Source organism: Haemorhous mexicanus, chromosome 3 (genome assembly GCF_027477595.1).
Source record: "Haemorhous mexicanus isolate bHaeMex1 chromosome 3, bHaeMex1.pri, whole genome shotgun sequence".
NCBI lineage: Eukaryota > Metazoa > Chordata > Aves > Passeriformes > Fringillidae > Haemorhous > Haemorhous mexicanus.
The window spans coordinates 84,636,404-84,924,761 of record NC_082343.1 but is presented as its reverse complement, the minus strand read 5'-3'; the positions used below and the strand labels follow the sequence as shown (position 1 = coordinate 84,924,761).

Here is a 288,358-nt window from a genome sequence, read left to right as displayed (position 1 = left end):
TTCAAAACAATTTAACCTGGGCATTGCCCCAGAATGTATGTTCCAAGATTTGATACAACTTGTTCAAACTTCCCCTAGGCATTTCTAGGAAAATACTCTAAAACAGCTCATCATAATCTGTGAATCATAATCTGAAAATGTCAACCTTTCTGCAAGGTTCAAGAGCACTGTTCTGATCTGTACTCAGAGCCATCAAGTCTTGATAGATTGAGTTAGATCATGAGCCCCACGATGCCGAGATCTAAGGACTTGAGAAAGCCAGAAAGCAGAATTGTCCTTTTAAAGAAGATGAGACAAGGCAGAACAGGTAATGTGAATGAGAAAGTGACAAAGGAAATTAAACACGAGGAAAACAAACTGCGCATGTTTGACATTAAACAAGATAACATAAAGTGAAAACCCTTTTTTATTTGTTTAGTTAATAATGATTCATTGAATTATATGGTTTACAAGGACGTGATCAGATAACATGGCTTTACCATGGTTTTTATAATAACCGTGGGATAAAAAACAATGGGGCAGTAGGAAACATATATTTGGTCCAACTTTTGTAAAGTTGACAAGCAGGCCCATTGGTTACAGTATTTCTGTTCTGAACTTGAATTAGCTCAATGAGTGATGGGGCTGCACATTATCTTTTTTTAAAGTTCATATAACTGAGTCCATGAAAATGCTGAGCCTGTCCGTAAAGAAAAAATTGAAAACCATTCGAGGACCAAATGAGGCTTGTCACATTGCAGTCATGTGCTCCCAAGGAATGAACAAAAAGTGTAAATTTAACCTAGTTAAAGATGTTATTATTTCAGTGTTGGATATAGGATGGAGCAAAGAAAAAACCTCTGAGAGAACATGTACAGTTTATTCAACGCTGTGCCCCACCCTTGGATTAACTTTTTAGCTTTCTATCATTGGCAATATCTCAGCCAGAAATTTCAGTCCTGAGAAACGTAAAATGGAACTTTAGTTGTTGGAACAAAATATATTTTCTAGCCCAGAGACCACAAAGCAGAACAAGGCCAAGATATAGAACACTGAGTGCCAAACTAGTGTGCAGCTGAGTGCAGCTCCTTCATGATTTTTAAGTTCTGCTTTTCATCTGGCAATGGCTACTTCTGTCCCTCACATAAATAAATAGATGCCACCACTCAGGTGAAACCAATAGCAGTTCAAGAGCTGATCTTCCTGGTTTATGCATGAAGACTCTGAAATGAATGTAAAATGTAGGATTTAATGGAGTTTTTTGTGTATCTGAACATAATTTCCAATTCTTTTGGTTGGTGTGTGAATTTTCCTTACTGTCTCATACTGTAGAGAAAAGTTTATCAATTTTAAATTTAATCATTCCAGGCCATCTGTAAGGAGGGGCCTTCCTTAATAGGCTTTCAAGTTGAAAACAATTTTTTTAAAAAGCAAATGAGTGAATGATGGTATTTTGGGGGAGTCTAAAGGGGTGGTTTTTGCAAGGCCTTTTTGTTGTTATTTTTTCTTGGTTATTTTGTGTTTTCATTTCTTTGTAATACACAACCATAGAGAACAAATAATAAAAGCTGATTAGCTTAGGGGATTTACTATATAATCAGATACTCTGAGTAGGGGAGACAGAAATATGTTTTCTTTAGGGAATATAAGTTTAGTTTTCTTTGTGTATTTGAACCATTACTTAAAACAAACAGAAATTTCCTTGCAGAATTTTCCTGTCACTGTATAAATTTCATCTAAATACACAACTATCAAATATTCACCTCTTCAAAAAGTTTATCCTTCCAGAATTCTTAAATTCCACATGAAAAAAGCCAAATGTCAGTGTGCTGACTACAATACACAGGCATACTTTTCTACTTTACAACTTTCTTTTTCAAGATCTCCAGGGAAATTATTTAAGAAGCTGACTTTCATGCAGTCTGATACCAGAACAACAGAAAATGTGTCACCTTTTTATCTTACTGATTGTCTCAGAGAGTGCTCACAATAGCATAACTGAAATATTTTTTTTTTATATAAGGCAGAGTTCAGTGGACAACTTGTCACAAAATAGCAATTTTTCTTAAAAATATTTATTTCATAAGTTATTCTCTCTTAAAAAGTTCACCATCTTCAAAACCACATGCAAAAAAATTATTTTCAAACTAATTTTTTTTTCTTGCTTCTGAAAATACTTACACTGAAATGTGACCTTTTTCCATTGGAAAAAGAAGTCACATGGTGCTGCTTGAGTCACATACCTGAAGCCTGTGCCCTTTTCAACATGAGCCCTCAACCATCATAAATACAACTTTTGCTTTCTAAGCTTGTGATAGTTGCTTGACCTTTGCTAGATCTGTAAAAATTCTTGCCAGTTATTTTTGGGTTTAGTAAATGTTCTAAAACAAATAGAAGGGTGGCAGAAACACTGCCAAAGTGAACACATTTCATACCATGAAGAGATATTCACATAGTGTTTCCTGCAAATATTTTCCTTTAATGACCTGATACGCAGTCTTTCTCTTTGCCTTGCACATCTGGCTGAGCACTCTTTGTGTATTTGGATGTGTTCTCCTTCTTGGTACCACGCCCTTGCCACACCACTGCATCTTTGGTTTGGGAAGAACATTTTTGTTCCCATGCACAGCCTCAATTCAGGCAGTGTGTGCTCTCCTACAGAGGGGTCACCCCTCTCCACACCCATGTGTGGCAGGTGCAGATGGCACAGGTATTTTGGCAGTCAGTCCCCCGGGCAGACCTGACAAGGACTGGAGAAAAGCATTCACAGTGGGAAGCCTTCAGCTCTGTCTGCCTTTCTCACTGCAAAAACCTTGCAACTATGAGTTGTCCTCTTCAGTGTGCACTACAGGGCTCATCGTTGTCTGGGCTGTCTAGGATTGCCAAATATGTCCTAGAGGGTCTTCTGTGTGTGAGTAGGTGCTGCAAGCAGGTGCAGTGCACACTCTTTAATTTACCCTTAGCCAGCCTTCCATTTTTAATGCTGGTTTAGTTCTTTTCATCAATGAGTAGGAAAGAAATCAAATTCCTCATACTGTGAAAATATGTATTTATATTTCTGTTTCAGGAGAATTGAGAAAATAACACAGAAACGGGGCCTTTTATGGTCTCTGATATGAAACCTGATGTTATATTTCTGCATAGTAGCACCTGAAAAACCCTAATTCATCAAATTTTCCCCAGTTTCCTCAATCTTTCACAACTTTTGTGATGGATTTCTAAACCCATAGGTACCTCTGCTTTTTTTGTTTATGCTGTGCATGACAGACAAACTATGCAGCTGATATTAATACATACCTAATGCTATTATTTTATTCATTAAATAAATGTAATCACTGGAAAACAGAACAATCACCTGGTACACTGCAGTTAACTCGGGGAATATAGCTACAATATCATTATAACAAAACAGCCTTGCATTTCTCAGCTATAAAGTTCACTACAGATCTCACACTAAACATTATCTTGAAAGACAGCCAAGTGAAGATGTGTTTCATTCCTCTGGGATCCAGAAAGCTACCAGCTGTTTCCTACAAAGTGCTCTGCTGTGTCCAACACTGAAGGTCCATATATTCAGTATCCTTTCTCCAAGAACTGCTGGCAGCAGATGTGTACAGAACAGCACAAGAACAGAGCCCACATTAAAGGGTTCTTCCTGTGTTGTAATCCCCTGTTTCCAGCTATCAGTGGGAGTGTCTGACACGAAGCTTGCGTCTAATGGCTGCATGGAATAGTCACAAATGGACTCAATCTTCAGTAATTTATCCAGACCCTTTCCAGCTCTCTCTATGTTTTTGGCCTCCACAATGTCCCATGAGGATTCTTAGAATTTAATATGCTTCATAAAGATTTCCTTTTGTTTCCTTTAAACCTGCTGCAGGAAAGCTTCACTGAGGCCCACTAGTTTTTCTGCCCCCAAAAACAACGACTGATCACTTCTTGCTCACATATTTCACATCATCCGTGATTTAACTGAACATGCCCCTCCTCAACTCGGATGTTATGTAAGTCTAATTTAATTTGCTTTTATATGCTTGTTTTCTACCCTTCAATAGAAAAAGATTGTTCTTCTGTTCTAGATAATTCCTTCACTTTGGTTTTTATCACAGGATGTAGCAGAAGATTCCAGTCCAAGTGAAGTGAAGGGAGCAATTTCAATGTCAGAATGACTCTTGCAAAATCTCCAATATTATCCATTCCAAAAATATGTCAAACTTTATTCCAGCACCTCACATCAGTTCTCTAGGAACTAAAAACCGCACCCTTAAAAATAAGAATTTGGTGGAGAAAGATTAGCTTCTGCATGGGATCGGAGATGGAGAGAAGAATTTCTATGCCCAAGCTCTCTTCCTTTACTCCTGGAAAGTCCTAAATGTCCTGTAGGTAACTCTGTCTTCTGATTCAGGACTAGAATTTTGAGCCTGAGTGGAACAGGAGAGCTGTATATAGGACTTACACAGTCAGAAATCAAATTATTAATCATAATGATAACTCACGTCTTGTGGTTTAAAAGATAAGCACAAAAAAAGCAGAATAACAAAAAATACAGCCAGGGAAAAGGTCAGAGATTTGCTTCCTAAATTATATTTTCCACTGTGTGTCTGAATGGATGAAGGCTTGCACACCTGACTTGGCAAATTGGTTCAGCCTTTCACAGGTCAGAACAAAACAACCCAGGTTTTTCTTCTGCTGACTCAGCTAAATCACCTTCTCTTAATCCCTGCCTGATGCTCTTAGGTATGTTAAGGGCAATGATTCACCAACTCTCTTGGCCTTTTCAGCATTTCAGCATCTCATACTTTATTTGCTTGGATCAAATGTGCCAATCTTTACATATTTTGATATCTTCAAGCCTTCTTTAAATGTACCCCTTTAGACAACCACTTTAAGCCGCTTACTTCTCTTGTTCTGTGATGCAGTTCCTCATCTCCAGGACACAAGAAATTGAAGTCAGCACATCAGGCCTGCCACTTCCCACTTGAGTAACAGATTATGGGCAGGCCAATATCATTAAGGCTCCTTGGGAGCTGGACTACAATGCAAAGTCATACTTAGGGCATTACTTTCTACTGCTTCTTCATTTATTTGGGGAATTCTGTTTTCTACTTTTCCCCTTCACACTTAAAACTTAAATTAAGTTCATTAAAGTTTACCCCTAGGATTGCTAGAATTGTATTTAAATAAGCAAATGTCTTACATTATTTACTATAGACACTGTCAAGAATTAAACTGAGTATATGGTTTTCTCATTGTTTGTATAACATATTCAAGTATTACACTGAAGGAAGTATTTGAAGTTCTATATTTTATTGAAAACAGGCAGAAAAATCTTAATTACTTTAATAAGGCTAATTAGTTTTACCCAGACAGGAGCTGAGAGGTGGGAAGAACAACATCAATAAATGTTCATGGAGAAGATAAAATTTTCTCAGCATCAACTATGTCTAAAATCCTGATCTTCATCATGCCCTATTTTCTGTCAACCCATTCCACCTATTGTGTTCCTTTCATTTTTACATCTGCCACCCCATAATTTCTAAGGGAAGAAAAACAAACCCACTCTCCATAGTCAAAACTTAGTCAATAAAAGAATATTCAACTGTATGCATAAGAGAACAGTAAAGACATTCCCCACCACTACTAGACTGCCATTTGGGAAAGTTATAGCCAAGTTCTTGGCCTAGAGCATAGTTCATCTGGCCTTTTCTTCCCCTATGTACCACCCTGGTGGAAGCACATAAGTTACTGTATGGATCCACTACAGGACAACAGGAGTTCAAGAGAGGTTCTTGTAGCCAGAGAGCAGTTACCTGCTGTGCCATGAAGATGCTGGTTGTTTTATTACCGCAAGACAGAAGCATCAGACAGAGATTTCTCATCAAAAGGACCACAAGAGCTGTGAAAGAAGTGAAATAGCTGCCCTAAGAAATGACCTTTGAGAGGGTGAGTGAAATCCGCTTGGGTCCATGAAGATGGCAAGAGGCAGCTGAAACTTAATAGAAAGGATATGTTGGACTTAACCAAACCCAGGCTTAATGTTTTTTGGCTGACTACTCTGGTGTCCCTGCTTTGGGCCACTTGAAGAGGAGTGGTGTCAGAGTTAGAAACTCCAGGAAGCATGTGGGATGTGACCACAACATCAACTAGCATTTTAAAGAAAGAGAGAAGTTGATGTTTAGGCTTGTGTATGAGAGGGTTTCATGCTTTTGGCATTTTTTTCCTCAAAGCGAAAAGAGGGAGGGGAAAAGTTCTGGCAGAAATTGTAGAGTAAGAAAAAAAAAAGAGAATGGTTTGGTTCATGGTGACTCAGTGTGTGTGCTTCTGAACAACCTGGTATTTGCCTCTGATGGAGGAAAAGAAGTAGAACATGTTATAAAATTCCTTTATTTAATATGAACCATTAATTTGCATGGGCAGTCTGCTGAATTTAACAAAAGATATTGCTGGCATCAGTAGAAGATGATATAGGAAGCTCTGGAAGAAATACGAGAGGACAGTCCATAGAAATGGTGAGAGGAATAGAAAAGAATATCCAAAATAATAATAAAAAGTGAGATTTGAGAAAGAATCATATGATATCAAAAATATAGAATCACCAAGCTTGCAAAAAAATCCTAAGGTCAGGGAAAAGGTCAGTCTTAACTTGGGACTGGACTAGAAGTCACTGAAGTTGCTAAGAAAATATTTTGTGTCACAGATCTGCCAAGTAATGTTTGTGTGTAAATAAGAGAGTTCTTTTATAAGCTCACTTAAGAGTTCACCCTGCTTAAAAAACAGAATCGTAAAAGCCACAGGGAGATCCATGACATTTTTCCCTCTTTATCCTTACATATTTACATAAATAACAAAATAGGGGATCATGATTGCCCCGTTTCAGTATCACTAAGCCAGGGAACTGGCAATGTTAGCATTCAAGTAGCAGGATGCACTACATTTATACACAAACATGTGTGAGGGAGGACATTATCTCAGAGGAAAAAGTTTACAAATATAGTCTGCTCACCACAGCTGAAAGAGTTTGGACTGAGATGAGAGTGAAAATAGTGAAAAACAATGGTCAAAAGGAACTGTTATGCATCTCAAGGGCAGGATTAGAAGGAAGAACAGGAAGCATTTATGCATGAAAAAAGGAGAGTTGTAAAAAAAGCACACACATTGATCATGGGGATTTCAATTATGCTGACATTTACTGGAACACAAGTGACAATCAAAAGCATGTTCTAAAAGCTCTCAAGGCTGCTGCCATATGGAGCTTTCTGCTAAGTCAACCAAAGGCATCTTCTAATCAAAGATAAATTCCAGGCTCTCTCTGTGACATGGCACAAGAAACTGTCCAAGCCAGCTCCAGATGAATGAACTCACTGGAGGAACTAGAGGTGGGAGCCACAGAGCAAGCCAGCTGAGTTTGTTTCCCATCAGCTTTAGCAGTGCCTTTTTATTTTCAGCAGTTTTCAGAGATTTGCTTTCCATATGTGCCCACCATTGGCCTATTTCTCAGGACAGTAAAATGTGAGGAAATAATAAAATGAGAGGAAGAGCAAGAAGACCGCTTCAAAATATTTTTTCTTAACTATCTAGGCAGAAACTTCAAAATCCATCACATCAACAAGAAGGATTATTAGTTTAAAAAGTGTCAATGAAATGATGGCTTCACTTATCCTTGCTGAATTCATCAAAGGAGCTGAATATCCTCTATTAAGAGCAGATACGAGACGACTTTTGAGAAAGAAAAAAAAAAGAAAAATAACTTGGTGAGTGTTTCCAGAAAACACAGAAATGGTTGTTCAGAGTGGTAATGATTGACCTTGTTCCTGTAAGTATATTCTACCTAACTTGGTCCTGACAGGTAATTCTACAGCTCTTATCAACAATCTTCATTGCTTTATTCAATGAGTGATTCTCACTTTATGACCAAAGCAAACATAGAGCGAACTCTCCATATTTCATTGCAATGATGTTATCCACCCTTCCAAGCACTCTACTAAGCAGGATCAAGCCAAAACTTTGATTGGAGAAAAAAAATAAAGAAAACTTTTCACATTTCAGGTTTATACCTACACAATTAGGAGGAGCAAAGAAAACACTTATTTTACAGCCTCTAACTCTGTTTGCAGCCAACTCTGTTCCATTTATCTTTCTCAGTATTTTCCTTCCCTATATCAATTTTTTGCAGGACTAACTTATATAGGCAACTATATTTACATATTTTAAAATATTTATCAAGGGGAAAGTGAGCCCCACCTTCAAAAAGCTTGATGGCAGCACCAAGGGCAGGACAGAGTGCAGGGGAATGTGGTTTGTTTTTATGTTGGTCCCAAAGGCAGAATTGGTGTTGAGGGAAGCGGAAATGCTGCGGAGCACAAAGAAAAGCCAAGGTGTTTAATTTCTCTCATGCAATCTCAGTCTGGACAGAAAAGAGAAGGGTAAGAGTGTAGGCAAGCATGTCCCTCCTCCCGAACAACTCTGACTACCTGGCTGCTGAAAAAGGCAAGAGGTTAATTTTATCACTTAATAAAACTAAGCAAAATTTACTTTTATGCAAAGAGGGTCACTAAGAGGTTCAAGTAGGAAGCACTGAGTATAAATGATACTGAGATCCTGTGCTAATGGCAATAATGCAAATAATTTTACTTAAGCTGTGTATTTAATCTTGTCAGAGAAACATCACTTGTTCTTTTCTAAACTTTGGAAGCAACTCTGCCAAAAATCGCATATTGAAATACTTCTGGCTATCATTTATTTTAGAAAGATGGAATGGACAAACAAATACATATATATGTGTGTGTGTATATGTATATATATATATATGTACGTGCATGACAAAATTTATGAATAAACATAACATAATGAGACCTGAAGGAATTCAGAAAAATACAGATCCATGTACTAAGAAAATACTTCTCATCAAATCCATTGTTCAAACTAGGCAAGAGAATAAATTGCTCCTCTAGCTCAAGCTTGTATTAGAAAAATAAATAGTTATTGCAGAATAGATACAGAAATAAATAGTGGTTGCATATTTTTAAAGGGATGGTGGAGAACAATCTGACCTAAAGATGCATCTCAGTGTGAAAACTAGGCAGGTGTTTCAGGTCTCTTTATAATCAACATAAATAACCCATTTACTAGACTGGAGCAGGGGTAAGCAAAGGTGAAACCCTCAAGACATGTGCACACATGCAAGTGCCTCTAATGGGGCTGGTTCCACAAAGATAAGGAGACACTAGCTAATTTTTTTCTTAAGACCAGATGGGTCAGCTAGTGAGAATCTAATCTTCATTAAATGGCTGGACAAATGATTTCAGAGTAACTGATAATCCAGTGTAACAAGTCTGGAACACAGTAAAGAATTCAGGAAGAATGGAAACTATAAATCTTTTCAAAAGGTGACGTAGCACCAGCCCCAGGCATGGTGGTGGAACAGATGACACAAGATTGTATTAACAATGAACAAAAAAAACCCCAGCAGATTTAAAAAATAATCAGTACCAATCATTATAATTTAATGGAAAAATTATCACAGTAAAAGCAAACCAGATTTCACTTTTTGAGTGAAAATTACATGCTTGATTAATAACAGCATCTGTGCTTTTTCATGTTTAGACTTTTGGAAATATCAACCATTTGTCTTACTAAACAGAAGCATCTCATCAGGGATATAGATTAACAAATAAGTTAAATATTCATTTTTTAAAAAATCAACATTGATTAGAAAATGAAACGTAGTGGCATTCTCAAGGATGTTTAACATTCAACATTATCAAATATTTGATACTACAAACTACATACTGTTCATAAAATCTACTGATGGGATGACTGAGGAAGCATTAAACAACATCAAGGTTTAAATGGTCATATGAAATGTTTGGATTTTGATCCAGAGAAACACATCTATATATCACAGGATCATTGGACTCCACTTGAAGGCATGTCTGGATGTTATCTACTCCAGCTTTCTATCCAAAGCATAGCAATCTCTTGCATGAGGTCAAGTAGCTGTAGTTTTGTCTTGCTTGTCCATCCCCTCCAAGGACAGAACCTGTTCCAGTGTTGCATAATTCTCCAAAGGAAAGTCTCCTTCCTACTGTCGTGACTAGCAAACATCCCAAAATGCAGCCTTTGGCCTCTTTATACCTTCTGCCATCAATGAAAAGAACTTGGCTCCATCATTTTTGTAGCTGCCAGTAATTATCTCCAGGAGGTTCTTAGACCTCACCTTAGCTTCCTCCTGACAGGTTAAGGATTCCCAGCTCCATCAACTTCTCCAGGTAGGTCCCATTCCTGACGGCCCATACCATTTGGTAGCCTTCTGGTGATGTCAGCCAATCTCTGAACAGCTTTTTTGAACAGAAAACCCAAAAGTGGAAGCAAACTTCCAGTACCACTGCTGCTGAGCAGAGGAAAAAGATGACTTCTCTCCATCAATTGGCTTTACTTCTACTCATCAGGGCCATGAGAGCACTGTGAGTCACAGCTGTCCTTGCCCAGACTTAATTTTAATGTTATTATTTTGCCTCCAGTATGGAAAAGTGTGCTTTTCACTGAAATGTGTAACCTTCCTGTTGACAAAGTCCTTAGGACTCTCTTGACCAAAGTTTTGCTGCTCACTATTCAACTCTCCACATTTAATGCTCTGTTTAAACTTTCACGTTCCCTTTACATTTTCTAAGGAATTTTGTCCTCCAGACTGTTGATAGAGTGATTCAATAGTGGAGGCTTCTCTATTTATGCTGGATACACAGTATTTATCCACTCATTACTACTCATCAAGTCACCACCCACCTTAAAGAGCCCAATCATACTGTCTCTAAGTAACCCTCTAAATGAGAATGCTGAGGGAGGTGGTTTCAAAAGCTTTACTGAATGTGAGTTTCAGCTATTGCTCACTGGTCACCCACATTGAAAATCACTCAGTCACATGAGACAGTCATGCTGGTAGAGCTTTTTTTTTTTTTTAATAGATAACAGGAATCCACCTTGCAGTCACAGAAGCAAGTGGTAAACCCATGAGCTAACTATGTCATAGACCAAAAAGAACAATTACTAGTAAGTAATTACTGGTAAAACAATCTTGGCAAATATAAATCCAAGTCAGAATAAAAATATATCGGAAAGTTTAACATTTCAGGTTTTTCCTGCTCTTTTCAAGTGACCTTGGATTTTCAAGGTGCTAATGAGATCTCAAAGGAGACTGATGCAAGCTCCCCAGAAACTGTCTGTGAAAGAAATACTGACAGAGTGGTAGATAGCCAAAAATACTTTTTTCTTTATACCAGACTGCGTTCAGACAGCTTAGGTGGTTTCTGGATAGCATGCCAAACGGGACAAAAAGTGAAGAGCATTGTTTGAATGTGATTCCTGGGGAGAGGGGTGGAAAGAGTAATATAAAAAGGGCAGGAGAAGTAGGAGCTGAAAACATTGAGGTTAAATCAAAACATGCAAAGCTGTACGAAACACAGTTTCTCTAACTTTGCTTTTCAAAGAGCTCCTTGTTTTCTGAAGAGTGGCTGTGCCCACTGTCACCCCAATGCCAGGTTAGTTTTTGAATCCTAAGTCTCAAATGGCCCCGTTCTCGCTTGGCAGAGCTGCCAGACACGGATAAAGGGGGAAGACTTGAACAGAAGGACAGGCATGTCTCTGTCCCCTCACACACACAAAGAAATAGAGCAAGGCTGTAGATAGAGAACAGTGGTAGGGGCCAGGTTGTGTCCTGTCAGTCAGTGGGGCTGTGGGAATGATGCAGGGTCTGTAAGACACCCATACATATAAAGCCTTTTAAAGCCCTCAAGCTTCTTTTACACCACAGATCTGATTTACATAGGCAGCACAATCCCCATTCAGAGAGTGTGAGTGAAACTTGAGCCAAACTGCTTTGTTTTCCTGCTTGCCTTGTGCAACTGAAATTTCCCTTGCAGTAAATTACCATAGATAAATAAGTGTCTTAAAAATTAGCATCTGATTGCCCTCAAATTAAACCCTTGTTTTTACCCCAGAGAGCTCAGTGGAAGGAACAAGAAAATACAATGACAGTTTTGCTAGAAGAGTTTACTAGAAAGATGACACAATTGAGAATCCATTCCCTAATGTAACAAGGATTGATAGAAAATTTTAAATTGAAGTTCTGTGAAAAGAGTCAGTAAATGCAACTCTCAGTATTCATTTTCCTGGTGTATTATTTACCTAGCTTTAGCTAATATAACAACCACAAATCCAGGTGGGGAAAATCAGCATTGCTTCACAACAAATTATTCTTTTGCTTCTTGTGACTTAAACATTTAATAAATTAGAAACAAACAGAAAAACCCTTTTCAATACCATGGAGTGATGCACAGACAACACTACTGTGGATAGCAAGCTTTCCAGCAGATTTAACACAGCCATGACTGCACTAGAGCAAAGTTTGGGTAAGTGAAATGTGTCACTGGACCCTGTCAGCAAAACACAGATGTCCAGTGCCTAAAGGATCCCCTGTGACCCCCAGATGGCAGCTGACAATCAAGAAGTAACCCAGTCTCCTGTAGGTACCTCTCTCTTCCCTGCTACCCCTATGCAGATATCTCAGGTACCTGTGGCACCCAGTGCACAATGACACACCCAGAGTGTAAGGATCCTCCCTGAATAACCATATTGGTAAAGGAAGTTCTGGATTGTGACTATGACACAAAACAGAAAATCATGTAATTTCCTTAATTAAATAAGGAAAGTATTTTATCAGCAAAATACTTCACATTCATTTTCCTAATATATTATTTGAATGAATTATCAAACATATTGCCAAATTGGATGGAAAATCCAAAATCAAATATGGTTTACAGAAAAAAATAAAAAGGTGTTAAAAATTATGTTCTAATGTCTCCAGACCAAAGAAGAGTGAACATAATCAAAAGGGGGGAAAAAATCAAAAAAGATGGGAAGAAAACAAGCAAATATGTATAAATCATTAGTAACTTAGAGAAGTGGTGGCTGTAAACATCTTGAAAGCGGAATAAAGGTAGTCAGTCTTGACAAGAGGACTACAGCACCAAGAACCCAATGGGACAATGAACATCCTGAAGAAGGCAGAAAGACATTCTTCCTTCATTAAAACTCACATGAAGGAATTATCTAAATATTTCTATTTAGGATAAAATAAAGATCAGAATTTCCTGTCCTTGTCTTCTACTTACTCTCACTCTCCACTGTCCAAGAGTCTCTACATTCTATCTATGCAAAACTTTTGTATATTTAAATGTGCTCGTGGTTTTTATATGTCATCTTTTGCCATGCAATATCTAGTTTCCAAATACCCCTTAATTTATATTTTCATTATAATAATTAAATAGATGTAATAATGGGCTGGAATTGCTCCTAGTTACAGGAAATGATCACTGTGAAACCATCACCCTTCTGTCACTGCTTCACAACCCACAACTTAACTCACATTTAAGAGAGCTTTGCCCTGTGATTTCCTAAAATCTCTTCTCTCTTCCCCCTGAAGTTCTTGCTCCCAGATAAAAAGTAGCCCCAGAGTCTGCTTAAACTGATATATTTTAGCTCAAACCTCAGTTTTTGCATTCAGGAACTGGGCAGTGACTAGATCTTATGTATGAAATTTCCTTTTATGCTTTCTCCTCTCTATACCTGAGAGCCCTCTAACCTGCCCCTGAATCCTTCACTCATGAAATTGGCTTTGGCATTTGCTCTGGTTGTACTTTTCAAGGAGTTGTAAAATAATTTCAAATATGTTTCTAAATAGATATTTGCACTTTTAGGCATTCATGATTTCAAATTTCAGGTAACATTACCGACAACACCACAGCTGAAGTGTTTCTATCCCCCAGATTTGAGACCAGAGCTCAGTAAGGGATTTGCTCCCACGCATTCTTCCAGGGCATTGTCATCTTGACAAGTCCTGACAAGTAGCCATAGCACCTTCATCATTCATCAGCCATTTCAGATGTACTGCTATGGCAATAACAATTACGTGGGTTTGCTTTGTTTTGCTTTTGCCACTCAAATATTTTTTGTCTTCCTAATTTATTCCCCTTTGCACACAGAGCCTCAGTCATTTCCCTCATACAGGCTTGAGTAAATCTCTGATAACACTGCAGCATGTCCCACCTACGCTACATTGAGTTGATGCTGAAATTATTTTCATAATGTCTATTTATGGAGAAATCTTTTATGAAGTTCATAATAAGACAGAGTGCTGCATTACAAGTGTGGGTGATATATAAGTTTTTTTTAATGTCAGATACTTGCAGGCAACCTGAATAAGTATTACAGTAGGTTTGCATAGATCATTGAAAAATGCTCTCTGTGAAAATATATAGTGAAAAATAAGCTAATTAGCTGAAAGTACATGCACAGTTTGTTAAATTCACCCTTGGTTTCGAATTAGGTGTAGAAAAAGATTTTTACCTTATACAGCAGGAATCACAAATCCTATGGAACAAATTTATCTTGCCCTTTCTTGCTTCAGCTCTTTTTTTCTTCTAGTTACCTGCTAATTCTTTCTGTAGTTTATCTTTTCTATCATCTGTTTGTTGAAAGCATGGAATCAAATTAAACAAGGTGACAAGAAGAAATTGTTCTCCTTTCAGAGATACAAAAAGTGAGGGACAATTTTTTAAATTCTATTGGTTACATATTAATTCAGAGTTCACAAAATTTCAGAGGAAACCTCATTATTTTTTGCACTAAACAGTGTCCCTTTGATTTAAGCACTGAAAAAACAATAAAACCTCCCATAAGTTAGGATATGCAGTTTGAACAGATAGACTGGATTAGGACCCAAAACTTGCCCTTTTAGGCAAAATATTCCATATTTATGTATTTGTGAAGTTATTATTTAAAAATAAAAATAGTATTAAACTATCGTGTGCAGAATATTTTCTGTATTTGCATAAGCCAGTCTTCATTTTCTTTGCACAAAAGAAAAAGCTTCTTTTGAGAGAATTTTTTGTTCTTTGTTGGCCTAATATTACATCTGTCATTTGAGAAAGCCTTCTAAATATAAACATTCAACATGTATTGAAAATTTGCAGCTTGGTTTTACCAGTGGTGCTTAGTCTAGCTACCAATACTCTCTGCCTTCTCCAAATTCTCAAGCAAGAGAAAACACTGGCATCCTTTTAATCTCTTTTTAAAAAACTTTAGAGTCTCCTAAAACTGTGAGCTTGAGGTTTTCCTTTCAGTTTTAAATAGCTGAGGACATGCCTGCTGGCAAAATGCAATACCAGCATTCCTGTTGCCAGTGAATGCTCCTGTATAAAATATCCACTGACTTCACATGGATAAGGTTTGAAGCATCAGAACCTCCCCATTCTTCCAGAAGAGTTTAACATCATTAACCCACACAATTTTGTTAAAAATATGAGAAAATAGACAGCATTTTTGAAAAATGCAATGAAAAAAAGTTCTCTGAAGATATGTAATGGTAACAGTCAGCAGATTAAATGGACAAAATGTACTTTAAAAACATGTGTCGCAGCTTAAGAAAAATAAACCATCAATTAGCTTTGTTCAGTCTTCATACTTAAATCCATCTACTGCTTTAAAAATAGTCCTGTTAAACAGGATGCAGAGTTATTTAAACTGAAATACTACTAGTTCTGGGATCCAAGATGAGGAACAGACTCAAAACCAATCTCGTTATTGTATGTGCTCTGACCTAAAAACTATTTCTATTCTTGTTTTCAATCCAAACCTTTGGTACCCAGTATAAAAGGACTCTCACTGTTTGACCATCAAAATCTCTTGATTTCAATTTCATAGAAAAGTATAAAGGGTACATTCTTTTTTTTTTTATCTAGAGATTTATTGTTTTGTAGGCTATTTTTAAAACCATTTCAGGGATATATTTTTGATTATTTTATTTACTATACCGTTATTATCTGGTATTCCTTATCATCCTGCTTAAACTCTTCATGTTATTTTCAGTCTTTGATCTATGCATAAATTTAAAACATTTCATAGAAGAGTTTCTTAAAATCTTTCAAGAAGTTGTTCTTTCAGTACTATTTTCCACAATTAAAGGATTTTATCATCATATTAACAAAACTTTAAAAGTGTATCTATTATCTGCCTATGGGCAACTGGCCCACAGGAAAAGCATTAGTACAAATTGTGGAGTGATTCCTAAGAAGGAATCAAGACGCTTCATGCCTGATCCAATTTGGACAACCACCACAAAAGCAGCAGCCAAAGACAGGAATAAACAATCTGTAAATGATGGATTGCATAGCCACCTGAAGCAATAATTGGCCTCCAGGTACCACAATAGGAGAGATTCAATTTCTCAAAGTTCCTTCTTATCTTTCGGCTCGTACACAGGAACATGATGTGCAGCTGAGAACTTGGCATTGACCAAAGGAGAAAAGAGGATTTCCAGCTGCTTCCCTAAAATTCTTCCTTTCATCAAGAAGCACAGTATGGTTAATGTCAGAAGAAGCATTCAAATGGATTAGCAGAGATCCAAGTTCCTCTTGCAACAAATACATGAAGAGCATTTAGTGAACAGCAATACCTTGTTGCCCAGTAACATCTCTAGATACTAAAATTTGGGCATAATCCTGAAGGTAAAGGGAATGGTTAAGAGTCATGACAATGAACAAGCTTTGTAGGTGGGGAAAAATTGCACTGTCAAATGTTTACAGACATTACCGCTGATCAATCAGTTAAAAATTTCCCAAAATGCAAAATGCAATTAAAATGGCATGTTTTCAGCCACCCAAAGTTAAAAAAGCAATGTGAAGAATGACCATTATCTACATGGGAAACTTTGAAAAAAGACAAGGACTTTGTAACTCAAAATAAATGGTCAGTTGTCTAAGCCTCAGTCAAACACAATCTTTTTAATGGTAAGAGAGCTTCAGAGGAAGGATAGCCAGCCAAACTCTGCAAGTGGAGCAGGGATCAATACCCACTCCAATGTACATGCTTCAGCTGAATAACCATTACGGTCTGAGTGCAGTACAGAGAGAGGAAATCAAAGAGGTAGAGAGGAAACATGCCAAGCAGGTCACCCACCACATACTTGAAATCCCTCTTAGGACGCAGTTATCACATTGTATATGCTTGCTTACGACATCAGTGGAGAGACTGGGCTGTAAAGATGTCTATAAAATCTTTTCTTCTCCCAACCACGGAAAAAGTCAAGATCGGGTGAGGGACTGGGAGATAAATGGTACAAATAGCTAAGAGAGTTGGCTCACATCCTCCTGAACTCTTGCCATAAACAGTGTCTGAGAATGGCCAGAGGCTCCTCCAGGAGAGGAGCAGTGCGCGTTCCAATGGCACAAAACTGCAATTTCCAGAACAAGCTCTGTGAATTACAACAAGGTCAAGCCGTCCAAACTTGCTCTTTTCTGAAGATCCCAAGAGAACACAATAGAAATGCCCACATCTAATTTCATCATTATTACTGTCTCAAATCCTCAGTGAACTTAGGAGAAAACTGACTTGGCAGATCTGACAGCTGCACTCAGAATCAGCTGGGAAGGTGCACAGGTGGCAGAGAGATAACATCATTTTTAAGCTTTACCACACCAAGGCAACCCTTGGTTGTGGTAAACCCTGGTTTTCTCCTTTGCTCAGCATAGCTCACTGCCTGTCCTGTCACCTTGCAGAATCAATCAGTAGTAACACCTAAGTGACACATGAATCTACTCTTAAACATAGGATTTGAAAATGGGAGGAATACAAGAACAGCTTAAACATTGTGTTCTCAAAATGTCCCCAGTAATTGCAATTCAGATGATGGGAGAATTGTTTTTAAGAATATTCTGCATTCTCTGTGTTTAAAAAACATCAAATTGATATAAATAAGTCTTGTTCTCATTTTATTTTATGAAAAGAAAGGATTTGTTTAAAACTCCAGATACTCACCAGGAGCTCTGAGAATACTAATAGCATTTGGATTTTATAATGATGAATTAACAAGTAAACAGGAAACCATAATTTTTACAGTCTCATGGGGCAGCTAAGGAATGAGAGACTTCTGGCTCAACATACATCTCTCACACATCTCTATGCATACTAAATAACTCCACTTTACATAAAGTACAGTTATTTAGTATGCATAAACACATATATGTTTGAGCACACACATGCATGAAAAGAGTCAGACAAAAAATTTCATATTAGCTTAAATAACAAATAAAAATAATTTTAATTGAATACAGGACTAGGGTAGCACAGTTAAAATTTCAAAATCTATGAAGTTTCCACATGAGTTTGCACAGAAAACCTTACATTTCTCTTCTCTCTGCTACATGCCAAGACAAAGTTTCATTCAAATATCATGCATTTATTACTCCCCCAGAGAGTCTCTGAACATTTAGTGCACAGGATGGACTGTTCTCAACAAAAAAATAAAACTTAATGAAAACAAATCCAAATATTTAAACATCCAAAAATATAATATCATGGTTTATTTACATGGTGTTATCACAAATCTGTTCGGAATGCAGAGTAAGTTTCATAATGTCTTAATTCGATGGAGTTCATCAGCATAGTATGTATTTTATGGTAAAAAGTTATTAGTTAAATAAGTTTTAAAAAATAAAAACAAAGAAATTGAAAATTAGCAAGGTAGGTATATAGGTTACAACTCAAAACCAAGTCACAAAGTCACGAAAGACATTTCCTCTTCTTCAGCAATCCTCTGTCCTTCAACATTATTGGCTTCGAAGAAGGAAGGGATTCAGCAGGGAGCAGCTGCCTTTACGACACAGCCCAAGTTCACCCTCCAAGCACTGGACACCCTTGGAAATAAATGGCAGGAACGATTAGCACTCCTGCAGCTCAGAACTGTGTAACAGAGCGCACAAGTGCGTGTGTAACTCCTGTATAAGCAGCTGTACAATGGCACCATTCAGCACGAAGCTTTCATCCGTCGTGTTTCATCATTCCATGTGTCCCTTCTCAATGCCACAGCCACCCTGCCATCTGCACAAGACACCTTCCCCAACAGTCTGATCTCCATCTTCTCTTTCCTGCTTGCACCCTTGGATCCAGAGTCGCAGGTCACAGCCCAATGCCGCGGCAGCTCCCGGCCAGGCTGACGGTCAATGTGTCCCACGCCACTCAGGAAGGGACAGGCTCAGAGCCTGGCTCTGCTGGCAGGACATTGGTTCTGGCAAGGGGTAGGAGCACACACATCATCATCATGGGAAAAGTGAACTGCCAGCTGTCCCACGTCTGACCATCTGCAAACAGGTTTCCAAATGCATAACCATGGGTGCATTTACAAAGGAACAGCCACAGGAACCACCTTAAGTGCCACAGGCACTCTCTGCTGTCCTTGCTCCCAAAAAGGCAGGTAAAAAATGCACATATGTCTAGAAGAGAAAAGTAGGCAAGATCCTTCAGGGTTTTTAAGTCTATCCATTTATTCTCCTTACCCACATTCCTTCCTCTCTTGCCCCTTCCTGCCCCTCCCCCACAAGAACAAAGTTTTTACTGTGGAAAGTTAAAAACAAATTAAACTTTGGAGAAGCTATAAGTCATTGAAAACAGTATTTTATAATGGAAATTGCCAGGTAATTTTACCTAGAGCCATTTCTGCTTCAGCTGCCTGTAATAACTATGATGAGCTGGAGTAGGTATTCAGACCCTGGAGTGACAGGAGCAGTTAGGCTGGACTGCATAGCTTTTGGGAAAGGCATTAATCAGGAAGTTCCAGCCATGTGCTCTGTGGAGCACCTGCCTGTCATCCACAAATAGCTGCTTGATTATGTGATGCTGAACTCCTCATTTCCAACTGCTAAAGTGCACTAGAGGTTTCCTAATATTTGTCTCAACATACACCAGCCACCACAGAAAGATATATTAATATAATGCTTTGGATGAGGGGAAAGCTAGAGTCTTCACCAGTGGAAGAGAAGCATGTCTGCAAGACAAGCCCCCTCAGAGGATACAATCTATGCTATACACTGGTGGGGAGCCTTGCTGGACCATGAAATTCCCTGGTATTTGTAGAATATTTATAGAAGAGGAAACCTTTCCCCTACCCTTCTGTTTCTCCCCAGCCTTGCAGCCAGTGGTTTACTGCATCAGTACGGAAACAGCAGAGTCATTCCCTGTGATCCCTAGGCCTTACTTATTTCTGGGAGTCCTCCACATCGGTGTGTCAACATTATTATCTTACTGAATCCAAAACACAGCTCTGAACCAATGAAGAAGAGAATTAATTATATCTCAGTCAAAACCAGGACAACATGCATTGAGAAACATCCTTCTATCTTTTTCAATTGCAATTTTTTAAAAAAACCCTTTGGGGTCTTGCTCAACTTTATCTGAAAAACTTCTCCAAGAAAAAGAATTGCACTAAAAGAAGTTCCTCCTTCACTCTGCATATTCATTGCAGTTTCAATACAGGCACTTTATTGTAAACATAGACAAGAGAGAAAGGGAAACAGAAAAGCAGAACTAGCTATGATCTCATCCACATCCATGCACTGAAGGGAACTGTACAGGGTAGAGCTCAGACGAGGGGGGCAGAAAAACAAAGAAGCAGTAACTCCTCAGGCTGTCTCAAACAGACAGCTATGCACAAACTCACCACAGTTTTAGGACTTCCCAAACCAGGATGAAATTATTTGCTCTCATTTACAGCATTGCCTGCCTTTGCAGGATGCCCTGCAGTTTCTACACAAATAATGTTCATTTATGGACTGGTACTCCGAGTTACAGAGAGCCTCTCTGCGTTCAGAAGATCGTTTTGTTTCCAAACATGGAGGAGGAGAAGGAGAACCTGTGATCTTCCTCTTTAAAATATATCTGCCAGGGATGGTCAGAAAAGGAAAACAGGAAGAGAAAACAGCCATCAGTGCAAAGCAGCTGAACGAACCCAACTACAGATATTTAGATACTTGACAATGCCCAAGTAAAAAAAATTCCAGAAATATCTATATACACACATACAGAGAAATTTAATATAAAATAGCTATAGTAATACATGAGTATTTTCAAAACACATCTATATCTACATGTTTATACACAAATTTCTGTAGATACGTGTACCTAGCAAAAATTTAGTAATGATTGCAATTTTGGATATATTGTTTTTATCACATATCTTATATGGTATCAAAATATACGTAAAAATTAAACTTAAAATCAAGCTTTCGTACCTGAACTAATTCCAACATTGCAGTATTTATCAAACATTGGTTTTGGAAATAATTACTAAACAGAATGTAAGTTAAGCAAATATTTTTACCAATACACTAAAAAGGAACTTCCTACTAAGAGGATTAATACATTTTTATACCAGGAAGACTTCTGCTTAAAATTTGTGAGCAAGCAATTTCCAAATTTTTTTATTCAATAATTCCAAAATAATGTTTTCAATAGCCTGACAATGGATAAGGAATTTATTAACACATTTTGAACTGCAGAAAAAAAACATTAAGAACACAAAGTCAAACACTCAAAATATGGCAACATAAAAAACCAAACAAACAGATGGTCAATCAGAAATCAAAGCCTTGACATTGATGTTTCAGAGACATTATCCATTGAATTCAGAGTGAGGATTCCTCAAGCTGCAAGAAGTTTCTTATTTTCAGCTGAGAGCCCTCTTAAGTGGCAAATGGAAATCAAAAAAAAACAAAGACATGCTATTTTGTTTTGTTTCAATAAAATCAGCATCTGCTTTCCAGCTACAAACCAGAAATCCTTCATTTACATGAGTTGCATAGGAGCAGGCTTGTTTTTCTTCTCTGCATGGCAGCAAAGAGGCAGAGTCTGGAAGCCAGAGGCCTATGTCAGCAGCTGTGGGTTTGGCTTTGTTTCCAAGTCTCTCTTCAAATCAAAGATAACCTAAAGGCAATTGCAGTCTTTATTGGATTGCTATAGGTTAAAATCTTTATATTTCACTGTTTAATTACTGTTGTTATTATTTTTAACCAACTCTTTTTTTTTTTCTGGTAAAAAACAGTGATTGAAATATTTCCTCTGAAATATCTTTTGATGTCTCAAGGTCTGTATTCCTCATCTCTAATTTCAGACACTTGCCTAAAGGACTAAGTACACTACTTTTAGTCAGTGCATACTATCTTCCTTTTGAGTAATTTTGAAATATCTTCTGTCAATTGCAGATAAAAGTTTGTGTGACTATATATATAATTCAGTTGTCCCGTTTTGGGTGGGATGAAACTAAAAGCAAGATTGTATGGCAAGATTTCCAGCTTTTTGTGTTCCAAATAAAGCCAAGTTCTAACTGAAGGATGAGAAGAATAATCATGACTGCTGGATTTTGGCATTTCTTTGTTTGGGTTTTTTTTTAAGTTTTTTGGAGTTTGCCTCAGCCATATATTTCTCTCAACATCTCAAAAGAGTCAGGAATGTTCTCATCTATTTTCCTTCTAACCAGATCCAGGGATGATTGCTCTACCCACATACAGCAAAGCTGCTCTACAAGGTAGCCTCATGATGATACCTAACTAAATGTTTTATTTCAGTAAGACCACCTTCAATGCAAGTAAATAATTGCAGCATTTCAAAAGCCTGTCTTGGCCCAGCAGCTTAGAGCAAACTATGGTGCCATGAGTCATATTTTATTTCATGTCAGCGTACCTGTCTTTCTGTGATGGATCCCCTAGACACTACAAGGCATAAGTGAGTAAAGATTTGAATAAATTTTAAGCCATAATACATGTCCATCAGAGTAGAAAAGGCTGATGGAACCCACCTGGACTGGCATCCAAACCAAAGTGTTCACATCTGCTCCAATGGTGTGAATCTCAAAAGGATAACAAATGCTCAATTATTAGAGCTGAGTGAAAAGGGTGTCTGCAAACAACACCAGAAGAATAAAAAATCTGAAAGGAAAACAAGTCATTCACTGGATCTCACAAAAACATTTCATAAAGAAATTGGGATTTATGCTATTTTTTGCTTAAAAGTATTTTAAAGTTTGACTGCAGCCACTTTTTCAATCACTGCATGAACAAGTTTGCATTCACTCATCACATAAAATATAATTCCTAGTCCCAAAGGCAAACCCAGGAGACACACACTGTGTATTCCCCTATATGTATTTCTCTGTAAGCCTGCTCTGGCAGTCTCCAAGACTACAGCTCACTGGTGGTCCTGCCCACTCCACAGGTCTGGACCATAGAACCATAAAGATTGGAAAAGACCTCTAAGATTACCAAGTCAAATTATCAACCCAACACCACCACCACCACCATGTTCACCACTAAACATGTCCTCAAGTGCCATATCCACATGTCTTTTGAACACTTCTTTGAATGGTGAGTCCACCGTTTCCCAGAGCAGTCTGTTCCAATTCTTTGGAATTCTTTTGGTGAAGACATTCTTTTAGAGTCCCTAAAATCTAGTCTAAGCCTCCTTTGGTGCAAGTTGAGGCCCTTTCATCTCATTCTGTCACTTGTTATCTGGAAGTAGAGGCTCACCTCCACCTTGCAACAACCTCCTTTCAGGCAGCTGTAAAGATTAGGTCTTCCCTGTGCCTCCTTTTCTCCAGCGTAAACAACACAGTCTCCTCAGCTGCTCCTCAAAAGACTTGTGTTCCAAGAAGAGATGACTGTCCATATTTCTCATGGAAAGGTAGAAGCAATGACAAGGAGCAGCTCTGTGGAAGGAGCTGGGGAAGGGATGCCACAAGAAGATGCAGATGCAGAAGCAGCGTAAGAGTGTGGGTAGGCAGCCCAGCCAGGGCTCCCCAACACACCAATACACGCTGGAAAGAGGGAAGACCCCCAGATGGACTCTCATAGCACAGACTGAGCACTTAGGGCTGCTCTTTGGTGCCCTCACTGTCATGAACTTCTCACATGTTTCTCTTCAGAGTCCTTGGGATCTTACAGAGATTTGGCAGTTATTCTTTTTTTTTTCCCTGTCTCCTTGCAGCACCTCCTCCTAACATCTTGCCCTTGCTTCCTCCCTTAGGTCTGTCTAATTACACCCTCAGAGGGTCTTTCGCCTCTTCTTATGAGCTTATTATGCACCCTCTTGGGATTTCCATTTTCTTCTCAAGAAGACAGACCATATGTAAAGCAATCTATTAAGTGCTGTCACCAGACCAGCTGTTTCCAAGTTTCCTTCCTATGCTGTAAGCTTGCAGCAAACAGAGGGTCCCACATGCAATGCATTTATGGTCTGTTCATCCCTACTTCAGAAGGGGACCATTCTCAGACAAATGTTCCTTTGAGATGATCCCATAAGTTAACAGTAACAATTAAAAAGCCAACCAAATTTTAAAAAGCAAAAAATCCACTCAGGTTTCTTTCCATATGCTAGTTAAAAGAAGCATTTATTTGCTGTGTGTGCCTATATCCAATTTTGCAGCCATTGCATAGATGTTTTGTATATAACCTCAGCTCTCTGCTTTGCATTTGCAGCAGCATGTCCTGGGAGATGACTTACTCAATGGCTCTAGCCATGAGTTATACATGCCTGTCCAATTACCAGGATTAGGACTCTCTGGGGACATTGCAGAACACACATCACAGGTTAGACACGTCTGTCTACAAGACTTAGGCACACCAATACACTGGCCTCAGTATGGCAGAATGATCTGCATCAAATCTTCTCAGCATTCTTTGCCTACTCCTTACACTAACAGAATTTTTCATGCTTCTCTGTACAGGGATGTTCAAATTCCATATAAAATCATCACTGCCAACTCGAGTTTTCAAAAGGACCCATCAGTAGGTGTTGCAAGCAAATACAAAGCAAGATGGATGCTTGACATCCTCAGATTTATAGCTATACCATTTTTGCATAGAAGCAATGGCAGAAGCGGAAGGAGAAATTATTCCAACCTTAGTTCCAGTACAGATCTCCTATAACAAGCTTGATCAATTACAGCTAATTGAAAACACTAATCTATTCTATTCAACTAACCTAACTAGCTAAAATAAAAAAGGCATGTGGTATTCATTTTATTGTTCATTAGAAAGGAAACCTTTTAAATTAAAAAAAATGAAATATTAGAACAAATTACTGATACAAACAGCAGTGTTTGAAACTACCCATTTCAAGATCTCTTTCAGTGATTCCATGGAAAAAAGTAGAAAACATGGACCTGGTTAGTCATTATGATTGTAAAACATTTCCATTTTTTTTTTTTTTATTGTTAATGGCATGTCTAGAAGTTAAAAAAGGTTCAGCCAGTGGCTGAAATTGGACTGAAACTTTAAAATAATTTTATTTTTTAAGTCAGAATATTAAGACTGGGTTTGCCATTCCCTGAGACAGACAGAGACTCTGAGAAGTGGTAATTGAAGAAATAAAACAAAGCATAAAACCATACCACTTTCTATGTGAGAAGACATAAGGGAGCTTCCTTATTTTGGTCACTTCCCCTTCCCTCTTTCACACCAACAGACATACACATATGCACAGTATACATACACCCCCAGACAGCTCCTGAGCATTTAATCCTCTGCTGAAAATCTTTTTTGCTGCTTTAATGAGCTGAATTCTCTTTGGAATGAAAGAGATTAAATAACAATTCCAGCACAACAGAACAGTCAAGCCTGAGGCAGAAAGGAATGGCCAGTGTAGGATTATGGTAAATAAATAAATAAACAGGGATGAGGAAGCAGTGTCAAATCAAAACTTTAATCAAAATATAGTTCTTGCATGCCCCTGTTTCCAGCTGGCCATTAAATTAGTTGAGTCCTGCTTGGACTCAGAGATCTCTTAGAGACTGCCCTGTGAGGTCAGGGATAAAAGTCTGGCAAAGTAGGAAATTTCACAAGAAAAAGCCTGATAACAGAAGTCTTTGCTTTATTCACTCACAAAAGAGGACAACAGAAAAGGATCAGAGACCAAAGTATTTAGGGAACAGATTGAAATAGAAGAGTACTAAAATTGAATTAACACTATAGCTTATTGAAATTTTTAGTGTTTGGAAATCACTATATTGCCTAGCACTATACAACACAGAGGAATTAGGGAACAGTTGGTTCTGTTTAATCAGGATTACATGAACTTTTCATTTCCATGTTTTATAATTCTTTAGTTCATGACTGGGATCATTTGTTTCTTTTGCAGGGCCATTAGGGAAGGTGCTGCAGCACTACAAATACCAATAATGAGATCATGACTCCCACTAATCTGATCAGGGCTATCAAATCTAGTTCCCCAGCACAAAATGTAACCACACAGCAGAATTTAGACCATACCACAACTCCACCAAAAACAAACACCATCCACCTTATAATAAGCTTAAAGCCTTTCACATACAAAATAAGAAACCTCAAGAAAAGCAATGTCACAGAAAGGGGAAAGATTCCTACAATAGCAGGCAATTACTTAGGTGAAAATGTCTAGAGATCAAGAGGGTGCCTAGAGCTGCATCATTACAGCTGCACCACTTAGGCTGATGTTTTCAGACTGCTTCTACCAGAAAAGATGATGGACTGGCTGGAAGAGCACCAGCAGAATCAGAGATCTCAGTAACTGCAAGCACCAGAAAGTGCTCAAAACCAGAACAAAACAAAACTAAACAAAATAAAGCAAAACAACACCAAGCAACAACTCTTGTCAATTTTATAGAAAAATATTTTAGCCATTAGTTTAACATTGGGTACATGAGAAAGACATGTCACTGACTCATCTGAGACTGAAAATGTAGCAAACAAAGAAAATATCCAGAAGTCAACATAAGGAATAAGCAAAACAGAGCAGGAAGGATGGCCCTTGTAGATGGCTACTGAATAGCAAATGTCAGTGTTTGTCTGCAAATCACATGAGCTAATGCAAAATCTACATCCATGCCTCCCCTGAAGGCATGAAAAAATCCAAACACCAAAGTCCTAAATGTGTCATGGAGTTGATTATGGAAAATTGCATTAAATGTTCAAAGAATTCCCTCCATGTTGAGAGCAACCACCTAATGTTATTGGTGCTATATGACTATTATTCATACTTTAAAGGCCATATAAATAGATTGGTGTGTCTACATAAATGGTTTGTGGGGCAGAAATTCAGTTAATCTTACACTTCAGTGATCCTCCATCTGAATCTAAACTCCTGAGAAGTGAGAAACACTGCTTTAATCTGTAATTTGGGGCAAAACAAAAAAAAATTCAAGAAATTCCACTTACAATTTCCAGAAGTTTCACTTTTATTCAAACAAACAAAACAAAAATCCCGAACAAACAAAAAACCCCACAACCTTGAAGAACATACAAACATATGCAAGAATCCACACCTCACAATGTCCTTGGTCTAACCAAAAAATAAAAATCAGGATACATATCCTTTTATTTACATTAAACTCATCAGAGATGAACAGTATGATTTGAAACTTTTATTATTTGCAAGCAGTCTGCATCCAGATCAGATGCATCTGAAAACAGTATAAAATTTCTGGTATGTACCACCAAGAATGCTGCCCATGAAAATATATTTCTTCTGTATCAGTACTGATAATGATTCAGCCTAACAAGTGATGCAGTTTAGGAAGTCACAGTTAAAAAACAAAACAAAACAAAACCCCACAAAACAAAACCAAAGTTAACTGGCAAATTTCTGGAGAGGAAAAAGAGAAAATAAATATTCAGAAGGGTAAAACTCCTCTGATTCCAAAATGCAGGCTGCTAAACCTATGGAGGAAGACCAAAGAGTATAAAAAAAGTGAGAAAACCAGCACATGACTCCAAGTAAATGAAAAAGCCCTACTACAAATATGCTTATGATGGACAGAATAAAGTTGCGTGAATGACACAAAATCATATCATGGACCTACAGACATTGCAGTTTCATTTAGGGAAAGGTTTCCTAATTAAAAGCACAGTGAAGTAATGGAATAGAATGCACAGTCTAGATGCTAAAAGGTTGCATCCAAAAGTGTAAACATCTGTTAACTTGTTTAAAAGCCAACTTAATTAAATTAGCACAAATCCCTCTGTGGCATTTCATTGAGTTAAACTAAAATTATAGATTCCTTGGACTGGAAGAGGTCTCAAGAGGTCTAGTCCATTCCCAATCCACAGGCAGGATCAGCTCATCTCACATCATCCCTGACAGATGTTTATCTATCCTGTTTTTAAAAGACCACCAAGGATGGAGAGTTTATAACATCTTTAGACAATTCGTCTTCTATGAGATTTTTTTGCTAATCTACCCAGCACAATATTATACAGCCATAGCAAACTAGAGGCATACACAGTCAGACACCAGAGTGATAAAAAGCAATGTATTAAGCCATGATGATTACTTTGAATCATGTGAACATATATCATCTCTTAACAAATTATTGTGCATCAACTGACAGATGGTAATGAGACAAGTGCACACACCACCTATCATAAATGTGAAATGAAATAAAATGTGAAGTTTTTTACTTCTATTTGCCAGGGGCTAAAACCATGCATGTGATAAATTACTCTTCCTCAATTGGCAGGCAGTTAAATCAGGATAAATCTATATTTCCTGTCTGTTCAAATGTTATTTACATAATTTAATTTAAATATTGTTGTTTGAGAAGAACATTATTCTAGTTAGTGTGTTACACTTTCCTTTTCCTGCCTATTTGCATGACTAAGTCTGGGGAATCTAACCAGGCTTTGATAAAGATACAGAAAAAATACATCCAACCAAAAATAGCAGATTACACTCCTTGACTTTTCCAAAAATACTTCCCACACTTTTGACACAGTCACCAGTCCCAGCAAATTAACATCTGTTCTTACCTCTGCATTTAGCAGAGAAAAAGTTGTGCTGGAGAATTATGGAACCTTAGAATAGCTCAGGTTGAAAAGGACCTTGAAAGACTACTTCATCAACCTTCTGTGGAAAAGTGTGCCTAGATGAAAATATCTAGTACCTGCTCAACAGTACATTGAAAATCTCTGGCAAAGGGGGCTCTACCACATCTCTGGGGAGGTCGTTCCAGAGGCTGTTCTCCCTGTAAAAAATTCCTGTTGTACATGAGCACGAAAGCACTCTTCCCCCCAAGCATCTTTCTTTGGAGTTTAAATGTAGCTCAATTTGCAGCTGCATTAGTGCAGCACAACAGGAGTGCTGCTACCACGCATTGTGTTGGCTACAGAATAACATTAAAAGCATTTTAAATATTTGTTGTGTTAAGCAAAGGCTATTGCCCCCTCTTGTCTCTTCAGTTGACAGCTGTCCACACTCCTAATGCCCACATTTCCCTCTGCTCAACATTTTTGGATGAGAATATAAGCATACAAGACATTTTTCATTTCATTGAAGTGTACTGCCAAAGACAACTTCAGAGACAATCCTGGAAAGTGACATTGTCCTAGAAAGTCAATATTCCTTTGATTGATTTTAAAGTATCTCAAAAAGTCGTTAATTCCTCTCCCTTAAAAATGGACTTATGATATCTTTTGCTTCTTCACACTATCAAAAAAAAAAAAAATCTTACAAAATAATGATCAGTAATGATACTGATTTTAGACAAAGACACCTGGACACATATTACATTAGTAGGTGGCGAACTATAACTCCAAGGAATCAGTAAAGAAAGTCTTATTTTCCTCCAGAAGACTAAGTTATAAAATTAATATTTTACCAATACTTTCACTTTTACAAGTATTTTAACATTCCACTTTCACTGGGATATAAATTCTAAAAATTAGGATAATAAATCTACTGTGCAAAAGAATAGGGTGAAAAAGTTATTAAAATATTTTATACTTTTTGAACTACTTAATAAACAATTTTAAAGAAACTTTCAGAATATTAAAATTGTGTTCTCAAGTTTAAAAATATCTTATAATTTAAAAAGTTGCATTAAAGTAGAAACATGGTTTTTTATGTTGTAAATGTCTTTTCATTCAGATCACACATTTTGAGGGGTAAGATAGAGAGACTGTTTTTTTACAGAAACACCTTAGGCAATTGCACTGGATGTTCATCAATGCTAACAATAACATTCAAATCCATATAATAGGAACTTTGCCAGAGTTTGGTGGGGGATATTTTCCTCTATTAAATAATTTGTATCTGACAGCAGTTGGATACAGAATCTTTGACAAAAATAAATCCCAAACATCTACCAGGTTTATGAATTGAATACAAAACATGAAATTTGCCTTGGTTTTTCAGAACTGAAGTGAATTTGAAATGTTTGAGCTCTAGAGCAAAACATATCAGCATTAATGAGCCATGCATTTGTAATGTTCATGAGGTAACACACAAAAACGAATGTGGTGAAATTTTAAGCTGCAGATAAGTGCTCCCAAGTCTCTCATTATCTGAACATCTGGATACACATCTCTTAATCTACTGAAAATCTGTTTTAACAATCTGTCACTGAGTTGCACGTTTGTGATTTTTTCTGAAGACTGGAAATCATCAGAATGAATCCAACCAATAATGCCCAGAAATGCAGAAGCTGGATATTTCAGCAGGCCAGCAGCAGGGGGAACTACCAGGTAGAAGACCAAAGGAATGCAGAAAGGACCAGTTTAAAGTGAGGTAGATGGGAGATATATTTTTGGGCTTGTGAACTAATGAGCATACACCTTTTAACTGTCACCACCTAGTTTTAACATAGGAACACATTTCTGGATTCTCATTCCAAACAAACTCTAAAACATAAATCCCTTGTACTCATCGAAGATATCTTACAAATGTATCCCAAGCATGTTAGTATAGTGCACTTTATGTTAAAGATTGTGTTTCATGAAGATTGCATTTTTCTCTTTATGTCACATGAAAATGTGATAGCTTGTTAGTAATTAATTTGAACTGACTTAAGTGATTTAAACATCCTGCTTTATGGCTGTTCAAGGGCAGTAAAAGAAGTACAATACATTCCAAGAGGAGGTATACATTAAATTGAGAAAGTTTTATTGTCAGTGCTCACCACAAGCCTGGCCGTTTTATGTAAGCTTCTGGAAGACAAAATCACTGCTCCCCAGCAGAAGCAGAGTCCTCACACAAATGAGGACTAGATTTATTGGCTAGGTTGCACTTTGGTGGGAATTAACATCATCTCACTCCAAGTCTGAACTTGATTCTCTATGTATTTACTGTGGGATCACATGGAATAGTTATTACATTGACCTCCCTGCTTGCTGATGTTGACCAGAAATTCTGGCCCTTTGCCTTTTATCATCTCTCTTACAATAAGGACATTCCAAAAAATCATATCAGACTGTGAATCTTGTGAAGAGCAACTAATTTGACAGACCCTTATTTGAACATAAGCTGGTGTTGCCACCTCTTCAGTAGTTTTTATTTTTACGTGACCTGTGTCAATAAGCAGATTCGAAACAGAATTTCTAAAGAAATATTAATTTTGTACAAAATAAAATACTAAAGATTTCACTCTTAGACATATCTGAAAAAAAGTCCAAGAATTCTAGAAAAAAAAACCCAACAGAGCAACCCTTTTTCCCTTATGTTTTTTTTTACACCCATAAGGGCTTTCTGGCTTTCCTCAATGGAATAAAAACTTGTCCCCTGAAAAGCTACTCACTCCTCTGAGTTATTATTAGGGTAGCCTATTCATTTACTACTCCTCTATGCGTGGATAATCAGTGTTATATACCCAAAATTGCATGTATTCCCATATTTTCCAGTTCACAGAAAGGTCCAAGCCACCACTTCATTCACAGTCATCCGTTATTCCCCTTCCAAATGACAGCACACGAGCAGGAGAGGGGGAAGTCAAACTAGCCTAAACCCAGCTGTTTTGATAAGAATTACTGGGGATGTTTGCACTTTCAAACAAGCTCTCTACTTTTTTCAGTCAATAGGTCACAGCTCTAATGCAGATTATTCATGTGAGCTATCTCCAGAAGAACGAAGAGGTTGTTCTTTATCCAGAGGTTTCATTGCTTCACAGAGCATTTCCTTCTGTTCCACAATCTCCTTGAGCTCCCTTTGCTATCAACAGCTTTTCAGACTAGTGAAGCAGAAAAAGAAATTTAGAAGCCAGAACACCAGGTTCATAACATTAGCTGACCACTCTTCTCTCCCCATTTCCCAAGATCCTTAAGAATGAAACAAAATTATATTTCTCGGACACAAAAGCAATGAATGATCAGAGTACTTTAAAAGAATCTCCTGGGAAACATCTGTAAAATAATAGGAAAACAATTGCCTTATTCCATTTTTATTTCTTTTCCTTTAAAAGGAAAACCCTATTTTATCAAGATATAAACATGACTGAAAAAACTTTCAGCTGCTTCACTTTATCTAAGACATCTGCATCTGGTGAAGTACATTCTGGTTGACAGAGCAAAGAAATACATATGCTTTTGGTTGTCAGAGCAAGGCATATTGATATCTTGTTGTCCTGATGTATAAAAAAATACAATGAAAGCTACAAGCATGCATATCTTTAAGCAAAAAAAAAAAACCCACCAAACAAAAAAAAAAAAACCAAAAAAACAAAAACACAAACGCTTCCTGAATTTGTACTGCTTTCTTTGAATTTAAGTGCTAAGATGGATTTTCTTCCATAAATTACCTTGATCAAATTTGTGACATAAAATGATGTCTACAATGTCCCATGGTAAGGAGTTGGCAGAGTTATTACTCATTTGGTGAATTATTCCCTCACCTGTAAAGCTCATTCAATGCTCCCTAACCACTCTAGTGAGCAAGTCCCTGAACTGTTATTCCCAGATCATCCTCCTCATAGTGCTTATGTGACAAAATGTGACATGCCTACACCTCTATGGCCTTTTGTCATTTCCCTCTAGGATGAAGTCCTGTGATCCAGACCTGGCCACCCTTGTCTCCCTTTTCCTTTTCCAGCCATGGCAAATAGTTTTGAACTAAACAATATGAGACGTATATTTAAAAGAGAAAACAAAAGAAAGTATTTCCTAATTAGAAGAAACACTGATTTATAGAACATTTTGTACTTTCACTTTAAGTCTACTAGCCTTTGTTTGCTTTTCCCCAGGCCTCCCTGAGAAACACTGAAGTAATGCTTTTGTAGCCTATTTTTGGCCCAAATCCTATTTCCCAGGCACCAAAAGAGATCAGCCTAGAGGCGAGCACAGAACACTCAGGATTTAGAAAGTTTCTTCATTCCCTTTGTTTTAAATTTGACTGGATCAAAATTCAGCTTCTATTTTATTCTTTGGTGTCCGCAAGTACTTCTGTGACTGCCTTCACCCAGCCCTTGAGATTTTAAATCCTTGGGTGTCAGCAAATTGTGATGCTTCACTACTACTCAAACCAGTTACTAAGGTGTTAAGCACTGTATTTCCCAGAACACGGTCCTGAAATAGTCCAATAAAATTCTGAATATTTCATAGTTTTCCAGCTTTTAAAATATTTTTATCCTTGTAAGGGCATTATCTCTTGTATTGCAGAAACTTAGACTCTTTAATTTTCAGTAGTTTTTCAGCAGCATTAAGAAAACCACAAAAGATGTATTAGCCAAGTCTCCTTTGTATGTTCATGACTTCTGGTATAAGTTCTTTAAAGAAGTCCAAGCATTTGAATGTTCTGTTTACAAATACCATTTTTGCCTTTTACTAGTAGCCTGCTCACAGAGAGAACTTTCAGCAACATAAATTGAACCCAGACCTTTCTTAACCAAAAATTAAATGTCTTTTGTCTTCATCAGTTTAGTCAGAGTTGTAAGAAAAGAGCAGTTTAATTGGTGTTAATATAATAAAAGAGACAAGATGCTGGCAGCTGGTCCATGTAGGGTATTTGACTAAATGAACAGCTCTCATGCTGCAGTCACTTTCATTTGGTCTTCATTTTGTATTTCCAGTCCCATGTCAATACAAAGGTATAAAACTTCATTCACACTTTGATTGCTGCCCATAGCTTCTTATAGATAAAGGCTCAAAGATGTAAAATGAGTATGTGACTGACCTAATGACAACTAAAGACAAAGCACCACTGAGAGAATTTTTCAAGAAAGAATAAATGGAAATCAGCTTTTCTCGGCTTCCTTGATGACAGTGACATTTAAATACAGTCATCAGGATCCTAACAAAATTATAATTTGGAAACAAAAACTCAATTAAAATAAAAGGTGAATACAAGAAAAGTGGGAATCAGAGACTGAAACTGATCATGTGAGATTTAAGAATCCCCCTCACTGAGTGACTGGAAGCCTGAATAGCCCTAAATGAGCTATTCATCCCGTATAGAATCCATAATATTTTGTTGCTCTGATTTTTTTAAAAGGTCTCAACTGGAATTTCTTTAGTGAAAAAGATTATTTACATATAAATAAAAAGAATGCACTTGGAAAAAAGTGGTCACAATTCTATGTAAGTCCCCAAAAAGAAAACTGATGTGGCTTTATGTCCCAGAAGGAGGAGTTTATGTTTCTACTAAGAGATCATTGCACCAGTTGTTTTCTGCACCAGTCAAAGCATGAAATGTAAACTTGGCTGACCTACTTTTGAATAGTTACTCATCCTGGAATGTGTTCCTTAGTAGCCTTCCTTATTCCTAGTAAAAGCCAGCAAAATATATTAAATACAAATCACTGGCATGATAATTAGTCTGTTTTCTCAGAATGTTTCTGCTACTTGCATTCTGCAGCGGAGAATTTGGCACTCTTCTTTCCTCACCCCATATCACTAGTTGCCTTTATTTCCTTCAGGTGTACAAGCAGTGTATCTTACCACTTTGGCTGTATCTCCCAGAGAGAAGAAATCCTGGAACAGCTCCTTTAATTCTCTTCTGCATTATTTTTTAGTAGAAGGAAAATGTAAGGTTTGAAAGTTGAAAATTCAAATAACTTTATGATTCCCAGCATTTTACTTCTACCCCAAATGGAAAATATTCCCCAGTGCTGATCTAAATTGAGGATACCCAGCTTTTGGAGATGACAGCAGCAAGAGGTGTTGATCAGTTTTCTCAGCCATATTAAACCCCAGTCATCCATCCTAACTGCAGCACCTCTGTTGTTAATGGTCAGCGGGGAGGTCTGTTGTCAGCTAAAGGCTCACAGAGACCAGATCAGCCTGACTGTCCTGCTCTGCTCTGGGATATGGTGAGGTTGGATGTCAATAAGGGGGCTCTCTTTCATCCCACCACAATCCCACCTTCCTGAGTTTCTTCCTACGCCCTAAATCCTATTCTTCATCCCCTCAAGGTCTCACAGATCTTTTCTGCCACCTTTGCTCAGCTGAGGAGTTTTTAGCTGGCTTTACTCTCAGTGATTGCAAAGTTTGGATTTTGGTAGTTCCAGCCTTTTGGTAGTTCCAGTTCTGCGTGTCCCAGTCCTGCTTTTTTCTGCTTCCCTGCACATATGTTTCAGGTTATGAAAGCTCTAATAAGGTCAAAACTCGATATAATATCATTGAAAGGAGTGATATTAGGTTTTATTTCTATGTTCTTCCTTTTTTATCAGCCCACCTTAGATATAGTTAGTTGTACATTAACTGCTTGCTACATGAAGCAGAAATGAAACATCTGGCAGTAGATTTAATGCAGTATTTTTAAACTGAGAAATTCTACATAACCAATCTTCCCACTGAATTCAAATGACAGAAGAGTATGTATTTATCAAGAAGGGTACATAGATGCTAGTGTAGATGTCTGAAAAAGACATCTACACAAGCTTCTCTTCAAATTACATGTTACTGTTACTAAAAGCAACCATGAATAGTGGCTTTCCAGGAGTATGGAAGAAATGAAGAATACACCTGCAAGAGTCTGTGTAGAATACAGTTTTACCAGAGTCAAGTTTTAGTAAAACTTAATGATACAAAAATTGTAAACTGTTCACTGAAGACAAGAAAGTCACAAGATCTGATATATTCATCAGTAGCTAAATTCATGAAATTATTATATTGGAAATCAGCTGAAATGATAAGCAACTATTGATATGAAATTGCTTTGAAATTAAAGGGGGAACCCACCCCAAAAATTATTAAAAGTTGCATTCTGTTAGTTCTTTTTTTTGCATCTGTCAAATTCCAATAGTCCCATAGTCCAGATTCAGTCTAGTAAAAGCTGACCAAGGTCAAATGAGCAGGTTCTGCTCAGTGTGGAAATTCTATAATGTATTCAAGAGAAATTCTACAGTAGTTCTGGGAAATGATAATTTATATTTTTTAAGAAATTGCTTATAGGTTACAAGTACTATGTACATTTTAAAGTTCCCACAATGGGTAGAAATGTTTCGTTCCCAATTAATGTTACTGGGATACCAAAGATGAGTCATGTGTGTCAGAAATTACTGCAAAATTATTTTCAAATGATGATGACCTAGATTTTTTTTGTATTATTGATGCCTTACACACCTCAGAGGAAGCTCTTTCTGATGTACAATGTCATCAATACAAAACATACTTCATCCTGTAAAAATATGTTCCAAGCATTACCTCTTGCGTTTGTTTATTGTGTTACTGTAGTTTTGTGCTCTCAAGCCATAAGATTTCTTATACATGCACAGCTACATACACACAAAGTAAAATTTTTAATATTATTAAAATCATAATTTCAATATTTTAAATCATGACCAAAACCCATTCAATCAGTCAAGCTTCCTAAAGTACAGCAAAGGAGTGTCTCAGCAACAGAAAATTTGAAGAAGGCAGAAAACCAAAACTATTCAAGCACTATAAATTAAATAAAAGAAATCTCATTCATGGAAAGATGTGACTAAGAGTGGCAAACACTAACAAGCCTCAGACATTTTTGTTGTTTGCACAGAAGACACATTTGGCATCAGGCAATACAGAATACAAGTTTCCTTGCTATTGCTGCTGTTGCAATTCTGCCTGCCTTGGTTTTTTTGCCATTCAGTCTCCTCTGGATTTCGTTCCTCATGTTGACTTTCAGACTGTTTAATAATACTGATTCCATAACTTCTAATTGCTAGATGTGAAACAGAAGGTACCATTCAAAGAGAAGGGACAACATTCACCCTCAGTTTGGCATCAAGAGATCATTGCATTATACAGTATTGCTCTTATCAAAGAAAGGAAAAATGAACAGTAGAAAAGTAGCAAAAGAGCCTGTTGCTACTACTATGGAGTCCAAGTAGATGGAAAATATACAGTGTAAGAGAGAAATGCTTTCTCTTGGTGGTTAAGATAAGCTTGCTATATTTCATGATTTGTTAGTGGCAGCCAAAAGTTAGGGGTTATCCAAAGTTATTCAAGCCTGAGTAAGCTAACCAAGCTGTTAACAGGGCACTATGCAGAATTTAAAAAAAAGGGGGGGGGGCAGGGGGGGAGAAGTAGGAGGAGGAAGAAAACCTCTTATTTGTGTAAATTCATTAATTGGATAAAACTCATTCATTGTTCCCCTAGATTTTGCCAATGTCTTCAGGCCTTCTGACAGAGAACAGTGGCAGACAGTATCTTGCCCTGCAGGTCTAGCACAACCAGAAAAAATAAGGGGTTAAACAGCTTGAGAGGTAAAAGAGCTGGGGACTGTGGGGACTGCAGGGTGCAAAACTTCAGCACATCTCTGCAAGAGCATCTGCCAGCAAGAATACTTCCAGGGGCACAATGGAAAGAAGAAAACTCCTTCAGATGCACTGGCAGCACTCCCTCACCACTGAGCCCACGTTGGCACAGATCAATGCAGAGCAACTTCACTGCCTTGTGACAAATAATGTCAAGGCCTTTTATTTTGCTAATGAGTTCTGTATGTCTGTTTTAGTAACTTTAGCTGCTGTACTGAAATGGAAATTTTGTTTCTCAATTACTGTTAATTTTTACTTGGAACATCTCTGCCAGCACTTTGATCCAGGTGGAAAGAGGCAACCACTCTAAAGGGTGACCTCAATCTATCAGGAAACAAGCTTATTTTTAGACTGTGATTGTTAGCTGTGCAAATGATATGGCAAGTTGAGCTTGCAGTTTCCCAAAAAATCAATCAGAGAATCATGCACTAGCAAAGAAGCATAATGTTAAGACATCCCCTTGGCAACCAGATGACTACCAAACTAAAAGGCAAAGAAACAAACACATGTACAGAAAAAAAAATCTCTGGTGCATGCTCTCATCCAGCTTTAAAACAGAGAAATAATTTAAAAGTCTGGGCATTAAGAAGAATAGTCACCTGTAGTAAGCACCAGCCCTGTGAAGTAAAATGCTTAGGTAATATAGCAGTGGTGCACCAGCAGGCAGCACAAAGTCACTCCAATGAAGTCATTATGTAAGATATTCAGGGGCAAAATGCCACCTCCAGTACATCTCTAAACTCTGTTATGAAAAGCATGACTCCTATGCTTGAGTTATGGCTACTAAACCTAGCTTACTCAGAGGTCACACATGACCACAGTCCCCACTTCCTCCTGCCGCTGCCATGAGCTCTCAGTGAACTGCAAGGTGAACCGCAGATAAAACGTGCTGCTTGTCATGTCTCAAGAGGAGAAAGCCTGAACCTTAAGGTTTAGCTGCATTAACTCTTCAAGAGTAATACAATTCTTTTCTTCACACTCTAATTTTTCCTGGTGTTTAAACATGAGGGAACTCCCCATATCAGCACACAGGGCTCAGAGGTGTGGATGACCTCTGATGGTTTCTCCTCCAGGGGCACGGTACATGAGCTCCCAAAGAACTATTCCTTCTCTCCACAGCCAGATGAGATTTATCCTTCAGGTCACTGTCTTGGAAAGTGTCAGAGAAGAGAGACCAGCAGGATACTGTAAAGACCCAATTCTACATCAGTCTGTGATAAACCTATGGTGCCAGTACAATTGTCCTCCTGGGCCACTGAGATTTTTATTCCATAAAGAGCAGAAATCACCTACAGAGAATAAACAAATGGAAAGAAACACATATCATCAAGTCTCCTAGATCTTTGTATTTGCACACGTTTTCTTGCCCACTGATGGGCAAGGATCCTCTCAAGATACCTGCTTCCTACCACAGGGATGAAACACAGTATCTGTTAGGACAACCAAGGAGCATTCTTCTTTCAAGGAAGGTAGCAGCAGTACCATTCCCAAATCACAGTGTACTGTCAGAGTAGCATCGGAAAAATTTCATCTTTGTTGCTTGTTTCCCCTACTTTTTGCACTTGTGAACTGGATGGGGAAATCAGTTTCCCACAACATCAGCAAGCTATTCATTAGGCAATTTAAATACAAGCTGGTGCAGCAGACAATGCAGGAGCTATGCAACCAGTACCAGTGTTTATAGCACCTGAGTCATGGGCTAAATTAAGTTTCAAGGAAGGAAGCCACAAAGATATGATAAATGCCCTACAGAGACACACGTTTTAAAAGAAAAAAAAAAAGTATCCTGTTCAGCTAAGTTGAACAGTGAGTTGGCACCAACCTGATCCTGGAGTAGTGGTATTTGTTCCACAACAGGATGGCGTCTCAAGGACAAATCTTTCCTGATGTCAGTGGAAAGAGAGACAATTGCATTCTTAAACACTCAAAAGCTGTTGAAAAAAAATCTTCTGATTTTCATATCTGCACTACCTAAACCTAATTTTTTTTCTCCACACCTGAATTATGGAATGACCTCACAACCGTATGGGGCCTCAGCACAGCCTAGGCTCACCCAGCTGCATAAACTCTGTTACTAAGGTAAATGGATGCTAAAGTCTCAAAGAGAAAAAGAAATTATAATAGCAAGCTACAACACAACCCAGTCTGAGAGGTATCCTTACTAACAGCATGAGTCCAGCTCCAAAGAACATATAGTTTTCAGTTTTGTGGTCCATAACTCACAGTTCTTCCTCCTGAGTTCTCCCTGTTGCTTTGAGCTCTATCCTACATGTGCTGAAGTCTATAATGAATAAAGGATATATCTCAGCTCTTGCTTTCACCATTGCCCTCATAAATTACTGCATGGAACTACATGTCCTGCTAAAGCCTGTAACAACGTTTACAGAAGAAAATAAAGAAGAAATTATGCAAAGGGACAGTAAAAATAATGGTGAATGATACAGCTCTCTTCCAACATCTATATCCACATTAAGCAAGGGAACATTTCTTCTTCTGACTGTGCTGTCTTAGGGATTAAGACCCTATATGGAGGTTCTGGCTCTGTTACAGTCTATACCCTGAGACCATTTTACCATCAGTGCAGAATATCTGTTCACACCCCAGCTGAGTTTGAGTGCAAACTAATGCTCCTGTAGCACATACTACCAGGAGAGCATGCCCCCAGCTTGAGGGCAGATAGGCTAATCTGTCTGTATTTTTGAAAATTCTTTTATTGAAAGGAAGTTGTCTCATTATTTAATTATCTTGGTAAATGAATCCACTCTTCCCATCTTCCAGTTTCACGCTATGAAGCAAGACTACTCCATTCATTGTCAGACAAAGAAAGCAATGAGGAAAATTATATCAAATAGGAAAGTTGGGGTCACAAAACATGTTTAAAAAACCCAAAACAAACAGCAACCCAACTATAGAACTAGGCAATAAAGAGTATTATTCTTGGTCACTCTGCTTCTCTGAAAGCTAATTCTTTGCTGGCACAACATGTGTAACTTGTTGGTAATTTAAATTTTTCTGAATTGTAATATTATTCTAACATTGACAGATGTCAACTCACGTTGTTAGGCTCTCATAGAAAGGACTAAAATCTAGTCATATTTGTTGAGCTGTATACAAAACAATCCTGTTGTATGAAGTAATTCAGGTGTGAATTGGAAAAGGCACAGAATCAACCTCTGCCTGAAAGCTTTTCTCAAGGAAGTTTACAAAGATATCAAAGCTCTGCTGGATTTCCAACTGGCTACAGAGATATGCCCCTGCCACAGCAACAATTATTTCTGCTTTTTGGAGGTGTTATTTATAATAAAGGTGCATTATTCAGTAACATTTTTTTATTCCAATTCTTGCTTCCAAAATTTTATTTCTTTTCCTCAGTAAAACCTGCATAGGCATGACAATGCTGCATTTCATCTTTAGAAGTGAAAGCACATTGGTTGAAACTCCTGGAAATATTACAAGGAGAAAGCAGTAAGTCAGAGTAACACAAAGGTTTGAAGAATGTATATTTTTCTAATTTCAACAAGACCCTATTAAATAACAAAAAGATGTTCTCATCATAAATTGCCATATGCTCTTTTTAAAGTGACTGTATGTTTTCCCTGACTGTGCCAGGATTTGTGTAGGTAGCACAAATACCACAAAGGCCTATTGTACCCTGGATAGCAGAACACTCAAGCAGTAATTAGTTTAATTTTTATTTAATTACACTAATTAGTTTAATTTTTCTTACCCGTAGACTCACTACTTGCATTACATCCCTGGGCTTCTGTTTTCATACTCCATACCTAAATGCTGCCACAGCTTAGTCAGAAACTAAGTGATCTGTGCACATTGCTGACAAACCAGCGTGGATTCTAGGAAATACACAAGTTAGCTTGTATGTCCTGGCTCATGGATTATGCCTGCATGGCCTAGGGCACTTTTGCAGAATTTTTATTGTCTCAGCAAACAAAAACAAAGACAAATGTAGTCTTCCTAAGGAATAAACAACAGTTTTGCTACCAGTGCCTTTCAAATCAGGGCTCCAGAAAAGCCTGTAAAGTCCTTGAACAAAACCTCAGCCTCAGAGTGCACAAAAATTCATTCTGCTTGGTAAAAAAATTTCTTGAACAAAACAAAACACAAACTCCTCCTCCAACATAGCCAAAGCTCTTGTTATTAAATATACATGTATATTTAACCTTTTTTTTTTTTTTCCCAGCCTCAGTAAGGCAAACTTTCAGTACTGACAAGTACAGAATTAGATTTGCCTGAAACAGCACCTGCGTGTTACTGGAAGCAATGAGTACCAGAGGCATCACATAAAAGTTGTCATCTTATACAGGAGGGATCTTCTCTGATCACTTTTGGAAAGCTGAACATGTCCCAAGGGGCAATATTCAGACAAGCTAAAAAACCCCAGTGCTTATTGCAGTACTTAAAACATGCTCTCTAGTCTGTGCAAAGGGATCTCCGTGCTGAAGGATATTCTGTGTCTGAAGGATATTCACAAATGCTTTGGCATGGAGAGCACTACCTATACAACCAGGAGGAAAACTGCAGATATATCAGCAACATCTGAACTCCTAGGAGCCAAAATCAGGTCCATATAAATTTTCATACCTCTGCAGCTTGGGTTATCCCTGTTGATACAAAACCATGATCAGGGGAGGTAGATGACAAGTGGTAAGGGCCTTCATCCAGGCATGAAATGGAAACACTGACTTCACGTTCTGCCAGCCTGAGGAGACTCAGGCTCATAACACATGTTTTTCAACAGACCTTCCTAGGGCCAGCATTTGCTTTTGATGGCTGATGCATTTTCTGATCCTTTTTATAAGCAATCAATCAGCCAGAGCTTAGCCTTGGACTTGGGGTCACTCCACCAGAAGGCTGCAATGTGGTAGGCTCTGCTCCATAGAAGTTACAGTGCCCACTGGAAAAGGGTAATGCCAAACTCTGCTTCCTTAAACTTTTGAGGTTTTTGGCTTTGGTTTTACTTCTCTTATAGAAAATGCATATCTAATCCTAGAAACAAAACCTTTCAAAAGCTGTATGTCCTGGCTGAGCTGCCTAGCCAAGGGAGTTCAGGGGACTTCCAGAGAAGAAAAATCTTCTAGAGGCATGAGACACCTGCCTGTGAACTTCAGTCAACACAGTTAGTGAGGATCAAGGAGCACTGCAATCCTGAGTGAATCTCCAGACCCAACTGTCACATTCCCCATGCATCTGCCTACAACACCTTAAATAGGAAGTCTGAACCTTCTCCAAAGACCTACACTGAGCACAGTCACTGTGGGGTTTACTCTGAGGGTTTGTTTTTTTGTTTGTTTACCTGTACTGTTAATGTTACAACTGCTGAGAAAAAATGTCTTTTCTCTTGTGCCAGATCAAACTAGATTCAAACTGCAAAACTTTCCTTCTTGTAAAACAAAGATGTCTCACCAGATAGAAGCTTTGCCAAGTGAAAATGCACTGAACTCCAGCCCCTGCTGCCATCTACAGAGTGAGGGTCCAGACATGCAGCCAGCATGAATGACAGCTCAAGAAAATATCATCACACAGTGGAATTCACTGTTATATCCCAGCCTTAATGGGGTGCTACACAAACACAAGGACGCGACTCCTTGTTTGCAGTGCGAAGCCACCAGAAGCCACAAAGTGTTTAACCTCTGAAAAAACAAGCCCCACTGCAGGTATCAAAATCTGAAACTGGCTTCACCCAATCAGACATTTGGCATTACTGGAATCCAGCAGAGGCCAAGTATATAATTGTTTCCAGAGTAATTCTCTAGGAAGGATATGCTCCTAATTTTCTCATTTCCAACAGCACAGTTAATAGTTGCTGGTACCAGCAGAATCCATAAATTTGCTCCACAGCCTGTTTCACTCTTTATTAATATTGACACTTTCTGGCAAAACTCCTTTCCAAGGATTTAAGACTTCAAATCTGGTGAATTTATAAGTGAAGACATCAAGAAATCCATGGATAAAAAAAAATCCCCTAAAATCTTGCCAAATGTACTATGGGATTCCCTAAATGCTTACTTGACAAAAAGAGAATCATTTAAATTTTCCTCACTAAGAGTCAAAAGAAATAATAACACTGGAAGATATTAAAAGAACAGTTGAAAAATAAATTAAAAAGATCTCTTTGAGGTTAGCATTACCAATGAAAATCCTAGCATGCTAATCAATTTGATATTTAATTTACATAAGGTCAATCATCTCACAGCAACCTTCTTGACAAAATAACTGTTTTATAGACTGGTGTGGAAATAGGAGCTAATAAGTAACTGTATGTTCAGATTACAAGAAATGGTTAGGCCTAGTAATAAAATAATGAAATAACAGATGAGTCCAAGTAATTTAAAAAATAATCTCCAAATATAGTATCAGAATCCATTTCATGTACATGTTTATTTTCATCTGGCATATTATTTTTTTGAAAATTGAAAAAAAAATTGCTCTAATTTATGATTAAGGAATGCATCCAGATATTTCTATTGGAAGAATAGCTCTAAACTAAAATCTATTCTTTTTTGTACCAACTTCTGTCGACATATATAATACTTTAAACATACAATGTTTAGAATTTTAAATACAATTCATTGACAAGAAGTAAACTGATCACAGAGATCCCCACCTATCAGACCCTCTAAGTTAACCTCAGCAGAATTTCCCTAAGATTTTAATAAGGTTTGAAGCTCTGTAATAGTAAAGACTGACAGTCCCATTGTGACTTGGTTCTGCTTCAAAGCAGAAACAGTTTTACTAAATTACTCTGAGCAGGCTTTTAATTACATTTTGATGAAAGGCCAGTTACAAGAGCATAAGAAATGGTATGTGTTACCTGTCTGCCTTAACTCAAAGACCCTCTTTATAGTGAGAGCTGCAAACAGAACTCAAATTTACAATGCATTTTGAGATGCTGACCTACACTTTTGTGCAGACATGCAGAGACTAAAATAAGCTGTAGGCAAGAATCCTGGGGGGAAAAAAAAAATATGATCAAGTATCTTCACAGATTTCTAAGGCTGAGTCCTTCTAGGCAGAAGTGCCCACATATTCTAACTTGAACAAAATTTGTCCTTTTACTATGATGTGCTTCAGAATAAACATTTCTTTGAAAAGCTGAAAAATCAAGTCACACAGGTGGCAGACACTGACATTGCTCACACCCGGCACTGCCAGAGGTAAATTCCTTACTTCCAGTACTGAAGTTTGGCTTTTGCATAACATTTCAGGGGAGGTTGGGAAGGATAGGGCTGGGAGAAGAACTCCTGGTTTCAGCCCACAGCAGGTCAAATTGGGCAGGAACACAGTTTCTCTCCAAATCATAATGAAATTTTCACTGCCTGTCTCTGTCCTGTGTCAGTATCAAACCTTTCACATTTTAATAGCACATGGTTTACATTGATCAGAAAAACCACACAAGACTTATCAACCCTCCTCTTCTTCTCCCTCCTTCTCCCATCATCCCAGCTGTAATCAGTCCTGTAATTGATCCTGACAGTAATTGACTGGGACAAAATTTTTGAGCTTTTTACCCCTTACTAAAACTTGCCCTAGATCACGTCCATGGCATATGGCCACAACTTTCAGTGTCTGCAATGTCATTTTCCATGAACATTACAGTCACACTGACAATGTTTCAACAGGCCGCAGTGTCCCAGCACTCAGAGTCATACAGATATATAGATTTATCTGCCTCCAAATCAGTCTGTCCCCAAAGGTTTGCACCTTGCACTTGCTGTATTGCTTCCAGAAATAAGCACAAAATCAATATTACAGTTTTAGCCGGCCAAAATTGTCAGGAAAAAACCAAACAGCTTTATTTGGGCAGTCAGTGCGTGATGGCCAAGTGCGACAGCCAGCAACGCCAGTAGCAATGCAGCTGCATGTTCATAGCCACATTCAGTGTGCCTGCCATAGCTTCAAAGTTGCAATGGGCAGCTCAGATCTCCATGCCAACGCTTGACTTTCTCAACAGTCATGAAGATGTTGGGATCTCACTTCACAGAATCACACAATCATTACTTGGGCAAGACCTCTTGACCTAAGATCAAGCCCAACCATTAACCCGCACTGCCATGTCCTCCACTAAAACACGTCCCCAGGTGCCACACCTATGTGTTTTTTTAAATACCTGCAGGGATGGTGACTCTTCCACTTCCCCAGGCAGTCTATTCCAATGGTTCAAAACCCTTTCAGTGAAGGGATTTTTCCTAATATCCAATCTAAATCTCCTGGTGCAACTGGAGACCATTTCCTCTTGTTCTATCTCTTGCTGCCTGGGAGAAGAAACAAACCTCCACCTGGCTACACCCTCCTTTCAGGGAGTTGTACAGATAGACTCCCCCAGGCCTCCTCTTCTCCAGGTCAAACAACCCCAGTTCTGTCAGACACTCCTCCTAAGACTTGTGCTCCAGAGCCCTCAACTGTCCTTCTCTGGACAGGCTCCAACACCTCCTTCTTGTCTTTCTTGTGGTATGGCACCCAGAGCTGGACACAGAACTCATGGACACATCCTCTGCACTGGTGAATTTACAGAGAAAATCCCTTTCCTGGTCCTTCTTGCCATACTGTTTCTGATGCAAGCCAGGATGTCTTTGGCTTTCTTGGCCACCTGGGCACACTGCTGTATCAGAAGGTCTAATTTGTACCTATTACACAGTATCTGGATATGATCCCAGCCAGCAAAACAAGAAAGCATTACGAAACACACAGAGATATTCTTTCAAGTTTTCCCTGCACTTTCCTTAGGGAGGAGGGAGGAGGCTGGTGGGGGGAGAAAGTTTCTGTGCAAATGAACAAAAGACAAGTGAAGCAATTTGCCCCTGAGGGAAAACACTCCACTCCAGTGAGCAGTAGACACAGCCCATGGCAAGAGGTGCTGCTACAGTACAACCCACTGACCCACAACGAAGGCTGTGAACAGCAAGAGCTTGGCAGGGCCAGCCTGTTCATTGAAAATGCTTTCTTCCAAGTCAGAGTTCCTTGCACTTTAACAAGGGATAAAATAGGAAAGTCAAAACACTTATTATTTAAAATACTACTAAAAAAAGAGGCTTGTTCATATGCTTTAGGAAACAGATATAATTTTTATTGCTATCCAACCCATGTATGAAATTCCAGATTTTCCTCTTATCTTTTTTCTGTGGTGCAACTTTTATTTGTCTTATGTTTAAAATTCTGTTTGGGTTATTTTTGCAAAGGCCCTGAATCTATCCATGGTGGATGCAGGAAGGCAGCAGATGTTACATGTAGGAACCCTGTGTGACCTTGCCTTTTGTGAAAGACATGGATAGACAATGAACTGACCTCTGTGAAAGCTATATCGTAGAATATCCTGATTTGAAAGGGACTCAGAAGGATCAACAAAGTCCAGGTCCTGGCCCTGCACAGGACAGCCCCAAGGATCACACCATGTGCCTAGATATTAGACAGGGAAATGGTGCAGAAAATATCAAGGGAGATAACCTGCGTATTTTGTCCTCTCTTCCAGGACCTACTGCAAGATCATCTATGGCTTGGACATAGTCTTTCCCCTCATTTCCCACCAAGCTCTCACAGTGACACTATTCAGATGAAGCTTCCCAAGGGATTTACATAACAAATTTTAAGACATCCAAGTGCCCATCAAGGCAGGGAATAAAAAGGCAGCCTGGCAATTAGGGTGAATAATTAAAGGCTACGTGTTTATGCTAAATAACTACTTTAAGATGCAATGATTCAATCTGATTTGAATTGCTTCTTGGTGAACTTGAAACCTTTCACTCCACCCTCTCCCTCTTGGTCCTGCTTTTTCTGAAGTCACTTGGATCTCTGCCATAACATATATGAACTGCAGGCAGTGGTGTAGAAAAAGCAGTACAGAAATCTCATGTGATGGAAGAATTTGGCATCCTTTTCAAGGAGAAAAAGAATAATCACTAGCTTGGCATTTGAGTTTCTATGAGCTGTTCCCCTCCCCCTGCACCCCCCCCCCCCCCCCTTATTCTCCAATTATGGAGCAAATACAAAAATAAAAAAAGCAAAAATAATCTTGATTTAAATAGTACTGCTTATAGAATCCTAGCTTTTGCTGTAAGGAGTGTCACAGATCTGGAATAACAGACCTGTCAAACTTAGGAAAGAAGTTCACTGGTGGTGAAAACTAATATAGCCTCTAACCATACTTGGTCTGCTGCCTCTTAGCCAGGGCTGTGTTAGTAATCACTCATTTACAAATACTGTCAGAATTTTCATTTAAGGTTACAGAAATCAACTAAAAGAGCACTAAAAAATCTCAGAAGTGTATTATGTGGGTTCAGCTTCTACATCTAATAATATATTGTTTAAAGACACCCCTCCCCTTCCCTACTTTTCTCGTAATAGCTTCCTTTAGGATTCAATACGGAAGTCAGGAAAAGGAAAGTCAGTTGCATCAAGCTAAGTTCTTACTCCCACTCTAGATATTCATTTTTTCTTCTCTGCATTTGACTGCCAAAAGCATCAGCTTAAGAAGTATCAAGGAATTAAAATGCACAGAGACGAGAAAAGCTTTTCCCAGAGGAGAAAAAAAATATTATATGTAAAATAGTATCTCCATACACAAAGGAAATGAGAATTTCTCAGCTTTCTCACCAGTTCATACATACCAATCTAGTGAAAAATAAGAATTTACTCCATGTGCAGAAGTATCTAACCACTAGAGATTTCACATGAGATAAAAAGGCAACAAAATAATAAATACTACTGTGTGGTTGCTACATTGAAATTATTTTTGTGTAAAATTGAAGTAAAAGTATCTTTTAACACCTACTGTCTCTGAGCACGGACACAGAGACTTGGCTTGAAATAATCTACCTATAAAATAATTTTAAATGTTGCTTTTAAGAGAGTAAGACTGACTCAGTCTTCCCTGTCTCACAAAGTCCTCACCACACCTCACTTGCTTGGCAAATATAAATAAATAATGATATTTTTGAAAGACTGAAGAAAGCTTGAGAAAGGAACTCTGTGGCTTGATAACTAAACCAAATCACAAAATTTCAATATCTAAACAGCACTAGGTCACACGCAGAGGAAAGAGTAGTGAAAATCTTCGACTTGTGCGACCAGCACAAGTTTTCAAGAAACCCAGAGAGCAGGAAAACACACATATGAGTGAAATTTATGTGTTTAGAACATACCTGGGGCAGAAAAGGTGTCAAAGAAAACGTTATGGAACAGCATTCACTATTGAATATTAATAATCTCACTTTATCTAGAATAAACCCAGCTCCACATGATGCCAGCTGCATGAAAACCTTGAAGTGATGATAGCCAGCTGGATCACTGCACAACTTCCCGGTATCTAAAACTTATCTCTGCCTCAAAATAATCATGAAGCTGAAATTTAACAGCTGATCATTCTTTTAGACTCGGATATCCCAGCAGGCTCATTTCCTCTCAGCTTTTCAGCCATCCCATTAGGTTACATCTTGACATACCCCCCAGCCAAGACAGAGAATTACTAATTGTCTGTTCCAACCTCCTGGATTAGACATGTCCATATACCAGCTCACATGGGAGCTGTACTGCATGCCCTGAATTCTTTACTGGGACAAATCTTCCAAAAGCCTAGTATTCTCCCATTTACAAAAGCATCTCTAGATTGCACAATATTGCTTTGCAACCTGCACTCCACAGATTCTATCTGATACTGTTACTGACCTCTCTTGGGAGACCAGACAGAAACTTTACAAACTTGCTGGTCTTTATCTTTCTAGCACCCCTGAATTATCAAAACCTATGGAAGCAGCACCACCTGTGATAAACAGAAAACCTGTGTACCAGCACAGCGGTCTGGGAAGGGGAAACACATAGAAGAGAGGGGAGGAAAAAAAAGGGCAAAAAATCCAAGAAAAAAGCAACAACTAAAGTCATCAATCTAACACACTGAATACATTGGAGACTTTAATTGGGCTTTATAAATGCTCCTCACCCCCACAGACTATGAAGCTGAGAGGAAAAGCTTTCATGTAGACATCTTTCTGTTGGCACCTACAATAAAACCCGTCTTGACTTTTATTGTCATGTTATGAAATACAGATCCATAATACTTGAGAATTCATTTTTCAGCACACTATCTAAACAATCCAAATGGCAGAAGTTAGCACTGAAAATTAGGAAAAAGTTTGAGCTCTGCAACTGGAAACTGGGTAAAATAATACATCCTTACCACAGATGTTATTATTACTTAGCAATTAATGGATAGAACACAAAAACTTTGGGCACAGTTTACTTAACGCAATCCATTTTTTCTTCTAAATACCTCAGTCCAGCTCTTTCATCCACTTAGGCACAAAACAACCTTGCAGATCACATGAACAGCCAGAAAAATATTTTCCAGACATAAAACTAATGGCACTGGTTGAGTTTTGGTGTAACAGGTAGAGCCGAGACAGAGCGCCAGCGCCTCAGAGCAGCTTCCGTTCTAAATTAATCCCCAGGAGCTCCTAAATTGCTTGATATTTCAAGAGAGCTATAAGAGTAATTCATCCTTTCTAAGTGCTGCTGACTCCAAGGCTGTAGCTGCTCTCAGCAGGATGGCATTTATTTTTCATCAAACAGGAACTGCATTTTCAGTTATAGTTTTACCTACCACCGGAGCATTTAGAGTCTGATCCTGTGAAGTGGTGATGGATTTCTGCAAGGTGAGAGACTAACCCTGAGGAAACCAAGGAGGATCTCTACTAGGGCTTGAAGTTTTACTTGTGTTCGTGCATGCCTTTTACTGGCCAGATCATCCATTTTGATGGCTGTACCGCATAAACCTCTTTGCATCGCTAGCAGGGATTCTCATTGAGCCCCAGATCCTGCAGCCAAAGTCTCATCAGGAATTTATTCTAGCAACCAAAAGCTATCCTTATTATTTCATAGACAATCTGGATCAGCAAGTATATATACTCTTCATTTGAGAAATTTAAGAACACTGACTGGAAAAGAAGACAGATTTTTTCCCCATTCCTTAGCTTCTTGCCCACCAGAGGTGTTCTTTTCACCACATTGGTAGTTTTCCAATCACTGATCTGTTCAATACATTTAGAAAAGTTATTTTTCTTTTTTTTTTCTTTTTCTTGAAATAGTCACTTCAGCAGAATTTCAATTGCTTACAGAATTATTTTCTTCATGTGATTATTTCTTATCTTGCACTGCCTTCCTCAAGCTGTTCCGCTGAAAAGACAGGTTATATTTTTCCATAGCCTGCAAGAGCACAAACCTCAAAACCTTACAGACTCTGTAGGTCTTCTGCGTCAACCTTGAGCTGCTGTCCCCCACACATCTGAAAAAAAACCTCTACCTTCACTCCATACCTGCACAAACCCTTACTGGCAGCTCCCTTAAACTTACTCACATCTTCCCCTTTCTTACACTATTTATACTTCTCTGCCTACCTGTGAATTACATGGTCAGTACGCAGAGCTCAGCAGTTAATTCACCTCACATCATGAAGAAAGGCTTTTAATGCTCACACCTTTGCACCTGTAGTTATGTAGACTATATACATGCTTTTATCTATCTATCTATCTATCTATCTATCTATCTATCTATCTATCTATCTATCTATCTATCTAAAGCTCCCTAAATGGACACAGCATTAGCAACCAAAACACATATTACAGGCTGCTCTTGCAGAAAGGCTTGTAAGAACAAGCTTCAACCCCAGAGATCCAGGAAGCAAGTGGGGAGGACATAAGAGTAAAGAGGGCAGCCAGCTGTAAAAGGTGATGGGAGTAGACTGTAATCAGCAATTTTGAGGGTGTTTTCACTAAATTTAAAGAGCTAGCACATGACACACCATGTTGTAGGAATGTGTCTGAAAGAGAGTCAGTTTATATTATTAAGTTAGTATGAACTAAAAAAGAAAAAAATGGCAGTCTGAGGAAAAAGAAGTGCAAAAATATTTCTGAATGTCATTATACATCCTAAAAATGGGTAGTACTGATTCTCAAGATTTACAGGAATGAACAGGAGACACAGCAGTATATTCTGTATGTTGATTTGGTTAAGCTTACCTTCATTATGATCTTATTTCTTTTCTATTATTTACATTACAATTTTGTTTAGACAACTGAATATGACTTACACTTCAGGGAAGCATGTGTGGCACTTAGTGGTGGCACTTCTGCCTCCTGCTTTTCATGAGAAGTCTTTTTCTCTAGGTGTGTTTTGAAAATCTCTGTTTAGGACAGGGAACTGGTCATGTGTAGTTGGACAGGGACTTTCAAGCCTGTTTAGTATAACCCTTTCATATCCCAAACAAATCCCAACATGTAAAGAACATAGTGAAAATACAGACTGAAAAGTTTGTGAATCTACACTGAGGTCACAACCGAGTGCTACTTTTGAATACCTTCAATTTGGACTCCTGATGGCATTCCTATTGAGGATCTTGCTTAAAAACCACTCTGGGTCCTGAGCAACTCAAAGACAAAGGCAGAGGAGTGGCTGGTATACAGGGAGTTTGCAGTCTGCACCCTAATCAAATCAACCTCTATGAATTGTGGGTTTTACCAAGTGCCGTTCTCCTCCAGGTATCTCATAAAGGTGTTGGGTGGAAAAACTTCTGATATTCCTTCCAATTGTTGATGTGAACACAAAAGAGGAAGGAAGACATGGTTTGGACCACCTCACACAATTTCTGGCCATCAGAAAAGATGGGAGATTTCAGAGGTGGTGGCCTTTACAAAGAGCCTTATGTTCTGCATGAGTGACCTCGACCTACAGCAGCATTCCCAGAGCAACACCCTGCACTACTTGTTTCCCACTGACCTCCATTCCGCTCCCACCTGCACACCCCAGATGAACTCACCCTAGCAGACAGCTTTACTGGCAGAGCCAGCAGAGCAGTCCAAGACTGAGTGGAGATGGGGCCTGCAGAGGTGGCACAGTAAGGATGTACTTCATACTCCTATTCCCAGGCAATACCTTCCCATCCTACCCATGCTGATCAACTCTATCATGAGGGCTTTTCCGCAAGACAGTTTTTTTCAAAGCAGGCATGGGCCTCTCATTCTCATGATTTTTGCTTTCTTTCTTTTGCTTATGATTCAAATAACAGTGATTTGCAATCACAAGAGGACAGGAGAAAAAGCCACTTCTGGCCCAGACCCATTCCCACTCAAACATTGTTACTGACATCCTCCAGATATCTGGCTGAAGCATTCTAATTCAATATAGAGAGCTATTGGCTTTATGTTTTATTCTAGCTTTCTCATTTAGCTTCTATGCCACAAAAGTGCCTTTTTCAATTTCAAATCAGGCAAAAAATCACCATCTTGACTCCAGCATAGAGGGTGAAATATCAAAAATATCAGTATCCACCTAAGCAATTTTTAATGAATTGAGTCTTTTGTCCAACAACAGGCAGAGTAATACAATCTAATCAGTTCTTATTTTTGGATTAATTTCAAAAACTGTCTCTCTGCATTTTTGAGCTTTCACTTACCCTTCTATGTGCTGTTTTTCTTTCTTAAAATAAACTTTAAGCCCTATTTTTACCTTCATTTCTAATTTCTGTTTGGAGTGGGGGAAAGATGTCTTACTCTGAAAGGCCTAGAGTTAAATTAGAAATCCTTGCCAACATGTAGTTTTATTTGCATTTACCTTGCAGAAATATAAATAATGTATTTCTTGTCCTGATTTGAATTGCTCAGGCCCTGGGATATTCAATCTTTGGGTTCTATCTCATACACATATTTTTTATTAGGTGGATCCTACTATCCTTTTACCAGTTAGACCTTCCAGGAAGTAGAAGACAGACATTGGTGTTGAAACATTTTTCCAAGAAACATCTAATGTGGCTGCTTGATTTATGCAGGTTTTTAATCTGGAAACCTTGGGTTCCCTCTTTTCATTGTATATAAAAGCTCAAATAATGAACACAAATAAATACATATTTTGTGTATTAAATTATATAGATCATAAAAATCTTTAAAAAAATATATAAAATATATTTCGAGTCTGTCTATTCTCATGAACCTTCTTAGATTTTCTGTCACATCACAGTTCATGACAAATTTCTTTGTCTCCTTTGCATGATATGGAGCTATTTCTGTTTCTGTTCACCCACTGCCAGAGTCTGACCTCAGTAACATTGGTGTTATTCCAGTGTAAATCCAGAGTGGCCCCCAGTGTCTGGATGAAAGTCTGATACTCTTGGTTCCATCCAGATAAAACAGTAGTAATGCTTGCTGGCAGAAGGCAGCATTTTTGGGGATTTGACAAGACTGTGACCAGACTTCAGACTGAGAGCAAACATGTATATCCATCTGTTGTCAAGGCAATCTGCAGTCCCAGGCTCTGTTGGGTTTGGCTGCGGAGGGTCTGGTCCCCTGGGCAGGATTTGCTGGCCATGTTCTCAGGATCCTGCACTCCAGCCTTCTTTCCCACTGCTGTCTGCTGCTGTGGGACCAGCCCCAGCCCCAGTGCACTATGCAAGAACTCTCTGGCCCAGCTTCTTCCTCTTTGGCACAAGCCCTGTCCTACCCTTAGGCAATCATCTCTTCTGAGCAGTGTTCTTCTCTGGGTTCATGAGGCAGGCTGTGCCCTGCAGAAGAAGGGGACTTTTTCAGGATATTGCAACACATCCCAGCATAGATGTACAAACTCCTATTCAATATATTCAGTTATCTTAGTCGCACCACAGAGACTACAGAAAGTGTAGGAAACTTTTTTTTTAAAAAATCAAACCAATGTATTATATGTATTATATACATTGAACAGCACTGACATTAACTCCAAACTATATCTTTGAGCTTTCTGATTCACTGATGGCACTATACCATCAACATCTATGTAGGCCAAGAGAAGCAAAAACAGTTGTGCTCTGACTAAGCATCTCACTCTTCCAGGAAGGAACGAACTACTGATGGATAAGTACATTTTGTTGGGTTTCTTTATGAAGAGCTGGAATCTTAACAAAAGCCAGTGGACCATACCTGAATTTGAGTCAACATCAATAGGCTGGAAGAACAAAAATCTGTTTTTATTATGTCCTATCTTTTCAATTTCACTCAACCTTTCTACTCTACCAAAATGCTATTTTCTATAAATAAAAGACTAATGATGTTTTCTCTGCTTGATACTTCCACAGACATACAGATTTGTCTCATTTATTGTGGTCCCTCTTCTGGTATTTCCCTACTATACTGTTTGTTTTTCACAAGTCTTTTAAAACATCTTCCTTTACTCATCTGACTTTACTGACTTACTTGCTAAGCCTCACTTCTGCTCTGTTTCCATTTTGCTTTGGCTGTATACAGAGCCTGGTTCTGCTTCCAGGGTCCTCGGACAATTTGCATTTCCTAGATTGCCTATTGCCTTAGTTTTAAGTGAAGTCTGTATAAAACTGTAGTTTGTCCTTATGTTTGTTGATCAGACAATAAAGGGACTTCTAACTAGGGAAGAAATTGGAGCTACTTGTGTTTCTAATATATCTATGCCAAATAAAATCAATATTAGAATAATTATATTTCCATAACCTAAGAACTTCCTGAATCTGTGGGCTGGTGGAGGAAATCCAAGGCCACTGCATACAAGTATGACATGACTGTCATTTCTATTTTTGTGCATGCCAAACTAGTGAAGAGCAGTAGCTGACAGGCACTGGCTGTACTGGCACCCTCAGAGGGTGGCATTTTTTTATCATGCTCAGTGGGGCCTTTACTTAGCTGGGAATTACATCTGATACACTTAAAAAAAAAACCAACAAGGAAAGAAAAGACAAAAAAATGCTTGTTGTTGTTACAAACCAATGTAATGCAGATTGGTGTCTGCACACACACTGCAGATAGGAGTGCAGAGCACAGCTTCTGGGGCTGTTCAGCTGTACCCCAGAGCTGTACTTGTGGAATACAAACAGTACAGTACCACATGCCCACTCTCACAATGCCCATCTCCCCTGGGCCTCTTCTCCCAGAGCTTGGGCAGGCAGACACAGCTTCTCTCCCCAGCATAGATACACCTGCAGCCTGCCAGAGGGGCCTGACAAGGGCTGCTGATTCAAGCAGTGTAGTGGGAGGAAGGATAACCTACCCATGGAGTAGCTGCAGTCTGGTACACTGACAAAAGCTGAGACCTTGGTTGGAGTGCTGGAGCAAGAACTACACTCAGGACTCATGTGGGGGTTGGTTTTGAGGTTTGGGATTGGTCATTAGCCTCTCATTACTGTTTTCTAAAATATAATCCATCTGCATGACCTGGGGGAAAGACCTTTAACTTGAGTTTTTAGGAGGCCAAACGAAACATAAGTTAGAAGTGGAGAGTCAGCATTTTAATCTTGAGGAGAAAGCTGCAGGCACAGAGCAGGAAGACCACACAATGCAATGGAGATTGAACATGCAAAGGTTTGCATCCATCCCCTGCCTTCATTGGGCAGTGGCAATGTGACTGGGAGGTGGTACACCCAAGGTATCCAACTTGCCAATGCTCTCAGCACCATGGATTTTCCATCACCTACCAGAAGGAGCCAGGGTTTGGGATCAAGGTATATCTTCAGTTTCTTCATCTATTTCTCCTCATTACCTTTGTCTGCTGAAATAGCCAAGCCATTTTTTGTGGCCTGGGTGTGACTACCAAGTTGTGACTGAGGCTGTCTCGAGTCTGACAGGATCAGCTACCTTCAACTCATACAATTAGATCACTAAAGGTTGGAGGAGAAAAGTCAGGAGAATATGGTTATTTTCCCCAAGACACTGTGCAGTTTGTAAAGTGCATGACTGGGTTTTTTCACAGTATGCAGCAGCCAGCTATTAGATCTTTCAGAAAGGTAAGTCAAACTAGCAGAGAAGACATCAGAAGGAGAGTCACTAACCATGATGGTGCCAGAATGTGCAGGTTAATGTGTTGAATCATAGGTCTTGCTGGTACGAAGACTTCTGAAAAGAAACCCAAAATATGTCTATTTCCAGAGGTGAGAACACAATAAAATATTGTCTAAATGAAACCCTCTTCCCACACTATGTCTCACACCCAGCACACCTCTTAAAATCTCACCTAAAAATAGGAGTTTCTGAAATGTCTCTAGGAGGGCATGTGGTATCTTTCTACTTTTTAGTTAGACCATTCAACACATCCACCATTCCCTGAGCTGTATGGTGTGGGGATATACTTCTCTGGTCTTCTAGGGACAAGGTAGATACAACTGGTCTTATCTGGCCTTCCAGGCTAACAGTAACAGCCATCACTGAGGGTTTTGCTGCTCAGGGTTGTGTTGCTAACTTGGATCTATGGCAAGCTGCACCATGAAAATAACCTGCAATGCGCCTCCAGAAGTTTTGAATAAACAGAAATAGTCCTTCTTATTCATTTCTTCCAATACATTGATGACTTTTCTGTGAGCGGGTAACCAGATCTGCATGAAATGATTGTAATAGCAGCCTGTAGTAATGGGGGGGAAAACTGGTTTTTATTCCCTTGCATAAAATGTCAAAACATGGATCAGACTGGCTGAACATCCAGAAATTCTTTCCATTGGATCACCAGGTTTGCCAGTCATTCTAAGATGTCTTTTTCCAAAAATGAAGATGACTTACAAAATTGTCTAGCTTGAGTAAAGAGAGATAGTGTTTCCAAAAGGAGGGGTGAGTTTATTTTGGAGTTTTATATTATCTGTTTTTAAAGTCTTATACTTAGGGATTGCTTTTCTTTCCAAAATAGTCAAAGATGCATTATGTCATAGCAAAAGTCCCCTAAAATGGTATTTGTTTATTTAAATGGCACATTATCTTATTCTTAGCATTTATTATAATTCTTTTAGAGTCCATTAGATCTTGTCTAAGTTGCTGATCATGTAAAATTCCAAAATATTTAAACAGAGACCAGCAACAGTGTAATTATTAAACAAAATATGACTAGTCAGCTTTACGGGCAGAATGAAGTGCTCATTTGGATATTTTTTTTTCTTATGTGGGCACAGGGAGAAGGGGAAAAAGAGTTGATCATCCTTGCAGAGGGAAACTGGTGACACTTTAACTTACATGGTAAAAAGCTCTTCAGTGATGAAACTCTCTGAGAAAAACAGGTGATGTACAGTCTTCAAAGACTTATCTATACCTTTCTGTTTAGGAATTTTGTGTGAGCATGAAGCAATCAGAATGAAAACTGACAGGTAAGAATTACTAACTCAATTTAACGCTGCACACAGCAGCTACAGATGGTGGTGACAAAATTCTGTCATATTTCTGTGCTCTGTATGCACAATCAGCAGAGCTTCAGGAAAAAGCAAAAGAACATTTGGGGAGTCTGTGCTGTGCCTGCTTACAAAATGTGAAGCTTAAACAATTAGAGATGTGGTCAGTAGGAATAAAAGCTACTGCCTTTATATGTAAATGCATGTATGCATGCATGTATATGCAACATATGCATAGACATGGTGCTCTGAATAAGCAAGAAATATTTTCCTTCTGGAGAAGTCATCAATGAAAACTGTGTGCTGGAACAGCCATAAAACAGTAGATCTGACATTATTTTTCCTACCTTTGTCACTAGAGTTTCTCAATGTGTTCTTCTTTGGCAAAGCCTTTTAGTGTCAAGACACCCAAACTGCAAAGCCCTCAACTTCTTGAAGTTACTGACTCTCAGATGAAGGCAAAGTCCACCTGAGAGCATCTGCTGTGCTGAATGCAACCAAATATCTCAACCTGAACATGAAGAAAAGCAGCACTGCTCCTGAGCAGTCACCAAACCCTCAGACCAGTTCTGGTTAAACCAAGATTGTTCTTCAACTTCACTGCACCCATTGTCTTTTAATGTTTACCAGGATCACACCAATGCTTAAAACCATAAGTTAAATTCAGCAGCATCTCTGCATTGAGTCCTTCACTGCTTAGCTTAGGAGGCAACAAATGCTTCCACTCAGCCTGGCTGCCACTGCTTTTGCAGAAGTACAGTTCCCATGGTGGCAGTGCCGTGCACACACTCCAGTTCCACCCTTGTGAGAGGCTGGATCTCCACAGCAAGACACTTAGAATTTGATCTGCTTTTGGCCTGAGATTCCTGCTGCAGGGGACAATACCCATGTCACTGTGGGCTGCACATGCTAACCCCTGAAACCTGCCAGACTTCAAAGCTGCAGGGAGCCAAGGCTAGACCAGATGGGCAGACTAGCAAGTGGGAAGAAGCATCATTTCTTGGCCAGCCTAGCCAGAGGCTGCAGGCAGCAAGAGAAGGAAGGCTGAGCTACTGTAGTGGGACAAGAAGAGCTGGAGAAGGAGACAACCCCATGACAGAAGCACAGGAGAGGCCACATATCAAAAATCTCACACTTACAGATTGACTGGAGTAGGGAAAGTGCTAGGTTATTTTTTGTAGGTAGTAACAAACTTTTTCTTTAATAGGAAATTTAGTGCATATAGTCTATATAGTATATAGCATATCATATAGGCCATGATTTTGCCTGGCTAACTGCTTCCCCAGATGCAATTTCCAGACTGAAGATAAAAAGTCAAGCCCATGAATACAGCAGTAGTTGCTTTTATTCAGTACTTCCAAGAAAACCAGGTAGATGCTTCAACAGAGCTATTTTTTAGTCAGAAGATAGATTTACAAAGGAAAGGTTTACCTCGAGTGACCTTAGACTAAAGATGTAACACACTCCTCCCCGACCTTCAAATTTGTAGTGGTGGATTTCTCTATGGGGAAACAAGCCAAGATCCAGGTGTTGACTTCTATGGAGAATGATTTCAGGACACTGCTTTATGAGTAGAGACCATCTAACCTGAGTACTTAAAAAAAATTTGCGTTGCTAAGATTTAGTATGAGCAACTTTTCCATGGGAAAGGTGATATTTCAATTGGCAATTTCCAATTTCAAATAAAATACTACAGCTGGAAAAATATACATACTGGAATTCACAAAATTCCCATGAAAACAAGAGAGGAAGTCTTCTCCTAGTTTGAAGTTGTATGTGGAAAAGACATTAAATACTGTCATAATCTGAATTGAAGCCCGATATCTTTTATCCTGTCATTAATGTGGAAAAATCAGTGACTTAACGGGTAGAAAATAATGTCTATATGAGCAGTCTTCAGCTTTTTATTTCAGTTTCTCAGAATGTGGAACTTAAGGTGCAGCAGTGGAGTATATGGCTGGAAAATTCAGCCTCAAAAGCAAAAATTCAGCTACTGTTTAAAGGCACTATCCTAGGGAAACATATAAAATCTGATTGCATTTTTTTTCTTTCTTCATAGTAGGATTTTAAGTTCAGTGAGATCACAAGGAAAGAGAAATAACACAGAGCTTTTTTTCTACATGGCTAAGATTTAGATATTTAGATAAACCCCAGCTAAAGGTCCAGATCTTGAGATGGCAAGTTAGTCCAGATGTTCTCATATCCAACCATGAGGCAGGTGATGGTCAGTATCTCACTGAATAAATCACCAGGAGAAAGTCTACAGAATCACATAGTGCTTTGATTTTATTTCCTTACAGTCTCAGAAGAAATGCCAAATGTTCTGATCTTACATAAGGGAGTATGTGCTTTATATTCCATGAACATAGTGAGAAAGAGCAGGAGTTCAACCAGTAATCCTGACTAGAGTAGGTAGGTAAAGAAGAACAGTCAAAACCAGTTGAGTACAGTAGGTTCTTGGTGAAACATTCAAATCCTGAGGATTTTTCCAACTCCTGGTTATCAAGAGTGTAGAAATTATATGTATTTTTTTCTCAGGGGGCTAAAGAAGCACAAAGCTACTTTGACAACTAAAGAGAAACAATTGCACACCAGACATACTGAGATCTGGAAGTCAGTATGTTTGGTGCACAAGTGTGCAGCAAATTGTGCACAATTGTGCACCAAATTTGCACATTACCATGCAAATATTACTCACAAATTACTTTTTTTTTTTTTTTAATCTTAAAAGAAACTGTGGGCATCTTGGAGGAGCTGAGATTACCAGGATTACTGCAAGTAACACTGTCTTGGAATGCTGGACACCTATCACTGGTGGTGAGGAAGCAGAGGAAGCTGAGAGCAGCGTGCTGTTACCACAATGGTTTTTTTCTTCAGTTACAGAACAAGAAACAGCTCTAGGTGCCATGCAAACCAATGGCAAATCATTGGTCAGATCATCTGTTCTTGTTATTAATTTCTCTTTCTGTTATGAAAATTAGAGATTGTTTTTAGTGATATTCTATTTTCTCATCAACACACTGCTTGGTATTTCTAGGCAATTCTATGACCATGTATGATTCAATTTACAGATCAAATATAGGCCTCTGTGCAACTTTCAGTTTTGTTCTTATTATCTTTCAGATTTCTCACTACTTCTATTTACAGGTTTTAGTGATGCTCCGTTTTTCACATTTTCTTATGTAACACCACCTGCTGCCATTTTCAGTTTTCCATGAAGACCTCAGGATTATATCATACTCTCCAGTACACTCAGCTCTCTAAAGGAAATTTTCAGCTCAGTTTTCACTGTGAAGAAAAGAATTTGCTGGACAGCACATGAAGTTCCAGATGTGACAGTCTGGCTCTCAGGCTCCCTGGTGTGAAGTACAGCAAAGTGTTAATAGTTTTTACTGAGTAGTCAGCTTGAAAAGGAATAAGGGATTTGAGACATCCTTTATTGGTAGAAACTCCAGACAAGTGGGCAACTCTCAAAGGTTTTTTGTGAGGGTTTTTGGTGTCTCATGACCTATTGAATTTTGCATTTGTATTACCCTGAGCAAACTTCTGTGGTTCTCATTACAATTTATGTATAACCTGCACTGTTTGCAGCCAAGGCCTAAAGATGAGAACAAATCTCTGAGGAGTTAAAAGTAGCAAGAAGGTAATCTGATCCCAGAGGCAAACAGGAGAAGAGTGACTGGGAACAGGGCCACTTCAGGTAAAATCTGCACTGTCACCCATTAACCATGCCAAAGAAATGGGGACACTGGAAACAGTCTCCATCAAGCCTTTTCTAAAAAGGGACAAGACTACAGATGCCATGGGATCAGAACATGCTCTCAAAATTAGACTTGTATCAATAAAAACCTGTCTATTCTTTCATCCTGTTTTCTACTCTCCCTGCTAAACCTAGCATCATCTGCAGAGAATTCCCAGATCTAGAAAAGAGATTTTATCAGAGTAAGGTGCCCTTTCCATCCTGTTGTCCTGTTCTGTGGGGTCATGGGACTCCACAGACCTGTTATCTTTCAATAGGTAGTTGGTTATTTGGTTCTTGGGGTCCAAGTCTGTGTGTAGAATGACAGGTCAAATGTGCATTTTGCATATCAGAAGTGAACTAATTCTGCTCCATGATAATTTCAAACTTCCCTCAAGCATCTAAGAAGACAAACAAAATCCCTTGCATGTCTGGGGCTGCCAATGTAGCTGGAAGTTAAAATGCAATGTGCAAGGCATGTCACAGATAAGACTCTGCAACACATCATAAACTGCCCCCACTCCTCAGTGGACCTCGTTGTTCATGGGCTAGCAACAATTTTTCTCTCATTACAGTCCTTTTTCAGCAAGTGATCCCCTAAGCACAGAACAACAATGCAGAACTGGGTGGGGGGGAAACCAAAAACCTAAAAAACCTCAAATTCTGTTTGGAGCAACAGTAGCCACCCAACACAAACGAGAGAGGAACATTAAGCTGCCAGGCACACCAAAACCATCAGGTCACACTGTGCAGGACATGGCAAAGAACTGGAGGAAAGGGGCTTGTTACTCCACTGTGCTGGGCAGCATGGGAAAAATGAGAAAACGATAAAAAATCATTCCAAGGCAGAAAAACAACAAAAAGTGCAAACTGTTGGAAAGGGGAGGAGGAATAGGAATTTACTGCACCATTTTGGAGGAACTAATGGTCAGGACTAGATCTGGGATGTATCTAAGGAGCTACTTTTTAAAATAAAGGCGTACAGCACAATACATGCAAAGCAATGTATAGCAAATTGCAAAGAAATTTCCATAGCAGGATACAATACAGACAGCAAATCCTCTGTATCCATAACTGTTTGCATGAAGCAAATCAGCAATTCTGATATGCTAATTCTCACACTGGCATAGTTCAAAAGAACAAAAACCCAGAGAAGGATCACAGTGGTGTTATCAGTCCAAGCCTCAAGCCTGCAGTCTTCCCCAGGACTTGTCTCTCTTGCCCAGTCCTCTGCTTTTAGATTTTGCATCATCTCTTTGTGTTCTCCTGGAGAAGAGGGAGCTCAGTGTGCAGGTGCTGCAGCCCTGCCCAGGTGCCCAGCCAGGCAGCTGCACACCGAGACCCACACGGCAGGGGCAGCAGGAAGCAAAAATTCTGCAATAACACCTGATGTCACTTCTCCCATTACTTTTTCTCACCACCTTAAGCAAAGGGTCTGTACCTTAAACCAGCCTCTTTCAGATTCAGTGCTGAGACAGCCCATGGGCTCCAGAAGTGCTGCAATTCCATGGGGCAAAGAGACCTGCTGGCTTGAAGTTCTCACTTTGTTGATCCTTTCTTGCTGCATCTGCTGCACAAACCTTTTAAAGAGAAATATTTCCACTCCTCACCTCCTGGGCAGGTCTTGATGAGATATATTGATCCCTTCCCCTCCCTGTACCCATCCTCAGCACACCTCACTTCTGGATAGTCTGATATATAAAATGGTAATTATCTGACAGCTTTGGAACATGGTGGATCTCTGTCAAGGGTTAACCCTGGTCAGCAACTCAGCCCCAACTCGCTCATTTTCCTTTGCTGGATTAGGGAGAAAATCCAAAGGGTAAAAATGAGAAAACTCATGAGTTGAGATAAAGGCAGGTTAATAGGGAAAGTAAAAACCATGCACTCAAGAAAAGGAAACCCAGGAATTCATTCCCATTGAAAGGCAGGTGTTCAACCATCCCAAAGAAAGCAGGGCTCCATCACACAAAACAGGGACTTGGGCAGACTAAATTTGTCACTCTGAACATTTTCCCCCTTCCTTCTTCCCCCTTCCTTCTTCCCCCAGCTGTATATGCTGAGCACGACATCATATGGTGTAGAATGCTTCTCAGTCAGTTAAGGTCAGATGTCCTGGCTGTATCACCTCCCAAACTTCTTGTGCACCCCCAGCATCCTGTCGGGTGGTGTGGGGTGAGCACCCCCAGCATCCTGTCGGGTGGTGTGGGGTGAGAAGCAGAAAAGGCCTTGCCATGCAAGCACTGCTCAGCAATAACAAAAACAACCCTGAGCTATCAATACTGTTTCCAGCAAAAGTCCAAAACATAATCCATATTGTCCACTCTGAAGAAAATCATCTCAGCCAAAGCCAGCACAATTTCCTTCTGCCTAGCTCTGGCAAGGCAGCGTGGGACATTCGCTACAGCTGCCAGCCAGGAAAGGCAGAGATTCTAAGGGCAAAAGAGCTAACATGAACCAATTTTCTACCATTCAGCTTGAAGGTTTGCTATAAGAAAATATGTTAGATATTTGTTGCTCTGGCTGCGAGAGCAGTCCGGAAGAGTTTAAGAACAGTTGATCTTGCATTTGGGCAGGGGGACATCACAGAATATCCTTGCTGGCTCTTCCCACCCCATGAGAATCTCATGTTCTTCAATAAGTGCACGGTGCAGCACCTGGGTCAGGGCAACATCCAGTATCAATACAAGCTGGAGAGTGGACAGATTAAGAACAGCCCTGCCAAGAAAGATGTGGGAGTGCTGGTGGATGAGAATCTGGACATGAGCCAGCATGGTGCACTTGCAGCCAAGAAAGCCAATTTTATCCTGGGCTGCATCAAAAGCAGCATGGGCAGCAGGGCAAGGGAGGGGATTCTGCCCCCCTGCTCTGCTCCACTCTGCTCTGGGGAGATTCCATCTGGAATCTCTGGGGTCCCCAGTACAGGAAGAACATTGACCTGCTGGAGCAGGTTCGGAGGAGGGCCACCAAGGTGATTAGAGGGCGCCTCTCCTGTGAGGAAAGGCTGAGAGAATTGGGATTATTCAGCCTGGAGAAGAGAAGGCTTTAGGGTGACATAATTGCAGACTTCCAATTCCTGAAGGAAGCCTACAAGAAAGATGGAGATAAATATTTTACAAAGGCATATAGTGAAAGGACAAGGGGGAACAACTTCAAACTAAGGGTAGGTTTAGATTAGATATTGGGAAGGAATTCTTTATTGTGAGGGTGGTGAGGCACTGGAACTGGTTGCCCAGAGAAGCTGAGGATGCCCCATCCCTGGAAGTGTATAAGGCCAGGTTGGATGGAGCATTGAGCCACCTGGTCAAGTGAAAAATGTCCCTGCCTGTGGCAGGGGGGCTTGTAATGAGATGATCTTTCAGGTCCCTTCCAACACAGGCCATTCCATGATTCTTGGACTCTATGATTTTCTCTGCTAAGGGGATCATATGGACTGAGAGTTTTAGAGATGCACCCTGAGCACCCTCAGGTGTAGAAACAGATGATATAAAGGCCCTTTGCTGCTTTACCTCCCCACCACCCTGCTGCACTCCAGCAGATTCCCAACAACTGGCTGTGATCGCTGGGAGGAGCTGAGCTATCCAACAGTCACACTGGATACTTCTAGGCGCTTTCAATGTTTGATGTGGTTTCTGCACACTCCCCAAATCACATGGCTTATCAGTGGGGAAAATAACCTGGTCCACAGCAGGTCTACAGCATCATGAGGGAGGAGGCCAAAATCTTTGCCACTTCTTTGGTAACGCTCCACAGACACAATGATTTCTTGCTAGGAAGCTAAAAATCCTGATGTGGTCTTTGTGACAGCAGACATCGTTTTGTGGATCATTGCCAAAACTCAGAGGCCTGTAAAGCAAGCTGGGAAGTGTCTGCTGGGGAAAGACATCCCCCCTGCCTTCCATAAGAAGTTAATAAATGTCAGAGAAAAAATCTGAAGACATAATAATGGTTGTGAGGATTAACTTTCTCTTACAGCAGCAGGGCCAGATTATTTATTGGAAGTATATTTTTCCTCTTTGAGGTTTGTTTGAGGGTTTTCCCCTTAAAAATAAATAACCAAAGGTTTATGAATGAAAGACACATTGGGGAAAAAAATCAACTTGACACATAAAATTAAATTTTAGTGTCAAAACTCTAGGATTTAGCAGAGAAGGAAGAAAAGCATTTCATGCAGGCATCCTGCTGCAAAAAGGAAGGCCACTGGAGATTAATGAGGAAATAAACAGAAAGAATATATGAGGACAAAATAAGGAGGAAGTTTAGGCCATAAGAGATTAATGAGGAACACACGCTTGCTCTAGGTTTGCCATCAGATGTATGAACTCAATTGTGTTTTATGGTTTTCTAGGTAAATTGAAAGTGACTGAACAGCAAAGAAACTTTACAGAGGGTTTTCTCTCATAGTCCTCCTGGGACTCTTCCCCTCAGAGGTGGGAAAGGCTATATGTGCTAACTCTGCAGTTTTTGGTGATAAGCAGAGGAAGTCTCTCTACAGAAAGCTTTGTTAGCACATGCTTCCTTCTTTTGAGCATGAGACAACCAGTGAAAAGCCTTTGCACAGAAGCCACTGAACTACAGCTGAATAGGCCTTAGTTAGGTTGCTCTTTAAATCATATAATTAAAAGCAGAAACAAAAGCCTTAAAAGGCATAATCCAATCTTTATATTCTTACTGCCACATGTGTGCATGCATATACAAATGCACTTGCTGTCAGAAAAAATTGCTATTTCAAAATAAGTTTTGCCCACAACTTGAGATAAATACTTAGACTACAAAATGTCATAAGAATTAATATAATCATAGTTGGGAAATCACAATTTTATTTCTACATTGAAGTTTTTAAAATAGCATAAAAAGCATATTTAAAAATAATAAAATAAATTACAATTAAATTATCTGTTCTGTTTAAGACATAATAAAATGTCTCAAATGAAGCTAAGACAGAAAAAGTGAATTGTTTAATTATCTTCAAATCCACTGTTTCAGTACCAATTTTCTGCATCTTCTATCCCTTCCATTAATTTTCATTTCAATGCTAACCTAAGCTACTTTCTGTGCCCATCTGCATTCTGTGGTTTTGTCCCAGAGCCAAAAAGTCCTGTCCTGATTGAGCTCTCAACTTACTCACCATCTCTACTCCTGTCATGGGTCAGCCACAACAGGGCTGCTCTCCATGGTATCTGAGACCCTCAGCTCTGCATCATGGCAGCCCACCACCATTTCCCTTGCCCTCTTTCCCTGCACGCCAGGGCATGTTCTTTTTTATTTCAAGTCCCTAACGGGGTGCAAAGATGTGAGAAGGTGTGTTTGAATTGCTCTGGTCACTATATCCAAAATCACAACAGCCTGAGAGAAACATGACCCGCCACGGGGGCAGCTGCTGGAGCGATGTGTGGGCCACATAATGAGCTATAGTCTCTTGTATGTTCAGTATAAGAAAAGAGCCCAGGCAGGCTTGCCTGAAAACCCTGGCCAGCTCAGATCCCATCATAAGCAGTGTAGGAAATCCCATATCCTGGATTCCCCTCAAGTTAACACATTTCTTCCTACAGCACCGTCAAAATTCAGCTCTTCTTAGTAAAAAGAAAATTGGCAGAATCCAGATCTATTGAAAAAGGATCTCATAAGTCACTTTTCCCCTGGTTCACACCCAACAAACTAGCTGTACACCATGGCTACTGCACAGGTCAAGGCCAACAGCGTGGTGACCCTTTAGCTGTGGAAACTGAGGATGGATTCTTCCCACAAAGCTCTGGGGTGATGAGAAGAACAAAATAGTAAGTTGTACTTTCTATTGCAGGCCTCCTTCCAATTCAAGGGAACGGGGCAGAAGGCCTTCACCAGCCCCTGCAGTGATTTTTCTCTCATCTGTCCAAAGAAGAGAGAAGAAATGACATTAGCCTCCTTCTATGTCGGGAGTCTGAGCCATGAGCTGTCCCTGGTCTTTGGGAAAGTCAGCTTGGACCAGTGAGAGAAGGATATTCTCTATAGTGGACTGGCTCTGATTTGTGAAGCAGCTGCTTCCCAAAAAAGTCTGTGGGATTTTTGTTTAGATTTGTTGCCAATTTTTGCTTTTACTATGCTTAGGAAAAGCTGGATCCAAAATTATTGGTGCAAAATAAATAGGTCTTAGCTTAACCTTTCCAAACAAGAAAGTCTCTGTCTGTTGCACAACTAAAATGAGCCATATTTGAAATACTTTTTCAAGAAAAAGGTTGTCCTTCTGGTCTTTCTTGGCATGGTATTTAAACGATACTTAACAAATTGATTCATTTAGAAGTCCATGTGACTTTCAGAAAGTAAATACAGTTCATATTTGAATAAGTTCCTTTATTTAATGCCAAGCTTTCATGGAAAATGCCCACTAATGTTTATCAGAACACCAGAGCCATGAACCAAACTTTTGGTAATGCATGGCACTAAACTTTGGGGTGGAAGGGGTGGATTATATATTTAGAAATACTCCTATTAGGCAGCTACTATAAGAGCTGCATGGAGGAGATTGCCCACATGCTACCACTTCTCCCAGCTGGCAGCATGACACAGTGCAGAGTCCAGACCTAAGTCTGAATTTCTTGCCTTTTGTGGGTTTAAGCCATATGTGGACTCACTTAATTTGTGATGGGTGTTTTACAGCTGAAATATAAACCCTGAAAACAGGGAATGATGATGAAAACACAGACTACACCATGACCACAGTCCACAGCTCTTGTGGGAACTGCCATAGTCACAGACTTACAGCTGAGTTGCAAATATTTTATTGAATTACAGAAAGGACTGTTATTAGGTTCCCCTTCCCTTCAGCTCATTATATGCAATGGTCTTCCATAACTAAACTTTCTTTCTTGCAACTTTTGCTAGAAATGGCTTAACACTTCAAAATTTTCCAAACACTGCAATTTGATATATTCAGGAAGCAATATGCATTCAGGGAAACTGTGTCCCAGGATAATGATTCTCTTCAATCAGTTTAAACCTGGAACATTGTAGATTTATGACAGTGAGTATTATGGGGATGTGGCTTCACCAGCTGACTGGTGCAGGCAGTCCTGCAAAGTGATCAATCTTTACTTGTTAAGGAAATTCCTGTACCCTCATGCATTTGTCTGGTGGCCAGCCTAAAAGAAAAAGAATGGTATCACCTTTACACAAATAAAAAGCAATAAGCCCAGTCAGGACATCCACTCATTTGGGGGAAGCTCAGTTTGAAGACATTCCAATTTTGGGCTCAGTTTCTTCAGCAGGTTTGCTGGTTGTGGTTTTGCAGTCATTTAATGTTCCTGCACACTACTCCACAGTGGTTTCATTTCACCTCCTGAAGTAATTGAAATTCAAGATGGAGGGAAGAGAAATGCACCTGTGTCTGCATTGACTATAGAACTCATTTCAGGTCTCTGACAAAAACGTATCACATCGAGTACACAGCCTTTTAAGAGAAAAACTGAGTTCAGTTATTCATGAAGGCAAGCTGAGATTATGACACGACAGACTTAGCAGGTGAAAAAAATTACAGAATTCCATAATATTTCATGAAAATTGCCTCTTTGGTAACAATTTTTGCAAGTTATATTCCCTTCCTTAAAAAAGCAAGAGCCTGCCTTAAGCAAATGAGTTGACTTACTGTGAGACAGCTAAAAAATAAGCTCATTGAAATCTCCAGGCAGAGAAGCTCTAAGGGACAGGACCTGCACAGGGGTGTTTGCACAGTGCCTGGTACAGTGGGTCCTAACCTGGTCATGCCCTTTGATTGTTACTGCAGAACAAACAGTCGACAACAAAGAAGTAGCAAGTAATGCTCAGGTCAAGCTCAGCTACCAAATCTGTGTTGTATGTTCCCCACATGCCTCCTCAAGCACTGAGGCAGCTGCTACTGCTGCACACAAAGACTGGCTAAAGCCAAAGGAAAAATCTATTGACCCCACAGCTTCTGCTTAGGTGTCTGATGCATTGGCTGGAATTTCATCAGATGCTTCCTGTCACTCATGGATGTTCCCACTGCTGTGGGAGGGCATTTCTGTGATGATGAAAACTCTTCATCTCACAGGGAAGGCTATAATGAAAATGTCTTGACACCAAAGATAGAGCTTTTAGCAGTCAACAATATCTGCTGAGTACCTTTCTGCTTTAGAGAATACCCTCTGAGCAGTCAAAGAGCAGAGTTTAAAGAGCACTTCCATGTGCATTGGTCAATCACATGCACCCATGACAACTAAAATGCAAGTGATGCAACAGGTGATCTGTGGGAAATGTGTCTACCCACAGAACTCCACAAAACAAATGTAGCATGTTCAGCATTGAGCCCATACTGTGTGTGCATTTCTCAGAAACACTGACAGTAGTGCCTACCAGAATTGGGAGTTGTTTTTTCTCTCTTCTTAGTAGATTACCTTTGGGATGGTTGTCAGTGCAGCTCTGCAGAGTCTCTGCTGCCAAATGCATTGTCTTCATAAGAGCAACAGCAATAGCCTGATGCAAGGTAGATGCTGTAATCATCAGGTACAGATATTCTTCCTGGGGGCAGAGAATGGCATGTGGCAAGCTGTGTCCGTAAGACCCTGGTGACAAATTTGGGGCTGACTGGGTTTAGGCTTGGAGGAAAACTGATTAGTTTCAAGTTCTTGAGACTTCTGTGACTTAAATAGCTTTTTGAAGTGTGGCATATGTAAAGAGTTATGATGGCTGCAGCAAAGGAGATGCTGCTTACAAACCATCTAGCACACAGCACAAATGCCTCTGTGTGACCCCACAGTGGTCCATGACTTCAGCAAAACCAGTCAGGAATGGTTTTGCCAGACTAGAACATACAGCCTTAAATATTTTACATTATTGGTGACAGAGGGTTGGGAAGAAATTAAAAGCATGTCAGAAAGCTCCATCTACAGAAGATGCACCATTCAATTTTATAGTTCCATAAAAAATGCAAAAGAACTGTTCACAGCTGGTGAGAAGGAAGTCCAAACTCTTGGTTTCACTTCTGCCACTGGCTGACATTTATGCGGTTTTACTTATAAACAGCACTTACATAAATCAGTCAAGTCACAGTTTGCACTACTCTTGCAAAGCAGACCCCAATCATGTATTTGTTGCTTCCCAAACAACAAAGACTGAGGTGAGGAATGAGATATGCAAACCCTTCTTCAGTGGGTAATTTAACCCAAATCCAAGTGCCTGGTTTGCAAAGTGCATAATAGCCTGCTGAAACCCAAACAATACAGTCAAGGAAGTATTTTATACTAAGAAAGAACTTCCCTTACTAGTTTGCATGCTGACATTTTAATAAGTGCCTTGTAGTGCATTTTCCCCCTGATTTAACCATAATTGTTGTTTTACTAAATTTTGAATTAATTTAACTGTTATTCTGCACTTCTTGGGAAGTTCAAGTAACTGTATAAGGCTGTATGAATAATTCCCCTTTCATGAAGATCTGCAAGTGCACAGCTTGGCTTCAAATATTTCTGAAGAGCATTTCACAAGATAGCCAGGACACGTGGTTGCACAGATATTCCACTCCTTTTGCTGAACCTCACCTAATGACCCATCTAGCACCCACCTTACATCAGTGGGTCTCAAACACCAGAGACCAGCAGAATTACTGACAGTCTGAAGAGAAGCATGTGGTGCTGATCCCTCCTTCTTGTGCAAGAATCAGGATGAGAAGGCAGCAGAAAAGTAAGCAGAGAACAGCAATGCAGAAGTGAAACTGTGAGAAACCGCTCAAGGACAAAAGATTAAAAAGCAAAAGGACCACGGCTTTCTCTTTTCCTCAAAGTGTTAGTTCAATTAAGATTGGTTGTGATTACAGAAAGGTTTCCTGGCAATTACTGTTCCACATCAGAATGTACTGTAGGAACTCCAGAGATGTCTTGGATTGAGGGAATAAGCCAAGAAAGGGAGTCACAGTTAAAACAACAGCCATGCAGTTACTGCAGACATGTGAATCCTCTTCAAGCACACATTTACTAAGGAACACATTCCGAGAGAAAACTATCGCAGAGCCATGTACAGAGCCATTCCCTCAGGAATGCCCTTCTTCCTGCTCCAGGCACTCCTCATCATCTTTGTTCACACTGTATAGAGGTGACCACATACACACACAGACAAAGATGAGCTGGACATCTCCAAAGCACATTCACTGTCTACTGTATTTAACTGTGACTTTAGAAGGGACACTGTTCTACAGCCCCTAAGGGAGGAACTCCAGAGAAGAGAGCCTGATTAGGCTGGATACAAGAGAGTTCCATTTTTTAAAACTGCTGGCAGTTCTGGATGTCTCCATTTTCAAGAAGAAAATTTAACTAAAGAGAGTTGTTCACTCATAAAACATTTTCATCCCTAAGTCCAACAGAAGAAAAAGTATGTTTAAGAACAATGTCCTCTTAAAAAACAACAATTTATGCCCTCAAAGCCATTATGGGAATGTTTTCAGCATGGGGAATATCCATGTTGTGTGCCCAATATTTAGGTGTGCATTTAGGACATAGCTGTTCAGCTGTTTTTCCCAAACAATGAAAAAAGAAAATTTTCTGGCAAGTACACCTAGGTGCAACAGCCACATAAAATAGTGAAATTTTGTATCCACAAAACACACTCTCTGGATAGCCTAAAGCTATGTGAGTAAGTAGGAATCTGTTCATGATGGCTTATCAGGCTTCTGAATAGTGAATATTTCTTCTCTAATGTACAGATTTCAATTTTGTGCTCTTGATCCTTGTGCAGACTTGAGTGCCACTGCAGACATCCTGACACACATCTATAGATATTCAGGGCATTGCTGCAAAACTACACCAGCTTCAATGCAACAGCATATAGCTGTGCTTTACCTAAGTTCACATAGCCACATGCACTGAATTTTACTAAAAACACATAAATAAAAGGGAGGAGGTTGCTTGGTGGCAGCTTCAGGAAGGCATGACTAGATCTACACAAACATTTGGGGAAAAGGTGCGTACAACTTCTACAAAACTCTCTGCAGAGGTTTCACAGACAAGAGCAAATGCCCTCAAGTTGCACCAGGGGAGTTTAGGCTGGATATTAGGAAGAAATTCCTTCACCAAAAAAGTTGTCAAGCATTGGAACACGCTGCCCTAGGAAGCATGGTCACCGTCTCCGGAGGTATTTAAAGATAAGCAGATGTAGTACTTAGGGACATGATTTCATGATGGCCTTGGTGGTGATGGGTAAACAGTTGGACTTGATGATCTTAAAGGTCTTTCCAACCTAAATCATTCTATAAAAACTAGAAACACAGTTTCATTCCTGAGTAAAGAGGTTCCTGCGTAATTTTTTTTATGGCAATAAAATAAATATGTGCTGCTGCAGCCAAGGAAAACCGCAGACTGTAACTTATCTTGATAAGTGACAGCTTCTCTGATCTGACTTATTTTAGCAGGGTGAGCAAAAGTTAAAGATTTGGGCTATTTCTCCTCTCCTACTGTAACCTATCAGTGTGTCCTCCAGCTTTCCACGGTGTTGTTGTTCAGGTGATTTCCACTGTCCCACTTTGCTTTTGCCCTCCCTCCTCTTCAGTATTGACTGCTTCCTCCCTCCAGAAAATCACAACATCCTGAAGCGAGCATTCAGCTGGCTGTGTCTGCATCACACTCCTCAGTTTGGGAAAGAGGACTCACAATGCTCCACTCAACTGGCTCCTCAAATAATCCCCCCAAATTTAAGCAGAGAAATGGGAATTAACTCACTCCCAAGTATAAGAGAATCCATCTGGGCTTTGACTTTGAGATACAAACAAAGGCATATAGATTTAGATGATTTCCAGTCCCCCCAGTTTTCATCTGTCTTTGGGTAGCTGCCTTTGTCAAACTGCCTGAAATATTCCCTAACTGAGCAAGTTAACAGGAGGAAAGGGTAGGCCACATGCCCCTCCTTTTTCTGGCAGTAACATGGGAGGAAAGACGATGTTGTACAGGCAGGGATGCTGAGTGCATTTCCCCCTCCTGGCCAGGATGATTTCAAAAGAGGTACTATGCAGAAAGCACCTAGCATTCAGCAAGGGGGCTGCTTCTATGCCTGGAAAAAGGAGCAATCCCACCAACTTGTTTGGTTGGGTTTTTTTTTTGCAGAGGAATGCAGGTTCACTCATCATTATAATAAGCATATTCACACTCTCACTGAGCCAGTTTGAAACCTCCAAGACCAGCACAGTATATGAATGAGTCTAGTAAGAGCTACATACTGCAGACTCTTAGCCAATATTTTTCAAATTTGGGTCAGTCTGAGGCACCATGGCTGAAAAAGTATTGCCACAAGCATTGTAAATTAATATTTTATATCCCCTTGAAGTGCTTTTTGAGGAAATTAGCCTTCATTACTGAGGCATCTCTCCCATAAACATAGAAAACAGAAAATACCTCAGCTGACAAGGGCAGCATTGTAGGGTAGGGAAGAAGAGTAAACATTGAATCTGCAGGAAGAAGTGGACTGATTCAGCTGCTGAATCAATGAGGCATGTGCATCCCTTCTCTCCAGCAGCACCCCAAGCTTCAGGACCTGCAGCACCCCAGGCAGCAGCGCACCATTGCCCCCCTGACACACCAAAACGGCAAGGTGGCGACATCAGCCCCTACCAAATATCCCCCAAGGACATCAGGACCCCCACACTCCTGCCAGCATGGTGGTTTGTGGTGCACTGATCACAGCCACAGTCACAAATGCCCGGTCCCGTGACCTTCCCTGGCAGGGCAGTGAGGGCGTGGGGTTGCCATGGAGCTGTTTCCTCTTCGTGTTTCGGACCATTTGCACGGCCCAACTGGTGCTGGAGTGCGTATTTTTGGCAGTGGCTGGGGAGGTTCCTCTGCAGCTGAGTAGAGCCAGCCAAACTCAGCTGGCACGAGGCAGGGCTTTTCAAAATGTTCTGTGCTCCAATCGGAAAGCAGCCGAATGCTACTCTTCTCAGAAAAGTGCTGCCCTTGTCCTCTTTTAATGAAAGCAAACTTGGTATTCAGTAGGAGCAGGCCAGAGCTATTTCAGACATGGAAGACAGCAGACACAAATCAATAGAAAAAAATAACTTCTTTTTATTTACAAAAAAATCCAAATATTGGATGCTGTAAACAAAATTCACAATCTGTTCCCTCTAGAGTCTGTTTTCCATCAGCTCTTTTTCTGTCTGTGACAAAGCCTATAGTCAAAATGTTCCAAAAGAGCAATCCAAGGAGCAGTTTGCTGCAACAGGATGCCTTGCAGAAGGCAACAGTTGTAAGGAAATTTGAGGGAAAGCAAATCTGCACAGACTCCTACAGACTGCAGGAGCCTGCAGTGCCTTTAGCCAAGATGTCTTGAAATTTGCAGGCCATTTTTTTTTTACTATTTATTTTGTTAGCAAACCACTATTACAACAGCAAAACAGTACAGTGATTTTCTTTCTTGCAAGGGAAATTCTCTGCATAAAGAAAACCATACAAAAGAATATATTCAAATAGGAGCTGAATATGCAAATACAATTTTTCCTTTTCTGTGCAGTTTTATCTAACACACTTCATTTTCTCAATTAAAAAAGCGCCTTTTTTGAACTGGTAGGAGCTTCTGATGTGATGCAAACCAAGCATTTAGTAAGAGCTGTTTGGAGGATTTGTGTGAAGGCCTTTGTGCAAGATAAAAAATATTTTAAGTGCAATACAAGAAACTAGAAAAATATCATCTTTTTGGTCTTCTAATTGCCCTTCTATTTTTAGGAGAAATGTTCTTGCATTTGAGAGGACAGCTACGTCTAAGAAAAAAGAAAAAGAAGAAAAATCCCATTTAAAAGCTCTTGGTTGTTTCACGATCGTTACATTTAACCAAGTTTAGCGCCCTGTTGGTTAGCAGGAAATTCAGCGGTGGCACAAACAGTTTTACTGTAATCAGGTCAATGTCTTTAATCAGTTCAGCTCTTTAAAAGGGGCACTGTCTTCTGTAGCACAAGCTCTAACCTTACGGCTGATTGGATGGGACAGATCAAGTCTACAAAGCAAGAACACGGTCATTAACTTTAAAAGTACCAGTGTGCTGAACAGGAGGGGAAAAAACAGTTAAAAAGAAGTCAGACTTTATGGAGGGAAAGGTGTGCAAACCACAGAAATAAACCAGCTTTGAAAAGGGGTTCTTATTTTACTCTTGGCCTGAACTCATGCCTTCTTCCCACCTCTAACACCAGGCACATTTTAAGCCACCAGTCACAAATAAAACAAAGCTCCACCAGTTCCACCACTTCATCATTAACATATGCAAAACAGATCTAGAATACCTATATAATATATATAAAAACATATTATATATGTATCAAAATGCAAATGCCAAAAGGTGCAGTTTAGCTCAGAGCCCTGCTGTATGCACTACAAGGTAACTAGCTGCTGTCAATCAAAAAAAAGACCCAACCCACATTTAGATTTGAGCCGAGAGGAAGTAATTCAAAACTTTCTTTCAAGCAACAGCAAAATTAAAGGGTCCTTCAAAGGAAAAACAGCACTGTATCATGTATTATCAGCATTCTGTGGTTGTGGCACAGCTATAGATTCTCAAACCCTTTTAAAGAGAGGATGAGTCATTTATTTGCCACAAATAGTTGCGGGAGAGAAGACATACCACATTACCAGCTGATCCTATTTCCCCAGCCCTCCCCTTGCTTCCGCTAGCAAACCAGGAGCGGGAGGCACGGGGAGCCAGGAGCACCCAGCCTGGAGCCTCCAGGGGGCTGGAGGCTGGGAACCTCGCTGGGACCAGGAGCCAGCACCAAAGGAAGGGAAGGTGGGGACAAGGTCTGCACGTCAATGCTAGCAATGGCAATGGACCAGCTTTTAAGTTTTCTGAAGGACTCGCAGGGAAGGTGCTTCAGTAAACAAATCGGGTTCCTATTAAAGTGCCTGCAGAGTGAAAAGTACAAAGCGCGACAAAAATAGATGTACCTTACTCACTCCATAGGGAAAATACACTGCCAGGACACGAGTCCTCTCCCTCTCTCTGCCCCTGTCTCCAACGCCAGACCGTGCCTGTGACCAGGCAGGGCACAGACGGATTTCCTTCAAAAGACTGAATTCCCTTTTTTTTTTTTCTCCCCCCTCAGAAAGAAAAAGCAAACTATCAGAGTCAAGTGTCACTCAGTCATTAGGTTTTCAAAGCACAACAAAGAATTTAACACCTTCAGAGATGGCACTGAAGTGAAAACAGCAGCGGAGGAGGTTGGTTTTTTCCCCCCTGCCAGTCTTTCGGGAGAGGAAATGAAAGTGAATAGCTATTGTTCCAATGTAAAGTGATTCCATTTAAATAAAGTACAGTACTAAAATTGTAAATGCAGTGTGACAACCAGATCAAAGATGTTTAATATTTGCATAAAAATATATATATATATAATATATATATAAAATATAATTTTCAGCAATCGTGCAACACTCTTAAAAAGGGTTCATTTCACATTTGCTAAATTCTAGTGGTCCTGGAATGCATAATGCATTCTATTAAAAATACTCCTTTAAATATTAACAATTAGTGTTCAAATTACCAACTAATACAATATTCTTTAGCTGTCAGGGGGTTTAAATAAACCTATCTTTGATCCACGTTCCACTGAAATTACACATCATGGAGGTATGCAGTCACAATATTAGTGGGTTAAATGTCAAAATGGCATTACAGTACAAAACAGTTAAAAAAATCAGCTAGTCATATGTTTCTCCATCTGTGGAATTATTATGGCTCACAAGCAACCCACTGAATTACTGTAATCCCTGTTCTTGCAACCAAAGACATTATCTGAATCCCACCTTAATCCTGACTGGTTCATTTACTCCAAATTTCTCAGGTGTGGGTTAAAATTTCACTGCAAAGTGCCCACTGTCCTATGACATCCTGTTGCAAACTGGAAAACGAGTAGTACTTTATTTAAACATTCCTTAATTGCTACATTTTCCTAGACCACATTAATATATATTGTGTGTGTATATATATAGATATACACCAATAACATGTACATATATACACACACAAACATATATACACACATACACACACGTACCTAGGATAATAGCACACCGACAAAACATTAACTCTATACAGGTATTTGCCAAGAAAAAAAACAAAAAAATAGGGCATTTCCTCCACCACTTATTCACAAGCTTATGGGTTGGTTTGCTTTTTTTTTATCCTTGTGTCCCTGATAAAACAAAATGCATGGTTAAACCACAAAACTATATTTTTTTTTTCTCACTTCAAATTTTATGAAGGCATCAGGCACTTTTGATTACTATTGGTGTGTACAAATATAGGAACATCTCCTTTTACATATATATATATTTATATATATATACTCTACTGTATCTTCTTTGCTTGGATAACTTTTTTGTGAAATCTTTGGTCCTTAAGTATATACTTCTTGCCACAGCTGGTTTTCCAGCATTCTCACATTTTTAAAATGTGAGGCATGCACACAGCTGGAAATAATGGACTTTGTCATCGTACGTGTTTCTGTTTCTATAACTGTACCAATCCACTACTGTTCATTTGGAGCAAGCTGTTTCTGGTAAAGCATTCTAGTCAAGCAAGCTATACATTCTACATGGTCAATCCATAGACGGCACTTGCTGCAAGCCCCAAATGCAGTAATTCCAATATACAACTTTATTCAGCTTATCTCTGCTTTATGCCTCTAACTTTTAACTCCTGAATATATATAGAACTGTTTTTTGTGAAGTTTTTTCTTTTGTTGTTTTTTTTTTTTTGTTTTGTTTTGTTTCTTTCATATTCTCCCTTTTGCAGATCCCATTCTAGAGTAAGAATAAAAATAAAAGAGAATAAGGCTTTCCCACCTTCTCTATGCCAAAGCTATGGGAGCAGATATTGCCAACCCATATTGTCATCAAGCATTCCTCCCTCACTTATTTCAGGGGAAGCTGGTTGCTTTTAATGACAGGCCTCTTGTGCTCTGGGGTAGGATCCAATTATTTTGGGGTTCTTTCTTGATCGTGCTCCCATTAAGTATTAGAAGAATCACAAGCTTGTCCCAAGCTTGAAAACTAGAGCAGATCATCATTGCACAAAACACCCCATTTCAGAGGGACCCGTCGCCCCTTCCTACATCTTAGAAAAAGTTCTCTCCACGGGGTCTACTAATTTCAGTTCTTAATTACAGGGCAGCCAAGTAGAGTATGTGTGCTGCTGGCAAGGGAACACCGTCTGAACCTGGGCAATATAGTAATTGCTGAAGTTGGCATCTGCTACGTATGGGGCTGGCTGGTAATAGCAGGTGACATTGGCCACGTTGGGGATGATATTTTGCTCGGCTAGGACCCGGATGGCCAGCATGGTGATCAGATTCAGAGTCTGTCTCCTCTCATGTCCCATCAGGCACACTGTGCTCTCATTCACCACACCGTGAAGGGTCATGAGATAGTCATACTTGCGGTCTTCTAATCCCACAAAGTGGTTCTGCAAGTAGGACTCCAGCTTTCTCTGCTGTTCGCCAATGTCTGAGAAGTCAATGAAAAACCTCGAACACATGTATCTCTGCAGGGATTTAATCTCAGATTCAGAGGCTGCCCTAAAGCCCCTTACCAAAAGGTTGCAGTACTTCAGAAGACCACCTCCTCTGATTTCTTCTGGGTTTCTGGTGGCAATTATCTTGTTGCAGAGGTGATCAAAGGCTTCCTGGAAATCCCCATAAACGCTCTCGCCAATGATAGTCGGGTGAAAAGTTTCAGTCATCGGATTCTCTGAGCACTCATAAAAAAGCAGCAGGGAGTCCAGCTTAATTTGAAAGGAATCGACACTGAATTCAAACTGCCGCCTCAGAGAGTCTACAAATTTCAGCTCCACATTTTTGCCACTGTTGTTGGACAGGGAGATAAGACTCCACCGGTCTGAATCATTGCATACTTTTACCATTTTCTGCACATAAGCCTCCTGTAATCAGAAAGACAAAATGAGCAAATAAGACAAAGATCCAAGAAATTTCTCCTTCACTGCATCTGCTCACCCCTCCCAAGCCGCCCCCCCCCCCCCCCCATTTGTATTTCCTAAAAGATTTCATGGAGCCTGCAGATGCAAACCACAGAGCAAGTGCTTCATGTGAGAGCTCAAAATGCTGTCACTGCAAGGGTATGACAGGGGAGGGTGTTCTGCTGGGACCGTGTCATGCAAGGGAAGCATACAGCAACACTATTTTGTTCACTCACTTCTAAATACATCTACAGACTAAGTCCATGGCACATCTGCCAAATATGCCTGCACCCATATGCAGAAGGTCACTACTACAATCTAAAAAGAAATCTTATTTATTGGTTTTCACTTATCTCTCTACTTCCCAAAGAACAAGTTAGCAAATGTTCATTCCCCTCTATTCTACCAGTGCAGGTTGAATAAATCAGTCCCATATTAAAAAAATAAACCCCTCTAAAAATCTGGAAGGATTTGGATTCAGCCTAACCAACTCAAGCGAAGTGTCTTCTAGAGGAGAGAATATGCCTCCCCACTGGGGAGCATATTAGCACAGCTGGAAGCATGCCTTGCAGACGGGGTTTCTTTCTTGCAGATGTTAAATCCATCTACGCTCCCCGTGCACCCGGGAACCGGGGCCGGCACACCGAGCTGCCGCCGAGCCGGGCTGGGAGAGAAGTGTGCAGCGCCTGGCACACGCCCCAGGTAAAACAACGCTCCCAGCAAATCAACCGGGAGGGAGAAAAAGCTAATTAATCCTGAAGAGCCCCGGTCAGGGCGCTTCACTGTAAACTCCTCCTCGGTTTTAAGCGTGGGGTGAATAAATCGCTCGGGGTTCCCGTGGGTCGCGGAGGTGTGGGGGGGAGCTGCGTCCCTGAGCGCACCACTCCATCCCCAGGGGGAAGGTGCCCGCTCCCCGCAGGCAGGCGCTCGCACCTGCCCGCTCCGGGCGTCTGGGCAGAGGTCAGGTTTACCTTGAGTGTGAGAGGCGTGATCTTCTCCTTATTCACCCCCTCGGGTAAGAAATCCAAGAGGCAGTCCAAGACCACGTCCTTCACAGTCTGAAATTCGGCTTCTCCTTTGAGGTCGGCGCAGAAGATGAGGTCCAAGTCCTTGTAGCCCAGGCCGCTGTCCTGGTGGAGGACGTGGCTGGCGGCCGAGCCGTTCAGCCGCACGTCCCGCAGGCCGATGCCCTTCTCTTCCAGCCGGCTCCGCACCACCTTGACTATCTGCCGAGGCTGCATGGCCAGCGTGGGGAAGTTACCGCGGCCGTGGATGGGGATGGTTTCGCTGAGGATGCGGTCCAGACGCTGCACTTGCTCCCAGCTCAGCACGTTGCAGTGCGCGCTCTCGCCGCCGTCCGCGGAACTCCCGCCGGCCTTCTCATCGTCTGCCATGGTGAGCGGCCGCCGCCTCCCCGGGCTGGATCCAGGCACCGCTCCGGCTCCACACCGGCCCCCCGGGGCCTCTCTCTCTCCGCGCCTGGCAAAAGAGGAGGAAAAGAGAGCGGTCAGCAGCTGCGTGCACCCGGCGCCCGAGCTCCGCTCCCCTGCGGCGATCCCTTTCAGCAGGGAAGCGAGGGGACACACCTACTGATCAGATTAAAAAAAATAAATAATTAAAATTGGGGGTGGGGGGAGAAAAAGCCCCCCGGAGCCAGGTGGTGCTGCACGGTAAGGGAGGGTGCCCGACCTGCAGCGCCGCTGCTTGCGCCGCTCTCCGCGCTCCCGCCGGGGCAGAGGCCGCCCCGCGCCGACGGAGAGGCCGCCCCGCACCGCCCAAGAGGCCGCCCCGCTCGCTGCCGCCGCAGGCTGCCGCCGTCTCCGGAGCTTTCGTAGTTCTGGCCGGGAAAGGTCCCCAGTAGTTTTTATACGGGGTTTCTCCGCGCTTCCGGGGCTCCGAGTCACGGCGCCCGCGTCCCGCCCCCTCTATCTGCATGGCCGGCCTCGGCGGTGCCCCCGGCCCGCCCACACCCGCGCACCCGCGGGCCGCCCTCCCGCCCGCCCTCCGCAGCGCCCTGCGCGGCCGTCCCGCACCGCCCCGGGCTGGGAGAGCCGCGCAGCGCAGCGCAGCCTCCCCCGCACGGCTGCGGGGAGGCAACAAGTGCAGCAGCGCTCCCTGCCCCGAACGGGGCGCGGCCCCTCCCGCTCCTGCCTTGCCTCGATGCGCGCCCAGGGGCACCCAGCTGCGCGCTGCCATTCATTCCCCTTTTTTTTTTTTCTCTGCCTTTTTACACCCCCCCCCCCCACCCCCCCGACATTCCCGGTCATCCCAGGCTCAGCCAAACTTCATACCAGAGCGACGGAATTTGGCAAGAGCCCCTCTCCAAGCAGATGCCGAGGATCCCGGGCCGTGGGGTTTGCGCTGCTCGGCTCCTGACCGAGATTTCCAGAGCCGCCTGCGGCAGCACAGCGGCATCACGCCGTGCCTGCCCGGCCCCGGCCCGGCCCCTTCCCCCGTGCCCGCCCGCCTTCCTCGCCGGCGACGGGAGGAAAAAGACGTCTCGAAGACCATGCAGGAACCGGTGCCTTCCACAGGAGCGTACTGCTTATAGAGTACAACTTCGGTAACCCCGGAGCCGTAAAAATGACGTGGAAGACAAGAATATTATATAAACATACCCATATATTTTATTTGCATTTTCTTTTAAATAACGATGAATGCATCTGCTTGTTTTTCACCTGTTATGTACATACACGAACACATAGTTATTATTTAAAATACATATAGATACTATAGGTATATCGATACTATTACAAGACAGATACTATTTAAAACATATACGTATTGTTTAAAAGAGACTAAGCGCGCACACCCGATGCACGCAGCTGCACCCGGGACCGCCACCACCCCAGGGCGCAGCCCGCGCACGCCAGCGCGGTATGAACAGCGGGTTGCGCGGAAGGATGCAGTGCTGGGGGACACGGGGGGGTCATGGACGGTGTTGCGTCACCGCTCGCAGTTTTGTGACGCGCGGCAGGAGGGGCTAATGGGGGAGCTCGACGACGTGACGAGCAGCTCCCTCAACCGAGCACTTCGCCGAAAAGGGGGGGTGGGCGACACAGCCCGACGGCGTTTACCGTCCCCTCTCCCCATTTTTAGGGCGCCCCCCATCTTCTCCCGCTCCGGATGGGGTAAGAGGTATGGGGCTGCTTGGAAACCCCCGAGGCCGGCACTCTCCCTCCCACCCCACACGCCGGGCGGGGGTCCCGCCGCGCTGCGCCCGCCCCGTCGGGGCGCTCCCGGCCGGTGCAGCGCGGGGCAAGGGCGCCCCCTGCCGGCTGCCGCGGGGCGGGGGGCGGCCCGGGCTTTGATCCATTGTCCGCATTCCCTCTGGCTTCAGCAGCGCGAGCCTGCTCCCCCCGCCGGAGCACGCACGGAGCGGGGGTGACTCCGCCCTGTGCCCCGTCCCCGTGCCGCTCCAGGGGCCGATAAAAGTGTTTGTATTGCTCTCTGTCAATGTGTTATAGGAAAGCAGAAAGCTTTTAAAATACGAACGTGTTCAAGGGACTGCAGCTTAACAGCAGAAGCAGAACGTTGTACGTCTGCCAGCATATTGAAGGAGGTTTGCCAGTTTATTCCTTTATATAAAATAAATATTCAGTCTAAGCGGCCCGCTGGCAGGGGAACCTGTTGGGGGGAGCCTGCAGCTGGCTGCTGGGAGCCTGGGCCACTGGCTATTGCTGCTGGGCACAGGGAGCCCCCACTCTCCCCCTGGGTGCAGGAACAGCATCTCCTCGCACTGACCACACATCCCCAGAGGAGAGAGGCGCTGCTCGTCTTCCCCGGGGCTCCTGAGGCCCAGGCAGGTGACAGCCGAGGGCAGGGGCTCCCACCACGGGGGCTGCCTGCCTGCAGCACTGAGGTGTCACTGCTCTCCCTGTGCACTTGGGGAGCTCGGAGAGGTTAAAGCATAACCCCATTCCCAGACTGGCATCACTCAGGTGAACCACAGTTCACCAGGGCACACGATTTAATCTTTCAAAAGGGGTAACTACCACCTTATTTATAAGCAAATTGTCATTATCAGTAATCAGTTGGATTACTGATTTCTAGAGCAAGGACAAAGATCAGGCTTGGAGTCTCATCCCATATTAACCAAGGCCAGCTCCAAGAAACTGAGACAATTTCCTGTCTGGGAGTAACCAGCATTTTGTTTAACTTGTGTTTCTCAGCATATTGAAATGAAATTTTAGCAGCATTTTGGATTCTGCAGAATGTACCAGTGCATTCACTATGCTGGTCAGTAGGATTTAATGCTATTTCGTGTTTATCTTGTTTCATTTCCCCATGAAGTGTGACTTTTGACCTCTTTTAAGTTGCTATCACGTCGCACTTGTAAAGAAAAATGGGCAGAAGTTCATAGTGAAGAACACTGATTTACTAAAGGCAAGGTGAATGCATCTCAGAAGGAAGACCTTTACACTGCTGGGTTTTGCTAAAGGAGAAGGGCTAGCCAAGCCCTGTTCTCACCTCAACCTCCCTTTCTTGGTGTAAGCAGCTGCAAAATCAGCTCCCACTCAATGAAAGGAGAGAGGAAATAATTTCCAGTCAGAATCACTGCATTTATGTTTTTTTTCCGTTCAGAAATGTGCAGAGGATGGTAATCATTGCACTCTTTGTATAGATTAGGAATTATTTGCACTGATGTGCAATCCTTTTCACTTCTCTTCCCCTAATTAATGGACACCAGATAAAGGGTATTTCATATATATTTTTTTAATACACTGTGTAAATAGAAGAGAAATAGAACTCTGTCAGTACAGTACTTTACCTAGGGTATATATACATTATGGATGTTTTGCTCCTCTGTCCTACTTGAATGTGAAAGCCCACATCACTTTAAATCAGGAGAAATCAGTAAGAATTGTAGCAAGAAATTAAATTAGGGTGAATTACATAATGAGAAATCTAGAAATATTTGTATGAGTTACAGAGATTATTCTAATTACAACTCATACTGGTAATGCTGCTGCTAATGAAAACATTGATTCAGCTCATGAACATGCTGTCCCTTTAATGACAACCATACTTTTGGAAGGAAAAGGTGGGGGTTTTAAATTGTCAATGTGAGCAGTAATTCTTTGACAGAATTTTGATTGTATTACTCACTCAGGTTGTTTGTGCTGCCCAAGCAATTAGTAGGAACACAAGATGTGTGATGTGAATCATGTCTTTCTGTATATTCGCACAATATTTTTCAATTAGTCCCTTCAATCTCACCCCTACTCTCAGTTCTGCTGTGGAAGAAATGAAAATTAATAGCAATAAATGTGTTTCTTGTGTATGCATTTGTGTATATTTGCCTAATAAAGTCCTCAGTGTGAGCTCTTCATTCAGCTTGGCCATGTAGCAGAGAGTGTACTCTCCAGGTGAGCACTGCTGAATTTAGGAATTTAAGTAATTTATTGACTGAACTGCATCAACTGTGACTGTAAAGTTTTTCTGCCTCCCTTCTGCCCAAGATGTGGTGCCTAAAACAGGAACATGCTCTTTCTGGCAGAAAAAAAAAAAGAGCCAGAAACTGTGACTCTTCGTCTGTGCCTAGTCTAGGAATTGGCTCTCGTTTGCTGCCCAGCAGGGGCAAAACTTCCAGTTTAGTTTTTTCTAAGTGAAATTAAGTTTGTGTGACAGCTGCTCTGCCAACATGTGTTACCTACAGACAGTCAGGGGATTCACTTCAGAGCAGAAAAACTACTTCAGTCCAAAAACTAGTGTTAACTCAGACAGAGGTGTTTGTTTTTTGTTAAAAACCTAACAAACATCACTCTGCTATCATTACTACGCATTAGAAGCAGCAGCCTGGATTGGTTTGACAGGAACAAAGAAGTCTAGGAATTCCAAAAAACAGCCTCAGAAGGAGTTCAGAAAAAAAGATGCAATTTTATCAAAATTGTGTCATGAAAAGTTTGGTAATGTCATTCCTCCTTCCCTTTTTTTTTTTTCCTAACCCTTCTTTTAAGAGCAGTTATTCCTACTGGAGAGACAAACAGCAGGTACCATCATGTTGATTTTCCCTACATCATTTTGACAATGTTAAAAATGCAAGTAGATGTTCAGAATAATAAAAAAGCAGTAGCCTGTAGCAAGATGGACATCGAGAGCCCCAATTTCCAGGTGGCTGAATGTGCAGTGTGTCAAGTGTGGATGAGCAGGCTGTGCAAGGGGAGCCCTGGGGCCCCTCGGCAGCCCTGGCTGCAGTGGGAATGCTGGCGGGATACAGCAGCCGTGCAGCTTCCCACCCAGGCCTGGCACAGCAGTTCTTTCTGTCTCTGCTCAGAAGTGCCTTAGCACAGCTGGCTCGCCCTATCTCATACAGAGTCCAACGGCAACTAAAACACTAAAAATGAGATCTTGACCTAAATTTTGTTCTCTGTTGAGATGGAAAGACATTGCTGGGCAGCAATCACCGGAAAACTTCTTTATGATATTCACTGTGTTGCTACACAATTATCTTGCTGGAAACAGCAGCTATAGGACTGAAGAATATTCATAGTTGTTCCCCACCCAGATAGCACGTGAATGTATCAACTCAGGTCCAGATACCAAATTTCTGGAGAATGCAGGCTGCTTTTCCCTCCCTCCTCATCGCTCCATGTGCAGCTGCTGGCAGGTGCTCTGGGCAGCTGCTGGCTCCATCCCACTCACCCCTCTGCTTGGCTGGGCAACCCACCGGGGTGCTGAGTGTGCCACAGCTCTTCTCTGCTGCTTGCTGCCCCAGACCAGAGAGTGGGCAGAGCTCAAGCAGCCATCAGCCAACAGGACAAAAGTTCAGAGAACTTGGCTTGGGTGGGAAATCCTGGGAACTCGCACAAGTCATCAGATTCAAACGGAGCCCAGCCTCGCACTTGCACCAGACCTACAGAATCCGAAAATTAGTTTCATGAAAACAGTAAATGGACACTTGCTGGAATACCTTTGAGTACCAAATGGACTAGTACTGTTATTGTCAATAGCACAGAATAAAGTACCTTCAAAATAAACTCTTAAGGTGTTGTCTATACCAGAAACACTTGCAATCCATTCCAAATTTTGATTTATTCATACCTTTCCTCAGAACTAGTCTGGGCAAAGTTTGAGCATGGGTGTGGAAGCAGAGTTCAAAGTCTGGTTTTTGTTTTGGGTTTTGCTTTTTTGTTCTTGTTGTTTTTTGGGTTTTTTTTTGGTGGAGTTGTGGGGTTTTTTGGTGGGGTTTTATTTTTGTTATTGGTGGTGGTGTTGTTGTTTGTTTTTTTGGGATTTTTGTTTTGGTTTGGTTCTTTGGTTGTTTTTTTTTTTTTTTCACAAAAGTATTCAAATCTGATTTAATTTTTTTTATCCAAGGGCTTTGCCTTACTCATGCATGCATGCACAGAGTAGTCTTCTGATACCTTGATATTCTATAGTTCACAATGATTTATTTCCAAAATTTGTTTCTGTGTTTGATATTTTGTGATGGAATAATCAATACTAGGAATCAGTATTAGAATTATCAACTGCTGGAGTAGTCAGTACAAAAGGTACTTTGAATAAAATGAAAATCCGAGATATTAGAAAACATTCTTTCAAAGATAAATAAAAGAAATCTTTGTGCTTTCAAAGTACTTCTCTTTTATTAGTTTTATTTTCCTTCTGCCAGATTTTACTGGAAAGATGTTTTACTCATCCTGGGAAAAAAGTCAGTGGTTGGACTAAATACTGTGATGTTTTGAAAAGGTGCAGTTTGAAGAAGGCCAAATTATTAGAATTTTCTGATGGGCCTGCCAGTTACTTTTTGCAATGCTGATGAGAGCATGTTAAATGAAATAGTAGTATTCAACATGTGCATTGCTGCAACAGCCACTGGCCAAGTCAAGAGATCAGAGCACCAAAAGGTTCATCTATCAAAAGACTTATTCCTGCCTCATCTAGGAAATTCACAGCCTAAATACAACAGAACATTGCAGTAACCTATATTAGACAAACCCATCAGCATTTTCTCTAGAGTAAGATTTTTCAGAGCTGGTGCTGAAACAGAAGAGGAAATGGCAAACCTCTCATCTCCTCCATGCCAGGCTGGCAGCCATCCCAGCCTGCAAAGCACAGGATGGTGAGGTCCTGTCAAACCCTCTTTCTCTAGGTCACCTGCATAAAACATAGCCATGCTCTCAGGTTCAGTTATGTTTTACACCCAGCTATTGTTGTGATTTTGCCCATGTTGGCCTTTGGGATTGAAATGTGATAAAAATGAACTATACAAGATCTTAGGTATTCCTAGTCATATGGAAGTCAAGAATAAGACTTTCTTTTTCCTTTTTTTTTTTTTTTTTTTTTTCTTTTTATGCTTTGGGTTCTTATAAGAGGCCACTTTTTCATTGGTATCTAGGAGAGTTTAAAGCTTCAGTATTTCTACCCTCATTGGAAAGACACCCCTGCAATGCTTCATGACTCATGCTTTCATGCAACCCCATTTGCTTCTGACTTGTAGGATTTTATGCTGACTTTACTTTTTCATATTTTGTTTACCCTACAATGCATTAAGCTCACGTGGGAATACTCCAGTGGATTTCAGCATTCCGCCTTATTTTTGGGGGAGATGAAGAAAGTTGTCATTTCAGATTTAAACAAGCTGTTCTGCTTTTGGAACAGCAAACTGAAGAGTGAAAATACCCAACGTGAAGGAACAGAAATTGGGTAACTGTTCATTCAGACAGAATTGGTTTCACAGAGTCAAAGCCATAATGTAGTTTCACCCACTACAAAATAAATGCTGATTTACCAAGTGCTTTCACTGCCAGGACTATGACTCCTGATGGAGTCAGGACACCTTTCTGTCTAGATTATTACCCAATTAACCTCACTGTTAAAAATGTGCATTATATTCCTAGTCAGAAGTCAAGTTTACACAGAGCAGGAGTGTTTGCATTGAAATTTGCTGTACACTGAAATGACATGCTTATTCCCAGAATGCTATTCTTGGCATCTATAAAAAAGTGAAATATAATCTCCAGATCTGATGCTTTCCCTGTTAAACTGCCTGTTGAAGTAATACTGACAAATACCTGCATAGAGGCACAATAAGAATTCTTTAGCTGTCATCCCACATGGCTTTTCATCTCACCCAAGTCTGCTGAAGGTAGCAGGCTGCTCTTAAATAAGGTTGCTGATCTCTAGCTGTTCCCAGGGAGGCAAAATGTGCTAGTTTAGAGCCAATATATAACCATTACACATACTAGAGCAGATTTTGGTTATCTAGAGTTCTCTGGATGGATTTTTGGCTTAAAGGCAAAGAATCAAAATGCCATGAAGATGAAAGAATGAAACCCAACATATTAGGACTGTGCAAGTGAGAACACAACCAAAACTCTGTGTAGCAATGGACCTAAAGGGTGTGAGAGCACTCATCCAAAGAAGCAAAGAGCTGGAGAGTATCACAGTCTGTTTGTGCATCTTACAAGAGATAACTAGGGCAGCTGATGGCTGGATATCCACAGTTTGTGTTAGACATCTTATCAAGCAATAACTTTGCTGGTGCCCATGGAATGCCACTGTGCCGGGCCAGTGAGCACTGTCATTTTACCTGAATCCTGGTGCTGCCTTGGCTTTTCCAGAATTGTGAGATGTCAGTAGGCATCATTCTCAATCTTAATAAACATGCAAAATTGTCCCTTTTCTGTTGTTTTTTTTTGGTTTTTTTTTTTTTTTTTTTTTTTTGTCTTCCTAATCTCTTCTTCTTTCCCCACCACCAATGATTCAGCTCTCTATATGCGAATGAGGGCAGCTGGAGCAAGGACCTGGTTTGGAATTGCACTGCTCTCACAAACAAGAATACAGTGATATACTTTGCTACAGCACCAACTATAACACTCATTTCTTCCTCCATGTGTCTCCTTTTCTTTCACAGGAAAACCTGCTTCTCCATACCATGCACTGTTTTGGTACACTAGGTTCAAAGAGCAAAGCGATGACAGAGACGAGTGTTTAGTCAGAGTACGGAGAAAAAACGACCTAGGCAATTTATCAAGTACATTTCAAAGCAAAAGCAGGGTATTAAAACAAACAAACAAAACCAAACCAAACAAAACAACCAAATTTTTTTTCCTAATTACAAAGGAAAGTATGTCATGGGTGCCAAAAAAAAAAAAAAAAAAAAAGGATGTTTTATCCCATGGAGGATTTTTCCTTCTGGAATGTGAAAATTATACAGATCAGTACCTTAGGCAGCTTATTGTGTAGCAGTATGCCCTGCCACCACCTCAGTAGAAGGGAAGAGAGCCACTTCTGATGAGGAGAAGGCTCCAATCTGTGCTGCCAGTTCTCTTGCTGAGACCCTGCGGGATGCCAAATGGAATCAGCTGCATCAAGGGCCATTGCCTACCACAGCTGCAAGTTACCACCAGTCTTTGTGCAATGTGAGCCAAGGACCCTGGGGCTCCTTCAGCCCTTCCTGAGCACCACCAGATCATTGCCAGCACTGTTTGCTGCTGGGAGGGATGAGCAGTGGCATAGCAGCAGCTGCAACCCAGTTTTAGCTCAGAGAGCACTACAAACTCTTGCTGTGCAGATGGGAGAGTTGTTGCTTCCCTGAGGAGCAGTTGCCAGAGCATAGAAGTCTTGACTGAGCTGTGCTACCAAGACATGGGTCTCACTGCCTTTGAAGATCTCAGAAATCAGCAAGACCCATGAGCTAGGAGCCTTTCTCTGTCTGGGAAATGACCAGACCAGCTCCCACATCCAGCTCCCACTGAGTTTGGAGATTAGCTGCTGCCCCCTTCCCAAGAAGCAGGAGCAGCCTCTTCTTCAGAGCAGCAGCTCCAGCTCCTCAGTCCTGCTGAGCTCAGCAATAGCCCAGCTGAGCTCTGAACCGTAAGCTGGCTTTGTGTGTAGATAAAAATAGTGCGGCACAAATAACATTAACACCAAAATAAGGGCAACTGTCACATTTATGCTCTTTTTCTTACTGTGAAGCCCTCACAAGGATAAAAGGTCAGAGACTAGAAGTCTGAGTGCAAAAACTCTCTTAGTTGTAGCACTACAGAGTGCTTTTAGCTCTCTTTCTATTTTTCTGAACAGGTTCCTTGGATATGCAAACCTTCAGGTGGGCTCTGCTAAGGAGTGAGGAGGAGTCATCACAGTGTGTAACCTCAGCACAGCACTGAGATTGTAAAAAGGCACTGAACGGGGAGGGGAACCTTCCTTTCCAGCCCTGATGTTTAAATATTGCCCATCACAGAGAAAATCCTCTAAGCTTATCTGAGCCAAAATGCAGAGAACAGTTTGTGAAATTTAGTCCTTTTGAAATAGAGCCCTGAGCTTGCCTCCTACTCATATCCAAACCTAATCTTATCCTGTGCAACAGCCTCATCTCCCTTTCAGTCCAGACTCCTCCTCAAGTGTTTTCCCCCAACATTAAGAAATTTCTTGTGATTGTACCACTATGCATCTGAAAGTGCTGTCGAGTGTTACGCTCCTGCAAGGTGACCTGGCAAATGAAACCAGAGTAAGTGGTGTGGGAATATTATTAGTCTATTTCTTGTTCCTCTGCTGAAGAATAGTCTTTGTTTTCAAAATTAACCCCCAGAGGTTTTTATTTATCAGCATAGCATTTGTTTCATTTGCCACTGAATTCCAAATATTGCTTTGCCCTGGAGACCTGTTGTTCTAATGCAGAGCCTCTGAGAAAGATTTCTATTCCACATGCCAAATGTTGCTATGATTCCTACCAGAATAATACGGGAAAGATTTTGGCTCTACATACAGAAAATTTTATGAAGAGACAATCTGTGCTTTTACACAGAAGACCCCACATACAACCCTGGATTATTTCTTGAAGTAGTACACAGAATTTCTCTGTGTGAGAGGGTGGATTCCCCATCAGTGTCTTCCCAACAATCCAAGGACATATTTTTGGTAGGAGTCTTGTGTCTCTGGTGACCCCACTGATGAGGCAGCTTCATGTGAAAAAACTCCCTGTGGTAGGTGTTGCTCTGCCAGCCATCCAACATCATAATCCACAGCAAGGAAGCAGAAGTGCATTATTCCTTTTCTGCTGCTTACATCACACTGTGTGCCCACTTGAGGCAGATAATACATTTTTATCTGTCTGTTATTTTAATATCCACTACATAATTTACAGCTCTTTGTTGCTCTGAACAATTGCACCTTGATTGCTGTTAAGCAGCAGATGCCCAATAAATGCTGGTGCTGCACACATCCTTCCAGCATCTGTCTTAAATCACATCATCTTCATAAGTAAACCAGCAATCTCTTAAAAGCCAATCCCCTGCAGGCAAAGTCACTCAATGTTCCTGTTAATCAAAGTGTGCAGCTTTTCATTGTTCACCACCTTCCACACCTAAATTTCAGTCTTACAGAAGCTCAGTGTTTAATTACTAACCACACTTGCCCTGGTTGTGCCCAGAGGCCCAAGAAGCCCCATGTCATTCTGTGCCAGTCCTGTGAAGAGCCAGGGGCCCTGGCATCCCCCATTGCATCTCCACTGACCTCATGACAAGTCAAAGAGAAGCCCAAAGCAGGCAGCAGGGCAGGTGAGCAGGCAGATGGAGAAAGAAGCCCCGAGGCTTAAGAGAGTGGGATGCTCAGAGAGGTGGTCACCAGGAGCAGAGGAAACCCAGATCTTGCTGAGGAGAATACCAATGCCATTTCTGCTTCCACAGCAGCTGCAACTGCTCCTCCAGCTTTCATCCCTGGCTGCCTCCTCCTACGTTTTCTCTCCCATGGGCGGCGTGCCGGGGACTGGGATGGAAGTGCCAGGAGGCTTCTCGCAGCGCTTCCAGCAGCTACTCTACTTAGCAGTGGTTGCCTCCGATTGTTTACATGCTCATGGACTAAAGGCACAGAATTATCACGTGCCCTTCGAAACACCTCACCTGGGGAATGCACAAAACCAGGGATGGGCAAAACTGCTCTCTGCTAACAACTGCATGGGAGTAGTGGGACAAAAACACAGCCTGGAAATTATTTCGCCATTTTGCCTCTCACAAACTGTAATCCTGAGCTGATTTGTTTTTAAGGAGTTCTGGCGTTACTCCAAAGGGCTGCATTTTCCAGAGATGAGCTATCCATTTCCTCTGGTCTTTTTAACATGGCTGCAGCTGAACTTTTAAGCCAGATTATCCCAATTTGCCAGGCATGAGATTATTGCTGGTGTGCAAAATGAGGCGGAGAATTAAAAATAACCATGCCAGTAAATGTGCAGTCAGTTGGTTTAAGGCTTAGAGGTTTATGTGTCTTTTGGAAGTACATGAGTTCCAGAATAGATTGTTCAGTAAGTCTGTGTGGTAGGGAGCCACGCAGAACTGACTCTTTTGATTTTCACAGATGATCTTAAGATATAGAAGCATGAAAAAACACCCAGACACTCATTTTAGAACTGAATAGGTCAGTGCTTTAACTGCACATGATGAAAGCCAGAAGTGTACTTGGGTATACTTAGCTCAGCTTAGCTCCAATTAATTGTATTTTTCACATGTTAGGCTGTATCATACAGTGTAGCACAGCGAACCTGAGGTCCTCAAAGGCAAAAGTGACTGACTCCAGCCACATAGAAAAGATGCTGATGATATTTCAAGAATCTGATTTCCTGTTGGTTTGTTTTTGTTTGCAAAAATTATTTTTTTAGATGAGACCATTTTTGAATTCCTGTTTTTTACTGCTGCACAAATGCCCTACGTTTAAGTGCAGTTCATAAAGCTTCTGTACCCACTAATGAGGAAAATGTTTGCAGCCCTCAGACACAGCCCAGACAAAGAACAGTCACAGCTTGTCATGTATTTTAATTCCCTCTTATTTATCATCTCTTTTTCTGGTGTATCTGTTTGTATTCCTGTGTAAAGAAATTACACTTTCTCTGGTCTTTCAATGCAAATTTAGTGCAGAAGATATTAACTTCACATATCTCTTGTGCTGTTAAAAAGAGGCTCCTTAAACTAGTTTTGGACACCAGACTACAGTAGCAATTCATCACAAAACGTGTAATTTAATGGATCATTTTGCATTCACATACTGATATCCTTTCTTAACGTTCAGAGCCTTGCTACATTATGGTCAGCCTGCTGACAACCCAGGCAAAGAGCTCCTTGTCTCCTTTTGGTTTTGATCATGGCTCCCTAAGGCCTGGGCCTCGTGTGTTTGGACACCATGGTCACTCTTTTGCCAGCACTGGCCATTTGGAGCAGAAATGAGGAATGTTTAGCTCCTTAAAACAGTTTTTAGTGGAGCTGAAGTCCTAAATTAATACTTTTTACTTAATAATTGTGCCTTATTTTCCTCTAGCTAGTAAACATACATCTTCTTTTGGTGTCTGACATGTCCAAAATATTAAAACTAAACTTCTTACTCACCCTGAATAATACAAATGCATCAGTCACCATTAGGCATCTGTCAGTTTCTGCCCCATTCCATCTGAAATATCCACCAAGTATTTACTATTCTGATCCTAATCCTAAGAAGTGGCACAAACCACAAGTGTTTGGGTTTGTTCTTAGTATCCAACAGAGGAAAACACCTCAGTGCCCCTAGGAGTGGACCCAGGATTTAATAATCTTTCTTCATAGATTATTTGACTTCTAGTTGTTTAGTTTTTATGGCCTTCCCCCAACCCTGGTCCTCCTCATCCTGACCAGAGTGACCACACATCCTTACAGCCCTTGCTTGTTCCTACCAGCATTCTGGGAGTGGCACCTGCCCAACCTTTGTTCACAGCCGGGTATTGCAGCCGGGGTGTCCAGGGCACTGGCAGCTCTGGGCAGTAAAGCCTGCTGGATGGGTGACACAAGATCTGCACAGGGGGGTTATTCTGAGCAGCTCAGGCAAAAATACATCCATTGTTCAGCGCTTCCCCAGAACAGCTAATCTTGCTCCCCTGTGCCAGTTGCTGTCCTGTTGAATGCGTACTTTTGGTAGACGTAGTTCCGCAAATTCCATGTGATGCGTCAAGATCAGTAAAAATAAGGTCATTTATAAACTCTGTCTTCTCCTTCTTCCTCTCCCTCTCTGCCCCCCTCCTAAGATATGCCTGTGGGCAGGGTGAACACTGCCACTCACACACTTCACCCACTTCTTCACCCAAGACCAAGCAGTAAGGCATGAAAGGCATAATGGTGGTGAAAAGCTAAAGGCAAAAAGAAAAGAGAAAAAGCAATAAAAGAGAAGCAGCTGTAAACCTGTTGGTACGTTTACAGCTCACCCAACAAGGACTAGAACCACCAAATACATTTCTGCTGTCCCATGTATAGTTATTGAATGCACTCCTCTTTTTGGACTCACATGTATTTTCCACAAGGTCTCACCTTCTGTTTCAGTTAATTCAGCCCATTGATTTCAAAACTTGACATAAAAAAGGCTCCACTGGGGTCTCCAAGCTGTGCAATCTCAGTATCAGACATTTTGGTGGAGGCTTCCTGACACACAGTAGGTTTCAATTCTGCCAGGCCACTGCTATTCTGGAGTGGTACAAGGACTGTGTACAGAAATATACCATTGGCTTTGTCTGCCTCTCCCATCTACAGTCACACCAGCTGGAGACTTGGGCTTTTGACAAGACACCTGGACTCACCTGGCAGGGACTGTGCAATTTCAAAGTGCCATCTGGGTGCTTTAATAATTCTGATCATTCATGTCATAGGGAAACCCTGAAGAACAAGACAGCATTTGTATGCTGTCCTCTTTTATTGCTCTTCTATCTTTCTGCTTATGTATTATATTCCAGAGTTGCAAAAGATTTTCATTCATAACAGTAATCTGGTACCAGTCATGTAAAAACTTCCTTTTAACAGAGATAAGATACTTCAGTCTACCAGTTCTTTAACTAAATAGGATTAATTAGCAGGAAGCCAGCTGCTTAATTCACCACTGACCTGTAAACCTGATAAGAATGAGGTCGCTGGACATAATAGAGCTATTTAGGAGTTTAGGTCAAACTCTAAAAACAGAAAACCTAGTTTAAAGATCAGTCTGAAAGACTAAAATTCTGGGGTAACAAAATAATGCTTATTAAAGAGAGATCTAGTCTTTAAAATAGTGTGCTCAGTATACGCAAAAGTACATTCCTTCCAAAACAAGCAATTGCAACATCTAAGCTCAGTCAGTGGACACCAGACTTTGACATTCAAACCCATCAAGCTTTTGTATCCTTTCCCCCCAAATTTGTTATATAAAGCTCACTTTTTGTAAGCTTAAGATCTCACAGGAGCTTCACGTTATGAGAGCCTTGTTTCATGTTTTAATGAGTAGGAACCTGTACCCCTCTGAGCTTATCCTGAGTAATTGTCTTGATTAAAAGAAGCTTGTCTAAGGATTAGAAAAAATAAATAGTGGGCACGTATTTCTACAGCTCCAGAGTTTTCCTCCAACTTCCACCTAAGTTTTCACTATTTTTTTTCAAAAGCAATTGTTTGCAAATTGATTTCTATCACTAATACGCATGTGCATTTGTATCATTTCTGCTAAAATAATATTCCTGTTTTCCCCCAGAATCCCCTATTTCTTCCCCAAAATTATGTCTTGCCTCTTCTCCTCATTATGGCAGGAATAGCAGGCAGGGTTTCAATTGATTTACTGATAGTAAATCATATTATAGTGTGCAAACTATAGTTTGCAAATATAGCAAATTGTAGTGTGCATGAACTTTCAAAGAGCTTGGTCCAGAACCATGTCCAGGTCAGAAATACCTCCTGAAGGCGCTTTTGAAAACTTACTGGACTTATTTTAAAATCTTGCAGTCATGTAAAAACCAGACACAACATCTGATTCAAGGAACCAAAAAAAAAAAAAATATTGATTTTCACGTATCAGGCCAATTTCTGCTTCTGATCCCAAACAGAGAGAAGAATGGTTACACCTTAGCTACCCATCTGGGAACAAGAAGATTTTCCTCTTTAATTTTTTCCCCCTTTTACTATTCCCTCCATCTTCAAAGCCTTCCTGTAGTAACTGGCTAGTGTCCCACCTTTCCTTGGCAAGGAAGTTTAAACATATTTCTTCAGATAGCCAAAAAGGTTGTTATAGTTTGGAAGAAAACATTTCTTCTACCCAGGAGCTCAGCACACCATGTTCCCATTTCTTCAGCCTGCTGCCAATACTGAAAAGTGAGATTGCTTTTCAAGCCCACAGCTCAATAACGAACAGTTTTGTGAGTCTACTACAAAAGATCAGGAAGCCAGGCCCACTTTTTTATTTAATATACAGAGCCAGATTCTCAGCTGGTATAAACTGAAGCAGTTCTACTGGTGTGAAAGAAAATATACTGATTAACACCTGCCAGAGTTCTGCTCTGCATATTATGTTTGCAGAGACGATGGCATAAATAATGGAAAATGTACTTAGTTTTTCCATTTTGGGACATTCTTCTTCCAGTACACCCTGGGAAAACATTGTACCTTTTAATAAAATGCTAAAGAGTCAATTAAAAAATGTAGGGCCGAAGTGCTTAAAAAAAATTCAAAAAATATTCTAGAGCAATTCATCACAATTACCTCCACAGCCACATAGACAATGAGATGAATAGTTCCTCATCCAGAATTTTTCCCTCCTGTCTAGTATTAATATGCCAGAACTGGATTTGTGAGTGGAGGGATGCACACACACGATACACTCCTTCTTGTTATGCACTGCTGTCATTCTATCTGGTATACAGGGCTCAAGCTACTGGAATTCCTATCAGTCCAGTCTATTCAAATGGCCACATGATTCATCCACAGAAAAGGGAAACTTTTAAACTTTGCCTGTCTTTTAGAGAATGTGATTTGTAAAAAGTGTTGCACATAGGAAAAAAAAAAAAACCATGTGCTGCTCCCTTTTATTGAATTAATCTGTCTTTCATAATAGCAGTGCATAAACAACATACATGTAACTTTAAACAGGCAATGTCAAGAGTTGTTAGAGCTGAAAACTAATACCTTTTTTAGTCTCATATAGAAGTTCATTTCTTCAGAATCTGCTACTCATATAACATTTTGGGGTATGGATGCAACTTTACAAAGAGGAATGCTGCTTGGTAGTATATTATTAATCCTTTGATTCGATTTTTTTTAAAAGTAGACACACAAATCACTGCAACACTCACAGTGAGTAAACAAATACTTCCACGCTGCCAGAGAAAATAGGGATATGTGCAAGATGATAGCACAGCTAGTTTACTTTGAACTTCAGATTAAATAAGATTTTTTTTTTACCTTTTTGTAGATATCTGAGATGGCAAAATGAGAAGGAAAAAGGAAAGACAAAGCCAGGTAATGGAAATTTTGAGAAAGACTGTGAGTTGTCTTTCCAGTCACTCCTGCCAGCTTGGGATAGGGGAAGAAGGAAGTGAAGACAGAAAAGGATCATACTGGTGTTGTTACAGTCTGTCCATGAGCAGAGAAAACCTTTCCAACTGTGCTTTGAAATGGATACACTCGCAGGATTTCCAGTTCCTACACACATAGCTCTGTCATCCTAATTAGAAAAAAACAAACCCAAACAAACTGTCAGTGACATGAAGTCTCCTTGTTTGAGATTAATCCTCCTCTCCATGCTCCAGTTGCTCAGGCTATAGCTGGGAAGTTTAGTAGCCTTTGAGAAAATCCTGGTTATGCCAGATGCAACACCAATCCTAGGAGAGAGCCAAGAATTCAGAAGTGACTGAAGTCTGCTGATGTGCCTGGTTCATGCAGCACCTCACATTCAAAATCATGATTTGCCTCATTCCCACTGTTATGAGCAGGACTCAGACAGCTTGGTGAATTTGTTCATCCCAGCAAGGTCATCCATGATTATCCAGGCCTTTCACACTGAACTTCTTGTCCAGGGCTGCATCATGCCCCAAGCCACAGCCAGGGCTCGTAAATTGGATCAACCGATGGGAGACCTTGTGCTGGTGTCAGCAACTCCCCAGACACTTCCCTTTGTGCTCAAACTGTTGTACAGGCTCCACAAAAGCACAGGTCCCCATCCTGCCCCAGGATGGCCCATGCCTCAGAGACACCCTCTCGATGCCCTGAGGGGGGATATCCACCCCAAGCTCCTCCTGAGCACTGTTGGGGTACATATATAGCAACTAAATACTCAGTCCAAGGCCTGGTGGGGAGTTTGGACCTCCACGGTGGTTTAGCTTCAGAGATACACACAGCTGTTTGAAAGTCACTGCTCCAGCTCTTTCACATCCAACTCTATTTTTTTTTCTTCCTTGCTGTCCAGGAGATATTACATTTGTCAGCTCTGTCAGCACCAAGGTTTTATTTTCCCATTTTGTTCTTCCCCCTTGTTACCCGTTCAATCTGTTTTCCTCCTGCCATTTCTCTGCCCTCATGAACTCAGGAGCCTGGAACTAACACTTATTTCAAAAGTGGTGGTGAAGCCATCAGCTGAAAGCAGATTTATTTTTTTTTTGCAAGCCTCGAACATCTGTCAGCAAACATTACGGGAGTGCTTGTTCCCATATCAGGTTGTGTGGAAAAACACAGCCATGTCTCTCTCATCTCCCTACAGTCTTCCTTGGATTTGATAAACATGGATTGTACTTCATCTAAGGCCTACAGTGGGTAAAGAGAGATCTTTATCAAAGCAAAATGAGTAGGCCATACAGCTAAAGAGACTATAGACTAAAAAACCACCCCTGTTCTGGTGAGCTTAAAGGACAGAAATTGTTGTGGCATGCTGCTACTATCAAATCTACAAGACATATCCTCATTTATTACTCATCATGTTGCCATTTTGTGAGAAAATGAATGAAAATAGCAAACAAAATCATATTTCAAAAGAGAAGTCCTGAAAACAGGTGAGTGATGTATCCCTCTGGGCACAAGCTGGCTTGTAGGATCAATTCTGGCTCAAAGCCTTGTATGTGAGAAACCCCAGTGATGAAAGGTCATCAGAATATGGAAACCCTTCAACACATCTGTTGACCTCACGTGATAGCCTTTTGTTTGCTTGCCTTTTTTAATTTGAGATACAAGGTGCAGAACAATAAGCTGCACAAGTTATTATACCCAGGAGAATAGCAAGGACCCCATCTCATGCACAGGAGCAGCCCTGGTTTTAGCTGTAAGGTATGTGACTAAGTGTAGTTTATTTAACCTCAGTGACCTTTCATGAAGGTGCTCTGTGTTCTGCTGCAGCAAAGGAAAAGTAAACATTGTCACTTTATTAAAGCCATTTATCTTAGGGTATAAGTGACCAATACCCTCCAGGCATCACTTCTTGCACGCACACTCTGAGTTTGCACTTGCACTGCAAGTGTTTTGATTTAGAAGAGGCATTTCCCCCAAACCCAGAGCCACGATGGCAGGTCACCAGAGTACTTCACAGAGTACTCTGCTCCTCCCCCCTTACAGGTATGTTACAAAGGACGTTGAGACCAGTGTGTGATTTTCCACCCACTCCACTGGGCTTCAGACCAGGATGACTACACCTTTGTCTCTTTGACTCCCCAGTGGATTTGGCACTGGCCCTACCCAAATGTGGAAGATCTGATAAAGACTGACTGGAAATTGCACGACCATCTTGGCTTAGAGCAGCTGGCTTTGCCATGCCAATATTCAGCTTTTTCTGTATGCTTAGTTTGATGGAGGAGCTTGCTGTTGATAGTGTATTTACTGATAGACATTTGCCATCATAATTTTCAAGAACTGGGCTCCTGAGCTATGAAATGTCTGTTCAGAGGAGTTGTAGTGGGGATTATTGCTCCTCAAGAGTGCAACCAGACTTGCAACTGTGTGGAGATAGCAGTGGGGAGGGAAGGTGGCAGAGAAGGAAAGAGACATGGCAGGGAGGAACAGAATATTAATAACCGCATCAATTTCTCTTCTCAGTTTTACTATAACTGGACTTCCATAATACCAGCAAGGTCCACCCACTTGCACTGCTCTCTGTGTCCCAGTGCCAGAGAAGAGTAGATTAGTAGATGACATACTTGTTTTGGATTGTGTGTGCCTTAAATAACACAGAGATGTTACCATGTTCTGGAACTGATTTTGTCCAGTTGCCGCTCCTCTTATATGAGATGAAAAATTAAAATAACAGTGAAAAATACAGAGGAAGCCTGTGACCTTTTCACCCAGGTGCTGTGGCTTTGTGCTACCTGCTCCCCTTTTCCTGAGCCAGGAAACAGCAAGCTAGATTTCTGGAGATTGTGCCAGATTAGATCTGTGGCACTACTGCAGGTGTCCAGGCTGTGCTCAGCTTTGGTAAGTGCCACTCCACCCTGGGTGGAAGTCTGAGCACTTCAGCAGCCAATTTCTGGGGCAGCATTAGCACCTTGATGCTCGTGCCTCTGAGCAATACAGTGCTGTTAATTTTTATGCCTCTTCCATTGGTTTTTCTTAGCCTACATTGTGACAGAGCATTCAAATGCAGACTCTATTTCCAGCACAGGTCATTAATCCATTCCTTCCTTGGCCCCATGAGATGGATACACAATGCTGTTAGTCTGTATTTCCCAAACTGCTTTGGCTTTCCTCTCTGTGGTGAGCTCTCCAGCCAAGGTAGAACTTGATTCCCCTTGAACAGCCCTTCAACCACCAGGCAGAGTTGTTCTCAATGGGAGTGTCCTCACTGAGAGTGAGCAAAGCCTTCTATTTTATACCTGTGTTCTCAAATTTTCTTCATCAGGCAGAAGAAAAAATGCAACTTTGATTTTATTTTTTTTTTTCGCCCCACAAAGCCTTAAATGACAACATAAATTCTAGAAAAAGTTAAATTTGAAAGGCTTGGAAGTATTGAGAAAAATGCTGCCTCCCATCTCTTTCTTTCCTTCAAACAGGTGAGACTTGAATCTTTTACATTGGATGCCAGAAGCAGGTTTCTTCAGCAGAAATCCTTTGAGTGAGTGAAATATGCAAAATCAGAATTTTCTGCATGGGAAATAAGTGAATCATTGCTGTCTTTATTGCTCATTCTGTTTATTAAAACTGCTGGGCCAAGATTTATTTTTAATGAACTCTGATCAGTCACAGCCAGTGATTTCACAATTCATGTTAGCACTGTAGGCATTTGTTGCACTGCAAACAGCACATTTGCTTATTTTCTGGAAGGTTTTTTTTCATCTGAATTGAAATTGGTCACACAGATTTCTCTGGGATTTTTCAGGTTAAGTGTATTTGTTCCCATGGATAGAAACCATATGTCAGAACCCTTTATTGTCACCAAAGGAAAAAAAATCTCGCCTTTATTCTGCTAAGTCTTTTCCTTTTTGTTTCCTTTTTTTTTCTTTACTGTGTCTTGACATCCTGCTTCATTAAACCATAGTTCATCCTCATGTTTTCTTTAATATGAATGTGTGTGTACAAGGGAAAATACATAGTTTACAGATGAGAAAAGACAACATATAAATCAAATTGTATGCCAAAACAGGGACAGACATAATGAAAGCTGTAGAATCACATGTCTGCATTATATCTTCCATATAAATGGAACTGTGAAGTAGAAATCAGTTTGCTCAATCTCTGACCAAAAAAAGCCAAAATTTTGCAAAATTTTGTCAGTAAAACTGGACGTTTTGGACTGGCTTTTAGAATGGAATGGCAAGCTGTTGAAAAGCAATGCAGAAGTGCTGCACAGCAGGGCTGGGCTGACAGTGCCTAGCCAGCAGCACTACAGCCTGCTCCTTTTCTTCCTGCCTGTTTTCCCTGGGATCCAGGAGAATGAACCTACTCACTCCAAAGGGATGTTTACTTTGATTTTCTGAAATAATTTTAAAGCAGCTGCTGGAAGATGATTAAGCAAAGTATTTCAGAAATGCCTTCAGATGAGCTGAGGATCCCACTGTGTGGTGCTGGAGCCAGATGCCGGTTTGGGACCTTGTCTGCAGGTGCTGATCAAAGTCCCCAGCAGAGGGTAGGTGGCCACCTGCAGGGCTTACTCACAGCTCAGGTAGCACCATCTCAGTACCCTCAGAGTACTGTCAAAGGGACATCACTCTTTAAAGAAATAAACTGTACTGCAACTCTGCAAAACAGCACTGCTCTAAGAGGATGTTCTTGCCAAACCTCCCTTATTTTTTTCCCCTTACCTCCTCCTGTATGGTGCAGCCTTGTCCTTCATGGGAGACCATGGCAGCTGGATTATTTGATACAACAACTGCTATATTTAGTCATTCTCCACCCCTTTTTCTCTTTTCTACTCCCTCAGTGTCTGTGCCAAGGTTGCCTGCACAGCCAACAGCAGTGGTATCTAATGGTGTGACAAAGGGGACCAGGATTGACCCAAGGATAATTCATCTCTTTTGTCTACTCAGATGCTGAATTGTAGTCAAGATACAAATTTGGAGGATGTTAGAAGTTTAAATTCCTCTGCCCCACTGTAGAGTCAAATACCTGCTTGCATCCCCATAGACTTCAGCTTTTACTATGTCTTCTGTGTCATAATGGGTATCCACTAGTAATTTGAGTAAACTCTCAGAGATTGAAGTCCTAGCCTCCCTGTGTGGAGCCTGGCTTTGTCTAGGCCTCAAGTAGTGAATTGTCCCCTCTGTATCTAGGAAGATGAGCTGGAGTGGTATTCAGAGCCGAGTGGAATTTCCAACTTGCCTCTGAACTATGGTCAAGGTATAGACACCTTTTACATGGAATGTGTTGCACTCTGCCTTCAACATCTGGCTATCATCACCCTGAGATGCACAGAAACATGGGCTCCCCAGGCAAAACCCAAGTATCTGGCCTTTCTAGCTAGTCAATTGGGCTTTATTCTAGTTTACATTTATTTAGGACTACCAAAACAGCCAGTTATGCAAAATGACTTTGTAAAGAACATGAAACTTACAAAAACATTTAAATACTTAAAATCATATCTAACACAAGGGCAAATGCACAGCAGAAACTTATTAAATAGATAAATCCATCTATTTAAAACACTAATATTTGCTTTTACATTGTAGTACTCTAACACTTTAGAGATTTGGGAAAAAATAAAAAAACATGTTGGCAGCAAAAGGCATGGCCTTGCTTGTACTACAGAAAATAATGCCTCTATTTTCAGACACCAAATCAGAGACAGTCCTCTGTTTTGACTTTTAACATCAGTGCATAAGTTCACTTGACATAAGAATATTCAGACCTGGCTAAAATTCTGATTCATTCTTACTCTGTTTTCACAAAATGTCATTAACAGAAACAGGGTTTTCAGCCTTTCTATTCTAAGACACTTCATATTGCCTCTCAAAGAAAACTCCACATTTTTCTCTTTTTAGCGTTATTTCAGAGGAAGGTTTACTTTTTAAAATGTTAAAATAAAAGTATAAACTTCTTGCCTGAGAAGTTGCTGTGGGTGCCAGAACTAAAGCTGTAGCCACAGGATAACCAGATATCTAGGGATGAAAAAGAGGACAATGCCTTCTGCTCCATGGGATTGCAGGACTGACACTACACCAGCGCTCTGGCAAAGGGATGTGGGACCAGAGTAAAAACCACTGCCTTTTAGGCACTCCTTTTCTCCCAGAATAGCCTGTTAAAGTCTAATGTTGTGGAGCGGCTGAGTAGGAGTAATGCAAACTGAATTGTTCCTGACGCACATGCAGATCATCACTGCCAAGTTAGGGGATAGCTCTCCTAAATCTCTCCTCACGTGGGTAAGTCCCTCATCCCTTGGGTAATCCCATTAACTTCCTCAAAGATCTAAATTCCCAGATAGGCAAAGAGCTCAGAATGTTTATACCTATGGTCATTTTTCAAGTTGGGAAATGGAGAAAAATCATATGGTTTTTAGGTAATATGGGTCATCAGGCAGAGAAGAGCCTCTGTACTGGAAATCTGGTCTGTGACAATTCTCTCAAAGTTAATGGTGGCTGTGTTTAACCTGAATTAAGCTCTGTTTGGCAAGTACTGTATCTGACTCAATGAGAGAAAGGTCAGAAATGAGGAAACACCTTGTGCTCTGAGAACCTCATCAGCTTTTTATTGCAGAGTCCATAGTTCTCTGCTGTCTCAGATAGATGTAACTTTTGGCCAAGTCAGAAACTCCAGTTCTCACTTGTATGCTCAGCTTTATTTAGAGTACAGAGGAAGTTCTCATAAACTTTTCAACAAAACCCAACTGAAATTTAAATATGTAACAAACCAGCTGAGTTTTGGGTTGTTTGGAAAGTAACAACCTCAAATCTGGAAGTATTTTATATGAAACATGCAGATCTGTTTTAAAACAAACATTGCAATAAATTCAGCATTGAAGTAGTTGGGCAACTTAATAGACCTAACTTCCTCCTCCATTAAATGAACTGCTTACATGGGATAATTAGCCGGAGACTGCAAACAAAACTAAAAGAAGGCCAGAATTGTTTTCTCCTTTCCCTGCTTTTTCAAAGCATTGCTTGTGAGTTTTGCAGAAATCCATAGGAACATACAAAACTGTTCCAATGCTCCCCACAGCCTTTTTGTCTTCACTTCTGTAAAATGATTTGCTGCTTTGTTATTTGCCTCTTAATATCACAAGGACATTAATTAAGGCTTTAGGCTTCCCTGCTTGCTAGGTAGCAAACAAGTGTGGAGACTACAAGCTCATTAGCTCAAAGTGGCATATTTTACCACTTGTAGCCAAGTTTCAGGCTGATTCATTTGAAAACACTAGCATAAAAAATACAGTTTTGCATTGGAAATCTTGGTCTTTTTTCTATATACTACACTGATAATTTAGTGTCCTGTTCTTTCTCAGATTCAGTCTTAACTCGTAATTTTAAAATTATCAGACAAGCACCATATGACTTCAAAGCAACAAACATAATTTATCTGTGGTTTGATCCCAGAAACTTCATTCAGTTAAAACTCCTACTATTCCCTGGGAGATTTTGCCAAACAAGGATTCAGGACAGAGTGTGAGAATCTTCTCTAGGCACAGGGCAGAGCAGTCTTCACAGGGTAAGTGGTGGTCACCAACAGAGCCTGCTGAGAATGAACTCACTGAAGGGTGTCTCATCATCATCCACATGCCCGAGTTTCAAAATGAAAGGATGATCCAAGGTGGCACTCACTAACAGAAAAGTGAGCAAAAATTGCCTGGACCAGGATATTAAACTGACACAGGAACCCTAAATTTCAGTAATGGAGACCATGTGTTCCTACTGCTCACCCAGCAGAGAAGGCACTTCAGTGTGACTTTGTGCAAGCCAAAAACTCTGGTTATTGATAAGTTTTTTCCTTGACAAATTAATTACATGACTTTCACCCTAACGTAGAAAAGTATTACAGTGTTGCTATGCACTGGAGGCAGCATGTCTTCAGTCCATTATTTAGTTACTTGTGTAAGCAAAGCAGCAAAGAAAATTTTAAGGGGGATCAGCAACTTCTTTTGCAAAGGCCCTTTTGGTGCCTTCAAGACAGCATTTGTCCAGCATTTTCCTCTTGGCATAACAGTGCAGTTTAGAATCTGGATCACAGGGGTTGGGTGTCTGAAATTGTTTTTGTTGCAGAAGTACACTGACAATGTAAAAATGATAATTGTGAGATTATTCAGTCTTAGTAAAAAGTCATACATTTCAGTAAAAGCATAAATATTTTGACTCTAGTTGACATAATTTCTTTTGGAACATGTAGAAACAGTACCAGTGTGCAGAACAGCAGTGACCTCCCTCGAGTGATTCTTTTCTGCCATAAATTAACTCCCCTTTTCCTTTCTCCACTACAATATTATCTGGGTGATTCTAAAATCCCAACAGTTAATTCCACTTGACAAACAACTCTAAGTCCTGACAAAACTGTGGTAATGTAGCCTTATTGAGTGTCATGACAGTTTAGCTGGGATGTTTCTGAATTAGTATTTAAGTGTTTTGGTCAGGAGATGTGCAATAAATGTCCAGAAGAACGAGTTTCAGCAGGCTATTGATTGCTAGAGCTGGGGAGGGGGTGGGTGTTAGCAAGACAGTAGACTCAAAAGGCCTTTCTAAATAATTGTTCAACATTGATAGTTAACCAGTGCTGGGAATATAAGGCACCAACTCATGTCTGAAATAACACAAGACAACAACCTCTAGCTCAAAGGTATTTTACCATTCCCAAATGGATTTCTTCAGTTTAGCATGCTGTCCTCTAAGCCTGCATTTGTCAGCTTAGACACTGATGTAAAGTGTGCCACAGAAACAGGCCAGAGAAAATAATCTGAAGATGACCAGCTGCCTTTTCTTGCACACATGTCCAGTGGCACTCAGGGACATCCTCAAGAAAAGAAAGCACAGAGCAGCAGTCTCCTCTGCTCTGGTGTGGGGCAGCCCTAGGCAGTTTATCTTTCCACTCCCCAGTTTGCTTTCCCCAGTGGAAAAGCCAGAAGGACTGGAGATTATTGTCTCATCCTGCACAGAGTCATGGACAGAGGATGCCTCTGGCAGAGCTGCCAATGTGCAAATAGATGATGGGCAAGAAAATTTTGTTCTTTGCTTAGGTTCCCTTTCAGCCACACAGACCTGATCACATTGTCCCTGCTGCTCACTAAGCATGCATGCTCAGATCTAGACACAGCAACAGAACATTATTCAACTTGAAAAACTCTGTGCAGGACCTTCCTAGGTCTTAATCCCTGCCCCTGTTTTTGAAACAACTCATCCTGCCTCTGTTCCTTTTCTATAATTAATTAGAGTTTTTCTTGCCCCACCTACATTCATTCTGTTTAAATATTTATTTCATCAAGTATTTATTTTATTGATTTGCATTGGACAATATGTCAGAGACCTAGAAGGAGTGCTACACAAAATTAAATGCAGTAAAATATTTTTTATGAGTGATTAAAGACCTTCTCTTTCTGCTCAATTTGAGCAATAAAATGAGTGTAATTCACTGCCTTTGTATTCAGAATCTTCAAAACAATTTGTGAATAAGTAGATTCCTGTCTCTTTACAATATGATGATGTAGGAAATTAATTCAGTGGAAAATACTTTGGGAAAGATGGATTGTACCCCTTGAAGTTAACTTAGTAGTGTTGTCATCAGAAAATTGTACTAGCTTAATTTTGCAGCTGGGCCTGAGCTCCTTCACTAGCTGGAGACAGTGTCGAAAACAGGCTTAAAGATCATCATGTTTAATCCATTTCCTAGCATTTAGTATAGATATAAGTTTATAGTATCTGGTCAGTCAATCTCTGAAAAGCCTATGGCAATCACTGAATACTCAAAATAAATCACTATATGGTCTGAATTCTTTAGTCAGCAGGCAAAACCAGTTAAAGCTGAGAAATCTGAAAGTATTTGAGGTAGCTTTGAGGAAAGGTAAATGCTCATGCCTGGGTACAAGTTTGGGAGCTAACTCACAACTGCTGTTTCAAACCAGTGGAATAATGATTGGGAGGCTGGAATTACTGTAGTCAGCACAACTCACAGGGAGAGGAAAAAAAATATTATCTCCTCCGAAAAGGACTGTAGGATATTCAGGTCAGTAATCACCCATTTAATCTTACAGAATAAGTAAGCAAAAAAGGAGGAAATGTGTTTCTTCTTTGAGCTGACAAAATATGTACCTACAGTTGTGTGGGCAGAACAACCAAGAGACACCAGCTAATGAGCAACCACTCAGCATGTAAAGCCAAGGCAGCCCTAACTTCTGAAGGCCCCTGCTTAATCCCTGCTTGTGTCCTGTGACAGAGCACAGGACAACCCCCAGCTGGAAGGAAGAACACCCACCATGATCTTTTAGAAAGTACTAGTGGCTGCAGATGCAAAATCTGAGCCCCTTATTGAGGGAGTTGGTTCTTTTAGGGTGATCAGTGCTTCCTGAAATCAAAGTATCTTCCAAGTGCCCCAAGCTGAACACCAAACATGATAGGTGGGTTCTACATTACAATGCAAACCTGTGAAACAGACAGGCACATAAATGGCTACATACATCTGGGCATGTGCCTGCAGTCCCATCCTTGGAGTGAATTTGTGGTGTGTTCATTTGGGAGAGTTAAAATAGGACAGTGATTATTTAAATCAAGTGTGAACTACACAAATTCTGTCAACTAATTCTGAACAGCTACAGTATTGGCTAAAATAGTTGTTTGAGGATTAGAAGGATTAGTTGCTGAGATTCAGTATAAACAGATCACAGCAACAGTGCAATTGCTTAGAGAGCTTTGCTTCAACACACATGCTGTGGCTGTAAAACATAGACAGGGCATAAGGCATGAAGGAATACACATGCTGAGACAATGGCAGTCAATGGCTGGATGCTGGATTTCTCTTCTAACAGAACACTGGTATTCCAAGTAATGGATATTCACCTCTTCACGTTTATTTCGTTCTTTCTCAGGCTGGTGTGGCAGCCCTAGAAGACAGCATGTCAGTAACCTGTGCCAGAGATATATTCAGTCATACCTATTCCACTTAATCCTCATTATCTGCAAGGCTTCAGGCTGGACAGGTAGGGGAGGCAGCCATGTCCAGCTGCAAAGAGCAACTCTGGGCTCATGTCATGCAAATAACAAGCAATGATTGCCTCGGAGGTGACCCAAGACCTCTCTGGATCTATTCACATACATGTGCTTTTTTGAAACAAAGCTAAATCCTTGGAGACAAAGTGTCTGTGTACAGAAAGAGTCTCTTTCTTGTTTGATCTTACAAGATGTTGCTGTTAACAAAGGCAAACAACCCACACCCCATATTTAGTGTCTTTTTTGTTAGCTTTAGCCTGTCTGAAATGCCTGGGGCCCAGTTTTGTTTGGTATTTACCTGTGGTGCAGCATTGCACAGGTGAAGGGCCTGAGTCCAACAGGTCTCATAGGACTAAATTTCCTCCATGAAGAGCATATACAGCAAAACAGAGAGGATTGCAGCTACACACATGCAGACTTACTGAGCTCTGAAAGGCCGTCTATTCCCAATGAAATAACAATGTTTGTGCTCTCAGTAGGCAGAAAGTAATTCCATTCCTTTTGAGTACTTTGTTACAATTATAGAGAGGCTTTTTGGTTCTGGATTTGCTTTTAAAAGCCATTTGGTCCCCACTGTTTGCGCCTGTCCAGTTAGATTATCTTTTATTGCGTAAGGGTACATAAAAATTTGAAAAACAAATGGAAATTCAGCTATTAGCACAGTTAGAAAAAAGAAAGCAACACAAATCCTGGACATGTTAAGCATCTCTTTCATCAGTCCACCCTCTTGTGTTGGACTATGACCAATGAAATAACGTAGAACATCAATCTTTTTCAAAAAACAATGTAATTCTTGCAATGTCTAGATTGCTTCTGGGATTTGAGACTGTTTACTACACTTTCTGAATTGTTCAGACAATGTTTATGTAAATGAAAATATTTATCTAGGTTACTGCTGTTAAGTACCCAGTGAGAAACATTTTGCATTTATAGATGACCTTAAGCAACAATAGCAGAAGAAATTACTAGCAGGCAACATTTGGGATAGGCATGAAACCCTACATAAATCTAAAAAACAATAGTCAAGATTCTGCTGTGAGGGACCACCTGGTCCTCTTAGTCACATAGTTTTAATTCCCATTAGAAACACAGAATTTTTTTTCTGGATTACAATGTCCAACCACAGAAATTGAACTGCAGCCTCTTTTCTGACAAGCAGCAATGCTATTTCATGTCATCAGTGACAAGTTTTGTAGAAAGTTACTGTCTATCCTTTTAGGCAGAGCTGAGGAACTTTTTTAACATTCCAGTATATCAGAATTATGTGATAACAGTACAAAAATAAATTAATATCAACTTACCTGCTGTGGACTGCTGTGATGTTGTAGGGCTGCGTGTCATGTGAAATAAAGTCATGGCTGCATTTATACCAAGGGATGCAATTTCATTAGCCTTATAAAAGAATTTGCCTGCACGAAAATAATAAAGACAGTTAATCTAAGCATTTTAAGTTGGCTAGTAAAACTTTTTTACAACAGTGAGCAGACAGTAATGATGAGAATTAAAGCAGTCCTCATTAAATTTAATTTGTTTCACTTCCAGCTGAGCTTTCAACTGATGATAAATACAATCTCGTTTCCCCTTTGCAAAGTTTAAAGAGAAAGGCAGTGTTTGAGATCAAGCTATAGGCAGACATTGCTTTAGATCCACTTCTTAGATGCCTGCTTTCTGGCTGAAACAATGAAAAGACAAGAAGAGAACTTATGTATACAGATTTGCTTATCTGACATACATAAAATTGCCATGAGTCTTCTTGGGAAATGGTGATGTTGTTTTGATTGTTCTTCAGTCCAGAATAAATTGTATTTTCAGGATGGTGATCTGACAGCTCAAAGCAGCTCATGCACAACCAAGAGAAGAGAAGGCATGGAAGCAGCACGTACATGCTCATCTGCATCCTTCCATCACAGAACTGCTCTCCCAGACCACTGTGCAGGATACCTTTCTCCATCTGGTGATGGAAATCCAAATGAGCATGCATGTGTGTGTCTGCAGGAGTGGCCCACACAGACTTTGCCCCTACCACCTCATGCTTCTCTGCCACCACTGGCAACACAACTGCTTGTGCAGCACCCATGTGGGCCAGGTGGGAAAACCATTAAGGATTAAGGATAAATCAGCCAAAAAAAAAAAAAAAAAAAAAAAAAGGAGTGTATTATTTCTCAGGCCAGTCTGTTCCTCAGTCTGCAGTAGAAAAATCCAAACACATGGTCTGGCACTGTTGGCCAGTGGAAGAGAGAAGAGGAGAGGTTGGCCAGTGGAAGAGAGAAGAGGTGATGGCAGCTGTGTGGGTGGCAGTGCCCAGCATCAGAAGCCTTTTCAGCCCATTGTCATTCTGTTTGTGTCCCAGTGCTTCTATTTATAATCTCTTATGCCACCACACACTTCCAAGCTTGGCATGACACCAGAGATGTGTTTATTTGTGATATGCTTTTGCAGAAAGTCATCACACTCACACCTGTAGTCACCATGTGGCTCTTCTATCATAGAATCAGAATCATTAATATGGAAAAACTTCCGAGATCATGGAGTCCAGCCTTAGGTTGAACACCACCACATCAATGAAACCACAGCATTAAATGCCTCATCCAGTCATTTCTTGAACATTTCCAGGGATGCTGACACCACTGCCCTGGGAAGACTGTTCCAATGCTTAACCATCCTTTCAGTGAAGATATTTTTCCTGATGTCCATCCTGAACTTCCCCTGACACAGCTTGAGGCCATTTCTTCTTGTCCTGTCACTAGTTCCCAGGAGAAAAGGCTGATCCCCAGCTGAAACAGACTCCTTTCAGGCAGGTGTAGAGAGCAGTAAAGTCTACCCTGAGTCTCCTTTCCTCCAGGTAAAACACCCTCATCTCCCTCAGATGCTCCTCACAGGACTTGCACTCTAGACCTTTCACCAGCCCCATTTTCCTTCTCTGGGCATGCTCCAGCACCTCAATGTTCTACTTGAAGTGAGGGGCCTAAAACTGAACAGAGGATTTGAGGTGTGGCCTCACCAGTGCCAAGTGCAGAGGGAAAATCATTGTCCTGGCCCTGCTGGTGACACTATTTCTGGTACAGGCCAGGATGCCATATTCCTTCTTGGTCATCTAAAGTACCTAGGAGCACATGCTTTTTGGCTGACATTTTTCCTGCCAAGGTGTTGAATCCCAAAAGCATCTCCCACAGCTCTTATTTGACATGAGAAAGAAACAGCCTACCTCCATCTATGGAGTACTGAGCTGTACAGGCACTGCTTCATCACTTGCCTGCAATGTCCCTTTCCCTTCCTGCCCTGTCTTGTGCTGGCAGGTGACACTGTTTGCAGTCTTGGTAGTCTTTGGGTCTGCCCAGGGTGCCTTTACTGCCCAGAATAAGTTGTAATGTGTGCTGGCAGACCTGTTGTATGTGTGCATATATATATATGTATGTATGTATGTATGTATGTATGTATGTATGTTAATATACATATATATATGTATATGTATATATGGATATAAATGAATGTGAATCTACAGATATGTGGATGTAAATATGTACATCCATATATATATATATGTGTGTGTGTGTGTGTATATATATATGTATGTATGTTAATACGCATATATATATGTATATATGCATATAAATGAATGTGAATCTACAGTAATGTGGATGTAAATATGTACATCCATATATATATATATATATGTGTGTGTGTGTGTGTGTGCATATGTGTGTGTACATCTATATAGATACATGCATGCACATAGATGACAGCAACCAAAGCACTTGAATTCACAGTGGTGCCAGACATTCTTATGAGATTTGTTACAATGTGGTTTTTACACTCTTGTTTCCACCTACAGACCACTCCTCTGGTGTCATAAACTGCTTCCTTCCCTGAAATAAAGGAAATGTATGTACAATGCCTAGAAGAAAATGGAAGAGTAAAGCCATTTAACACTCATGTTTAGGAAACTTCCACTGCTTAAAACTCTTTAAATAACTTTGCTTTCTGGGGCTGCCATTTTCTCAGAAAATACCACACTCTGAAGAAGGCATTTTACAGAAAATTCTCTAGTTAAGAGATACATTTTTCAGTTATTAAACAATCCTGACAACATAGTCCTCACCACGAGGGTGGTCAAAGAATGTGGCAGGCTGCCCAGATAGTCTGTGTTGTCTCCGTCCCCAAGGGTTTTCAGAACTGGACTCAGCATGGCCCTGAATAATTTCCTGCCTGGAGCAGGAGGCTGGACTACCCCACCTTGCATTTTTTGCACAAGTCTGTGATTTTCAGCTGGTTACCACACGGAGGAAGCATGCAGTTTATGCTGGCCATATGGCAGGCTTTTGGGCTTTAAAAATGAAGGGCTCTCTCTGCAGCCCTGAGTAGTGACTAGCATATTGTTAAGCTTGCGAAAGGTCCTGACTGATTCCTATCCTCAGTTGTCACAGAATCCCATATTGAGCCATGTCTAATTTATTATTTCCTGGCTAGCAGCGTGCTGAAGGATGAGGACCTGACTGAAGTGATCCAGACTTTTGTAGCTCTCAGAATCTCACTGAGGCACGTGAAATGGGAGTTGGCAACAATCCCCTCAGAAGCAAATTCAGCATCCTGCTCAGGAACAGAGACAGGAGCACATGTGCCACTTGCTCCCTGTGCTGGTCTCACAGAGCTCTGGATTGCACTTGCAAGGCCTTACTCCTCCTGCCCAGCCTGACAGAACACCTTCTCAGCACGGCAGCCAGTGAAACTCACTCCCCAAGATACCCCAAGTTGAGCTGAAGGGCTGCAAGGGTCAGGTCTCTGTCAGGGGGCCCCGAAGGTCTGGCACCTCAGTGGGTCCATCAGGAGGATTTTCAGGGGCCAACCTGCTGCCAAAGTGCTGAATGATTGTGTGTGGCACATGCTTTGGCTACACTTCACCTTTCTCTCGATAGTCTCTTGTTTTTTATCTCTTACTGTCTTTTCACTTCTCTATTTCCCATCCTTCATTTTCCACTTGTGCAAATAAACAAAGCCTAGTAATAATACTAATTCATTTAGCAAAATTGTAGCCTTGGCAAAAAAGGGCCATTTTCAAAGAGAACTGGCAGCAAAATAAACATGGGAAAGAATAAAAAGGCAGTACTGCTTTTTTTCCTGAGCTGCAAAATTGCCTTTGATCTTATTGGAGCTCATTTTTATTCAGAAGACAAAAAGAAGACTCAAATGCAGAGCAATATGGCCAAGTTTACCTAGAAACTCTGTACCTTGCAAGAAGGCAACCATATAATTCTAAGTAGGAAAAGTCTGACATTCTTCAGACATTGTGGTATTGAAGGGAGACAAATTCCCAAGAGAAGTAATGTGAAGGAATGAGCAGCCCAACACCAGCCTCTAACCACTATTTGTTCTGCACTTCTTCAACAAGAAATGAAATAGTTTGGTAACAGCCAAGAAAATCCTGGCTTGCATGTCACCCTATAAGCAGGAAATTCCAGTAATGAAAATATAATCCTGCAATAAGAGAACAAGCAGATAAAATAAGAAAAGCCTATTTTCAGTTCTGAGGGAGGAAGGAGATTTATGTAAAATTGAAACACCTTTCTTGCACTTGTTTAATGCAGTAGCAAAATCCTGTAGTATATTACTTTCTTCCCCTGAAGGGACTAATACACTTTAGCTTTTTCTTATTGACAGTGACTGTTATAATAATCCCTTTGTTCACATCCTCCTAACATTCTGGAAAAACAACTCACTGTGGGGACTAAAACTTCTTTAAATCTGGTCCCAGCCCAGAGACACTTCTAAAAATTTGAACAAGATTCTGTCAATTGTTTCTGAATTATGTGTAGATGTCTGTCAAAACATAATTTCTTTAATGTTTTCTTTCTTTATTCCCTCATTCACAATTTTCAACTAGGCAATTTTTTTAGCATAAAATTTCTCTTCTATCTATATGCTTTCATGGACAAATAAATCATCTCTTTGTGAGTGATTTGAAAATTGTTTTTGTTTATGCGTAGCAGAACAGTATATTCAAAATATCAAAAATTAAAAATGGCTATGATTGCCCTATGAAGTTAAAACTGTAGAAGCTGTGTCAAAAAAGTCCACTTTTCTAGATGTTTACCAGTTCAGAGGGGCCACAGTGAAATACTTTTTTAGTTGAAATTAAAGTTTCTTAAAGGAGCTTGTGAACACTGGAGATCCTTTCCTTTGCAGAACTAGAAATTTTAGTGGCTATGAGTACACAATGTACATCTGCACAGAAATAACTTTTTTTCACTAGTTGAATCAAATTCACAAGGCCCGTGCTCAGTGGAGCATCCCCAGGCTGGCTCCATTCCCTGCTTGCTGTGTCTGTAAGGCTTTGGTGTGGGGCAGAGGCAGCCTGGAGAGCCGTGACAGAAGGGGTCTCCCAAAAGAGCCCCAAAATGCTTTTATTCCCAGTGAAATGTGTCCATGATGCTGGAGCTGGAACCCTGCTCTTACTGTAAGTGCCCTGTGATTTTCAGTGACCACAAGTGATGAAGATCTTAGTTTTAAATTTAATCTATAAGTTGGGACAGGTTCACCAAGATCAAAAAGAAGGAGGAGGGAGAGGGCCAGGGATGTCTGGGAAAACTGGTCCTTAAGGAAGAAAAGAGCTGAAATTCCCCAGGGACTGTCTAGCTTTGTGTTTTGAATGCTGTTCACTTAAATTGGTCTCCTGGTGTAGCTGTATCTGCTATAATTGCAGCAGATTGCAGTTGCTGAAGCATCTCCTGTATGTGTACCCTTTCATTATGGCATATAAGCAGAACATTTCCAGTAATTTAGAGGCAGCTAAAATCTCCTGTTCCTTGGAAGCTGCTTTCCCTATAGCAGTTCACACAGCCTAAATGGAGCAGTACAAACTGAAGAGAAGTACAGTAGTTACTATGTTAGAAGTTGATGTCACTAGTTAGAAGCTCCTAGTTGGCATTAAAAAAAAGAAGTTAAAATTCAAAAAAGTAATACAGAGAACTGTACTCAAAGTTCAATTAGAAGAAAACAAACAAACAAACAAAAAAACAGTGGTTTTCTCTCTGTCCTTGAACTCCAGGGTCAGTTTGACAGTTTATGTCTAGCCCACTGAAAACTTGTGATACGTGGCTTTTCTTAGCATCCTTTGAAGCAAAACCTTGGTTTTTAAGGTTCTTTGCCATAGTATGCTTTCCTAACAATTTGAAAGATGGTATGATTTATGACAAAAAAGCTCTAGAGTGAGCAGCTTGAAGCAACCAGATCATAGTGATCTCTTTATCATTAATTTTTCCTCTTCTCAATGTTTTGAAGAATCACCGTCTACTGAAAGTGTCCTTCATTAAAATGAGTAAATTGCCAGCTTTCACAGTCTTGAAAGAACACTTGAGAGTCTGAAGTGACTTCAGAAACCTTGAAGCAATTAAAAAAGAAAAAAAAAATTGATTCTTGTGAAATCTTAAAGCAATCCCATGATTTCTTAGGATATGCTTCATGAGTTTTGTTGTCACACAGCTGGCATTACTGTACTCTTTTCCTAACTATGCTGTGGCTTATTTTCTTCTTATTGAAATTAAATTTTTCGTGCTTCAATAAAGAGACAGCCTTTTGAGAAATGCAATTATAAGAAAAAATGTTGGATCCCTCTTTCCTCTCTCCAACACTTCAGACAAAATCTTGAAAATTGAAAGCCTAAAAATTAGGGTATGAACACAAAAATCCAAAACCAACACCATATAATTTGCTGGTTTTTTTCTTTTAGAATAATTTCTCAGTGTGTATAATTTAGTCTTGTGAAAAGCAAGCTTATGGCTGACACATGAGGTGAGTACTACTGCAAGTTAGCCCCCAAAAGAGGAGTTAAACTGTATTTTTGTTTTTGTGATGCTGGAAAATGGAAAGCGTTGTTTTCCAACAGTGCCACATATTGTTTATACTTTTATATCACTTTATTTTTTGTGCTACTGTAGAGTCAGAAAGCCTGCAATAATCAGAAGTCCATTAATTACTATGCACAGCACAAGCAAGCCTCTTCCCTAAAGACCCCAGTTAAAGTAGGACGTCATGGTCAACTTGTTCAAATAGAGGAATTTTTATTTCACCTATTTTTGATAGTTTATGGATACCAATTTTGTTTTATTCAAAAATGGCCCAGGAGGCTCAAAGGGGGCATGACTTCAGGCAGGTAAAGGGAGGCAGCGCTCATCCCTCACTGGAAGAGGTTCTCAAGAGTGGCTGAGTTCTTATTCCAGGTGGAGCCACGAGCAAGCAGGGAAGAGCAGAGGGCTCTGCTGTCTGCTGGGGCACAGCAAAGCACAGCAGCATGTACAGGTGCTTTATGTACTCCCTGGCTGTGTTTTATGCCATTCTCCAGGGACTATATACACATACACAGAGCATAACCCAGAACAGAGCCAAGATGTGACAGCATCTACCTGCTATTGAGGCAGTACCTTGGGCTTCCTACAGCCACTGGGGCTTCTCTGTTGGTTTGGATAGGGGCATTCATGGCAGAACAAACACAGCTTACAGCCTTTGTGTCCCAGGCAGAACAGTTGTGCCCTCTCTCTTCTGAGATCTAAAACTAAATACAACTCAGGAAGTTTAGATAGCAGGAAATTAAAAAAATACCCCCAGTGAAATACTAACCAGAATAAGGACCAGCAGTGTAATAAAGTTATGGATTTTCAGTCTGATCCTAGTTAGGTTTTGCAAGACCTTGCAGCTGCCAGCCATTCACAGGCTTCTCAAAGCAGCTCCAAGCCCTGCTCAGCTGAAGAGCTAAAAACTAGAGAGCTGTTAACACAGGAGCTACTGGTAGGGACTGTCATCTGCCCAGCAAGGAAGATATTTATTTATAGAAAAGCCTTTGAAGCAGACCACTACATTTTAATGTAGTAATAACCAGTTATGCTGGACTCCAAGAGTGGTAGGGTGTAACACAGCCATGCATTATATACCTCGTTGTAAATGGTCTCAGAGGGAAAGCCTGTAATTTAGGGAGGTTTGAATGGCAAAACCTGGGTCATTGTAACAGATATTTTTCCTTAGTTATTTTTATGGTAAGGGTGAAAAAGAAATACTGGCCTGAAGAAATCGGGCAGCGTGTGTTTTCATTCAACCTAGCTATGAAACCTCCCAGAGCCCAATCCCCCCTTGCCCAAATATTTGTTTTAAGATTAATTGTTCACACAGGAACTAAACAGCAACTTGCTGAATGTGAAGCTTTTACAGAAGATTTCTTTTCCTCCTCAGGACATTTTTCTCATGTGTTGCTGGCTCTTTTATATGTTCTGTCACCTTTGGGGAGCAGGATTCATGCAGAACCAAGGAAATGGCTTTTCTGTTTGTTTGTGTGTTTTTAAAATTCATCCCCATATGAACTGGTTTTAGGATTAATTTTACAGGAGAACCTCAGGGGTCCTTGTTCTGTTAGATCATTTCACTGCAAGCACTCAATAGGCAGCCACCACACCCCAGAGCACAAGGAGAGGAAAAGCCAGCAGGTGCTGTCCCCACAGTGCAGCACCTTCTCATGTAGATGCCCTGGTCAAGTTGAAAACCACAGGTAAGAAAAGAAAAAAACATGTGAGGAGGGAAACAGAAGCTCAGGAAGAGAAATCCTGGCTGCCTGGAAGACAGTGGTCCAGACCAACTTCTGTAGGGCCAGATTTTTGTCCAGGGCATGTTACCTAACTCGGGTGCAGAGCATGGAGAAAATCTTGCCCTTGATCCTTGTACAGCCCATGTTTTTTAAAGACAGCTCTTTGAAAAGTCGGCTGCACTCTAAATCCAAGCTCCTTGAACCATATGGTCAGTTTGGAGCAAGGTATTCTTTGCCTTTTCTGGCCAGATGTACACATTCCCTGCCTCATTCTAGTCCTTGTACTTGCACCTGAAGGTTTTCAGGCAGTTCATTTTTCACTCCCTCTCTTCTCTATGCAGAAGATATGTATCACAGGCAATTTTCCTTGTTTTTTCTGATGCTGTAAGTACATATTCCTCAATAAGTACCGTCATCAACAGGTGAAGGATACTGTCCAAGAACCCTGCTGTGGTTAGGCTTTGGTATATGGCTCTAGAAACATTGGGGCAAATGTTCCTTCACAAATATTAGAGTTTAAAAGTGAGGGAAACAACCAAAAAAATCTAAATATTAGAAACCAAGATATCTGAAAGGAAGATTTCAGTAATGCCATAGAGTCCTTCCAGGTTATTATTGTAAATTAGGAAATTAAGTGTGAGCACGTGTAGTACAACTCTGCTTCTTCGTCACTAGAAATTAATTATCTTCAAAAGAATTTAAGATCTCATAGTCTCCACCTGCCTCTTATTGAAATGATACACTAACCAGAAGAGGTCTGAACTTTATCTGCATTATTAGTTTCAGCGCTCTCATGCTAACTTCCTGATGATACAGAATATTCACAACTATGAACTGAAATTCTTGTGTGAGAAGAACATGAGTTTTGTCTGTTTTTCATGGATTATGTTTATAGACTGAATAAATTAGAAAAATGAAAGGAAATATTGACTCAACCACCACTTTTATTTACCCTTGCATTGTACAAGAATTCTTCAAAGCCCTTGTTCTCTTGCTTCCAACAAACACTTGATTTCCAGCCAAACATTCAAAATCAGCATTAAAATATTGCATCTTATCATTTGATTCTCAAAGTACTGAAAAAAATTACACTCATTTAAAAAACTACAGAACAAGATGTTGCCATGTTTTGTAGTTCAAATCAACATTTGTAGCATCAAATTCAGTAGAATACTTGAAAATTACAATCTTCCTTTTTTGTTTTCTTTCCTTTTTCTTCTGGGAGACAGGCAAAATGATAGAACTGCACTGAATATCAGCAGAACCATGAGCTGAGGATCCCAGTAGTCACCTACCCATGACACCAGCTGAAAGGGAAAGTGTCTTTTGTAATCAGGTGTTTTAAAGTAGGACAATGCAAGGCATATGCTATGATGAGTCTGACTCTCATTAGCTATAAATCACAGCTTCACTACTCAGCAAAGCAACCCTCCTGAAAGTGAATAGTAGCATGAAATGAGGGCTGGGCTCTTGGTTATTGAAACTGAAGCCAAAACCAACCAACCAAACAAAATCCAGACATCATTCAATACATAGGGCATTGTTTCAGATAATACCAAGAAAGTGATAATTAGCTGCTCTTCCTAGAATGCCTTGAACCCCTGCTGTGTAGCCTACTGGTATTAGCATTTTCTTTTGTGGTAAAAAGACTATTTGGATCTAGTAATTGAGTTAAAGGAACAAACCACTGATTCAATTTCACATTCACTAACACTGATTAAATGAAAAACACGACAAAGTACTGCCGCAGTAGTGTGGCTTCAGGTTGGAAAAGGATGAGCAAACTCTAAACGGCAATCAGCATCTCTGTGGGTTCTACTGGCAGAGGGTGGCTTCTGATGTGAAACTTCTTCATGACTGAAGTCCTGAGTATGAGGTCTGTCTGCTACATTGTATGGTTTGGTTTGGTTTGATGAGAATGCTTAAATATTTTTTTAGGATCTAAATTAGTAATATTACCATCATGCAGTAATGTCTGGAGCTTTTCTAACATTCACATGGAAAGCACAGTCAGGTTTGTGCTCAGCATGAGTTAAAGACCTTTGCAAATGGAGACTGGCATAGTTTCACATGCAGATCCCTGCTAATGTCTCCCCTATCTCAGCAGTCCAATTTAACAACGCACCAAATACACTGCTCATACTGTTCTAATACAAACAATTCAATTTGCACTAACAGTCACTCAGCAACAATTGTTTTCTACCTAATCTCATGTTGATATTATATAAATACACCAAGTGATCAGAAATTGCTAACAGCCAGTGCCCTGCAGATGACAATAACAGTTATTAACAAGAAAACTTCAAAATACATTTCTTTTTTCCCACAGCCTTCTGAGATTAAAAAAAAAAAAAAGCTGAGAAAAACTGTGAATGCAAAGTGACTGAAAATTGGCATAGATAGAGATTGATATCTGCTGTGTGAAATATGGGCTTTATTTAAAATAAGTCATTAGTGCAGCTGTTGAAAGTGTTTAAATCTAATTGCTACTAAGCTATATTTTCAGAAAGTAGTATTTTGTGGGTATGATTCTGGTCATAGAGCTGTAACATGGTGATAAATATTATTTAAAATATTTATTTTACACTCCAGAGGCGCAACAAATACATCTAAATCAGACACAGTTCCTGGCCAAGATGATGAGTGGAATTGATCCAAATACAAAAACAAGTGCAGCTAAAACCATGCAGCTATTTTCTGGATTTGTGAGTGAACATGTCAGCCTTTGCCTTTTATATACTCCTAACATTCAAGGGTCTTTCCATACTTCCTTGCCTTTCCTAGCCTCCCTTTTTGCAGACGAAGCATGCAGGGAGCATAAATTGCCAATAGAAAGAGCAGCTCCAGCCCTGGTGCAGGAGAAAGATTGGCTCATGCACACGAGAACGCTTGGAATGCCATGATAAGCAAGGTTAATCATGTCAAACCAGCTGCACTCATCTGCCCCACTGCAGCACAAAAAATCCTGGAAAACCAGGTGCTTCTGAAAGCAAGACCATTCAGGGCAGTGGAACTTGTGCCTGTGACTGAATCAGGAATCAAAACCAGTAATGTCTTGTTTCTCTTGGTTATCTACACAGGCAGACCTGCATGGCTAGGCTGGACTTAGGCAGTTAATTTTTAACTTCTGAAGTTAGGTGTGATGAAGCCAGTCTGAAGTCAGCACAGGGAAAAAAAATCCTTGCAATCTGCATCATCCAGTTCTGGGCTACATTAAGGTGAGGGTGTAGCTGCAATAGCACTCACTGGGAGCAGCCAACTGAACCACTGGTTTCAACATGTGACTTCTGCATCATAGTCCTTCTTTTGCATACAGAGTGTTACATAAGTTTTGGCCCTGCTCAGGAGAGAAAAATACAGACTTCTACAGGTCTCAGACTGTACTGCCACACTGCTCTGAGTAGCACAGTTCTAACCATCTGAACCATACTTCCACCACTGCTTAGGCTTCTAAGTCTTTCTACACCAGCACTCCCAGCTCCACAAGTACAGAGGAGCATAAAATACCACTTAATGCAGGGCAAAATGTTCTTTAAATTATGGCATTTAACTCTGAAGTAAAATTAAAAGACCTAAATTCTAGAAGGTGAAGGAGGCTGTTTTTGTTGTGGGTTGGTTTTAAAACTCTCTTAAAAATCATATTCAAGTAACACTGGAAAATTTTAAACTTATCTGTTCTGTAAACTAAAAAAATTCCAGACAATTCATTGAGAGGAGACTATAAAGACATTGTTAATCCTCCAGTGAGACTTGTTATTCTGTAATAAGTTGATTAGTCATCTGGCAGCCCCTGGATTTGATCTAATCGTCCACAGAACACAACTGGCAGAAGAGCCAAAACACATCTCCTGTGCATGGCCATCTCTCAAGTCTGAAACTTGGTTCCAAAAATAACAAGAAAAGAAAATTAGACATACTCAGTACCAACACCAAGATGAAGCAGGGGGCAGGGGGGAAGAGGAAAGATGGCTGAAGATTCGTTGCACATGATTTTTGCACATCTTTTCACTGGTGCTGAGGTTAGTCAATGTTCAGCCTTTGTGGGTCCTCATGGGAAGGTGGATGCCATGAAGATGCAGCTGCCTGAGTGTTTATTATGAGGACAGCTCTCAGATGAGGCAATTCTGACAAGAAAATTCAAGTTAAGCCCTCAAAGTGGGTGCCAGGGAAGAATAGTACAGTGCAGTAGCTATATATGGAGAGTCAGGCATGGGAACAGGGCATTCCACTCTGCTGCACATGCTTCACTGCTTCCCTGGCAGCTAAAAATAGGATGTCACGCATGGGCATCAGTAGAAGCAAGGTTTATTAAGAGAGAGGAAAAAATAATCTTTTTTTCCAGTTATCTTTCTTAACTTGACTGCATTAAAATCTAGCTGAAATCTCCATTCAAAGACTATTTTAAAAATGCAGATTTTTCTCCTGTTATATTTAATTAAATTCATCCATAAATTTTCATGTGATGCTATTTTTTATATTACATTCTAGTTGATTCCAATATTTCAATTTTTCACAGCTTAAAAAATAGTCTAAAAATGCCAAATTGCGTTGACAGCAATATTTCCATTCATGCAATCAAATCTTAGGCCTAATCTCCAGATTTAAAATATATTATTATCCAGAGAACCATTTCTTTGGAAAGAGTAGATTTTTTTTGGATCTGATTTAGTGGGAACTGCTTACAAGCAAAACAAACAACTTCAGAATTTATTTAAAAAAATATCTGCTATGTATGAGCTAAATACGTCCAGGAAATTATATGATAATATTTCCCCAAAATAAGCATGAAATATTTTCACCGAAATGAACATAATAATTTAGCATTATTTGATCAAATAAATCTGCTGTTTCTGAATCACCTCTAGGGCAAGACATGAGATATTGTTAATTTAGGCTTTGAAATATATACTATGCATGAACATATCCACAATAAATATTGTGTATGTATGTAATACCGGTTATTAAATTAAATAGAAAAAGTCTGTTTTGAGAAAAAGCCTTTAGGCAGAAATATGTCACTTCTGCAGGAAGAAGAAACTTCTATTTGCAAGAGATAATTTTTACTTTGCCTTTATAGGCATTTTGTACTTTTACCTTCCTGGCTACCCTATTTTGACTCCAATATTGGTGCATATGGTCCAACTTGACTTCTCTCTAGGATCCTTGGAAGGCTGATGCAATTTGTTCTGATGCTAATCCAAGGTGATAAAAAGCTGATAATTCACTGATTGAACCTCATGATTGGCCAGGCTGAAGCCGGGTATGAGCGAGTACCAGAGTTTTAAAAATTCAGGGATGAGATCCCAACAGAAAAAAAAAAACTGGTTCATCTCTTTGGGTCTCCAGAGAAGAAAAGCAAATGGATAATCAACATCACCTTTGGACAAACTCAGCCCAACTCAGCATTGTCCACGTAGTACTGGTAGTGATTTAGACACTCAAAACAAGCCCCATTCTGAGTCTGAAAGTCCTAGACATTTACATAACTTTACATGTAAACATCGTGCCAGCAAGTGACCTGATGACATCATCAGGGCATCATCAGGAAAGTTACAGCTTAGGCAAGTGTTTGTAACCTTTAGCTGAAATCCACTCAGGGATGGGACTGCAATACACAGGCCCTGATCACCTGCTGAGGCTATGGGGCTTCTTCCATGATCCAGTTCCACACAGAAATGCTACTCCATAGAAGTAATCTTTTGGTTATGCATAATGGCACAAGGCAGAAAGTCTGAAGTACTGTTTGACAAAAATCACATTCAAATTACTTAGGATTCCCTCTCACCTTAATTATTAGCAATTAAAGTGTGGTCATGTGATTGAGGTGAACAAAAAGGCGAGACAATGGTGGAGTAAAAACACCATTAAAAATTAGATGTAGTCATTTAAATGTTATGGCTGTGACCCTGACTAACTTACATTTTCTCCGTAACTATGCTCTCACAGCTCTCATGCAGAATTTTGAGTTATGATCTTAAAACAATTCTATTAAAAAGCCTTGTCATGGGGAAAAATACTGATAATTATGTGTGTTCTCAGTGAGCACCCAAAACATGCAGTAAAATGCTGAAAAAACAATGTTTTCCTGTAAGCACTTAGTTGCTAGCTAATCGGTCTGGTTTTATAAATGACTGTTCCACAGGATCCTCTCTCATGGCAGCTACAACATTTTATCGAATTATTAAGTGTCAGACATAGAGGAATAAATTTTCATGCTTTTCTATTTAAAACTTGGATTGCAGGAAAATAAAGGATACAACACTTTGCCTGGGATTAGACCAGTCATGGCTATTTCTAAAACAAAAGTTACTTCCTATTTGTTTTGTACAAAAATGTGATCCTTTTTATTCTAGAAATGGAGAGTTTCTGTCAGTCAATCCATTTTATTGCTTTACTTATTGTATGTGATACTTGCCCTCATGACATTTCACACATCAGATAAAATTTTGCTTTTCTCATTTCTCATGTTGTTCCTGCCATCATAAAGTATAACATCATCATTCAAGGCACAAGGAGGAGTTGCTTATTATCCCTTAACTGACTCATACCCTCAGCTTCTGGGTTTCAGGCACTTAAGCTCTCTCAGGTAAATACCATACAATATTTTTAATTAATTTATTTCATTCTCATATAAACCTTCATATACATTGAAACCCAGAGGAAGATTTCAGCTGGTTTGGCTAGGTTTTCAGTCAAACCCAAATCAATTTCAATATCAAACTAGAAGTACTCCAGCAGATTCTCAGTCAAATAAGCTAGCTCCAAAGCCAGTGTGCTCCCACATTAACATCCCAGATTAACCACAGCTGTTCATCATGCTGCAATTCTGCCCTTAGCAGATGCAGACAGCAATTACTGTATGAGAGCTGAAGTGCCAGAGCAGACACACCTGACTCAGGATTCTAGAAAACCTCAGCAGCAGCCCAGGAAGGAAAACAGGATAGGTCACAGCAAGAGAGTAGCTGCCCTGAGCCAGCTGAGGAAGCAGATTTGCTCACTTGGCTGTGCCTGTTAAATGCCTGGATAAAGCACAAACGCCCTGGTGTGACCTCCCTTTCTGCAAGACTACTGCACTGCCTTATATGATCACCATACTTATGTAACATTTTCTGCAACTGAATGATGAGAGGAAGCTGGTAGATTTTTTTTTTTTTCCTGGCTTTCTTTGGCTCTTCAGAATTCTTTTACTGAACTGCTGAGATATGGGGTCAAATCTATGGATACCACTACCCCTCTTCATCCCTCAGGTCTCCTTTTAGGGGCCAGGGAGTATACAGGTCTATGGGACCCAGTAAAACCTCTCCCAACACAGTTATCATCATCAGGCTTATAAATATTAGAGACTTGCAAACATCTTCTTCACCTCTCTGGTGCTTCAGTTTCCCAGTCTAAGTCCTACCTTGCAAGTTTATAGCAGGGCTTACAAAGGGCTTTCACATCCAGAAATCTCAGTGTTAAAAATATCCAATTAATGAACATTCAGAATTATCCTCAAGTATATCCCTGTAAGTGTTCAAAGCAAAGTCACATTGAGGTCTGAGCAAGCTGGTCTAATGAAAAGTGTCCCTGCTCATTACAAGGTGTTGGAATTAGATTTTTAAGGTCCCTTCCAACCCAATATATCCTACATCACAAGAATGAGAAAGTGCATAAGGAAGCAAGAACCAGTTCAGACAACCAAGCATTTAAATCATCAGTACAAAATTATGTTAAACCCTTGGTAATTAAAAATACTCATGAAACACTTGAATGATATCTACAACTTGCATGAAGCTGAAACAAGGTTACATTTTCCACAAGAATGCCAACTATATTCCTTCTTCCAGCTTGCTCTATAAAGAGGAGTGATTTGTCAGGTCTCTTGAGGAAAGGAGACCAACTCCTTCGTTGCATTGCCATGGAAATACAAATACAAACAGAGCACCTCCTTCTTCCACAGGCTCTACTCATTCACTGCTCAAAAGCACCACAGAGCACGAGATGTAGCAGACCCAGGTAAAAGCAGAATTCAGTTGCTTCCCCCTTTCTGAAACTTTTCCTGAAGTGTAGATCATGTATGTGAGATTCAGCATGTCCTCACTGCAATGCTGCCATTATTCTGAATTTGTTTGTGACTCTACCTTTCTCTGCTGCAGCTGGGAATAGAAGCAGGAATACTGAAATGCCGTATGAAAGGCTATGTATGTTTCCCTTTTTTTGATGAGAAATAGAAAATTTCAGGAAATTCTTGAGGTTTTATAAGGTTCTTAGCCTGGTTTTTTTTTTTTATAATAAAGTAAGTCTTTTCTTCATTAAACCACCAAGTATTTTGAGGGGTGACCAATGATCCACAACACTCAACCTTAAAGTTTTCTTCCTGGTTTTATTTCTGAAGTTTTGTGGAACCATTCCAGCCTGTTTCAGCAGGCACCCTAATGCCTCCTCCCCATCTGTATGCCAGGAAGAGGAACTGAACTATGTGTTACATGGAAAAGTTATCAGTGAGATCAAAAAGGCCAGCAGGTGAAAAACATTATCCTAGAAATTAATTGGAATGGGATGTGTAAGAAGTTGTTAAAGCAAAAGAAAATTGAGGAAAAAAGTGCTTTGTTAAATCCCTTCACTGAAACTACCTGCTGCTGTTTTTTAGAGACAAAAACTCTAAACTGCCTGTAAGTACTCTTTATCTATATTTTTATTTATGTAGAAGGAGAGGAAGAGTATTGTCTCCCTGCAGTTAGGCAATTTGCATCCCTTTTCACACATTTTTGCTATATATCAAACTACTGGTCTTGTTCAATCTTCAGGTGTGTCCAATGCTTCAGACTAGTTGGACTCTCCCCCTGATCGGGATTACGAGTGCTCACTGTGGAAATATCAAATATTTTACATACAACATTGCCCCCCACACAGCTACAATCAGCAGCCTGTAGCCTTCTAAGAGGCTCTCCTGGGCTTGGCAACACCTTTTTTAAACAGGCAGTTTATCTTCTGATAAGAAACAGAAATGCTTCATTTACAGTTGTTTAATGTTATTAGAGCCTATGCACGCAGTTTCCATAACAAGATAGGAAAAACAAGCCAAGTCTTCTGTGTGGGATTTTTCAGATCTCCAGGATATAGGAACACACCTATGGTATCTTGGTGTATGAGTCATTGGGTTGCTGATGTCATGCAGTGTGTACTGTTAGGCTCAAGTAAGCAATAGAGAGAGTTCACTACAGGACAATAGCTTCTCCTACTCTGACGTATCACCTGCCTGTTGCAAAGTTGTAGCCAGGTATAAAGCTACCTCAAACATGTAAAAATTACATTAAGACACAGGAAAGCAACATTCTATTTTCCATTTGCAATACCCTGTGGCTACAGTGCTGGCATGGAAAATCAAAATCTGCATTGCCATTTGTTCATCCCTCTTACCTCACTGCTGCTGGGCTCCCTGGGCCCCCTGCAAGCCTGCAAAGCTGGGGTAACCAAGGCGTGCCACAGGCAAGGAGAACTGCAGGAAGGGTTGCCAATTTTACTTGTTCCTCAAGGTCTTGGGAAGTGCTTTTAAATATGGCTCAGCAAACAAAGCAGAAGCCACACTCCTGAAGGGTTCGCAACATTTAAATAAGAGTCTCGCGTTACTATCCAAACATGCCACGGTGTGGGTGTCGTCAGAAGGCACACTCACACATCCTGACACGCACAGGGTGAGGAGAAAAATCAGTTTATTTCAAGAGAAAAGGCATCAAGACATTGCTGAGCCCTTGGACAAGTGAAAATGAGGCTGTGCAGGAGTCCCCATCACAGGTGTGAACACATGCAGGGTTCCAATAGTTTCCAAGGACAACTTTGACTGCAGCAAAGGAAACAAAAATAAATGCAGCTGGCTACTGCTGTGAAGAGGAGTTGTTTGCCTACAAATCTGTTGGACATCCCAGAACATCCATCAGCCAGCTATTCTCTATACATACAGCATAACACATCTTTTTTTAGACCAAATCTAGTAAAATACAGTGACTGTTCAGTGTTAAAGTCAGCTTTTTCTCCTTACTTCCAATATTGTCTCTTAAAATCCCCATGACAATATCCAGGCCCTGCTTCCTGGGATTCCCAAAGAATTTCATTTCTTAATCACTTCTCTCTTGTCCTGTGGAAAATGCAACTTCAGCCACTCCCTTCTGGCTCATGAGGTGAGTCCATTCCTGTATCTTCTAGGTTCACTTTTTTTTTCTGCAAATAATCCTTTTCCCCCTGTTCTTTATGCTTTCACTTTCCAAAGAATTGCCACCACAGCAAACAACCATTTGCTTTGTTCTCATTTGCTTAGTTCACTCTTTCCTTAGAAATCAGGACTAGTAGGGAATAGTTAGAAAGAGGCCATGCACTCAGCCACATCCTAACCTTCATTCTAAGTAAAAGAATGCATGTTATGTCTTTAGAATCATCAGTCTTTTCAGGATAATTTGCAAAGAAGAGGGAAATTTCTAAGACTAACAAATATTCACTATAAATAGTTTATCCTTGATTATTAGATGCATGGATGGTTAGATGGAGGAGCAGAATATGTTCTTTAGAAGATCTCTAGATAACGCCTTGAATATTTATGGTTTCACAGACTGCAAAGGCCCTTCTGCATAGGCCCTTTTTACAGATAGCAGATATAAAGATATTAGGAAAAATTTCTTCAGCAAAAGAGTAGTCAAGCATTGAAACAATCTGCCCACGAAAGTGGTGGAGACCATTCCTGGATGTACTTAAAAGATGTGCAGATATGGTCTTTGGGTTTTGGCAGTGCTGGGCTAAGTGTTGAATCTTAAATATAGAAATAATAATAGCAGAAAACCAATTTGGTTTCAATCTTGAGCCATTAATCAGCAAGGTGAAAAAAATGTGTTTATTGTGATAGCAGAAAACAGACCTTGAAAATTCAGAAGCTCTTCTCTAGTTGTCTTATTTAATATTTGTTGAATTGTATTTGCAAACCGGAAAAGAACATCAGCAGGATACAGAGAAAATAAAGGAATCACCCTAATGCAGTTCATGTACTTAGACAAGTGTTTAAATATGGCCAGCTGGACCCATATTGGAAGGCAGAGTTGCTCTCAGACTTGTGTGATCCTGGAAAAGCTCTTTGCTGTTCATGGATGCCTGCTGGTTCTGCTCAGCAGGGTAACTCCGAGATGTGTCTCTGCTGGTGGTCACATGTAGACACCATTCTTCCACCTTCAGCCCCTCCCACCACCATAATCTTAGGCTGCTTCCCAGCAGCAGAAAGCAACCTCCAGCCACCACAGGGTGCCTGACTCCTTTAAACTGCAGATTAATTCAGGGATTAGTTAATATTGATTTATGGTTGAGAACAAAGTTTGGAATTAAGTTGGCAAAGATACCCATGTTCACTTTATTAGCAAAGATGGCCAGAACTCTGCAAGGCTGCATGATTTTAAGGGCTTAAAACAAATTAGGACCACTAAATTTCAAATATTGTAAGTAAAAACTAGAATTTTACCCCCACGACAGCTATTACCTCATTGATAATCAATTTTCTTTGGCTAATGCTAAATTAACCATTAATACACATTTCAGAGTTATAATTCTGAAATATAATCAGATAAATAGATATCAGGACACATTCAGGGATCTTACTAAATCAGCTGGAGTACTCAGAAAACGTTTGGGAACTGCTGGTGACAACTTTCCAACAATTATTCAATATGCTGGTTTTACACTTTTGCCAAGATCCTGATGAGTTCAAATACAAAGCCCAGGTTACACAGTAATCTATAAACCATGCAAGTAGTGAATGAAAAACCAGAGTGCAGTAAAATCCAGAAAAAAAAAAAAACAGTGAAAATTACAACAGTGAAATTCTTAGCATTAATAGGTCCTGCAGTATGAGTGCAGATTCTGCAGTTAGAGAAGACCTGGAGAAAGATGAAAGAAAATAGCCACTGAAATAGCAAAGCTATTAAGCCTGGAAGACCTATAAAGTGTGAAACCATATGCCTTTGAAAAGCTTCAGAGAAATTATGTTTCCCTCTCTTGTCAGAAGAATAAGAGCAACAAGACATTTACCTGTGTCAGGAAGTGTCAGATATAAATCTTGTTATGCAATTGGAATTTATTGCTCCAGGATGTCAGTGATGCCAAATATCTAGGTAAACTGAAATAGTAAATATATTTTTGAAATGGGAAAGGTATCCAGTGTTGGAGCAATCAATGTTAGTATTACAAAAGTATACAAAAGAGTATGAAATAATTTTTTCATAGTTTATTCCCATCATCCACATTTCCTGGGGAAAAAAGGAATTCCCATCAATCATATGAGGTTATTTCATCTTTTAATTATTAATACTTTCTTTTTATTATCTGGTTCTACTCATCTTCAGAAAAGGCAAAGAAAGTTATTCTCTTATAATGGCAATTTCAACAGTAAAACTTTCACAGAGAGTAGGAGGAGGCAACACAGAAATATGTTAGCAGGAGAGAAGATGAATAGTATTTTTAAAGCCTATTAATTCTTCTTGCTCCACTGAAGGCAAGAAAAGCCTTACTATGCACTCTGCTGAGAAATAGTCCCAAGTTTTGCTGTGTTCCAACACTACAGATTAATGAGGATATGATACACACAGCTATGAGCATTTCCTTATTAACTTTGCAGGTTTACCAAGACATTTAATATATCAGACTTGATGGCAGTGCTTGGTGATAGTAGGTCAGGCTTTTTGCCAGCACTTACCTACTAAATGCATTTTAAGAGAGTAAGAAAAGTAAAAGAAATGGCTGTCAGGGCAAAACAGATAAAAATTGGAGGGACAGGTGTCTTTAAATAAAAAATCACTGGAAGAACAGTCCTCAAACATTTTCCAGAAAACATGTATTTTAATCTGTTCATTCCTCCTCTTCAATCTCAAAAAAGTTATGAAGTAAGCTTGTTTGGTGCAGGACAGGTATGCTGGCTGGCCATAGGTGTGGAGTGTCCTGAGATGCCATTTGAGCTGGTGGATATAGCACAGGACCCATGGAAGGAAAGCAGACACCCATCTGCAAGGGCAGTCAGAGGCCAGGCAGGCTCCTTGAGGGTATCTCATATGGCACCAGATGTGTTTGGGTGACTTAATATGGACCTCAGGACATACAGCTTCATTTGTTTCATAGAAAAAATAAATTTATAAAGTCTGAAAGTGTAGCTGAAATTATGATCCAAAACTATGACACAGCATAATTAAAACTCATCTGTTACCAAAAATTTCTAATAAAAAATAAAAAGAAAAAAAAAATTAAAAACAGGTAGAGAAGTATGAACACCAGTCTTGTATGCTTTGCTAATGCCATTCTGGGATGTGACTTTAAAACTTTAGTCTTGGTTCTGCATTAATATCTTATGCTGTTTATCAGCATAAGGATACTTCCAGTTCTTTGAAGCCTTACAGAGGAGGAGAGGAAAACAATAATTATGATCATGCCATTAACCTTAGGAAACCTCCATAAAAGAAACTTGTATGAATTTCCTGACAAATAGTACATAATTCTAAATAACTGGTTAAAGCTAAACAATACTCTCACAGAGATGTTTGTTAAAGTGTAATCAAACCTGTTATATCCAAAGGAAATTATTTTAACGTATGTGCCTTTTGATAGCCATCTTAATATTTAGTGAATTTATGACCAAAATTGTTGATCCAGGAAGGCACAAGAACCATGGATTGGATCTTAAAATTCAGTACCTTTTATCTAGGAAAATATGTGTCTGGGAAAGAAATTATATAACCTTCCATTGACAGGATTTTGCATATTCTTTTTCTCTTATAACAAGAACTGAAATCACAATCTATAGAAATCAAAGTGTTGCTAAAATATAGTTTAGGGTCAAATGATTTCATGTACAACACCTCTCTCTGTATCATGTAGGTTTTGTGGCTTAGTAATCATATTCTTATCTCCCTATCATAAAAGATACTTTCTTCTTGCTGCTGAGATAAAAACCAGTACAAACAAGGAGTTGAACATCCAGGGAAAATAATAAAACAACTGTACAAGGCACTACAGCATCATGAAGCAAAAGCAAGAGAGAGGGGAAAAAAAGTGAAAATATGTATTTAATGTTGTTATGTAAGTGTGTGTGGTTAATTGTGACAGAGGAAGGCACGTTTTTTTTGATGGAACTGAAAAATATTTTGAAAAGGAAAATATCTCACAAGCACAAGATAAGGAATCCCAATAGTGCAGATCAGGAGGGTCTTCAACATGAAACTTTTTCTTGTAAAGTGAGATTTCATTTTAGTTGTTTATAAGAAGTCATATCAGTTCCATGATCCTACCAATGTGCAGGAAATTAATGTATAAAGACAGATAGCTAAATCTATAATCTAATACTGTGTATGTGTGTGTGTGTGTGTGCTCACATGATCACAACACTGAAGCAATCATGAGGTCACCTGATGACAAAATTGAACAAAAGCCCATATAAAATACTGGTAACAGATGTCATCTCCTGTGAGTGTCCTGATAATTTACCCTTTTCCTCACTTGACATTATTTTCTACAGCAGAACATAAAGCTCTACAAATTCTAAACATATGCACCAAGAAGCAGAAGCAGCCAAGAACCAAGTAAGACCCTATCAATAAGTAAACTTTGAGCAGAAAAGCACACTTCTCCCTGTTTTCAACCTTTCAACATGCTTATCTGGAAATGGACTTTCCCCCCTCCCTGTTTGCTAGTCTGCCCCTTCCTCCCCACCCAGGAACTGGAAGAGTCTTGCTGATACCTGGGTACTGCTTTTTCTCGTTCAGTGCCTGCAAAGCTGATCTCCCATCCCAAAAGAAGTCAGCTGCACAGCAAGGGAACCACGAAGGCCCAGTTAACCCAAGTGCCTGGGGAGCAGGACAAAGCACCCTGTGGCTCCCGTGGGTCTCTGCTGTCCCTCCTCTCTGGCAAGGATAAGTTTGTTTGCCTTCAGTAGTTCAGCAGCCAGCATATAGCTACACTGCTGTCCTGAGGGCAGCCTGGGAGGGCATTAGCCAAGAGGATGATGGCTCTGTACAAAGCAATATAAAGAACTCCCCCTCTGTAATTTCTAAAGGAAAAGGTCAAAACATAATTTTTTTTTTCTTAATTTCCCCTATGAAATTTTGCTTAGATATGAGAAGAGAGGAACAGCAGGTTAGGGCTCTCTGTTCTGAGCACTGACCTTCCACCTTCCTTACAGAGCAAAGCTGCAGGAGTTTTAAGCTTGCTGAAAAGTTGCAGCTTACCTCTAAAGCTTCTGACGTTATGTTAGCAACAGCATACTTAATGGCACACCCTTGAAAGAACATCCTAAGCATAAATTAATCCACTTGGGGATTTCAGAAACATCAGGAGAAACTCTGAGCTCAGGTTTGTTGCTCTTACCAAGGTATTCAGACTTACCAATCATAATGTCATTATCAAAAAGCTAGATAGGTCAACAGCCAATTTACTAGTACCTCATGCTAGAAGAATAAATCTCACTTGGATACCATGGAGCTGTATAGCATTTTCCTTGCCAAAGCAGCTTGTGTTCACAAAACTTAAATACTAATTACTTAAATACTAATATCTGAATATATGTCTAGGACTTAAGCATGCATCCAACCTCCAACAAGAAATCTTCCAACATCCTGCAAGATATCTTCCCTTGTCAAATACAGGGAGATGCCTGGAATTAAAGACACAAGATTTCCAGCCCCACCTTCACAATGGCCTCTGTGCCTCATCTTGAGCAAATCCCATGTCCACTCACTTGTTTCTTTTGCTTGAAGTAGGTAAATTCTGTCCCAAGATTCACAGTTTTAAGGGGGATCATTTATTTGTCTCTGGCAGCGTTATGTATGCTGGCATAAGAGTCAAAAAAGAGATTAAATAAGGCTTCTATGATTTAGGAGTAGTATTCTTCATTGTAGTGCTCCCACTGAAGCCCTCCAAACCACGCATCCCTCGCTGGCTCACTCCCCCCTTTCCCCTGCGGCAGGATGGAGAAGAGAATTGGAGGCACAAAGGGTAAAGATCACAGATTGAGATAAGAACAATTTACTGGAAAGAGCAATGGAATTAAACAAACAGTAACAGCAGTAATATCAGTAACAGAGGGAGTTGGCACTCTCTCTTCATGCTACACTTACTCAACCAGAAGGGACCCCGTCCCCAGAAAATGGCATGAGCTGGTACAGAATAGCCTCCAGGTCCTGGCCATGTCCCCTCCTGGCCACTGCAAAAACTGACAGCCTTATCCTGGCTGGAACCAGGACAGACCTGATAAGAACAGATATGAAACTCTAACATATGCACCCAGGAGAAAGAGGATGGCAAAACCAGCCCTCCTCACCTCAACACATCTGGGTAATAAAAGAGTTGACTCCTGCTCCCAGTCAGCAAAATTATGTAACATAGCTGTCCTTTAGTCAATGCAGTTTTAGATTACCCTCTCTAGTTGGCAATATTATTACATTTATCTTTCCACTTATCAACCAAATATCTAATCTTCAAACAGCATATCCTTGCTAGTTGAGTAACAGAATAAACAGCATAATTATATGAAGGCAATTAAGCAAACATTGCACAACATCACCACCTGAGGCTGTCAGTCCACCAGATAACTCATACAGTCCCAACTAACCTAACTGACACTTGAAATAATTAGGAAATAGAATGAAAGTGACTCCTGAGCTGTAGACAGGAACAAGAAGCAGCACTAGACAGGCACAAAAGATGGATGGTGACTGTGGATATTGTGGGTCCATGTCAATGATAGATGGAAGAGGCTGGGAGAGGATGTCACACAGGCAGGGAGCACATGTCATTGTTGCCAAGTCTTCCTGTGATTTTGGCAAGGGCAACTTTTGGGTTAGGTTTTCTCATTTAAAAAATTGCCCAGTGAGCAATATCCATTTGTCTTTTGACCTTCCTATGTTCCACCCTTACACAGGCAAAAAATTTTGAGCCTTGAGCAAAAAAAGAATCTAATTATATGTTATTGTACTTTTGAAGCAAAATTTTTAGGAAGATTGTTGAGGAAACTAATTCTTGGTTTTATGTCAGTCAGAGCTAGGCTGTCATAAAGCACTGAGAAAAAACTGAAGTACAAGAAGAGAGAGATTACAGAAGAGGCAGAGTGAAAGACAAAGAACACTTTTGTATATGAAAATACAGTAGAAAAGGGTGCTTTATTTATCAAAGAGATAGGTAGATGTTCTCTTAACAGGAGCAGAGGTCATATAGGATAAGATGGAAATACTTGGCCCAAAGGAGTGCTGTACTCACCTGAGAGTCAAGCATTAACTAAGGCTGAATTTCAACCTGGGGAGACAAACAAAAAAAGCCTTACTGTACCAAGCAGTATGTATAAAGGAAAAGATATCTAGAATTTACATAAATGAATGCTCAGAAACCTAACTGATTCCTTAATCAAATACATATATCAAGCACCTCTAAAATGGTTTGATTTGTTTCTCATTCTTTGCCTACCCATACATTCTATTTTTCAATTTTGCTGAGTCTTACTTTGAATGCAAAAGTAAAGGGTTTTCCATTTATTTCTATTGAATGTCTTGTGATCGGAACAGACTTTCTCTATATCAGCCAGCTTAAATATTCCTCTCTGTTACATTTGTCCTTGCCAACAGAACAGGTCAAAATAGAATGATTTTTCATCTCTTCCTTTCCCCATATTGAAATTCTGAAAATATTCAGGCAGTTCCAATTCCTAATTACCTCCTTTTATCTCCTTAGATTACTCAGCTGGTACTCTTTGCAATCCATTTCCTTCAAATGCCATAAGTAATTAGGTGTCCTTATGGAGTTATTTACCTGTGATTTTTGTCATTTTTTACCAAACCATATCCATTACAATTGCATTGCCCTCTCCAGGTTTTCTGCAAATTTTCTTGCTGAAGAAATGCCTAGAAGCAGCATTTCAGGAACAATTGAGTGTGAGCTGGCATAGAAACATCTCGCTTTTCTAGGTCCCACTCAGCTCCCCAAGCTCACATCAAAAAGGCACAGGCAGTGTATCTCCCTGGAGTGCCTCTCTGCACTCTCCTCCATTGCATCTTCTCAGCCAATGCCTTTCAACTCTGATGCAAGGGAAAATTTGACCATAAATTGGTCTAAATTAGGATAAATGGGTCTGCTTGGGGTAATTTAACAGAATTGTAGACAAAGCCTTTTCAGCAGGCTTGGTGTTGAAGCAGCGATAGTTCTACATTTGCTGTTACGCTGTACAACTCACAGCATGTGGTTTCTCCTTCAGAAATTTGGACCTGCCTGGGTGCCAAGTTCCAGTCTCTGAGATGGATGGATGTTGCTCTTCCTCCCCAGCTGGGGTCAGCTCCCTGTGGCAGGACTTACCCCACACTCCCAGGTGTACCTGGGGTGTGACAGCACAGCTGTCTCCCTGCTACATCCAAGGAATGATCTTATCACCTTCAGTCATCCTTGTGGGCTCCCACCGTGCCCTTCTGCCACCTCCAACAGCTCCCCAGCCACAGCTCATTGCATGCTGCCTTTTCTGGAAGGCACTCCCTGCCTTCTACCAGTCTGGGAATGGCTTTTGATTCACATCTTTCGATCAATCTGGGTAAATGTTGCTGGTGGTGTAAGGTTGCCACTGCTCACAAACCCAAGACTTCTAACGTGTACCAAATGTTCCTGCAATATGGCTGGCTCACTCCACATTAGCATAAAAAGTACACACTGCAAACACATCCAGCTGCTTTTAACATCAAAAGGAAGATTTCCACTGATTTTTATAAGGTCTGAATTGGAGTCTTGTGACCCTGCTACAGTGAAGTATTTACACATATGCCAGACCCTAAGTATGTGAAGAAGCCCCTAGAATTCAATATGCTTCTCAGATGCTTAAACACTTCAGTCAAGGCCTCAATGTTTATTTTAAGCTGCTGTAACAGTGCCACTGTTATATAAAATAAAATCCATGTGAGAATTCCTTTGTTCATATGAAAGGAGGAATAGGCCTTTACATTAGTATAGGTTCATACATATAATGTGCCTGTTTATATACATATGCACACATATTTACATACATATATTGGCATCTTTTCTTCTCTTCATATTCCTAAAAGTAAAGGGTTTATCTCATTCATAAAATTAACTGCAAAATGCAGCATTTGAGTCCACATTTTTTACAGTGGAAAAAAAATCCTTTTAAATGCCCTTCTCCCAGTGCTGATGGATGCTTTCCAACCCAGGAAACTGTCACACAATAGACAAATCAAAAGCCTTAACCTGAGAAGTGGAAATATTTGCCTTGGAAACATATATAGAAATGCTCACAACAACAAAAGGAAGAAAGAGAGTTGGGCAACATAGTGAAAGATTTACCTCAGAGACCATCAAAAGGAAGAATCATTTCCTTTCCTGCTTTAGGGCAATGTTTATTTAGATTAAAATGTAAAAGGTGCAGTGGGAATAAACATCCTCATTATTGTCTATAGAACCTTCAAATAGACCTTCATCTTATAATGGCATTCAGGAGACATTCTAGGTCTTCTCTCTTCATTCCTTTTCCCTCCTTTATCTCTTTCCATTTATTTTTTTTTTTTCATTTTGGTTTGATTTGGTTTTTAATATATAATATGCAGGGTTCAGCCTAAAAATTCCCTACTGAAATTGAGTGAATTCATGCATATACATGCTGAGCAGCTGCAATCACATGTGACTCAGACAGGGGCAATGCAGTATTTCAACTGCAAAGTCTCCAAAAATTAAATGAGAAAAATGAGACTTTACCTTGGGGTAAAGGCTGGCAGACTAACACCGGAAGGGACAGAAACAGAATGTGCCCAGTTCTTCTGTCTCTGATGGAAAAGATGAAATTCTTGCATTGCTTTAAAGAAGAACAGATTCCTCTAGAATCACTGTAAGTCGCTTAGAGCATATAGAAACAGATGGTTAGGTAAACACAATTTTCTCTTTACTAACAAGTTGTTTCTGCTCTATTATTATTTGACTCTTTACAATTCATAAATAAAATTAAATCAATAACATCTGTGAACATCACTGCCCTTCCGCTCCTCTGAAATACCCCATAACCTTCCATAACTTTCTTTATTGCTAGTGAGCCTCATGTCAGGCTATCTTGAAACTCCTAGCCCTACAGGAAATAATGTCTGGATTACAAACACTTGGGGGTTTTTTACAGTGGCAGGCAGGGAGAGGACATAACACTGAAATTCGGGAGTATTAAGAGGATTATGATAGCTGTTGGATTTTGAGGGGTTTCTTTGGAGTCTTATTTCTCCTTCAAGTGCAAAACACCTGGGAAGGCAGCCAGCCAGCTGAGACAGGCTCTGGAAACATCAAATCATCAGAGAAGAGCACCAATCTACCCTGCCACAACCTCTGTTAAAAACTCCTCAGGGATTCACTTCCCATGCAAGTGGTCTGTGGATAATGCAAAGTAAAGAAGAGCAGCTGGTGTCACTGAGAGGTTCATCAGTGGCAAAGCCACTTCAGTACCCTCTGTGACTGGAGAGGTAATCACCACAGCAGTCCAAGACCTAGCCCGGTGCTCCATCCGTGCCGTGCCATGTGTCATCTGGAACTAAAGGAGCATGAAAACATTTCCAGAAGGTGAAATGTTGGCAGAGGCAAAGGCTGATAGGGAGAGGCTGCTGTGGCTGGTGAGGTCTTGTAGTGTTGCTTAACAGGCACGTTTTGTTACAGCATTGTACTCATGGCTCTGCTGGGACTGTGACTCCTTGAGAGACAATTGTAAATTTTTCTCTCTTCTTCCATCTAAAGTCTCTGAAATGAGAGGGATGTGGTCAGTGTTCTGCATGCCCTGGCTCGAGCAGGAGGACATGTTTGATGGTGATGAGGTTTGGGGGTGATTAGAAGACTGAATAGGATAAAAGAAGCTAACTTTGTAGCAATTTCACTCATATCAGTGGTTGGGATCAGTGTCTGTGGTAGAACGTGACATCAACCATGTTTAGGTGCTGTCTAGGAGAGGGGAGGTTGGGGCTGCCAGAAAGCAAATTAACAGCTAACTGATGATCTAGGATCTAGGTCTTGAGCTCATTCTTTGGCTCTTCCTGGACATACAATTTTCCCTCTCTCCACTGAAGGAAAAAGCTATTTTCCTTACTGCTATTAGTTTTCACGCCTTTAAATACCAGGTATTTATTTACAGATCAAAAATCATTTGTGGAGTAGGTGTGGTAATGAAATTGATATACAGTCTGCTTTCTGGATGATACAAAAATGTATAATGTTATTGGTCATATTTTTTCCCAAAGTTTATTAATTTCTCCATGAGAGATCACACTGAGCCTTTTACATCCATTTACACACATAATCTCTTTTTCCTGAGTTACTAGCTTCTGACTTTTCACAGGAGAATCAACAGCCATCCTACACAGTTACATACATCCATCTCTGAACCTGAACATGGAACTAAACACACAAAAAAGTCATAGGCAAGTCAATTTGCATACAATCTTGATAGATAGGTGAATCTGTTCAAGCTTCCCAGACCTATGTTTGAACCTCCTGTAGCTGTGGTAAATCAGACACAAGCATGCATAGGACACAAATGTCAGAGAATTTTCATTAAGGGATTGTGCTCTCCACTGTAATTTCTGAGCAAGACAAAATGGCTGAAGAATAAACACAGACAGTGACCACCAGGGCAAAGGCAAGCCCAGCACTGAGAGCAATTTAGAATAACTTCTGCTTCTGAGTCCTCAGTCCACTTGAAGCACAGATGTGTTAAGTTCTAGTATGCGAGACTGATGAAGCAGCTCCCCAGGCTTCAGTCCTCATTTCCCAGCTGAAAACCAATATTTGTGCAGCCTGCACTAGTCAGGCTTTGTGAATGCTAACATACAAAAGATGGGTGTATTCCAGACATTTTTCATCTCTTGAATGACTTCAGGATGCAGTGATCTCTGTGTAACCCTGCAGCCATATCCATTTTTAGCAGCTTTTTCCAAACTCACAAGTTACTATTTGTCCCTTCAAAAGTGTTAGAGCTTTACATATTAGCTCCCTCCTATATTGTAAGGAAGATTGAATGCTTAATTTCACTGATCCAATTTGGTTAAAGAAGTTCACAAATGCTCTTATTTATTTTTATCTGTGCAGTTTCTGTTTGTCTAATGATTTTGAGCATATGCTTCAGAGACACTCTGGGGCTGGACTCTCCAGATCCATAAAACATGATCCAGAAAATCTAGTCTATTTTCAGCAAGCTTAAATCAGTTTTTGCAGAGATCTGCTAAAGATTTCTAGTGGTTAGAAAATGAAAGAAGGTAAAACAAATTATTGTCCGTGTTAAAATTATTCATTTCACTTGATAATTATCAGAAACAGATGATGTATTTAGCTATCTATACTCTGTGATGTGTTAATCCTTGTTTTTCTGGCCATTTGTTTTTTTCACCAAACACATAGACATTCTTTCTGAAACAAGAAGAGACATCATATCTCTAAAATCTCAGTTTTGTTGGAAAGTTCAGAAAATAGATAAATAACCCGAAGCCATGAGCTTATTTCTTCTAAACAAAAGGTTATCACAGATTGTCAAGATTATTTTTCATGCCCCTCTTCTTTCTTACTTGCATTCTACCTCCCACACCCACCTCCTGGCAAATCAACAAGCTCTGAGCAGTCAGTCCCCACTTTCGTGACTCAGTCTCAGAGCATTAAAGCCTTAAGCTTGGCAGGTGTCCAGGATGAAGAAATATTAACAAATCTCCCACAAAGAGCACTCTAATCATAGCAAGCACTGAAGCCTTGAACATAATATTTCCTCCATGTATAAGATTTCCAATTTGCTTAATGGCCTCTCAAACTTTGCACTATGATATTGCAAATGTTCTTTTAGAAACTCCAAGTCCTCCCCAAACACATAAGCAGCATGTACATTACATTATAAAAAAATATAATTTACTCTTCACTTTTGGCTTCTGCTGAGAAATCTTCTTCCAAGTCATAATTTATTGGAAAATAAAAAAGAAATACCATGTTCAAGTTATCGTTCAAAGATGCCTCATTTTGTAATTCCCATTGCAACAACAGAGGCACATACTTCCATGAAACATTGTTGTTTATCTCTTTTTGGATGACCTCATCGAAGGTTAGTTGGAAGAAGATGGAAATGCAGACTGATTTATTGGTAGCTGGAGTGTAAATTTCACACAAAAGTTCGAACGGGAGATTTTATAACTACAGCTAAAGGGTCACAATTTTGTGAGTTGTGAGTAATTTCCACAAGTCATTCTGTTGTCTGCCCTACATCACACACTGAACTCTCCTACTTTCTTTTGGGATATGAACTGACACTTTTTCCAGATAGCTACATTCAGAGCAAGGATTTTTACAAATAAATGCAACTGCACCCATTTTTGTTCCTACCTAAGGGGTGTGAACAACATCCAGCTAAATCCAATTTTACTGCATTGTCTATATTTAGGCTATGGTAGAACTGTAGCAAATACTCTGAATATTGCTTATCTAAGGCCTTTAAATTTATTTCTATGAATAATTACAATTTAGTTACCAGGGAAACACATATTATAGCAGTCAGTTTCCTTATTCATTGGTAGAGTTATGTCTGCCACTTTACAGACAAAATGTGTCTGAGTGTAGAACTGCATTAAACAGTAATTTCAGAGGACTTTTCAACAGATATTTTTCTAAAAGAAAAATATTTTTCTTAAACTTTTTCTTAGTAGTTCCCCTGTCTACACTACTGAAACTCATAAATTGTTCTGTGATTTGGGAGATTATTTGTTCTTTGAGAATTTTTCTTTAGTAGAAATCTACTCTGTGCTGCGAACAAGAATTTTGTGACACGAGTGTGGTTAGTCTTCTGGAAAAGACAGACTATTGAAGGCAGAGGTGTCAGAAGAAATACTAAGGTACAAGAAGAAAGCAAAGCATTACAATATTTTATGCAGTGTATAAATTCAAGTCACTGCAAAAGAGCACAGCTCTCCCTCTCATAAGGACGCATGCTAGTCAAAAAGCACACATCAACCCAACCTAGCTGGGTTTATTTTAAGAAAGCAATGACTACAGCCAGCTCTGGAAGAGCATGAGAGAATTCATACTCTTTCAGTAAGGAGGACTTTTGCACATTCAAACCATGTGAAGTGGGCAACACCTGCTATGTCAGCCAGTATTAATGGAGAGAGGAACACCTATGCTTCAGTTACTTATGTGCGATAAAATGTCCCAGTTGTGCCCTTTAAAGCTGCTTAGTTACATTAAAAGACAGCCATTCCCACATTCCCTAGGTCAGGCAAACACATCCATTTCACAGCAATTCCATGCTATGCCTGATGTTCTGCAGTCCCAGGCTAAATGTGAGCTACTGCAATTCACCTTTGAGCTGGCTATGCTCTTTAACCAAAGTGAACACAGCTCTGTATCTTGTATTGTTTTTCACATTTCCATAAATGCTAAATATCTGTTTTTTCTTGTATAATTTTTTTTTTACATGAGTGAACAAAAATGCCTTTTTTAATTTTTACCATTTTAAGCATGGAAAAATAGTGTCTAGAATGCTTCATGCAGACATCTCCCTGAATTCTGACACAGTTATTAAAAAAGGGTACAATGCACAATTCAGTAAATGTGTGAAAAAAAAAGTTTTGGTGAGTCTTGAGTCATCTGTAACAAAATTAATGAATGAGATGTTTAAAACCCACAATTTCCAAGTTCAAAACTGATGAGCACATACTTCCCTTAAATGGTTCTGACTGGTTGCCAGTGGCCAGTTCCCCACATCCTAGACAACAGACATAACTTCAAAATATAAATAACCCTCTTGGTAGAATTGGCATACACACTTCCAGTGGGGTAATAACATTTGACCATGACCACTGAGAAATAGATTTGTTCCTTTCTTGTAAAAATGAGGAGTGTGTTAATATGAAAACAAAATTGTTGGTTTGAAAATCCTATATCCAGATTACATCTAAACATATTTAGATAAACACATGTTCTTAGGAAGCAGAGCATGGAACTGGAGAATATGAAAGAACAATTAAAGAGCTAAGGAAAATTAAGCCCCTGGGTTATACTAATAAAAGAATGATAGTGATCATCTCCCCATCTAGTCTTAATAGCTGTCTTTCATAAATTTTCCATTAAAATCAAATTAAAGTTTGAGCATTGCCATTTCAATGAAATTCTTTGCAGCTGCATTTCTCTCAGCCCAGTGTTAATATTAAGCATTTAGTGAATTTCTTTTAGAAGTTAATTCAATAGTGCTTGCCATTATACAGCTACAATCTCATTTTCATTTCATCACCAAGATGTTATGATCTTTCAGGGTAAGACAGTTTCAAAAACTATAAAGATTGTTTTCTGAAGTTTAATAATACCCACTTGGCCATGAGCATTAATCTCAATGAATAGTCAATATTTTCTACATCATACTTTCTGCATTCTTCATCCTGACATTTAGTACCCAACTATTCATTTGCAAGACACCAGAATCTTTTTATTAAGCATCTTTTACTGCTTTATGCCCTCTTTCAAAGCAACATAATTTATGAGCATCTAAGTATGATCTAGTCATAGCATTTAAAATAAAACGTATTTCAAAATTGGTCAGATCATACTTTAATTATATTTTCTGGAAATAATTTAATATGACTAGTTAAATAAAGGGTTGAAATATTAGGGAAAAAAAAACCCTCACTAGTTGATTTAAGGTACTTTTTATGTCAACTCTGTCCATAAATGCTGCAAGATTGATTTTTCTCTTAAGCAGCTCCTTCCAACAATGTGGAAATGGGGACCTAGGTTTCTTTTTGTATCCTGACTATATACAGGGATTTTGAGATGATTTTCTTTATCAAATAATTTAAGAGAACACTTGCAGAAATACTACATTTTACAATGTCACTTTTTCTCAGCTACCTTGGTAGTTCCCCCAGTATGGTATTAGATTGCCTCTTAGCCAAATGCTGCCCTTCAGAAGTAACAAGCCTCATCTCAGTTATGTGAGCAACAAACCTCATCTCAGCACCACACTTTTGGAAATCCTGGTGTGGAAAAGAGTCACAGACTACTTTAGGATAGGAGGGACTTGTGGAGGTCATGTGGCCACACCTCCAGGTTGTCAAGGCCCTGCTGTAGGGTGGCTTTGACCTGCAGTCTCCCAATCACCTCTGCAGTCTGTGACCTTTCTGAGCTGGAAGTCCCATTGCCCAGGTCACTGATGAGGAATGCTAAGCAGTGTCAGCCTCAAGTATAACCCCTTAGGAAAACCACCAGTACTCTACAGCCAGCTGGATTTCAAACCACTGAACAGAACCTTTGGGTCCAGCAGTCCAGGTTTCACCCACCTGTAATTGACATGCAGTCCTTATCCCACTGGCTGACCTGCAATGGTATTATGGAGAGAGTTTGTGCTGTCAAAGGCCATCCACTGCTTTTCCCTTCTCTCAGAAAAGATCACAATTAGGCCAACCAGACACATTTTTTCCCTTGATGTGTCTGTGCTCTCTTCTCTTTCATGTGCCTGGACATCACTTCTGGGATCATTTGCTCCACAATCTCCCAGAGACTGAGGTGAGGCTGCTAGTTCCCCTGGTTCTCCCTTTTACCCTTTTATATGTTTTTTTTTTTCTGAAGATAAGTGTGATACTTGACTTTCTTAACCTCTCTCAATTGCTCTGACCTTTCAAAGGGGATAGTTAGCTCCCTCAGCAGTCTCCATGGATTTGTATATGTCCAGCTCCCTTATTTGATCCTGAATGGGATTATTCTCTACTGCAGTCAGTACGCCTTTCCCATAAACTTTGCACAGAAAACTTGGAGGCCTGAAAACAGATCTTGCCAGGAGAGAACAAGAGAAACACTGAGCATATCAGAATTTTTTAAGCCCTTTTTCATTAGATTGTCTTCCTATTTAATAGGGAAGTGTTTTTATATAAATCTGCAGGAGGACTGGGAGCCAAACAGAGGAAAAATATCAACACAATGCCATGAGAGAGTGTGAGAAATGATTCTTTAAATCTTTCCATGAGACTTGAAAGCTTAACCTTATAGTCTTCTTTTAAAACATGACAAGACAGCTATTTTATTTTTGGTTGGGTTTTTTTTTTCTTTAACCTACCAGTCCATGGCTAACACACTAACACAGAATATGAGAACCCTGGGTCCTAGGCTGTGTTCTGTAAAAGGAGTTTAAGCCCTCCTCCTCTACTGCCTGGAAAAGTGGTCTCGTAGCAGATCTACAGACTACATGGGGTTGAAGAAAATGTGATGGGTTTAGTTCTTTCTACTGGAGCTGTTCCACCTTTGTAAAGGAATTCAATATTAACTAGTCCAGGAATGTTGCTTTCCAGCCAAACCACTGAGGACACTCTCTGGGAAATAGGAAAACCTGAGTTCCAGACTCTGCTTCTAGAGGCTTTTTTTTTTTTTTACATCAAGCTGTTATTAGATAAAACATATGAAGACTCCAAGGCAAAGTACAATGCTTGTGTCTCTCTGCTGGTACCTGTGCAGCAAAGTTTTGGTTTTCAGTCAAACTATAAACATCAGCCTTTGGGCAGAATGTCTCCAGACACCCAAATGCTTCCTTCCACAGATTTTTCTATTTTTCTAATCTAGTTTGAGTGATCTGCTCCCATCCAAAAAGTCAGATTCCCCTGCAAAGCTAATCCATTCTCACTGAGTTGCTCTGTTTAGCTTGCTCTTTCCAACAGTGACACTAACTAGGGAATTGATAGATTTTCTGGCAGGACATGTGGAATGTACCTGTTACTTTCAAATCACAGTATGTCTAGACTCCTATCCAAAAAAAATGCTTCACTGCTAAAAATAGAAGCACAGCATTTTTTGAAAAATACATTAAAAAGGAAGTTAAAAAAAAAAGAGATTAAATGTCTTTTTAGATTTGTGAATTACATAGGATGTGGTAAATTGTCTAGTCAGTGTTTGTCTACATGTGGTCTGAACATTTTTTATGGAGATCCTGGGTTTAAATATATATATTTTTTGAATAAAGTTTTAAATCCCAAGAGTTGTGATGCCCATAGAAAATTACAGGGCGTTTTCTTCATCTACAAGATCACTAGCTTTTGCCATTGGTTTTGGGTACTGATTTACCCATAAAAATGAAATGGAAGAGTCACTCTACCAGAGACATATACTGTGTTTTCAGTACAGCTGAGGAAGTTCAAAGAAAAACACACATAGGCACACTTTCACTGTTCCCACTGCAGGAAATGCACTTTACTTTAAAACTACAGGGTACTTTGTCCAAGGGTGTTCCAGGAATTAAATATTTTCCTGTAGCAGCGGAAGCTTCAGAACCATTCAGCAGTTTTTCATTTTAATTTCTAATTTTAATCCTGAAAACCTCCTTTTTCTGAAATGATAGAGTGAATTTTATCATTTCACACTTTCCTAGATAAAAGAAATAACCCCTTACATGGGCAAGGCAAGATCCTTTATTCATATATTGTTAGTCCCCTAAAATGCCTTCTATTAAATTTCATAAGTATTTCTGATGCCCCATTAACTTAAGTAGGGAAAGGTCATCTTTGTCTGCTTAAAGAAATGCAGTCTTTCCAGGGAAATGTAGCAAACCCAGAGTTTAAAATATTCCTGGCAGGGTGAGGTTGTTCAGGCAGATTTAGGCAGATGCACATAATTTACAGCATTCTTTGGGAATTCCTACCCAGTGAACATCACTCACAGAATCTGTCCTACATTTATTCTTAGTATTGTATCTGTCTTTTCCATCCTGTAAATGTTCAGATTTATATCGTTATAATTGCAGCACAGGATGATGATACCAAACTCAAAACAAGCCCAGCCAGAATATGAGAAACAGCATAGACAATTCAGCAAGCAGGCTTATTTCCCCTTCTTTCAGACTACTGGACTTAAACCTGCTAAGCTTATACCCTGTGTTTCCTAAAAGTTCACTCCATGTGAACATGGAAGGGTGAATAACACACCTGCAATAGTAATTAAAACCCTATAAATACTACTCAGGACACTGCATGCTTTTGTTGTATTAACATCACCATTAGACTGCATCAACAGTAGATCTTCCTTCAGCTTGAAACCTGCTGCTTTAGAACAGATTAATCTAACTTGACATGATTAGTCAAACCACTTCTCAGTGCCACACACATTTGTGTATGTAATGTGCTCATGTTAGAAGAGGGATTTCCTTCCTTTTTTCTTGTTTCAGTTTAATTATTTTGAGTGGAGAAAATGCTACAGACTTACTAAAGAGTACTAGTAACCACCACAGGTCTACAACCTCCCACTAATCTTTGCTTTAATGCAGTCCCAAATTGCTCAGCAAGGTATTTCTATATGTGGTTCTGACACTCTCCCACGCTGTGACTACTCTTCAAAAAAATTTTTCAAAAGAGAATCTGTTTTTTTGTTTTTTCTCCATACTTACTAGAAATTAAATTTTTCTACTAAGGCCTTCTCCATGCAATTTTAACATGTTCTTTGGGATCCTTTTTATGACTTGACTAAGGGTAAATGGGCTCCCAGGCCAGCATGAGTCCAGAGACAGCATTTTCACAAAATATAATGGCTAACACTACCATGACTCAGAAATTGCACACAGGCACTACTACTCTGTACTTATAAAAATCATGGCCATAAGAAAACAAAATGCACTCAGATGATAAAAGTATTCATGACAAGCTGAGGTAAAGATTTTAATCAGAGAAAATTTCTCAGAAATTGTAAAAAGCATTGGCAGGTCACAAGCCCTGGGAATGCTGGATCAGATGCAGGAGTTTTGGGGAGCATGCTCTAACTTTGGAGGGTCAGAGGAAGGTAGAGGCAGTCCTAACATCCATACCAGACTGGTGCCAGAACACTTTAGAGGCAAAGTAGAAGGCTTTCATTATGAGGGGTGCTGTTTTGACCCACCACTGAGTTAAACTGGGAGCTCACAGAAATATGGCACTGGAAATGGAGGTCTTTTAGCATCTCTTTGTCCCCTCCTAGAGATGTTGCTTCCCCTTATTGAATAGGTTCATTCTCATGTCCTAAACCTCTCCATACATTAGCACATACACAATGAAAGTGAATGGGTAATAGACCCAGGAGGTGACACATTCAGACCTATTCAGCCATAAAACTGAAGAGAAAAACTACTTTGAAATAACTACAAGATTACACAGTGAATTCCTTACTTTTAGCTGCATGTATTTCTGAATACACTGAATAACACCAGGCTATGTGCCCAAGTATTATACCCTCTAGACCAGGTGTGGGACTCGGGGGGGAAATATAAAACTACGTGTGACTAATGGAAAGTTTATCCTTGAGAAACATATTTACATATTTCAAGGTTAATTGACATTAAGAAAGTATGCACCACACTCAGCACTGTCAACTTCAAGAAGGGTATCATCGCATTCCTGTGGTATTTATCTCTATTTTCTCAAATACATTATCATTAAAAGTTGCTACTATTGACTACAGCATTATGATAAAAGGAGTCAGGGACTTATGCTTGAACAGTGCTCAGCCCTCATATAGTAAGCATTGCACTCAGAACCTGCTGGCAGATCTTTCAACCTCTTCAAGTGCCTATCTTTTTATGACTATTATTCACTTTCTACTTTCACAAACAAAACAGAGCTATCAAATGGAAATTAATAGATAGTGATTACACGGAATTTGTAAACTGCAAAAGCTCAATTACAAAAAGGAAGGAGCTTCCAACAATTACTAAATGTTCCCCACCTTATCAAGATGAAGAAGGACAAAAAGATAGGTGAGAGGAAATTCAGTACAATTAAACATACAAAGCAGAGGAAATGCAGTTCTGTGTGGCAGCTGCTGCTCCGTGGCTGCCATGACTCACTGCAGTGTCCTTGTTCTGCAAGGACCATAGCTGAGAATGAGATGTGATGTTCCATGTCCTTGTACTAAACCCATGCACAGCAAGACTAAGACACAGAAAACAACTTAGTTATCCTTGTATTTATTTATTTTATCCTTGTATTTATTTTATTTTGATAAGTTATTATTTTGTGCCATTTTTTTTCAGTTGCTTTGTCAGTTTAGCAGGAATTTAATAACTTCAAAGTGAAAATAAAATACTATGTGCATTTGAAAATAAGCCATAGATTATGGCTGTTACAATGGGTTAGACTTACCCCTGAAAAATTTTTGTGACTTGCTGGACTTAGACTAAATAGAAAATTACTTTGTTCATTAGAGACGTTTAATGCAAGAACTGTTTGAGGACTAGACTTGAACAGATCCTTCTAAATCATCCATAGTGCCAATACTTACTGTGTTGGTTACACTGCTTGTCTGATTGCTGAAGCTGTTTGTTACCCTCTTGCTGCAATCCAGTTATATCAATGTGTATTTTCATATAGCATTCCCTAAATTGTGTTTCAAAGTTTTTTTGTTATCTAGGTTGTCTCTCCTTTTCTAAGAGCCCATTGGGCAAAAGCCTTCCAATATTAGACTTTGCCACTCCTAAGTAGAAGAAAGTAAAATTCTCATCAGACAGTCACTAAAGTAAAATTTGCCTTTTTTTTTTTAACAGAATTGGTTACTCAGCTCCAGATTCATTTTGACCATTTTGTTGTTGCCATTCTGCATTTTTGAATCAAATTTCCTTATTTGCTTAGCACAGTACACATCTCACATTTAGACTTCATCGTGCTGATTTCCCATTGCCACCCCAGCTGGTTGCATCCTTCAGTAGGGCTGTGTTATGCCATGCAGGTGTTTTGTGCTATCACTAATGGCACTATTGTGGCAATATTAGCAATTTTTCTTTCCTTGGCTTTCTAGCAAAGTCAGCATCTTCAGTTTTAAAAACTACTTCCAGCTACCTTCAAAATGGTAATGGCACGTACATAGCAAAAGAGTGAAGAAAAAGATTGAATATTAAGTATCAAGGCAAATTAACAAAGCTTTCCTGGACCTTGTTGTACCACACAGCTTTCTACCCATTTTTGATTGTCACAGATGTATATAATTTCTGAGAGATAGTTGACAGCAAGGAAAAGCTCTCAACATAACATATCCAACAGGTACTACTATTAAATTAGCATTTGGTTAGCTAACAATAGTTTCCAAAGGTAAATAATAATAATATTCATGTGCATGCAAGTTAGCCTTACACAGGAAAGATAAAGAGGGAAGTGCAGTCCATGATATGAAGAACTTATATCACTTCTTGTTAGTAATGTTTGCCATCACTGAGAGCCTAATAATATTCTTTTTAGTATCAAGAGGTGTTGAAAAAAAATATATATAATAAGAACTGTCTCTTAAAAGAGAACTACAGAAATAGTTTTCCATGGCCAGAACTTCCTTTCCTTCTTACAGCAGTGTAAGTTCCAAGTAAGGTGTGGGGAGTGAGGAACAAGCTTGAAAAAGGGGTCAGGTGCAACACAAAGTAACACAGGGTCACCAGGAGCAGCAAGCTGTCCCCATTTACTCTAGATGAAGGATTGTCCAGAAAAGAAACAGTAGATAAAATAGTAGTAGTTCATCAAAAACATTTGGTTGGATTGTAATCTCTCAGTAACCAACAACAAGGAAATTTCAGTTGAAAGGAAAAGATAACTATTGAATATGAGCAGATGTACAAATAGAAAATTATGCAAACAGAAAGCCATTTTTGGGGAGGACAGTGAGGGAACAAAGCAGCTTTAATTTGCACTCTGTAGTCTTGGATGGAGATACTTCAAGTTTACAAGCTCCATGTAGTGCCAGAGAAACTGCTACCTTTGTTTTCTTCTCACTCCAAAATCAGCAATTCTTCAGGAGATGCTATTGAAAAGGTTCTTTTTGCCCCTCAGAAATCTTCAAATCACTTTCATCTGACTCATTTTACAATACAGAAATGTGTGTTCAAGGTTCAGAGAAACAAAAAAATTGTTTTGGAGGCACCAGAGAGACAGGGCAGGGGAGAATGGGACCAGTTTTGATTGACATCCAGGGCAAGATGGGGGAGGTAATTCAAAGTCTTCTTATAGAGACTTGTGTCAGAGAGAAAAAGTAGATGCTTATATTTTCTCAAATTTTTTAGAATTATTTTCATATTTTCCTAGTAAAAGAACACAGGCAAAATCTAAATGGAGAAATAAATTTTAAAAAAGACTTTGAAGGTTTCCATGAACACTGATAAAAAAGAAAAATTTTTTTCAAATTTTACTAGACCAACACACCAATTACTCCACCATCAGGAAACAAAGTTAGGTTTATCTCTGCATTTCAAGGAAATCAAGCCCACAGAGGTCAAGGAGGTTGCTAAATGGGTGAGGGAGCAAGAGAACAATTTACAAAATCATCCTCTAATTTGGAACCAAGGTCAATGATTTAAACTTTATTGCTCATTTTGAAACCAAATTCACAATGAGCATAGGTGGAACCATCCCAACTAGCAATTACCCAGAGCCAGGCAAACAAGAACAGCAGAAGTAACTATAGCTGCAAGAGAATTCATGTGTTCAAAACATGAGATCAGCCCTGCCAATTTGCTAGCCACTGCTCACTTCTGATGGTGATAACTTGTTAAGCCACAGCACTCAGCCACACGCCGAGCACCAAGCTCTATCAGGAAACTGCCACAAGTTGTGGTACCACTGCAGCACTTCAGCTGCAGCCAAGACTTCAACACTCAGCTCTCCTATTCTTCAGAACCTGACCCTCTATGCCACGGTCCAAACCAAATAAAAGGCAGCCTGGTTACTACTGTCTATATGGAGTTTAGTGCATTTTTACCAAGGAACACACCCAGCTTCAGCCTTGCAAGTATGTCAGTGAAGTGCTTTGTTTGCAGAGATAAATGGTCTTGTAGGAAAGAGAAAGAATGCATAATGACTGCATTTCAGGAGCTCTGATGAAACCTTCCTCTCCCCATACAGTGAATCCCATTTCTATGTAATTATATGGTTCACTGATCCTTTCTTTTGGCCCATATTTAATGCAGCCCACACAAACTGGTGTCATCTTAGTGTTTATTACTGTAAAATATTGACCTCAGCATGCTGAATCATGAAACAGGGTTTGTAGAAAAGGTTACAATGTGCTGTATGTTCCGGAATCCCACACCCAGTCAAGTTTCAGCTCTAGACATTTTCTTTCAGGTTTGAAGGGAAACTGAGGGCTGTGTCCCAGAGTTCTGAATTTAGAACTTTCCCATTCAAATGACTAAATTGATGCCAAATACAGTGAGATTTTATCTATCTAGGCAGAAAATAGGCACATCATTGAAAACACACTTGGAAAAGATGTGTTTTGCAGGGAAACCCCTAAATTATTAACTTGCAACAAAAAATAGAGGCTGAAGTGAGGCTGTGAATATTGGAATTAGCAGGTTTCTAAATGGGCTTCTTAGGAGTGTATCACAGAGTGGTTGCTGTTGGAAAGGACTTCTGGAGATCATCTCCACTTTAACTAAACACACAGTGATCTTCCAGGGCTTTTCTTTTTATAAACAAAATCTCTTATGAGGGAGAAAAAAATTGCAGCACTGTTACAATCAAAGCATGCTGAAGCTATGGCAACAGCAAGAAGCAAGAAGCACTACTTTCTTCCTTCCCCTCACCTTCCTGTAGTCTACCCACATCAAGAAAATGTTCAAGGTTGCATTTGGCACTTCTGAGTTAAAGAAGAGGCACTTAGAAGATATGAGGTCAGATTTTCTTTCTAGCCCTTCTTATACAAGTTTCTCTTTTGGAAGTATTTTGTGTTTTTCATTAGTGGGAGCAATAATAAAAAATTACCTGTTGAATTTGTACAATTGTAACAAGAACTTAGTTCTATTAAATTCTGTTTATGTTTTTTTCTTTCAATTTAACTGTTACTGATAATATATTACCTGAACTTAAAGTTATGGAGTTCTTTGTGCCAAACACTTTGAAAATTATACAGTCTTTTGACAGATATTTCCCTCTCAAAGCTGAATTGGGATATTAGGAAATTGTGATTTCTTTGAAAAGGTCAACAAGAAGTTTTGTATATAATAGGTAAGAATGCCAGCTTACAGACAGTCCTGTCTTTGAGGCTTCTGGGGGATGCTGATGTGACTATCCCATTCTCAGGTAGCACACATGTAATAGCTAATTCTTCTAAAATAATTCTCTGAAAGATACCAAGGTAGCTTTTTAGCCCCCCATTATCCATAGCCATGCAGTTCTCCATGAGCTAAAGAAATTTCTAAGCTCATAGAGTGCTACATAGAATATCACCATGAGCAGGCTGCTGCTGCTGAGTGGTGGTTTTTTCATGTGCTAAACATGAGGAATTCTCAAAGGACAGTAACAGCCTCAGTCTATGAGTGTTACTGACATCCATCTCGAGAGATCCTCAAGCCCCCCCCTTTCCTCAGCCATGTTCTCCTATTAAACATATTTAAATATTAGCCACGTTACAGATCAGGCTAATTGATGTTTCCATAAATAAGACAGTCTGTCAGAGCAGTTAATAGAACTGAACATGCCCAAAAGGCATTGTCTTGTTCTTCAGTTATAAGGATGCCTTTAGCTCCTTTATGCCTTTGTCATAGAAGCAAAAAAATCCCTGCACTGCCAGCTTCTAACTTCTCCCTTGGAAACCTAGGCACTCTTTGTATGAAACTCACAATTCATTATAGAATTAGAGGGAAGTATTTAATAGACACTAATGAAATGTTGTGGGAACTATGCTAATTCTGTCACTTTAGCAGAAGAATAATTTCACTAGAGAATGAGGGAAAGTCAAAGCTGCTTGTAAAAAGAAAGGAACAGTAAAATTCACCAACAGCTGCTACCAAATAGAAATGCTAATAGAACTTCATCATAATATATTTTAAATAGTGTGGTTTAAAATATTGTTAAAATAAATTGCATTTGAACCCAAAGTAACACTCTCAAGTGTTACTCATGGGAAATTAGGCATGAAAGATGAGCTATAACTTCTATATGTAAGAAAGAGCCATTTTTGTGTTGGACCCACTTGTCCAGCTCAATCCCCAAGGCAGGGACCTTGAGAGTATTAAACATTAAAAATGTTCAAGAATGAACATTCAGGAAGAGGCTAAAAGCAAAGAGCTGAGGCACAATTGAGGACAAGTGTGATCATAATCAAATATGAATCTGATGATTACCCACTCAAATACACTATGTGAGAAAAGAAACCTCTCGATAATTAAGACTATTACTTTACTAAACACATCAGTGAGGGAATTTACACACAGTGTATTTAAATTTTTCTCTGTGTTTTCTGAAATACAGAGAAAAACATTAGTATTTTTTACACAATCTGAACCCCTTTGGTTGTGCTGGGCATCCTGTTCTGATACATGATGCTGTTAAAAAGCAGTACAGATTTCTCCAATGTCTAAGCAAGCATATGTTTGTCAAATTTATTGTCAATTTACATACAAGAACTGATTTTCCTATCTCAAGTGAAAACTTCAATTTCCTACAAAACAGTATGGTTTTTTATCATTAAGGGTCTTTTAAAAAGATTGGAACAGATCTTTCTTCCTCGGCATAGAGCAAGGAAAAAATAGGGGTTTTTTTTTCTAGAAAAAATATCAAAACAAATTAAACTCTGTACTATGTGCACTTGTTAAACCTATGGCTCCCACCAGCTTCCTATTTCGAAATAATCCATATATATGAAAGAGCAGAAAGCTGTTCAGGACTTTATTGTGTATTCTATATTGACCAAGGCCAGTGTTGATTTCAGAAGGGAATCAATAGGGAATGAAAGAGGCCAAAGTTGAAGGTTTCATGGTTCTCAGCAAAGCAAATAAATGGCAGACAGCCCACACAAAAGGGCAGAAATATTTAAATTTCATTGTAGGTGTAACAAAGTATATTGCTTTCTTAACTATGAGACCCTTTTCTGAGCTAGAGCACTTCCAGCAGCAGAGAAAGTGCTGCTGTGAAGGAAGAGCAAAGTGAAATCAGCTTTTGCCCCAAAGCCAGGTCCTCCTGGTCACCGACAGCCCTGCCTGTCCCTGCCCATCCCTGGGGCTCCTCTCCGTGCCCAGGCCCCCAGGGCTGTGGGTCCCTGCCCCACTGGCAGTACAGCAGGGCCATTCCCAGGCTCCCCACCATGACAGGTGACAGCCCACCTGGCCCCTTCCCCTCGGAGGTGCCTAAGGCTGGGCTAGCCACGCTGCCCTCCTGGTTGCCCTGTGGTTTTTCTGCTGGGCTGCTCAGAAAGGCCTTGCCTGGCCAGGACCAGGCAACCTTTGGAACCTGCCCCAGCTCTGGGTCACTGACCCAAGCACACTAAGACACAGCTAAATGAAGAAAATAGGGCAAGCAAACTGTATACAGAAGGAACACAGCCACTTGCACAGTTAAGACAGTCTTGCCCTAATAAGAGTCTCGGTGCTGCCAGCCAGGAGGGCAGTGATGTGACTAACCTGCCTAGACAGAAAGCAGAGAAGCTGCCAGGGCAGAACAAACAAAAAACATGGCTCAATTATACCCATGTAAACATGAAAGAATGTCATTGTGAGAAATGATATAGAGGTACAAGTTTTAAATATCCTAAAATGACCACTTGTTAAACTTACTACTCAGAAAACCCACAAGTGAAGAAGCAGTTTGGCTTAGTCTTAAGCAGACGACATGTGGTTTGCAATGTTACTTTTGAAAAGTTTCTCTGTAATTATGGCTACTATATATTCAAATTTAGCATTTAGAAGAATGAAGTAGATTTAATTAAAAAAAAAAAGAACAACAAAAAAAAAGGAGAAGCTTGTTAAAAACAAATTAAAAGGAAGACATAGAAGTCAGAACCACTGAAAGCAATAAACAAAGGCATTTAAACTTGGAAAGATTTCCTCCAAAAAACAGAAGCCTTATCTGAAGAAGGGAAACAGAAAAGAAGATAAATTCTGATAAAAAACAATTAAAACCATAAAAGGCAAATGAAAACAGATTTTGAAGATTAATTTGAGTAAATAAGAACTGCTTTCCTCCCTGGCAGAAAATTTGTACAGTCCACAGACCTAACAGTACTAAAAAAGTGTAAAGTCAAAATGAAAGAGTTAGATGAATTCTCTTTATCCATATTTGTTTAAGAAAAGCTTGGAGAGATTCACAGACACTTTATAAGGGTCAAGTTTGGTGAACCACCAAAAGGTCAGTAGGGAACATTTGTGAACAGACTGATAAAATAAATGCTAAAGAATCGCTTGGGTTCCATTGCATTTAACACCAAGTAGTACAATATTCAAACTATGAGACTGCTGAATTTCTGCTGTAGTGGTAACCTACTGACTGACACTTCCTCAGGGACAGAGAGTATCAGCTGTAAAAAACCTCCTTTAAAGGGGGATTGAGAGAGGGCACAAGTAATGTACACGGGAAAGCCTGACTTCTGTGCATATGGAGCTGTTAGAAATTATGAATCTGCTCAACATTTGATATCCTGGTTATACTGCAGCAGCTTCTGCAGTAGAAAATCAAGTCATGGGTATTATATATACATAGGTATTAGGATTCACTGAAGGGTCAGTAGGATTATTGACAATGACTGTCTGATTTTACAGAATTGCATGAATTTTCAGAAAACTGTTCACAAGGCACCTCTCCATCAAGTTGCAAGAAACAAACCAGTCATGATATAAGGAAGAAAAAAAGGTTTCTTGTATGTTTGTAACAAATTAAAAACTGAGAGTGGGCATAATATAAAGGAACTATCTCAGGAATTATTTAGAAACAAAAACTGTTTGATAGAGTCATACATGAACAACTGAATGAGTCATGAATTTACAGATGATATAAAGTTAATCAGGATAGTAAAAATTCAAGCTGTCTTTACAAAAGAGTTACATCATATGGCACAGATTTTTGTACTCTTTCTAAGCATTTGTTCTTGATGACTGAGACAGAAATCTGGAATAAAAATGCCTTTTTTCTTGTTGTCCTAACAACTGAACTGCTGTCCCAAAAAGACTGACACAAAGATAAAAAATTACACACAGATGAGCTAAAGTGCATAGCAACATTTCAAGAAGGGAAAGATGGAAAGAGCTGAACTTTCTTTCTTCAATATAACCTCTGCTCAACCAGCTTTTATGCATAACTTACTGTCATTTTTTTTTGAAACTGCTATATTGAGCATTCAAGGCAGTTACAGAACATGTTTCCCTTTTAACAGTTTGCCCCTGCATGACAAAGAATCAGTATAGAAATATTTTTAAATTACAGAAATTCAATGCACTCATTTTCCAGCCTTCAAATTACTAGCAACTGCCAAGCTTTGTCACAAGGCCAGGTTTTTTGGATACTCAGCCTTCCCAGCCCCTTTACCCCAGAGCAGCTCCAAAACCACCTTTGTTTAAAACAAAATCAGCTTGTATTGTCCCAAAAAAACCCTGATAAATCAATCCTACTGAAGATACTGAAAAATCTCACATGATAGTCAGGCAGTCAAAATAAGAAGCAAGATTTTTGTGTGTGTGTAAAAACACTTGTTTCTTTCCTTTTGACTTTGCATTTTCATCCTCAGCAGCAGGTGACAGATGTTCACCATTACTCACTAAAAACATAAAAGCGATTCAAAACTTAAGTCAGTGTTCTATAAATACTCAAGACAATGACATTTCCGTTTGCATGATAAGCAAAACAAAAGGTCAAGGTTTAATGTCTACTTTCATGTCTCAGAAGTGCCTGTTCTTATCTGTGGTCTTTCCCAGCCACTGTATTTCTGTCTATAATGTGTATTGCTGCGTAACAACAGCTACGTGATGGAAAATAGGTGTAGTTTTTGGTTTGCAGGACAAATGTGTTTCTCATCAGCCTCACTGGATACTGGAATTCACATCATGCTACCAAATATTATGAAAAATACAAAGGAAATATAGTAAAAAGTGTAACTCCACAGCTGTGGTTGAAAACAGTAGCATAAGTGCTATACAGAACAACCAAACAGAAGAGTTCTACTGTCACTGAGAAGTCTCTGCAGTCCATTATATTTTGCAGGATCACAAGGAGTCAGTCCTCTTGCCAATGCTTTCTTCTGCTGCCCTTGCAGAGGTGTCATGAAAATAAGAGAGTTGTGCAGAGGGAAAACCCAAGTGGTTGAAAATGTATGTGACTGTAATGTTCTTTAATCTTTGCATACTATGTACAGTCTGTAAAACCGTCAGTGAGAGCAATGACACCCAGGTGATAAGCAGAGAGGAGGGAAACATTCAGTGGTATGGGTGGTTGTGACATTTCCCCACTCTGTGAAGAAACAACCATGATTGGACCTTTTGAATAGACAAAGTGCCCTGAACGTCCTTGCAGGCCCATCTTTCACTTCCAGTGAAATACTGTGGGGCTGCATCCATACCGAATAAGGGTTGCTGGCTTAAATTCACCTCCACTCACATTTCAGAAGATATCTTCATCCTGTGGCCTGCATGCAAATACCCAATATTAAATCTCCAGGTGTCACTTTTAACTAATAGCCTGCAATTAGTATTTGATGGCCCATCAATGCATTATGCAGTTCCTTCCTCTGGAAGAGTTCTCTCTTTCTTTAAATTGCCAGAATTGAAAGAATTATGTTCTAATCCCCTGACTTCATCCAGTTCATTCTGAAACTTAATGTTTTTAATTTAAATCCCCTATTGGGAACTCATTCACTTCCATGGCACCAGCACAGCTAGGTTGCCCTGATTAATTACTAGCACTTACCCTTCTACTTCAGTAAATCTCAGTACGATGTCTAATAACTGGAAAGATTTAAACAAATGCTTTATGTCATTTCAAATCTGAAGCTCCAAAAAATTCTACAAAATTGAGGAAAGGCAGGGGGCTATAGAGAGCCTGTGTTTAGGAATTTAGTGTGTGATGTTCAGAACTCATTCAATGCCCAAGCTACTAAATCAAATCCCTACTGGAAAGCTAACTTACAAAGGCTATACAGTTGTGAAATAGATAACACAGGTTTAGGAATCAAATTACACTTTCAGTCCTGGAGATGCTGCAGAGAAACCAGATTTACAATTTCTAACTTACAGAAGAAGTATTTTAAATATCCAAGGGTTATTGGATGAGAGGAAGCTCATGAACATGACAAAGATTAAACTTCCATTCATGTGAAGTCTACTGGTGGCAAACATGGAGAACAGTTATTCTAAGCCAGTTTTGGAAATGGACTTTCACACATGGATAAAAACTTACCAAAAAAAAAAAAAAAAAAAAAAAAAAAAAAAACCAAAAAACCAACCAAAATGAAGAAAACAAACAAAAACAAAATCAACCAAGAATGTAACCAACCAAACAAGGAAAAACTATTCCCAGCTGAAATTCAGCTTGATTATCCTTTACCTACAGGACAACCTAGGTAAAAAAATCTAGGAGTAATGAAAGGAAACAGTCTAAACACTGGGAGTCTTATAAGAAAAATGAAGATATTCTTTTCCCAAAGTATATACTCATTTTGTTTGCTAATTAGCAGTGATGAGCAGATAAAGGCCCTTTGCAAGACTTTGCTGAAAGCCTCTTTCCGTTCAGTGGTTGGCATAGAGATGAAAAGAGGGTCTTCTTCACAGTGCTCAGACCAAAGCTGCATTTTTGCTCATGCCAGTTAGAGCAGCAAATATTTATTAAGGTATGAAGGTACCTCACACTACACAATCAGATGGTCAACCATGTTTTGATAAGTTTGATCTTCAGCAATTTCTTCTGCAACAAATTAATTCACTGAATGAAGGTTTTCTCCATCAATCTTCCCGTTCACTCATCTCTGTCTGAAACACACATTTTTCCCATGATGTATCATTGGCACCACCTCAGATGCTCCAAGCAGGGGATCACATCCCCAACTTTGTGGCCAGCCAGTCCAAAGACAGGCTTGCCCTAATCAGCTTTAAAGGTATAAAATGTACATCTAATTACAATCAGACCTTGATAAAGATATTTTCTGTATGCCCATTATGACTCTAGTGAGCTACCCAAAAGTCCAGGCTCAGATACTTCCTGAGTTGGAGCCGTCTTGGAAAGCAGAGATAAAATTTCCAAGCTAATTTTGCAAATGTGTGTTTAAAATGTATATAGTTACAGTGACATGCACAGGCCAATAAAATTAAATTCCCTATTTAAAAAAATTAAGATTATCCATTTTGTTTTCTAAGTGTCATTGTTAGTTGACTGTTGTGTTATATTTTCCTAAAACTAACCTTTTCAAAAATCTGTAATTATCTTGAAATACATTTCCTGACTTATGATAAGGCATGGATTATATGAAAAATGGGATGATGATTTAATTTATATCCCAGGTCCAATTCACCTTTAAAACTGTCTTTGGTTTTGCTTTCTGGATGCTTAGCAAGATAGAATATTTTTCTCTCTCTAAGGACATGATTTAATGATTTATTGAGAGTCCTTAACTCCCACTGAGGTCAAAACTATCACACAAGGCCAGATCCCAGCAATACCTTAAAGGGAACTGGAAAATTTCTGCCAAGGCATCAGTACGTTAGAAACAGGGTTAGAGAAAAAGTGGCTTCCAAAAGTGACTTTCACTTCCCAAGCAAAACTGCACCTTTCTTGAACTGAAATTTCTCTTTGGTAATTTTTTTTTTTTTTTGGACAAATGCTGCCGTTTTATCTTTTTGGAATTCAGGTGTATGTCTATAAAATTCAAAGCTGGCAGAGCATTTCTTTCAAGAAACATGAGAGAGAGAGAGAGAGAGAGAGAGAGAGAGTTTGAAAGGGTTTGTCCTGGTGTGCTCCCTGAGGATCAAAGGAAAGTTTTCAGCTTTCCTGGATGCTACAACATTGATGGTGTCACACAGCAAAATCATACACTGATATGGTACCAGAGAAGTCAAGTACATCCCTGGCCCTGAGCTGTGTTTGCATCAGGAGCATGGGCAGCTTGTTTCTGCCTTGTGGAAGCAGAGGGGTGACCCTGCTGACTAACCAGTGACTCCCTTCATTGCAACAACCACAAATAGCCCTGCTTTCAAAAACTGTAATTATCTGCTTCCTCTCTGATGGACTGATAAACAGGACTGGTTTTGGACAACATGAGAACAAGGTGGTAGTGCTGGGCTGCCAAATGGAGATGCCACAGGGGGCATGGGGGTAGGGTTCTTCATATGGGAACAGTGCAAACAAAACCCCTTGGCATTTGTTCTAGCGGCTGTTTATTCTGCACCTCTGCTTTCTGCCATAGCAAATCCGTGGGGTTCTGCTGGGCTTTCCTCATCCCAGTGACAACTCCCACATACTGCTAGGCAACTATTCACAAGATCTTTTTTTTCCTGCTCCAAGGGCAAGTTTCCCACAAATGTCTTCATGCACAGTTGAATTACATAAAACTGTTTCCAACCAACTAGCTCAGCTTCTCTAACAAAAATTTATTTTCATTAGGTTCTTTTTAATTCTGACTGCTAGACTAGCAGCCAAATAAGTGACAATTACTTATGGGCTGTGGGATTGGTTATAGACTGTGTCACCCATGTAGACACATACATAAAGACAGCACAAATTACTTAAGCCTAAATATCTGCCAGCAAATAAGTATCTCACTTTGAAAAGGCATAACACTGTTAATAGGTTCAATCCCAGAAAGATACAGAGTGTGAAATGAATAGATCTCTGCTCAGCAGGAGTGCCTTGTTTTATATTCACTGCTAAGGTGAAAAGCTGTTCCTGAAACATCGTACCTGTTCTCCTTCCACTCCTGAAGTTCTGTGTCCTACCAGCACACATGCTACTCAGGAATACATACTACTTCTGTATAATTTGGCTATTCTGCCTCTTACCTTAACATCTGGGAAGGTAAAAAAACAAAACAAACAAACAAACAAAAAAAGCCACCAAACAAACAAAACCACCACACACACACACAAAACACAAACAAATGAATAAACACATCAACCAAAAAATACCCCTCAATTCACTTCTATTAAAACCTCCGGATATACATAATTTGGCATAAATAAGAAGTTTACAAACTTATCTGTCTAATTATGAAAAATTTTGAGAGAAATAATTCTTATATCAATGAAGCCAGCTGCATATCTCTCCAGGCAAATAACACCACCATCACTATTTAGGTATACAAATACCTCCTTTGTACTTAGCACTTTTAAATGATGTTGAGCTATAGATGTTAGCTACATCTACATTGGTAAATTAATCTTGTTAACCATGACTGTGTTAATAAATTGTTGAGAACTAATTATTGAAATTAGACAGACTTATGCCAGGGGGGTTTCTAGTCATTAAACTGAAGAAAAGATCAGGGTCCAAAAAGAAGCCTGAGTATTCTGTGAAGTTCATCTGCAGAAAATCAGCCCAAATTGCAGAATGGGCTGCAGTGGCTCAGGCAGGCAAAGGGACTCATCTTGCCTCACAACAATGTATGATGAAAACACACAACTCTTGAAGCTTGGAGGTTAGCCACAGGTTGTGCAGAGCTGTAGCAAGTGGCGTTACAGGGAACGGTCGCACTTGGGCTTGCTTCACAGGAGGTGCATGTCTGCAGGGAGAGCTGTCTGCAGCTTGTGCCCAGAAGTAACTTAAACTCGATCACAGGTGTCTACCTCACCACTTCTCACCTTTCTGCACTCTACAAGAGGTGCTGGCAAGCAGTCAGGAGTGACAGAACTTTCTGCCCTCTTTTAAGTCTGTTTGGAAACAGGTGTGCAGCTTCAGATCAAGGAATCCACCTCCATGCCGAAAGGGGAGGTAATACCAAACTGGCAGTACTCCCCCTTTTTGCCCACCTGACCCATACCTCTAGCTCCTTGTTGAGAGCTGTCTGTTTATTTGTTAGAAATATTTACTTTAGGTAGCTACCAGTGCAAGGTAATCACTGGAGCAAGCTTTAGAAGGAACAAGCTTTATCAACTTCATGCAAGCACCCTTTGGGTGCCAACAAAATATTGAAAACACAAGCATGAAGATGAGACAGATCTGGCACAAAGGGTACACAGTACAACAAACCAGTCTGGGGGAGTGCTGGGCCAAATTCACGGCCACCTGCCACTGACAGTTTATGAAAATAAATCTGTCTGAAATAGTAAGTCTGTCACTTCAATTTCCCCATTTCTACATTTGTCATTTTCATCATCTCCTCAAGGATCATTCCCTTGTACCAAGATTACAAAAACCTATTGATTATCTCCCTTTTGATCACCTCATGGCCCCCAACATCATGCACCCTGGGCAGCACTTCTGTTATGCTCATCCTTTCAACAACAGATTTCCCCCAGTACTTCTGGCCAAGTCAAGCCCCTTCCCTGGTTTTCTTGTTGAAGAGTAATTCTGATCATTATCACATTTGGAGAAAAGAGGAAGCAGAGTCAAAGTATAACAGGGTCTGTTTATTGACTGAAATGTGTCTTATGATTACAATTACTAACACTTGACTGCATATTATCAAACACCTCCCACCAATGTCGTTATAGGACTGCTTGCTACTGCCATAACCATAGCCAGCATTTTATAGCAGACCTGTCAATTATCAGCACTTTCCTACCAGTAGCTTATTTTAATGTTGTTTTTTTTTAATACCTCCCCTTATTTTTCTTCTCAGTGAAGTCAGCTGTGAGTCCTCCCACCACTTATGGGTTTCACACTGGTTATCAGGACTGGCAGTACTCAAAGCACAGGAAGTGGGGTGCAGTGGCTGTGCACGTTACCACATGCATGTGGAACATGACAGTTCATGCGATGGTGGGCATGAACCTTAGCTAAAGTTATTAAACATGCTTTTTTACCCTTCTCTGTTGGTGCACTCTTCCTCTTAGAGATATTAATTTCAAGCATAATAAGTTTTTTGGAAGCTGCAGTCAGAAAAGCCTTCTTTTGCACTTTCTAAACATATCTGGAGAATCATTAAGGAAAGAAGAGCTTCTGTTTACAATTTTGTCTTGATCTTTGTAACTCTAATGATTGAAGTTGGGCTATGTTGTAAATGAATGCATTTATTTTTTTCTATCATGTGTCACTATATAATCTTACTGTCCACATTTCTTCTCCTTATTCAGAAAAAGGGAAGGGAAGGGAAGGGAAGGGAAGGGAAGGGAAGGGAAGGGAAGGGAAGGGAAGGGAAGGGAAGGGAAGGGAAGGGAAGGGAAGGGAAGGGAAGGGAAGGGAAGGGAAGGGAAGGGAAGGGAAGGGAAGGGAAGGGAAGGGAAGGGAAGGGAAGGGAAGGGAAGGGAAGGGAAGGGAAGGGAAGGGAAGGGAAGGGAAGGGAAGGGAAGGGAAGGGAAGGGAAGGGAAGGGAAGGGAAGGGAAGGGAAGGGAAGGGAAGGGAAGGGAAGGGAAGGGAAGGGAAGGGAAGGGAAGGGAAGGGAAGGGAAGGGAAGGGAAGGGAAGGGAAGGGAAGGGAAGGGAAGGGAAGGGAAGGGAAGGGAAGGGAAGGGAAGGGAAGGGAAGGGAAGGGAAGGGAAGGGAAGGGAAGGGAAGGGTTCTTTAACTTTTTTAAAGGAGGATGATTTTAGAGAAAAAGAGCTCTGAATTTTATAAACAAAATGAAGTCTCAGAAGTTGAAACCAAATGCAGAAGTAGAGATGCATATATATTGTTTAAAATGTGTGTGTTATTCTTTGTTTGAAACATCACAAATAAAATGTGTCAAGTGACAGTTAGGCTAATCTTTCACAAGAGAACTGCAGTATGCACCAACTGAGACTATCCACAAAGCTTAACCACTTGATTTCATAAGTAACTGCCTTCTGTTTTAAAGACTTCAATTTGTTGGACAAGAAGGAAGTGGTAAGCCAAAGAGTGATTGAAATCTATGATCCATCACCACAGACAGAGCTGATGCATGATCAGTGTAAAAATAGAGAGTAGTAAAACAGAAAATTAGATAAACCAGATAGTGTGAGTACAAGATGGTTGCTTATTTGTCTGTGAATCATGAGAAAGTGGTGACTTCATTGCACATGAAACATTGTCAAATGATAACACAGGTCTACAGCTTTCACATACCCAAAGGACTGTGCAGGCTGTGAAATTGAAATTGTTCTTAGGAAATAACACGATTGCATCTCAACTGCCCACTGGGGCAGTTATTTCTGGTGGCCATGGATTGCAGGCATTTAGAGGGTAAAATACACATCTGAAATGATACCTGTACCATTCTAAGTGGAATGCTTGGTGCCTTCTTCTTGTATAGCAGTGCTTACTACAAATACTCAACCAAGAGTTTGTCTCAGAGCACAGCAGCAAAAACTTCTGTATGCCTGCAGAATGACTCCTGCACATGCCCTCAAGTGCCCATTATACCAGTCTAATAATATTTTTCCATGTAAACAGAAATAAACACTGTTTCAGGAAATGACAAAGGCTATTTTCCTGACAGTTTTTATAGCAAAAAGGTGTATAAGAAGGAGTCTTGACAGGCTAGATATATTTAGGTCATGAAGCCATTTCTTTTGTCCAGCATTTCTAGAAATGTCTGCATTTTGGCACCTATGGGTGACTTTGGCTGTGAAAAACTGCCCAAGTTAATATATGCTGTGTTATTCTTCAGCAATGTCAGAAATTTCTAAAAAGCATTTCCAGGGCACTGCTAGCACTCCTGCAGCAAAGTGGTGGAAATTTGGCAATTGCTGTATATGACATGGAAGAGGTATTCATATTTCCTCTGTTATATAGTTGTCTTGAAGCCATGTAAACCTTCTTCAGTCAAATAAATACAGCTGAAGACAGCAAAATTTCATTCTGGTGTCTCCAGGACTGTGCAATTGTTTCTGAACTGAAAATCCAGATTCTTCTCAAGGTAGCCAGACCTATCCTGCTTCAGTGAAAAAGATCTTTTTTTCTTTGAACTTTGGACTTCACTCTTCACAATCCCCTCTATGAAGCAAGAATAAGTTGAATACTGATGAGGCACAGTTAAAAGTTGGGGGAAAAAACCAAAAGACCACTTCTGTGATCAGAAAAAGTATTGATGTTATTTTCTTGCTGACGGATCACATACACCACCCATCACCTTTCCCTGCCAAACAAGTACTGAAAATTTATCACATATTATTATTACATCTCTTTCTGACATGATGATTTACATGTTTTCCTCTTTGTCCAAATCTGTCTGTAGACATTGGTTGGTCTTGTCATGTCTCAATTTGCAGCTGAAGAAGATACTGTCTCCAGGCACCTGCCTTTCCCCACCAAGCTGAGATGTGTACCTCACAAATCAGCTCTCAAATAACATATTGAGATGAACCTGAAAAAAAAGACAAAAAATTGTAACAGCAAGGGATTTGCCCATTTCCAGTGACATCTTCAATGTCTGAAGTTGAAACAAGCTGCTCAATGCACAGCACTGCAATGTACTTCAGCAGCTTCTAATCACAGAAAGCTTCTCTCAAATACATGCTCTCTGTGCTCAGTCACTGTTTGCATGCCTACCCCTGAATATCTTCCTAAAATGCTGATTAAAAAAAAGACTAATAAGACTAATTATTGCTGATTATAATAATCATTAGCATTATTTTTTCACTTCCAGAACAGGTCTTATCCTCTCAATTTTCCTTAATTAGAAAGTTTTCATGAAGTGTTCTTTATTTAATGTGAACATACATTTGTGATTTTGAAAGCAAAAAAAAAAAAAAAAAAAAGAAAGGGAGAAAGGGAGACATAACATAACATTATATTTAAACACAAAGTTTCAAAATGGTAGAAGGGCTTGAACATAAAAGGCTATATATATGATCTACTGTATAACTTAAACACTATGGGGATAAAGCAAATCTCAGCAGAGCTTATTGGTACACTCCAGTGGAACTGGAACAGTAATAATTCAGCAGACACCCTTACAGGCCTGGACATCCATGTGTTTTTCAGCAGATTTAAACTGTTCAGCATTTAATAATTTTTATTACTTGAGCCCCTGGTAATCATACAAAACAACAAAGGAATCCGATGCAGAGATCTCTCATTCTGCTCTCTGAGTTTGCTTTGCATGTTTAGCTCAGAGATTTCACAGACAACCTAAAACCTGCAGGATTTTTCAAGAGATTAGGGTCTCGTGTCCATGAACCCAGCACCAAGGGGTATGGTTGTAGTTCTCAGTAGGAGAGGGCCAGTGTGGGAACCACAACCTGGACCCCCGATTAGCTTCCCCATGAAGACATTTCTCACCTCTGGTTTGGACTACTTTAACAAGCATTATGCTGGGCAGTGCCTGAACATGATAAGAGCTGCTCTCAGTTCATAATGGTCAAGGGTACATTTGTTTTGGCTCTCTCCCAACAATGCAGCCTTGTAACAGCACCCTGGTAGATGTTGCATCTTTGAACACACCACATCCTAAAGCATAAAACACACACCTTCTAATTTGTATGCTAAAAACATTCGTCTGGTGGGTTGTAACACAGACCCTGTATTATTTCAGGCAGTCTGAACAGCAAAGAGACATAAACATGTCTTAAGGCCAGAGGGTGCCCAGGAGACCTTAAAGCCAATTTATACTTAGCGCCCATTTGAGATGGTGCATTGGACATATGGTCCCAGGGTCTGATCTGCGCCTGTGATGTTTTCAGCAATACAGGCATTGCATAATGCCCACTCTGTCTTCCTGGATGCCACAAAGTCCCAGCCTGTGGCTGCCCCCTGTAAAATCCAGTCTTTCAGGTTACAGCTTCTTGACATGAAGATGCGCACGTACACACGACTCAAGCTATTATTTTACAGCACAAGAGATCCTCTGCACGAGTACAGGGCACATGCAATCAGGCTGTGTTTATTCCCTCTGGCTCTGAGGCCATCTGGCACTAGTGAAGTCTATTATCATCCAAATAAGGGTGCCCACATCCAAACTACATGCTGGGCATGGTGCCTGGCCCGTGCTAATTCTCAAAACATGCCCAGGAACTGTTTGGAAGAGGCCTGGGCTGACTGCCCAGGGACAAACCATTCCAGGGACTGCTCAAATAATTTAAAAGTGTAGACAATGAAGCTAGTGCCTGTCTTCTGGCACTGTGTAATTTCCAGTATAAGCAGAGCCTGAAAGTGCAATGGAAAAGGCTGATTCCTTCATGGGGCACACTTCTCTCTGAGCGGCACAAAGCACTTCAAATCTACTGCATGTTAAGAGTGTCTTCAGAGATCAAAACATTTCTGGAAGTCAAACTGTATCCTGGAAACACTGCAGATTGAATACTTGAAAGTGTAATAATGAACAGATATAGGAAAGGTCCATTTGTAATATTTGTCTCTGTATGTTCAATACAAGTGGGCAGAGCTCTAGAGGAGTGCAGGCAAGCCAAGGTACCAAGGGGTGTGCACAGGAGCAGGCTTGCATGAGCAAAAACATAAAAAGCATTCAGCTGAGTAATCTAAAGCCAAACAGCTTTCAGGATGTTGGAATCTCACATCCATAGTAGTGAGGATGGTTTTCACTCCTTTGGTTTTCTCAGATTTGTGTGGAAACCGCTTACAAATAAAGGGAAAGAAGAAAAAGATAGAGAGGCTTTAAAGGTTCTCATTCTAACTATGTACCCTGTAGCCATTTTAAACAAAGTAAGATGAGCAAAAAAAAAAAAAATAGTATTTTCCCATGTATTTTAGCTTGAATGCTAAGAAACTGAAATAGAAGTTTCTATAAACATGAATTGTTTTTCAGAACCAACACTCATGGATATACTGGAACACAAGATGCTTTCAAAACCCCATTTCTTCTTTTTTGTAGTTAGTCCTAGGAAATGGGATAGTAAATGGCTTCTGTAAAGTAACAGGCATTTTATGACATAATCAGAAGCATAGTTGACTTCTTCACTTATCAGCACTCGTGTAAACCCACAGGACAGTGACATTTCACATGGCAATAGCCAGTGTACAGAAACTTGAGAGTGTGGAAAGGACTCCCCTGGGCTCAGCTGTCTGAGGCTGCAGCTGACCATGCCCAATGGTTCCAGATATTTATGAAGCTCCACCTTCATAACTAGGTCATTTTCCTCCAAGACAGAGATGTTCCTCAATTTTAACTCTCTGACAGTCAGAAACCTGAAGTTACTCACAGCAGGTGTACACCATTGCTCCTCATGACATCATTGTTATTGCTGAAATCTTTCTGCTTCCCCCTCTGCTGTTCACAGAGACAAGACCTTCCCACTCTCAGACTTGAGACCAACCAAATCCAAAGAACCAAAGTTCTTTGCACTGTTAATGGCAAACCTTCAATAATTAATGTTTATTTTCGACAAGAAGTTATCTTGTTCAGATATCAGAACAGTTTGTGCTTTGAAAGATAGGTTTTATCTTTCAGAGCAACAGCTTTCACTCTTTTTTCTAATACTCTCAAACTACTCAAGTCAGACTAATGGACATGAAGTTTTTGCTTTCCCTTTCATAGATACAGGTATTACAGAAAGCGGGAATATAAGGATAATCTCATGAGCTCACAAAAACAGTGTGAATGAAAATCATAGCTCTTCTTTATCCTTTATATTTCCTTGTTTCTTTTTTTTTTCAGGTTTATTTGTGGGGATTTTTTTGATGTTTTTTGGTTGGTTGGGGGTTTTGAATTATAATTTGTACAAAGGAAGAGTCAGAAAAAGAAGCTAGTACAATAGTGCAGAAAAACATTGAAAATTTAATTTCTTAACTTTAAGCTCTGCTCTATCTTAAATTATAGAATAAAGATCTCCCAGTTAAAAGATCAGATTTTGTCACTGACATTTTTATGAAGAAAAACATACAAAATCCAGGGGTTTCTTTGAGAATCAGCAAATCCCACTGAATGAAAATCCACAGGAGTCTCATTGTATTACTGCAGTGCAGGTATTAGTCAACTCATTCAATTCACTTGCGAGGCTCGGTATGTGTCCTTCTGCCTCTAAAGCTGAACTGGTCCTAGCAGATCGTAAAAGAAAGGGCACTTTTTTCCCCCATTACTGAAAAATCCTTAAGTAGACTCATGGATTTAATTTAAAGGATCTTGCAAAATGAGCATTCAGTGGAGGAAGTTTCAGCTGAAAACAATTTATTTGTGAATGCTATAAGCAATTAAAAAAAAATATTTGGACTTGAAGTTAGACTCAAACCATAACTAGCAGACGTTCATCCACCCAGATTTGCTGAGAAATTGTCAACGTGGAGCTGCAGATACCCTAGATCCATGTGTGCTGACCACTACATCATGCAACACACTTGTGGGAATCACGTGAGCCATATCATGCGTCGGTCATCCGAGCTGCCGACTGCGGGCGCTGCTTTCGAGCAAACCGCAGGCAGAATTGCTGTCACAATTATGCCAGCGCTTAACCTCATTTCGGTTCGTTTATATTTAAGTTTTGCTGTCTTTCCAGAGCTGTGCATCGCTTGCGACAGCTACTGTGTTTGGGTTAAGTTTCTGTATTCCTTCCAAGTTTGCGTAAATCACAAGCTGCGGCTGTCTGGTATCCAAATGGACTTTTTTTGTCGTAGGTGGCTTCTTCCATTTCCATCAAACATAGGCCTTCTCTTACTTTTGACACCTATATAACTGCAATGATTTTTTTCTGTCAATTCATGCATTCTTTTGATTTTCCCTAAATTTTCATTAATATAATTCTGTGTGCCTTTTACCTTTCTGCCACCATCTGCTTTCTGAGATTTCCAGACAATTCTCACACTTTCTTTTCTTCTGGTGTCCTTTCTTAATATCATTGTCTCGTATAATTTCTAAAAGTAGACAAACATAAACGCCAAGCTGCACATACACATAGGTATTTGGGTTGATTTCCAGTGTAACTACATTATCTACTGTTACCTTTATTTACCTTTTCTTTCATACTTTTCTGGTCGTGATTAGTTCCGATTGGTTCTTTGTGGCCTACCTCTTCAGTGAGCACTCAGATTTATGCAGAAATTCATTCAATATTTCTGTGAAACTGAAAAGATAAACTCTCCAGGGTATGAACTATTTGCTTCTCTCACATTTGTCATTATTTGTTTTTGCAGAGTGCCATGCATGCCTAAGTTTAAAATATTAAGCATAAGGGCAAATGCCATTAAGCCCTCAAAACCCAAAGCCTCATGCCAGGTTGATTTTCAGGTGAATATTCTGTGTAAGCTCAGTTTCCCTCAGGCTGGGGGACAGGATAGCTCCAGGGACTGGATTTATGCCTCTCTCTTCATTTAGACTTGGTGAGGTATCAAATGTCTGGATGAACATGGCAAATTGAACGCACAAATTGCTATGTTAACCTACTTGAGAGATGCCCAACAAATGCAATATTTTGAACCTTTTTCATCTTCAAGTGACAAAACTTGTTATGAACATGGTATCCAAGTTCACATTACACACACACACACACACACACACACACACACACACACACACACACAAAACTCCCACTAACCCCTGGTGCTGCTGCAGAGAAGAGTCTGCAGAGAAAGGTTGCTTTTGGAAAACTATCTTGGGAGCTGATTTTGTCATCAGCAGAATCACTCAGTTTCTGGTTAATATCTATAGTAATTCAGTACACAGAAGCAATTTATGTCAATGATACCATACTGTCCCATATCTAATAATCTTTCTCAGAACAGCTATACAGATCTAGAAAAAAAAAAGAAAAAAATTATCAATTGTTACTGCAAGATTAATCTGCCAAAAAGACAGAGACCAGAGGTTACTTACGAGCCTGTGAAGGAACATTCTTCTTCCCATTTTGGAGGTGTACTCTGTAGCAGTGTTGAGTACCCATCTTGATGTACTCACAATTGCTCAGGCCTCCCTTCCCTCACAGCTCTTTCTGTGCCTGTGGTTTGTAAGCTACAGCCCTCACCCTGTAACCTAACGTGAGACTCAGTGCACACTTAAGAAGAGCTCTCAGAAGGAGCAGTTGAAGACTCTGGCATGATGGGACCTCCCTGAAAACCCAGCTCTGTGGAAACACTGGCACCCCTCAATCCCATCAGTTACAGACTGAGAGACCCTTCCATATATTGCGTGACCCAACCCTTCCACCACTGCAGTTTTCATCTGTTCTTTACCTATTTAGCACAAATATTCATTCACTCTTCACTGACAAAACTACAAATCACAGTTTCCTTTCTCTCCTTGCCTTTCTCTCCTGAATCCCTTCTCTACATGTACATCATCCTTTTCTCTATTTTATTGTTATGTTTTGTCACTTATAAATAGACATCTCTTTGTGTCTGACCTTTGGTTTGCAAAGCCTTCTCTGCCCTATGGTTGAGGAGAGGCCATTTTGGTCTGTCTGGTTTTGCAGTTCTTCCAAGAATGTAATTTCCTTGGGAAAAGGAAGAAGCAAAATTTAAAAAAATAGAAAGCAAATCTTCCCCTTCATATCAAAATCCATTCATCCACTTCTAATTTTAGTTTCCCTTAGTGAATGAGACCCTGTAATTAAAACATTGGCAGATGAGAATATTATAGAGCCTTGCAGTTCAAGTGAACATTATTGTTAAACGTAATAATTTTGTGTCTGACAGCCTAGTAAACTGACTGAAAACATGTAGGACCATCCAGATTAAGGCTTGCAAAGACCAGTTTACACTGCATCATTCAGACTCTGTTTCCACAGGTAGTATTTGCAACGGGACTAAAACCAACATTCAGGTGAGAGAGGCCAATATACCAGGGCCAATGCTGACCTCCACCAGCAGATGTTTTAACTTCCTTTTCACAGGGGTGCCACATATCTTTCTTGGAAATCTTTCATTCACAGATATCTTGAATGCCAAGTTGCAGGACCTTTGCAGAACCTAGCAGCCAAAATCATTTCCTTCCCATCAACTAAGTATCCATATTCCACATATCTCTCATTTTCCTAACCTGGCTGGAAGGATTCAAATTATTAAGTGCCATGCTCAACAAAACAAATGCCAGTGTCCATAAGCATTTTTATTAGTAGTTCCACTTACAGGAGACTCCCTACAGCCACTCATTCCTATCCTTACTGCCTTCCATTTCATTAGCCATTCCTTCCATCTCCAACCCCATTTCTGTCCTGACCCTAAAGACAGCGGCACCAACACAACTGAGGCAGCTGTGAGCAGCACTGCAAAGGTAGGAACAAATGCCTGGGGAAGGGGATTTTAATGTACAGCCTCTCTTAAACATGCTTTATGAACATCAGATTGTTTCAAAGAGGAACTATCCCATGACACAGAAACAATCTGAACATTTTACAGATGACATATCCTGTGACAGTGCTAAACAGGGATGTTGCTTTCATTACATCAGCAAAATGCAAGGGTGCAAATCCTAGTCAGTCTTCTACCCACTTGTTCTAGAGATTTTAGCCTAAAAACTGAAATAATACAGCAAATACTTTTGTGAAGTAGAATAAAAGGAGAAAGTTCAGGAATATGGGTAAACATCAAAAAGCAGAGTCCAGGAGGTCATTAACAGTTTTATCAATCCCTGGAAAATAAACAAGGATGTGAGCCCCCAGAGCATGGCATGTTAGATGTCTACCCTTTTCCCTTACAATGCAGAAGAAACAGCTGCTTGTATCATCATTACATCATTAAGTTTTCTCTCAGCCTGAATATGAGTCAGAGTTTCTCACAAAGGAAATCAGGCCTTAGAGAAGGTGGAAGGAGAAATGGATCATGTATCTTCATGAGGAAGAGTATCCTTTTCTTATGAGAAGAGACGACAGGAGCTGGGCCTGTTTAGGCTAGAGAAGACTGAGAGGTGATCTCATCAAAACGTGCAAACATCTTAAAGGTGGGTGCCAAGAGGATGGTGGCAGATTCTTTTCAATGGTGCCCAGTGGTGAGGAGCAATGACCATAAAATAAATCACAAGCAGTTCCACCTCAACCTGAGGAAGAATTTCTTTACACTGAGGGTGGCAGAGCACCGGAACAGGCTGCCCAGGGAGTTCATGGATCTCCCTCTCTGGAGAATTCCAAACTCATCTGGTCAGGTTCCTATGTAACCTGTTCTAGGATACCCTGCCTCGGCAGGTGAGTGGGACTGGATGATCTCCAGAGGTTGCTTCCAACTCTTACAATTCTCTGATTCATGTCACACTGTCTGGAGATAGGAATGCAGGGCTGTGCTTTCTTCTAAAATAAGAAGGGAAATGGAAGACACTGGCTGCTTTTTGCTAGGATTTATGCAGTTGAGTAATTCTTTGCTTCGTTGTAAATGCAGGGAAACATTTTTATATAAAGAAATAAAACAGGCTTATTAAAATGGAAAGCACAGTTGGTTTTTTGCATTCACATTTTACTGATTCAACGCACTGGAGTAAAACATGAATAGAAGTATTTAAATTGTGTTGTTTCAGTTTTAATCTGATCCCTCTGTTAACACCTTAAAATCTCTTTTTGGGAAGAAATTCTGTTGTCACAAAACTCCTCTAGGGTTTTCCTGGTAAATTTGCTGGGCCTCCCTGTCCCTGTACAGATGACGTGTTGTCCTGTCCATTTTGGTATGAGCTATCCAAAGGGGATGGTGTGTTAATTGATGATGGGCTTAGCTTTCAACATTCAATTATAGTTTTCACTTAAAATGTTGCAGGACCAGCCTGTTTAAAGTCTCCTGAACATTAAAATTTAGGGCGTTTTGCCTGTAGTGAGTGAATCTGGGCTACAGCTGAGAGACCTCCAGTATTTCTTGTATCCAGTGATCCACAGAGCAGAAGTTCAGTGGAAGTACCTATAGGAAAGCAGGCTCTTTGCCATAAATTTGTCTTTCCCTGCTGTCATCTGCATGCATTGCATCACACCAGGAGGCAGACAGTTCTCTCACCCATTCCTCCAGCCTTCCCTGGGAGCCTTCAGTGCCTTTTATAAACTCATTTCTCATGCCTGCAAATAAAGGGTTAGTCTTCCATATTCCAGCTGAAATAATGCATTGAGCAAACTATAAATCCAGCATCTCTCTTACATGTCCCCTCCTCCTGAGAAGGAGTTCACTGTCTTAATCCCAAGAGATTTTAATGTGCAAACTACATGCCAGAGGAGAACACTACACGCCCATGCAATGTGCACGGAAAGCAGGGTGAATCCACTAACTAATATGCTGCTACATGACATGAACTCGCTGCTTCTTCCCAGGAATATTGCCAGTGAAGGTATTCAAGGTCATCTCACACAGAAAAGAGACATATCACACACACATGAATGATTGTTCCTTGAACTACAGCTAACTTCACAGAAAGCTGAGTTAATCTTGGCCAAGCTAAAACAAAATATTCTAGAGACTAAAAGTATTGTGCAGGGAAGCTACAGAAGCTGTCCAAATGGATAAGTAACAGTACAAGGAACAGTGGACAAAATGTTACTGGTGGAGAAGATCTTTGGTATTCAGTTAGAGACAAGAATTTCATTGTATTCCATCATTTCAAAAGCAGGAATCTATAGCAACAGCCTGATACAATGTGGATCTCCTTTTTTTGCCCTGAAGGATATTCCCCAGCTCATCTAGACACTCATTGGCTTACTTTTAGTTTAAGTCTACATTAAGTTCAGATATGTGTGTGGACGTTCTTGTCAGTCACATTGCTATAATTTGTTAAAGAAAAATAAAAGTGAGGCTGCCTGAATAAAAGTGTGCAAATCATATTAGACTAAGTGGAAGCTTCTGTTCAGTTTGACCCAAACACAGTAGTTTATACAGCAATAATGCATAGAAAAATAGGTAGAACAGATTGCTTTGAAATCTCAGTTTTCAGGTTACATACATGAGCTTATATTTTATGATCTAGGATTAATATCTTTACAGTACAAAATCTTTTCCTCTACACCCCAATTTCCAACCATTAATGTCATTCAGACATCCTGAATTGCTAGTCTATAGAAGTCAAGCAGTACTAAATTTACTTCTGGGCGCATAAAGATTTTCACAGTCAGAGCTCTTTGTATTAAATGTCATTCATATTAGACAACTAAGTGGAAGACAGCAATCCCCATCCAGAGGTATCCATCTCATCAGCTAGTGTTGAATCCCCAAAATTTTGTGTGCAGTAAATTAATTTTCTTGGTTTTTAACATGTAAAACCTGTTCAATACTTGCCATGCTGTAACTACAGTTAGGTTTTTCTGGATGAGTCCCTACCCTGGGCAGAGCAGCAGTCACAACACAGATCATTAAAATGGATCAACTGTGGACCTAAGGTCTGGCTCCACTTTGCAGGAGTGATTCCTTCTGGCATCCTTGCCTTCTCTTCAAAGTCTCACCACCTCTCAGCAGCTCTCCTCCCTTACAGGAGGTAGTTCCCTTTTCTGAGAAAATAGCTCATGGTTTAAGATTCAAGTAATGAATTCCAAAAGGAATACAAACTTCTAGCCCACAAGCTCTTGGGTATCTGATCTGAATAAATGGGACTGCAAGCCCCTCAAACTGTGTAATCATCTCCCTTGGGCACAAACCAATTCAACAGAAAAATTAATTCCAACATGATTCACAACTAAGTATTTCAATCGTGAGCAAAGAGTTCTCAGAATTTCAGTTCCCATAGGGAGAGGGTGAAGGGATATTTTAACTATCATCCACAGTTTGGGGTAAAATAAGCACTGAAACACTTCCCCAGAAGTGTTAGGTTGGGGTTTTTGTTTTTTCTGGGTTTTTTTCTCAGCTTGATTTTTCCATCTGTAGGTGAGAAAGAAGGTGAGAAGACGGCAGAACACAGATATGGTGATGGAAGCTGGAAAAGGAGTAAGAAGGATTATGTTAGCACTTGCATCCAGTCTCAACTACAGAAAATATCATGAGCTCCTGTGCACTGAAATGCTGTAGATGTGTACAATGCATGCACTTACACAGGCCAAAAAAACCCTTTGCTTGGTTTTTCTTTTTTTTTTTTCCCTATCAGCACCAGAAACATGAGTTTTGCCCCTTGCTGGAGGCCTGAACTCTTCTTGTGCACATTTTAGAGTATGATTCAGACTAAGTTCTTTTTTTGTCACTGGCCCCATTACCTAATGTTTTGCAGTCCTGCCCAATAAAGATTTATTCATCTCATATGTTCCTGGTTGTGACCTTATGTTCAGCCACAGTTGGACTGCTTTGCACTCCAAGGCTCTTTCCTCAGCATTCCAAACCTGGGAGCTGCTGTGCCTGGGACGACCAGCCTGCAGAACCTCTCTGGACAGTAAATCAGCCCTTGAAGGCCCAAACTTTTTCAATCAAGCATTCAGGCTCATCTGTTTTGTTATCGCACTAATACTGCCCTGAGGATAATCACAACGAAGAGTCCAATATATTTCAAATATGTTATTTAACTGAAGCATGTTTTCTTAGACTTGGTTTGAATATTGCAATGCTTAACTTTTCTTTGAATGCCCCTATGGGCTGCTTATGATGAAAGTATCAAACCCAAATTTTCACTGAAAATAGGAACACCATGAGGTTTTACATGACTGAAGTGGGCACTGTACTCAGTGGGCCAGTCCCCTGATCCAGACTAATTTCACACTGGAGTTTTCTGCAGCAAAATCTCGTCTTTCACAAACTGTGTGCAGCTGTGCAGTTCCGAAAATGTGACTCTAAAGTTTTTTTTAAAGCATTTCCCTCCTTCACTCTCCCTTGCTGGCCAGAAGTTCATGAGGATCATCCCCACATTTGTTTTAATCCCTTCAGCATTTAGTTCTTCAATCCAGCTATTTTTCCCTCCTGGTGAAACCCCATGGCAAATCTTGTACTGAGAACTCCCAGCAACACTTTTTTCTCTGCTCAGGGAAAATCAATGATTAACACAGGAAAGGCTCAGTGCTGACATATCTTAGGAAAGGTGGTGTTTCAGTATCATGAGATACTCACCTTCTAATAGTTATTTGACAGTGATCAAAAGAACTGTGATATTAATTGCAGCTAATTTCTCCTACTCACCATGCTGAAAGTGAAGCTCAAACTGTGCAGGATTAATGGCCCTTTGCTACTTATGAGGTTTTTTATGGCTAATTTGTCACCATCCATCAAGCTTGGTTCACTCATGTATTCAACAAAATGAGCAAGGGTTTAACTATCAGGGAAGGTGAGTTAATAAAAAATAGTGAAGGCTATTTCTTAGACACTCTGAGGAGCTCGGTACTTGAATCTTTCTACTTGCATTTATTTACCCAGATGACCATTTAATGCAATTTTCTATTTTTCTTTACTTTCTCCATTTTTCTTTTCCATTTTTCTTTCATTTTGCTCAGTATATTGTTTTCCCACATATTTCACTATCTGTAAAAAAAGACTAAGACACCAAGAACATAAAAAAATAAGCTGTCATTATTGCATCAGTGGTTTTGATAGGAGAAGGTGGGACTAGTAAAAAAGTCATTTAATCTGCACTGTATTCACTGACTTTACAAGAGACCTATCTTTTGCTGTTGACTTAAGTCACAGAAAGTTGTGGTTGAGGTGCTGCCACTATCTGAAAAGTACTTTTCATTGATCTGTGAAAGAACATATATGGAGTCTGAAATCATTGTGCATTTCCTCAAAAAATCATAATAATAAAGCCTTTCCTTCAGATTGTCACTGTGAGAAAAAATTCAACAGTGTTTGACCTAGAAACCTCAGACTTAGATAATAATAGTTGCAGTAAAACAGTTTTTAAACAGGATTGCATTTCACAGCTTCAGAAAAACATGAATTCACCTCACTTTTTGTGGGCTCTCTAAACAGGGAAATCAAATTCCCTTTGGATTCTTCCCTTCCAAGCAAGGGTGAGACTGAGTCATCCTCCATTTGTTTGTCTTTGATGACAAATATTACTCTCAACTTACAAAACAATGTCAGCAAGAAAACAGAGCATTTGGAGCTTGTTCAGTTATGCTTCTACTTTTCCAAAATGCTACATAATAAATATGCATGTGGTTAATTTTAAACACTTAAATACCTCCACTGGCTTTAGCTGGGATGTTTCTAACATTAATATTTTCTGAATGAAGACCATCATACTTATTGAAGCTGTGCCCCATTTGTGGTAGTAATGTGGCATTCCTGGCAGCAAGACAGACCTTAAAATTCCTTAGTTTAGACATGCTCTTCTGGGAGCACCATGGCATTCAGGATTTAACATAACCACTTATGCTGAAGGTGCCACCTATAACCTATGGATAGGCTTTTGGACAAACCACACTGTTTCCCTGCAGAGAGCACTGCTAAGACTGCCAGTCTTGCCTTTGAAAGCTGCAAATTCCCTTTGTGCACCTGTGAGTCCAAAATGCAAGGTGTATGATAGAAATGTTTGAAATGTTGAAAACATAGCCTACTCTGCAGCAAGCAATGGATCTAGTCTGGAATTTCACATCTTCTTTCTTCAGTGATTCAATTACAGTACTATATGAAACAGTGACAAAAACAGAATGTTAGAACTTCAGGTATCCAATTTAAAGACAAATAATTCCCCACCAGACTACAAAATGCCGCAACAGAAACCATGAATATTAATGTATTGCAGTTTCAGCACCCAGAGTCTATTCTCCCTGCTGTATTTTGCCCTGCTGAGCAATGAAATAGGAGTTCTGTAGCGTCAGGCTCTTTTCACAGCAGACAGGATGAAATTGTTTCCTTGGTTAGACAGCTCACCCTTGAGGTATGCTCTAAGCATATCCTTTTTTGCACATCTATACTGCAACTTCCAATTAGGGAGGAATACGAGCAGCAAGAGTCAGCAGGGGAGAGAATAAGATGTTCTTTGTCTCCAGACAGAAAATTCCTTGCTGGAAAAAGGTTAGGATTCAGCATGTCAAAGTTCCTTTGCTTTTACTCATGCGAGAGAATTCACATACATGTGCATGACTGACTTCTTTCCTAGAGCCTGTTGGAACTACAGCTCTCAGAGCCTGGACTATTCAGAGACCTGGGAATGTTTGTCTGATCCTCTGCAGTAACACTTTTATAGAGAAAAGCTTTCTTCTCCCAAGAATATTTTCATCTGCAAATGCAACAAGCCTTTTTTCCATCTGATAGAGGTTTTCAACTAAATTCAATCTGAGCAAAATAACTAAGCAAATCCTGCTGTTATTCCTACTTGTTGCTATGTGCTGATCTTTTGTAGTCATTCCTAATGCAATATAAGATGAAAAAATATATATTTTTTAAAATAGGGGACAAAAGTACACTGCACGGGATTATTTCCAAGTTGGTGCTCACCATCAAAGGTTGAGATGACTGGACATTGCTAAGGCAACACCAAGCAATTAACAACTCAGATTAAATATCCAACAAAGCTCCATCTCAGCTGGGATTCTAAACCATGCCCTTGGGCAAATCTTTGGGGAAAACACCAGTAACACTCCTATCCTCATAGTTCAAGACTTTTTTTCATGAGAATACAGATTATTTAATTATTTTCAAGCTTCACAATATTCTAGTCCTTATTTGTGTTTGCAACAGATTGCAATGCCTTAATGATATGCCTGTTATTTACTTAGAAGCAGAAAGGCTAAGCAGCACCTAACTCAATCCAGCACAAAATCTGAAGCAGATTTGGGGTTAAGTTTGAGCCCTTTATGCCACCTTTGCAGTTTCTGAGTTTTTCTTTAACTTTTGGCTTTATAGCCTCAAAGTAACTTCAGTCAAAATATTTGAGCATTGTCAGGTTTCAGGTCAAAAGTATGTCAAAAGGAGAGTTTTACATGAATCCGACCCAACAGTAAATCCCTCCCTGCATTTGATATTCAACATAAGTTCCCTTGAAAAGTTTTAGGTTTTGTGGTGAATATTTCTCACAGCTCTAGGTTGAATCAAGCTGGAATGTTATACTCCTCTCAGCAGGTTTCATCCAAATCCCAGCTACTTTGGCAGACAACCTCCTGACTAGGAGGAGAATGGGTCAAGACTTGCTTGATGTCCAGTCAGATTCTCGAGCATTATGCACAGGACAGTGCCAGCCAGACAAAACAAGTCAGAAATGGTCACTCTTTTTTTCACTTACTAGTTTCAAGTAGCAAATATTGAGGGCAAAGTTCTAGGGGAATGCCTCATGAAACACTTATCTTCTTTTAGACTCGTTACTACAATAAACAACACTTTGGAGTCACACTTTAGAGTTTCTGCAGTCTGTTAAAAATAGTAAATTTTTCACCCTCAGGTTACTCTCAACTCCCCATTTCAGCTGCTGCCTACCTTCAAGAATGCCCCAAGCCCCTTCTTTCCTCTATTTGTCCCAACAAAGTCCCCTGGATGGTTACATTTCTGTAAATATGTATCATACAGCTTCCTTTATCCCAAATACAGCCGAGCACCAGCTCAGGAAAATTCTGCACCAGAGGGACCTGAGAGGATAGATTACAGAATCACTGAATGGGTCAGGTTGGAAGGGACAACAGTGGGTCATCCCCAGAGAGGGAGGCACCACAGCCTTTGGGCAATCTGTTCTAGTGCTTGATCACACACACAGTAGAGAAATTTTTCCTCATATTCAGCTGGAACTGCCTACCTTCAGTGTCTTCCTACTGCCTCTTGGCCTAGTTCTTGGCACCACTGAGAAGGGCCTGGAGACATCCTCAGATGTTTCACCCTCCTTTCAGATACTCAGAGACATTGATGCGGTGCCTCTCAGCCATTTCTTCTTGAGGCTGAACAGGCTCAGATCCCCCAGCACTTCCTTGTAAGAAAGATGTTTCAGTCCCTTAATTATCTTTGTCACCTGCTCCAGAAGCAAGCGGATGCACAGTTTTCCAGATTCAAACATGCATAGGCCAGCCAACTAAAGACCTGACCTGACAAGATTTTTGTCAGAGGTGTGATATGACCATGCTCAACCTATGCCTGTGCAAGGGGACTCTGGTGGGTCCATCGCATGAGCAAAACTGCAAAGACAGTAGCTTTGATGGCAGGTGGGCCCCAAACCTCAGGAAAGAGATCACAGAATCACTAGGTTGGAAGAGACCTTCAAGATCATCAAGTCCGACCCATGCCCCAACAACTCAACTAAACCACAGCACTGAGTGCCACAGCCAATCTTTTTTTAAACACATCCAGGGATGGTGATTCCACCACCTCCCCGGGCAGACCACTCCAGTACTTTATCGCTCTTTTTGTAAAAAATTGTTTCTAATATCCAACCTTTTATTTCCCTTGGCACTGCTTCAGACTGTGTCCTCTCGTCCTATCAGTTGCTGCCTGGAGAAAGAGGCCAACCCCCACTGACCACAGCCACTTTTCAGGGAGTTGTAGAGAGTGATAAGGTCACCCCTGAGTCTCCTTTTCTCCAGCTAAACACCCCCAGCTCCCTCAGTCATTCCTCACAGGGTTTGTGTTCCAAGCCCCTCAACAGCCTTGTTGCCTCCTCTGGACGTGCTCAAGTGTCTCAATGTCCTTCCCAAATGGAGGGCCCAGAACTGGACCCAGCACTCAAGGTGTGGCCTCACCACTGCTGAGTACAGGGGAAGAATGACCTCCCTGCTCCTGCACATTCCTGATACAGGTCAGGAGCCATTGCCTTCTTGGCCACCAGGGCACACTGCTGGCTCATGTTCAGCCGGCTGCCGACCAGCACCCCCAGGTCCCTTTCTGCCTGGGCACTGTCCAGCCACGCCGTCCCCAGCCTATAGCACTGCACAAGGTTATTGTGGCCAAAATGCAGGACTGGGCACTTGGACTTATTCATTGTCATCTTATTGGACTCTGCCCATCCATTCAATCATTCCAGGTCTCTCTGCAGAGCCCTCCTATCCTCCACAACAGATCGACACTTGCTCCCAAATTAGTGGCATCTGCAAATTTACTGAGGAAGGACTCAATCCTCTCATCCATGTCAGCAATAAAAATATTGAACAGAACTGGCCCCAGCACAGACCCCTGAGGGACACCACTGGTGACTGTCCCCAGCTGGATGCAGCAGCACTCACCACCACTCTCTGGGCCCGGCCATCCAGCCAGCTCCTAACCCAGCAAAGAGTGCTCCTGTCCAAGCCATGGGCTGCCAGCTTTTCCCGGAGTGTGCTGTGGGAGACAGTGTCAAAGGCCTTGCTGAATTCCAAATAGACAACATCCACAGCCTTTCCTGCATCCATCAGGTGGGTCACCTGGTCATAAAAGGAGACCAGGTTGGTCAAACACGACCTACCCCTCCTAAACCCACACTGGCTGGGTCTGATATCCTGGCCATCCTGCAAGTGCTGTGTGATGACACTCAATATAAACTGTTCCATAACCTTATCGGGTACTGAGGTCAGGCTAACCGGTCTATAATTACCAGGACCTTCCTCCCCACCCTTTTTGTGAATGGGTGTCACACTGGCCATCTTCCAGTCATCTGGAACCTCACCAGTGAGCCAAGACTGCTGGTAAATGATGGAGAGCAGTTTCACAAGCTCATCTGCCATCCCTTGGAGGGATCCCATCTGGTCCCATAGATTTACAAACATCCAAGCGGCTTACCACTTCTCCAGCTATGTCCTCCTGGAAAACAGGGGGACCATTCTGCTCCCTGACACCATCTACCAGACCAGGAGGACAGTTGTCCTGAGGACAAGCTGTCTTCCCACTAAAGACTGAGGCAAAGAAGGCATTAAGCACCTCCACCTTCTGCTAAGCACCTCATCTGCAGTTACTAAGTTCCCTCCCTAAGTAGAGAGCAAAGGTTGGTCTTACCCTTCCTTTTGCCATTGATATATTTGTAAAAACATTTTTTATTATCCTTTACCAAAATTGCCAAATGAAGTTCAAACTGAGCTTTGGCCTCCCTAGTTCTTTCCCTACATGCCCTAGCAAGTCCCTTGAATACTTCCTGAGAGATCTGACCCTCCTTCCAAAGATGATACATCCTCTTTTTATTCCTAAGTTCCTTCAAAACCTCATTGCCCATCCAGGCTGGATGTTTGTCTCAACAACTCATCTTTCAGCACACAGGGGCAGTCTGTTCCTGTGCCCTCAAGATCTCTGTTTCGAAGCACGCCTACCTTTCCTGGACTCCTTCATTTTAAAAGACTGCTTCCCAAGGAACTCTCTGAATAAGTCTCCTAAATAGGCCAAAGTCTGCCCTCCGGAAGTCCAGTGTAAAAATCTTATTGATGTTCCTCCTGATTTAACCAAATATCAAGAACTCTATAATTTCATGATCACTGTGCCCCAAGCAGCTTCCAACCACCACATCTCCCACCAGCCCATCCCTGTTTGCACACAGCAGGTCTAACATATCCCTCCCTGGTGAGCTCACTCACCAGCTGTGACAAAAAGTTGTCCTCCACACACTCTAAGAACTTCCTGGACTGCCTCTTTTCTGCTGCATTAGGTTCCCAGCAGATGTCTGGTAGGTTAAACTCACCTACAAGAATAAGAGCTGGTGACCCTGAAACATTCTCCAGCTGCTTATAGAACAAGTTGTCCATCATTTCATCCTAGTTGGGTGGACAATAGCTGACTCCCAGTAGGATGCCAGCCTTGTTGGCCTTCCCCTCAATTCTTACCCACAGGCATTCAACTATGTCATCTTCAGTTTCAATACCCATGGCATCAAAAGCCTTCCTAATATAAAGGGCCAGCCCTCCAATTTTTCCTTGTTTCTTGTCTCTCCTGAAGAGCTTGTAGCCATCCAGTGCAGCACTCCAGCCATGTGAGTCATCCCACCACATTTCTATGATGGCAATTACATCACAGCTTGGCTGTGGCACCATGGCCTCCAGCTCTTCTTGTTTGTTACCCATACTGAGTGCATGCACACATGCACCTCAACTGGGCTGCTGATTTCACCCCTAACTCAGGCTTACCACCCTTGGGCCAGCTTCCCAGAGAGCCCAGCTGCTTCCCCTTCCCCCCTCAAACCTAGTTTAAAGCCCTCTCAATGTATTCTGCCAGTTCATGAGCCAAAATCCTTCTGTCCTTAACAGAGATGAAGCCCATCCAGTTCCAGCTGGCCAGGTGCTGTAAAAGTTGCCCCATGATCAAAGAAACCAAAATTCTGCTGATGACACCAACCCTGGAGCCACTTATTTATAGTGTGAGCTTTCCTGGTCCTTTCATTGTTTTTCTCTGCCACCAAAGGGACTGAGGAGAACACCACCTGTGACCCAGTGCCCTAAAGCCCCTTTTAATTGTCCTGGTGCTCCTCTTTTCAATCTCATCACTGGCAGACTGGAGTATCAGCAGTTGGTAATAATCAGAGGGCTGAATCAGCCCAGGGAGTCTCCTGGTGACATCCCATACCCAGGCCCCAGGGAGGCAGCAGACCTCCCTGTGGGATGGATCCAGCCAACATATGGGGCCCTCTGCTCCCTTCAGAAGGGAGTCACCCACTGCCACTACCCATCCCACGACAAACTGTTATTCAGAAGGCAGATTGCCTGCTTCAGACTCGGGCAGCAGATTCCAGTGTTGGTATCAGCCTTGGAGAGTCCCTGGACACAAACTTCCAAATACATAGGAACATGCCTCCTCAGTTTTGTCTCTCATTGTCATGAAGAAGACCCAAAAAAGTATTTTTCAACAATTTTCCTTGTCTTTTTTTTCGTAACCATTACCTAAAGGCCATGGAAACAAAAGTAGCACAGTATTAGAAGTCATATTCCTTCATTTGAAAATTTAAGTTGTTGACACTTTTCTGTAATGAAAATCATTGTGCAACACTGCTTTTAACTTGTCATGCAGAGTAGATTAAAATATCTAAAGAAATCATATAGAAAACATTGCAAATCAGAAAAAAAAACCTTTTGCAACAGTCCTTGTTTAAATAATTTCAAACATAACACTTCATATTGCAAGTTCCCTGACATTCTACCTGTATGTTTGATCACTGGAGGCAAACAGTCTCCTTCACAAAAGAGAACATTCAAGGTTTTTCATCACTCAAAGTGTCCTATAGGCTTAAGAATAATAGAGCTGCTGGTAAGCTGATGTCAAGTTCTAGTCAGGCATGCATTCAGAGGACAACTTCCTGATCCTTATAGACTTAAGAAAAAATACAGCCTGTTTCACCAGTCAAAAAATGAGGCCCTGTGGGTCAGTTCTGCAAAACCACAAACATAGCACCAAATAGAAAGAATTACTAGCCTCTATTCAAACAGGGCTCTCTTAGTAGGTTGTGTTACACAACTTTTCCAAAAGCATGTTAGATATTGGCAGACACTGAGAAATATCATCCAAGTCCTGTTTTCGTTCTCTCTCTCTCTTTTTCTTCTTTCTTTAATATACTCGGTCAATTTGGTGTCCTGGAGAGAGAAAAAATGTTCCATGAAGAAATCACTTTGAAGCTTAATTTTTCACTGCCAAAGTACTTGGGACACTTGTTTTTTCCAGTATTTCTCTAACTCTTGTTATCACTACTGCTGACTCATCTCCTGATGCTGAGGGAAAAACAGTTTTATGGGAACACGAAGAGGTCATGACTGAATTATTTTGGCTGTTATAAATGGCTCTGCAGCTTATTCTCTGCACTGCTATTAAACAGATTTTCATAAAATCTGGATCACAGCTAATGTTCCAGAGTAGAAAGATTCCCAGAGAGGTGGGGAATCATGCAGCCTTACCTCTTAAGCAGGAGCAGCATCTCTCAGCCAGCAGTAGTGAACATCACTCTCCTGAGTACTGATGAAGCAGAACTCCACAGCAATTCCATTCAGCACTCCCCACTGGGAAAAGAATGTCTCCAACCTTCCTCTAAGTTCTTGTAAGGTGCAGTAAATCAGGACTGATACATCAAGGCACTTCTGGAAAACGTAGAAGTTCTGCTCTTTTTTCTTTTTTTCTCTGCCTGCAAAGCTTGCATACAGATTTTGTTTGTATAGAAACAAAAAGAAAACCACTGAATTATTTCTCTCTCTTTCATAACATCCCACATTCTCTCTGCATATGCATATAAATATATTCAAAAGCAAATCAAGTAATTGCAATAAATCACTATTTCAATGAATTTTACCTATATTTGCTGTCTATTAACAGAAGTTATTTGTAAATTCCTTTAACAAAACTTTGTTTGTATATTATGCTGTTTGTGAATGGTTCAGTGTCCACATTTATAGCAACATTATGTGCAATTACATCTTATTAATCAATCAGATGGGTTGCATATATTTCTTTATCAGAGGCAGAACGTTATGTGAGGAGAATATGGACAGACTATGCAGCTAAACACAGCATTGACTGTGAATCTCCAAGTCTTTCTACTTTTCTCAAGATTTTAATCAAAGTAATAATCAAGAGTATTGTCAGATGGCTGCATGTGTGTATTCATGTGAAGAAGGCAGGCATAGGTCATGAAGAGACAGAAAACTAAAAAAACCCTTCTATTAAAAATCACTCCTGGATACTTTCTTTATCATGAGCTAGTCGGTTGTTCAGCTAATCCTCATCTGGTGAGATTAAAGAGCATTTTACAGTTCACATGCTAAAATGAATGTCTAATTATTTATAGGCAAACAGACATAGTAACAGAGGGGAAGCTTTCTCCTGACCTGAAATAGGTTTGTCTTGCAATTCTCACCCTCATCAAACAAAATATCTCACAAGCAGACAGAAAAGCACATGGGCTGGACTGCTGCATTAAAGGGACACAGTGGCAGCCTGAGGACAAAGCCCATTGCTGCTGCATGTTGGGCCTGAGACCATCCTGGGGCAGATGTGCCCTTTTCCCATCACATACTGCAGCCACACCTACAAGCAAGGCAGACAGAAGAAAGCTGCTCAAGTTTGGCACCTCCTTAGGTTTTGGGCATGGAACGCTCGCTCCATAAATACTATTAGCACAAAGAAAGTTGTTCTGGACAGGGAAGAAGTCAAATTTTGGCTGCTTAGAAAGTCAAAGACTGGATTGCCAGCACAGAGTAAACATGTCCAGCTTTGGCTCCAAGCTGACAGAAGGTCTTGAGGATCTCAGTACCAGAGAGCATCACCTGCATCTCTCCTAAATCATATCTCAGGTGTCCTCTTCCTTAATAAAGTTCTTGGTGAACTTTGTTCCATCTGTCAGTTACTTGGCACTGTCACTGAACTTTGGAATATTTTTCATTAAGGCCTGCTGTGGGAAGTCTGGAATAAGCACAATGAAAGAAAAGCAAGAATAAATCTTCTCAGTACATGTTCAGCTGAGGGCTGATGGCTCAGATTACTGTTGGCATCAGCTTCTCCTGAGCATTTCTAGTCCTGGCATTGATGAGAGTAGTGATAAAATATGGCTAACGTCTGTCAATCCCCATTCCAGAGGTGAACCTCACAGTTGAATAAACACACTTCTAAGGACTACAGTTCGATTTTCTTTTTAAGCACATAGTTTCTTTATTCCTTCACATAGAAATTACTTTCATAGGAAATTTAAAATAAATAGAAGAGAAAGTTCAGTATAGACATGTGGTGTTCATCAAAGAGATCTTCCAAATCAGCAGGAGCTTTCCTTCACAGAGCTGGAAATCATTGCCGTACCATCATCATATGCTCATTTGGATCCCACCAGCTACCCTGGCTGAAGGCCATTAGCCCCCTTGTCTGCCAGTTTGACCAACAGCACTTTCAGCAGTTTAGTCTCCAGAGGCTGATAAAATGGGGGAAAAAATAACCTATCATGATGGTATTGTCCTATTTTTGTTCCTAGGAATGGGTCTTGAGCCAGTGGGTCCCTGAGCCATTGGTCCTAAATGAGGTTACTCCTTTAGTTGTTATTAAAATGCTGGAGCACCACTGCCTAGTAGAAATTAGCTCACTACAACACTTAGGATTACTCATGGCCATTCATCCTGTAGAAGCATGGGGCACACTTCTTCCATCAGATGAGTGCACATGTGGCCACTTACAGCTTCCAGCGATGAGTAGTCTTTTCCTTTAAGCTTAGATGGCTTGTTTTGAATCAGAACAGGATAAACATAAGGTAGTATTTCAACAATTTACCATGTCTCTGCATCCCACAGAATTTTCAATGCCTTAGAAAGAATTAAAAGCATCACTAGCTTGTAGTTGTACTCCAGAACAAATTTCTAATGAGAAGCAGTAAGTGTCCTTTTGATATATTTATCTATGCTTGTATGCTTCTTCTGAAATATTTTCTGGGTTTGCCCTAATGTTTCCACTTAATTCACTTATTCTTTCTTTTCTCATGATTGTATCAGGTCCTGTCAGTTTTCAATTAACTTCTTTCAGTGTTCATATCCCTTAACATTTGTAACTATTTTGTTTCTCCCATTATACTCCTTTCCTGGTTTGCATGTTGCATGTATTTACACAAATTCAGTGGAGGCTTTGTAAGTTGTAGTTCCTCCACCTGATGTAGGCTGAGGCATAGGATATCTCATATGCCACTACACAAAGGAGAGACACACCATGAAGGAAATTCCGTTTGCCAGTACGAGAGATACTTTCCACAGCCCCCATCTGTGGGATGAAGCAGGTTTGGTTGTGCCAAGTAAAATCCTGGCTCTGTCAGAAGAACATTTGTCATAGCTACAATTTCTGCATTTTTCTCTCTCTCACCACAGGCTTGAACTTGCCTAATCCAGAAGATGCTGAGAAAGTTTTCTAGTCTGATTCCTTCCCAGTTGTTTTCCTAGCTTCTATTTCTCTCCCTCTGATATGCTATGTCCAATATGAATTATCATTGTGATATTACTTTTAAATTAATTTTTCAGGCTAATATGAGCAAGTGTGGATGTCAGGAAAAGGTTTGTTTCCAAAAAACTGCTACTTTTGGCAAACATATAATGTTCTTCTACAGTTTTTATAACATATCAACAATAATACCTGATTCTTTTGGAAACTAGGCTTGAAAGAATCTTTGATATCAATATACTATCTTTACAAATCCTCTGAGTATTTCAAAGCCTGTGGACATTATGTTAATAACTTACATTGTGTCTTGATGAAGATCTCAAGCCAATATGTCAACACCAGAGAATCCCTCTAGGATAAATAGCACTTCACATACTGCTGAAAAAAAGCCATTTTCTCTTTCTCTTTCAAGTTTTGATAGCTAGAGGATACGAGCAAAGTGACTGTGGCACAGCCCCAGGCATACGAGATCCCCTTGCCTAGCTACCTTGCTAATGATGTGGATCCAAAATGGCAAAAACCCGTCAGTCTGAACTTTTGTTCAAGCAATGTTCATTCCAGCAGACACAGTGGTTATTCCCCATGTCAGCAGTCACTAGCATCATCCTCTGCAGCAGAATTCAAACCATTTGCTCAGCATCTGCACCCAATTAATTCTGTGCTTGAGCTGTGGCAGGGTGCAATGAATAATCTCTCTACAGTTGTTCGTTTGTACTTGCAATAAACTTCAGGACTTGTGCACCATTTCACTTGTCAATAGGGCACTGAAACACAGATCACAGAAAAGTTATTATAGTCCAGCAGAGCAACAGACAGACCCTACCACAAAATCATTTCTCTTCATACCCGTCCCAGTTCATTCTTTCTTCACACTGCAAGGCAGAAGGCTCAAACCTGGAAATTTTTTGAGATGTCAAACTTGGGAACTTGGGATCAAAATTCATTTTGAATATCCACCAAGTTTGCAAATCTTTTCCATCTCTCCTCTCTAAGAGAGGACTAGCGGGGTCTCAACACAGTCAGTTAACCCAGATTAGGTCTTGAGTTCAGATTTTGCCACTGTGATTTTAAGCACATCACTCAAGTTTTCAATGTTTTTGCTCTTTTTCTAAACATTCAGATTTATCACTTCATAGAAATTTTGTGAAGATTGATTATTTTTATGTCATGTTCACCCACTGCAGGCAAAAAGCATCAGAGAATTTTTAAAAAGGCGTATTGGCTGTCTTAGAGCTGCAAGCTATATAAAATCAATCTAGTTATCCCCCTGAATAAAGAGTTGACTACAGCATCCGTATGTATAAAGGAACAACATCTTCATCAAGAAGTTCTGCTGTCTTAGAACTTCCCCCATAAGCAGTTTGTTCACATCAATTAGGAATATTAATGGTCTGCCCCAGAAGTAACAGCTTTCAACAGTCCAGGTTTTGCACACACATGCCTCTATGAAAACCCTTGAAACCAATACACACAGCCACACAGCGGGCAAAGTAAAAAGTAAAAACAGTACGTGTTGAAAAGAACACATTGAAAGAAAAGGTACTGGATTATTTCTTTCAAATGATGAATTTCATTTTGTACTTCACTGAAAAAAACCTGCATTTGGATAGTCTCTTATTTCTTTTTTCAGGGCTAGACATGTTATTTCCTTAGGTACCAAGAGGTTTTGTTTCAATTTTTAGGAGCCATAATCTTTAAATATAAGCTTTGCCCCCCAAGTAATTTATGCTACACTGAAAGCTTACCTGTCATCAATTACAGAGCTATAGGGAGACTAAAGGCTTCCTGTGTGTTTTGCTCTCAGAAGTCAAACTGAAGCCACAAGAAAGCAGTAGGGAGAACTTCAGATAAAGAGTATTCACCTTTAATGTGAATATATGAGTCTGGATTATGTTCTAGTAGTGTGTGTCCAGCATACCTCCAGAACAAGATTTCATCAGCTTATTGAAGAAAAAGCTTTTGAAAGATTTAGAGCAGAAATGAACCGAGTCATCTGGAAAACTTAGGTCAGTATGGATGCAATTTCCCAGGGACCTTCTCACCACAACAGCTTCTTAACAGGAATCAAAGTTCAGTTTAAGTTCAGGTCCTGTTACGCAAAGCCCTTCAAGAGATTGGCTTAAGTTATCAGATAAGGAATTACCTACCTATCCCAAACCACCTTTGCCATGATGTTGCATTCTCAGCTCAGCAAAAAACTGTTACCAGGGCCACAGACTCAAATTCCACCTTGGGCAGCCTCTTAACTGATGTCTCACATCTAAATGTAACACCTACTGGACTGAAATTTACTGCACATTCACACGATAATAAAAGAATATTAAAAAACACCTGAAAACACACAGAGGTATTTATATCATAGAACGTGGGAAATCAAAATAAAAAGCAACTATTTGGAAGATGCTCAAATGCTGCAAATGATGCAAAAACATGCAGATTTTGTGTTAGAATGACCTTCAAATTCCTCTGTAAAATATTTGTCCTCCTGCTCCCTTTTTTCTTCTTTCATGGAAAGGCTCAATGACAAAGAAAAACACATCTTTTAAGCAGATATGTTTTAGTGTACTGATTAATATGCATATTTGCTGTGAACCAGATCAAACTTATCTGGGAAAGGAACTTACACTGCAGTAACAGTTTCTGCAATCTTTTCACTTGATAAGTTAATTTTTTAAAATAACATCCACTATTGCATTAATTAATTTGAATTTCAGGTTTTCATATGATCCTTGAGTTGTCTTAAATTCCTATTGCATTCTTAGCAACAGCTTAAGCCTGTCACACCAATTCTTCAGAAAAGCCAGCAGTTCAAGTACACTTTTCCTTCGCATCTCACCTTTACATATATTCTAGTGCCTTCTTATCTTGCGGTTCAGTCCTAGGTAAAATTTAGATTTGAAAGAATCAAAAGCTACTACAATTTTTTAGGGTTTTGCAGCTACAAATCCTGTAGTTTTCTGGATTACTAAGTCCTTAGTGTGAAGACATGAATCAAGGAGGGTTCTTTGGCTGGTAGCCTTCTTTTGTTCTAGCTCCTATGTCAGAAAAACCTTACTGAATTTAGTGCAGCTAAACCTATTCTCCAGCCTTTACAAATACAGGCACAAAAATTACGCCTTCTGCTACAGAACAAAACTGCTGAAAAGAGTGGTTTCATTCAATAAACATTGCTCCCTTTGGAGATTATGAAATGTGGAATGCTTCCAAAAATCTGCAGTAAGTCCATGGGCATGCAGTGGCTGTGTTTGAAAATGTTGGTCTTCGTTTTTGTTTTCATCCGTAGCCCTTTCAGATCTTTCATCTGCTGGAAGCACAGTGTGTAAACTAAATTCTGGCACTTACTAACTGTGCTGAAGGACAGCAGATCTGCTCTGCCTCAGCCCTTGCCCCTGCTGCATGTTCCAGAACTGCCTGGCAAACTGCAGATAAATCTTAGGTGGTGATGGAGAACACCGGGGAGCAGATGTCCCTCCAGTGAGAAAGACAAAGGGACAGATGAACTCCTGCCCTGCTCACCTTCACTTATTGCCACTTTTGACACAATTTATACTCCAGGAGTGTCAAGAAAGATTCCATCTGCTTTTGAATTCCCAATGGGAGGGTAGGTCTCAAAATCCTAGATAGAATCCAAATGGAGATGGTACGGGCTATTACTAAATTAATGTCCCCTGCTGGAGTGGCAAGTTTATTTAGTACACTTTCCTGTACAGAGAAACATTTCTGCAAAACAGGCCTTGGAAAACAACATTTGTGATCTAAAAACCAGGAAGGCAGGGCAAAGGGAAGATAGGAAGGCATCAGGTATAAACAGGGAGGAGCTGGCTGTGGGGGCTGCAGAGGGTTCCAGCTGGCTCCAGCAGACCCCGCAGGAGGGCACAGCTGAGCCCAGCAGCTGGCACCTGTTAATTTTATCCAGGTTTGCTCAAATATTGTTGGAGGCAGAAGAATCCTGACTCATCACTACCATTCAGCATGATGTGGTGCATCAAAGACATAAGGAGTTGTCACAACAGCTGAAAGCTGTTCTCAGTATCACTGAGACAAAACCAATGTAAAACCCTCAGCCTACTGATATGGTGAACTTCTGTCTGCTGGGCACCTGAGCCTCATTGTGCTCAGTATCTCACTGAGGATCAGATCAAACTAAAACAGAAGTGGAAACATTGGCTGTGTCCAAATGCTGAATACTTTTTGTGCACTGTGCAGTCAGTAATTTACTCTGCACACTCTGCTTAACCAAGGCCTTTGTCAGACAACCAAGAATATTATTTCTGTCCGATTGAGCAAGCATCACTTGCAATTCATTCTTGATTAAAAACATGAAATGAGGATCTCAAACCTGTTTTCATACAAATTCATGTGAAAAGCATAATCTCCAGTGAAGATTAAATTGTACAGCCCTGATTTTCCCCTGTCAGTTTACATTTCTTTTAATTTAGGGATAACGTTGCCTGCAAGTTTGCTCCCACATGCAAAAGTAGAAGAAAAACAGACATAACTGATAATTCATCTTTGGCTCTCAACATATTTTTTTTAAAGCAAACATCACTTTACTTGCTGTAGTATATAATAGCAAGTAATTCTTTTAAGGGGAAACAATATATTTAATTTGACTTACTGTAGCCACTGGATAATAGATAAGTTTTCAAGCACAAAAACACTTCTCTGAAAGTGCCCTAAATGTTCATCTGTTTTCCACAAGTCTTTCACTAGTAACAAACAGAGGTAAGATGACAGCTTTCCCTAAAAACTTGTCCTCACATTTACTCTGAGATTTTGTTTAATGTTCAATATCTTAGTGGACAGTGGCAGCCCCACAGCTGCTGCAGAGTAAAACACCACTCCTTTCACCCTGCCCATTTTCACCTGCTAAGAATGCATCCCCATGCCCTCTCCCTCAATTTTCATAGTGTAGCAAAGTGCAAACAGAGTGCAAACATTTCTGTATGCTTCAAGGGATTTTCTGTTCCACTGAGCCAACAGGTCCGTAAAGCCTGTGGCCATACAAACATGAGGAACAGGCTCTGCAGTTGGAGAGCTGCCCCACGTGGTTGCAGGGTGGTGAGCTCCCTGGCTCAGGGAGGAATGGGGCAGCTCTCATCCATTCATCCATGCAGTTGAAAGCTGTCTAAGTACATTTGGAGTGTAACAAAATTTGTCATTAAAATAGGAAAACAGTCAATAAGACCCTTTATGGAAGTGGGCTGTTTAGCCACAAACTACCTCATGCTGAAAAGGCACATGCACATAGGAGTAATTTCCATTCAGATAAACCAGGAGAGTGTTTCTATCCCAAACACATAATATTCATTTACTGCAGTCACACGTGTGCCACAAGCAAGGAAAATAATACAATATTGGAACATTTGCAAAGTGTTCCAAAAGAATCTAAAAGGAATTTACTTATTTACACCAGATGTTACAAAATAAACGCAGCCTTAAAAAAGAAGACGAACACTGTTCAAGTATTCAATGTTTTCTGACGTGTGACAAGAGTATGAAGGTCACAAAAACCTCCCAACCATTTACTGCACTTTCCTGCCTTCTGCAACAAGAACTTGGGATCGTAAAACTTGGGTTTAGGTTGGAAGAGACCTTTAGAGATCATCTAGTGGAACCTCTCTGCTCTAGCAGAGGCATCATTCACCAAGTCAGGTTTCTCAAAGTCATATCCAACATGACCTTGAATACTTCCAGTGCAACTTCTCTGGGCAAATCTTTGCCAGTGCCTCACCACCTTTATCATAAAAAAAATATTTTCCCTGTGTCCAATCTAAGCCTAATCTCTTTCAGTTTAATACCATTGCCCCATGTGCTATCACTACAGGCCCTTATAGAAAGTCTCTGTCTTGCTCAAAAGCTCCCTTCAGAAAGTGGAAGGATAAGTTCTCCCTGGAACCTTCTAGTACTTCAGCCCTCTGATCATCTTTGTGGTTCTCCTATGGATTTGCTCTGTCTTCTAGCATCTCCCAAGAGTAGAGCAGGGGTAGGAAAATTCTTTGCTCTCTTTTTTTCTTTTCTTTTCTTTTCTTTTCTTTTCTTTTCTTTTCTTTTCTTTTCTTTTCTTTTCTTTTCTTTTCTTTTCTTTTCTTTTCTTTTCTTTTCTTTTCTTTTCTTTTCTCTTTTCTTTTCTTTTCTTCTCTTCTCTTTTTTCTTTTCTTTTTTCTTCTCTTTTTTCTTTTCTCTCTCAGCCAGCTGATCACACCCCTCGTTATGCAGCCCAAGAATGGAATGGATTGCCTTTCTGGGCTGCATGTGCTTAGCGCTGATTAATGTTCAATTTTTCTTCCCCCAAAATCCCTAAGTGTTTCTCGTCAGGGCTGCCCTCAGTTTGATCACCCCCAGTCCCAATTCATGCTGGGGACTACCAGCCCAGGTGTAGGATCTTGCACTTTGCCCTGTTTACCTCAGTGAGGTTCACACAGCCTCACCTCTCAATGCTATCAGGTCCCCCTGGATGTCATCTCTTCCCTCCAGCACACTGCACCAGCCAGCTTGGTGTCAGCCACAAAATTAGCAGAATGTTTCCCATGTGGTTATGTCTTGTAAGTGAAAACAGCAAGTTGAACCTCCAAACTTCTTCAATTCACCTCATTATACCATGCTAATGGATAATTCTATTAACATTAAATTGTATACATGGGCAGGGCACACAATATACATAAATATGATCTACTTCAGACCCCCCAATCTGAGACACCCTCTACCTATTCTTTGTAGGCTGGATTCTGCAGATTGCTTTAGTTTGCCACAAATGTCATCGGTTCGGAGCATTTTAAAATAGAAGATAACCCAGAGCACAGTAAAAGCTCTGCTCAGTAAGAGCATCTCTCAGCTGACAGCAGTGGTACATAGACCCTCCATCAGAAATAGCTGTTGTCCTAAAATTAGAGCTACAAAGGATAAAAGGTCTCCCTGAAAAATTTCTCCCTGATCTTATATTATCTCTTTTATATGTCTGGAGAGAAGTGTAATTACCTGAAAGAGTAAAATCTTGTCTGTCTTGATTATTGCAGACACTGACTAGATCCATGTGTAGCCAGTGTGCTGTGTTCTCCCTTGACAGTTCAAAACAGAAACATTTCAGGCATTGACTCCATTTAGTAGCTGCAGAGAGTATGCTTTCCTTTTCCAGCTTTGCAAGTAATTGCAAATTGTAATTTCATTCACTGCTCTTCAAGCCATGTGAGTTTTGTCAAAAGTGTAGGGCCTGGTCTAATTCTGCTGGGCCCAATGGAAATTTTTTCCTACTAACTTGCTTTAACATTAATTGGACAACAGGAATTCTTTGGACCTCAGGCACAACCATCACTTTTTGAATTTATTAGTTAAGACCGTGACGCACATCCACAGAGCCCCAAAATTACATTGGGTAGTAAGAAAAGAATACTAAAAAGGTATTTATTGTAAAATTTAGACTAGCTATATGTTACATTGACTAAGATGCTGCTACCCCTTGGAAGAGTCTAAACACAAAAGCCTGCAAAGAGATTTAAGGAACTTACCTGCATAGAGAAAGGGCAAAGTCACACCAATAAATGAGAAAAAGATAATGTGTTTGCAAAGGTCTCTATTGTTTGCTTAAGTTGCAGTCTGGCGAATGCCAGAAGGGAATATGAATTTTCACTGTAAAAAGCCAAACTCAAAGCAGACAAAAATCCCTAAATGCCCCCCCATCCAAAAAAAAAAAAAAACTAGATCTTTATTTACCCTTAAAACAAGCACAAGATGGTGAAAGTGAACTGAGTCTCATGACCGTAATTTGTTACACAGTCACTAAGCTAATATCTGAACCTCAGCATCTGCTGACTGCTCACAAAAACATTCTATTTAGCAACAGTTTTGCTGATACTGTATAACAGATTGGCTTTATTTTCTCCTCCTCTTCCCTTTATTGCAAGGGATATTTATACAGAAATAGAATGCTTGCTTCTGAGGAGTTCATCTGTGCCTTCTGGCATTTCCACCCCGTTATCACAAACAGATGATCAAGACCTGACACAGAGCACCAGCTGAGAGAGCTGACTAACCCTGCTGAAGCAAAAGGCCTGGCTGGTGATTCAGAACAGAATATTCTCTCAGGAGGACTCACAGACCAAGGCTTCTGGACACTGACCTACATTTGCCATAGAATTGCTAACTAACCTGTCACCTTAACTTGTGCATGTGTGTTGGTGTACACACACATATTCTCTAGTTCATATGTGTCCTGCTTATAATTGTTTTGTTATTTTTATTTCTTATCACTAATGAAAAAAGAACAAGGAACTGCTTGACTTATTGATGCTGTCATCAGTCCTGCCATGATATGGGGGAAAAGGTTACTCAGATCTTGGTCAAATTAGTTGCCATGGACTTTCCCACATCCATTGCATCAAGCATCCATCCAACTACTCATCTTCCACTGGTACATCTTCAACAGCCACATCTGTATTCTTTTGATTTTACCTGGCACTGCTAAACACAACTCTGGCAATAAAATGGATTCCATCTCATTCCAAATACGTGCCAGCAGCAATCTCCTAGGATTTTCCATCACCTTATATTATTACTATTACACTGCCATAATTTGTCATGGTGCAGAAGGGCTTACCCAGTTTTAAAAGCTGATGAAGGTACTATCAAAGTAGGTGAACACTCCCTAAACAAATTCAGATACATATTTTAAAAGAAAGAGACATGCCTGACTTTGATTTTCACTGGGAAACTGAACCAACAGTGAGGATGCCCTCAACAAAATGTAAAAACACTCTCAGTAGAAATTCTGCTGTTACGCTAAATTCTATTGCAATTGTAAAATTGTCCTATGACACAGGCCCTTGGGAGAGGTTTTACTATAAAAAATCCTCAGTCCTGGTTCTCAGACAGCAGGGACTGGCTCACTGAATATCCCAGAGCAGTCAGGTTAAGGGTAGCATCTGCGTTACTGATGAAAAAAGTGTCTAATTTTAAAGACTTGCCAAAATCAAAAGCTCCCACTGATGTCTCATTTTCTAAAGACTGTAGTGATTCATCATAGATCTTTGCCTTTTCAAGTTCAAAACTCCCTGCAGTCACATCCTTAGGAGGAGAACCTGGTTGCTTAAAACTTAAAGGAAAGGAGGGAGCTGTGAAATTAGTAAAAATATAAAGGCAACCCCTGGAAACCCAAATACACTGAGTGCCCAAAGGGTAGGTGCCAATTCAACGGAAGTTGAGAAAAAGAAACTATTTATTTATTTTTTTTTTTTTTTTTTCCCTAAGAGAATAAAAAAGCTGTTTAGGAAGCAACCTTTCTGTGACGTACTGCAAATCCCATTTGTTATTCCACGTCATCCAAGGAGCTCAAACTCACTAAATACGTTGCAAGCTAAGGAAGAGCACAGCCCAGTGAAAAGAGCTGTGCAAGCAAATCTCTTCCTATGCAACTGCAGTTCAGTAATAACTCAGAGGGCCCTTTATTCCCCAGTGGAGAGCAGTGACTCCTTTCCAAAGGGAGCTCCAGAGACTCCAAAAGTTCTCGTCCCTTCTTACATATCAAAATCCTCTGGAGCTCACAGACTCCAAGTGGGGATCTTTTGGGCATGGAGAGTAACAAGTGACTCCTCCAGCAGGACCCCACAGCCCTTAGAGGTGGCCAGCACATTCTGGCTGAGTAGAAAAGGGTAGGACACAGGTTAGTCAGGCTTTTCAAATTTCACTGTAGCGTTTCTGCCTTCTTCCTTCAATAAAATTCTGTTATGGTCTTTTTCCTAACAGAGCACTAGTAAAGAGGAAAAATTCTGCTTCTGGGAAGCCTAGGCTGTCCGATTTTATAGCAAAGGCTTTGGGATGAAGTAAGTGAACCAAGATAGTTTATGTTTTTTAATTAAACTGGCTGGAAAAACAGAGCTCTGCTGCTGACCCTGCTGCTCAGTGACTCAGAGAGGGTTACAGCTCATTTTATCTTTGCATTTTAACAGCTTTTACCAATCACCTCTCCTACATCTCAGTAAAGTTGATGGAAATTCACACAACTAAGACACAAAACATTTCAACAGTATAATTCTCAGTATCACGTTCTTTCTTCCTGCTGTACTTGTGGGAAAATAATGGAAATCCAGCATGAGATCTAAAGTTACACAAATGTGGAGTGGAGACCTGACTGCTGGGATTCAAACAGGGACGTGACCCTTATAGAGATCATCATGAGCTTATTCTGAGAAGTGAGGGATGTTGTGGTATAGCTCTGACACATCTGATGACAATTCGGAGCCACCAGAGATTCTGACTCAGTTCTCACCACAACTGCCATGCCTGGATGGCCTCCAGCAAAACAGATTAGCACTTGAAAACTAGTTGCTAGAGATGTAGGTGGGTAGCAGATCACAGCTGCCACCTCAGAAGAAACTTCATCTTTGGAAAAGAATTAGTAATTTTATAACAATCTCCGAGCTACAACTGCATGTGTCCCAAGTGCAAACAATTCTGCGTACTGGACATGCCACATAAGAACTCTTCAACTTCTTTGCTAGCACTCTGTCATGAATGCACCAACAAAGTCAAGAATTAAGCAATCAGAGCAGCTGACCAGGGGTGTAGCAAACAACCAGACACTGTCTGTCCATCAGCCTAAGACACGATCAGAAGGTCTGACAGTTCAGATTTCCAAGGAAAACATAAGAAAAGGCGTGGGTGACTTAATAACTGTGACTTTTCCTTCTGAGTAATGGTCCCATTCAGTGGTTCTTTCAAAATGAAGAATCTTTCCATTGATTTCAACAGAAGTTGACCATCATGCCCTGAGAGAGAGATGGTGAAACTTCTTGGTCTCTGTGACTACATTGGTTTTAAGAAACAGCCCAGTTTCCTTTTTGGCAAGTCTTGACTAATAACTGTTGCTGATACTAACAGTTTGCCATGGCTGCTGAGAAGGGGACCATCCCTCACTGCAGGTCTCTACAAATTTTGTAAACCAGCTGATTGCTGTTCAGTGATGCAGCTACAGCCAATGACTTGGAGGCAAACACTGCACAGCAATTCAAGGAAAGGAGGTCATGGAAAGAAACTAGAGCTCTAAAAAAATGAAGAGAAATTAAAGGAAAGTGGTTGCAAATAACAGAGTTGATTAATGAAGTCGCTTTAAGTGAAGAGGCAGCTAGGAGTCAGACCTGTCCCTTACTAAAGCCAGCAAGTTGTTTTTACATTAAGCTGGTAATCAAAGGCTGCAACAAAGTTGGATTTTCTGACTCAGATTTTACACCACACTTTGCATCCCCCTCCCATACCCCATCTGCCTCTGTTTTCTCCCACAAAAGAGTATTCCTGTCCAAACTGTTTATCAGGAATTATCCTGGGCCATGACATGCCTGGATCATGTCAGAGCACTACTGAGACATGTTGGTCACTGGTGACCAAAATCATGCCTGAGAGCATGCTGGCAGTCCAATGATCAAAGGACAATGCCCTAACCTCTATCCCAGGACTCCTCTTCCCTGCTCATATAGACATAAGTAGGAAAACATGGGGGAAAAATCCTTGTGAAACCAAGTGCTCCTTACTTGCCACCATTTGGTGTTAAACTGTACTGCTGTCTGCTCTTCAGGAGGTTTCCAGTTTCACCTCAGCTTTGGCTTGAGGCACCAGTTCATTCATTCTGAAACTGTTTTAATATGGAATGAGATTATTAAAACCAAGCAGCGTGTTCACACCTTTAAAATTTCACTAAATAAAATAATAACCAATTCTCACATACCCAGTAAAGAAGAATCACATCAAAAATGTACACTTGGCCAAAAGACCCACTGGGGACCCAGATTAAGGCTGGGCTCCTGCCTCTCAGAAGCTGTGCAGCCAGGAACAGTGTGGTTACATCCCCAACTCTAAGCTTGCTAGCCACAGTCTTTAACCAGCTGTTTGAGATATTTGAGGAAAAACACAGATAGCAGACTGCTAGATATTATATACATTATCTTATAGCTATAAGTTCTGTTTTGAATTTTCACCTTTGAGTATTTCTGTGGGAATAACAAGGAAAGACAAGCACTGTGAAGACAAAACAGCACTGGAGTTTCCATTTCCCTAGCACTTTATAAAAGCTGTGATTCTATATCGTCACTTTTTGAAAACAGTTTTAAAAGAAAGGAAAGTTTCCAAAGCAAATCTAGTGGCCATGTTCCAAACAGAGGACGCAAGGAGATTTCAAGGTACATTTGAAATTTACAACTCTGCACTGAACTGTAGCATAACTTAGAGCTGCTTTTTCACTGGAATCATCAGCTTGGAGGTTCCTTGGTTGTTGGTTTGATTTTTCTTTCATGTGATTCTCAAGTCCCCTCTTGACACAGCAATTTTACCTTTCTGTTCCTTGGAATTAGCTCTCAAGAGCATATGTTTGCTATAGAAAATGACAGAACTGAAACTTGACAATTTTGGGAAAAGAATTAAAGACTAGAGTCAAGATGAAATGAATATTCAGGACAGAAGGAGTTCCCTGCTATGTTGCATGACTTACCATGCTGCTTCCACATTGTTTGGATGTTGGCATTTGTTCAGCTGAGTTTGATCTCTTATCACAGCTGGCTATCAGCCAGCTGCAGCTGCTCCTTCTTGACATTTCACTTGAAGTATATTTCCTCCCCCAAGTCTTTTAGGATGCACAGGGCTGGGCAGCACTTCCTTGAGGATGACAAATGTCATTGGCAAGGCCTTTAATACCTGCAAGAAGGCTCCCTCCTAGTATGATGCACATTAGGAGGAACAGAGTTCCACACAGCAGAGCAACAGGAGTGAAGAGAAAAATATCTAATGTTTCAAGTTGCAGCTGTCTCATCTATAAAACTGGGAGGGAAGCAACAACTGGAGAAACCTCAAAAGCAGCTACTGGAAAACAGCAAGGGACAAAGATGATGCTGACAGGGCCTATGGAAATGCAGTATTTCCCAACAAATAATTAATTAACAACAACCTGGTATGGTGCAGGAGAGAGAAATTTGGACTGCAATACAACTGAGAAGATCTCTCTTTTTTCTTCTCCTCTTTCTGTCTATCTCCTCCCTTTCTGCACCCTAAGAAGGGTCTTCTCTTCCTGGTGACTGCAGGGTAGCTCACAGCCTTCAGAAAAGAGAGGTTTTTACTATTGAAACTCAAATCAATCCCTAGTCCTAATTATGCCTGGAATATAAATCACATGTTACAACCAATAGAATGTCATTATTTCTCTCTTGGGGAGAGGGAGTAGTAATCTACTCTGTAAAATCCAGCCTTACCACTAGCCAAAGTCAAAAATCAAATCAGTCTTCTGAGGGCAACACAATATTTCCCATTTTGATCTCTGTAGGGGAACTAAAGCAAAACAATATAGGCCTGTCAGTTTCTGAGCTCCTTGTTTTGGAGGGCTCCTAAGGTGACTCAGTGGTGTAGCAACAAGCCAGTACCCCACACACCTTACCACCAGGGATTTGGGCACGGGCACCCGAGAACACACATGCACACATTGGCATTTTGTAACAGCATCTCAGTTAATCAGTGAACAAATGTCAACTGTTAAAAAATCCCTCAATTTCAAAAGGAAAAACTGCTATGAGCAGTTGCAACCTCTCACAGCAGAATTAACCACGTGTTGAGGAGCTCCTGTCCAGGTGGCACAATCACTCAAAAAGGAGCCATAGATCCCAGTCACATCTCCACCAGGAAGGCCAAGAGCTAATCCAATACAAACTGCAGGGGCAGGATGGGGCTGCAGTGGGCTCAGCCAAGACACTGCTGCCACAGGCTCTTCTGTAACTATGGGGCTGCAGACTGTGTCCTGATCAGATATCCTGGTTAGCCCAGGAAATCCAAGAAATCCAGCTGGGGACATGGGTGACACAGAGAGAGCCGTGGCACAGCTTAGGGGAGGATGAAGCTGATAGTCCCAGCAGAAATGCAGCTTCAGTGGAAGAGGGGGCATCTGCTGACACATCCTCATCTCTCATCACTCCCCAACCCTTTAATGGTGCCCACTCAAGGCTTCATAGCTTTTGGGAAGAATCCTGAATGTTTTCTGTTCCCATTTTTATTGTTAAACATGCTAGATATTCTTCATATGTTTTGAAAAGCTAACACACTGTCTAGCCCAAGTCATCAAGAAGCAAAATTAGATGATGTTGATCTTTGAACTCCTGTTAGTGATACACCCCTTCATTTACACTCATGGCTGGGGAGACAGATGCTGTCATACACGTGTGCTCATGATTCTGCAGAAAACTTAAATGCAAGCATCACAGTTTTTACCTTTTATTGCCTCCTTTTTTCCAAGCACGTTCAGACACCACATTAGGAGAAGAAAATTATTTACTTCTATACATTTTTTTTGGGTTGAAGGGAAGCAAGTCAATCCAGGCAGCAATGTAGATATATTTAATCCAGTCATCAGTATTCTGTTCTTGCCGTTGAAGCACTCCTCTAAATATTAGGTAGGTAATGAACTTGTGCCTTTTTAGTGACATCAACACATTGAAGGCTTGTAGATTTGAATTCACTGCCATTTTGCTTTTCTCATATAGCTTTTGCAATTTGCTTAAGATTAATTCAAATATTCAGTGAGAGAAGGGGGCAGTTTTGGGGTGGGGGGAAGAAGGTCTGAGTTACATATATTCATCAAGACTTCATTTCTGAGCATTCTGTCTGTAATTCAGCAAGACAGCTAAGAGCATTACAATGCAGCAATATGAGGGCACATATATGCTTAGAATTAGATGCAGACATAAAAAGCTTCCAGAGCTGGAACACATAACAAGTGTTCCACTCTAAATCCACTAAACAATGAAATTCAGGAAGTGAAAATGCATTTTGTAATTCATGGTTCTTTTTCTGTCAGCATTCCAGGAGCAAAAGCAAAGAATAACTGTGGGAAAGATCAAGTGCTTAAAAGCCTCTTCAGAAAGGATATTTAGTCCTTAAAGAAAAATATACATTAAAAAAAATCCCCATCATTCCAACATTTCACAATACACATCTCTTGATCATTTGCATTAAATATAAAGTTCTGAAAAGCTCAAAGAATCACATGACTGGGAGACTGGGAGAAAAAGGCATTTATATGATGATAAAAAAAAATGCAATTAATTGTATATCTTGGGACTACATCCTTGGCTTTATCCAATTCCAAGCTTTTAAAGTACAGTATATGGAAAAACTAGAGATGTGGTTTATCAAAATTCATATATTTTCACAAGCTGGACACAGGTCTTAGAGAAGCATAGTTCAGAGTAAAGAAAAGAGTTGAAAAATGCTGTTTGAAAATTATGCACTTTTTACACCATTCATAGTTATAGCAGAGCCCTAGTTTAATAGAAATACTAGCTAAAAAAATTAAAAACCAAACCAATAAACTTCACATTAGAAACAGCAAAAGATTTTCTTTAATCATTTATTTGAAGATATCCAGCCTGCTAGACAAAGTTAAATTTTCAGATCAGTAAAATCACAGAGAGAGTGTTACTTTAAAGAATTTCTAAAGGAAATTCAAAGCAAAAGCTGTGTGCCTCTAAGTATTCTATGAGTTTCCTGGCATTTGCTTGGCTGGTGCCAACAAGAAAGCTTAGGAATGCCACTATTCCAAGAGAACTGGCTGGAAAGCATCTCATTTTTCCAAGGCAATAAATCCTCTCCAGCATAGCAGAAAAGAGCCAGGTCTTTCTCTTGACATGGAGAGCTATATGTTCTCATCCAAGTGGTGAGCTGGAAATCTCAAGACATCCGTTTACTCTAGGCCGAGTCCATAAAATTCCAAGAAATCTCTGTGGAGCTTACCTCAGAAACAGAATACCAAAGCAGAACAAAGAAAATAATTAGGAATTTGCTTTGCCAACAAATACAACATCTCTTAATTCTGCACTAACACAACCTCCCTTCCTATTGGCAGCATGCACAGAGTGAGACAATATGAACAATATGCAGGATTAAAGATAAATTTGGATTTTTGTCCTTTGTTTAAACAATGCTTGACTCCCTTTCTAAAACCAAACAAATAAGTGCTAGTGGCAATGACCATGGGGATATTCTGTTGAACTCCCAGCCCCCTTTTTTTCTAGAAATACTGAAGGCACATGATAACATCACAAAAATCTCATAAGCAAGCTAGAAAAAAATTAAACTTTCCTCTTACAAAGATGAACAACATCTTGGCTCCTTTCGGTTGCCCACCCTCAATCATTTCCCTCCTTATTTCTTCCTCTTCTTCATATTTCCTAGTGTAATTTGGATTTTATGTAGTCCATTTTCAATAACAAGAAATATGCCCAAAAGGTTTGCAAACAAAAACTCCCCTGGACTTTGGTCTGAGTCTTGATTTTTCTCAACTCCTCCGTCATGCTCAAACAATTCATCCATCATGGCCTGAATTGTTCATGGACAGACAAATGGGATTGCAAGAACTCTCAAGAGGAGAAAAGCAAAACAGCTGACAGACAAACACTGGACAGTTTTGCCCCTGAAAGAGTTAGCTGGAAAGAAAAGGCAAAGGTAAACACTATCCATCAGGCCTTCTCATTAAATCAGAGCTCTTCTTGTCACACAGTGGTTTCACCCGCTGAGTTAAATGCACAAAATGCACAAATTTAACTGTCTTCAAAGTTCTATGGCAATTGGTTTTGTTGTATTTGGGCTGCTTACTACTGGTAATCTATGTTCCATTACAAGATCCCTGGCAGGAGAAATCCCCATTCTGAAAAAGTAGGCATAAGCACCAACAATGCTGAGGGTAAATGGAATTATTTTACAAGTTCCAGAGGAGCCACAGCACTGCAATCCCCATCCCGGGTAAAAGTGAAATAGTCAGGTTTGTAGCATATCTTAAATTTCCACAGGAAACCAGAGAGTAGAGAAAGGAATTAAATTCAGTATCAACTGAATAAATTTCATTCAGGTCTCAGGTCAGTTCTGTCTGACCAGCATGTCCTGTTTCCTTCAGTTCAAAAACCAGTTTGATTATACTACAGAATCTACCAGAGAAGCCCTTCATTCTGTTTGCAGTATCCACACAGTAGATGGGATACATTTGACTAAATAAAATTTTTAAATCAACCTAAACTCAAAGAACTCTTTCATGAAGATAAGACAGTCTTCAAAATCCATCCCAATAACATTCAGCCCCAAAGAGTGGACTCTGGGATCATTCATTTTATTGTCAGTAATATCTGGTTTTGGCTTTAGATGCAATTATCTCATCTGAACACTCATCTAAACTACTGCACTGACATTCCAGAAGCCTGTGAACAAGATTATTTTATGCAGTTCAGTAGCAAACAGTGCAGCACAGTGGGTGCCACAGGAGTGGCAATCCCAGCCCAGCAGACACCTAAGGTTACACACATGCATAGAACTGCTGAAATTAGTGGCTTTATCTAAGTGTTTACATGTTTAACTTTCAAGTGGGTGTGGGCCAGAGCAAGAACAAGCAGTGAAATCTTGATGTGTTGTAATCACCAAAGGTCCCACTGAAGTCAGTGTTGTAAAGATGCCATCTGTGGCAGCAAGAATTACACCCAGCAATTCCTGCAGACTTGGGATGCTCTCCTTAGTGCTGCTATTCTAGTCTGTGCCAGTAGTACTGAGCAGATGCTTTTGTTTCATTACTTACCTTCTTTTTCTATTTTTCCCCCCAATAAAAGAACAGATCTGAGACATGTAATTTGCATTATTGCACACTCAGGGATTTTCTGGCATGGTGAAGAAAGTCATGCAATCTATATTAAAAAACTCTTTCATTAGGTACATGGTGTTTCCTTATGTTTGCCACGAGATTCTAGAACACATTTGAATAGTTGCAGTGACTCAGATGCTCACTGTTAACTTGCCAGGCCAGTATCCTGGAAGAGGGGAGATCTCCCAGAATGTGTCCAGTGATGCCATCTGTCTCCCTGCCCTCTCTGCCTGCTGATAACTCACAAACACCTTAAGTACTACATTCATTTTAACAGACAGGGGAGAGAAGAACTTTTCAGAAAACTTTCACCTAGCACGGCAGGAATTGCTAGAGAGCACACCAGGTCCATCAAGTCCAAGTGACACCCTTCAGCATATAAGGTCCTTTTCTTATTTATTCCCTGTATAACATTTTTTTTTTTTTGGTGTCACAGGTTCAATTTCAGAATCTAGTCAGGCTCCAATATCTGCTGGGCAAGGCATTCTTTCATCTTAAGACTCAACAGTTTCAAAAACCGCGGAGCAGTACACTTGTTAATAAACAATTCTGCAAGCCCACTAGACATCAGTGTGCCAAAAGCATTCAGATGGCTTGTCCACAGCTTTGTGAAAAGGCACAGCAACAAGGGTGTCTGGGTAGCCCATATTTTGCATTCAGGGACATCCTTACAGATATTTGGCTTAAACTGCATTCCAGGCACTGACTGCATTGCCAAGGAAAACACAGCTTCAGAGAGCTATTGTTCCTTGTTCACTTGATTTATTTCAAAGTAGGCATACATGCATACAAAACTCAGCAGATAGCTCCAACCATATATCTGTTCATCTGTGGTCAAGCAAAAAAAGACAAGATCCCTACGGTGCAGAAGGCACAGACAAGTATCACACGACATTTTTCCACTGGAGCAACCGTCATCATCCACCACAAGCAGAAAATGGTGATGCCAAAAGCATCACACAGATGCAACTTTCCAAGTAGCCTCATAATCTTCTAAACTTAAACATTTTCTAATAAGGAAGAAAAATTTATTCCATTGTCAGTCTCAATCATTGACTTCAAAAGAATATAACAGTCCAGGAATGAAAAATCAGCAGCAGCTACTAATGATTCATAGCAGCTAACCGGTCTAAAACTTAAAGCCCTGGGTTTGGGGGCTTGCAATTTTCTGCCAATTCCTGCTTTCCAGTAAAAAAAAATATTTTCCATGGTGTGCAGGAGATGTATAGTGTCAAGGCCCACATACAAGCATAGAATCATAGAACAGATTGGGTTGGAAGGGATCTTAAAGATCATCTACTTCCAAACCCTCTGCTGTGGGCCGGGACACCTTCTGCTAGAGCAAGTCACTCAAAGCCCCATCCAACCTGGCCCTGAACACTTCCAGGGCTGGAGCATCTCACACTCCTTCCTGCCATTGAGCAATATGGAGCATCTCACATTCATTCCTGCCATTGTTAAACATTTCAGCAATCATTTCCTCTCTAATTTGTCTCCTTCCATAAAGGAATAGGAATCCTCAGAGTAGTCCAAATCACCTGACATAGTGCTAGGATATGTGTGCAATTGTAAACACAAGGTGAGAAGTACAAAAAGTGATAACAGTGCTGAACATGTAAAAGCAATGCATCTGTAACTCTTGTGGAAGCACCATCCCAGTACAGGCTGAGTTGTCCTCCCTGCTCCCATTGCTCTTCTGTGGGAACGAGAGGTCTCAGAGAGAACACAACAGAGCCTCTCCCAGTCTGCATTGTTCTCCCATTTCTCCTCTCTGGATTTACTCCCTCTTTAATCTGCTGATAGCTGTTTTGACACAGAGTAGTATTTCACTTCAAACCCCTTCTCAGTGCTTCAGTGGCCAAAGCATGGTGGTGCATCAATATAAATCAGTGGAGATAAGCCGAGAGTTGTTAAGAGCTACAGCTGACATCTGTACCCTCAACAGCTCAACAATTCACACATAAACAATAGCCACATTTCCTGGTTTTATGTTTTCACAAGTTAATGAAAAGAGATAGGTTTCCCATGAGAGGTGCTGGAGCTCCACACAGCATTATTTACCCTTCTTTCAAAAGCATAATTGTCGCCAACGGAAATTACTCAGAATGCAGTAAAACATGTTTTTCTAACAAGATGAAGTCCAAATCCTGCTTCCTGGACCAACATGAACTTTCCAATAGAGGACAATAAAGCTACCTCTCAGACCAGGAAAAACATTATTTGGGCCTTTTTCTGAACCATCCAAGAGCGGTAAATAAATATGTAGAGACAAACATTTCACCTCATTATGCTTTATGGGGAACGGGGGTGGTGCACGCTCAGGAAGATTCTTTAATGATCTCAGGTTGATACTGAGCAGACCATGCTGAAAAGCTTTTTCTGATTCACTAATCCCAATCAAGTAGTGATGTTACAAAAATCTTTCAACAAAAACACCCACATCTTTGTCAGTGCTTTCAAAAGAATTAGCTATAGATCAAACTAACTTAGATACATCATTTAAAAAAAAATTAGGAAGCCATTTTTCTTTTCTGTATGTTTTTAAAGCTGCACAAAGAGGGTTTTTGTAGTTTATGTAAGCAAACTATTATTTCTAATCTGTCTGGCCCTATACTGTGGAGATCTTTTCCAATTTCATAATTTCAGGTCTGCAATAGAAATTTTTACCAGTTTTTGCACTACACGGTCTGAGTGGGATGGTCTATTTCTTTCTTAAGTGACAAAAATGTAGTGGTTTTTCAACTCCTCCACAAGAAGGAAAGTACTTTAGTAAAGTACTCCTACATGTATACTTGCAATGCCATGAATTTCTGCAGGCAAAATTTTTTTGTTGTCATCATAAACTATGTTTATCTTAGATGAGTTCAGCATTCTGGTTAGAGAAAAACCTTTTCTTATGAGACTAAAACTTTTCTTACAAATGAATAGTGGCACTGTTTTTAAACAGAAATTTATTTCTGTTCAAATGGGCTCTTTATAGAGCATTTTCCCATATTATGATTGCAGATATTTGATCCCAGCAAGAAATAAAAAACTAAGTTTAGTTCTTCTCATGTATCCTCAAAAAAGGACAAAGTTTTACATTACTCATTTTCTAAAGTTTAAAATCCTAAACAACCAAAATTATAGGCAGTCTCTGACAGTAAAAAGGACCAACATGGAGAACCAGGGATGACCGGCTTTTTTCCCCCCTGTGCAAATACTACTTTTCTCGTTAAAAGTCAAAAAACAACAGCTAGATATGGTTGCTGGATATTTAATGGGCAACCATTACTCTTCTTCAGAAAAGAACCCAAACTTAATATGCCCACACATCTCAATAAGAAGTGTTTCACACCACGGCCATTGCCTGATGCCCCAGACTCTCGGGCACCAAAGCCCACTGCCACCAGCAGACCTGGGAAGGCAGAGCAAACAGAGCTTTTGCACCACAATGGAAGCTGATGACTAAACAAAAATGCTGTGTGGTTTTTCAAAGGCGAGATGAAGCGTTTCATGCAGATGACAACTCTGACCTGGACTTCTACCCTCTAAATTGTTTGACTTGTGTTTTAAAAGTATGCACGTAGTTGCAGATGAATGCAACAGGTGAGTCTACTTAAATAAATACCCAGAAGCATTTCTGAAAATGCTAACTTTTGAAAATTACAGAGAAAATCTAATTCTTCAAAAGTTATGGTCTCTACTCACAGTTTCACTAAGTCTCTTCAGCCAGCAATCATGGTGACAAATTCTTGCTCTCTGCAGGCAACTTGCAGTGAGTCCTGATAGGGTTTTTCATTACCACAAACCATTTTTGGCACAATGGGTAAAGTTTTTCAAGCATCAGGATGGAGCACTGTGTGTCCAAGCTCCACTATCTGAGTCACCATCACTGCTCCATCAGGATGGAGCACTGTGTGTCCAAGCTCCACTATCTGAGTCACTGTCACCACTCCATCAGGATGGAGCACTGTGTGTCCAAGCTTTCAGAGGCTTTTGTGCTGAATGTGGGCTGAAATGGTGATGCACATCTCTCTGGCCATGCGCATGTACTGTACAGCAGCACCCTGGCCCAGACACCATCCCAGCTGCACTTGAGAGGTTCAGAGTCTGTCATAGCTCTGACTGCTCTGATAAGCAGCTCAGCTGCTCTTCCTTTGCCATGGAACCTTTTGCAGTCTAGAAACTAAAACAAAATAATAAGCAAATAGAAAGGAAAAGAGTAATTGCCTACCTTAGAGTAACTCTGAAACTCTAAGATGAGCTGTTAACTTAGATTCTACCTTTGAGGGTTTATTCAGTTCAGGTAAGAAAGATTAGGCTGCTTTTGCACTGCCCAAAGGAGTGCCCTACCCTATAAGAACACCTGACCTACTCCTATTCCTTCCAGAGTCAAGGAGCCAGAAGCACAAGGATTTAAAACCAGGGAAAAGAGTTACTAATCCACCCAAAAAAACCTGCTGAAAAAGCCTGCTTGCTGTAGGTTGAGTAGCCCTTCTGTATTCCTTCAGCAGTAACCCACATGGACCCCATCGACCAGTTCTTGCAACACCTAATTAACACTTGCAGGGTTCCTTAAACGTTATCTTCTGAAATGGGCACCCAATCCACAGGGAACACCAGGCCACACAGGATGCATTCAAAATATGGATCAAGACCCACACAGGTGCTTTAGAAATTTCAGAAATTCAGGTTTTCTTCAAACCAGTCAACTGATGCTCTATAAATGATATATTTTTAAGTGTTTGTTTTGCCTGATGATTTCAATTTGCTATGATGTTCAGAAATTCTAGAAAAGATCATTTTCAGAGCCATCCAACCTCCAAAATGGAGCTTCTCCTCACCTTTAATTTGATGTCTTCCTGTGCCAAGGCCGCTCACTGCTGGTATGTCTTCAGATGGAAAGGTTTTAGGTCTTGGGTGCTGACAGGAAGACTGGGTGGTTGAAGATAGCCTATCCCCTTATTTGAAAAACTTTTTAAAGAACTTCCCTTTTACTAAAAAGATTACTTAACATATAGACCTAGGTCTAAATTTAAAAGATATGATATGTAGAACATTGAAATAATCTTGACAAAATCATGATGGGAAGAAAGTTCACATAAATGAGAAGAAATGTACTAATTAGTGAACACAACCAAGCTGTAAAAACTGAGATGCTGCATACCACAGTTGCATTGAATGTCAACGTGATCATATTTAAGAATAAAACCAGCATGAGTATTCCTGGTTTGAGGTCCCAGGTGATAATTTGAATATCTTCTATGACAAATAGCCTGTAACAAGTCCAGTAATTGTGTTTAAATAATTTTCCAACAAAGAGCTTGGGGGTTTAAAATGTTCTTTACTTTACTGTACAGACTTGCTAAACATGTTAGAGGAATACAGAGGTAGATAAAAAGGAGAGCAAATTTAAAACAATAAGAGTGGATAAATAGGATCTCCTTACTAAAAGAAAAGATATCCAAATTACAGAGAGAATCCAATAAATCAAACCATTTAATCCTTGAAAGAGAATTTTACTGTCTCAACGGTGCTAACCTTTCAATGCCCAGTTAGCCTTTAGTTCATCAAAATTTCAAGTAGGAGAATTACTGGTGTGCTCAGGCTGTCTTCAGATTTCCTAGTATCTTCTCATTAATGTTAATATGCTATTAGAACATTCTGCACTTGAATTAGTGACTCATGATATTAGACATAGCCCTAAGGCAATCTAGAGTCACAAATATCTCATAGCACACTTCAGCAGCAGTGCTCTGTAAAATATCCTTTGCATCTGAAATTCATCACTTCCTCAGCAATCTCACAAAAATGGTAACTTTTAGAGATGCCTGCAGCAATACAGGCAGAACATAAGCCCTTCTTCCACAAGTTACTTCCTAGGGCTGTTATTAGCATTAGTGGTGGAGCTGGCTGGTAGGGAGCAAAGCTCTGAGATCTTGTCATGTTGCATCAGTCACTGATACAAACTGGTGAATAACATAGGGTAAAGCCAGAACTTCTGCAGAGAATGGCAAAACATCAAAACAACAGCAAGGTCATTACTGAGTGATACTCATTTTATGGTGTGTTTTACTTAATAATGCTGACAGTGAGTAGCTATTTTTATATAAATGCAATTTTATATAAATGAAATAAAAGTAGCTGTTTCTTGGTGGCAACTGACTATGACACATTGTAGGAATCCAGGCTTATGAAAAAGAAACCAAACAACTAAGTTTAAGACAACTTTGATGGAAGACACAAAGTGAAAAAATACATTTGATGGAGGAAGAAGAATGCAGAGATATTTCCAGTTCCACATGACACTAACAAGTATTGAGCACTGCAATCAGGTGGAAAGGAGATTAGAAAATGTTATCTATATATCTGCCAGTTGCTTACTTTTCCCCAGGCTCTACTAGTTTTTGTTTATATGGAGATATTCTTTTTCTTTCAGTGCTGATTCCATTAGTGTTATTAACAGTAGTGTTGATCTGTAATTATTGTATTCATTCACCCACCTGCAAAGCACCAACCTCCTGTACACACCGAGACTTCCCCACACAGCACCAAATCTGAGGGGAAATAAAAGAGATCCTTATATTGCCTGTGCTTTAGGAAGAGTTCAAAGTAATCTAGGAGCCATGAATTGTGCAGGAAAAATTGAGGAACAGATTAATAACTCTAATTATGAAATGGAGATTATCTTTAAATGTTTCAATTTGAATGGGTAATTAACTGAGATAATGGTTGCAAATACATATTCTGAAGTGTTCTTACCTTTCATGTTTAAGTAAGCCTAATGTCCTTAAGGAAGAAATGTCCTCAAAGCATGCTTATCATGTTAACCCAGTCTTCCCCACACAATGTGAAGTTCTTCTTCTGGTTTAGCTCTTCAAGCAATCGATTTCCTACAATGATTCTGCTTGCTGGTTTTCTGCTGCATGAACTTCAGCAAGATTAATCTGACTCCAAAGCAGGCAGTGCTCTCTCAGTACTCATTTGCATCGAGTTTTGTAGTGTAGAAATAAAGTTATGCTACATAGCTTACTTGAACATTAGTCTTCCATCAGCCATTTGACAAAACACTGAAAATAAGCTCTGGTCAAGAAATTTAAAAAAAACAAAAACAGTTCATGAACACAGCTGCATGACCCAGTTTTTGGATTTTTTCCCAAATGCACATTTTAATAAAGACCAACAACCAAAAAAATTGACTGATAGGATATTGCCTTTTTAATGTTAGTAGGATAGCTAGACTGTAAACTGCAATTCTCATCTCAGGAGCCCAGGGGAACCAACCCTGTCTTCAGACCTCCCCCTTATCCGTGAGATATTTTCTTATTCTGTTATTTTCTTATTTAGAATTACAGCCTTGTTTAAGTCAATATGGCATGAAACATTCCAGAAATTTGACTGTATCTTCAGACCTGAACTTGGCTACTCCTGCTCACAGCTACTGATGAGGGCACTAGGTACATCCTAGGTTACCTGAGATGTACCAAAGATGTACAAATCCATTCTCACCTGGAAACTTTCCCACCCACTCCACACTTCTGAGAAACAGAGTCATCAGCAGGCACAGAGAGGTTGCTGCCCACCTTGAGTTCACAGCTGGGGACCAGTTGGCATAAACACAATCAGAAGATGTTGTCACTCCCTTTGGCATTCCTCCCCCAGACACTCCAGCTGCTCCATCTGCTCTTTATGGTAAGCTGAGTGGCTGCAAACCCCAGCTATACACCAGCCAGAGAGTAGCTGAGCAGGGAAAGAGTCATAACATGCTTTGGCTTCCAGCTGCTCCCCTACAGGCTGACATTTCTTAAGTAGGTGTACATTTTGCGAAATAATACCCTGAGGCTCAGTGGAGAAGGAGGTTGTTTTCCAGAGCAGCCACCATCAGTCCCTGTACACACCACAAAATTGCTGTAAGCCTCACTGTTTCACATGACTGCCTCAGACTTGGTAAAAGCTCTTTGGTTATATTAAACATGAAGATATTAAACATACCTGCTGGGAGACTGGAGGTGTGAGATATGAGATACAGCAAGCAGGAAAGCAGAAAGGAGGGACCTTTAAAAATTATGTTGTTTTTTGTCTCTAAAACACATTTCTGGAAGCACAACAAGGAAGAAATATTTACTGTAATGGTGAGATGATGAGAAATTGTAAGAGAGAAGGCGTCACATAGGAAGATGACAGGGAAAAAAGATATAGCAGGAAGGAAAATGAGGAAATACAGCAAGAACTCAGACTGGAAGCAACAGTCAGAAATTTTGATTCCAGAGGAAATGTTCATGGTCAAGCTAGAGCAGAAATAGGTTCAAAATATATTTAGGATGTGTTCACCCACAAAGATCAAAACCACTTTGCCAGCTTTCTTTCCAGCAGTTCCTAATGCCAGTACACAGAGCCTTACCCCTGCACACGGCTTCTACATCCACCCCCATCTTAACCCCTAGACTGTCTGAGACCTTTCCTTTGATGATTTAGAGGGCATGGCCATGAATTAAGGCTGCACCTTTTACCACTGGTCAGGTGTTAACTGAGGTGGTGGCTTTTGAGGGGCTTGTGTGTGTGTGTGTGAAATGGGGAGGGATAATGAGGGAAAGTACAGCCACAGGGTCTTGCTCTGGGCTGCCTTGCCTGAGCCAGTTTCTATTGCAGTTTCCAGACCAAGAACTCACTGTTTGTTAGTGGTCTGTGGAAACCTAACTTGTGAAAGGCTTCTTGGCTCTCCTCCTCATTTCCACTAGCTAAAGTGCCATAAAAAGCAGTCATGTTACGCAGGGATTTTCACCTTTGGCATTTCTGAGATGTCTAGCCTTCTTGTTTTTCACATTCCTGCCCTGAGTCAGCAAGTGGTGTGGCTTCAGGAAACAGTCTGTGTAGTCATGATTAGCAGAGAAAAAGCCCTATGGAGCTGTGAACTTTGAGGCCAAGAAGCAAGTGTGACCCACTGCTCGTTTGAAAAAGTCCAAGAGAAAGGGGAATTAAAAGAAAATTCTGTTTTCTCAGCTCTACTGCAATGTGTCAGTGGTGCTGGCACAGAGAGATTCAAACCCTTCAGAGACCCCTGCTCTGGCCCCAGCCTCAGAATCTTCTTTGCCTCCAAATTCACAACTAAGTCTCACTGGTAGAGGCTCCTGATTCAGAGGTCCACTAAATTTCTCAAGAACAGGAGGCACAAAAGCTATGACTGGACAACAGGGAAAACCACATCTTGTAACCATTCTTCACAAAAGTCTTCATCACTTAGAATCTAAATAAACCTTTCCAGAGCTGTTTGTGGGTACAACTCTCACAATAAGGGGGAAACAATAGATCTACAAAGTGCAGACATGGGATATTCTTAGAGGGAAGTTGCAAGTTCAGCTGTAGTGGAGGTAAATGGGGTGACAGGACAAGAGGTCTGAAGGTAGAAAGAAAGTTTCTTCAAGGTAAAGAAGATGATTTTACAGTAGATTTTGCTTTTTATTCAAAACAGATTTGTTTAGTGCATGCCTTATCCATAGTGCAGCACAACATTCCACTGTCCTGTCAGACTTCTAAACATCCTCTTTTATTGCAAAGTGAGTGTCCCCTCATTACCTTGAGATCAAGCACAAGTGGATTGCATTACCCTGGGCTGATACTGATGGTGCATATGGGAAAATCTGAGCCTGTGCACGAAATTCACGTGCTACACACTGTCTCTCTGTCTCACAATGGGGTCCAGCCCAAGCAGTGTCAAACTGAAACATTGCATTTCTCTAGTCCCCTGCTCTACATTGCTCTTGCTTTTCTCAAGAAATGCCAATTTATTTCTTTCACTTAGACTTCCTTTTTGAGCCTTCTTAGTGAAAATCAGAAAAGGGGGTTGGGGGAATAAAATAAAATCAGCCAGGCCACAGTTACTTTGAGTTAATTATAACTACTAGTGAGTAGAAAAAAACTTGGGAAACCATCACCACAAGAAATGCACTTAAACCCAAAATATTATAGTACAGATTGATTCGGTCTTGATCACTATTTCACAAAAATTTCTCTTTTACTGTTTTTTTTTTTTTCAAGAAAAGGTCACTAGAAAGTCAGCTATTACGTATAAACTCTAAGTGATCTTGTGATTTCTTACCAAAACAGTCTTATTCCCTCTGTTTCACTCAGGTGAAAAGAATTTAAACTGAAACCCACAGCTACTACACCTAATTATGAAGTTCAGCACTGCAGAACACTTCTCATCTATTGGCTTCATTTCTGTTTCTGTAGATGACTTGACACAAAAGGAAGTGCTAAGAAGCTGTCCAAAAATTAATTTTGAGCAACTAAGGGGGTTGGGGACACTATATGAAGAGGATCAGGGCTAAGGAGACTATGTAGTGCTACAAATTGTGAAAATGGAGCAGATTAAATCAGGCACTTGTGCCAACCTGATTTACTCGTTCCTGCACACTCGCACATCCGTACTGCTATTGTTCTTCACTGAAAAGCAGGCATTATGTGCTATACTTCTCCTTCTGATTGCCAAGAAGAAAGCACCTGGTTCTTGCTTCAGTTACTGACCTTTCCAAATCACAGTTCTTTTTTAAGAGCATCACAAGGTTTTTAAAAAAGGATGGTTTTTGCAAATTCACACAGGCAGAGTGGAGTTAATACATTATTTTTGTTGAGACAATGCCAAGCTCTAACTACTTTGAATGGCCCTTTAAGTAAATAGATGCATATTAAAAGCCACTTCCAGAAATAAACTGAAATAATTAAAATAATTTCTGACTATGCTTAAAGAAAACTCATTTCCAAGCAGCAAAAATTGATAGTCAAATCTTGTTATCCAGCCCTGGCACGTGAGATTTATGTTTTGATGTCTATTAGTTCTGTAATTGTTTTCCCTCCAAGCATTCATTTCTGGAGATTTGGTAGCTCTCTGGAGTTGGTATTAATTACTCTAAAATAATTTGTCCTGAAAAAATTGTTAGTGCTCTTAATAAGTGGCAAGTCTGAATGCTTACCTGCATGATTCATGAACATCAAACTAATCACCGCTCGTCACTAAAAATACTAAAAGTTCATTGCAGTAATTACAGCCTTTAATGCAGAACATTTCATATTACTGTCTCTATATAAAGGTCTCAGTTTCATACAGATGTCAGCAGTGGCAGAAAGTGCTCCCTTTTTAGGAGAGTACTGATCATGATTTCAGGTGAACTGTTCTGCAAGAGGCTATCTGCACAAGCAATTAAAGAAATGGCTTGGAAGGGAACCCAGATCACCTTATCCTCACTTGGGATTTTAGTTACACCTGCCTCCAGATCGCCTAGGGAAGTCATGTCAAGGCTTAATCATACTTGTTATCACAAGGCTTTTTCAAGTGTTTAAGCTGAGTCCTCAATGGTCCAGCTGTGTGGTATATTTCTATTTCTTTGTAACATTCACTACTATTCTTTTATTGAGGCTAAAAAAATTTTATTTTTTCCAGACCATCTTCAGTGGTGGTATTTTCTGCATGTGAAATAACTTTTCAGAGGAAATGTGTCCACCTCATCCAGAAACCTGCACAGGAAAGCAAGTCCAGCCCACTTTTACAGGCATCTCTTCACTGCAGAGACAGAGGAAGATGTGCTCCAAAAGCCCACTGTGACCTCTGACTGCAACAGGCAGCCTCTGTGTGTGCAGCTAACACATAACTCTGCACATTGATGTAAAGTCACACATACAGAGGCAAAAATGAAAGGCACAGTGAGAATGAGAGATTAACTGAGGGAACAGCAATGATGAGAAAGTTGGGATCATGACATGAACATAAACACTGAGTATGAGGTTGAAGGGTTACTGGGATTTTTGCACGTGTCAACAAATCAGATGAGAAAAGCAGGGAAACTGTATTCCTCAGCATTTGGTTATACTGCAATGTCTGTGGAGTGCTGTAGCAAATCACAGCACACATATATTCACATTTCAAAGAAGACTTGAAGAAGAAAAGAATAAAAAATCCAGACATGTTTAATGAAGAGCTGTTTAATAACTAAAAAGATGAAAATCACGATAGGAATCCAGCACATTTAGTTCACAAAGTTACTTAGTTACATCCTCTGGGATTATAAATACATTGAGGCACCACACACAAAGGAAATGATTGGAAGCTGAAGCTAAGATTCAGAGATAACCAAGATTCAAACTCAACTCACTAATGTAAAACTGTTCAGAGTGTTTTACTGGACCTATGGATCTGTCAGTTGCCTTTTGAATAGTAGACTCTGTGCATTAAATGTCAAGGACTTGCACTTACAACAGGATTGGATTAAGTCAACATTGCAATGTCAAAACTTGCTGAGTTTTGAAATCCCTAATTCACAGGGTTATTGTCAGTCTTTAATTTTAATATAAAGCAGTTTTCTTTGTTCAGAACAGAAAAGGAAGGTAAGAATATGAAGTTATATGACTTTATGCAGTAAAGCCCACAAGGAGAGACAACTCAGCAGAGACTTTCCCTTGCACAGTCCATCTCTGCCCGTGGCAGATGTGGTCCTGAGACTGAAATGTACTCCTGAGCTTCCCACAGCAAGCTCTGCACATGCTTCTCACAAAAATTCAGCTCCTCCAAAATTATGCGTCAGCTTACACAAGACAGGATAAAGGAGACATGCTTGGTACTGGAGATTTTCTGCTGGAAGGAGCTGAAACACTTTTATTTTCCTGGTCTGGCAGAGTCCCTCTATTGATTTACCTTATCTTACTCAAGTCTTGTTGACTTCTCTGAATCTGATTTCACAGATATTTAATTAAGCTTCCTAAAACACTAGCACTAACTGTTGAAAACTCACATATGAGATAGTACATTAAAGGGTATCAGATCAGGGGAAATCCCAGGTGTGTATGAAATGGCTTTTAGTGTCCAAATGTGCTGGCTAACAATTAGCAGCACACTGTGGGAACAGAAAACTGTAACCAGAGATGTTTCTGACCACAGTTTTACAGGCCCCTGTAGAAACACAGAAAAGATTGTAAACTTCAATTCCATTTCTAAACTGTATTGAAAAAATAAACCATAATCTGGGCTAAAAAAGAAAATTGTTTGCATCTGGAAATAATAAGAAGGCTAGAAAAAAATGGAGTGTGATTGTGGCTCCCTGGCAAAGCAAAGTTGGATATAGATTTAGACTGCAGAAACAGACATGAAATCAGATGTTACGAATATTGCAAAGAAATGCATAAGTGAAATATAACCAGTGAGAACCTGTTAGTAGATCAGATTCTTGTTTACAAGCTGGTGAATTTTAAAGGGAAGATGTATAACAAGTAGTGTTCCCCTAGATAAAGAGAGGTACTATGCAATTGCAGTAGGAAAAGAGAAAAAGATTGGGAGAGGAAAGCTAAGTGCAGTAGAGCAAGGAGCAGCAATTAAAAACTGGTGCAACACAATGCCAGGGCATTTAAATGAAACAGAATATTGTGGGGGGTGAGGGAGAGGAATCCTGGGAAATTTCCAAAAGCAGTTTAAAGCTGTGGAAAAATGGCATCTGTGAAAGACATTTTGAACAGGGTTATCAAGATGTTGAAGGAGCCCCACAATAATATTTTGTCAAGCTCCAAAAAAGTTACAGGCTTGTGTAACTACTCAGTTTCCAGAGATGAACAGATGGCACTAGTAACAGGAAAGGAAAAGGCAACAGCTGAAATGAAAGCACAGAAAGATGTAAACTCCAGCAAACAGTAGAGACTTGCACAGACCTGAGAAACAAGCTTGTACACAAACAAGAACACTGAAGAGAAAGGGGCATGCAAGCGACACAGAAAATAAACCAGCACTCAGTCAATAGCAAATGTACAAGATACAGAAAAAATAAAATTAGAAAAGCAGTGATGTCATGAAGATAACTTAATGGAAAAACCTTATGCACAGAATCATCATGTCAGGGGTTTCAGGAACAAATTCTATGGCTGATAACTTTGAGATTTCTCACAGATAGCATTAATGAAACACAATAAGTAAAAAGTAAATGTTAGTCATACCCCTCAAAAAAAAAAAAAAAACAGTAAACCAACAAACAAAAAAAGACAGCAGTGAATGAACAGGAAAACAGAAACCAAAGAGAAAATCAACACTTTTTTTTTTTCCCATGCTAAAGTGTGTACTAAATAGTGCAAATTAAACCTATAATAAGATGAGTCTGGGGACTTTATTATAACCAGCAGATGAAAAGGGGAAAAGATTGAAATTTCACATAGGGAGGAAAAGCCACACCTTCTGAATAAAAAAAAATATATATGGTAACTAAACCTGAAACATCCACTAAAACTAAGACGTAAGAAAAAAATATAAGATTGAATAAAACCAGGTTATTTACAAGTCAGATACAGTATATAAGTGACACATTGCCTTTCACTGACTCCAAAGAGGTAAAAATGCTACGACATTATCAGAGCAATAATCTAGGGTATAAAGCTTCCTAATATTTTCTCAAAAACCTCCAAGTACATCTGCCACCTGAGACAACAAATGGAGTAAGCTTCTACAGGATACTGTCTCAGCACACTGCAGCTTGAGTGTTGATGGGAGCTGGAAGCCAGCTACCACATCCTGAAAAATAAAGCATGAATGAAGAGGCAATCAGCATAGAGCATGAGATCAGCCAGGCAGAGCAGAAATACCACTCCAGGAAAAGGCAGTGAGCTGCTGGATTGCACATCAGCTTCATTATCAAGAGATGGTCAAGACATACTTGGAAAGAACATCTTGAAATGAATGCCTTCTTGACAAGAGCCAGCCAGAACTTTTAAGAGTAGGTAAAAACTAGTAGCAAAGGATACTAGAGGATAATAGCCAATGAGTAGAGGGGGGTTTTTGGGTTTGCTTTTTTTTTTTTCCTTTTTCCACTTAGCTGATTTCTGGGTTGTGGGAGTTTTGGGGTATATTTTTTCATTCTGTTTCATTTTTAATGAAAAATATCACAATTCAAACAGGTACTTCACTAAAGTGACTGAGAGGTAGATAGCTAATTGCTGAGACAATGGCCTTGCTATGTGAAAACACATCCACTGAACAAGAACTTTGACCTCACAATCAAACAGAAAACATCACCATCTCAACTAATGGAGGATTTTAAGGGAGGCACTAGAAAGCCACAAGGAAATAAAGCAGAGGTTTCCAAATGGGCATATTTATTTTTCTGCCAGACTGGCCTTGCCAGAGAGGAATTCCTCTCTGTGCCCATAAATACAAGAAACACAGAGAAAAGCTGAGCCAGGTTAAAAGCACCACTTAAAAGATGAGTGGATCATCAAAAACAAAATGATTGTCCAAAGTCTGAGCCACTGTCAGTGGGAAAGCTATTTCTGAAAAGTCAGAATTGCCAAATTCAGCCCACAACACTGGGTTTAGTGGTCATGGTACTTGCAGAAGTTGAGAGCCAAAGAGAAAATGACAGCTCATAGCACTAGCAGCAGGGTTTAGATTTTAGAGCTACTAGTTCCAGAGAAATTTTTACAGGTCTAAAAAAAAAAAAGGAAAAAAATTGAAAACAAAGGAAAAAAATTAAAAAGAAAAAAAATTAAAAAGGAAAAAAAAAAAAAGGAAAAAAGAAAGCAGAGAAAAGAAAACAGAAGGAGCAAAAAACCCCCAGAAGTATTTTATGAGCAATAAGCTGTGTGGGGCTGAGTTGGTGGCCAGGATTAAACCATGACACAAATTATAAACAAGTCAGCTAATCTACCCTAACAGATGTCCTGATTTTTAAATTTACATCTCAAACAAATATGACAGAGGCAAAAGTGGTGCAATCTCCCTGAACAGGGTGCTATGATCTTACATAAAGAAACTGAAAACAACTTTCAGGACTTCTTACTTGGTGAGAACAACACGTGTGAAAGAAGAAGCAGGACCAGGACACTGCACTCTTGTGTCTCACTCCTACCTCACACAAAAGGGGAGGGAGCCAAAAGAGTCTCTGTGACAATTTATCTGCTTGAAATGCTTTTAGCCACAGGGAATGGAGGTAATTTGGCCCAAAATTTACTCAGCACATTAGGAAGCATTTCCTGCCGTGGAAGTGAATATGTGAAGGCACATGAGAAGGAAATTGGTTCCTGATTTCAGTCAGCTCTCCATCCCCCTCGTCACTGCTTGCCTGCCTGTACCTCCATAGCACTCTCTAGAAGTTACTGTAGCCTCCATGGCATTCATCAAAAGCATAAGATGGTTTAATGAGAAAACAATCCTTGTTTTTTTTTTTTTGGTTTTTTTTTTTTTTAACATTTAAAGCAAGCTTTCTGGTACCATATAGGTAGTACTTGCCATGAAATACCATTATAAAGCCTTAAAACAGCCCTTGGTAATGTTACTACTACAGGACCACGTTTCAGTTATTTTAAAACATAACACATTAAAATAAATATAACCTTGCATTTTTTTCCTCCCTTTCAGCCTGATCCAAAATATGTTAACCTGATAGAAGGAGGCTGGGAGTGTTGCAAAGGCTAAGGCTCAATACATTGCCTCTACAGCTGCAGCTGCACCACCACAGGAGAGCACATGAAGAAGCAGCCATACTTTCTGGAGATATTGAAGGCACAGATACAAGGCAAACTGGTGTCTGATAAAGTCTGGGAAGCCACAAAGGAAATATTCTATGTGTACAGCTCAACACTGAGAGTCCTGTATTACTGTATACATAGGACTCGATGACATTTTCCAGTTCTTTGTCACAGTTGGACTTCACAAAACCTAAGATTTTGTTTCTCTCCCCATGAACTGCTCAGCAAGGTTAAAAGGGATTCAACATCCAGTACTGAAATAATTCATCATTATGCTGTCAGCAGTAGAATCCAAAAGAGATGTTATTGAAAAAGAGAGCAAGAGTAAAAAAGCCAGCTCTTGACTATGTTGGATGTCAGCATATTGCTTCAGAGTCCAAGGCAGCATTACAAACATCCAACTCTGAACACTTCTAATAAGCTAATTAAAGAAATATTACATTCCTATTCATAACATCTTCCTTCTTCCAGAACGGACATTGATTGATGTTCTTAATAAATAAAAGATCATCAACTTTTATTCTATGATAAATCTTTCAAATTGCCATGTGTTTGTACTTTCCTGCTCTACCCACTGCAACTCCTCCAGCTGCTATGAGCTATTAGCAATATTTCAAGAATGAAAACATGGAACTGTTCTCATTCCTTCCCAAATGTCAGAACTGACAAAAATGAAACAGAAAGTGACATTTTCAACAGTTTTTTACCTGATCCCATCATCCTTTCTGAAAATAAGTGTCCAAATAATAGAGTGCACAGCACTCTACTCCTACTTGAGTTAACCTAATTCTTTCTTTGACTGAAGTAGGAAGAGACCTTTTATATGCCAGTCCACAATCCCTAAACATAGTAAATGTCTCTATACTTCTCATTTCTCATCTGTAACTTCACTTGGGGCAGGAGTGGGGGGTGGATGGAGCAATGGATATGACAAAAACCACAAAAACAGCTCCAACAAAAAGGCAGTGAAAAATCCAGTTGCCTAACCCAAACAAATCCTGAACCATACATCATAGTTTAGGTAATATCTGGCCATGATAAGCAGTCCACAATTGTTAACAGGACCATATTAAAAAGCAGAATGTGTAAGTTTATTTCCATACAGCCACATGCCTACAGTTGGGGCAGGTCATGATTCTTGCATGAAAAAACCTTGTGAAGCAGTAGTCTAAAGCAGAGAGGTTTGCAGAGAACTATTTTGCAAAATACATTTCATTTTTCAAAATATTCTTCAGCTTTGTACCCAGAGACACAAAGCTAAAGCAAACAGATTTACAGTCTTTCAGGAGGACCCAGTTAGACTACAACAAAAATAAAAAAGCAGCAATGAGTTTAAATGTGATAAGGCAAAGCATTGATTTTCAGTCCACTACATTGCTCCTTTCAAAGGCATCCACAACAATCCCTGCATTGGCTACATGGGGAGATAAAGCAGCTGTGCTTTTTCCTTGCCTGAAAATAGCTGATGCAAAAATTCTCTTTTCAGATTTCTTTATCTCCAGTATCACCATCTTACCATAGTACCAGTAAGAAGTCCTACCCAAAGTAGATTGCCTGCAATAGTTCATAGATTCATTTCCTTTCCTATTTAAAAAATAAGCTTTAAGAGCTTGCTGGACTTTCATATTTCTGTCCCTGCAGTAAAGTTGCTGAGTACCTGGTCAATGCCTTGCTACAACAACAGAATCACAGTAACAGCAATAAATATATATTATAGTGTTAGACAATTAGTGAGTAATCTGCTTTAAACTATTGTTTGAGGATAATTCTGACCATGCTGACACTCCCTATCAGCAACGCCTTTAAGTAAAGCTGAGACAGACACAGATGTGGGGGAAGGTGGTGAACAGAGAAATCTCCTTTCCCACTAATGAAACAACTGAAACAAGTAAACAAAGACACCACCAGTAAGTGAACTCTGTCAGCTTTTTTCACCTCACATCTCAGTAACACAGAAACATGGAGACAGGGAGGTGGTGAGATCTGAGATGGATACAGCCAGTAAAGATCTCTTTCACCCATCAGTGATGTCTCATCCAAACCAAAGGGAAGGAAAAGGCAAGAAGGTTCACACTCTAAATGGAGAGAAATGGAAACACTCCTGAGCAACTGAAAAGGAGACAGTGGTACTCAGACTAATGGTATTGGTTATATCTTGTATTTTAGAGGTTCCCAGATGAAGGAAGGAATGATGAATCTGATTCCATGTTCTTAGAAGGCAAATTTATTATTTTATGATCTATATTATATTAAAGAATGATATACTAAACTATACAAAAGAATACAAAAAGCATACAGACAGAAGGCTAGAAAGATACTGCTGAAAACTTGTGACTCCTTCCAGAGTCTCAACACAGCTTGGCACTGATTGGCCAATGAGTGAAAACAATTCACATGAAGCCAATGAAACAACCACCTCTTGGTAAGCAATGTCCAAACACATTCCAAAGCAGCAAAACACAGGAGAAACAAATCAGATCATTATTGTTTTCATTTTTCTCTCAGGCTTCTCAGCTTCCCAGGAGCAAAATCCGGAGCGAAGGGATTTTTCCAGAAAATATGACTGCCACAGTTATATTCTACTTAACCTATTCTCCTGGGTCACAGAATATCCTGAATTGGAAGTGACCCACAAGGATCCTCAAATCCAGCTCTTCAATGGCTGATACCAGCCCACAACCTTGGTGTTAATAGCACCATGCTCTAACCCACTGAGCTAATCTCCGCAGTCAAATGGTGTTTGTCCCCAGATTTAGGGCCATTCCACTTCAAAGATCCCACTGTTTGAATGAGGCCCTTGGACAGTCAAAAGGGAAAGCTTGTCCCCTAAATATTCCTAGACAGTACAAAGGCATGTGCATTCAATTTTCCCTTGGTGAGACAATTATTTTGCCAAAAGGGAACCCCAGGCTACAGATGTGGCTGCTGTGATTTCCAACACTGTGTGACAGAAAGGCAGTAGGAGAAATCAGCCTTATGCTGACCTCTGCAAAGCAGGACAAGAGAAAGAGGCTTTAGGCTTCAATTCTTGTTTTGGTACAAACAAAAGCATTTTTTATTATCCAGCCTACAATAAAAATGAGATTAAAAAATCAAATAATAATTCCCACAGAGGTTATAGCAGCATCCAACACACTTGGAAACAAAAGCCAAACGAGGGGTTCACTTTGAGGTTCCCAGGTGATGGGGCAGAGTGCACTGTCAGCACACATGACACCAAACTGGGGAGAGTGACTGATACACCAGAGGCTGTGCTGCCATCCAGAGGGACCTCCACAGGCTGAAAAAATGGGCTGACAGGCACCTCATGAACAACACAGTACTACACAAACAGCTACAGAAAAAAAAATCATTATCAAGATTATGCTGGGGGGGGGGGGGGCGGAATATTTTGTTGTCATATGTTCAAAAGCAAAGAAACAATGAAAGTCCTTGTAACTTGCTCTTCTAACTCCTTTTTGTGTTCAGGCCAAGTTGCTTCAAGTACATCTCAGCAGCTTGGGGGTACATACAGAAATCTGAAGAAGCCTACTGCACAGGCACAGAAACACCCAGGCATTCTGCAAGGTGTTAAAGTGCTAGTAAAGATTTTCTGAGACATTTTGTGCTCTAACAAAAGTTTGCACCAGGTCAGCAGTTAGATTTATTTCTCAACAAGCCTAAAATCTCTGTTGCCATTTGCCACTACAACTGCATATGACATGAGACAGAAGAAAACAGAAAAAATACTGTTTATAAAGCTCTGGGGAGGATGGACTATACCCAAGGTAGGAGCTGCCCTTTGATACACTGGGTGTGCTTCTTGGTTGATTTCTTTGCCTCAGTCCCTTAAGAATCAGCAGGCACCTCCTGTATTAAAGACTGAAAACATCACAGCTATCAGAAGAAAACTATGGAAAAAATTCAAAAAGACAGAGCCATTTTGGAACACCCAGCACTGCATCCACTGTGCCAAGGCTGTGGGCACCACAGTCACCAGGAGAAAGGCACATTTGAGAGCCAGCCCATACTTATGATGCCTCTGATACAGCCAGTTTTATTCTGCTGCACTTTCATAAAGCCTTTTCAGTGCTTAGTGTAAATCTTACTTTATATAGCTCCTTTCAGGGGGAATTTTTTAAATCTCCACCCCTTAATGAACTAAATTTTTTATCATCACAGACTTGTGTTCCAAGTTACACGAGGTTTGAAAGCACTACCCAGGAGAAATTAAATTTAGCTTCAAAACTACATGAACTTGAACATTACTGAAATCAAGGTGGTCATTTTGGGCTCTGAACAATCCAGGTTAATGACTTCTAGGCAGGCAAGACTTTTACATGGAAACATTAATAATATTAGGAATATTTATATTAAGTCCACTCCATTAAAAAACCAAAACATCTCACACACACGTGGTCATCGCCACTTATTGTGGAAGCCTTATAGCTCCTGCTGCAATTGGTGCATTTCTAATAAATGCATTTCAAATAACACTTCACAGAGTAAGCTTGCAGTGCAGAGTAGCACATAAACCTTTCCAACTCCTTGTCCACCAAAGATTTATCAACACTAGACCTTCAGTTATTGTTGCTCATTCTGAAGCTGCAAAGGAGCAGGGAGAAAAGGACTAAGTAAAACCTGGGTTTATCGTTTCTAGGAAAGAAGATGTTGAAAACTAAAAGACGAGAATTAAAAAAGGTAGCTCAAAAAATTTCAGCTTGCAACTTACAATGGGTGTTCAGCAAAATTTCAGCCAAAACCTCACTTTTGATGCCATCAATGAGAAGAGAGAGTGCCCTGGGAGTGGAATTTTCACCTCTTCTTGTGGTGCAAGCCTGTTCTGGCAGCAGATGCACTTATTTCATACAGAGGGTCAGAGAAAGAAAGGAACAAGTCTTGGTTGAAAGGCATTCAGCCTTTCAGCATTTAGCCTACATAACTGATCCCAGAAGAGTTTTAGGTTCCACACGGGACAGTGAAAGAAGGAGAAACTTCCAGATTCTCCTTCAGGACATGACCATAAATGTACTGCTTAGCCTTAGACTAATCAGCTTCCTACTTGTGTGTTGACAGCCACCACCTGGAAGCTGGAAAACAGTCCACGGTTAGTGTGCCTCACAAATACAGTGAGACGTAATTGGTAACATTTGCAAAGCACATAGATAAAGCTCAGATGAAAAGGTTCACTACCACTGAGTACACAGAGATGGAGGGAAGAGATAACACGTTACCTGTATTTGTTGAATGGTGCAATGTAATTCAATTCTACAACCATTAGCAAATACAGCTATGCACACGTGCATGCACACACATTCTCCTTCAGCCCACGTGCTATCAGCTATTTGTGTAACACAAAGATGTGATCCTGGAAACCCTGCTGCACTCACAGCCCAATTCCATCTTTGCAGTATGCATGAACATGGGAGGTGTGTCTTGTAAACATCTTAAAATACACACAATGGGAAAAAGATTTAGATTCTGGACATTTTTCCTCCCTGTTGCAATAGAGTCAGTATAGAGAAGGCCAGGTGAACAAAAATACCTGTATGTGTGTGTAAGGAAAATAGGAAAAAAAACTTTAATACATTCTTTATGCCTTTTTCTTTTTTGCTAACACATCAGTTGTTCCCAGCATTGTGTCACCAAAGGCACAAGCACAGCTCTCATCACCAATTGCTGTGTTGCCATCTATGACATCTGCAGAAATGGTGGGGTCCCCTTCAGAACAAACCTATAACAGTAGATAAAAAATTGGCCTAGAAGCCCAGTCACACTGAGGGCAGTCACAACTGATGAATCATGAAGACTGCAGAGACATGAGCAGGAGGCAGGAGCAAAGAGCTTGTACTCCCTGCACAGCTCCCACGACCTCTCCACCGACAGTACAGGGGCTGCAGCCGTGCTCCCGCAGCAGGTACAGCGGCTGTGCTTACAGCAAAGGGCACCTGGCACCCTCCCAGCCACGTAATCTACAGCACAGGCAGCTATTTCCTTGTAGTCAGGGTCCACTGCCTGGCAAACTTACCTGACATATTCCTACAGAATTACAGGATGGTGAAATGGCTTATCTTCTTTTTCATACATCCTTGATGTAAATGAAAAAAGAAAAAATCCCCCAAGCATACCCAGGCTTTTAACAATTATATTTCCTTCATTATCTGAAAATCTCCTGCATGATTTGGAAGAACTGACCCCAAACATTAGAATTATGTGTTTTAAAACAACTCTGTAGATCTACAAAGAATTCATTTAAATCAAGATCAAGGAGTGTGATGATCAGTCCTAAACCATCACTTGACTCAAACTTTCTTATCTCCCTGGATCAGTTTCCTCCAAGAAAACTGCAGTTGAATATGAACATTGTTCTCCCAGTCCATGAGATTATGAATCCTGTTGAGGGGCCTGATTTTGACTGGGTATTTCCAGTAAAAAGCATTCTCCAAGACGAGCCACACAAAGAAAATGCACTCGGCACAAAGCCAATGCTTTTGACAGACTCATGGTGTTTCCATGAAAACATGAACCAAGGAATTTTTTTCCCCTCTTTGCAAAGGTTGAGACATGGCAATTCAGGCACCTTCACATGCTCTGAATGGAGGTGCAGAAGACCCACCCCAGGCAGGCAACAGAACCTGGAGAGAACTCCCCTGCAGGGTCCCCAGAAGTCACTCCAGGATTGTCATGCTGCCCTCACTTGACTGCCCAAGTCTTTACTGTCTGTGACCACGGCTCAGTCACACACCACCCACCAAGACCCAATTTCATGCTTCAGGCCTGAGCTGAAATCTATATATTGTATAGAAACAGAACACTGTCAGTCACTTGAATCACAGGAAATAAAGCATGCTTTAAATGACACCTTGATAAACCAGAGTGCATTCTTCAAGGCTGAGCTAAAGAGCAGACTTTCAACTATTAGTATTAATTCCTACCAGTCTTTATCTGAAGCCATTGCAAAAGTTCCCTCTTTTCTCATGTTATTCAGGTGACACAAAATAAGGGGATAAAGGACAGAAATATTTTTATCATGCTAAGGAAATAGTATTCTATGTGAGAAATAAAAACAAGCAAAAAAAAAGGAGAAATCAAGATAGAGAATGAAAGAGGAATAGAAATAGAGAAAGAGAAATAGAGAAAGAAAAACAAAAACAGAAAAACAGAACAACAGAAAGAGAAAAACCAAAGAATAGAAAAAGAGGAAAAAATAGAAAAGCAGAAAAGAGAACAGAAGCCAAATTTTTGCTGCTAGAACAATAGACACCTCACCTGAGGAGTATTTTCATCACCACATTCTTCACATGCAGCTTCCTTTCCTCCAAGCAAAGCCTACAAGTGCTGAGGGCTGAAGGTCTAGTGTAATAAAAGTCCATGCAGGTATCTGAAAGCTGCTATAAAAATGCCTTTTTTTTGGTGCCAGAATACACACTGTAGTTCAGAAAGCATTTTATTGGAAAGCAAAAACTTTCTAGGTAGAGTTTGTGTCAGATACCACTCTCTTGAACAAGAAACATCTCACACAAGCCATTAGAGGGACTCCCTAAATTCACAAGAACTTCTCTGCTGCATCATTGCTAAAACCCTTTCATTTCAAACATACATTGTGTGTTGGTGAATTTGTTGGCCTTCTGCAATTAACAAAGCTTTTTTTCTCAAGGTTAGACACCTGAAACACTACAAAAATAGTCCCTTCCCTCTTGGCATTTCTCAGGTGTGCCACATCTAGAGCCTTGACAGGGGGGATTAATTTTGTATGCCTCAACATCTCACTTAACCGTTTTCCAGCACATCAGGCTATAGAGAGAGAAAATCTTTCCCTTCAGTTTAAGTAGCAGGCACTTCAGTGGAGTTTTACAAACTCTTCTTGGAGCAAGAATGGACAGAATACATTCCGAGATCATTTGATACCTTAATTCACAGCTCCTGTTACTAGAATGTGTCTCTGGTGACATCCTGCAAGTCAAGGATTAAAGGCTTAAATTACTTTATTCCAGTGTAAATAATTTACCTTTATATTTAGAATATGATCTCACAAACCAGTGTTCTGCTCTGACTTGTCTTTACATCAGAGCTAACAATTGTTTGGGTAAGGAGGAGAGTTCAGGCTGCCAAGGAGCTGCAGAACATCATTTCAATTGCAGAACAATCAATGAACACAATCAAGTTGAATGCTGTCAAAAGAGCTCAGAGTCTCTTTTTATATTATTTAAAAAAAAAAAAAAAGTAGGGGTGAGCATGGGGACAAAGAAATGGATATATTTTGAACTTCAAAAGTGTTCATTTTAAAACATGCAGCTAAAATATCCTATCACCACCTACAAATGATGCTAACCACAGGGTGAGGGATGGGAAATTCAGTTAAAAAACATACAGCAAGAAGGTATCATCAAGATTTATAACAAAAGCTAAATTAGGAAATTCAGCATTTTTTTTGTCAATGCTGTTCTGTGAAAGGTTGCACAATCAGTCCTAACATGGAAATTCCATTCAACAATACTGTCAGATTAGTCACTAAAACAACCTCTATCCTTGAGGAACAGAAGTAGCAAAGATTCTACAATCAACTGAAGTCTCCCATTTTACTTACATTTTCATTTCACTATACAGCGCAGAAAAGTTATGCATTCCTCAAATGCCTTGACACGGTAACAGCAAGTCCTGAAGGTAGTGCAGTATTATTAAAATTTTAAATTTTTTTTTTCCCCCTCCATCTGAAGGACAAAAATTCACAAGTTTTACTTATCTCTCTGTTTTTTAATAAGTTACTGAAGTTGGGGATAATGAATGATGAAGGAGAAAAGATAAAATGCTTATTCAAGGAAATTGTTTAAGAGGATGGTTCATCTGTCTTTGAGATAAAACAAATACTTCAGTAGAATCCTTTTGTTAAAGTTGTATTTCTTACACTAAATAGCTGCAATACATCTCCTTTAACTTATAAATCTATGTGTGAAATATTCTTTTTTACTGCAAAGTCTGATGTGCTGCATTATGTTCAGTAGAACCTGGGAATTCAACCTTGTTTTGGTGCAAGTTAAAGGAGTTAACAAGCCCAGAAATGACAAAATGTGATTAGAGCTGAATTTGTGTTTGGCATAATGAAAAAAGGCCACAAAGTTTGGCATCTGAACTAGAAAATGAGAGTATTCTGTGACACATTTTAGCCTTAACAAAGCTGTTCAATCACAGCAGTTTAGTGTTCTCAACTCCAGAAGAGTGGTACACTGATCATTCCTCACTTTTGTTTATGAATATTACATATAATCAGTGATGATGCCTAAACAAACTGTGACAATAAAACCAGAACTTGAAAGCAGTCAAGCTCTTTGGCATGGTGGAAACATCAATGCTCTTAAAATTTCAGGAGAAGGAGATTTTCAATGGCATATTTTGGAAAAAAAAAAGCAAACTAGCAAATTTACAATAATTTTATTATTGATAATAAATTAGTTCCCACCTGGAAAGGCCTGCTACTTCTATAGATATTTCTCATATTACATAAGCTTTCTTTTAAATTAGAGGATAGATTCAGAAGGCCCTAAGGCCCTTTAGTGCATCAAGTAAAGCCCTTAATGCAAGTATTACCATCAGTTAAGTGAATGAATTACCAGTAGAATTCGAAACAGAATTAAAACCTACATCTTTCCTGGCCTGTGCAGCTTCAAAATGTCTGCAGTTCTTGCTTCAGACACAAAAAAATACTTAGCAATTACTCTAGTTAACTAAATAAGTGATTATATATAGACAGCACATAAAAGTACACTAACTTTGTATAAATCAAGATTTTATGTTTTATTGTGGTTTTTTTTACAATTTTTGTGAGGGATTTTTTTGGTGTAGCTTGACCTGAAATCATTAAGACATATCTACATCACTTTTTTCAAGATTCTTTTATCACACAGTGATCAATTTTTTACATTCATTTTCTGTAGATCTCTCCATTCCAGTTTTCCAGAGTTCATGAGTACTGACATTACTGAGGAAGCACAAGTTCAAACACATCTATACAAACAAGACAAACGAGACAAAATATTGCAAATAAGGCTACCTTTTTTTTCTTTTTTTTTTATATCTATAAATTTGTTTCAAACAGGCACAGAGAACTTTGGAACACAATACTGAAAGCCATCTATGATAATCTTTGCAGCTCAGGTATTTGCAAATTTCCCAGTCAAGCACTCGCCCATACAGCTTCAAAAACGTATACACTGATCTTTTATTTCCTCAGCACTTCAAGTGAATCTATCCCCGAACACAGTGGCTCTAAAACCATACCATATTTACCAGAGTAAGACTATAGATGGGCTAATTAAGTGGCACCACACCCTCTTGAGCTGTGTGCTTTACTTCAAGACAGAGCTGGCTGCTCCAAGGCAGGGCTCACTCACAGCAGTGACAAACATGCAGGAGCCCAGCACAGGCAATGGCCGGGCACAGCCTGGGGCACAAAAGGGACACGTGCTGGCCACAGCAACCAGAGAACCAGGATATGAACACGTAACTTTAGAAAAACTGCACTGTCAAACTATACTATTACATGAAGTTCAAGCACAAACTTTTTCCCAATATTCCCAATTTGCAAGAAAGGTCTGAAGGACACACCTCCAAACTTTAAAGGTGTTTAATTCTGCACATTCAATTCCACGTTAAATCACAAAATAAACACTCGCTTTTCACCTGTTAATTTAACAAAAAACCCTTACAATTTAAGATTAGCAAATACATTCCCAATCTACAGCCTCATGGACCATTACTAATTGTAGGTGTCATTAAAGAAATGCTGTCAAAACATACATACAATAGATACTGTGGGTAAAGGACACAGTGAACACATTATTTCATTCTCTCTAACAAATACCTAGTGATTATGGGCAGTGTTTTAATGCTGATGATGTTAAAAATTACATGATTCTTATTCTTCCAGTCCTGTATTACTTGTAAGAAGAATTACAATTTCAAAAGTGCACATACAGCCGTGAGAACTGTGTAAGGGAGGACTGTGAAAAGTACAAATTAGTGCTTGTTCCACATAGGTGCTGCTATAGGTCCCTGTGGAGCCCTTTCAACAGTCACAAATTCTTCAGGGTTGTCAAAAGCTTCATAGTGGACTAGTAAGTCTTGAATAGCACACTCCTCAATCTGGAAGGAAAAAAAAGCATGTATGTCAGTGTCAGGTCTACATTTACACCATAGGCATGGTTATGAACTGGCTTTACTGGTCCTGAATGCACCAGACCTCCTAATCAGGAGGGAGTGGTAGATGATACATTCTTCAGACAGCTTGAAGAAACCTCATGTTTTCACGTCCTGCTCCTCGTAGGAAACTTGAGGTACCTTGATATTGGAAAGGCAAGAGAGTTGCCTAAGACACTCTAAGACAGAGAGTTACTCTAAGACACCTCCACATTAGTGAAAAATTCAACACAGGTGATGAAGGAGGTGATCAAGAGAGACATTCTGATGGATCTCATACTCAAAAAAAAAAAAAAAAAAGACTGGTCAGGGATGTGAAGGTTGAGGGCAACCATGGCTGCAATGACAATGAGATGCTGGAGTTCAGGATCCTGGAAGCTGGGAACAAGAGAAATAGCAAACAACTTGGGACTTCAGAAGAGAAGATTATGAAGGCATCTGCATAAAAAATTCCTGGGATTTGGCCCCAGAAAGAAGAAAGGTCCAGGACTGCTGGTTGACTTTAAAGATCACCTCTGCCAAGCTCAAGAACAGGCCATGGCAATGAGCTTCCTAGCCCAATAAGAATGGCAGGAGGACTGCACAGCTGAAAAGAAGAGCTCCTGACAAAACCCAAACAAAAAAGGAAGCATACAAGATGTGGTAGCAGAAAAAAATCACACAGAAAGAAACAGAGACATTGTGTGACCATACAGGACAAAAATTAGGAAAGTCAAAGGCCATCTGTGGTGTAAGCTGGCAAGGAACATGAAGGGCAGCAAAACAGGCTTCTACAGCAGGAAAAAAAAAGGCAACATAGATCTACTACTAATGAAAAAAACATGGAAAAGGCTGGGGACCTTTATCTTGGTCTTAAGTGTACAGATCACGTCTCTAGTAATGCCAGGCCCTGGAGATCAGAGCAAGCCAAAATGACTGCAAGACCACTATTAAAAAAACCTTTGAAAAATTGTTGCAATAAGGGTTGATTCCTGAGGACTAGAAGGAATCAAATGTCATTCCTACTTTCAAGAAAGGCAAGAGGATCTGAGTGACCACTAGGTGATTCCTGCAAAAATGGTACAGCTTAATCTTAAGTATTAAGAGTTTAGGTGGACAAGAGTTTAAGTGGACAAGCTTAAGAAGAGATCTCATAAATGCAATGTGAGACAGACTGAAAACTGGCAGAACTGGTGATCTCAAAGGGCTGTGACCAGTGGCACAAAGTCCACCTAGAGATCAGTCACTAGCACCGACACTGAGACTAGGGCCAGCACTGTTTAACATCTTCATTACCCACAGAAGAGACACAGTGCACCCTCAACAAGGTTAAAAGCAGTAGAGAACTGGAAGGAGTGGCTGATATACCAGACAGCTGTACTGCCACTCAGAGAGACCCAGACAATGCTGGAAAAATGGGCTACAAGGAATCTCAAAGTTCAAGAAAGGGAAACCCAAAGTCCAACTCCTAGGAAGAAAGACCCCAGACAGCAATACACACTGGGAGCTGACAAGTTGGAAAGCAGCCTAGCATAAAAGGAGCTGGGGGTCCTCCTGGACTTTTCAGCCTTTCAGCCATCAGTGAACTCATACGGCAAAGAAGGGCCTCCTGTGCTCTGTGAGGGACAGCACTGCCAAAAAATGAGACAGATGATACTTTCCCTATACCCAGCACTGGTAAGACACACTTGAAATGCTGGGTCCACTTCTTGACCTCCCTGTACAAGAGAAACATGGGATATAATGAACAGTCCAGTGACATGGCATAAACATGATTAAGAGCCCAGCACATCTGACACTGAGGAGATGCCAAGCACATTTCATTTGTTTAACATGGATAAAAGGAAGCTTAGGGTGATCTTATCAAAGTGTATAAATACCTGCTAGGAGAGAATAAAGACAACTAACTCATGCTCTTCTAAGTGGGACCCTAAGACAGGAGAAGAGTCAATGGGCACAGATTGAAAACAGAAAATTGTCTTTAAAAATCTTTTTCCATGTGAGGGTGGTCCCTGAAACAGGTTTTCTAGAGAAGCCATTAGTCTTCATCCTTGCAGATAATCAAAGGCTGCCTGGCTTTGAGAAATCTGCTCTAAACCTGCTCTGAGGAGAGGTTTGGATTAGACAATTTCCAGGGGTTCCTTCCAAACTCAACCATTCTCTGAAGCTGCAAATACATTTATCACAAACTCAGCCATTTTGACTTTAATAGACCTTATGAAATAGCAGTGTGAAGTTATTATTAAATTGTATTTACTATCATTATGTAAATGACATGTACTAATACATAGTTAATACTAATAACTGATCTCTGAGAGTCATTGGAAACTCCTCCTTTAGAGCAGCAGTAACTTAGCACTTTACCTGGATCAATGCCAAAGGTTTTTCTCTGCTCCTAATAAGAGCAGCTTCCTGCTGGAGCTCTTCCTCTACAATAGCTGAGAACATGACAGGTGCTATCACAGGAGAGCTGGCTGGTGATGCTGTTGACCAAGGACTGCAAAAAAAAAAAAAAAACAAAAAAACCAAACAACATTATGAGGCAACATCAAGGTCAGCACAACACAGAGTAAAAAAGTTCCAGAACCTACACCACTACCAAACTTACTTATGACTCTCCAGCTGTGGAGATTCCAGGATATGGTCTTCCAGACCTGGGTTACTTCTAGTGTTGGACCTGCAGAGAGGTAGGAAAGGAAAGAAAAAGTCATTGGCCGAGCATTCTCCTACATCATATTGTGAAATACAAAACTGCAGTAGGAAATTACAACAAATGTGTAGGATTTTTGCAGAGGAAAGGTATTAAGATATAATGTGGAATTTGTTTTTAACTGTGATACTGAGACTGAAAAAGACACTGATTCTCATTTCTAACTACCAGACCATAACGGAATTTCATCTTGGGCATTAATTCAGGCATTTCCTAACACTTGAGGATTTGAAAAAAGGAGTTTGATTTCTGATTATTAAAAAAAAAAAGGCTCTTTCGCTTTTTTACATGTAAATTAGCAACTGAGTTATGCACTAACAGCACTACCTATAAAAATTCGCAATTAATATGAAAGAACAAAAAATTCAAGTTAAAAAGATAAAGATTCAAGATAAAAAATTTAACTGTCCTGCATTCAAAGTGTTTCATGCAAAAGAGTCAGGGCTACAAGCTCACTAGAGTACATTCTTTGAGTGTAAACCCAGAAATTAAAGACTTTCAGTACATATCCTGTAACCAGCTCTCACATTCCCAAGAACAGCATAAAACTAAAATTAACAGAATAAAAAAAAATCTTGAAATATTATATAGTTCTAGACAGGAAGATATTTTATTTAGTTGCAAAATGTTAACCTCTCAACAAAAAGAAGTTCACATTTGTTACACTGTATTCATTAAGAGACAAGTATATTTGTCAGAAAAATCCTACGCCAGTAGGAAGAGAGGCCCTATTCTCATGATTTAATACCCATCTTTGACAGGACAGTTTTGCAATTTCCAGAACCTTAAAAAAGTGTTACAGCATAATGTGACATGCTGGCAAACATTTTTTTAATTATTCTATGGCACTGCAAACAATTCTAAGGGTGTTGCTGTTTCAATAAATCACTCTCAATTTTCTTTAATGCTTTGGTAATCCTTTGTAAGTGACCACAAGCTCTTGGATAAAACAGAAAAAAAATCTATAGAAAGTTAAGAGAATTCCAGTAACTACCAAGTTCTCCGGCTGAAATATTTTCCCCAGAACACAATTCCAAGGACAACAAAAAACATGATTCTCACCACTAAGTAGTAAGGGCAAGATCTCAAAAAATCTGAAATCTAACATCCATCATCAAAAACGGATTTAAATTAATCATGTTGAGCTTTTTATCACAAAACATATTTTCTCCCACAAAACAAACAATGCACATTGCCAGGTCATGCATCCTTGTACTCAGTCTGAAAAATATGAACTGAGTAAATGGACTACGAGATGGGTGGAAAATGGTCTGGAAATGGATAAGCTGTACAAAGTCCAACTGGAAACCCAGTACTAGTGGGTGTCCTCCGGGACTGATACTGGAATCAATCCTGTTAAGCATCTTTGGTAGAAAAGAACAGAACAGACCCTCAGCAGGCCACAGCTGGCTGTGGAGAGGTTGGGGATGGTGGATGGGTATTCTGGACGTCAGGCTGCCTTTCAGAAGCCCTCAAGAGGCTGGAAAAATGGGCAACTGAGAACCAATGAATTTCAAAGACAAGTGCAAGGTCCTGTATTTGGAAGAGAACAACCCCACGAGGCAGTACAGGCCAGGACTGACTGGCTAGAAAGCAGCAGAGAGAAAGCAGAACCTGCAGAGTCCTGGCTGATAAGTGGAAGATGTTACCAGCCAGTGCCTCTGCAGCAGAGACAGCCAACAACGGTGTGTTGGGCTGTGCTAGCAATACTGTAGCAAGGCAGGCAGAGGAAGTGATTCCTCCCCTTTATGTTGCATTTCTTCATCTACATACAGAGTATCATCCTCAATTTTGGGCTCCACAACACAAGAAGGATGGTGTCACGTTGGAACAAGTCCAGGATTTGGAAGAATGTGATTTGTTAATCCTAAAGGGAGGCAGCAAAGGGGAGATCTCTTTGCTGCCTTCAACTACTTAACCGCAGGACAGAGAAAAGATAAGGAAGTATCTTCTTAGAGGTGCACAATGACAGACTAGAGGCAACATACACAACAGTAAATCCCAGATAGATAAAAGGCAAAATAAAAATACCACACAGAGATGATTATCCACTGAAACATGTTGCCCAAAAAGTCTGGGGTATCTTCACACTTGGAAGCAGTCACAACTCAACCAGACCAGGTAATGAGAAACACGATCTAGTTTCACTTACTTTGAGTAGGAGGCAAAACTATAGAACCAAAATTATTCTGTGATTTCAAAGCAGGGCACTATTTTTTTAGCCGCATCCAGCTCTGAGGTCCTCAGCACAAAAACCACATGGACCTTGCTGCAAGTCCAGAGGAGGACACCAAGATGATTAGAGGTATGGAGAATCTCTCCATCCAAGGAAAAGCTGAGAGAATTGGGTTTGTTCAATCTGGAAAAGAGAAGGCTTCAGATGGTTGCCTTCTAATGAAGGGACCTTGCAAGAAAGATGGAGAGGGACTTTTTACAAGCACATGTAATGTCAGGACAGCCCTTCAAACTGAAAGAGTGCGGGTCTAGTTTAGATATTAGGAGGAACTTCTTCACTGTGAAGATGGTGAGGCACTGGAACAGGTCCCCCAGGGAAGCTGTGGATGCCCCATCCCTGCAAGTGTTCAAGGCTTTTACTGAACTTAAAGATAACAACATTGAAAAGCAGAAAAGAACCAAAGAAAAGGAAGACAAAGAGGAGATGAAGACAGCCTTCTGCGCTCTTATACTGACATGAACTCTCAATTTAATCTCTTTTTACACCTGCTTTAATAATACTCACCTTCCAGCACATTTGACAGTACCTGATTTGACAGCTACACTCCTCTTTCCATTCCCAATCCAAAGAACTCACAGCACTGCTATAAATGAACCCAACTGGATTGTTACACTTAACAAACCTGATGACTTTTATACAAACAAGCCAAAAATCCCAAATGATAACCAAAAAAAAAAAAAAAAAAAAACACCTCAAACAGGAATTTCCCAAAACTGGAATTAATAGTTCCAGCATCACAACATACTCTAGCGATCAATTAAAAGGTCAGTAAATACCTGTATCATCTCTCTCATTTAAAGCCAACGGGGCTTTAAATGTAGGAAAAAGTTCAGGTATTTTGAAGGGGTTTGTACATGCATACATCTGTGTTTCTTGCTAACAAGATACTCAGTCCAGATATTAAATCAACTGCAGATATTTCGACATTCTAAATTAATTTCTCAGCTGGCATCAAAATGACTAGAAATGGAATACACAGGAAATGTGAAGCTAGCATATACAGAAAAATGGAAAAAGAGCCACAAAAATATAGAACTTGGAAATCTGGAAGTCTTAGAAATTAAGACTGATGCAGACACATAAATGGTTCTGCATGGAAATAAACCAGCCAAGTATCATCAGTACTGAACCAACCTGATTAACTCAGTTGGCTGAACTTGCCATGACTCTTGTGCAGCCACCAAAATGTCCCAGCCCTCAGCTCCCTAGTGTTTCTTGAGTATTTGTTCATGAGACACCAGGTCAGGTTTGGTGCCTCCCTGATTTAATAACTGTTCTCTAAAAAAAACCCACAAAGCCTGGTCTCCTGTAGAATCCTCCTGGGTTTTGCTATACCATTTGAGTCATGAGCTACATATTAGCTCATTATTAGCCATGACAGAACTAGGCCATTCCCACACGAAGCCGCAAATACTTGTTTCCACTAGGACGCTTCACTGCTCCCTGGAGTAGCACTGTGAAGACAACTCAGGCTGCCACAACTAAGTTAAGTCATGTCAGGCCTATGCTTTTAGCTTGGACTATGAGCTACACATGCACAGCATAACTTCCAGGGCTGAGGTGCCCCTGGAAACAACACAGCCACCTCCACATGCCCCAGTTCTTGGAATGAATTGCCTCTGGATTAAATTCATGACATGGTTTACCTAAGAAAAACAAACCTGTCCTGCAAAACCTGGAAAGTGACAGTACATTATGTCACCATCCAAAATACCCCCATCCAGATATATAAGAAACTGTTGGTTTAATTAGTGCACAGTTTATCCAAAGGAGAAAGACAAAGCAGGAACATAAAAAGTCATGCAAGTATCTTCAGTGTCCCATCACCAAGTCTGCCACCAACAGATGAGGACTGCTTATCTCTATGCTTGTGTTATTTCCTCCCCTTAAAAAGGATTGGGTAAGGGTGTGGATAATTGTTCTTCACATAAATATCCCTTAAATGCCTCAGGTAAAAAATCAGAGCCTACTGTGACAAAACTGTACAGTCAAAAAAAATAAAATTATCTCAAACTAGAAACTCCACTCCTAAGTTTCAGATGGAAGAACTAGTCACCTAGGCTCTTTACACCTACTAGAAAAAAAAGCACATCTTCAGACACAATGCAAAAACAACCTGAAGTAACTTTGGAGGGGCCTTCTTTTCAAAGTGATGATAGTCAATTTAGCTATCTACTAGCCTTCTACTAGCTTAATGTATCATCTTCAGGCATTTAATGTATTAGGCCTGGATTCAGCTCAAATAGTCTACTTTGAGAGCGTGCGCACTGGCCAGACTGCATAGACAAGACAGGGCAACGCAAAAGGAAAAGGAATTACTTTATGAAGATTACAGAGCTGTTGTGGCAAAGCTAATAATAGCATCCAGTGCAAATTCTCTTATTACCAGCCCCTGGCACCTCCCATATGATGGAAAGTTTTATTATTGTTCTAGCAACAAAATGAACAAATACCTGTTCTGCAGATTTGAGTTTCATGTCCCCACACTGTCACTCACCACAGTAACTTCAGCTTTATCACTCTGTTCCTGAGGAATGCCTCTCCATCACACACACTCCAAATGCCTCCTACCTCTCTCCTCAGACACTATCCCACACACAATGTTCCTACATTTCTATCCTAATTTTATTCTTTATATAGCAGCAAAACATGTACTACTTCTGTCTTAGGGAAACACCAGTTTTTATACAAGCTGAACAACCAAAAGCAAGGCCCAGCAGAACTTTCTTTTCCTCACAGAGGAGTCAGTTATTGGAGGACAATGGAGTTCATAAAAACCAGCCAGATAAGGGGCTGGGGTTAGAAATTACATAGCTCCTTGTGCACCAACAGCTCTGCAAACTTCTCCCTCAGTACAGCTGTGTAAACTTGAGTAAGATTGCTCTGAAGTTGTGCTCTAAGAAGAGTTGTGTGAAGAATTACAGAAGCCCCCCCTCTTTACTCAAGAGCTTCATTTAAGTTCAGTCCCTCAGGCCTTTCTTGAGCTATGCTGCAGCTATGGCCAAGCCCAGCTTTGCTGTTCCTGACCCTGACTTGATCTGCAGGTTTGACGTCAACCTTGCCCGAACCCAATGCATGTGTCTGTGCTCAGTGCCTGTGGCACATCCTGGTTTCTGCCACAGAGCCTTCCCTGCTCACCTCCCTCAGGCACACTGGGGCTGTGCCTTTGCCAAGGAAGCCACCAGCCAGCCAGCTGTGCTGTCACATTTGGGTTCCCTGCCACTGTGGGTCAGCTGGTCTACAGTGCTTCCCAATAGTAGGTGGTAGAGTCTGTAAGATTTCCAGGCTCTCTGTTTTGTAAATATATTTGAAATGTATAGCATTTAAAGTAACTGATGATAAGGGGAAGAGATGAAGGTGGGTGGGCAGTTCAGTCATACACACCTTCAAGAATAAGGCTGAGTCTCTTTCCTCAGCTTAAGCAGTTATTTTAATCCAGAACAGCGATTCTACTGGAAGTAGCAAGAGGATACATGGCTAAAAAATTTTGACCAAAGAGCAATATTGTCTGATAACTAGAGATATTATTCACATGTGTCTTATTTTTGTCCTTAGAACTGCAGCCCAACAGTAATTATAATACACAGAATAACCAGTGCATCAAATGTTTCTGTAAGTCTGATTAATCCATGAAAAACTGTACTTAAACAATTAAGCCATTTTATAAGAAAACTCAGCTTAGGAAATGCCAGAACCGTGTTTGAATAAAGTAGTTTTATCCACTCAGTGGTTACACAGAAATACTTCTTAGCAAAATGTTTCATGAATGCCACATCTGAATGCTCATGAATATCTAATTACTGCAGAGGTTAGAAAATACTGGTTTATCATTTGATACATACATGCATATGCAAACAAACACATACAGACATATTTTGTTTGGAGCCTGAAGTTTTATATATATATATATATACACACACTTACACACACACATATCCATCTATATGGATACAAACACTTTGAACCTGAAACAATGCATTAGCCGTGGCATTAAATTGCTTAAGTCTTTAAGCTTTCTATTCTTAAGAGTATTCATAAAATCTTATTAACAAAATCGTCAGAAGAATGCTCTTTTTAAATGACAATTTTATTCTTATTTCAGCAGAATTTAACAGATCATTGTGCTTCTTGTACAATGGTTGACCAATCAGAAAAAAATGCATTCTTACCTTATGGAGTTTTGGACAGATGAATCCTCAGATCCTCTATGTCCACATCTTTTAATACCAGTACCAGGTGAATTATTCACACTCATACTTTTTTCTTCTTCCATCACAAGATCACGGAATGACTTTGGCAAAGCAGAATGTAATGAAGATGACCTTTTCAAAAACAAAAAGGAAACAAAACCAATGCAGTTGATACTTGCGCTTTCCAAGATCTCATATTATTCCATAATTCAGATAGGAAAGAGGCATTTCTACTTAAATAGACAAATAAAAATTTGTTACTAAAAATATATTGTTACTTAGGTTTTGTATACCACCATTATCCTGCTAGACCTCATCTGTTACAATAAGTCATTTTGGGTCATATAGATAAAGAACAGGAAATAAATATCTATGAGAACAGAAGAAGCCAGTAGTTTTGAAATGTCATTGGCGGGGGGGGGGGGGAAATCAAACCCCAGCCCTTCACCTATTCCCACCACCTCATCTTTTTATAAAGTAATCTTTTTTTTCATAGATAGCTTGTCTTAGACAAGCTGCACCTTTTCTAACAGTGCTAGTCCTTGAAAAGTATTTTAATAAATCACAATGCTCTAGGAACTGTTGGTCTAACACAGGCAGTTTACCACCATGAAAGTCAAGTATAGCTGATCTTTTCTTCCCAAGATACTGAATGATTTATTCATACCTGCTTGAGGCTCTATAAATCCCTCAATCCAGAGTGAACTTCAAGAAAACTGATATCTTCAGTTTTCTTTTACTTGTCCAAGCACAAGTTACTGAATTAGAGCCTGCATATTATCTTTCAAAAATAAACCAGTAAGAAAATATAGCAATTTAGCATCTTAGGTATCATGAACACTTTCCAAGCCCAAAACCTTTTTACTTACAGAATTCAAGGCAGTTACCATGAGTATTTCTCTTACCTATCAAGGCTTTGGAATTAATTCTTCATAAACACTACAGAAGTAAAACAAGCTTTTTATACAATGCCAATTGTTTGTGCAACTGCCATGAGAAGAGCAGCATCTCAAGTCAAAGACTTCAAAGCTACATCTGGGTGGTATGCAATTTAGGGTAACAAAGATGAAGGAATTTTAAAAGTGCAACATTGTATCTGAAATGTTACAACAAAAGCATCGGAAATCTATGTATGATGTCTGATGTTAGCCCACCCTGGCCAAGTTTGGATCTTTTTATTTTATTTAAATATTGGATAAGCAGCACAGAAGACAGAAAGGAGAATGGGAACCTCCAGATACAGGGGCTCAGAGTCATTTTGCACATCCTCTATTCCTACCACCAGCTGGCACACAGAAGTTCAGACAAGTGTTTGACCAGAGCTCCCCCAAACCTTTTATACAGACTAGGCATATGGTCCATGGGATCTGCTGTCACAGAAGTTGCTTTTGCTAGCAACATTTTAAGTAGCCTACTTTGATTTGATTTACCCATTTCCATGAAAATTCCGCACTGCAATCAGATCCATTTGCAACAGAGAGCAAAAAAAAAAACCCAACCCACAAACAACATCCCCCCAAAAATCAACTGTGTCATTCAGTTTGTGAACCTATCCAAAACAATTATTTGTGGCTTAAATTGATTTGTCTGAAAAGTGTTACAAAATTTTCCTAATGTGTAACAACTCTAAATTTCAGCTTGTCCTGTATGATACACTGACATTTTTATCTAATTTGCAAAATTAGAAAAACTAATTTAAATTTTTTTTAAAAAAATTGGAATATGACTAAGTTTCCCTAAGCTGTAACTGCAAACCATCAAAGCATGGAGTTCCAAAACAGCTGCTGATGTTAAGTATAAGCCGCCAAACCGACAACCTAGACATCAGGATACACAATTGTTAATTCTCAAGAGAGACTTCAAATTTCTTTATGCCTCTGGTCTTGAAAACCCATAGACTCTCCTGAGCTTAAAAAAGGCCCAAAACAAGTTAGCAGCACTCCCACTTCCTTGATCAAAGTAGGTTCAGAGAACTAATAAAGTCAACACGCACTTAACTTTATACATTTTTTCAACGTATTACTAGAGCAGCATTTTATTTTTCCTTTCTAATTTTCAGTTTTCTTCAAAGGAAGAAAGGTTCAGTTTCCCAAAAAACTGCGAAACTGGAGGTTTCTCTTGGTGAAAAAGGTAGGGCATAGCGTATAACAGACTTTCAGTCAACCGAAAAAAGCCAGAAGGTCCCACACCCTTCTGGCAAGTGTGCTTTGCTACATTCAACATCCAAGCTGAATATCTGATTTCACTGGAACACAAGTTCTATGGCTTTGATTATACTGCAAGTGTGGAAAGCTCAATCGACTGCCAAATGCAGTCGATTAATAGTCCACTGTGAATTTACAGACTAACTCTGCAAATATGATATTAGAGTAGATGAGTAACAACCATTCTACCTTACACACAAAAATACTTTGAATAACTAGCAGGGGCAATCGAATAATTGATCGCTTGCCTAAAGCAGCTTGAAGTTTATTCAATAAATGCTTTCTTCCAGCAGCGAAGCCTAATTTTAAAATTTCATATAGCTCCCACTGGTTCTGTGCTTGAACTCTTGAGCTACCGGTATTTTCCAGATCGGCAGCCAGAGGAACACAGGAGGAACGTGTGGAATCACGCACGGTGACCACATGAGTGTTAGATTGGATTCCATCCTCCTGAAATATACCCTAGCCTTTCCACCTAAGATGGTTTGTGTAACACAGTAGGCCCAGCTCTTTCCAAAAACTGTTTAATCAGAACCTTAAGAGCACAATATACTTTTTGGAGACATTTATTGAGGGATATTGAAAAATCAGTCTTTATTTGTTTTTTTAAGGCAAGGAAGAATTCATAGGCAGTTTGCAGTTTAAATAACACTCACTAGGTAAAGAATTATCTATCAGAGAGTAGATTAATAGTATGAATAAGTCAAACTATTCAGGCAGGACCTGCCTTTCTTAAACCTATGCCAGCAAGACCTGACCATCCAGTTGTCCTGCACATGACATGTTAAGGCACTAAGGATGATCTGTACCATGAGCTTCCCTGGAGCTGAGGTCAGGCAGACAGTCCTGTAGTTCCCTACACTCTCCTTCCAATCCTTCTTTAGATGGGTATCATATTGGCTCACCTCCAGATACCAGGGCCCTCTCTATTTGACCAGGGCTGCTGGTAAATGATCTGAGGTGGCTCAGTGGTCACCTTCACCAGCTCCCTCAGTATCCTTGGGTTGACCCCATCCAGCCTCACAGACCTGTGTGTGTCTAAGAGTGTACCACATCATTCCCCTTGGATTATGGGGGATTCATTCCAGCCCATGGAGAATGACTCAGTCTTTAATAGTAAGATGAGTCAAAGAAGACATCTGGTGCCTCAGGATTTCCTTCATACTTTGTCACTGCACCTGATAAAAGGATGGAGATTCTCCTTCAACTTGATTTTATTTCTATTAAAAAAATTGTCTTTATTTCTTAGAATTTTTTTATGAATTGTCTTTATGGATAATTACAACATTAGTGGTGAGATTGCAAATAATAGATAGAGCACCACTTTTTTAATATAATAAAGTATAGAATGACTCAGTGTTTACTGTGCTCATTAATATGTGATTCAACCATCAATTTCTCCTAGCAAATTTTAAGCCTCAGAGCTGTAACAGCCCTGTGACACCTCCATTAGCTAAGGCAAATAATTAACCTGCTGCTTGACCTGCAAATCACCTGCGTAAAGCAGGTAGCATGCTCTTCAAAGCATTTGAGAGGAGCAGTTTTAAGGACACAAATTCATCCACTCACTAGACTTCAGATGAATCATGCAAACATTGTTTCTCCTTTTGTCAAGATTTTAATTATTGTTCAGAGATCAGGAAGAGTCTGAATCCTTAAATGCAAACCAACTCATTGTCTTTCCTCTTAAAAATATAATTGTGGGCTTTGCCCAATATTATTTCAGAACCAATTTAAGGGATTGGGGGAGTAAATGAGACCCTAAATTTTAGTATTAGGTGTACATGGATGAAAATCAATTGAGAAGAAAGAAAACTTAAGAGTGACTGTGATGGGTATGCTGAAACCTTTGCACCCACTGAGGTACAACGAAGTAAGCTACAGAGAGAGAGGACTGACAATTCTTCTAGGGTAACAGTACAAATGTAATCTGCAATAAAAGTCAAGAATGTCTTGAACGGGGAAAACTGGAGAAATGGCCACATTTACTTAAATGAACTTTAAATGAACATTTACTTCATACTTAGAGCATGCAAATACGTATTAATCCTGCGTATTAATACATATTAATTGTAAATTTACAAAGTTTGAAATTTCTACATGTTTTGCTTATGCTTTTACCAATACCAACAGTAATAGTGAAGAACAAAGCGTAGCTTGGGCTAGCACCTTACTGTATTTGTTATAAACCTAATTCACTGAACAGATGATAAACTATTTTTACATTTGATACTATGATAATAACTCAAACCCTTAAATTGTATGTGACCAGCATTCAAAGTCATCTTAAACCCCTATGCATCCTTCCACCATAAAAACTTTTAGAAGCAGCCAATGCTCCCTCCAGCTCTGAAACACCTAGAAAACTATGTTATTCCTAATTTGGGTCAATTTTGCTCTATTCCAAAGTCATTCCAGACCTTCCCCCAAGGAAAGGCTAATATTTTCCTTTGGTTTTGACAGGGAAAAAACACCATTCATAATAGTTTTCAATAACCTCTTCCAAACTAAGTTTCAGAGCTAGTTCTCCTTCTTCTGTGATTTTCTTTAATACCACCTGCAAATACAACATCGTACACAGGAAAGCACCAGATGAGATGCAGTAATCTGACTCAGAGCAAAATTTCAAAGAACTGTTAAACTCCAACCACTGCATTTCCCTACCCCATTTGAATTTCTAGATTACTTCCAAATGTAGATACAAACAGTTCAGTTTGCCTATTCAATGTAAAAATTCTCAAAAAAAAAAAATTATATTTGATTTATAACATACCACACATTCCCTAGTTTTGCAACTTTTGTGGGTGGAGGTGGTGCAGTTACTAGAGTGGTAGGCTCTGGGCTGCTAGCTGATCCATTATCTTTTGCTGCCAGGGCAATCATTTTCCTTTGCTTCTGAGAAAGCTTGATTCCATGAGACACCATTTTGCTGTGAATGGACATTGCAAAGAAAGAAGCTGTAAGATCCATGTTCTTTGAGATGACTCACCTTTATTCCTGCAAATTAAACTGAGAAATAACTTCTTTCCTAAACAAAAATACTTTCCTTAGAATGCCAAAAGGCAAGGGGGGGAAAGGGCTCAGATGGCTGGGAAGCAAAAAAAAAAAAAGGATCAATTAATATCAAGAGAGACAGAAAGAAAACATCATAGAAATATTCTTCTCATAGATGTCTATTAAAAAAACATGTAGAGTAGGAATCAAGTCCCCAAAAGAGGACTACTACCAGATGAAGACTATTTTCTAATCTTGTGATTTTTTTAGAGATTGTTAAGCTCAGCTCCCTTAAACCAAAAATATTCATACATTAAAGAATGTATACAGCAGCATAGAGCCAGTTCTATCTGTAATAATTTTCTTTTCTAAGCTATTTGTATTCTTCAGTCTTGGCTGTTTTGTTTGCAGTTTCTGACCCTAACTATCAAGCAAACCTTTACCCAGTTCCATGAGTACTGTCCTAACTCTCCTTTATAAGAAAGCCACAGCTCAAAGGTCATGAGAGTCACCTCCTCTTCTCTTCCATATATTGCCACTTAAACAACACTAGCTTTAATACACTGCCTTGTAAAAAAGCACATTTATCTCCCTGTGTCTTTTGGGATGCTTCTACAAGAAGGAACCACATTTGTTTCTGTCCAAAGAATTGTTAACATCAAGACATGGTTTCTGGGAGAGGTCAGAGAATGCAAGACAAGAAATGAACTTCTCAAATCCAGTACTCGTGCACAAGTAATTTCCAAAGTCCTAGGGATAAGAATTAATTCTTTTTGGTCTGAAATAGAAAGGCTCAGCAGGACAGGCCACTTATTTAAGATACTAGCTCACTTGCTCTTTTGCAGTAGTTGACAAAACAAGACTAGAGTAAAATAAAGGGATACATTTTGTATGCTCAAAGAAAAACAACATAATGAAGTAAACAAAGCTGTTCAAAACCAAATAGGACAACTTTTCTCCTGCTTTTTTTAAACTGAATGGCCTAAACCACTAAGTAAATTCCTAACAACTTAGGCCTATCACACTTTTTTATAGATTTTGGTTTTTTACCAACCTTGAATTTGCCTTTGGCATGGTTCCACGTTTCTGCATACTTTCTTCAATTTCCATGATGGTTCTCAGATCCATAGCAGGAGGGCTGGCAGGGCTAAATGAAAAATAAAAAGTTACCTTACAAGGCACTGATTTTCACTTACATTCCACAGTTCCAGCATTCACTGAAATCCTCTAAATCATACATAGGATTGTAATTTATGTCTGTTTCCTCAATTATGGCAAACCTCAAATAAAATGTTTGTGACAAAACTTTTATAAATATATACATATTTAAGAGCATACTATAAAAATACTTTCAAGACTCATTATAGTACAAAACAAAAAGATGTGAACTATGATTACTTTAAAAAAATTAGAACCCTAAAAATTAGAACCCTAAAACTATGATTACTTCACAAAAATTAGATAGCTAAATAAGGATACTTATTTAGTACTCAAATGCTCATGCTAAGTTATGACAGGCACTGCTTGCAGCTCTGAATGTTGGATTAGATCTCTCTTTTAAGTGGAGGATTAAAATTATTTCACATGATAAACAAAAGTTTTTGCAGTCAGAGCACTACACAGACATCAGCAACATTCTCAAACTTCAGGTATCAGTCTCTTTTTCATACATGACCTATTTTTAAGCTTCAACAGAAATAAGCATGAATTAAATCTACACATTCCCAAGCTTTACAAAAAACTATAAATTAAAATGTGTGTCCTTAAAGGCATCTGCAAAGTAAGCTGCATTACAACTCGATTCAGGGATAGGCTTTGGAATAAAACATAAGCAGCACTTCCTTCATCACTCCTTACAGATAAAAAACAACACTCAATTTTTTACTATTGTACCAGTTAAACCAGTAGTGTTGATTTTTACAGCCCGTTTAAGTCTAAAGGCCTAAAAAATCTCCAAGTACAGTGGAGTTTCTAAAGGCTTCAGGCATGGCATGATTCTACCAAAAACTCTCCAGTATTTCACACAGTATTAACCAAGTAGATGTTATAAAAACAGAAATCAGAAGTACAGAGTGGAAGCAAATTAAAAAAAAAATATATATATAGCATTGCTTTACTCAATGAATAATTACAAAATGTTCTCTTTTTATTAAATTACCAAGACCTTGAGTTCACGTGTCAAGTAAGGTATGATCATTTTGAAGAGCAGATAGCTTTTTTTAGTCTGAATAGAAGATTGTTAGCTTTCACTACCAAGCATAAACCAGTGACTGTAAGTATTACTGCACCTGAAACTGGTTGCTACCCAATTGGGAGAGCTTGCAGAGCTGTGTCTGGCACTGGGAATGGACTGAGGAACAGACTGCGTCAATGCTGATGCTCCCTTGTATGACTTCATCTCCTTGTTAGGGTGAGAGGGTTTCATTCCCGGACAGCATACTTTGTCCTTCATCTAAAGATCAGGCAGAAAATTGTTGAATAAACACTTCAAAAACTAAATTTTATTTTCTTAATCAAATAAACAATAACTCTTCAAAGCTGTCTATTCCATTGTAAGTAGAACAGGTTCACAGAAAGACTGTAAAATACAAACTCTGCTTTTGATGGACTAGATAAACACAAACAAAAAAATTGCTAAGAAGAAATCCAACCTCAGTCCTCTCTGGATGAAATCCTTTTGTGAAGTCAGGGGACTGCAAGTCTCTGGGACTACCCACTCCTGCGTAACTACCTTCAGAGTCAGATGTTAAGAGCTCTGGAAGTGAGTCTACTGAGTTAGCTTTATCCAGTTTTACTGAGCCTAGAAATACAAAAAGATAGTAGAACTATTAAATCATGAGAGCCAGACTAAACAATGTTTAAATAAACACAAAAATTATTCACACCATATGATGAATATAAAGCAATCAGAAGTTTACCTAGTCCAGAATACTAGCCAGTGGTAAATATAAGCAATTTTTTTTGCTATGCTAAATATTTTTTCAGAATAACATTACTCCCAGTTTTCTTCCTCTGTCTCACAATACACAAATAACAACACTTTTCCTTTAAATTCTTCTACCATCTTCTCAAAAAAAGTGGATAATTTATTATGTTTCAGAAAAAAACCCACAAGGCATTAACAGAAAAATGTTCCACTTACTAAAACCACATAAGAAAATGTGCACTATCTTTATTTGATAAAATACATGCTTTTAGCTGAACTTTGGGTACACTGACAAACACCCTTTCAAAAAAACCCTTAATCTTAAGAATTCACTATTTAAATTCAACTATAGTGTTCACTAGAAAAGAAATAATCTAAGATTTCCTTCTTGAAATACAGAAATTGCATTGCATATTACACTTCATGTTCTGTTTTTATACCTGAAAGGAATCTCTTTCCCACTGACCTGTAGAGGCCGGACTCTGAATAATATCTGACAGATTATATCCTCCAGAGCTGTCAGACCGTTTTCTTGGCTTCTTTTTTGCCTTAGTTTTTGCTTTTTTGAAAAGGGCTTCCCTAATAGGAAAAAGACCAAAAAACCCACAGAATGCATTAAAGCCAAAGAAACTGAGCTTCAGAACTACCCATGTCCATGTCACCTTTCTCAGTCAGCAGCAGCACTTATACTTCAAGCAGCAGTACCTCATCTCAGCAGCTGGCACTAGCTGCCTGCTCCTACTCTGCTTATGCACTGGCACAGCCACTTCATAAATGATTTTGGGGTAAAAGAAGAATCCAGGAGGAAAAGAAAAAAACTCTTTCCAAACTAGATCTAGCGTCTGGACTATAATACTGCACACAGACTTCGGCTGAGACAGTGGAAGATACAGCTGCTGCACAGGCTGGCACTGCCACCTAGGTCAGTGAAACCTGCTACATATCACAGCAACTGACATAAAGCAAATTAAGACAATTCTCCGCTTTTTTCTCTCTTGCCTTCTCCTAAATTACTGAAGCTCAATAAATACCACAGTTGGTCTCATTTTCCCCCAACATAAACACTGCCATTGTTCTAATACTAATTTTACAATAAAGCAGATATAGGGTGATGTTAACTAAATGTCATGTGTTTTTGTATATGCTATTAGGAAGAGTGAAATCAAATAAAAGGCATCTTTCATTTAAACAAATCTACTAGACATTCAGAATTACATGAAATGCAGCTACAATGCCCTATTTCAAAGATTCTTCAAGCAGCTTTTTGTTAAGTAAGTATATAACTATTTAATCGCTGCTGCAACACCACCTTACAGTACTTGGGGTGTCTATTTTTTAATCCTTGGACTACCCAATTCCCTAGAAGCTACCACCCAGCCTTGAAAAACACTGAAAGGCTTGAAGTCAAATACAAAATAGCCTCTCAGTTTCCTTGATCTACTAGTTCTTACCTACACTAGTTTATTTAGTGCAACTTTTCCCGACACAAGTGCTCAGAATATACACAATACTGCAGGCGAAGTTTTTTCTGCAGGCTGACATTTTATCCCACTATTTGGAAGCCTGTTACCAAGCCATCCTATCATACTACAAAGCTCTGTATTTCACTTGACAAGTCTGTCAATATCAAGAAATTTAGATTATCACAATTTTTCATACAGATCTATAGTACATTCAAGTCTGTTTTTTCTCTTTTGATATCTCCTAATTCAGTGAAGTACAATGAACTGCACAGTTGGTCTCACACATATACAGATACTCTCATCACATGCTCAACCCCCAAACATTGCTGTGAATGCTCATTTTGCAACCTTTACTCATATGCCACTCATAAACTGAAAGCGTTCTGCTGCAGTTTTGCAACATTTTCAAAGACTTAAGGAAACTGAGAATGGTCTTTGAAATCTCATTTCTTAATCTTTCAGTTCTGAGCCTAAACGCAGTCAGGCATCAATACCACACACAGTTCACCTAGTTAAAAATATTGATGAGAAACAAATCCTTACTGAGAATTTTGTTCTGTATTCATTTCTTCCCTTAAAAAGATGAAGTTCTCTCCATCTTCAGGCTCAAAAGAACTTATGTCAGGTCCATCTGGATATGGTGTAATTACTCTCCTGACCATAGCTGGAATCTGTAGTTGTAAAAGTCGTTACAGTAAGTTTCACTGAAGTTGTATGCTAGCAAATTTATGTAAGAGGGCCAAAACCATTTGTCATTTAAAACACTTTCACACATCAGGTAATTAATTACTTAACAAGCTTATAAACTTAAGTTATATCTTTAAGCAAAATTGGAGAAGTATCTGAAGTGACAGACTCAAAATGCCTGTGTTTCATCTATCGGTAACTTATAGCCAAAAAACAGCTTAAAGATTTTGCAAACATTTATCTTTTACAGTAAGAGAATACTGATTATGATGGGTCTTGGCTTTCACCACTGCATTACAGATCAATTTTCACATTATTCTTCTACTGATGTTAACATCTATCTGATCACCCTGAACTTTTCAGCTTTCTTCTCTTTTCTTCTAAGTAAGGGATGTTCTTTTTCCACAGGTTTTGCTTATACTGTTCCATGCAACAATTATTAATTACAGAACATTAGTAGGTTTAAAATCTATAACAAACTAATTTAAAAGACACTTTTGCAGCAGTAGCTAGTGAATAATGAAATATTAACTCCTTGAGAGTGATGATAGCAGCAGACAACTTTATCTATTCTCATTTTACACCTAATCAGCTTAAACTCAAGTTGTACAACTTACCATTTTCCTGTAATAAACAGAAAGATCCTTCACAACTTCATCACTTAAGACATCCAGAGTCCTAAAAAAAAAAAAATTACCTTTATCCTTAAATACCAAATTAATCTTAGCAGCTTATAAAAAAATCACATTAATGAAAAATTCAAATGAACATTTTGGATGAATCTCACCTACAGATATTATCACCTATTCATGGTGGTTAGATTCTAAAGGAATACACTGAACACAAAATAAAAACTAATCAATACTTTTGTTGTAGGGTAGGATTAAATACACAACCGTCCCACCTACCTTTACCTAAGGTCACAGCCAAAACAGACCTATATAGTTAAGCTAACAAGAACTGGTCATTGTTTTACCTATTTCTGCATACTGTCCACCTGACATGTATCTAAATACTCCAAAACTATGTAAATTCTCCATAAAACTCAAACACAACACACAACATAGACATCTATGCCAATAAACAATACTACAGCAACAAACTTGACTCAGCGGAACTGTCTTGTCCCTGTGAGCAGTTCTCCTTGCAAAAAGCTGTCAGGACTTAGTTCTGTCTCAGGTTTCTCAAATTAAAAGTCTTTCTACCCAATACTAACATTTTTGGATTTTCACTAAAATGTACATAGACTCTTAATCATAGTAAGACTATTACATACAGGCTTAAGAGGAAAAAAGTATGAATTCCAAGTAATATTTAAGGCAACATTACTACATTTTTACTCTTCTCTCCAAAATCAAATGTTAGAGTGTTTCTATTTTACACAGAGGTGAAGAGGGAAATTGCTCAAATGAATGAACTTCTGCATCTGGGATGCAATTGAAGCTGCTCTGTGACGTGGCAATGAAATGATGGCATTCTGAACTGTTTCAGATCTCTAAGAACTTCTGTAAGTGAAAAGAAGTCTGACAAAAAGGACAGAGAGAACTCGCAATCGAGATTTCTTTTTTTTTTGGCTGGGTTTTTAGGTGTTTCTCTTAAGGTTTTGCTAGAAAAGAACTTCAATCAGTGCCGATAAGGTTTGCTCCGAAATGGTATGTACTTAAGAAACAATCTGACGCCCTGTCCAAAAGCATCAAGTGAAGGAAGGCCAGAGTACACCTTCACCTTCTCAGAACTTTAGAACCACTGTGGAAAGTGAGGATAATAAATTAATTTGTTCAGCTCCCATTGCAGACATTAAAGCAAAAAGACTACCAGAGGGCAGGCTCATCCTGAAGCAGCTATTTAATTCACCTACTTAAACAAATCAATGTATGCTATGTACATATGTACATAGCATACATTGTATTATGTATGCTATGCTATGTATTGCTAACAACCATGTTTAAAAAAAAAAAAAACACCCAAACAAACAATCCTAAAACAAAGAAAAATCCCCACAATAATCCCCATCCTCAGAAAAAAAACCTCCAAATGGAGGGGGAAAAAAAGCCCCACAGCAGTTTAATACATCTTCAAAAACACATTTAAAACCCTGAAAAAGACTAGACCTAATGTTAAAGCCCATTGAATTCCAGAGAGGCTCTTCATGCCAGAGTGTAACATATGGTTTTGTACTACAGAACTGGTACAGTATGTACAAGGATTTAACTAGCTTCTCTTTCCCAAACTGACAAAAATGAGCCTACCTTTAAACTAGAAGAATTCAGCTGCATTTTAACATTAAACTGTCTGTATTAGTTATTCCAATCCTTTTACCTTTTTGAGATATTTAAATTTTACAACTAATACATGAATACAATTGCACTCCTGCTTACCTTGCCTCAAGCAAAGCTGCCATATTGAGTCCTATGAACTGCAAGCAGGACAATTTTAGCTGTTCAGCATTATACCTTGCTGAGAACTCCAACAGCTCAGCAGCATTTTTTAAGGTCACTGCAGAAACAAAACACAACAAACTAAATTAGATAACTGGCTGTAGTATCAAGCAGCCGTTTTAAGACTTATTGTGCAGCATGATCTAGTTATTGAAACATATCTTATACTACCCCATGCCTAGAAAAAATGCTAATGCTCCAATGGCCATAAACTATAGGAAGCTCCATGCAACTTTGTAGCAGCTTGTATGCAATGGCTGCTTCACAGAACTAAAAAGCCCTGCCTACAAACAGATCAGTCTCAAAACAATAAAACCCAGCAGTCCAAAACAAAAAGGAAAAAGAACAATAAAAATAGCAAGTTTCATAAATACCATAAACAGTTGCTAAACTTCCAAATATTTCAATTTAGTATGGAGAAAATAAAAATGAGAGTGAAAGAGGAGAGAGGGAACACTAAATACAAGGACAAAAATAGAAACAGAATTCATTTTATCATATTTTAAAGAAAAGAAATTTCAATTCAATTAAATGAAGATTTTATTTGGGTTAGGGTTTTTTGGTTTTTTTTTTTACTTTTTTTTATTAAAGAGTATGAGCATAAGTAATGGAAGATCATGCTAACCTAGAACATTGCTCAGACGAAAGAAGCAATTATTAGCAGACATGCAATGAACATCAAAACATAACCATCTGAAAGGAAGAGACACAAATCCTGTGCTGCAAAAGGCAAGAACATTTGTTCTCTAACCCTTTACAGTACATGTGGAAGGACTCACATTTTTCCGCAATGGCTACTTCACAGATTTCTTTGAGTCTGGATATAAGAAGCTGGTCTGCTACCACAAGAATGTTACATATGAATTCCACATTTTGGGAATCTGGAAAACAAAGCATCATATAAACACTGGAGGCAAATCAAGAGCAACTATATAACAGACAGCTTCAATGAGATTTTACCAAAGCACAAATATAATGGCTTTGCAGATTTTGATGGCATTTTCATAGCACAAGAAATAGCTTAGAAGAGCACCAAAAGTCCACTTTTTGAAGCAATGGAAGGAGGGAAAAGGAAAACTGCAGTTTGACAAACTAAAGAAAAGGTAAAACAAGTCTGGGGTACTGCTCTCCCCTCAAACTCCACAGAGTCAAGAATTTTGGTTTTTTTAAATGTAACTCCAACACAAGCATATTAAGTTTTGAATTTCTATTTTAAAAATACAAAAATTGCAAGAGCTACAGGTGAAAATATATTAACGGCACCTTTGATGGCGAGAGCTTCATCCGTATACAAGTAATCCACAATTATCTGTAGTATGTCAGAATGGATGGGCATTTCCAGAGCAGAACAGGTAGCCTAAAAGGCAGAAGTATTTAAAGAAAAAAAAGAAGAAACAGAAAGAGTAAGAGAGGCTGACTACTTGGAATAAAATACAAAATTAAGAAAGTACCTGTATTAAGAAAATAACTCAGATGGAAGGTCACATTTTCAAAGTTAATTACTTAAGCATTTGTACAAAATCTCTCCAAGTTTCTCAATCAAGAACTGATTGTTGCAAAGCAATTAAAATCTGTTCAAACTTCTGAATAAATACCCATGAAACAGTTTCATGTTTGATCACTTTGATCCTCTATTCTAACAATTCTCCTTGACTATATTACTTTACCAAAAATTGCCTAAAAGTAGAACTATAGGAACCCTCTATGCAAGTACTGAACTGCTTTCCTTTCAAGGTCAAAAGGGCTAATGAAATCACAAGTTCCCAAATAACAATATTACTGAAGTAGTCACTAATGTTAGTACCTCTGAAAATAAGGTTCTCATCAAGCCATCCATTTGAAGAACCCTCCTAACCATTAGGTAAAGCTTTCATAAGAGCAAACATTGGCCACTAAACCATGCAACTGTCATCATTTGTGTTTATGCAACATCACTGCTTAACAATTTTGGTTTACTTCAGATGGTACCCAAGTAAAGCTTCATACTAAAATATTTACTTTATTTTAGAACACGCGACTGGTACTGCCATATTTTCCTTCTAAAGGTTAAAAATCTCCTACAGACATTAATGTTTTTGTATAACATCTACAGCCCTTGCTTCATAAAATATTTACTTATTAATTTAGGTTGATTTAGGTTTACTTACAAAATAATATGCAACTTATGAACTACATACTACTGATATACCAAACCATGATACAAATGGACACTCAACACTTGAAAAAAACCCCTTAAATCCACAATTTGTCTCACGGTGTTGCAAATATGTTTTCCCAGGGACGATTTGGGAAAAGGCAGCACGTAACCTGGAGGACAGGTGAAGTTCTGTTTCACAGCAGAACAGAACAGACAGTATTTCACTTAAGTACTTAATGTTCTTAATGTATTGCCAGAAAGCTAAGAAATTTGAGGAACTCCTGCGCACTGCTTTGGTTTTCAGTCTCAGAAAAATGTTTCTCTACTTAGACCATTCCTCTCTTTCCATAAACATTATCAACAGTAGTTAAATCAGGCAGTTAAACAGAGACATTTGGTGAAATTACAATGTCCAGGAACAACCCCCTGGCTGTTGACACACAGCTGACAAATAGGAGCTAAGACAAATTAAAGATCTGCACCTTTTGAAGCAGCAGTTGGTGACTAAGTAGAATAGTCCCTGATATCCTCTATTTCATTTAACAGCAAAAGTCAGCTGGAGTTCTACACACTGACCCTTGATTCTGTTCTCTCCTGCACCCAGTACATATGACAAGCTATTCCAATCTGCATACTATTTAAATTGTACAATCTTTTACAGAAAGAAAATGAAAATTCATCCAAAGCAGTATCCCATAAGAACAGTCCAGTCAGTATTTTTTATAAATCTGTGAACTAGTTCAAACTAAATCCCTAAAACAAAAGCAGTAATTTCCTTTGATATACAGCATTACATTTACTACTCTCATTTAATACACAAATACAAATACAAAATACAAATATAGCATAACCAAAAATGTGGCTTGTGGGTTTTTTCCCTTGCAAATAGAATCAAAGAATCCAACCCCTTCTTCTCCCTAGCATTTAGGATATGTTATTATAGGAAAAAATGAAAAGCTGTCACTTATTTGATGCAAAAAAAAGGTACCATCACACATGGTTTTGGCAAACTTACCTCAATCCATGAGCTGCTTAACATGCTGTGAAAATAATCTGTAAAGAAAGGCATTTCAGTTCAAGATGCAACAAAATGACATTTAAAAAGACAATATAACTTATGTTATATAAAGATATAAAAATACACACACATACCAAGTCTTGCACAAAGTACACACTTATGACATGGGAATTCCTTTCCATCTAAAGATTTCAGGGTCACATCGCAGAGGTATGAACTAGAAGATATTTAATAGCATCAGAACTGTGACTATTCAGAAGATTTACAACTATTACAAGTTGCAAACTCTACAATTAAATGCTAACATTAGCAAGTTTGAAATAACACACACCTGAACTTTAATAATACCACAGAACAGGAACCCCAAAGAACAGGCACAATATTTTCTAGGGAGAATTTCTTTGTCCAAAGTTAAACTTCAAAAATTCCATCTGAAATATTTCCTTCAAAACTCAGTCAAATACTGGTTCAAAAATGCTATAATTAAGTAAATTAATTATGGCTTATTTTTGTCAATTTTAAGTGGTCTATGTTAAGTTACCTATTTCTTCAATATCAGGAGGTACCATAGGCCTTGATAATACATTTTAAGAAAGAACCCAAATTCTGTGAAACCAGCTACTGTCATGCAATGTTGCTTTTCCTATATAGACAGACTGTTCTGGACTTTGGGTATAAGTAACTCAATCACATCAATGGAATTAAAAAACATCACTTTGCTAAAAGCAAATTAGAGAACATACTATGTATTTGCTTATTTACAATCCATGTATTCTTATTGTTACAGAAAGCAGATTTACAGAAGTTTTCAAACTGCTTTTGACTGGATTACCCATAACATTTCTCCTAGCATTAGCATTCTATGACACAGTTAATCCACAGAACACATTAAGGTCAGTAAAAAGAGACAAGGATATACCAGACATAATCTATCCCCAATTACTGATTTACAGATCAAGTCTATAAGTATCTACAGAGAACTTCCAAACCTGAGTTACTATGATAGAGACAATTGCATACCAGAAGTTAAAATGCAGTTGGATCAACCTTAGCCCTTAACAAGTAAAGAGATGACATAAGAGGAAGATGGTGGGGTAGGGAAAGTTGATTTAAAAAAATTACCATTTCTTCTGATTTAACTTTGGTTTGTTCCCATTCTTCTTGTTGACAACATTAATTCTTCCATTTTCTAACCTGACTCCATCCAACCTGCAAATTATTAACATTAGTAATAAGCAATACAATTAGTATACAGTTCAAATCATTAAGAATAGTTTCACAAAGTAACAGTACTTCAGCGGGCTCATATTGTGAATATGAAAACGAATCACCATACAAAAACAGAATCCAGTTGTTACTTGAAAAGTCTTCAAGGCAGATATAAAATGCAACTGACATTCTTTCCTCATCTTAGATATGCATTTGTTAGCCTAAATGAAATCTATACTGTATAATGAATGCCAAAGTTCAATACTATAGGGTCAGGAAGTTAACCAGGAAGTTAAATATATATCACTACCAGTCAATAAACTGAGCAAAGACACTGGTTGGCAGAGATGTGAATTTCAGCACAGGCTTTTTTAGCATCCTAATTCATCAAGGAAGTTTGTGACTGGATGGTAAAGACACAAGAGTGCTGCTGGTGGATTACAAAGTAATGCAACTTTAAAGGCAAAGTACTTTACCACAGAAATGTTACTTAGGAAAGCAGTTTTAGCAGTGACCTGCTTGCATGTACAGCCCTGCACATTTTGGCTGTGCATGCAAGAAGTATAGTAAGAAAACTACCCTGAAAAAGCTCATATCCCTCTCTGGAAAGGACAAATGCAGGAAAAAAAAAACCACCAAAACCCAGACTGATTAATGGAGTTCTACTGAGACATTTGATCTCAATTCCATTTGTTTCAGTATGTAACACAAAAATTACATCACTTGAACAAGAATTTAAATTTACTTTGTGGTGTTTATACTAAACACATTTGCTGTCTCGTGAAAAAACTGCTAGACTACAGACCACAGTATAGAAATTATGCAGTCCAAAATTCAATTAGATCAGCTGTCTCTAACACAACCAGTACCGATGTCTTACGACAGTCTTTCCGAAAGTCAGATGATTTATACCAGATATCGGATCTCACAGAGCTCATGTCTTAGAGGATACTGCCATGGTTCAACTCATCTGGCTAAAGACCACACAGCCCCTCACTCACTCACTCTGCCCTCACCACCCACGAGTGGGATGGAGGAGAAAATTGGGGAAAAAATAGTAAAATTTGTGGGTTGAGATAGACAGTTTTAACAGGGCAGAAAAAGAATGGAAAATAGTAATAAGGCTAATAGAATGAGCAGATACAAAACAAGTGATGCCCAAATAGTGATGGAATAGCTCACCACCCACCAACATAAAACTCTTATATGTACTGGAAATAAGCCCAGTCAGTTCCTAAGTAGCATCCCCTCATCATCTCCCTCTAGTTTCTATTCTAATATCAGTGTCTTAATTTCCACTATTGTCATAAAAACTAAAGCTAGATCAGCTTACATAAAAAAACTCCACGGAGAGCTCATCAAAATAGAAACACATTTCCTTTCACCTACCTTCCACTTAAATTGCTGAGCCCAAACTTCTCTGCCACACTTTGCAACATTTTAATGAGGTTAGCTTCATCACCAGCTTTGCCTTTTTTAGATTTGCTCTTCTGTTTTTCATTTATAACTTGCACTTGATTGTTTCTATAAATCTCAAATGCAGACTTTCCATTGACATTTTCATCAAAGCTCATTTTGCTGAGATTAGAAATTAAAGTATCTTGATATTCATCTGATTTTTCTTTATATGAGATTTTTGGCTTATAACCATGAGTCAAAAGATCACAAGTATCAGTGTATATGAACTGCAGAAGGTATGCAAACAGATCTGGATGGACCTTCTCAATTACATAGAGATCACATCCAACAGCATCTTCATCTTTACGGTAGATGTCTGGAGTGTCTAGCTGGTTGTCACTGGAAAGAAAGAGCTTCCCGAAGAAGTCGGAGCGTACGGCCAAGATGTATTTGTGCACGGGGTACATTCTCGTGCCAATCTGAAAAGTCACATCATGGATGCTGTCCATTTCATCTGTTTCATCTAACAGTTTGCCAAAATCCACTCCAAAACTTGATAGTGACACACTTGGAATTTCATAGAGACTAAAATAAAATTAAATCCATAATCAAACACTATTTAAATCCTTCATCACATTTTACATAGTATGTTTAATGAAGAGAACAATGATGTTTCCCTTTGGTTTCTTTGTTTCTTACATTGCTGCACTGCTCAACATTACTTGTCCTGTTCTTTACAAAAATAACTAATAATATGGTATTTAGGCAATTAAATAAGACCTGTCTAGGTTCAGTATATCTACAGTATATAGTATTTTGCTTTCAAACTGTGCCAGTATTATCAGAACTATCTTATCTTCTCATTTTTCCATGAAAACACAGAAATGCTTGCTGTACTTCATATTACAAACTAAAGCAATAAGGGAAAAAAAGCTAATGTTCAACTACTTATCACAAATGTTGGAAACTATTACGAGAGCATAAGAAACATGGTCCAGTACTCCATCTATTTTACTTTATACATTTCTTTCCAAAAAAACAAAAATTCACTTGTCACTTTTATTTAAAAGCTGATTATTGGTGATTACTGAAGGGGTGAATTTCTACAGTATTTAGAACTCGAGTGTGTTAGGAAATACATGGCAAATGCTTGCCTTAAACACTTCAGATAAAACATCAATACTGTCTACTATTATGCAAACATCAATACTGTCTACTATTATGCAAAGCTTAGGCCTTTAGATAACTTCAACATAATTACTAACAAAGTACTATTCTCTAGCAGTATGGATAACTGTATTTACAGTGACTTCTGTATGAGCCAAAAAATGGTTTGGAAAAGAATTGTTCAATCCCAATCACACACAAAAAAAGGAAAAATTGCAGCTGTTGCGATCTTAAATGTACCTGGTTTTAGGATCTGACTGTAATACAGCAAAATTGGAGCCACTAGGATCAGTGGCAATACTGACAGCTCGGTGGACAAAAGTCAGCTTCTGAAGTCGAATCCTTTCATACACACTGGTTGTATCATGTTCACAAGTCACATCACATGAAGGATGCTGAAGGCTTGATACAGGTTCTGTTAAAAAAAACCCCAGAAAGTGAACACGTATCACAGAAAGATCCTGCTAATTAAAATACAACTAATACAAAAAAAAGGCAAGTCTATGACTTTGGTATGTCCATTGATGGAGTAATTGAATAAAGCTAAACCATGCTGAAGATTTCAGCTTGCTTATTTACAGAATATATAGGAGGAGAGCTGACAATTTCAGTTAAAATTTTGTCCTGTATGAGACAGGTATGTTCCTTGCCAAAAAACAAACTATCAGGACCTACTTTCAGTAATATGAGCCAAGTTAATAAGGTGGAAGTTGCTTTGGACCCCAAATTGTGCCCAGATAAGGGACTGGGAAACAGGTTTCATAGACTTAGCAGTGTGAGCAAGTATATGCTCCTTCTCTTGCTCAGTGACAATTCTCTTCAGACTCATCATCTAATATGTAACAAGATCATTACACTAGATCATTGTGCTACTATTATTCTTCAGAAGTACTTTTTTTTCCCAGAAATCTCCACCTAAAGGTGAACTGAAGGGTGCAAAATCAATCTTAGTATTACTGAGGAAAGAGTCCAGTAGCAGTCAATGCTAAAAACTGTCAGTCGCAGAGGAAAGAACAAACTTGCTACATAATACTGTTAGAGAATGTAAAGATTCAATTAAATTTTTTTACTGATTTAAAAGTACTTAAAAACCACTAAAAAAATCACGGCTAACCTTTCTTTTCTGAGTTTTTTTTCCCTTCTTCCAGCCAGTTTCCTGTAAAGGCTTCACCATCATGTGTGACAAACATTATTTCATTCCCATTCAAGGCAACATCAGACATGAAGACTTGCCGGCCATACACCCAACGACACTGCTTCATGGAGTTGTTAGATGATTTCCAACAAAACACCTATAATATCAAATTTTTAAAGAAAGGAAAAATCTTCATGTCATTTAAAAGCAGTTACATATTACACACTACTTTTTTAAACACAAGAACATGTCATCTCAAAATTGCATATAAAAGGAGAAAGACATTCTTCAAAATTTTAGGGTTAAGTGTTAATGAGCATCCATTAGAGAGAATCCTCAAGTAAAACACAGAAAATCTATCATGATATCAAGATCCATTTGCTCAGGAAGAGCATCTGAAAAGCTTCTTCAAACACTGAAATATCTTCACAGTAGTCATGTATAGGACAGGTTTTATTGACATCTTGACAAAGAGAGTAAAAGGTGTCAAGCCAAGAAACAAGTTTTATCTAGTACTTAAATAACAGATTTGTCCAACTGGTTTGCTTATAAATCAGACAAAATTCAAAGCTAGCACACTGTTAATTGTTTGATTAAAATCTCAAACTTCTCGGTACTAGGTTTGGAATGGAGATCGTGACCAAACACAAACTTCAAAACCCTCAGGAATATGAAGCACTGCATGCACAGCAAGACCCCCAACAAGGTACACTCTACATGTCTGAAAGACAGTCCCAAGCAAGGTAAAGCCCAAATGTGGCATCAGCGGTGTTAAAGTCAGGCTTTCATTCTCTCCCACTGAAGGACCTGCGCAGGTTTGTTAGCATCCACATAAGGAAGGGACAGAAGAATTTGAGTAACCTATTTCATTTCACCTGCCTTGAGCCCTAAGAATCACAGAATGTTGAAACTGGAAGAGATCTCTGGAGGTTGTCTAGTCCAACCCTCTGCAGGACTACCCAGAGCCAGCTGCCCAGGAACATGTCCAGACAAAACTATTTCCAAGGATGTGATTTCACAATCTTAATTGGCAACCTGTGGCAGTGCTGGACCACCCTCAGTGCTTCCCATATTCAGATGGAGCCTGCTCTATTTCTGTTTGTGCCCACTGCCTCTGGTACTGGCTCTGGGCACCACTGAAAATAGCCTGGCTCTATCTTCTTTACATCTTCTCCTCAAGTATGAATATACACGATTCCCCTTGTAACTTATTTTCTAAGCTAAACAGTTCTCCCTTCAAGAAAGTGCAATCAAGCCAAACCAGGACGCACTGATTCAGTAAACCCAAGTGTTAAGATCCCATCCCTGTCCTTATCCAATAATTTATAATGCCTGAAAGCACTGAAGATCTCAGTATTTGTCAGTATTCAACATGGAAAGATATGAAATGCACCCGGACTTTCTTCCTCTGATGCAGGAAGATCAAGTAATTTGTTACTGCTAAAGCAGTGTCCCAAAGATGTTGAAGGGGCACTACCAATACTACAGATGCTAGAGGCTACATCTCACATGATCAAATACTGAATTGAAAGTTTATCATCTCTGAGATAACTAATGACCTAATGAAAATATAAGATCATCTCAAAACATAATTTAGCTAAATGCAAGGAAAGAAAAGGAAATAACCACATTGCTCCTTATTTTGATAGACAAGCACCTTTTTTAACACTGTAAGAAGGCATTTCAGTAGGAAAAGCTTCTTTGTAAACACCACTAGATGGCAGTGAAGGTTGAGATCAAAAAAAGGGATTTAGTAGGGTCCTGTAAACCAGCTCTTAAAAAAGAGTAAGGGAAGAAAAAAAAAATTCAGCATGGCATTCCAATTCTAAGACAAAAGAGCATCTACACTTAAACACTAAATGATTCACCAGTTTTAGGTGCAATATTTTGACAATAAAAAGGACATTTTATCTACCAAACAGCCATGTTTCAGCAAAGGCTCTAAAACTTCAAGTCCAGAGACTACTTTGAAAGGTGTAAAGGTGCCTGGCATAAGAGGGATGAAGAGATGGGAAGAAAAAAACACACTAAGAAAAAGAACCTAAACCACATACACTATATAACCACTAATGTATATGTAAAAACATAGTTGATACCTTCACCCAAAAGCCATTACAAGTCCAAAGATTTACAAATAAACTACTGTACATTACTTTTGTAGTCCTCCCATGGCCCTAATATAAAAAAAATCACCAGCAGCTCTACAGAAACAATATGACTGGGAAACAATAAAAAGAGCTTTTTCAAATACATTAATAGCAATAGGCAGCATAAGAGCTATCATCAGCCCATTATGGGGTGAGGATAGTCACCTCACAAACAGGGACACAGAAAAGGCACAGGTGTTAAACACATTCTTTGCCTCTGTCTTCAGCAAGGGGGTCTCAGTGCCCCAAGCTGGAAAACCATAACTGTGAGAATGATTCACTCCCAGTCAACCCTGAAACGGTGTGGGATCTGCTGCTCCAGATGGACCCCTACAAAGCTATGGAGCCTGGTGGGAATCATCTGAGAATCCTGAAAGATCTGGCTGATGTCATCCCAAAGCCTCCCTTCATGATTTTTGAGAAGTCTTGGAAATCCGGAGGGATACCAGCTACTGGTGAACATTGTCCCAGTTTTCAAGAAGGACAAGAAAAGAGAACCCCACACTATACAGTCCTGTCAGTCTCGCTTCAGTGCCTGGTAAAGCTGTGGAGAAGATTATTCTGGGAGGTGTTGAAAAACACCTCCCAATGAGAGCACAGTCACTGGTCACAGCTTCATGAGGGGAAAGTCCTGCTCATCAAACCTGATTTCCCCTTTGATTACAAGGTAGCCCACCTAGCTGACCAAGGGAAGCCAGTTGACAAAATCTTTTTGGATTTCAGCACAGCTTTTGATACTGTTTCTCACAGGATCCTGGACAAAATGTCCAGCACACAGCTGGATAAAACATGGGTGAGCAACTGGCCCACGAGCTGGACACAAAGGGTTACATCAAACTGGTCACCTGTCACTTACTGGGGCTGTTCCACAGGGCTCCTCAGCCCTGTGCTCTTCAACATCTTCATAAATGACTTCCAGGCAGGACTGGAAGAGATACTGAGCAAATTTACAGATGATACAAAATTGGGAGGAGCTGCTGACTCCCTCCAGGGCAGGGAGGCCCTGCAGAGACCTTGACAAATGAAAGGCTGGGCAACCACCAACCACATGAAATTAAACAAGAGAAAGTGCTGGGGAAGGGCGGCCCAGGATGTATGGACAGAGTGGGGAATGAGATGCTGGAAACCAGCACCTGGGGGTCCTGGTCAATGGCACGTTGGATATGAATCAGCAGTGCCCTGGCAGCCAGGAGGGCCAACCCTGTCCTGGGGCATCAGGCACAGCATGACTGGCTGGGCAAGGGAGGGGACTGTCCTGCTCTGCTCGGCACTGCGACAGCCTCACCTTGAGTGCTGGGGGCAGTTCTGGGCACCACAATGTAAGAAAGACATTAAACTATGAGTGAGTGTCCAAAGGAGGGCAACAGAGATGGTGAAGGGCCTTGAGGGGAAGCTGTGTGAGGAGTGGCTGAGGGCACTGGGTCTGTTCAGCCTGGAGGAGGATGAGGGGCAACCTCACTGCAGTTACAGCTCTTTTTGTGAGGGGACAAAAAAAGGGCAGGCACTGATCTCTTCTCTCTGGTGACCAGTGACAGGACCTGAAGGCATGGCCTGAAGTTGTGTCAGGGCAGGTTTACTGCAAAAAGATTCTTCACCCAGAGGGTATTTGGGCACTGGAACAGGCTCTCCAGGGAAGGGGTCACAGCACCAACCATGAGAGATTTCAAGAAGCTTTTGGACAAGGCTCTCAGGCATCTGGTGTGACTCTTGGGGATGGTCCTGTTTAGGAACAGGAGCTAGACCTGGTGATCCATGTGGGCCCTTTTCAACTCAGCAAATTCTATGATTCTGTGTAATTCATAATTTTCTATGCATGATTTTATCCTGTCTTATGTTTAAAGTTTGAATAACCACTATGCAGCCTGCTATATAATTATAACAACTTACCCTTCCAGCTTCATCCAGTGCCAGAATGCAAGTCTTTTGACCCCCATTTTCTTCAAGATGCTGGGTATCTACTTTATATTCCAAATATCCTCCACTGACAAGAACTTTTTTAAGGTTCAGCTGTCTGAAAGAGCACAAAAAGCAAAATTAGTATCTCCCTATTGGGTACTTAATATTGGTTCTATGACAGTTACCTTCTTCATTTACACAAGCAGTAAAAAAGTAAAGCTGAGGCAGTGACACTGAAAAATTACTTATGTTTAGTTTCATCCTACTGGTTCTATTAACATAGTTGCTAGTATTACAGCAGACTATAACATTTGTTTATTTTTAAGTATATCACATTGTATATCTATAAGTTCTTGACAAAATTCCACAAGTAAAAATCAGTAGATTACATAGCTTTGATTTCATCATTACAAAAATTTCTTCAGCTCTTTGTATTAAAACATCTATCCTATCCCAGCAGGTCATTTCTCAGGGGTTTATTAGGTCTTGGTTTTTAGCTGATCAAAATCATACACATTATCTTTTTTCAGTTGCTTAGCATAAGAGCACAGGACACGGCATTAAGGTTCTTCAAGTGTCAACACCTTCATTTACAGCCATGTAGAAGTCAGGTATAACATAATCATTAAGCTGTAACATGTCAATAAATATTGTTCGAATTTGAAGCAAAAAAACTAAGGGGGAGTTATGTGGGCAAAATCACATCTAAAAAAATCTATTCTGATCTGCCATTGCAAACTAAGTAAAAGAGAACAGGATTAAATATTTTCCTAAATTCATGAGTCAAGAATCCAGCTTCTTCAACAGGCTTTACATCCTGGTTTTAGTATATGTACCAGAGGATTTTACAACGTCCTCCCTGCAACCTAAATTACTCTTTATAATGTACTATATCTACACATTAATTAGGAAATTCAGACCCCAAATCACTGATTCAAAAATCAATTGAAATCTCCCATAAATAAACAGAATAGCAGATCTTCAACATCTCTACCAAGATGCACTTAGACAAATTCATGGTTACAGAGGAAGAAAAACACCAGTTTCAATGTCTTTAAACTTACAACACAAAATATTTCCTTCTAATGTGTTTTTTTAAATATCTTTGGTAAACGAAAGTGGCACCTTAGCCTCTCATAAAAAAAAAAAAAAAACAAAAAAAAAAACAAAACACAAATGAAGAAACAAACAAAAATTATAGCCTTAGTGCATATGAAAGAAGTACAAATGAAGAAAAAAAAGGGCACCACTGTATTTTCTGTACTTTATGCACAAAAATCTTTAAAATAGCTTGCAAGTATACAACTACAGTGAAATCTTCCCCTACTGTTCTTCATGACAAATTAGAAAAGTAACACATACTTGGAAGCTATCTTTTTGCACTGATAGTCTGCAAGTAAATAAATATCTCCTCTTTCAGAAACACATACTGTAGCGCCATCACTTGCAGAGACCAGGGACACAGAGATGTCTTTATGGTGCAGAGCAGAGACTTGGCGAGGTGAAGTTACACATTTTTCTCCATTAGGATCCAGCAGATAACCTAGAAAATAAAACACACCCAAAAAATTATTTGCCATTCCACACATTGTGCACTTAAAGGATACTTTATGACACTACTTAGAAGAACCTTTAAATTCCAGAAGATTTTTTAGGTAGTTGGATAATTTGTCTTCAAAATATTTAGACAGATGAAAGCCACCAAATCTACTTCTTACTTCACTACAAACACCTGAAAACCAAGACCTGATACATAAAAATGAAGTAAGGCATATTCAACAGGGAAGCTATTTCATGTGGTGGTACTCCTTTGACTCCAAAAAAAGAGTATTTATTTCATCATAGGAAAATTCAAGACAGTGGAAATACCATAACACTGGCATAAACTACAGATTATTTTGGACACTGGAATACAAAAAATATGCTTGTCAAAAAAATTACTGTAACTGCAGGTAAGCAGGAAGGCAGCAATTACATGAAACAGAAAAGGTTGGAGATGTAATGCAATATCTCCGAAAACATTACAAAAATTACTGTAACTGCAGGTAAGCAGGAAGGCAGCAATTACATGAAACGGAAAAGGCTGGAGCTGTAGAGCAAGATCTCTGAAAACATTACAAAAATAAAATAAAAGCAGGTCCTTGCTGCTCTGTTGCAACAAGAAACCTAACATCAGGAATCTCACACACAGCACAAACCTGTTTTGTGTTCAGGGCACTTATGCCTGCACCACAGAGCAGAGCAGGGTACAGATACTAAGAAACAAGCAGCAGAGCTGCCTCTAGAGCTGGCAGCAATCCTGCCACAGGACAATGTAGGGCTATGCTCAAACACGTTATGGGGGCAAGGTTTGCCACCACAGGTCTACCATGGTGCCCAGCTGACATGGATAATATCACTTAAAATTCAATTACTGTCTCTCTGTGGTACTACACTGGGCCACATGCTAGCCAGAATAATCCCAACAACATAAGCAACCATGAAAAAAGCTTGTATGATGGGTGCTTATGAAAAAAAAAAGGCAAAAACAAACAAGAAGATACTCATTAGTAAGGTATTTCTCTGACAAAGACAAGTTTTTTCACCTACCTTTAATACCTTAACATAGAAACACAAAACTACCTGGAACCTGAGGCCAGAGCTGATGCAGATTAAATGCCAGAGATAGCTAATAGTTTTGTTTGCCCATAGACCCAAAACTGCAAAAATGCAAATCCAAACCAATATAGCAATACCTGTTTATTAAAAAAGATAAAAGCAATTAAAATGTCCCATTCACAAAAAAAATCAAGTTCACTAGTTGGTAATATATTTTTAAAAGGTTCTTTCTTGACTTCAGAATAAGAAAAAGTTAACAGAAGATTCTGGTAATGGTATTGCTGAAAAAAATCTGGATATAGGCAAGTATTTAACTTTAAAAAGTTAGTATGGAAAAAGTTATCAGTAGCATGTTTACAGTGCTTGATGAAAGAAGGACATAGGCAGGAAAGCTGAAGGCTAGTTTATAATTTATTAAAGGCAGTGCCAGCCAGATTACTGGAAGGAGACAAGCTTGCCTTGGAGTAATTTCCAACACAGCAACATTCCAATTCCTCAAAGTCTCCAGTAGCAGGACCACACAAGATACATAGAAGGTAAAAGTTAAAAAGAGTTCAAATGAGAGTTAAATCTGACAAGCTCCTGTCATCTCAAAATGTGAAAGTAACTGGTAGGAATGAAAAATATTCTTTGAAAGAAGTGTGAAGGGATGATGTCATCAGATTGATTAAAAAAAAAAAAAAAGAAAAAAAAAAGAAAAAGAAAAAAAAAAAAAAACAAAAACAAGAGAGAGAGAAAAAAGCTTCACCCAGGCTCCTGTTCTCAGAAGCAGATGACAGGTTAAGCATGAACAACATCTTTCAATGGCTGGGTTTTACTTTCAGAGCACTTCTACCTTACCTAGTTGGCCGCCATTCAGCCCCATGGTATACACTGCTTCCTTAGTCCATAGCACAGTATGGAATCTGCCTGCAGCCACTCCAATCACCATTCTACCTTTCAGGTTTTTTGCCTGAACCTAAGCACAAATCCAAAGTACATCTTAATATTAAGTAGCAACAGGTGAATTTCACATGTACAAACTTCTGACAACATTTAACTCCTAAAGTCATTAAGAATGAAGCACCAATATCAATCCACATACAGTCTAATAAATCAGGTTATTTCAGAAGTTCGTCAAGAGAGGAACTATTGCAGTAATGACAAAAAGAATGAAACTTTTTGTAATAGCTAATCAGAACTAGAATCAAGAATCAAGTCTCCTTAGGCTGTCTTCATATGTAAGATGTTGAACAAGACTGAACAGGACATGAATAGCACAGCCACAGAAGACACAGGTGCTGCAAAGTGTCAACTAGAAATTTCAACTTGCAAGTCCTAATGGTCTAAACACACTGCAGAACACTACACTACTAATTCCACACTTCACATTTAACTTAACTTTTCCATATTAAGATGATAAAATCATAGGAAATACTGTGGATATAGAGCTGTCATTACACTACTGAAGAACACATGGTACCCCAAAACACTACCCTCTTGCATTTTGGCCAATCATTCATTTTTACTTTCACAACACTAATAGTGCCGTGTTGCTCTACTTCAGATGAAGTTAGAGCTTCTTTATTTACCAAAAAAAAAAAAAGAATTTAGACATTAGGCACAGAAATATAGTTAGGCTGCTGATGCCCATACCCCCTCTCTCCCCTGTCACTACCTTCCCAGAGCACTGACTCCAGTGCTTCCAGCAAATGATGTAATGCTCAAACCCTGAGAGCCATCATCCAAGGATCCAAAAGGAGCTAAGACCATGATTCTCAAGTGATACATACCTATTAATACTTCAGCTACAGAACAATTTGGGGAAGAGGGAAGAAAAGGGTTTGGGCAGTTGCACCTTGTATCATACTTCACACTACAAATTTTGGTCTTGTTCAGGTTACAGACTCAGATGTTCATCAGAACACAGTTAAGATCTGAGATGTCTGATAACACAGAATCAAGATTTATCTGAACTCACATTAAATTTTGCTTTTCTGAAAAAGTTTAGGGGTTATTTTTAGAATCTTCATATTTTTCTTTCTGTTCAGAAAAACCAAAACAACAACACCAAACAATTAAGCCTTGATGTTATTTTTACCTGTCTTGGAACACTGCAACTAGAAGGAGGAGGAAGAATACCCAATTGATGGAAAGTATTCAAACCAAATGTGTAAACATATCCATCTTCTGTTAGAACAACAGTATGATCCTTAGCTGCAGCTATCTGGGAGCACTGATGACCAGTTAAGCCTTCCACAAGTCTTGGAACCTAAATCAGGAAAAAAAAAATTTATATAAAAGCATATTGTTTTGTTATTAACCAGTGGCCATCTATGAAACTAAAGTAACACCTACAGAAAGTCATAACCAAATATTGAAATAAAGATAAAATGCATTTGAACACACAAAACACTCATTAACATAACAACCACATCCCGTGCAGTAAGATGAATTACTTTCATTTGAAATGCTATCAGGGAAATGTCCTTATCTATCATAGTAGATTAATTTTAATCCACCTGTTCTGAAATTAGATTGGAAACTACATCTTCAGAACAGCTGAACAAATATTAACTATCACGTGGTATTTTAAATACCACAAACACTAAAGCTATCTCCCTCCAACACAAGATAATCCTAATGAATAAGGAAGCAGTTCTGTATCTTTGAGTCTTCATGCACTCTAACATGACTTCTCATTCATTCAACTACGTAACATCACAGTTTCAAAAGGCAATTTGAAAAAAAATCCTAATTTAACAGAATTACTTTCTTTAAAAAAAAAAAAAATTGAGCTCCAGTCTCCACTATAGCATTCAACAACAGAATATCAAGTTCTACCAGATACTCAATATTGGATTTTTTTTTTAAATCACTGTGCTGCAAGATAAATGCACACTGTGAGGTAGGATAAGATGCTTAAGTCTAAGGATTGTATTGTCATCATATTTAGTCTTCTCAAATTTTAGTTTTGTGCATTGCAACAATGCACTATTCAAATGAAAATGACCAGTGACTTTTCAATTAAGTTGCATAAGTCTAGCAAAAACCAACCCTACCATCCCTCTTCCTGCCACTACAGCTTCCCAGCACTGTATTGCTGTTTCTCTGCCAAAAAAGCCCAGCCAAAAAACATTTGCTTCCACTTATCTAGCATCAGCTGGCCTTTTAATCAACTCAGCCATAACACAAGTTTGACCACAGCACCTAGCTATCTGAAGTTAAACTATAACTGAATGCACATTCCTCTACTCTCTGCCACCTCACTATTAGCACTGGAGAAGTTTTTCTGTTAGTTAGTGGGAAGCAAGGAGTTTGGTTTAAAATGAATGGCAAACTCATTTTGAAAAAATACACTGACAGAAACTCTAATTCCCTTTTTAGACTTGCTGTTAGAAATAAAAGAAACATCATGCTAGACTACAAGTAACACAAGACAGCATACCAAGCATGTTTGCTCATCACCATGACCCAAGCGCCCTCCTTGTCCATGTCCACATGTATACACTTGGCCTTTGTGGGAAAGGAACACAGAGTGGAATTTGCAGAGTACCACCTGAAAAATGGCAAAAAATGGATGGGGAAGAGACAACATAGGGCAGATTAATTTTTCCAGATAATGTGAAAACAGCTGCAATAAGTACTTTGTGAAAAAGTTCTGCTTTAAAGATACATTCATGAAAATACAAGTAAGACAGGGGTATTAAATCATAGGACACATAAAATACTTGCTTTAAACATATTATGTACTGCCTTAAGCTACTTGAAGAGATCAACAGTTTCAGTTTATTAAAATAAGATCAAGCATGGCCCCATAGGCCAACAGAAACTCAAAAGACTGAGTTTTAAGGTCCACAATGCTGCCTCAGAAATGCCAAAGAAAACATGCTAAGACTGCAGCACAGATTGTCTGCCCTGAATGTTTGCTCAAGTTGTACTTTAAACTTTCAAATATTCTCAAACTGAAGTCACAAGAAGTTATTAGAGACATGTGCTTAACAGCATTTGCTGTTTTGAACACAAGATGAATTTTAATTCAACAAGTACCAAGCACATTTATTATTCCACTTCAGTTCAAAGTGTGACTGGAGTCACACAGGAAGCCAGCAGCTCAAAACAGTTACAGAAGTGTCAAGCTTCTGAATGTATTTAATGACACACAAGCCATATATCCAAAGTAAATCATATAAAAACCTCTGTTCTCACCCCAAAACAGAGAACCACAATTTCAGTAACAGTGATGGGGGGTGCAGGGAGGTAAGGAGGTGGGCAAAGAGGGGAAGGCACCAAGAACTATTTTTCCATGGAAATCTTCAGTGCCTGGTAACTCCTCAGTTACTTTTTCCCCCTTAAACACCCCTCACCAAGAAACATGCCTATGTAATACATTAGGAATACCTGTTTAATATACACCCCATTCCGAGGAAAAAGGTCCACCAATTCAGGATGATGTCTACCCTGCTGACCACCATGGCCCAAAGTAAAATTTATATTGTTTCCCCAGGTGTAGACTTCAGTGGGATCTGTAATGAAAACGATCCTCTCTTGTAAATTTATCAGTATTGTGCACATTGACTTCAAAAAACAATTGCTATTTCCATCTAAAAACTGAAGAGAATTTTTTTTAACCTAAAACTGAACTTTAAAAACATTTACTATTATAAGAAGTAAGGTACCATGACAAAATATTCCAGTAATATTGTACAGATGATCAACACTAGCATCAGGCATCTCAAAATTTATGAAGTCCCAATTAAAAACAGAAAATATGGCATACACTGGTACATAGATTAATACATTGTTGAAACAGATCTCATTGCAAAATACAAATTAGACTATTTTATTTCTTACCAGTTTTCTTGAACACCACATGGATAGGCCTATCTTTCATCACAAGATCCAGGGCTGATAAGCCTTCTTTATCCTGAACATATAGACTAACACCATGCTGAAAGACGAGAGGAGAAGAACTGAATTTTAACTGCACACCTTGATGCAAACCAGATAAACCTTTAAGGAGCAAAACATATCTTTAATTGAAGTTTAACACCGATAAAAGAAAATCTTCAGATTCAAGTAAACTGTATGCAAATCTAAAATAAACAAAAAACATTGCAAATCTGTTCTGCCATGTATACATCTTGTTGATATATTAACATGGATTTTATTGTCTCAACACTGACTGTGTAATAAACTGTAACCAGCAAAACACAAAGGAAACAGATGTGAAGATAAAGCACTGACATCTAGGAATGGCAAGTATTCACCAGCTTCAAAGGATGCATTTTCTTAAACTGGTATTCTACAGAATCAGTTTTGACAAGCTAGACAAGTGACAAAATTAAAAAACAGCTATTATTTTGAAAACAAGCAAGGAACAGAGTTTCACAGTTGCTGAGGAAAGGCAAGAGGACACAAACAGCCAGGAAAGAGAGCGCTAGGGAAGTTTCAGAGGCACAAAGCATCTGCAGGTCATTCTTTCAGAACTTAGAGAGACACAGACCATCTCTGTAAATACCATTTTCTCAATACAAAAGAGTGCTGCTACAGCAGCATTGATTTTAGGAAGGAAGTCAAGTGCCATCAATCACTTCCCAAAAGGGAAAAACTCCAGATATTCTCAAATAGAACCTAATGGCCAACTCAGCTATACCTGTGTACCTGAGGTCATGGCTAATACAAAAGATACCTTAGAAAGCCTCACACTTAAGAGGTAAACTCATGAAATACAACTTTATTTGGAAAAACATTTCCCAGAAGAACAACAGCATACGTTCTCCAAATTATAAAGACAACCCTAGAGCAACGGGGCTGGGATTAATGCACCCTGTAACAGAAAAGACTGACCTATTTTTATGACTTAACAGATAGCTGGATACTCTTCATTTCTGGAAGTTGTTTAAAATATTCACAAGCAGACAGAGGCTGCAGGGATAGTCACATGGTCAGAATTTTTTTTTAAAAAAATTCCAACTGCTGAGTGGCAAATCTTGTAGTTAGCTACAGTCTGAGAATAAGCAAAGAACAACTCCAGCCCACAGCAGAAGTGTGTCATCCACACTAGTTTAGGAATCCAGGGGCTGATTCTGGAGCTAGTACTGTTTAACATCTTGACTAACAACCTGGATGATAGGCTAGAGTGCTGCTCCCTCAGCAAAGGCGATGACAGGAGACCAGGAGGAGTGGCTGATAAGTCAGAGGGTTATGCTGACATTCAAAGGGACTTTGACAAGCTAGAGCAACAGGCTGAGAGGAACCACATAAAGTTCAACAAAAGGAAATGCAAACTCTGGCCCTGGGGAGGAACAGCCTGGTGAACTGGTACAGCTGGAGGCTGAATGACTAGAAAGCACCTTAGTAGAAAAGGACTTGGGGACTCTTGTAGACCACCAGATGACCACAAGCCAGCAAGCTCAGAGTTAATGCTGAAAGCATCCAGGGCTGCAGGTGGGAGCCTTGCCAGCAAGCATTACTCAGCACTGGCAAGCCACAGCTGGAGTGCTGGCTTCAGGTCCGGACTCCCAGACAGATAAGGACATACAGGAGCAAGCTCAGCAAAAGACCATGAAGATAATGACTGGGGCATCTGACATTGAAATAGAAGCTGAGAGAGCTGGGATGATTAGCCTAGAGAAGGTTTGGGATGGGGGAGGGGTTCAGCATGCCTTATCATACATAATAAATACCTAATTGGAGGTGAGAGGTAGGGATGACAGTGATATCCAATGACAGAAATTGTGGCAATGGGCACAAACTAACGTATAAGAAATCCTGTTTAAATCAAAAACACATTTTTACTGCACTGATAGTAAAACATTGGAACAGCAATGTCTGATGCTCTGCTCAAAGTCCAACCGGACATAGTCCTGGGCAGTCTGCTCTAGCTGACCTTGCCTGAGCATGGGAGATAGACTAGGCAATCTTCAGAGATCTCCTTCTATGTCACCTATTTCATAATTCTATTCTATAATCAGTTACTGTTGTTGCTCTGGTCTGTATAATACCTTAAGAAGACATCCTTTTTATAACACAGTGCAGCAGACTTCAGTTAAGGAACTAGAAGAGAGAGCACCCTCCATGAACTGCTTCTTAGAAGAGTATCAGTAAAGCTGGCTAGCAAAAAAATCTGATTCACTTATGTAACTGACAGAAAAGTAAAAGACACTGGGGAAAAGCTGTACAGGCCTCCTGTAAGCAAATATCAAAGATACAGATATACACACATGCACTAGAAGACTGAATACTTTTTCATATATCACATACACAGTTTCCAGTTTTCTAGAGAACAGAATCATATATACAATGCTTATAAAAACATCTATTTTTTTCAAGTTTAATGAAAACTTCCCCACTCTGTAAGGGGACAGCACATGAAATAAATATTTAACAGTTATCAGACCCTATCAGATCCACCATCTTTCTGCTTAAAGTCTTGTACAAGGCAGAGAGTTATGTCTACAATTGGCTAGTCACTGTAATTTTAAAAGACTATATTCAAAATGGAACATTCTCTGCCTTAAAAGGTTGTTTTTAAACAACCACAAGTATTTCATTTTCTTACATGGTTAAAGAGACTCTGAACATCTCAAACAAACATCTCTCCCCTTTGCTGTACTTGCAAAAGGAGGAACAGAAGGAAGATTAATTAAAAATATATACAACTTGCTAATTGTATGGGAAGAAACAGCAGTTGTAAGAAAGGGGGACTGAGCAAAAGCCCTGGTTTAAAATACTAATGAAACGGAGATTCACTTAACAGAATACTCCATATCTTGAACTGTTTATCTCTTAAACATAAAATTAATTTCTAACTATAACTCCATTTAATTTCCCCCAATTTTAGTTCTCTAACATCAGTTGATACAATTACTGCAAGTCTATTTTCAGAGTACTTTTAGTCTGACCACTCTCTATTTTTAAGATCCTGAGCCTGATATCGTCTACACAAACAAGTCTTCAAGGAAGTCCACAATTAATCAGGGATCCTTTCTCAGAGCTGATTTCTGCATGGGCAAAGGCAGACATCTGTATGAACAGAGATAACCTTCAAGTAAATCAAGGCACTGCAGTATGAGCACAGTATTAAGACAAGCCTCAAGAGGCTTCCAGTCAAGTTTAAAAACACACTTTTACATAAGCAATACAGTTGTATGTAAAAATTGTAGATGCCAAGGAAAATTACAGTTACAAATCACTCACCTTCAGTAATGACAAAACACAATCAATGTATCCATAAAATATACTTCTGTGCAAAGCTGTCCATCCAGACTCTTTGTCTTTTGCCAAGAGATCCACTCCTTTGGTCTCAGCCAACCAGTCCAGCACACCTTTTTTGCCACAAGACGAAGCGAGATGTATAACATTTCTACCAAAGGCATCTTTGATAGTTGCAGCATTGTAGCAGTAAGAAGACAGAAAGGCCTTGATCTGGCCTTCACTCCCTCTGGTAACTACAGAAATAACATCCAAAGCATGCTGTAGAGATCGACACTTTGAAGTGCACTCTGGCATGTAAGAATTCATCTTCAGTTCTAAAGCTGCTCTTCTCCTTAAGGGGAACAACCCTTAAGTGTATCAAGGCACTCCAATTCAGTACACAACACAGTGCCTTACAAAAATTGTAATTCCAAGGATGTAAATCCAAGTTTATTGAGCTGCCATTAGAAATCTTTGTACTGTTATGTTTGGCACTTGATCCAAATAAATATTTATAAATATATATTTTTAGAAGTCTTATTTCACCATCTTATATAACAAATAATCTTGTCCATAGAAAATTCCAAAAGTGAACTACCTCTAGAGTGCAGAGGGGGATTCCCCCTCCACACTACCTTATTCTTCTAAAACTCCATAATTGCAAGGGAGACCTGAAAGAGAGCAAACCAGAACAGATTAGTAAACAAAAACATTTTACCCCTGCAACTGTACTGATTTAACTGCATATCATTCAGCCCTTGTCTCATTGTCTTGTCCTATACTAGCAAGTATAGGACAAGACAATGAGACAAGGGCTGAAAGACCTGCCTTGTGTCATCTGAGCTTATACTCAGACATTCAATCAGATTAAAAAAGCATTACTCCCTTCCACACCCCAGCCTCCAAAAGCACCTCCTACCTTTCTTTGACATAAGTTGTTTAGGCCACAAAGTAAACTAGATCCAAAAAAGTTTCCTTCCCCACCCTGAGGATCCTCAGGATCCTGACTGTTTAGTGTCTATCATTACTTTGTGATCAGAAAGCAAGAACTGAACTAAAAGACTGGGTGGGGTGGAATCCATCCCCCAGAAAAATCCCCTCAGCTGTTGAGGACACCACGGCTAACAGAGGCATTGTTAGTAACACAGTAGAAGGAAGGAGAGACCACCAGTCTTCACAACCACTGCAATAAAAGAATTATGTCCCATTTTCTCCTCCCTGGCCCAAATATCTGCGCATGTCCCTGCTCATTCTAATCTGCAGAATCAATAGGAAGGCTCCTCTCCACCACTCCCAGAGCTGCTCACAAAGGTGGGACGGAGGATGGCATCAAAGCAAATAAAAGCAGCTTGTACAAGAGACATGTATTTAGGCTGCTGGAACTCAAGCAGGGCTAAGGTCTAAAGCTCTTGAAACAGGCAAGAAGAAAAGAGATCTAACTTGGAAGGGGTAAGTGACAAAGAAGAAGGAAAAGGAAGCAAAAAAAAGAATTCTTCTTCATGAAAATATATTCACAGTCTGAGGCATACAGCTTTTCTGCTTAGCTGTGCATACTTATCTTTAGCATACACATCTTTCTCTGGCATCCCTTTTCTCAAAAGTAAAGGAGGCCTGACAAAAGCACTCACCTAGCCTAAGAGATGTCTGCAGTTATAGTCAGAAGTGTGACAAGATGTGCAGACTGCAGTATAAAAATCACACACAAACCCAGAAAACAGAAAAAGTGAAACTACATACATCACTAGTACAAGACCCCCAAAAAAATCACTCTTCAGCCTTCCAGATATAAGTTTCAAACTGAGTGAGTATTCAGTTCATGTTCTTGTTTGCCGCACAAAATGTAATTTAAAGTTGTTCTACTACAATTAAAATATTCCAAGACAAGCTGAGCAATGCCATCCTGAAAGCTAAAAAAATAAACCAAAAATGTTAACACACCTTCAGAGTGGGGAATGGGAGGGATAAGACAGGGACACACCAAAAAAACCAACAAAACAGAAAACTCCCACATCCTACTCAGCAGTCATTATAAATGTTCACATCCTACTCCTTGACCCCAACCTCATCAAAAAGGTTGAGCTTAGCTTCCATTGCTTTTCAGCCACTAAATGTATAACCATATTTTCTTAATATCTTTATTTGCATATCAGAAAAATATATTTTTGTTTGGAGAAACAAAAAAGAGAAATGCCAGTCCATCTCTTGCTTTAAGAATAAAGATTTCCATAAAGCAGCAATCAGCTTAGAGCAAACATTAGCAATAGAATCTAAACTTTCAAGAAAAAAAAAAAATCTAGTCCAGAGTATTCATTTAAATATCTCATAATAAAGCCTCCAACAATTACTCTTCCGCCTCATTCAGAAGGGTTACAATACTCAGAATGCAAATCTATGGAGCAGAAATTGTTCAGTGTATACACCTCCAAAACAAGTCCAAAGAGCAGGCAAATGAAAAAGAAAAAAAAAGCATTTTTATTCACTACAATTTAGTCCCTCATCCCTGACCAGGGGTAGCACCAGGAAATCTTTACAAGACTAGAACTGACCACAACTGTTCAGCTTAGATTTGTCCCAGCAAGCTTCAGTTCACTCTACAGGGCATTTTCCAAACAGCATACAAACTTCTGCAGTAACACAAGAAATTTATCATATACATGTGTGGACTTTTGTCCTCTGACCTTCTCAAGCCTCAGATTATAAAGAGAAGTAAATCACCGTAACAGGTTTGGAAAAAAGCTCTGATTTCAAGTATACAACCTGACTTGTTGCTCCAATGAATCGAAGTGTGATAGGTAACTATTAGCACACTCGGACTGCCAGTGCATCAAACATCCTTCTAAAACTAATAATTAAAAACAAAACACCCTCAAAAAAAAAAAACCAAAACAAAACAAAAAGTCTATAAAAAACCCCAAACATTTCAAGATCTGCAGGAAAAAATGTATCACATTTCACCAATATGACACTAGGCAATAGAATTATGTCATGGAAGAAGTAAACATTTTATGCATGCCTTGAAAAGCACATCTTAAATATAGCTCATTGTTTAAACATTACTATTGTTGCTACACAGAAAAATAAAGGTAAAGATAAAAAGAACATTAAGAAATATCATTCAGGGAAGACATAAGGTTGACTAATCTGTTAAACTGGTATGAAATGGCACCACCACCCAAGAAAGCAGTCCTGCTCTCCCCTGTGTCATACCTTCCTTTGTGCAGATCCACACCTATCTAAGGCACTGAACTGCATGAGAAAATGATCCAGAAGAAAGCAAATCCTGAGACTTGTGTCATTACAAGAAAAGAACAAAGAGGCCAGACAAAAACTTATTGAAGGCACCGGAGCTCCAGTCTATCAAACACCAAAATAATGTGAATAACAAATCAAATATTAAAAGAATAAAAAGTCTGCTAGTAAACAGAAATATAAGCCTGCCTATCACACACTAACTCCATCACAGTGACATTTACTTCAGCCATGTGAAACCTGACTCTGCTGAATTATTTCTTTATAAGTCATTCCAACCCAGCCTTTCTTTACTGTAAACATTACAAAACTAAATACTGTATTAGTCTATTGATATATACACCTTGAGCTCAAGACAGAAGGCTGTAGATCAAGTTTTCACTTAAAGCTGTCACACTGGCAACAAACACTGTCACATTATTAAAAAAAATCTGAAAAAGGGTGATCACCAGACCCGACTGTTACACAAAGGAAGTCCTTAAGAGAAACCTTAAAACTTTCAAATTGTGAATTGAAGCTCAGGTCAGTGTGAAAGCATTTCCACTATGAAATGCTTACTTTGAGTATATGGAGTCCCAGCTGAACAGTGAGCACCTAAAACAAGCACAAAACAAGAAGCAGCAGCATTTTTTAAATTTTGAATTAAGATGATCTAGAACACGGTGCCATTTTGATTATGTGTCTTCACTTTTATTTGCAGATATTTCTGTAGGCTTCTCAGCATGAATCACATTCATGTTACAATACCAGTGTCTTCTTAATGTTGTAATTATTAAAAGACATAAAAAGCTAAATAAAGCTATAATATTTTAACACTTCTATGATACAGTAGGCATTATCTGGAACTCAAATTATTTTTAAAAACTGATTCCTAATTAACATTATAGAAAAAAGTCACAAAAAATGAAGGCATTAGAGCAGCATTCAGAGTATCCCAAAGATATTTTATTTCAGCAGCAAGTGGGTTTCTAACCCTCAGAGACATGAGCTATTTATTATACATGTTCACAGCCCAGGAAAATTTGAAAGATTGGAATTTGGAAGCAATTCTTTAGTAGCAAGAAAGAGTTTGAGGTATCTTGCCTCCCGCGAGTGGGTAGGTAGGGCTGTCTTACTCAGCTCTCCCCCTCAGAGAAGGCAAAGCACCACTGCACCAGAGCTGTCAGACACACTCCACGAAGGAATGTGTCAGATGCGTCATCTGACCCTATGGAGGCAGAACTCCTACAGCTGAAAAAGCAGCTCTGTACCTACTGCCGTTGTCTCAAAAATCTGTTCCTCTCAGAAGTCACTACAAAAATCAAAGCTGTCACACCTCTCCTGAGTATGAAGTGAACAAAGATTCTACAAATACCTTAGTGACTAAGGATGATGGTGATAGATTTCATTTACTGCAAACAGCAGACATGAAACCTCAACATTTGGGAAAAGTGAACAGAGTTGGCAGAAGCCTCCCACTGCGAAGTTCCAGAAACTTCCCCCTGTGTATCATAGTTGCTACCAATGCATTCCCAATTTTCTCTTTTTCCAGAAAGCATTTCCACAGAGGTTGTGCGCTCCTGGCTCAGAGGTACAAGGAAACAACGACAAACCCTCACCTCATGGGTGGCAGTGACAATGTATGTTTCTAGCATCCAGTCTGATTTGATACTAGAACTGCCATCTGTGGTGCTTCCAATTCTTCCTGAATACCTATATGGTGTTAGAGCTACCAAAACCTGGCTGACATGGATGTGGATACTGGTACCATGACAGTGGCTGGCAGCTGCTGTAGTGACTTTTTTCATTTAATACAAACAATGGTGTTACATGGAAGTGAAAGAGAAGGCAGAAGAGATTCAGCTACTCAGAATTCATTGCCACTCAAAGACAGATTGCTGGGTTTGCATCTTCAATGTGCACTGCATTAAAGTAACTCAACTGTCAAATTAGTCACATGGCCCTGAAACCCATCCTTGGGCTGCTCTACTAAAAGCCTATTTCTCAAGACCTTAAAATTGGCATAAGTTCATTCCACTCTGCTTTTTTGTCAGAGCTTAATAATTTATTTTTTCCGTGTTATTAATTTTACTAAATCAGTCACACCTAAAATGCACATGGTGAAAAATTACCTAGCTCCCCTAATTTGGCTCTCCTAGAAGAGAACTAAGTAATGGTTTCTATTTTTCATATAAAAGAAGCATACAGCTTTCCCTGACAAGCTTAACACCCTTCCTTAAAAAAAAAAAAAAAAAAAAAAAAAAAGTAAAAATAATATGGTTTTTCTGAAGGCACTAAATTAATTTTCTTTTCCTTTTGATAATAAGTTGCTAAGTGAAGTGAGACTGGCAACACCACACATTTCAGGAAAGTTAAGTCTATCCTTATAAGGGTATTGCAATATCTTAAATATTTCCAGTGTGGAATGGAAGGGGGTTGTTTTTTAAATAAGCAGGCTGACATTTCTCCATGTTGGTCCATTCACATTTGTTTCATAACATCACAAAAGACCTATAACCATAACAGCACAGAAATCCTTAAAATATTTGTACCTAAAGCAAACATCACTAAACAGACTACTTGATTAGTAAGCTAATAAAAAAAGGCTTACAGAAATAAAGCCATGGGAATTTGCTATCTTGTTACCACTTTTCCAGGACTTTCTGTTAACTATATTCTTACCTAAAGGTAACTATCTCTAATACATATTAAAGTAACAGTTTAGAATCTGATAAAAGTGACCAGAAAATTGAGGCTAGGTAGTAATATAACAGCCTTAGCACTGGCATCAAGCAAGATCTCCAGGAAACACAGATGAATTCCTAGATAAACAAAGCAAGTACACCTTTCAGGTACAGGTAGCACATCGTCCTAGCCTTTACAGAACAGTTAGACTACTAATTCCTGCTTAGATTACATATCCACACATAGTTTAATCAGCTCAGAAATTCCTTGTATGTTTGTTGAAGAATGGGCAAAAATCTACACTTTGAACACAAAATGTATTTTATGGGGAGAAAAGTGATTGAATATACAAGGAAAAACAGGTAAATCTAAGCCATGTAGTAGCTAAGAGTGGTTTAGCAACCTGAAATTCCCACAGAGAGACCTTAAAAAAAGCAGCTTCTTCTTGACTATATAATAGGAGCACTGAGACACAGAAAACAAGGGTTCTGCTCTCCTCAATGCACAAAATATCAGTCATGCTTCTAGTTCAGATAGCAAGTTTTAAGAAAAGCAAGTAAGTAGAGATAAACTTGGAAAGAGCCACTAGGATTGAGAATGTTTATGGAACAACACCTAAGTACAAGCAAGTTGGATCTCTTTTCTCCTTCAGCTGTGGCTTCAGCAGACCACCTAGATCCTTTGAATAAGGCGTCTGTTACACCAAGAAACATCAAAAATCCCGTCCCTTTTACTCCTGACAGTGGACAAAGAAGTCATTCGTTCAAATTTCATAAAAGATTCAGGTTATATGTCAGGAAGGATTTTCAAATGACAAATTGAATGCACGTCAGGCTCTCAAAACAAGCTAGACAACAAGCAAACTGCTCAAGTTATAAATAAATGTGACCTGCCCAGAAGCAAAGCTACAAAGGAAAACCAACTTGCTTTGAAAGACACCACATTCCACCATGCCCACTATGTCCCGTAGGCCACTGCTGCTTCTTTCACTGGGATGAGGCCTCCGTGCCACCACTTAGCACAGGTACAAGCCAGCACAAGCGACCTTTAGAGGCTCTCTCCAGATTTTCTCCAACTTCCTCCTTCAACAACAACAGCATAATCCTTATCAGAATGAGACATTCAGCAATCCAACAACCCTAATTCAGTAGCTCGTAGCTGAGCTAAGCAGCACTGCCAATTAAAGGCTGACACATCTGTCAAAAAAAGACCAAAGTACCACTGGTAGCTAAATTCAGCTACAAACGTCAGAGCACATCTATCACTTGGGAATCATTGTACATAAACAGTAAACTGTGAAATACTGTGCTGCACTTATCTAGAAATACTCAGGACTGCTTATGCTTAATAACTTCACACTGTTTAAAAAAATTAAAACAAAGTGTACAGGCAAAAGTACAGTGAGTGCAGCTAGAGTCATTTCCACAATCCATCAAGATCTTGCTTCAGGCTTTGTTGAAACAGATCATGCTGAAGGGAAGTTAAACACAACAAACCACAAGTGCGCACTAGAACTTCACCCCACTTCAAATTATGTCCGATAAATCCCATCAAGGACTTTTCCATCTTGGGAAAAAGTGACGTTTTTAAATTAACTGGGAACTTCTGGTACAGTTTTAATGTAGACTACCCACACCAGATGTCCGTGGGCGATTACTGTTTTTTGTAAACCACAAACTGTGACCAGTTTCCACAAAGACAGACAACTACACTGACCACATAACCAAAAAAAGAGTTGTATTTCGCCTAGGAAGACTGCATGAAGTATCCTTTTAAGATAACTAGGAGACCGCAGCTCTCCGGTGCTTACGGTGCTGGTCTAACCCAGCAGCACTGTGAGCTGCTACCAAAACCGGACAAGTATCACCAAGAAAGAGAGAAACACGCCAGGCTTTCCCTGAATCCACAGCTAAGGAAACCTGGCAAGAGGCTCCTGCCAGTGTCAGGGCGGGGGAAGGTCTGAAGTGCTCCAGGGAGCCAGAGAGGCCGGGGCAGGCAGAGGGGCAAGGGGCCATTCTGCCTCCCACTACACGCGTCCACGTAGCCAGGAGCGATGAGAGACTTATTGACACAGGCGGCCGAGCCACGAAGCCGTCCCCTCCCATTCTACGTGGCCGGCTGTCCTTTATCCTCCCTGGCTGCCTTGCCCGGAGCTCCCCCCATTCCTTCAGCTGCCCACTGCCGCCGTCCCGACCCCTCCGACAGAACCCGTCCCCCGAGCGGCTCCGCCGCCGGACGCACCGGCCCGCCCCTCACCAGTCGCTAGATGAATGGACTCGGGCGGGCAGGGCGGGACGCGCGCTGGGCAGCGCGGGGGCTCATCCTCAGTGACTCCGGGGCAGGGCCAGGCTAAGGGTGCAGCCGCTACCGCGACAGCTCCGCCGGCGACAGCGACAGCGACTGGCAGGGCCCGCAGCTCTCAGCGGGGAGCACCGACAGCGGCCAACGCACCCAGGAAGAAGCGAAACGCCGATTGGCCGCCGCTCAGCCGCACCTCGCGCGCCAATTGGCTGCGGCTGCCGTCTTGGCCCCGCCCCTTACGGCCGAGCCCGGATTGACTGACAGGCGGGGTCAGGGGGACGAGGGGCGTGGCCCGGGGTGGGGGCCGTGGCCCAGGGCGGCCGTGGGGTGGCAGGGGTTAATCCAAGATGGCCGGCGGGGTTTCTGTAGGAGATGTGGGTCCTTGCGACGGGCAAGGGATGGGGGAGAGCTGAGGGGCCTCCTTCTGGCAGCCTTGGCCGGAGAAGCACCGTGCCTTGCTGCGAAGGGGAAGGGTGGCATGGGTTTCTGGTAAGGTCACGCCTCCCTCCTGGAGGGCTCAAAAGCAAATAGTTAAATACCCAGCCTGTAGGTGCCCTCAAAGTAATGGAGAAAAAGCAGGGAGAAAGCTGTGTCCATTGAGAATGTGTTAAACCACAGCAGATTCTCTCCCTGACAGAGCAAGTGGTCTAATGTATGGGATACACGATTTTTTGTGAGGCTTTTGACACCGTCTCGGTGCAGCCTCGTAAGCAAACCTGTGTGTGCACAAGGATTTGCACATCTGCCCTTGCGAGTCCTGCAGGGCACTCCGTGAGGGCTCAGTGCTTTTTGGTGGATGCCTTGGATGATGCAATAGGTGGCACAGATTACAAATTAAATCTGGGACAGGATTAGGGTGTACTGTTTAAGGGTAGGAAGCCGAACCCAAGACGAGCAAATA

The 288,358-nt window shown here is 39.8% G+C and overlaps 2 protein-coding genes and 3 long non-coding RNA genes across 21 annotated transcripts; 1 reads left to right on the top strand and 4 right to left on the bottom strand.

Moving 5' to 3' along the window:
• Nucleotides 1–74,210: 74,210 nt before the first annotated feature.
• TENT5A (terminal nucleotidyltransferase 5A) lies at nt 74,211–127,508 on the bottom strand. 3 transcript variants are annotated; one of them, XM_059842551.1, is made up of 4 exons: nt 127,368–127,508; nt 109,705–109,812; nt 80,097–80,604; nt 74,211–79,089 (listed from the first exon to the last, which is right to left on the bottom strand). In XM_059842551.1, the coding sequence occupies exons 3-4, from the start codon at nt 80,517–80,519 to the stop codon at nt 78,310–78,312; spliced, it is 1,203 nt and encodes a 400-aa protein (XP_059698534.1). In that variant the 5' UTR covers nt 80,520–80,604; nt 109,705–109,812; nt 127,368–127,508; the 3' UTR covers nt 74,211–78,309. The 3 variants fall into 3 exon arrangements, with proteins under 3 accessions (XP_059698534.1, XP_059698535.1, XP_059698536.1); XM_059842552.1 differs by lacking the exons at nt 109,705–109,812; nt 127,368–127,508 and adding an exon at nt 81,417–81,539; XM_059842553.1 differs by lacking the exons at nt 109,705–109,812; nt 127,368–127,508 and adding an exon at nt 80,815–80,972.
• Nucleotides 125,842–176,797, top strand: LOC132325340 (uncharacterized). 2 transcript variants are annotated; one of them, XR_009485897.1, is made up of 4 exons: nt 125,842–125,963; nt 132,484–132,547; nt 136,207–138,603; nt 176,437–176,797. It is a non-coding gene; the product is annotated as an uncharacterized LOC132325340 (long non-coding RNA). The 2 variants fall into 2 exon arrangements; XR_009485896.1 differs by lacking the exon at nt 125,842–125,963 and adding an exon at nt 127,644–128,125.
• LOC132325339 (uncharacterized) lies at nt 128,816–133,644 on the bottom strand. Its single transcript, XR_009485895.1, has 3 exons — nt 132,706–133,644; nt 130,011–130,098; nt 128,816–129,859 (listed from the first exon to the last, which is right to left on the bottom strand). It is a non-coding gene; the product is annotated as an uncharacterized LOC132325339 (long non-coding RNA).
• On the bottom strand, nt 165,796–228,448 carry LOC132325338 (uncharacterized). Of its 13 annotated transcripts, none has more exons than XR_009485890.1 (7): nt 228,073–228,448; nt 213,633–213,953; nt 213,374–213,427; nt 189,544–190,008; nt 187,590–187,738; nt 186,241–186,472; nt 185,268–185,922 (listed from the first exon to the last, which is right to left on the bottom strand). It is a non-coding gene; the product is annotated as an uncharacterized LOC132325338 (long non-coding RNA). The 13 variants fall into 13 exon arrangements; XR_009485886.1 differs by having other exon boundaries at nt 187,603–187,738; XR_009485888.1 differs by lacking the exon at nt 187,590–187,738 and adding an exon at nt 214,863–214,965 and having other exon boundaries at nt 189,732–190,008; nt 228,073–228,444.
• A 4,659-nt stretch (nt 228,449–233,107) lies between these two features.
• Nucleotides 233,108–287,608, bottom strand: IBTK (inhibitor of Bruton tyrosine kinase). 2 transcript variants are annotated; one of them, XM_059842549.1, is made up of 29 exons: nt 287,413–287,607; nt 279,247–279,914; nt 275,899–275,995; nt 275,446–275,570; nt 274,493–274,603; nt 273,146–273,316; nt 271,906–272,023; nt 269,830–270,010; nt 268,459–268,582; nt 264,404–264,581; nt 263,530–263,704; nt 262,114–262,707; nt 260,638–260,724; nt 259,650–259,732; nt 259,513–259,550; nt 257,624–257,717; nt 257,140–257,241; nt 256,301–256,418; nt 254,540–254,600; nt 253,779–253,906; nt 252,239–252,351; nt 251,498–251,646; nt 251,135–251,298; nt 249,901–249,993; nt 248,626–248,781; nt 243,628–243,780; nt 237,121–237,189; nt 236,877–237,009; nt 233,108–234,479 (listed from the first exon to the last, which is right to left on the bottom strand). In XM_059842549.1, exons 2-29 carry the CDS (start codon nt 279,568–279,570, stop codon nt 234,354–234,356), a joined length of 4,065 nt encoding a protein of 1,354 aa, XP_059698532.1. In that variant the 5' UTR covers nt 279,571–279,914; nt 287,413–287,607; the 3' UTR covers nt 233,108–234,353. The 2 variants fall into 2 exon arrangements, with proteins under 2 accessions (XP_059698532.1, XP_059698533.1); XM_059842550.1 differs by lacking the exons at nt 233,108–234,479; nt 236,877–237,009; nt 237,121–237,189; nt 243,628–243,780; nt 248,626–248,781 and adding an exon at nt 248,829–248,940 and having other exon boundaries at nt 287,413–287,608.
• Between the last annotated feature and the right edge of the window lie 750 nt (nt 287,609–288,358).

Excerpts from the sequence above, each read along its gene's own strand:
- TENT5A (XM_059842551.1), bottom strand. The coding sequence starts at position 80,519 with ATGGCAGACGATGAGAAGGCCGGCGGGAGTTCCGCGGACGGCGGCGAG. Across the intron at positions 79,090-80,096 it reads TCACGCCTCTCACACTCAAG|GAGGCTTATGTGCAGAAAAT; the intron begins GTAAACCTGACC and ends TTCTGATTACAG.
- IBTK (XM_059842549.1), bottom strand. The coding sequence starts at position 279,570 with ATGAATTCTTACATGCCAGAGTGCACTTCAAAGTGTCGATCTCTACAG. Across the intron at positions 259,733-260,637 it reads AAGTTAAATCAGAAGAAATG|TTCATACCTCTGCGATGTGA; the intron begins GTAATTTTTTTA and ends AATATCTTCTAG. Across the intron at positions 243,781-248,625 it reads GCAAAACTAGGGAATGTGTG|GTCATCTTCATTACATTCTG; the intron begins GTATGTTATAAA and ends GTTTTTGAAAAG.